Source organism: Candoia aspera, chromosome 8 (assembly GCF_035149785.1).
Source record: "Candoia aspera isolate rCanAsp1 chromosome 8, rCanAsp1.hap2, whole genome shotgun sequence".
Lineage (NCBI taxonomy): Eukaryota > Metazoa > Chordata > Lepidosauria > Squamata > Boidae > Candoia > Candoia aspera.
The window spans coordinates 41,432,240-41,679,679 of record NC_086160.1 but is presented as its reverse complement, the minus strand read 5'-3'; the positions used below and the strand labels follow the sequence as shown (position 1 = coordinate 41,679,679).

General features: G+C 38.4%; 1 protein-coding gene across 1 annotated transcript; it reads right to left on the bottom strand.

The window, feature by feature from the left end:
* Positions 1-14,159: 14,159 nt before the first annotated feature.
* MAML3 (mastermind like transcriptional coactivator 3) lies at positions 14,160-136,611 on the bottom strand. Its single transcript, XM_063310505.1, has 4 exons — positions 135,080-136,611; positions 24,181-24,420; positions 20,616-20,706; positions 14,160-16,254 (listed from the first exon to the last, which is right to left on the bottom strand). The coding sequence occupies exons 1-4, from the start codon at positions 135,764-135,766 to the stop codon at positions 15,263-15,265; spliced, it is 2,010 nt and encodes a 669-aa protein (XP_063166575.1). The 5' UTR covers positions 135,767-136,611; the 3' UTR covers positions 14,160-15,262.
* Between the last annotated feature and the right edge of the window lie 110,829 nt (positions 136,612-247,440).

The window sequence follows — 247,440 nt, the reverse complement described above, 5'->3', positions numbered from 1 at the left end:
AATTTCTTAATGACTTTAATGATGCTTCTGCTACATCCATCTTGGTGAAAAAGATGAAGTTCCTTTATTCTTCTTTTCTTTCTAAATACTTAGTTTTACCCTCAGCCCTACAGCTGCCAAGAGCTGCATGGAAGAAAGGGGAATTCCAGGCCCACCACATGGTGCCCAGAATGGAGGAGAGCAGCACACATCCGTGTGCTTGCTTCTGGTGGAGAAGAAGGAAGAGAGAAAGAGGAAGTGGGAGTGGCAACAAACAGCTTCCTCAGAATTGCATTGTGGGACAACTTAATTTACATGTTAATTCACATGCAAATGAGGCATGCTGGATTTGCCAGAACTTCCAACACTCCTAATATTCAGCCTGAACTTCCTTTCTTTTAATTTCAACTCGTTGGTCCATTTCTGCTCTCAGTTTTGACAGGAAACAAGTTCATATTTTTTTGTACGTGACAGCCTTTTAGATATTTGTAGACTGCTATCATAACTCCCCTTGGGTTTTTCTTTGCAAACTGAACATGCCCATCTCCTTCAACCAAGCATTCCCATGGACTACCAAACTAGTCATTCTGTCATAAAAAGAGATAAGGGTAGTCTGACATGACTTGTTCTTGACAAACTCATACTGGCTTCTAGTAATGGTATCATTTTTTCTAAGTGTTTGTAGACATGTTGCCTAGCAACCTGGAAATTTGAATTCATTTAAGCTAACAAAGTTGGTTCTGAGCAAATCTTGATCAGTTGAGAGCTGCATCCCCCCTCCTTCCTCGGTCATGGGAAGAAGTGATTTCTTCTGAGAGAAGACAGATGACAAGAAGTTGTGAAGTAGATTCACCTTTTCTTGTTTTCCACCATCCCTGTAGAACAGCTGAACAGCCTCCTTGATTCTTTTCTTTCAGACAACATTCCCCCAAACCTTTCTTATTATAGTTAAACCTCTTTTTAACAAATTAATTGGGGGAGGGAGGTCTGTCTTTCAGGATTGTCCACTGAATTGGAGAGTAGGCATTGTGAGGATTTACATCATTTTGACACTGACATAATTACACAAATTATGTAAATCACTGCAGAATTTGTTGTATCAAGGTCCAATAAATTGATGCTTCACTTCGTATTCATCACCAGACTGATCTCATTCTGAGCATTAGGGTTCCTATCACCATCCCTACAGACTCAAGCTACCAGTTTATGCTCCTCTTTAGTCATCAACCTCTGCTTCCATTTCCTATATAGCTCCTTTGTGCTTCTCAGCTTGTAAGTTTGTTATTAATTCATACAGGCCTCTTGAACTTTATCCATTTTTTCCTTCTTGTGGGGATTGTTTATTCCTATATTTTCATTATCTCGTTTTTCAAGGTCTCCTTTCTGTCTTTGACGAGTTTATCTGGTAGGAACTCAAAACATGTTATACTGTCTATCTTTCACCTGAATTCATTAGAATCTATCTTCCTGAAGTCCAAGATATCCAATTGACTTCTCTTAGCTTTTCTTCCTCCAGTTATACTGAACTTCATAATAAAGTGGATGTTTTCTTCCAAGATGCCTGACACATTCAGTCAATTGACCAAATAGATCCAGTGTAACTGATGTCCCCATTTCTTCTTCCACCTGAAAAATGAAATTGCCAGCCACAGAGTTAAAAAATCTGTTGAAGTTCCCATTCTAAGCTGATTAGTTATTCAGCAGGTATCAGAGTAATTGAAGTCTCCAATGACCTCTATAGCCTGTCATCTCAAGAAGTGTAGATGACTACCAAGATCAGAATCATGCAGCCAATTGTTTTCCCTGTGACACTCTATAGAAATGAAAGTTGAACTTTGAAGAAGCAGGATAAAAAGAATATTGAGGCATTTGAATTTTGGTGTTGGAGAAAACTTCTGAGAACACCATAGCTAACCAAGAAAACACACAACTGGATTATTGAACAAGTCAACCCAGAGTTCTTACTCGAGGCACAAGTCACCAGGTTCAAATTATCCTACTTCAGACACATATTGCAAAAACAGCTCTCTGAAGAAGTCTACAATACTGGGAAATATTATTGAAGTGATGGGTACACAATTGGAAGTCCTGAAGGTACGTATAAGGTGAGAACAGATCATCCTGGGGAAAATTGATCTATCTAGTTGTTAAGAATAGGGACGCGGTGGCGCTGCGGGTTAAACCGCTGAGCTGTCTATCGGAAAGTTGGCGGTTTGAAACCGCGCGGCGGGGTGAGCTCCCGTTGCTCGTCCCAGCTTCTGCACACCAAGCAGTTCGAAAACATGCAAATGTGAGTAGATTAATTGGTACCGCTTCGGCGGGAAGGTAACGGCGTTCCGTGAGTCATGCTGGCCACATGACCCGGAAGTGTCCTATGGACAACGCCGGCTCCAAGGCTTTGAAACGGAGATGAGCACCGCCCCCTAGAGTCGGACACGACTGGACTTTACGTCAAGGGAAACCTTTACCTTTACCTAGTTGTTAAGAGTTTATGATGGCACATTATCAATGAATCAATTTTAAAGCCAACAATACTCAATTACTGAGATGAATCCAATTTTTTTTTCTTATAGTATCACAACTGAATACAATGGAGATTTGTTTTATCAGGATAGAATTGGGGGAAGTTGTTGGGAAATCATGTATTCCCAGCACTTACAATATACTTTTTGTTTCTGCAAAAAATCATTTCCCTAATTTACTTTCTAGTTAATATTTCCTGTGCTATCATGAGCATTCTGTGAACTGTGATTGCATTTGATGTGCCACAGGTATCAGTTCAATAGATGGAGATATCATGAAATGATGCCTGTCTTGTCAGAACTGTTTGATACATTTTAAGAGAGATTGCCCACTTTCTCTTTTAAGAATAGAGAACAAATATAATTATTTAAACAAAAGTAGAAGGCTGCAGAAAACATCTTTCGAACTCTTTCCTGAACAGATGCATCCTATTATATATTTAATTTTTCTTATTTTTTAAAATCGTGATTTAAAGCTTAGACTGTGTGCTCCAGGGCTGTAACATACACTGAATATTTAATGGCATGCTTGTCAATTTCATTTCCCTCTTCTGTTAGAACAAGTAAAACTGACACATTCTTCAGATAGTTCTTTTCATCTGGTTACATCTTATCCCACAGGAATTAGATACAGTGTTTCAGAGATTTGCATGATCTAACAACTGAAGAAATGATAAATTTAATACAGGAGAGAGTGTCACTGGAAACATTCCTTCTAATATAGCTGTGTGTTCTTGCTTTACATACCCCCAAATGGGTGATAGTCTATGTATGTTTGTATGTATGTATGTATGTAGGTATGTATGGTCTCTCCCCATCAGGTCCAGCAGGAGAGGCCTCTTGTGGTCCTGTCTGCTAAGGAGTTCCATCTGATGGGACACAGGAGACAAGCCTTTTCTGCCATGGCACCCACCCTTTGGAACATCATCCCCTCTGAAATGAGGTTAGCGCCAACCCTTGTGGCCTTCTGGAAATCTCTGAAAACATGTTGTTTTCAACAGTCCTGGGGATCCCCTGGCAACAGGAAGCCCATGTGCTGGTTGCATCACATGTAATATTCTGTTGCATTCTCTCTTGAGGTCTTGTTTTTATTTAGGTTTAATCATTTTAAGTGGTTTTTGTAGAATGCTTTAATTGTTGGTATTATTGTACGCCACCCAGAGTCACTCTGTGTGAGATGGGCAGCCATATAAACTTGCTAAATAAATAAATACTCGCCCTCATATAATTTTTTTCTGCTTTCATTTTTTAAATTGTAATTATCTGGTATAGTGGCTAAGATGCTAGACTAGGAACTAGGAGACCCAGGTTCTAATCCTTAGGCACAGAACCCAGCTGCGTGACTTTCAGCCAATCACTTTCTCAACCCTAGTCTGGGAAGTAAAAAAAAATCTCTCTACTGACCTGCCCTGGACTAGTGTGCTATATCACAGTCCACTGCCTTCAGTGAAGAGACCTTTATGCTGCAGTGAATTGATTTAGGCTAATAACAACAACATACACTCATACATAACATAGCTAGGATTCAGCAGATGTGATTTCCAAGGCTTTTGAGGAATTCTGATTGTGAAAAGCCACAGAATAATTTTCTGCATTTTAGTGCTTGATGAGGATATTTAATCTTTTTATTTGAATTTGACAAATTAATTTGGATTTCTATTTTTGACAAGTGATACAGCATCACGTGATAATTGATGCAATAGTATTTCATATTTGATCATGTTTGATAGTTGGTGTGCAGTAGTTGGTATTTAATGGCATTTAGTTCAATGTGAAATAATATCCAACTTGTAGCTGATATGCAGTGGCATTTGATCTTTGACAGTCTATTGCATATGACATTTCATATTTGTTGTCTCCCAAATTTTAAAGCCATTGAAAGATGCCACAAAGACACAAGCATGAGAATAAAATATGAAAGCTTAATATACAGTAGAAAGCTTTAATGAAATCAAAACAGCTTAGGTGGCAGTTCTGAATATGTGTTCCAGAATCTCTGGTGCTGTATAGTAGAAAATTTTCTGTCACACCTGTTGTGTTGTGCTACCAAGTTTAACAGAAGGGATCAATATTATTTATTCTACCTGAAACTCATCAGCTGATTTCAGGATGGGATATTAACTACTATCCCCAGCGAAGTTTCAGTAGTCGCTGTAGTACTAAGATTCTGGTTAAGCGTCAGTTGCCCTGCTAGTCACTCCTCTCCAGGGAATGTAACATTGCAACAATGAAATTGATCTGTTGATCATAGGATTATGCAGATTGGACAGCAACCTTCTCTGGGTTGAGAAAGGCTGCTATAGGTTGGAGAACATTGCTCTAGGTCTTCTAAATAAAATAAAGCTACCTGCAAATTAATTTTAAAAAAATTCTGAAGAATTGAGACCTGAAGATAATAGCAGGATGGGTAATGTATCTCTATTCTACTAAAACTCTCAGTGTTTGCCTGTTTGTAACCTTCAATTGGGCAAAATGGTGCATCACAACAATTTTTGAATCAATGTACTCAAATGGGCTAACTTAAAGAATGCATCCAATATCTGGAATTCATTACTCCCATGGGATTGAAATTTGGCAAAGTTGTGGCGGCTTCAGTGCCACTGTGCCTTCTGACTACATTTCCCAGAAACCCATAAATTGCATAGTACAAGGGAAGATGGGAGCGGGTATATCCCTGCCCCTTTTCCTGCCTCCCTCTGGCCCCTGAGTCCAATCAACTGGTGGTAAAGCCTGATGGGCAAGCAGTGATTGGCTGCTTTGAAACTGAGGCTGAAATTTGAAATCTCTTAGCAGTAATGAGAAGTGAAGGAAGGAGAGAGCGGCTTGGATGCCTGCTGGTGAGGTAGGGTTGGCTGGGGGGGGGGCAGCAATCAATGGGTGAGTTCTCTTCCTCCCTGGAAGGAGGGGGCCCTTGGGGACACACTGGGATGGGAAGTGGGGGTGCAGTTTTCCTTGCAGTCCATGGCTCTCTTTATTCCGCCTCCCCCCAGCAAAGTGGCAGGCAGTTCTGTGGATCAGCTGAGGAGGAGGAGGAGGAGGAGGAGGAGGAGTGATTTCCAATGTTCCCTGCCAGCTTCCCATAAGCAAAGTCAATGGGGAAGCTGGCAGGAAGTCAGAAGTTGCTCCCACTCCAACTGCTGTGCCCAATCGGCTGGCAGCAAGGCCCAATGGTTGAGCAGCAATTGGCTGCTTTGGAACCATGGTCATTGTGTTTAGGTAATGAAATATCTCTGAAAGGATGACCCAATGAGTTGCGGGTTGTCCCTAACCCTGTTGCAGCACCACTTCCATAGCAGTCATCCTCGCCTCTAATCCCCGCATTTCCTGCAGTGTCCCGTTGTGGTCTGACCCCGGTCCCGGGCTCAGCACCCTTACTTGTGCATCTAGAGGTGGAGGGGCCCTTCCTTCCTCTTCCTTGGCACCTGATTGTGGAGGTCCCATCACTGGTTCCTCTATTTTCACTCTTGGAGTCTGAGGCTCTTGCATGAAATTGAGTGAGAGAAACGTGCTCTCCAACTCCGTAGTATTGAGTCGGGGTTCTGTCCCACTCTCACTCTCGCTCTCCCCGCTCCCTGAGCTCTCTTCCGACTCAATTTTTCTTCTTCTACCTTTGCATACAGCACGGACCTCTCTGATGATGGCAGAGGCGATGGCTGCTTTGCTCGGGATTTCCTGTGTTTCGGCATGCTTCGTTAACTCTCAGCTGAGTTACTTTCTCAGGAAGAGTTTTTGAACACAAGAGATTCGCAGCTTAATGTCAGCACCTGTTCCTTCGAGCATTCACACAATAACAGTCAGGGGGCTGTGTTCCTTTAACTGTTTTAATGAAGCGAAATGAATGGTACAGAGGTCAAGCTGTGAATGGAGAGTTCCCGCTCAAACCTAGATTTAAAACTACATTTCCTTAACTGGTTCCCTTTCCCATGAAAGTATGTCACCCCCCCTCCCCTCCAGGTGGTGCTTCTGGTGTATCTCAATTCATTGTCCTTGATGTCTTCCATAGCCATAATAATCCACTTCACACTCCAACCTCACACCCCCTCCCATCTGACGACACAGAGCCTACACCCATTGAGAAGGAAACGATGGCAGATGCCCTGATAAAGGGTTCTGCGAATCCTTTGATTGGGGGGATCTGACAAGTATCCTTTGTCTATCGTAAGCAAATATATTCTTCTGGAGTGGTCCAACAATCCTCTCCTCCCTTCTGTAACTTTCACTCCCTTTAGTAATACATTTTTCTTTATTTCAAATTTGTAATCTCAGAGTAAATAATTCTATATTTGACAGAATAATATTCTGAAGTCTTAGTTATGAATTAGTAGATAAACTGCTGTTAGTTCTTACATGCTTAGTGTGGAGCATCCACCTGAAGGCTTACAGGCTGTGCATGTGTTAGAAAAGACTATCTATAGCCTATTGGGTATTTCTTTGATCTCCCAAGACACATAGCTTCAAACAGACATAATATACATTGCCATTCAGCATGGTATGAGAATGAATCACTGAGCAGCATGGCCCCTGAAACATAGAGCAAAACAAACTACAATAGGAAGGTGAAGCAAGAGGAGCTGCCAGTTTCCTGAACCATCTGTTCATGCAACAAGCATTTTTAGAAGGGATAATATCAAGTAGAAAATTCAGACAGAGAAAAGACATGAAGAATTGAAGCAGACGGTAGATTTCAGCAAGTGAGCTCAGCTGAGGAAAGAGTATGTTGTGCACTGTGTACGAAGTCCCAGAAGAATTGAAAGCAAAGAGCCAGTGACCATATGACACACCATATGGAGGTCATTCATATGATGGCTAGAATCACATGAACACTTGTTGATTTGCAGCAGCCAACAATTGAGAGCAATGTTCAACAGGCTTTCTGATTCTTGGTTACTGCCAGTTGCTTGAAATAGTTATAAAAATTGCCCCATCAGTGACAATTTCCATAGCTGCCATGTAGAATATCTGCTCAAATATATTATTTAATCCTTATTTAATCATTTAGTCAATTTAGTTGCTCCTTGTCAGGCCATTAAATAGGGAGATACCTTTTGAAGTGCTGACACTTGCCACTTAGGAAAGACATATAGCAGGATATGGAGTTGGATCTAGACTAAAATAAATTAATTGTAACTAAGCTGCATTAGTTTTAATAAGAACTGAGCTGTTATTGTTTAATTAATACACATTGCACTAATAGTTTGTTTAACCAGGATTTAGTGAACAAACTATAATAAATGGCACCATTTGCTGATTGTGGCTGATGTTGAAAAGCCAAGGAAGATAGTCAGTACTAGGATGGGAGACCACCCGCAAATACCAGGCCTGTAAGCTAGAATAGGAAGTCAAGATTGAGGCTGTGACTATGCAAAGTCCTTTCCCTTTTTTTTTGTGTTGTGATTTTTTGACTCCTTCCTATAGTTGCCCCTGACTGAAGGGTTGCTGTGGATATATGTGAAAGGCTTTCAGTGATGAGGAGCACTGCTCCAGGGGTGGCTGGGTACAGTTGAGCTGCAAAGACGTGTTAGGGTGGTTGCTGGTATCAGCCTTTCATATGCTCCTGGACATAGTCTCAAGGCTGGTATTGGAGTTCTTCAGGCTTTTAGTCTTCAACCTCCATGCCCTGGGGAAGGGTCCAGTGTAGCTTCTAAGTTCATTGCCTCTGTGGCCACTATGGGCTTAGTGCGAATCATTGGGACCCTACATAGACATGGGCAGTTGACATGGAGTAGATGAGGTATCTTCTGAATATGGAGGACATTAACATCTGACTTTTGTCATGGTCAAATCAGTTGTGGATCACAGGCTCCCCGGAGTTTTCATGTTTGGCAGGGACCTTACGATTATCTGCCTGATTATCTAATGGATAACATAAAATGGAGTCCCAATGGAATTTTCTTATATTTATTTGTTTGTTTGTTTGAGCTAGCTCAAAAGGACTTTTCTCTCACATTCTAACTCAAAGAGAAAATCCCCACAACAGGATTAACTCTCAATTATTTTATTTATTTGTTTAAGAACACTTATGTAGCTTCCCATATTGTAACAACCCTGGGAAGCATACAAAACAATAAAAACAACCCCCACCCCCAACAATAGAGTAAAAACCAATAAAAACTTTATAAAGCACTATAAAAACTCATGGAACCCAGTGGCAATTTAAGAAAAACATTTAAGAAAAGAGATCCAGAGCAGGCCCATCCTATCTGACCTGGTGGGACAGGCAGATATCCTCAGGGAGAGGAGGTGCTGCAAGTAGCCTGGTCTCATATAATTTAGGGCTTTAAAGGTGATAACCAGGACCTAGAATTGTACCCAGAAAGAAATTGGAAGCCAGTGCAGCTCGCACAGCAGGAGTGTAACATGGGCAAACCATAGGTGCCCAGAACTGTGCATATACTGCTACATTCTGGAGCAGTTGTAGTTTCCAGATGTTCTTCAAGAGTAGGCCCATGTAGAGCACATTGCAGTAATCCAACTGGAAAGTGACCACAGCATGAGTGACTATGAGCAAGTCCTCCTGGTCCAAGAATGGCACAATTGGTGCACAAGATGGATCTATGCAAAGGTTCCTCTAGTCAAGGCTACTATCTGCTCCTCAAGCAGGAATCATGAGTCCAAGAGGCCCCCCAAATTGCCCAGCTCTGTGTGGGGGAGGGCTATCCTGGCAAGAGTCAAAGATGACATATCACTGGCCCCAGGAGGTACCAAAACCCAGAGCCACCCTGTTTTGCTAGGGTTGAGTCAAAACTGGTTCTTCCCCATCCAGATCCTCACAGCCCCCAGGCACTGGGCCAGTACTGGGATAGTGTCACTTGGCTGGCTGGGGTGAAGGTGTATAATTTGGTATCATCAGTACATAGATGATACTGCACCCTGTGCCACTAGATGACCTCTCCCACTAGTCCCATGTAAATTTTAAAAGGAGGGGCAAAAGACTCAAGCATTGCAAAGATCTAGGGACTGATCTATTCCCCCACCACCACCAACACCAACTAGAACTGGCAGAGGAAGGAGAACCACCGCAGAACAGTGCCCTCCACTCTCAACTCCTGGAGCCAGTCTAGAGGACAATGGTACTGAAAGCTGCTGAGAGATCCAGGAAGGCAAGGATGGATGCATCACCCCCATCCCAAGCCCTCCACAGGTCATCTAGCAGCATGACTAATGCTGTCTCAGTGCTGTAACCTGGCCTAAATCCTGATTGAAAAGGGTCCAGATAATCTGCTTCATCCCACCATTGAAAAGGGAAGGTGGAGACCAGATGAAAATTATTTAGTACAGTCTGGTCCAAGGGCAACCTCTTGAGAAACGGGTGTACCACCGCCTTTTTCATGGTAGGTGGTACCACCCCCTCCCACAAGGAGGCATTAATTACCACTTGGAGCCAAAATACAGGTGGCAGAGATCACAGCCCCAAGGACCCTGTGTACTTCCTCAGGAATAACCAACTCAAATTCTTCCTAGATAACCAAGTTCAGATGTGCCCTGGACACTTCCAAAGGACCTACTCAGCTGGTGTCTAATTCTGAATGAAGTCAAATGAGAATATTCCTCACATGTGTCATGAGTAAGGATGGCGAGCAGGGGGCTCCCATCCAGACTGTCAAGCGCATGCGTAGCACTGAGGAATTGGTCAGCCATTCAAAGAGATACAGATCGGGACTGCCTTAACCTTTGGGGTTTATATGTCTGGGTTTTTCCCACGCTTCTTCAGTTTGTTAGGATTCCTGTTATGTACTAGCAATAAACATTAGAGACCAGTTCCTTGTCTCAGCATGTTTCCTGGCAGTTAGGACAACATGGTCCTGAAAAGACTCCCCCAGTCCTTCCCTGTCTACAAGGGACTGGTCACCCTAAATAGGGCTGCCAGCCAGCTATTTGAGAATGCAATAAGAGCAGAGAAGTAAGTATACTTCTCTGCTCTTATCGCCACAAGGTAAATCTTAATAAAGGCTCTTACCTGCGCTTGGTCAGTTTCACTCTTCATGTTATGCCAGCAGCGCTCTAGTTGTTCTTTGTGTCACTTCCTCACCTGCAGCTGCTCAGTAAACCAAGGTGCCATGTTGGATCCATGAACACAAAAAGTTTGCAGAAGCACAATCCAGTCCAAGGCCCTAGCCACATACAAATCCCAATCTGCAACTAAGGCCTTGGCCAAACTATGATCTCGAGCCTCCAGAAAAAACAACAACAAGCTCCTTCTGAAACCTAGTTGGGTCTATCAGTCACCTGGGGTGGGCTGACTGAGGGCCCACCTCCCTGCAGTGGGGGGGTTGGCCTGGAGAACTCCAGAGCCAAAAAGGGTGTGATCTAACCATGGAAAGGGACTGATGTGAATGTCTTCCACACCCAGATCACTACACAACTTCCCAGAGACAAAAGACCAGATCTAATGACTTCCAAAGTGGGTTGGGCCCTTAATACATTGGATCAGGTCCATGGTTCTCTGGTAGCCATGAATTCCTGAGCCACCTCTGAACCTGGGCCCAAAGAAGGCAGGTTGAGGTCTCCTAGGACCATAAGCTTGGGGAATTCCACTGCCAACATGGCCATGGAATCGAGCAGCCCAGGCAGGGATGCTGCAAAACTTCAGGGATGAAGGTAAGCAAGCAGCAATCCCAGCTGATCCCTACAGCCCAATCTCACAGTATAAAATTCACAAATGTGAATTCAGCTATGTTAGCCCCTAAAGGCTGCCAGAGACTCCTGGATAACAACAACCATGCTCCCACCTCTGCCCCAGAGCTACAGTTGGCATCACACTTGAAACCCATTTGGGCACATTTCAGAGAGGGGAACCCCTATGCTCAACCAGTTTCAATGATGTAAGCCACGTTGGCCCTCTCATCCACAATCAAGCCCACCCTGTCTCCCACCATACCTCCCCATGCCTGTCACCACTGCCATGCTCTCCCCTGCCCTCTTCCCCTTCACACAGTCAGCCTCCATACCTACTCTCATCCTGCCTCCCATAAACAATAGGTGGGCAATAGCCTCTACCCCGACCAGTGGTGCTTCTGACACCATTTAGCGCCTAACGTGAGCAGTGCCTCCACACACCCCCTCCCCACCATTAAACCCACTCAATCATCTCTATAGCCACATGCTCCAACCCTGGAATGGTGAATCACTTAGGGATTCACTGAAACATACAACTTGACCAAGGTTGCTTAAATTTTTATGTGCAACAGTATTCTTTGCATGCAACCAATCACAGCTAAAGATTTGTCTGAAATGCTAGACAGCTATTGTTAATTAGAGGGGTATGGCCAGTATCTCATTATAAAGCTATTTCCCATTAGATTTAGCATTTTATTGGAGCAAATGAAACCAGTCTTTGCCTCAATATTAACAGACCCAGCCTGATAGCCAATATACTGTCCCCTGTTGGGGGAGATGGGCGGTGATATAAATTTAAATAATAAATAAATACCGAACAAAATATAAGATTTAAATGTTAAAGACTTCCTCATTTTCAGAATGATTCCAATATTCCTGCATCTCTGTGCAGTTTTCCTGGTAATAATATGAAAAATGTTTTGTGATGATTGCTTCTTTCAGATTTTCCAACTCCCCAGTCTAGATCGAAGCCCTGAATTTCTTGGTGGTTTCCCACCCATGTTCTATCCAGGCCCAGTCCTGCTTAGCTTTTCTGGGGAATCAGTGAAGGCTGACTCAATTCTGCCACTTACTGTGATGCAAGATTAAAGAACTATGTTAGAGAACTGAGTTGATTCAGATAACAATCTTTTATTTTTTTCTTTAAAACTGGTATGTTATTAGTTCATTTCTACTTTTGAAAAAGAACTCTGTACAATTATCAAAATGAAATAAGCAATGTTCAATGTGGAAATTAAAAAAAAGTAAATTAGGAAAAGTCTGAACAAAATGGAACAAGTTGCTGGCTAGGATACAGTACGAATTGGTAACTGGACATCTGAAGTGCAGCATCACTGCAGTAAAGATAAATGAAAATGAAATAAAACTCTATTTTAAACAAACATATTACATATATATGTGTGTGCACGCGCGCGTGTGCATGTGTGTGTGTGTATATATATATATATATATATATTATATAATATTTATTTATATGTATCTATTTTACAGATTAGACCCAGTGATATCTGCAGATTGTAAAAAACATATTTACAAATAATTGTTTTTTTAAAAAAAAACTCATTTCATGTACACCAGCACCATAGTTAAAAAGAACCCCCCAAATATTAAACAGTATTTTTTTATTACTTGGTCCCAGTTTAAAGTATTTGGAGGAAGCTTTACAAATATAATAGACTTTTTATGACTGCACTATCAAACACAAAGTTAATTTCTGTATTATTCTAATAAAACGGAACATACTAGAATTTGTGCAGATGAAAACTCATATTTTAATGCTGCGATCCTATGCCCCCTTACCTGGGTTTAGCTCCATTAAAGACAATGGAACCTACTTCTAAATAAACATACATAGGATTGCACCATAAGTCCTCTCTTATCACTCTTTCCAGGAAAGAGCAATGCTTTTTTGAGGGAGATGATGAGAACATTCACTTGACATCTCTCCTACTTTTTTGCATACTTAACTGATCGCATCTTTCACCTTTGTCTGACTGCTGCAGTGCACACAAGCTTTATTTCTTTGCCCTCCAACTGTCATCTGAATATGGTATAGTTGTATTAAGTACAGTAAGTTTAATAAATGTGTGGATAAAAACTTCTTTGGATCTTTGCATGCACTCCACTAGTGCTATGATCAGAACTCAATTTGGCACACTGTGCACTGAATGCATGACAAAAACTCTCTGTTATAAGCATACAATTATTTTGCCAAATGCCAAATCCACCAATGTGCAAATGCATTGGTCAATCCATATTTTAGTATTAACAAGTAGTTAACTCTCATAAGAATCAACAAAAAATCTCCCACTAATTTCAGTAGGATATGTGTCAGACTGTATATAGGAATTTTAAACCCATGCTAGTAAACCTTATATCCCAACAGAAAGTGTTTGATGGGCTAAATATATTCTAAGTAAAACATGTAACTCAAACCCTGCCCTTTCCTTCATTTTTTAGGAAAAACAGTTTCTAGAGGAGGAGAATTATGGATAAATGGGGTGTTCAATGTTTCTCTGCTTGCTTTTTGACCCTTTTAAAACATTTCTTCCAATATGCAAGGAAGTCCTATGCTGGAAATTTGTGAGGGATACAACTGGAGGACGCTGTGGAGCAGAGAATTAGTGGCTGCAGAAACAGTAAAGTCCCTTACTGTCTGCTGCTACTCTACCAAAAATGTTAACTTTAGAAGCTAATTTGTCTAGATGGAAAATTGTATATAAGAGAAACATAAAAATCAGACCCTGAGAATGCTCTGGATGTGGATCTATTTAACATGAAGGCCATGTTCAACCTACAGATAGATGGTCACCCATTCAATTTCCATTGTTATCACTAATGCCAACCTAAATTCTTAAGGACCTAAAAGAATTGCAATTAAATTCTAGTACTCCAAATTGCACAACTCTATTAAAAATATTTGCAATGTCAAATGCTTATATACAACTGCTACTAAAAATTACATCCATTGAATTTTAAAATTTAATTTTTTTTTCTGATTGATCAGCTTACTGTAATCATTTTAAAGAGCTTAGGGTTTGTAGAAAGTAGGAAATACTGTATAGAAAAGAGGACACATTTTTGAAGAACATAAAGCATAAACTCACTCTCAATCTGTCAAGGGATGCTTTGACAGTGGTGTCTAAGGAACTGATATATTGTATACAAAGCCAATACAATTACTGGCCCCTCTTGGTGTGATCTTTGGAGCAGTTGTTCCTTGTTTCTCCTGACATCTTTGGAAGATCAAGCCAATAGCTTGTAAGCCCAACCTCACTTGATCCTGTATTTTCAGAAAAACAACAAGCTCAATACCAATATTTCCATTTCCTTAGACTTATCTCCCTTTTTCTAATTACTTTTGTATTGCATCACTATCTTTGGAGGCAGCCAGTGAGTAATACAACTATTATACAATCTTGCTTGTCCTATGCTGTATTTTCCCTCATTCTTAAAGATAATGACTCAAGAATCAGTTGATTATGCAGGAAATGGACAACAGAGAAAAGACAAGCTCTCTTACTAGAATCCATCTCTGCATCTTAAGAAGCATTGATAGCACACTGACTGAACCAATTCAGCCATGATATCATTATCATCACCATATTCAAACAACCTTTACTTAATTCTGTATCAGATTACACACATTGCATGGAGAAACTTGGTATTTATTGAATTCAGAGTTTAGATCTGTGTGTATGTCACTCGTACAGTCACCTAGCGACTCCCCTGCTTTGTCTCAAAAGTTGCCTGTTCTGTATCCTGAAAACTACAATAGTTCTAACAGAACTGCCTGGAAAGTGCATTGTTATAGGACAGCCAGTGCTTTGGCACACGGAAACTGCCTGGCACTTTCTGTGGCCCGTAGGCAGAAAGCAGCATTTTCCGAGCTTTTCTCTCTTTCTTGCTCTCTCAGTCTTTCTCTCTCTCTCTCTCATTCTGGCCTGCAGCAGGTATGCTATGGCATGGAGACTGCTGTGGGGAAGTTGGCAAGGACTTCTTGTCATTGCTTCAAATTCCATCTATGCCTTCACAGATCAGCTAGCTTTGCACAGCTTTAAAAACAAAACAAAGAAACAAGGATGGACATCATCCTGCTTTCCTTTTTTGACCCCACAAATGTTGGAACTGTACACCTCCATGTGCTATGGATTTCCAAACAGTTCATCAAGTTCTTGTATCCATTCATCTCCTGGTCCACTTTTAATGATGGAGTCTACAAGATCTGTGCTTTCAGTTATATTTGCAAAGGACCCTCCAGTTCCTTCATTGCTATAGCTATAAGATATATCTTGAGTGGGATTCCTCTCATAGATCTGTCCTTGGCTGGTCTGAGTAAAGGTACTTCCTGGTATTTGTTGTGCAGAGGACTGATTAAAACCAGTTAGAGTGGAAACTGCCTGACTTATTGTAGGCATAAGCATTGATCTGGGTTGGTTATTGGTTCCTTGTTGTCCAGAGAGAGGTTGCAACATCTGCCTTCCTATGCCTGAGTTCAGTGTCCGTACTGCTCCATTTGTATCCATGATAGACTGACTAATGCCTTGAGGAAAATGTTGCTTAGGCAGCCTTGGCTGACTTGATTGCATTGAGTAAGCAGATCCATTATTGAAAGATCCAATTTCATTGCTAGTCCTTCCAGGGATACCTTGCAGTCCTCTTGCCTGCCAGTTCTGTGTTCCTTGTGGGACAGGCCCCATCATATTTTGAAGTCTGGGAGCTTGTGGTCTGGTCATAACTTGTCCCACAGGTCCTTTCATTTGCTGATGTTGTTGAGATACAGTAGAGTTCACTAAAACATTTGGACCAAAGCTGCTGACCATGCCAATTCCTTGTGTTGAGCTGGGCTGCCTTGGCCCCTGACTTGGATTGTGTGTTATGTTTATGCTATTTTGGTTTGGGTGTTGCAACATTTGGCTCATTCCTGAATTCATATTATACATTCCTGGCTGGCCAGTCACTGGACTGCTGTAAGGAGCCATTCCCATTTCAGACTGGCCACCTGTGGCAGAGATTGCTGCAGTGTTCTGAGAGGCCCCCAAAGACATCATGCCAGCATTCTGGGATATCATTCGAGGAGTCCTCATGGTCTGAAGAGCAGCCTGATTTCTTACTGCAGCTATATCTTGCGGAGAACCTAAAGCAGGAAAAGGAAAAAGGTTAGAGTAAACCTCAGCCTATTGAAAGAATTTGCAGAAATGGTTCAGGCAGCTGGAATAATTTGGCAAAACATTTTTGCAAAATATTTGTAATATTTGTTATGCAAAAAATAACCTAGTCATTTTTATATTAATATTCAGAATTGTTAATGTGTGAACACTTCCTAAGCTGTGTTGTAAGCTCTGACTTGCAAAATCTGACTTTATGATGTCAGAACATTATTTCACTTAGCAAAGGCTAGGTTACACGTCTACAGAAAATGCTATCAATAAAGTCACCTTTAGAGCCATGTTAGAATGTAGCAATCTGACTTTTACAGAGACTTTTACAGATTTTTGCTAGACAATTGCTTTGTCTAGTACAAACAACCAAGCTAAAGAGGTAGATTTTTTTCCTCAGTGCCTCAGGGTAGGATATTTCCCAGCCCTACCTGGAAATGTCAAGGATTAACCATGAAAAATTTTGCTTCCAAACATGTTTTGCTAGGAACCCTTCTGACCACAGAAAATTCCAGAAAATGCCAAAATTCTATCCTGTCTTCATCTTCTACATATTATCCCTATGATCACAATGATCTCTTCTGGTTTTCTCCTAAGTAGAACTAAAAGAAAAAAATGTGGTTGCTACAGGCTGAGAATAGTGTGGTGATTTTACAGTTAACTAAATATAAAGGGCTGTTGGGTTGGAAAGCAAAAAAGGCTTTAGCACACATAGCAGGTGATTCCACATTTGTACCCCTGCATACTGGAAGCACCATTTTGACCTTCAAATCTGAAGTGCTGCTCAGCTGTTGTCCTATATCATCATGTTACAATCTTGTTTGAAGTTTGAGGATAAATACTTTCCTGTTTTCAAGGCAGCACAGATTGAGCCTGATTCAGATTTTACATTATTTAGTGGCTAGCCAACTGCTGAAGGTTATGACTACACAGGGCCATAGTTATGCAAGCATTCGTTAGGTATCTATTTGGAAATGGAGAATTGAAAAAGTAAACAATGGTCTGACCATTCACTATCTAAGAAACTCTTTAAATATTCCCATTATCTTTTAAAATGAAAACCATGTCAGCTGCTGAAAGGCTAATCAATTTTTTATTGCTTAGGAGTCATAAGTGAATGGATATTCTATAGCAGTGTTTTGCAACCTTGGCAACTTTAAAAGCTGGCTGGAGAGTTCCTGGAGTTGAAGTCCACACACCTTAAAGTTGCCAAGGTTGAGAAACACTGTTCTATAGTGTTGTTATTGGTTATGTCTATGGGAACGAGAAAAAAGTTTTCCCCCTAGATATTTTACACAGAGATGGTGTACTAACAAATTAATACTGTGAGCACATTTTACTCCACCTTGAACCAATGATGATAAATCAGACAATCCCATGCTTGTTAAATTGTGCAAACTAGCCTCTTCCTGATGAAGAGGGATGCAGAGGCAGAACTGTCTAAGAGGTATGATTGGTTTCTGGAAAGCAAATATGCTCTTATGTTTATCACCTCTTATTTAGAATAATTATAAGAATGTTGACTGTGCCGAGAGTTTATTTTGTTTTTACTTCAATACAACACTGAATATATAACACTGAAAGTTGAAGAAAGTAGTATTTCCTTGCTATTTTTTCTTTACAACTTTTGCTAAAGTAAGAAAGACTATGCAGCACATACATTACATGTTTAACATGTATTTGTTAGTTAAAGCCCATCTTTTGTTTAAGAAGGCAGCATATCTAGTACTCCCTCCTTCCATTTCCCCCCACAACAATTCTGTGAGGTTGATGGAGCTGAGAGGGAGTGACTGGGAAAGGTCTGATTTAAAAAGGAACCACTATATCTACATCTCTTTCTCACTGAGCAGATACAGATTAGACAGTTGAGGACCCAGGCTCCAACGGCTCCAACAGCCCTTTTTTGAAATTTCCAGAAGCCTCTCTAATAAAAAAATTGCCCTAAATCAGTGGCACAGTTCCCCAAGCACTTTGAAGGACACAGATGAATACTGTGATGAAAATCCCCACAATACCTTAAACTAGAATAATCTACCCAAAACACAGACCCCCCCCCAAATATTCTGACCCTATCCATATGCATCATTACACACACTGACAGAAATGTCAAGTGCAGCCCCTGATGTAAAACGAGGCTACAACTTAACATAATTATATAATTACATAATTATATATATTTTGGGGTATACCATCAGAACAGATTTTTTTTCATTTTAAGAACACATCTTTAGATGTCTTTCTTTTGACATTAACCATCAGAGAATTACAACATTTTCATAGTGTAAATAAACAAGAAGCTGTAAAAATATTCCATGGAATAAAAAAATTTGTTTTGAGCTGCAAGAGGTGGTGATTAAGAGAACATAATAAGTGTATTATGCTAAAACTACACAAAATCAACCATTTTTAATAGCATTCTGTAACTGCTAAATATTATTTTAATATAGAATTCCTTTCCAACAACTATTTAAAGGAAAGGCTGGGAATATGGAAGGCAGAACACAGAGCAACTGCTTTGCATACAGAAGCAGTGGTTTCTGCAACTGCGACACTTCCAAAATGACATCATCATGTGATATTGCTGTTACATACTTGAGTCCTGGCATCTGATGCAAGTAAGTTGTGGCACTTGTGTGAAGGTATCAGGCAAATGACATCATTTCCCCCATTTTTTCTGACTCTGCAGTGACATTCACCTGACAGTGTTCTGCTAGTCCAGGTTAAGTAGGGTGAGGCTGGGGTTTGTGCCACTGATTTAACAAGACCTTAAATGCCAGTCAGGGTATTAATGGGTTCAGAATCAGCCATCCTGAGTCCATACTCCTCTTGATTGTGGCACATTTACTATCTTTAAATGTTTTAAAGGGCAAAAAAAGAGGACTTTTCTCTTTCTAACTTCTGTTGGAAATCTTTTCTAATTAGGCCTTCTCTGGCATCTGAAGCATCCATTTCCCCCACTGTCTGAGATACCCTTCATCCAGAAGTACATTCCCCCTTGTATTCCTAGCATTTCATAAACAATTGACATCATCATTATTCCAAGGAACCTTTAGCCCCAACTGATCTGATTATGGGCATCTACAGTATCTTAGTCTTTTTAGCCTAACTTTAGTTATTTTATTCTTATTCAAGTTTGTTCTACTCTTTTTGTTTGACATCACATCTTGTTCCCTATGTTGCTGTGCACCATCCAGTCTTTGGGATTGAGGTAGTTTATAAATACTATTAAGCAAACAAATAAATAAATCTCCATAAACACAAGAACTCTCTGAATTGTATCTCTACTTTCCGCTGAGACAGATTTACATTTGACGTCTGCCATCCATTTGACTTGAACCTTACATAATCCCATCTTGTATGGCAAATTTTTTTTATTAAGGGGAAAGACAACAGCTTGCCTGCAAAGCTCATTCAATATCTCCCCTCCCTCACATAAAATCAAAGCAGCAATGGATCTCTAGTTTTCTTTCATCCTCTCCAACCTTTTTTTCCCCCAGTGTTGATTCCTGGAAAATACCTGGACTAGTCTCTGCAGTTTTCTTGGCAAGATTTCAGAAGTGGTTTGCCATTGCCTTCTTCCTGGCGCTGAGAGACAGTGACCAGCCCAAGGTCACCCAGCTGGTTTGGTGCCTTAACTACTACCCCAAACTGGCTCTCCCACCCTCATTAGTGGCTTGTAGACTGCAGTGGGGCAGACTACATGTAGTGAATATGCTTGCTTGTTTCATTCTCTTCCTGCCATCCAGGGCTACAGGACTGTTAAATTTCTAACGTAATATGCAGAATATCTAGGAGGACCACTCCAGTAACAAGAATTGTTTGTATTTGTTTCTACAAAGAATTTTTGTTGCCAATCTTATAGTTCAGATTTTTTTAAAAGTATTTTTCTGTGCCTGTTGACAGTTAAGAGAAGGAAAGAAGCAGCTTCTAGGGCTATACGGTGATCTGGATTCAAAGGGGAATGGTGATTCAGAGCACACAGAGGTATGCTTGTCATACCGTCAGCATCTCCTTAAATCAAACAAATCTTTTCCTGGATAGTATAATGGTAGCCATGCAAGCCCAGGAAAAGGAGCAAAGAAATCACAAATGGGTGTGATATGAGCAGACACTCATGTGCTGCAAATCACTTTTTCTCCATCATATGCTGACTGCTGTATAGCCTTAGTAGCTATTGCCTACTTGTGTTAGATAAGATTGTTTGTTCCTCCTGAAGATGCCCTTCTAGAATAACAAGGTAGTGGCTATTTACATAAATAACTGTTATATAGATAAATAAGCATGTAAATATCAAAGAGGGATATGCAGCTTCTGTACCTAAAAAGGATTTAGCTCTCACCTTGAAACTGATTGACTGGTTGCACTGGATAAGGATTTCGCTGCTGTTGCTGAAAGTGCTGCCGAGGCAAATGTGACTGCTGCTGTAAATGCTAGAAAAGCAAAAGAAAAGGAGTTAAGAAGGGAAAGTTGCCCATTGGATTGTTACGACAGCCAATAGCAGAGCACTGATACTGTTCCTTTGGTAGCAAAGTGCTCTCCAATGATAAGTGCTGTGTGGAAGTGGCTAGTGAAGTGAGCAGTAAATGGCCTTGCATAGATCAAGTGTTTTTCTGATTCCAAGCATCATCTGTGTTTCCACCGAAGCTCTCCTTACAATTCCCAAAAATGTTAGAGCTCAGTGAAGCAGAGAAAGCTGTTTTATAGTAGGTAAACAACTTTGTCAATAATTGCCAAGATAGACAAATAATTATAAATATTGGAAATGCCATGATACATGTTACCATAATTGGTGGTCATGTAAAAAAAACCCCAAAACTATTAGAAAGAAATACAGAGCATATTCAGAGAATTCTGGAAACCAAATCTGAATTGAAACATTTTTTAAAATTACTGTAGGCATAATTCAAGGACATATCAACAAAAACAAAAAAAGAGAGCTAGTTTGGTCTAGTGGTTAAGGTGCTGGGCTAGAAACCAGGAGTCTGTGAGTTCTAGTCCCACCTTAGGCATGAAAGCCAGCTGGGTGACCTTGGACCAGCCACTCTCTCTCTCAGCCCAACTCACCTCACAGGGTTGTTGTTGTGGGGAAAATAGGAGGAGGGAGGAGTAGTAGGTATGTTTGCCACTTTGAGTTATTTATAAAAATAATAAAGGAGGGATAGAAAATAAATAAATAAAAAACAAAAACAAAAACATCACTATTTGCTAAGATACATATTGACAGCAGTGAGGATAAACTTAGCAAACACTGGAAAAGAAAAATATGTTTTCATATCAGATTGGGAACTTAAACTTGGAGAATATGCAGCATTGGCAAAATTAAGAGCTACTGTATATTCATAACAGAAGTTTGACTAAATTCAAGCAAGAATGGCTTCCACATATATTACACATTACCCAGAAAACCAAATTTAAACATTTAGGGTATGGCTTTTAAGGGGAAAAAGAATTGATTAAAGAACTGAAATATATAAATTTTTTGAAATGTTTATAAATATTGTATATCAGTTGGAGTTCAATGAAGGCAAATTTTCAAATTAAATATTTACTTAATAATGTTTTATAGATTTTCTTTTCTTTTTCTTTTTTTCTGTTAGATAATTTATCTTTAAGTAGCAAAACAGTAGAGATACTGACATCCAGCTCAGAGATTTAAAAAGAGCTTGAAAATTCTTTTCCTTTTTGTTAAAAATAACAAAACGTATTCTGCTTTTTATAGTTATAGTTAATCCCTCATCAACAATATACTGAGCACCAATTTTACAACTTTTCCAGTTCTGTCCAGTTACTCATATTTCACCTTTGTATTAATTCTTTTTTGCTTGTCTGTTTATTTATTTTTCTAATGATTGAATTAAAAAAAGGAAAGAAAGCAAATCAGCAAAGACACCTTTGTAGCATATCTCATGTTTAGATATCAGTTAATTAAGTCTGGGCATTATGGACATGGCTTAGTGGCTATTTTTGTGTGCTTGCTGCCTATACTCTTCCAACAAGGTAGGAATAGAACAGCCATGTGAGAATTATGGGGAGAAGGATGCAAGAAGGACGTATTAAGAGAGCATTAGGCAGCCTGTACCCCTGGGGTGCATGAAGTCCCTCTGAGACTTTGGTGCAGACCTTCATGCTCACTTTTAATTTGCCACTGAAATTCAGTGGTAAAAACTGCTTGTGAGGAAAAAAAAGAAACGGACAAATGGAAAGTATCTAGAGATGGTATTTTAAAGATATGAACAAAGTTTATATACAGTAAACCTTCAAATTTAATTTGGGTCGATTTGCCTTTGACTGCATGTTTTCTTCTTTTCAAATGGCTATCTTGTGTATGTAGCACTCAGTGCTAATTTGGAACAGTTTATTCTCAATTTTAAGAAAAATAACACTGGAAAATGATGGCAAGAATGCATATGACAATATGTATATAAATTACTGTGTTCCATCTTTCTTGCTGTAACATTTGACCATTTTAGCTGTAACATGGGTGCCTCTCTAGATTTATAGCTACTGCTCAGTGGGCATGTGGAGGTTGTGGCCAGGAAGGCCTTCACTAACCTTTGACTGGTGCACCAGTTGTGATCCTACCTGGAATGCAAGATTCTGCTGATCGGAACTTATGCCTTACTCTAACTGGGACTACCTTTGAAAACTACTCAAAAGCTGCAACTGGTGCAGAACGTAGTGGTCTGCATGCTGGTAGGTAAGAATTTTTATAGCTGAGTTATAACAATACTGCAGGTGCTACACTGGTTTCAGTAGGCTTCTGGGTATAATTCAAAGTGTTGTCTTTTTTATTTTTAAAGCCTCAAATGGCTTGGCTGCTACCTTCTCCATCCCGAATGCTTATTCTGAGTAGGAATGCTGCAAGTACCCATATCAGATGAGATAAAGTTGGTGAGAGCCAGGGATGGTATTTTTCAGCGTTGGCTTCCTGGAACAGTCTCCCTAAGAGGTCAGATCAGCAACAACCTTGAATTCATTTCATAAGGTCATGAAGATGAATTATTCTGAGGTACCTTTAAAAGATGAGGTTGCCTAAGTGGACTGACACTATCTAATGTTAAAATAATAGTCTATTTGAGTATTTTAAAATTTTTAATTGTGTTTTTATCTGAACTGTTTCATGTATTTATTGTTGTAAACTGACAGGAGTCTTTGGCAAACTTCATGAAAATTGCTATCCTTCAGCCAGGATGCTGAGAAAGGACCCTTTAATCAAGTAATTGTTAGGGGAAACATAGGTTGTACTACTGCTAATTATAAAGATCATGGATTCTAAACCAGGCTTTGTAGCTTGATCTATGAACCAGTCCTAGTCCAAACATTATTGATCTACTTAATTAAAAAAAATGCAAGGCCAAATAGGGAGTTTCTTGACTTTTCTGTAATGTCTCCTTGGTCCTCCTGAATGAAGATTATGGACCGGAAACTCTGCAGATTAGTATCTGAGAACTGTTGCTCTAAATCAAAGATCCACATGAAATACATTGCAGCACAGTGAAGTCACTTGTTAATAATGGATAAAGGCACAACAGTAAAGACATTCTTAAAATGGGAATGTAGAAGTTACAGTCTGATTGCATATACATATACATTATAGTCACAATTATTGCAGATAAGGCACTACCATTTTAAGGCTCTGTCATATTCCTGATTTGATTTCCAAAAAGTGCTTCAAAGAGTGCAGAAGTGCTGATGAATCTGTATAGAAAACTTTAACGCAGCAGCTGCAAAGAGCAGCCATGCGATTCCAGGAAAAGATGCAACTACTTTAATGTGTTACTGATAGATGCTTCTACCTGCCTCAAATGAACTTTTGGAGATAGAATCCAAACTGCTGCATAGCCCTAATTTTGTCAGTGTTGGGAAGTAATGTTTAAGACATGTAGCAGAAGGATATACTGTACTTGTTCAGCCAAGATGTGCTGCTGCTGCCGTTGCTCCCTTAGAAGAAACTGTTGCTTCTGCTGCTCCATCAGATGGAGTTGGGCCCTTTGCTCAATCAGCATCTGCTTCATAATGGCTGCTTGAGGTTGGCTGCCCATGAAATTGGCATTGCCTGTGTTAGTGCCCACATTACTGGGTCCTGGTGGTACAGCGGACTGCATGGGACCTGTGGATCGGGACAATCCCACAGTGTGCTGGTCCTAAAAAATAAAATACATAAAGGGATAGGTTAGATAGTATCATTGTATGCACTTATACATAAAAAATCAATATATTAAACATTCTCCTCCCTCAAAATTAGAATAATAAGAAAGGAAGGGAACAGAAAAGGGAAGGAACAATGTCATAGGTCAGTCTCCAACCTGGTGCTCTCCATATGACTTGGAATTACTATTTTTATTTAAATAAATAAATTACTATTTACATAAATCCAAGTCAGTATCACATGGCATTAAGTTCTATGTTTGATATCAGAGAAGATCTGTGTGAGTCACCAACTAATTACAAAATCTGAACATCACCATGGAGAAGGTCTTCTGCCACAAATGCCAATAAAATCTCTGATGATGTGATCACATGAAACAGGGTCTTTCAAAACGATTTGAATAGGTTAGTAGACCAGGTTGTAGAAAGTACTAATCCCAAATAATTTAAGGTCTAATGCAAGTATTTTGAATTAAGCTTGGAAGCTGCGAGGAACAGGTAAACTGCTGTAATTTAAAAAAAGGTCACATGCTGTGGAAAAACAACCCTAGCAAAACCTGCTGCTGAAACATTTTGCATATTAAACATTTGTGAACATTTGCATTAACTGTTCTGATAACAGTTTTGCAAAATACAGAATGTGCTGTTAAACTTTCTTATGGTGAATTTTTCAACCATTTTCTGTACTGATTAGAATAATACACCACAAGGCAAAGCACATTATATTCCGCATTTCTCTCTTTTTAACCACATCAATGAATGTCTACTAGAGGGGGAGAAAGTTTGATAGCTTCACTTACACATAACATTGGAAAGTCAGTCATCACAAGTTATCAGCTGTGATGAGCACAATAATAGATAAAGGAGTTTAGTATAGGCAAAGAATAAAGGCCAGGGACATAGAAACACGGCCAGAATTAGAGAAGGGCAGGAGAAGAGGGTTAAAAGGTAAATCTAAAATTAGCTATCAACAGCTTTGTGATTTAGAAATGTAGGCCTAAAGTCTACCTAAAACTTGATTTGTTTTTCCTGCCTTGGATTTACAAAATGTAAAGTAAATAGACTAACCGTGACTTTCTCAGTTATTCTTCCTCTCTCTCACATACAGTATTTGATTAATAAAGGGTAAAATACATATACATACATACATACATATAGTATATAGAATGGCACAGGGGCTAGATTAAAAACAGTGACAATCTCTTGCAAGCAAAGCTCAATTCTTACTTTGCAAGTTCTGGATGTCAATCAAGTAAGATTCATGTTTATTTGTGCAATCATTGTGAATGAGTTAGCTGATGCAGCAGCAAAACAGTACCACATGGTCTTTCTTCCTGTCTATATAATCAGTCTCTGCAGTCTCATCATCATCATCTTTAGACAAAGTGAGGTTGATGAAAAGGGCTTCAGCATGGAAACTCATTATGGGAGGGCTATCTTTATGACACTTTTCAAATTAAAGTATGGCTGTAAAATCTTGTCATACTAGGTAGTTACCTTTCAACGTACTTTGTCTCCATTGTGTTTCATGATGATTAGAAGAGACCAACTGAAAGTGAACTGTTTTTAAACTTCCAACGTGATTTAAATAGTGCAAGCTCATTATGACTGAAAGCAGGATCCAAGAAAGTAAATGGAATCCTTATAAGTTTGAATGATATTGTTGTGAGTGCTCTTGTCTGCCTACCTCAAACCAACATATCACCCTGACACACCTGCAGACTTTGGCCAGAGGACTCCTAGAGAGGGGACTGAAAGAAATCTTGTTAGCAAAGCAGCTCATTAGCACTTTAAGCAATAGAAATTATTATGCAACAAAGATGCATAACAGGAGGTTAGAACTTAATTATAATTAGCCTAGAAAGAGAAAGCCAGAGGAAGAGATGTGCCTTTGAGAAAATACATTCAACATAGCATCCTCTCTTTCGCCCTGCAAGGTTCAAGTGGAACTTGAGAGGCATCTGTTGCAGTTAAGGTTCTGAGAATTGTTAAAAGCTTAAGCACCTAGTAGAGGTTATGTGCTACAAAGGATGTTGGAGTACATTTAACTTCTCCTTCTAAATCCACCCATGTACAGCAAAACTCCAGGTAGCTCTGGATTAAGAGGCAGGGGTGTGAGAACATCACTTGGCTAATGTTTCTCTGATGTGCCAGCAGGTGGCATCATGCGTCCAATTCTTGATGGCTTGTGTCAGCCTGTTGGTGACTGATCGCTGCCCTGGGCGCTCTGCCTTTTTCTTCGTTTCTACCCTCCCCTGTGCTTGCAGATGGCTTAATCATGACTACTCTTCCCTCCTCCTCCCCATCCTCCTCCCCATCCCCCTTAGTACTTCTGGGATAATGCTGCTAACGTTCAGCCAGCCAGTCAAGTGTTACAGCACAGAGCAGGTAGCCTGGCAACTGAGAGTATAATACCGAACAGATGGTGTTCATACAGCATGATGGACATCACACACAGCAGCCCGAGACAATCCAGGAATTCTCCGGTGGTTTGAGGCCTCTTTACACAAAAAACGAGCTTGCCAGCAGCTTTGGGGATAATTTCCACCCTCTCCCTCCAATCTGACATTGAACCACTGAAATGATTTCTTATTATTTCTGTTTTGCTAACTGCACTAAGGGGACAGCAGTCTGGTGGCAGGTGAGATGACAGATGGAGGGCGAAACTCAGGGTATTGTGAATTAATAAAACCTTATGTTAGGCACAGGCAGGGAAGGGTCGTACAAAACAACATACTTGGGAATGTTTGTATGAGGATGCTCTTCTGGTGGCAGCTGGGCAAAATTGTACAATGAATCACCTTCTTCCTGGGCTGCACTCTGGTCATTCATTCCCACATGATTATAGCAGAGGTGCTTACAGCATAAAAGCACTAAATGTTTTGGTGACTGACGGGCTAGCTCTGAATGCTTCCACTTCTCACCCTCTTTTTTCCTCCCAAACAAAGAAACAACTCTTCTGCCACTGTTGAGAGCTGCAGGCACACCACAGCAGCAACATTGCACTGGCTCAGCTTCCAAATTCAATGCAATGCTAAGGGGACTCCTGACACTTCTTCCAGAGAGCATGCTGCTCTTTACTAATGAGCTCAGGAAGCTAAGACATACCCAGGCTGTCACATTTCTAACCCTGAACAATGCATAATCTGTGTCTGTGATGGGGCTGGGGAGAGGAGCAGAGAAGCTCATGGAGAGATTTTTTTTTTTTTTTTTGGAGGAGAGAGATGGAGGTAAGAAAAGGAGCTGGCTACAAAGCTATTACAATAGGTTTCTTACAAAAGCAAAAGCATTCATATTCTCACACATGCAAACCTATACTCCAGAAAGATGAGTTGAACAAACAGTTGAATTATTTAACCTTTCTGTGCACTCTCATCTTCCCTTTCCCCCAGTTTTATTCCCCAGGGCTACCTCCCCCACTTCTTCCCCCTTGAGCAATGATTTATGGGTGAGGAAATGGGATTTTCAGTGCTAAGGTCAGAGATGGCCCTCAGACATTACCTTGCTCCCACTGCAAGAAAAACCCTGGGCAAGATTCCAGAGTTCCTGCAAGGCAAGCCCGGGGATCAGAAAAAAATGATCTGTAGCAGTACGGTCCTTTATTGCTTGTCTTTAAAAAAAAAAAAAGCTTTCTTCTGTAAAGGACTCTTACATTCAGTAGTCTGCTTGTGTCTGGGATAGTTCAGGAGTAGCATCCAAATCATATGACTTTTAAGACAGGAGTCATTAGGGACCCTTTTGGATGTATCTCTCTGTTGTCTTTGTGATCCAGGACACAGCATTGGGCTTTAGAAGTTAGAGTTCAGATCTCTTGTTAGTCATAGGTTCACCTTGTAAATGCCCATGATGTACCTGAACAAATGCTCATGTTCTAGATGCGTGTAACTGCCGAAAGAAGTGTCAATCATCATCCAACAACCAAGTAGAAAAGGATTCTTATGCTTTTGCAATTACCTTTTATGCCTGGCTGAATGACACAGAGAAGTAGAGGGGAAGAGAAGGAAGGAATAAAGGTCATTAGAACAGATCAATCTGGCCCTCAGAAAGCAGGAGCCGTAACAGCACATTTCCGTGTTCACACATAATTTTTATTCTAATACACTTTAGAGGGAACATTTACTCTTCTTCAGAACAGTACAGGCTGAACTGTACAAATGCAATCTCAAGTGATACTTAGAAATACGTTTTTAGTGCAGCATTTGTGAGGTGCTCTATGAGCTAAATCAAATTCAATTCAGCATTGACGAATGTTAAGAAAAAAATCCTCCACACCACACTCTTATCACATACTTTTCTACAGAAACTAGCAAATGGACAGCACATTCTCCCACGCTCCCTTTAGGACCTTAAAACAGAAGGCGTTTCGTATCAAAATCATGATGGAGATAGTAGATAGGCTCTATTTAAGCCTAAAACTAGATGGATTAGGTAGATCAGCTATCTAAGAAAAATAAATATATAAGAACACAAAAATAGGAGATACTGTATTCTTGTTTTTAAGACTCACTAAGTATTGTAGGTTTACCTGTCCCAGGTCACAGCAGCAGAGTCACAAAGATCATATGAGGTTAACAGCCAAAACACCTGTTAATTTTATTTGCAAAAATGTCCCCTCTACAGAAGTGGTTATCTGAGAATTTCCTCAGTGTGGGCCTGCCTTCTGAAATGAGTGGTGATCAGAGACAGAACCTTTTCAAAGGTGACCCCCTGCATTTCAATTACTTTTTCCAAGGAAATGTTTTTGTTTTTCTGGACTTCTGTTAACTATTTTTTTAGCAGAATAGATTTGATTGCACTATCTGCTTGAAAGGATTATTGCTATTTTATTCTGTGACTCTACTGTATTTTATTATTTTCTTGAGACGTTGGGCTTTTTTTTAATGACATCAGGATTTACTGTCATTTCTGCCCAGGAACTATAACTTTACATTGTAGGTGCATGATGCACACTAAGGCAACCAGTGGCAACACCTTGAAGGAAGGGATTTTATAGGAAAGTATGCTTTTAGCATTGGATGAAGAAATGCAGGAAAAATACCACAAAGAGAAACTGCATAATAAAACTACCCAGTTTGTAGATAAGATAATTCTAGAGGCTGCCCAGAAATAACAACAACATGGATACCCAGAGAGATACAGCTGATGGAAACACTTGAATTGTCAGAGCATGCAAAGAATATTAAGACAGAAAGCCCACCACAGATCAAAGCGAGGTCTTGAAAAAGCTGAAAGCTGCCTTGTAAGCACTTTGCTGTCAAAAACAGAGAGAGTTTGCATCACTGACACTGGCATTTTTACAGAAGGTTATAAAATGAGACCATTTAAACATTAGAGGGAAGACACTGAGTCTCCCTTTGAAGTTAGCTCAGGTGTCAGGAATAGAGGTGTCTCATGACAGGTTGTTCTGCCTTGTCTTGAAAATTAATTTCTGCTCTTAGCTGTGGCATTTCCAATGTAGCACTTCCCTCAGCCCCCTTTCACCCTTTTTTTTAAATTTCAAGGGAGAAAGAATTTAATCCTTTTCAATATGAAGTCTGACGAACTCTGCACTCTAGAATACATCTTAGTCCTTGTACATCTCAACTCTGGAGAGAGAGTTCATTCATACTGTAGCAGAAGACAGGAAAGTGAAAGAGGACATGGGAGTAAAGTGGAAAAGAAACTGAAGCAGAAGACTTGCCATCTTTCTGCAGAGTCAGATAATAAAGCATGCTTCAGCTAAATTTTATATTTAGATAGTAACTCTGGCAAGATGATTCCAGACACAAGATAATGATATTCTGTCTGTGCAGTGGATGGGCAATCAACTAGAAAACATACACACAGAATCTCACATATCAACTGTTATTTTACTTTCTTTCAGTTCAGTTGCATTGTTTAAAACCCTAGGTGAACACAAGAAGAACAAGAAAGCCAACATATTACAAATAAACAGAAGGTAAGCAAAAGTAAGGTAAGTAAACATTAAAAAATTAAAATGATTAGTCATAATTTTAAAATTATAAGTAGATCACATTCTGCCAGATTTAACCTAAAGATGAAGTTATGTCTCCTTTTTTTAATGTGGCTGGAGAGGAAAGCAAACCTTCTCTCTATAATAAATAAATGTTGTGGTTCATAAATGGTGGAGAAAGAGGAGATAGCTATACTGTGTTTGGAGAAAGTGTAAGGATACAATATGGTTGATTTTTTCCAAAAAACTAGCTTTTGGAGAAAAAAATGGAACATCATATAATTATTACCACCAACAAAAAGGGTTCACTGGGGTATCTGTGTCTTTGAAATATTAACACCAACTGTTAGTCCAAGCTAGAAACCTGTATGAAATCCAATTTCCTTTTATTCCAGGCTTTTGCTTGCTTGCCAGGAATAAAAAAGTATTAAGAGCGCAAGGGACTGCTTACATAGGAAAAACAATCATGCAAATATGTCCTTCAATTAAAAGTGGTGAAAAGGAACACTTAAAAGTTCTTTCCCTTGTAAATAAAAACAAAATACTCAGCCAAAAAACCACGAGATAAAGGCTTGAATCAGATAGCTCCTGATTTCAAATCTCATTTTTCTGTTAGTTTGTTTATAAACATTAAAAATAGATATGTATTAAAAATTCAGCTTCTTTACTGAATTTAGTAGATAGCTGCTGTGTATACAAAAGGTTTCCTATTTAATCCTCAACAGGACTGAAAAATTCCCGCATAAAATACTGGAGAGCAACTGCTAGTCATAAACATTACTGGACTAAATGAATCAAGAGTCTTCTTCAGTATAAGACAGTGTCCTATGCACCAATTAATAACGAAATAATATATGTATTGTTCTCTGACCTTTTCAACATACTCCATCAATGTGCTATCATCTATACCACCCCGAGCTATAATACGAGTTGGGCGGTAAAAAAATATGACAAATAAATAAATATCACTGCAATTTATACAGATAACCCTTGGAATCTTGATTATTTCAACATAAATTTTAGATCTATGCTATTCAACCTTTTGTCAGCTGAGGCCTATACCTGGTCTTGAAATGGCACATTAGCTGATACACCCTAAAAAGTGAATGAGACCAGGACAAATAAGTGATTAGTGGGCTACAGCAACAACTAAATTTGTTTTAAATGTAACAAATACAATTTTAAAAAGTGACATGCATACATACATACATTCCCATCACGCTGTTTGTTTTGGGAGTAAGCATCATTAAAAAGAGCACAGAATTAAAGTTATGATTTCCTATTTTCCACTCTGTCACATGAAAAATGACCTGCAGTAGCAACTTCAGTTTTCCATCTCTACAAGCACTGCTTCTATAGTTCCATGTTGCTTCTCATGTAACTTTTTGTTTTCTTCAGACACGAAGCAGCAGTAATTATAATAGCTTCAGAAGTTCTTTATACATTATTTGCATGCTGTTTGGATTCTTTTCTTTCCTATCTATCTTTTCCTTTTTTCCTTTCATTCTTAACTATCTTTAAAAAAAGGTTCACAACGGATGCTTTAGTTTGTTTTAGTTTTCATCCAGTATCTTTTCTTTTTGCCTAAGATTACTGAGTATTGGTTCTCTCTCAATTTCTTTCCCATTTGTTGGCAAATATTTTCAGCAACCCATTTCGATCAGGATTTTGTGTGACTCAGGTTGTCAGTGATTTCCTGGTAACTAAAGAAAGCCATCAATCATCAGTGTTATTGTTGCTGGATTTCTCAGTGCCATTTTGGTATCCTTCATCATCATGTGTTAGAATCTTCTTTACGTACATTAGGTGTTGACAACACAGTTTTTTGTTAGTTTCAGTCTTATCATTCCCATCACTTTTTCCTGGTTATATGCAAGGGTCTTTGCTTTTCTTTATCTGTAGGTGTGCCACAGCATTTGATTTTATGTCCACTTTTGTTCACCTTGTACAGTATGTCTTTGAGTTCTTTGATTTCCTCTTTTCAGTTCAACTATCATATTTTCAATCACGAAGCTAGCTCCTTTCTCTACTGTGGTCTTGGATTATGTGTTGTGATCTTCTGTTTCCAAGTTGGGTGTGTTTCCACCAATTTAAATTAAACTCAGACAAGACTAAACTTACTGATCTTCATCCCAATTGTCCTTTCTTTCCTCCTCCCATTTCTTCAGAATTATCAGATGCGGGTGTCACCAGTAGCACAAGAATTGGGGGTTCTTATCAATGGGAAAATCTTTAAAATCTTTCATTGATAAAACCACAAGAACTTCCAACTTTCTTCTTCTAAACATGAAAAGAATCTGTTCATTTCTTACTGTTAAAACAATTTGTGTCATGGTGGTATCTTGTTTGGGCTATTGTAGTTGCTTATCAGCAGCCTTCCTGACTCTGTTGTCTGTCCTTGGTTCTGAACCTTTCCTGACTTACCCTTATTTCTTCTTTCTCCAATCTCTACACTGGCTGGATCTTCACAAAAGGTTCCAGTTGAAGCTGCTGGTGCTGACCTTCTGAGGCATATATACAGGAAATCCAGTTAGTTGAGTAATTTTAACTTAATTCATGATCTTATGCATTTGGCTCAACCATGGAATCAGGACCACTTAATTTCACCATGAGTCAGAATGGCTATTACATGTTTTAGAGCCTTTTCTTATCAAGCCCCTACTCTTTGGAATAGATTTCTCCTCAAATTACATTTGGAGTCTGATCTTCTGAAGCTTAAAAAGGCCTTAAAACACTTATTTTTTCATGTTTTTTTTGAAGCTAGAAAAACCATTCATTTTGGTTGCAGTATCCAGCATCAGTTTAAATTGGGATCTTGCTGGGATTAGATAATGAATTGATTGAATTGATTAAATTAATTGATTGAAATTATTAAATTGACACAATAAACACTTTTTATTATTCTGATGTTATTGTTGTCTGCTTATACTGCATTTAGGTATACTTTTGTGTGTGTGTGTGCCTTTGAGTCAGGGGTGACTCTTGATAACTGCCTGGACAAGTCCCTGCAGTTTTCTTGACAAGATTTCAGAAGTGATTTGCCATTGCCTCTTTCCTAGTGCTGAGAAAGAGTGACTAGCCCAAAGTCACCCAGCTGGCTTTGTGCCTAAGGTGGGACTAGAACTCCCAGTCACCTGGTTTTTAGCCTGGTGCTTTAACAACTACACAAAACTGGCTCTCTTTAGGTATACATACATACCAAATAGAAATACTAATATTATTAGCTATTGAACTGTCTTGTGGGAGTGGTCTGCCTGCACCCCTAGAGCCTCAGGATTTGAATCCATGTCTTAGATGCTTGGGTTGGTGTGCTTTTAATATGAACTTCACCCATCAACAAGTCAGCAGAAACTATATTGGCATGAAATTTGCTGTCCCCATTGCTAATCCCTATTCTGTCTCTGTTGCCTCTACATTATCTGACTTGCCTCCAGAGTAAGGGGTGCAAAAGCACAACAGCTTTAATATACCTTGAGGTTGCCCTTGGGTGGTGTTGGAACAATAACAAAACACTATTTTAACACAGGCACAGCTAAGGATGACTTAAGCCTGTTTCATTCATGGGCTGAGGATGAGATGAGGGCAATATAAGGGGGACACAGCAGACAGAATATATTGCCAGGGCATGTTTGGATCACAATTAGGTGCAAATGGGGAAAGGCTCTGAGTTTCCTCATGATCAGCAAGGCCAGAAAGGATGTATCAACTGAACAGTAGCCCCAAACAGCTGTTAAAGATCCCAGACAGCCTGTTTTGGTCAAATGCAGCCTGCTAATGATCCTTTAGTTGCTTTATGAAGACTCCCTCTACTGCCTATTTTTATGCCTCCATTTGTAGACAAAAGTGCCATCAATACCTTTTTGGCAGCCACTATGAGGGGAAAAAAGGCAATGGGAGGCATAAAGAGAGAGGGATCTGAAGATATGCTGCATTGTGACATCACCAGGAGCTTTCCCTTTTCTGTCCAATCCCATGTACACAAATGCATTCTGTAGCAGAAGTCAAACTAAATATACTTCACATAGGCACTCATATAAAGCAGCCATTCTGCCCACCCTCACTTTTCTCTTTCTCCCTCACTCTTGCCTTGAACAGCTGTATGCAGTTGTATAATCATCTATCATATCATCAATCTAGTTAATGCTAATCAGATCAATAGGAATATATTCTCTCCAAGGCTTTCCATTCTTTGCTTTTAGAACTCTAAAGATTTAAAATAAATCAAACCAGACTGAACCCTGCAAAAGTAATGCCTTAAGAAAACCAGCAAACTTAAATACCAGCCCATTGCAAAGGTGATTACTTTAATATAGGGTCCATGTCTAGCTGATCCATACAAGCAAGTATATGCTGCTCTTTAATAGTCAATAGTTCATATACAGACTTGCCTCCCTTTAAAATGATTTTGTCCAGAGTGATGACAAACATATGTGGCGTTCACATTCAGCAATGTAGCCCCTGAATGGTAAGCATGGATGACCGTAGTCATATTTAGAATGCTTCTTAACACTTTGATCAAGGGTCTTTGTTTTGTGGAAGGCTATCTTGTGGAATGGCAGGTCTTTCTTGTGACCTTAGTGCTTAGGGCTATGTGTTGTTGCTGGAATTCATGCAAAAAATACAAAAGAACACAACTAAACACTTATATGTGCAGAGAACTCATCTGACAAACACAACCACACCACAATTGTCCAGCCAGGCAAAGGGAAAGTTGCTGTTTCTCCCAACCTAGGTTGATACTCGTCCTGCTTCTGGTCTAGGCAACAATTGGCATTCCTGCCTGGCCTTGCTAACTCTATACAAAGTGAAAATTAATCCTTAGTATAGTAATGCCATCTGTCTGGGCTATTCCAGGATGTTGTCTATTCTGAGAGATGGAGGCAATATATACTGAGGTTATTGCCATAGAGCACACACAGTTTTTTGAGTTTCTGATTATTTATTGGTGAAGCTGGGTTTGCAAATTTTGGTAATGTTCCAAGTTACATTTTCAAAATTACTTTCAAATTTATTTTTATTTGTGGAGTCCTTGGTGCTCTCTGAGCCTTGTGGTTTTCTTGCAGACGTTTCATTGCCAGACTAGGCAACATCTTCAGTGCAAAGAGGGAGTGGGCCTTGCTCTCCGTTTATATACCGTGGCTTGCCCTGCTTGTGTTGGTAGGGGTGTGGTTCTCTCCTTGGGAGTTCTTTGATTGGGCTGTTGTTTGCTGCTTGGCTGATTGCCTGAGTTAATAGTTCCTTGATTAGGGTGTACTGTGCTGTTTGATGGTTCATCTGGTGTTAATTCTACTGTTGATTTTTGCATATCTGGGTGTTGATTGCTGGCAAGGGAGTGTACTGGTCTTTTGGCTTTTCTATTGTCTCTTTTGAATGGTATGTAAATGTTGTTTACCTCTATGTGTCTGTTGATGGCTGCTTTGTCTGAGTGCCAGGCTTCCAGGAATTCTCTGGCGTTTTTGGATTTGGCTTGGTTTAGGATGCTCACAGTTTCCCAGTTGAAACTGTGGTTGAGTCTGTCCATGTGTTGTGAGATTAAGGACTTGATGGAGAAATATACCAACAGATCAAAGGAACACCCATGGGATCACCGATTTCAGGACTTATAGCAGAGATCATAATGCAGCGTCTGGAAAGGATAGCACTCCCACACATACAACCCAAAGTATGGTTCCAGTATGTAGGTGACACTTTTGTCATCATACAAAAGAAACAACTGGAAGAAATGCACAAAACCATCAATAAAATCTTTAATGGAATAAAATGCACAAGGGAGGAAGAAAACAACAACTCATTACCATTCCTGGACATCCTCATCTGTAGAGGAAATGATGGGTAAGTTAGAAACACAAGTCTACAGGAAAGCTACCCACACCACCCAAGTGCTCCACTATCAAAGTAACAATCCAACTTCTCACAAGAGAAGCTGTGTAGGAACATTATTCAGATGAGCACTTACACACTGCAGCAACCCAGAACACCAGAAAAAAGAAAAAGAACATCTGCACAGCATCTTCCAACAAAATGGATACCCGTTCAACTTTATCAAAAAGTGCCTCACCACCCAACCCACTACAACCCAACCAAAGGAATCTATGAAAAGGATAACACTGCCATACATCAGAAACATCTCAGAAACCACCAACAGACTGTTACAACCACATGGCATCACCGTAGCACATAAACCAACTAAAACTCTTCAAAACATATTAAGCAACCCAAAAGATCCAATAGCCCAAGAAGGAAAAACAGAAGTTATTTACAACATACAATGCAAAGACTGTAACAGCCACTATGTAGGACAGACAGGCAGAAGACTAGCAGAGTGCATCCATAAACACCAACTAGCAGTCAGAAGACATGATGAGAACTCCTTAATCTCATAACACATGGACAGACTCAACCATAGTTTCAACTGGGAAACTGGGAGCATCCTAAACCAAGCCAAATCCAAAAATGCCAGAGAATTCCTGGAAGCCTGGTACTCAGACAAAGCAGTCATCAACAGACACATAGAGGTAAACAACATTTACATACCATTCAAAAGAGACAATAGAAAAGCCAGAAGACCAGTACACTCCCTTGCCAGCAATCAACACCCAGATATGCAAAAATCAACACTAGGATTAACACCAGATGAACCATCAAACAGCACAGTACATCCTAATCAAGGAAGTATTAACTCAGGCAATCAACCAAGCAGCAAACAACAGCCCAATCAAAGAACTCCCAAGGAGAGAACAGCACCCCTACCAACACAAGCAGGGCAAGCCACGGTATATAAACGGAGAGCAAGGCCCACGCCCTCTTTGCACTGAAGATGTTGCCTAGTCTGGCAATGAAACATCTGCAGAGAGCACCAACGACTCTACAATTCAACCCTGAGCTACAAATATTTGCTTATTTTTATTTATTCAAAATTACCCATCCTTCCAACAACCTAAGAGACGGCTTTATACATGGACTTCACCAGATGGACAACACCGAAATCAGATTGATTACATCCTTTGCAGCCAAAGGTGGCGGACATCTGTACAGTCGGTAAAAACAAGGCCTGGAGCTGACTGTAGTTCAGATCACGAACTTCTTCTTGCACAATTTAGGATCAGACTAAAGAGATTACGGAAGACCCACAGATCAGCTAGATATGAGCTCACTAATATTCCTAAGGAATATGCAGTGGAGGTGAGGAATCGATTTAAGGGACTGGACTTAATAGATAGGGTCCCAGAAGAATTATGGACAGAAGTTGGCAGCATTGTTCAGGAGGCGGCAACAAAATACATCCCAAAGAAAGAGAAAACCAAGAAGGCAAAATGGCTGTCTGCTGAGACACTAGAAGTAGCCCAAGAAAGAAGGAAAGCAAAAGGCAACAGTGATAGGGGGAGATATGCCCAATTAAATGCAAAATTCCAGAGGTTAGCCAGAAGAGATAAGGAATTATTTTTAAACAAGCAATGCGCGGAAGTGGAAGAAGACAATAGAATAGGAAGGACAAGAGACCTCTTCCAGAAAATTAGAAACATTGGAGGTAAATTCCAGGCCAAAATGGGTATGATCAAAAACAAAGATGGCAAGGACCTAACAGAAGAAGAAGAGATCAAGAAAAGGTGGCAAGAATATACAGAAGACCTGTATAGGAAGGATAACAATATCGGGGCTAGCTTTGACGGTGTGGTCAGTGAGCTAGAGCCAGACATCCTAAAGAGTGAGGTTGAGTGGGCCTTAAGAAGCATTGCTAATAACAAGGCAGCAGGAGACGACGGCATCCCAGCTGAACTGTTCAAAATCTTGCAAGATGATGCTGTCAAGGTAATGCATGCTATATGCCAGCAAATTTGGAAAACACAAGAATGGCCATCAGATTGGAAAAAATCAACTTATATCCCCATACCAAAAAAGGGAAACACTAAAGAATGTTCAAACTATCGAACAGTGGCACTCATTTCACATGCCAGTAAGGTAATGCTCAAGATCCTGCAAGGTAGACTTCAGCAATTCATGGAGCGAGAATTGCCAGATGTACAAGCTGGCTTTAGAAAAGGCAGAGGAACTAGGGACCAAATTGCCAATATCCGCTGGATAATGGAAAAAGCCAGGGAGTTTCAGAAAAACATCTATTTCTGTTTTATTGACTATTGTAAGGCCTTTGACTGTGTGGACCATAACAAATTGTGGCAAGTTCTTAGCGGTATGGGGATACCAAGTCATCTTGTATGCCTCCTGAAGAATCTGTATAACGACCAAGTAGCAACAGTAAGAACAGACCACGGAACAACGGACTGGTTTAAGATTGGGAAAGGAGTACGGCAGGGCTGTATCCTCTCACCCTACCTATTCAACTTGTATGCAGAACACATCATGCGACAAGCTGGCCTTGAAGAATCCAAGGCTGGAGTTAAAATCTCTGGAAGAAACATTAACAATCTCAGATATGCAGATGATACCACTTTGATGGCTGAAAGTGAAGAGGAACTGAGGAGCCTTATGATGAAGGTGAAAGAAGAAAGTACAAAAGCTGGCTTGCAGCTAAACCTCAAAAAAACCAAGATTATGGCAACCAGCTTGATTAATAACTGGCAAATAGAGGGAGAAAATGTAGAAGCAGTGAAAGACTTTGTATTCCTAGGTGCAAAGATTACTGCAGATGCTGACTGCAGTCAGGAAATCAGAAGACGCTTAATCCTTGGGAGAAGAGCAATGACCAATCTCGATAAAATAGTTAAGAGCAGAGACATCACACTGACAACAAAGGCCCGCATAGTTAAAGCAATGGTGTTCCCTGTAGTAACATATGGCTGCGAGAGCTGGACCATAAGGAAGGCTGAGCGAAGGAAGATCGATGCTTTTGAACTATGGTGTTGGAGGAAAATTCTGAGAGTACCTTGGACTGCAAGAAGATCAAACCAGTCCATCCTCCAGGAAATAAAGCCAGACTGCTCACTTGAGGGAATGATATTAAATGCAAAACTGAAATACTTTGGCCACATAATGAGAAGACAGGACACCCTGGAGAAGATGCTGATGCTAGGGAGAGTGGAAGGCAAAAGGAAGAGGGGCCGACCAAGGGCAAGATGGATGGATGATATTCTAGAGGTGACGGACTCGTCCCTGGGGGAGCTGGGGGTGTTGACGACCGACAGGAAGCTCTGGCGTGGGCTGGTCCATGAAGTCACGAATAGTCGGAAGCGACTAAACGAATAAACAACAAACCCATCCTTAATCTAATTAATGGAGGAAAACTATAAAACCTGCAATTCTGACCCTTTACTCCAAACATCGTTCTTGTTTCTAGTAATTTCCCAAGTGTCTGCCTTGGTAATTTTTTCCAGAATAAAAAGGATGTCACAAGTAGTATAATGTACATCATAACTACATATACATGCAAAGCCTCCCCAAAATAAACAGTTATATTCAAAGAAATATAGAGACACAAGAAGCTTAAAACATTTTTTTTTTCTTCTGCCATTGCTAGTGAAAATTGAGTTATTTTTTTGCTTTTGCCTGGGAAGAAAGAGGAGCTAACACTCTCCTTTTTTTGCCAAGGAAGAAATTAACCTTGTTCAGTTTTTACTGTTATTGCTGATGAAATTGTAGCTATTTTACTGCCTTTTCCATTCCAACCTAGGATAGCAAAAGGTATTTTGCCTAGGATGGGAGTGAAGGATCCAGGACGTGAATAACGGAAGGGGACTAATGAGCAGAAATTCCCTACTTGCACATTTGGTGCCTTGTAGACAGCTATCAAGTATGAATTGCAGGGGGAATGTGGAACATTTCAGGAACTGCTAAGAAAAGTGTTTTGAACCAAGCTAAATAATTTAACATCATTGAACCCTATTTTTGTAGAAGTTGTTATGATCATGGTAACAATGCAGGCAGTTAAACCTCTAATCTTTTCTATATAACTACACAAACCTGTTGTGTCAAAACTGCACCTAGATATATTTTCCAGGAAGCTTCCTTGGCTACGAAGTCTTCATATACTTGAATATTAGTTACTTCTTTTAAATTCATAAGCATATGCTGGAAAACTAGAAAACAAATGCACTAACAGCACAGTCTAATTATCCATATTTATTCAAGAAATGAGAGCCAATTTACTCTAGAAATAGAGAGCCAAGAAGACATCAGGCTAGAAACTGGGAGACTGTGAGTTCTAGTACTGCCTTAGGCACAAAGCCAGCTGGGTGACCTTGGGCCAGTCACTTTCTCTTATCCCTAGGAAGGAAGCAATGGCAAACCACTTCTGAAAAACCTTGCCAAGAAAACTTGTCCAGGCAGCCTCTGAGAACTGGATACCATTTAATGGATTAAAAAAAAACTCTAGAAATGTATCTTTTGTAGTCTCCTTAATTTTGAAAGGTAATAACTACTTGTTCTCTATACCTTCCTTTTTCAATCTGTAAAACCTCTGGCCCACCATTTTTCATTTAACAAATCATCCTGCCATTTTCATAGGATTTCCTTCCATTCTTTATCTGGAGCTTTTATCTTTTCCTATTTCCATAATTCTAGATGTCTACATTAGGACCATTAGAAACAATATACAGTCCATGTATTAGGGCCAAGTACATTAATCAAGATATTTTTCTTTTGTAACATATACAACTTATGGTTGTATTAAAAGAAGAAAGTCTGAAAGTTTGGACTTAGTGGAAATAAGATTGAAAGTTATTGAAGAGTATGTGTGAGATCCAACTTATTGGGAAGAATTTATTCTTCAATCAGTAGTTGGCAATTACAAGCTAAGCTCTTGTTCTACCTTCTGCAGTTCAACCTTCAGCTGCAAGGCTGTATTTGGCATGCATCTGTAACATTCCTCTAAGGGACTTAATAAGCACCAATTCAAGTAACCTATAAGTGGGCTAAAGGCCAAGTTGTGCACCACACAGAAACTGTGTATTTTAAAAAAAAAGATTAATGACATACTGTATAGTAAATGAAATAATAATATTACTCTTTTTGTGTGTGTGGTGATGTGCATCAATGATTTTGCCTAAAATATTTTGATGGTAGTGGATACTGAGCTCCTTTGGGCTACTTGCATATTCCATTTGGGTATTATTATTATTATTATTATTATTATTATTATATTTTATCTTTTTTAATGTATATTTTGATCAACTCACACCTAATACTCCTGCCTCCTTTTTTCCTCACAACAGCAACCCTGGGACGTGGGTTGGGTTGACAGAGAGTGAATGGCCCGAAGACACCCAGCTGGCTTTCATGCCTAAAGGAGGCCTAGAACTCACATCCTCCTACTTTCTAGGTCAGCAGCTTAACCACTACACCAACTGGCTCTCTTTCATATCCCAGAAGAGTGCAATACCACTCTGAGGCATTTAAGACATTTTTATTGCTTATCTTATATCCAACAAAGGGCCAACTGTGCAACTTAGAGCTTTTGGTGAAGACTATTATCTTTGGCTTTTGATAATTCATTTGCAGATACTCCTCTCTACAAAACTATGCAAGGCTCATATGAGTATGTGGCAAAATCACTGCATTGTTGGCATACAGATGGATTGGAACGCTTTGCTTTGCCAGCCTAGATGGGGGTGGTGGTGCACAGTATCTAAAGTTTTGGCTAGAGTATTAATTATGGAAATGGAAAAGTAGAGGCACCAAAATGGAGCCCTGCTTAATGTTTTTCTCTAAAGATATAGAGTAACATGCTATATGTCTGCCTATACTCATGTACAAGTTTGCATATGCATAGGCTAATTCTGAACAGAAAATGCATTAATTTCTTTATGAACAAATTAATATCACATTAGAAGTATTGTTTTATGAATTCATTGGAAAAAAAAACTTTTTAGGCAAGAGAATCTCAGAATGCATTAAAACAGCATAGAAGCATAGCATAATAACAAGCATTCTTATATTACAGTTGGTCTGGGTCCCCAGTGTGGCTTACAGGGGTGCCAATATGCTCACAAAAACTTCTTCTGTGCCTGCAGGCCTCGTATTCCACCTTACTTTTTTGACTTACTTTTTTGACATGCAAAGTGCCAGCTACAACATTCCCAATAGTGCCTCTAGGTCTCCCATGGGCCCTATTAGCTCAATTATAAAATAAAAATTATGAGCAGCTGTAGCCCAGTTCCCCATTTGGAAATACCCTGACCCTACCCAGAAAAAGGACAAAAGTAAGCAGGGACAGTAGGGAGCATCAGTAGGACAAGTGGTGGACAAGTGGTGTTCTGCGAAAGTGCTGTTTGGAACTGCTTGCAGCCTCTTTTGCTTCTATTTTGTGACTGGTAAGTCTTCCAGCCACCATTTTATGACCATACCTACAACATGTGCTCAGATTTGTAAAAGGCTCACCAAGTCACTTTTTTTTTTGAGGGGGGGTGCCTTTGAGTCAATCTTGACTCCTGGTGACCGCCTGAGCAAGTCCCTGCAGTTTTCTTGGCAAGATTTTGGAAGTGGTTTGCCATTGCCTCCTTTCTAGGGCTGAGAGAGAGTGACTGGCCAAAGGTCACCCAGCTGGCTTTGTACCTAAGGAAAGACTATAACTCATGATTTCTAGCCTGATGCCTTAACCACTACACCAAACTGTCTCTCTCAACACTAACAATTCAGTTAGGTTGGGGTTAAATGCCAAATTAAAATCACAAACCTAAAACTATAAGATTTAAAAGTGCTCTGCAAATAAGAAATGCATCTTTGAAAAAAGGCCATTCATCTCCCTAGGGACAACATTCTCTATGAGTCTGTGTTAGAGATACTCACTAGATAACTGGTTCATATAGTTTCTATTTTCAGACTTAAAGCAGTCCTATTTCAAACTTTAAAACACTATTTTCTTTTGATAAATTATATTTTTTCATACTTGAAAGAACATTTGCTTATTAGGAACACTCAGGTAGAATACGGTGCAAAGAGATCCTAGTGTATGTTAACCATTCTCCACCATTCAAGAAATGTTCCTATTTTAAAAAAAATTCCCTTATTACATACAATTACTTCAGAAGCTACTTGTTATCCTAGAAAATCACACTAAACATGGCTGCAGCATAATGGCCCAGCTTCCCAATTTACTGAGCATTTAAATATAAATGCTTTTATTATCAAGAACACCTAGTTTTTTTTATATTCACAGGTAAGGAAAAAACTACAGTTGTTCACCATATGCTGTTTACGAGTCTTCATTAATACATGAGAAGTGGCAAAGCCACCTAAAACAGACGGAATGGTCAGACTAAGATTTTCATCATTTTAATTTTGAAGTCAGATGGCTTATGCCATGGAAACACTGACAACCTGGAAATGTAGTATGCCTATGTGAGACTGATATGGAGTGAACAAGGTTCATATTACTTTATAGTATTTTGTCTACCACTCAATGACATCTGTTAGAGTAGCTACTACTGCTGACTTTGACAGCAAGTCTGTAACACAAGGCCATCAAGCAGTGCAATTGTAGGCAGATGATCAATCCTTTATATGCCCCCAAAGTGTCTTGAGTCAAGTCAATTCAATTATGATGTCAGGTTTTAAGGTGAATTTTATTGTAAACCGCCCAAAGTCCCCCTTTTAGGGGGAAATGGGCGGTGATAGAAATGTGAAAAATAAATAAATAAATAAATAAATAAATAAAATTTATGGTATCCTGCAGCATACTGTGTACATTTGTTATCTATTCATTCATTAGATCTATAACCCACCTTTTATTTAGGAGCTCAAGAAGGTTTACGTAGCAGTTTAATTTTCAATATTGGAAAAAGCACTATTCCAGGATTATGTATGCCTTTACAAGGCTAGTATCAATTAAAGTGTCATCATATTCTAAGTTCTCTTGGGATCAGTTGGAACCTTAGGGCCATATAGGTTTTCATATGCTTTCATTTTCCTCAAATTATAATACAATACTTTTCATACATTCCTAAAAATTCTGTAACCATGAATATATGAAAGTCCATCTCAAATCTAGGTTTTAATGTGACATTTTCCTGTTTTATCTTGTTTGGTTGGTTATTTATTTATTTGATTTATATAGCCACCCATCTCATTTTTCTCTACTTACAATAAAACAAATAAAAGACATAAATACACAATATAAAAAACAACAGAAATAAAAACAAAAACACATAGTAGCCAGGCCTATTCTAACCTATTATCCACACAAAAAGGAGATAGGTTGTAACCCACACCCAGGACCCCAGGCTTGAGCACAAAGCCAAGTTTTCCAGGCCTTATGAAAGGCCACCAGGGACAGGGCTAATCTAATCTCAGGGGGCATGATGTTCCAAAGGGTGGGCACCATGGCATAAAAGGCTCTCCTTCTGCCTAGCCAATGGTATCCTTCCTGCCAGATCAGGTAGGATGGGTAGAAACAATTGGGGAGAGACTGTCCCATAAGTAACACAGTCCTAAGCCATGAGGGGCTTTAATGGAGACAACACCATCTTAACCTACATCCAGTTCTATTAAGAAGCCACAAAATAGAAACTGCATTTGCATATCATGCAAATGAATGGATGAGAGGCATAGCTCCCAAACCACCTCTCCATAGGTTAATTATGTCTTCCAGATACAGGACACATGCTACTTCCAGTGGCTTAAACCACAGAGTGGAGCCTCTTGAAGTGTTATACTTCTTTATTGAATCTCTTATTTGTAAGACAAATAAAGTACAGACTCTCTTTGGTGTCAGCTGTTATCTACTTTGCTCTGTTCTTGTGTACAAGAAAAAGTGTTAAATCTGCTATGCTTACTTTTGCTGTTGCTCCAATTAAACATAAGGCTGTGAAAGCTGAACTATCAGAAACGTTTAATGAAGAAATTTGATGCTTTTAAACTGTGGTGCTGAAAAAAATTCCTGAAAATGCTAACAGATAATTCAATACTAGTTGAAATAAAATGAAACTACTCTTTGGAAGCATCAATAATGAAGCAAAAGCTTAAATATTTTGGACATATAAAACTAAGGTTAGAGTCATTGAGGAAGACATTTGGAAAATCAAAGGCAATAGAAAAAAGAGCCTGAAAGAAAATACATGAAGACAAAGCAACAGTTACTGCCAAACAGTCCTGAGGAGATGATCTCCAGTCACAAAGTTTCAGAAGTGACTGAACAACTGAGCAACAACAAACATATATTACAAAGGGAAGCATTCTAGCAAACAAAAATCTGGCTGCAGTCACAAATGTAGAAAACTCTTCGGAGCAAATGCACTGTGGAAACCACTGTTTACAATGCACTCTATTTGATGCTGTGTGCCTAGATTAGTTCCTCGCTGAGCTCCCTGACTCCCCAAGGAAGTATCTTCTAATATCTTTACTGTTGTAAGGGATTGCAGTGGCAGGCAGCAGGAGCCCTCCTCTGGAGGATGACCATTTTACTTTCCTACAATTCCCTGGAGAGGTGCTTTATTGTGCATAATCTCGATATTTCTGAGAGATTACGGGGCCAATTTTCTCCACTGGATGAAATTCCTGTCTCAGTCCTCTTCTTGCTCTGGAGCTTCAAGTCCTGTAGGAGAAATGCTCTCATGACAGCTTTGCAATCCCTATTACATGACTAGGAGTGAAACTGACAATGATTCTGTCAGTTTCTCTTCTCTTTTAGTAGGAAATTAGTATAGGAACAGTGCCAAGCTATCTCCCCCCCCCCCCCGCCGCCCGCTTTTGCATGGAGAGGAGGTGAGATTTTTGTTGTAGGATTTGCAGCAGGTTGGAATACAGCAATGACTTTTTATTCATGTTCTCAGCATTTCCAATGGCAGACATTAAAAACAAGAACATTTTCTGTCAAACTGCTTTTTAGGGTTTGGAGAATGCAAACAGTAGTGGTGTGGTAACACCATGTGTGATATATCATTAGCAACATTAACAAGGCAAAGACAATTAAAGTCAAACTTAATTGAAAAAAAAGTGGAACCTGTAACTTTTGCTGGACTGTACCCTCAAGAATGTTTTAACAAATTTAAGGAGCTTGATTATATTCAAGATGGGCTGATTTAAATTACCAGGAAAAAAAACTTACCAAGAAAATTTTAAATCTTATTTCAAACCATATGTTCATATTTCCCATGTAATTTGTGCTAAAATTAATAAAATATCATTGCTTATGCAACTAAATCATGAAGGAGCATGCCTACTTGTATCTTTTCTACATCTACAGAATGGGTTTCTGCTCAGGATATCACTGAGAAATTAATGTTTCCATTTTATGGTTTAAAAAAATATCTAAAGAGACTGAGGAAGATCTCTTATCTGAAAATAGGGGGTTGTTTCATAGAAGCGTAAAGAAATCCCATTTATTCAATGGCTTTTTTCTGTCCCCTCCCTCCCTAGCAGCCCCTGTTTTGAACTTCTTTGAAAAACTGCAGTTTGAAGTCAAGGATTCTATAGCAAGTGGGGAGGGGGCCAGAAAAACACACTGAGGAAAACATTTATTCAAATAATCTACTGTTTAAACCTTTTTTCAAATGTAACATTCTTCTCAAAGTGTCTTATGGAATAAAAACAACATACAAGCACCTAATAATCGTATTAAATATAAACAGTGTGTATATAGCCATACATGAATTCAGCCTCTGATTAAAATTAACGTTCTATGCCACTAGCAGAATAAATTTTGCAATAACAGAACCGATTTCTTGCAGCAGAATATATGGATGGAATATCTGCACATTATAGGGAAATGCTGCCACAATGAGAGAGTCTTTTCCATTGTTATTTCTCTACTGCCTGATCAAACCAGGTGGTATTTGTGATGGTGATTTTTATCATCTTGTGGTTGAGTTTCATTCTCACAATCTCAGGTCTCTTTTATGGAAAAATAGTATTTAATCCATAGTAATATAGGAGTTGTCTTTGAATGACACATAATTACAGAATATTAGTACTTGGAATGCTGGGAATCTGTACAACCTTGCAGGAGGGTGTGGGGCCCACATATATCAGAAGAGCTTTTATTTCACAGCATGGAAATGCCCTAGATTCTACAAGAGACCATCACAGAGTTAAATTCAAGAATGCTTCCAATGAAAGAGAGCATTGTAGTTATCAGGGACAGCCAATCCTGAAGATTTTGCTAATAATAATTAACAAAACAAAACAGGAGAGGGAACAAATGCCCTCTAAAGTAATCAGGAAATAAATAATATAAGGGGATGGGGTGGGACGGATTCAAAATAAACTTTTGTAATATTCTCAGCACATAGTACATATCCTTGAAATAATGCAAGGTTGAAGGAAGATTTGTCAGTTTTCTCAGGTTGGAGTTTTTGGTTGGCAATGTTACTGTTCCAGTTTGTCGGATTTTTTTCTGTCTCTGGGATCTGACCTGGGAATTATCCATAATCCACCATCACATGGAATTATGGATATTTAATGACATTCAGCATTTTGTATCAACAAGCTTTTATATACTTGCTTCGGTGTAGCTGAAAGATGAAATATTTCCAGAGTGGCTACAATCCACCTGATTTTTTTTTTTAAAATATTCTGGTTATTTGTTTAATCAAATTCTCTTTTGCTGCATTATTGTTCACTGTTGGTAAGTGAAGCCTTATTTGTAAATAAGTATCTCTCCCACACTGCTTTCTTCAAGTCTGTTTCCCAAACGATCTTTTTCAAAAAGGCCAGGAATAAGTAGTAATGCCTTCATGCACTGTATTTGTTTTTGGCTTAGCATGATACATGACCCCATTGCTTATGGTTTGTAAAGTAGGACTTTTTTGGCAGGTGGGTGGGTTTCCATATCATAGTAAACCAAAAGCAAACTATCCACACTCTTAGTATTATGTGCAGTCTATGTCATTAATAGTGGGGCATGTAAGTGCTAACTGGAAATTATTCAGGTGTAAAGGATATTACATTGAATATAGAGTATATTTTAACTATATCTCTTTCCAAGAGCAAATGACTGATATTGTATTCATTTTATTGTTAGAAATGCAGCAGCAGACAGTGCAAAGAGCAAATCTGAATGTGGACAGCACTGGAGAAGTTGGGACAGTCAGGAACTTATCCATTTTTAGCTGTGTGTAAAGGGAAAGAGGTAAAGAGGCCACCTCACAGTGAATTATGGATGGGATGAATTAAAAGCTGTGCAACATGCAGTATGTAGAATAATACTGCCTAGATTTTTTTTTAATCCGTTCAATCATGTCCGATTCTCAGAGACTGCCTGGACAAGTCCCTGCAGTTTTCTTGGCAAGGTTTTTCAGAAGTGGTTTGCCATTGCCTCCTTCCTAGGGCTGAGAGAGGGGGACTGGCCCAAGGTCACCCAGCTGGCTTTGTGCCTAGATTAGGAATCCCCAATCTTTTATGGCTGCAGTAGAGAGGGCTTCCCACCCACAAGATAGTTATCAACTGGGAAATCACCAGTTACAAAACACTGATTTAACAGAATACTACCTATCATTTCCACTACTCTCCACAAAGGATATCTATCCTGCTTATATTTGTCCTGTCACTGGACAGGTGGATGTGTTTCCAGACAAAGCCACCTATCATTTCCATTTTCTAAGAAAACTCAAGGAGCTGATTTGGGACTTAGAAACATTGGAAATAGAGAGGATGCTGGAGGCTGGTGCTTTGGTTTGCAGAATTCTTCTTTTGCATTATTTCTAATTACAATAATTTAAATTTAGATAGCATCTAACTGGAACTAAAGGAAGTGTCTGTGAGCACACCAGAATTCTAGGTGCCACATTGGGGATCAATCCTAGATCACATCATTTCAGATTGTAGGTATAACAGGAATTTTCATGATTGAGTATTTTCTCCCATGAATATACATGACAATTTGGCATATGAAAGAGAAAGGCTGAAGCATTATTTCTAATGTGTTCTCTCTCTACATATAGTTGATGTTTTAATGTGGGGTTTTTAATAATACCATTCTAATGATGTTTGGGGTACTATAATTTAGAAAAAAACTGTAATATATACTATGACATTGCCTAGACCAAGAGCTCCTTCTTCCCAACAGTCACCTTGCCTTGCTTTAATGCAAATCTTATACTGTAGTATAATGGAGTATTATAATACTCCATAGAAGGTTTTCATCAACAGGCCAAACAAGCACATGGAAGGTATTTATGCTCTGTGCATCTGACAATATGTTTCATCTATTCACTGATGAGTTTTCAGCAAGTGATTTATATTCTGTACTCCTTGACATATAACAATTGTATGCAAAAGTCTTCTTTTTAAGATTAAAAACTATTTCATTATGACTCTAAACGTTACTGTATGTAAGCTCTTTGCTTCTCTGCTGAAAATATCATCAGCATAACAGACAATACAGAACCAGGATAAAAGTGAATAGGAGCCCAATTTTTGCACTGACAGACACAAATCCTTGCTATCTTTACAGCTCTTTGCAAGTATTTAACTCCATGCATCACAGCCAGTCACACACATCCACCTCCCACTGCCTCAGTAAACAACAGTAAGTAACTAGTTCTTCTTGCACACCTCTTCAGACAAACTGCTAATAATACGAGGAAGACTTTTCTCAAAGTTGCTATCAAGTAAAGGTTGATCTGAGGTTCATTGTATCAATGGAAACATGACAAAAGAGGGCAGACTTTGTGGAGTGAGCACTTCTGGATAAAATTCTGTATTTTACATGCAGTGCAAAAATAACCAGCAGCAATGCTAATTGGCACAGTTGTCACTCAATTGCGGCAAGTTGTCTGAGTTCTCACTAACATGAATGATTAATACCCAATTTTTTCAGATGTATGGATACTGTTTGAGAGGGCTTAGGCTGCCCATTTCTTCTATTCTCATAATTTCATTACTTTTACAGATTAAAAAGGTCTTCAGTGAAAAAAAGGGAAATTTCACAATGGTTTGGTTGAAGCAAATAGAATAGAAACCAACAATCCTTTTGGAAATATAGGAAAATGAGTGATTGCACTGTGACAGTCAGCCAAGGTGATTATGCTCTACAGTGCCAATTGGGTGCTCAGACCCCCTTTGAGAAAGTAACAATGAATGGCATGCTGACAATGGCTCTTTTAACAATCCCAGTCACCAATATGATGTTGGCCTTTGCATGTTTCTCAGCTGCTGACAGATTTGATCGACTCTTGCTGTCTCCTTCCTGTAATGCATTAGGAGCCCTTTAACTTAACACAGGAAAGATTTCTTATCCATCATTCTTTGCCCACAGAGAAAATTATACATCTTCCACATTACATTCCTTCAAACACTCAGGCTGTAGCAGCTGTTGCATTGTTCTTCACAGAACTGTTTGACTGTACTTTTCTGTAAAGGTTATGGGTTTTCATCATGCTACCCAGGCCATTCTCTGTGAACACATTTGACAGGATCTTTTTGTCTGTACCTTCATGTCCCAGAAATCATCCCACCCTGGACTTAGCTGTAACTATCTATTATTCCATTTTTAGATTGTTCTTCCTCCAAGAAACTTAGAAAGGCAATTCTCACCCAGTCACTTTATTCTCACAACCATGCTATGAAGACTGAGAATGAGCAAATGACCAAAGCTATCAAAAAGCTTCATGGCTGAGTGGAAAATAAAATCTATAATGCCTCTGCATAGAAAATTCATAGCTCACATTCACACAATTTCCCTGCTCCACAGCAAAGATGCCCCAGTAATCATTTCCACAGGCCATGGCCTCATGCCAGCACCTCTGTCTTGCTTTAGGTGCTCCATTCTGGAGGCAATGGTTTCCCTCTTATCCTGGCTCAAGACCTCTCATTTGGACAATCCATGGTGCATGGTGAAGGACACTTAAGATGACACAGTCTGGATGGCAATTTGTTCAGCCCTAATTTGTCTGAGGTGTTCTGTGGGACCCTCCTGTTTGTTTGATCTCTGCACTGAGTATGTGGTGCTGGTTTATGAGGGAGGCACAATAAAATTTTTCTGATGGTACGAGCAATTCAGTAATGGAACAAACTGCCTCCAGAGGTGGTGGATTCTCTTTCACTGGAGATGTTTAAACATAGGCAGGACAACAGATTGTAATAAATTCCTGCATCAGGCAGGAGGTGGGACTAAACGATCTCCAAGGTACCTTCCAGCCCTTACATTCTGTCAGTCTGAAATTGAGAACATTCAGTTGATTTTGAGCTAAATTGTAGCATTAACTTACGTAAGTAACTTATTAACAGCACATTGCTAAGCGCATATGATACACATTTGTGACAGAGCAGGAACCATACCTAGTCAAACATTAAACTATATTCATATTAGTCTTGTATTCCAGATGTAATGTAAACTGGTATCCAAAAGGGGGGAGGAAGGGAAAGATAAGACAGTTTGCTCCTACCAAGGAACAAATCATGTTTGAAATCGTGGGGACTTGCAAATTCATTGTACATGCAATTTGCCAAATATTTGCTTTCTTTCTGTGACTGCTCCCCCTCCCCAATATACAAGCTGTTACTAGTTACAGCAACATGTAAACAGACATTAGGAATCAAAATAGTGCCAGATTAAAAGTTCAGCTGTAGTCAGAGAGATCAGTTTCTCTGCCAAGATAAACTAATTACCTGATTCATCTCACTTTTTTTTTAAAAAAAGGCAACCTTGCAGTGCTTTTTTTTTTATAGGAAAAAACTTCTGTTGATACTGTCCTTGTTTATTTGGCCATGCACAAAAGGGTATATTTAGCTTCAGTGAGCTTTGCAGGCCTACATCTTGCAGCTCAACAGGAAATCTCTGGAGTCAAAGCTAAAGATACTGTGGTATGCTTGGAAATTTATGACCAGCTGTAAAAAGTGGTGCTGTGGTGGTCAGAATGCCAGAGCAGTCTGGTTTTCAAATGAGAGAGGAGACTGAATTCAACTCTCCAGTATTCTGAATTTGTGGCAGGCAAGGGACACTTGACCAGGCTTAAAATAGCAACTGCAGAAGCCCTTCTATTGCTTGAAGTGATTCACAGACACTAACAAACTTAAAAACTTAAAGCATGAACATCAAACACTCAGAAAGAAATAGTACATTGGGGAATAGAGTAAGTAAAGTTTCTGTTTTATAGGACTTCGGGCCCCTCTAGGGATGGGGGCCCGAAGTCCTATAAAATATTTGTCATGTGACACAAGAATGGGACCTGAGCAAGTCAATTCAGCTATTTCTCTTTTTTAATATGGGAAAATTGCTTCCCCCCATAATTCTGGCAAGATAGAGCTATCTTCAGTAAACACTATTATACAAAATAATAGCATGTTGCTATTGTCTAGATATTCTTGCTTCTCAAAGACTTTTCAAGAATGCAGTGGGTCCCAATAATCTTGTGAACCAGGGAAATTGACTTAACTAGCCTAACAGCAAAAGGAAGTTTGCTTGAGCTCATTGCCATGCGGAATGTGGAAGTATTGAATGGTCTCTAGTTATACCAGAGGAAACAGAGAATGCTTCTTTTTTGAGAGAACTCCTGCTCTGAGCAGGCTAAGTCAATTTTTCACTCATTCCCTTCTCATTTCTTCTGTCAGCAGCTGCAGCTGCTCAGAGCAGGGAAGTATGAACTTGTTTTGCTTTGAGTTTTCCTTCTGTTCAAGTGTGCCTGGAGCTCCATTTCCTGTTCTTGAAAGAATGGAAGTACTATAGTATCAAGGCTAAAAATATTTTGACCAACAAAGGTTGGGGAATTTCTCACTATGTATAAATTAAAACACTGTGTTCATTTTTTCCCAAACCCATGTAACACATTGACATTGGCTTATCCCACACAACCTTCTGTTGTTACAACAAGTAATCTCGTGTTTTACCTAGACTAATCTGCATGGTTGTAACTGATACAAGTGCAGTTATGCTGTACAACTAACACAATGGAGTATAAACCTATCTGGCTTACTGTTCTGAAAGAGAAAAGCAGCTTTTTTATTTTTAGTGCTATCATTGTTGATGGGAGCTGTACCAATAATCCAAAAAATATTATGCTGGCTCAGAATCTAAATTTATGTCTAAATCCTAGTAAGGTCTGCTTTACAACTGAAAGATGGATAGATGTAAAACATTTATATCAAGCCTGTAACATGTATGAACAGAAAATAACCAGCTCTCCAGCTACATGTATCAACAAGAAGGCTTCTAGAAGGCAGCACCAACTCTAGCAGCTGACTGAAGGTGTTGCAGTGAGAAATATGTGAAGTGGTTGCTATAACATGAGAGAAACAATGGCGATATCATGAGTAAAAAAACCTCAAAAGTTTATTAACTGAAATATATAACAGTATATAATAATCCATTTTATGGAGCACTGAAAGATGCTAAATGTGTTTGATTCAAATCTTTCTCACAGCAAGTTAAGGTGAAATATATACAAATGATAATGAATTTCTGGCTTCATCAAGTCTCTATCCATGTTCTACTTTGCCATCTACTGTAAGTACTATTGCTGTTATTGTTTTATCTGAAATTTTCTAGATATTTAATTAAAAAAATAGAAAAGGGAAAGAATAGGGAAATGAAAAGAGAAAATTCAGGCACGAAAAGTTCAATCCCACATACTCTGAAGTCACTTATTTTAATATGACTTACTCTTTGGAGAAGATGTACATAATTAAGTCCTACTGATTTAGAGGGGGTAAACATATACAGCATTCTTTTGGATAGTAAATATTGATGTAAGAAATTTAAAATGAGGGGTCAAATGCACCTCAAGGGACAGTGTGTTCCATACAATGGGGGGAAGCCCTGTTTTCTGTTCCATGCCCCTCTTACCTTGAGCAGCAGAACTTAAGCAGAACTTTTCTACAAGTCTGCACAGATGGAGAGCCATATTCCGGGTAAGATGATCCCTGGTTATGGCATTTTTGGGCACTTTAAACATATAAAAGCTTCTGTAGGTCACAGTGCACTTCAGTGGATTCTGATCCATGAAAGTCCTACATCCAACTGATGAAAGAAGAAGAGAACAGATGAATTGGGAGAGAGATTTCAGAAAAATCCTTTCATGATTCAGTTGTGCCTGTGACCCATCATCTGGGCTCATGTGTTTAGTGCTGTTCCAGAAGATTGCTAGACCCAGATTTAAACAAGCAAGTCTAGTAGTCTTTCAGAAGATTGCTAGATCCACAGTCAGAAATAGCCTGAGTGATCATTGCCATGAATAACTTTTGGGTTAGTGATCTGTTAGTTGTACAACTTGAAATCTAGCTTTCATGCCAGACATATGCTCAGAGTTGTACAAACCCACTCCACCATCTATTAAGGCCAGAGATTGCTTTTCCTGACAGCAGGTGATGCTGGTTGGGAGGGAAAATGCAGCTATAGGAATCCACCAATCTCTTAAATTTTCATCTAAAAATTGTAAGGAAGCTCCAGTTACAAGCATTATCAGTGACACAGATTAGAGTTCAGCCTCAGGGCAGTGCAAATTATGCCAACATACTTTTCTGTCTGGTGAAGGAAAGGAGAAATGCATGTTAATATAGCCATGAGGAACAGCCCAACAAGGACTCATTAAAACTTGAGCAGTTTGAGAAAACAGCAATGAAGATAAGCAGGGGACTGGAAATCATATGAAGAAAGAGTAAAGAATGTTTAGCCTTGAGAAGATTGAGGGGGATATAATAACACTCTTCAAATACCTGAAAGGATGTCACACAGGAGAAGGTAAAGAGCAATCTCTATTGTTCCTGAGTGCAGGATATGGAATAATAGATTTAAGTTACAGAAAGGAAGATTGCTATGAACAGAAAAGTCGTCTTAAGAGGAAAGAGCAGTTTCAGAATGAAACCCAATTACTCAGACAGGTGATAAGCTCCTCTTCACTAATGGATAACTTGACTAACAGATAGTCACTTATGGTGGATACTTTAATTTGGATTCCTGCATGGAACAGAGAGTTTGACTGGATGGCCTAAATGGACCCTTCCCACCCTCAAATTTTATGAAATAGAATTCTAAAAACAAGATCATATTTCCTAACCATATTCAGACTTCTTTTCCAATAGCTCTTAAAACTCCAAGTCATATGGCCTACTATAGATTAGTTCAAAGACAATTTCAATGGTAACAGGCACTACCAGCCTTTCCCAAACTGGAATCATTAGTGAGAGGCAACACCCAGAATACCTAATCAATATTGCGACAGGTAATGGTTGCTGAGAATTGTAGGAATAGTAGCACAACACAACTTAAGAGTATTAGGTATGTGGAATGTTACACTTTTTCATAAGACAATGGGAGGGAAATATACTTAGAATTCTGATTTGCCATTATTAGCTTCCTATCACCTGAGTTTATATCCTATTACATTATGGTCTACTTGTGGTTTCCACCAAGCTTCTGCTGCTCGTTCAGGCAGCATCAAAGGTCATAGAAGATCCTTAATTTTGTGGTTCATGAAGGGGCAGCAGATCTATAGGTTTAGGATTATTTATTCTTTGTTTTGCTTCCTAATAAAATAAAATTCAAAAATTCATTCTCTTTTCAAAAAGATACAAGATGTTCAGTTAACAGCAACTTAAATCTTGTGAGTGTTTTCTGGCTACACATGAAATCTAAACTACAATTCTGTCTGCAGAAATGCAATTCAATTTGTCCATTGCTGTATTAATGAAACCCATGAAAATTGAAATATAAGGCATGCATGTTTAAAATTGTAATTTCACTTTTTCTTTTCTTTTTTTTTGGCACTGGGAATATCAGAAGAAAGGAAGGAATTGCCACAGAAACAAAAAAATGAAGGGCAAAAATATTTAGCAGTTTTACAAAACCTCTGAATACTTAAATTGTATCACATACAAGTCATTATGCTAGAAATCTCTGGACCAATTCTTGGAATGTATTTGCAGAAGAGAAGAGAAGAGAATTAGAATTTCATCAGTCATAGAGACTTTCTTCATTAGTGATATTTAGTGGAACCCAGCCCTCACTGTGTAGCATAAAAATGCTATATGTTTCTAAGAGGCTGGACAGCAACCTCTCACGGATAGATTAACTGTTTTTTCTGCACATTACTGATACCTGGACTAGGTGATCCTTCTGGTCTCTTCCAACTCTACACTTTATGATTCTATGATACTGGATTCTCTTTGTTATCTTATGCATTTTGTAGCTGCTGGGTGTTTTGAACTATGGAAAACAGTGGGATAAAACAGGGTGAATTATGGTCTGGTGATGAGACAAAGTAAGCATCTTAGTGGCAAGGGATAAAATAGTAATTTCTAAGCTGTTTAGGTCATGTTTACAACTAATGTTCACAGAACTAATGAATTTGCTGCCACAGGTATGCTGAAGGCCACCAATATCAACAATGCCAAAAGGGGACTAAATACATTTGGCGATAATTGTTACAAGTAATGGTGACTATATATTACCTCCAGTATCAGAGGCTGTATGCCTTAAAATACTTGGAAGTAGCAATGTTCTGCTTAAGACCTCCTTGAAGGCATCTCATTGGCTATTGTGGGAAAGTGGATTCCTGAGGCTTTCAGTTTGATCCCACAGCGGTTTTTTATATGTTTTTGCAGGGTTGTTAGGCAATGTATGCAGAAGTCCTACAAAGTGCACATTGTAGTACATGTTGCATCAGTAAGCAATGACAAATATATACCCTTTTCCATTTTAAATCATTGTTGTGTGTCTGATCAACTTGGAAACTGGCAAAGCAATATTTCATTCAAAACAAAATAAATTATGAAGAAGAAAAAAATAAGGTCCCCCCAGCCCAACCAAATCCTTTTTGTTAGCAAGATAATGTTTCATCAGAACTGAAAATGGCAATTTTGTTAGCAAACTGAGAAATATGGTGCATTTGCCCTCTAATGACCAAGGTATCTTCTATTTGTCTTCTTTTTTCTGAGGTATCTTTTGTTTACTTTCAGCATTCATGCATGGAAAAGCAACTGAGTTGAGAATCTGGTATGGCTGGTGGGAGCTGACAGCTGTATGTTTGTGCTCTGACAACCTGACAGTCTTTCATCAGGTGTAATTTGAGTGTTACACACCAAGAGACACATATCTAGGTTCCTCTTGCTACATATGGCATTCTGATGGCATAATGAAGTTCATTCACTGCCATAAGATTGAAGGAACATAATCCACCCTTGCCAACACCCAAATACAGATGCCTTTTCAAACTGACCATGAACTCTGAATGCTGTTGCAGCCTTCTATATGACTGCAATAAAAATCCACTCTTCCTTAAAATTTTGGATGGCACTTCCTTCTAAACTATTTGAAGGCCACATTGATAATGCATAGAGAAGAGAGTGGAGGAGCAATTTTCTTCTTAATTACACTCTCTCTCTTTTCTCTTGTTACTGGGAAGATATAACTTAATGGTACAAACAATAATTTTCTATTCTTCTTCCTCTCAACATCAGTTTTATAACAAAGATAGGGTTGACTCATGCTTCCACCACCCACATTTACTGAAAGCATTATTCTGTCCTGAAATAATTACATTATTAAATTTGTACACATAATTCATTTTGCAAATACAATTCTAAAGAATTAAGCTGAAATCTGATTTGATTATGAAATAGCGTCAGGTCTTTCATTCTGCCTTCTCAGATATCATCATCATATCATGGTAATTTTTATTATGGTCTTGGACCAGTACAAAGATAGTGTTCTGTAAAATATACATTGTCTTTCTTAAAATGGTAACCACGTAGGATAAAATAGGAGGATAAAAATTAAAATAAAATTCAAGTACATTTATAGACTATCTAACTAAACTCTATAAATGCAATCCATATAGAGTTTATAAGGAGTTAAGAGTTATAAAGAGTCTATGTCTTAATAACTTAAAGCAGTGGACTCCCTGATCCTTTTCTGATCAAGTTGGCAATAGCCAGTCCTTTCCACTGGCTATTGAAAGGATGCCACCTGGCTGCTGGTTTCTGCATCCTTTCAACAGCCAGTGGGAAGGACTCCTTATCGGTCAGGCAGATTAGAGCTCTGCATCAGGGCAGCACAAGTTATGCCAGCATCCTTTGCTCTTTACTGCCAACTTGATCAGAAAAGGATGAGGGAGTCCACTGCTTTAAGTTATAAAGAGGAGCAATTATTAAGTGGGTAGACCACTTTAGTTATTATTATGATTATTGCTATAGTATATACACATAATCTACCAGAGAGTGCTGACTGGATTTGGTATTTTTGTCTATTGGAGAGAGAGAGAGAGAGAGAGAGATAATTTGTCAAATTTACCAGAGTACATGCAATTCATAATTGATAACAAAGAATTATTATTAACTGCTGCTGCTGCTACTAATTATTATTATTATCATTATTATTATTATATGGGTAATCTACAATTAGATTCACAGTGAAAGACTGGTAAAAACTTAATAATTCAAGTCCTAACCAAGGACCTAAGAATTATTAAGAAAACTTAATAATTCAAGTCCTAACCAAGGACCTAAGAATTATTAAGGTAGCATCTGAGGATATAAGCAGTTCCAAGCAGGGTATTTTTTTGTAAAATTAGGGTGTTTGGGTCTGATAAATTACCTTGTTCCTAACATGCCCAACATAACAGTCACTGAAAAGAAGAAAGTCTAGTTCATTGATGTTCCTATACTGGGTGATGCTAGGATTAAGGAAAAGCAATCTGAAAAAATTACAAAATACTGGGACTTGTGGATTGAAGTTGAACACTTATGGAAATAGAAATCCACTGCTATACCAATTGTGACTGGAGCCCTTGGAGCAATACCTAAGGGATTCCCTCAATATTTGGAAATTTTGAATTTATTGGACCTGAACACCATTATTATTATTGTTATTATCATTATTTACACCTGCAAACTGAAATAAGTTAGTCAAGAGCCAGTTAAGAGTAGTGTTAGTTTGGACATTGCTTTTTCCATCACTCCTCTTTTTATCTAGTTTCTTTTTTCCGATGCAATGCCCTGTCTATTTAACATTGAGAACCTTGCCTTTGAGATAGGATTCAAGCTTCCTTTTGTAATTGTTCTAGTTTCCATCTCTGTATCCTTAAGAAAGTCTGGGTCACATAATTAAATACTTAAGAACTTTAACTTTAGAATATGCTGAGACAAATAACTTGAAGAAATCGGTGAAGTCTATGTACAGTATTAGGCAGTTTCTTTATATCTGGTCTTATTCCAGTTCCTCAGATCTGCTCAGTAAACCCAGTCTCCCATATGGAACTAATTGCATATGCAAGCTTTTAGATTTAGTACTTTATAATTCAATCTACCAAGTTATGACCTGATTCATGGTTCCTGACAATCAAACCACAGTCTCCAAAATGCATACCACATCAACAGAATGCAAAGCTACTGCTTTGGTTCAGGCCTTCATCTTTTTGCTTCTCCTATTTGCCTTCACTTAAAAGGGTTCCCACTGAGTAATCTAAACTTTTTACGTTTTTACCTTTTTATATCTAGGAACAGAAAGGGGCTATTAGGCCATTTTTTCTTCAGTGGAAGATTATTCTATACATGACATTTGTCACTGTGTTTTACATTTATCATACTATATATAGACAAGGAAATTTGCAGCTGAGACAAATTCTAGAGAAGATGAAAAACTAGATCTCTGTATAGTGTTTCCTTATAATTTAGGACATGGTTATTTCCAATTGCACATCATTTGGCCTGATCTTTTCAAAAGAGATTAAGTTTCCAGCACTGAACACAGAGTCTATGTATAATTTGGGAAACCCAGTAGAAATCTGCAAAAGAACCTTTTTCTCACATAGACATACACATCACAGTCCTGGTCAAATACTAGGTGAATGTGCATGCACATACACATACATTAGATATTTTTACATATATTTTGAGATTACAAATCTTCCTGGTGCCATTGTTCCAGGATTTGGAATTTGCTTGTTTTGCCCTAACAATGCCTCTGATTCACAAGATCTGTACTACAGATCTGTACTTTCATCCATGATCTATAATTTAGCCTTAATTTTTTTTCCTTATAATAATAGTGCTTAGTTCCAGGAACTTTAAGCCCTGGATAAAAGGTATCTATCACCCTGATCCCCCTGAATCAGCAAGTCAAGCTTGATTAATACTCTGAAACAGTTGAACATTTGATGTTAAACAAATGAACATGTTATTTACAAAACCAAGAGCATCTCTGTCCTGGACATTATGAAATCAAAGGCCCACTCATTTCATTAGCCATGTTTGTCCTCATCCTAAATCACTGGTTATAATGTTCTAAGGTCTTTAAATAAATATGAGTGTCAGATGGCAAATTCTACAGTGATGTCAAGCCAAAGATACTAAAGAGTTCAGCAGCCGAAAACAAATCGTCAGCATTTATTTACAAAGGCAGATGTAAGCTGTTTTAATTACATCCCCGCTTTTGCAATGGGCTCCTTCTCCCTGAAAGAACAGATGATGCATTATTTTAAGAGTTACTGTAGATTCAAAGTGAATTGGAATATTGGTCTCTTTAATGGCATTAATTAGTAGCCAACAACCACCAATAATTGTATCAGCTGAACAGAATTGAGATTTATGATAAAATTAACCCATATAGAATTTAAAAAAAAAATCCAGTGTGTTTCCCCCTCCATTTGCTATCCAGCATTAACTTTGGCCCTTTTTCTCCTTCTTCATTATATAGCTGATATTACAAGCATGATAGTGGGAACTGATTATCTAGGGTGGCAAGGCATGCAGTTCCGCCATCTGCTTTGGGCACCAGTTGTTACTAAAGTCTATTTATAGTATACTTTACATCATCCAAATGCTTATTATTGGGATAGGAAAAGCAACCCTGGTCATTCTGTTCTCATTCTATCTTCTGACCTATTCAGATCCACTCTACAGATCTTTATCAGCTGCATTCTGTTTCTTCTTTCCCCCATTTCTACCTATGTAAATTGGACTGGAAAAAAAAATCAAATCTCAAAAATTGGTCAAGTAGCAAGTCTCCCATCTCTCAACTGGAATCCTCCTCCATAAAGCATCAAATCTGTGTTCCAGAACAGGTCATCTGCTGACAAGTGACTTTTTTTGAACTACTTTTCAATAAGCTTGAAAGTTACCTTCAAATTCTGACCGAACGATTCATATTTCAAAATGCAATGGAACATAAGACAAATCACTGATTCTTAAAACTAATTCATATATGTAACCAGAATTCATAAAAGAATTTGGGTACTTGGGAATCATATAATATCTAAGAAATAGAAAATATGGAGAGATGATACACAGAAAAACAAAGCATGAGGAAATAACTTTCTTTGGCTCCAAGTTTACTGAGTCACTGAAAAATAATTCAGTCCTTGTTTACAGCCTCCCCAAACTGGCTTTTTAAATGAATTTCAAAAGGACAGATTTGAGAGCAAAATTTGTAAAAGAAATAATTAAGCACAGCATTTATCACACATAGAACTACATATTTTGATTGGATCTCAAGCAGAAATTCTACAACAGTTTATCAAAATGTCAGAGTGGATATACATGCATGTTTCAAATTGAAATAAGCTTTGAAATTCACAGAGTGAATGTAGTTGGACAGAAATGGGAGGGGGCAGGAGAGCACTACGATATTTGAATGTTTTAAATCAACTGCTATAGAGAGGCACATACATGCTGACTCTTAATAAAAAGAAAAATATTTATTTATATTACATGAATTCTTTAATTTTAAAAAAACAGTTAAGTGGCTAACTTCATTCACTGTATTCCCAGCCCACATATTTTTACATACACATAATTGGTTGATCCCTGTCATCTTTAAGCACCAGGGAAGTAGAAAATGCTGTGCAGAGTGCCCTCAGATGCAGCTGCAGTGCTTATTTAGGAAAGCAAGCACGCCAATATCTTAAAGGAATCAGCTACTTTCAAGTCACAGCTTGTTACAGCCATACCTGAATATAGATTTGGAAGGTAGATCAGCAGCTCAGGTCTCCTGAGAACTATTCCTAGAGCTGAAAACTGGAGGCTAACTGTTTACCAAGGGCAGCATATACATAGACAGTACAGCTATTATAGCAGATAAAATAAGGATGCCAATGGCCACAATCAGCAACAGGAACTATAGAAGTAGGAAAGCAGCAGAATTGAGAATTAGGTTACAGTTGCTGTAGCTTACAGAACAGTAATGCTACTTAATGCCTTTCTGATAGATTATTTAGTAGAGATACACACAGTAATGATGACAAGGCAGGTCAGGCACCAGAAATATATCAAAGCTGTGGTTGGAACTGTCCTGAAGAGCCTGATCTCTAATATGTTATGCTGAAGTCCTATCAATTAGAACAGTTATTCCAGTTTAAATCTGAAGTCTTACTCAAATACCTAAAGTATTTGGGGTCACTCTGCATTGCTGCTGCATCCCTGTATTACATTGTATTGTCCTCTTTGGGCAACTAAGCTGATTTTCTTTCATTTTGCATCTTTAGTAATAGGCCATTTCCCCATTAACAGGAACTCTTGCTTCATCCTACCTCTTACCACCTGAACTCAGAGCTCATTAGCAGATGACATAAGCAACTTTATCCTTCTAGATAGTTTCTCATCAGCTCCACAATCCCTGCAAAAAAAAAATATTTCTTGTTTGATTTTTCTTGCTTATATAACCAATGTGCACAATTGGTCAAGTGGAGAGAATGCTGATTGGCTCATGTTCCCTGCCTGTTCTCAGGGTTTTCTCTGATTACCAGGAGAGAAGATAATTGTACTGGCAACTGTAGCATACTGTATTTATTAGTTGGGCAAAATCAATCACTGCCCTACAATGACAACAATTTACTCTTTGCTTATACTCAGCTATTATTTAAAAGTGAAAATATATAAAACCAGAGCAATTCCAAACTCTAACACTTAAGAAAGTATGTGTTAGCTCTCTGAATAGCCAATGGCTCATGATGAATTTCATATATATTCTAATATCACTGACTGTAATATTCTGACTACAGATGGGATCTGCACATTCTTCAGGTATAGTGTCAGACTCCACGATCAAATGATTGATGCATCGTCTGATCATGTTCATCTGCCATGATGAGTCAACGCATGTCAAGAACCAGTTGGGAGGAGGAACACCAAGGAGTGTGAAACTATTCTGTTTGGGATAAGGGGGGAAGGCAAGGTCATACCATCAGAGACATTTGTGCTTGGCATGCCTGACCATTGGAATTAGGTGGGAAGAGATGTAAGGGGAGAGTGGGGTGTCTGCTAACTTTTAATTAGGTAGTTTAGGCAGGAATCTTCAATTGCAGCTTTTCTCTTGATCTGTACACATTCTCAATAAATCTGAATTCTGCATATTTCTATTGTGCATGAGCCAGGTCATTATTGGGATCCAAAGTGTCAGTTTCTTACATATAGGTTTTGGATGCAGGAAAATTAGACACCATTGACTAATGTTTTTAAAAATATTTCCTGGGAAGCAAAAATTTGAATGGATTATTTCTCCAAATTTTGGGCTATTGCTGTGAGCCCAGCTTAACTAACAAAACTTTCTTCCAAGCAAATATGAGATTCATTTTATTATACATTTTAGAAATTGGTTATGCTTCTAATCAATGCCTTCACTAAAGGATTAGGATCGGCCTTTCTGATCTCCCAGTTGTCCACATCAGAAAAATAACACACAGTAGCTTGAGTGGGCCTGTTTTCTTCACTATTTTAGCCACGCATGCATTCCAGAGAACATAAGAAGACTAGAAAGACAAAAAAAAAAGTCCCAAACATAGCATAGAACAATATTAAAAACAGAGATCTTTCAGAGAGCATTCCAGCTGAGTTCATGCCTTATGCCATCTTTTATTATTTTTAATTTTATTCTTTGCCTTCATTTTGCTTTTGTGATTGCTGAAATTATTTATTGGTTTATGATGTTATGACTTAGATTTAATTTTTCATGGTAGCTGATGAGAGTCCTTAGATTACAGCAGGATATAAATGTGGTAAGTGCATGGATAGATGCCACAGATATTCATTTTGGTTTCTGTCTTCTTAGTTAACTGGAATTATATAGCTATAAAGTCTTCTGAATTGAGCCTTTCATATGCATACATAATTTTTACCAACATTTCAACCATGTGTTCAATGTTCTCACTTTTCACAGCTTAAAATACTCCTTAGTGTTGTTCTTTTCTAGTGACCAATCTTCACTGCAAAGCAATAGAAAACAGCATGGCTCTGTCTGTGGTTTTTTAAGAGCATAGAATTGAATCAGAGCATGAACAGCAAATGCAGAATAATGTGATATTGTAATTACAAGATTAAGACAGAATCCAGGTTCAAATTTCTCAACTACTAAATCCAGGTTCAAATTTCTCAACTACTTTTGAGTTGCAGTTACATATGATGCAGCTACTCTACATATATTCAGGCTAACATTCCTGTTCAAAGTAAATAAAAACCCAATGAAAAACCCAACTTACATCTCCAATCAAGTATTTAACTTTGCTAAATTTCTATCAGTCATCAAACACAGATTTAGATGAAATGGCAATATTTAATGCTGAATATTAATATCAAATGCAGCAGAATAATATATTTGAAGAGTTCCCCCACAAGTTTCCTTGACAAGGTCATTCTGTGTATTCAATTGGCTTAAGAAAGACTTGATTGAATCACAACCATCCTTGATAGATACCTAACCAAATTATTTTGGAGAGTTTCATTTATTTCCCTCCTGCTTTCTTTTCTTGCTCACAATCTCATGAAAAGGTACATGGCAGGATGTTTGGGTTCTTAACCATATTCTCCTTGAGGGACACTTACATGTGGACACTTATATATGGCCAAGGCAATAGGCTAGAAACCAGGAGACTGTGAGCTCTAGTCCTGCCTTCGGCATGAAAGCCGGCTGGGTGACCTTGGGCCAGTCACTCTCTCTCAGCCCAACTCACCTCACAGGGTTGTTGTTGTGGGGAAAATAGGAGGAGGAAGGAGTATTAGGTATGTTCGCCGCCTTGAGTTCTTTATAAAAATAATAAAGGCGGGATAGTAAATAAATAAACAAACAAACAAACAAACAAATAAATAAATAGCTTTGCAAACTATTGTACATACAATAATGACATAATGAAATCCAGCAATTCCATTAGCAAAAATGGTATTAGTCAGTTAGTCAATCACTCAGACTGACTGATTAACTGATGATGTCAGTTCTTCGGCAGTAATTTATAAGATTGAGTAGAATGAACACATTGTGGGATTCAACTGCCTATTCTCCCCATCTGTCCATTACAATTAAAGGTTAGCAACATCCTTTGTGGACAGAATAAATGCAATAGGCTTTCCTCGACACACTAACTGGACTACATTCTTTTCTTTTTCTATGTCACCTTTGCTTAACCCTAGGGGACAGCACTTTTAATGTAATCATACTAATTTATGTCCTCTGAGTTACATTCTCTTATTCAACCACCATACCCTCCCCATAAAAGAAAGAAGAAAATAATCTATGCTACCATTCATTCATTCATTCATTCAGTTTGCATGACCACTGATTCAAAACAGCTCTGGGTGGCTTACAACAAATTTAAATTTGGGAGAGATGGCATTGTTGTTGTATTATTTCATTTTGGCAACAGGCAACACAAGGATCAAATCTGACATCTCGGAGTGTAGCAATCAGTGCCTTCCAAATAGTATGAACAATAACTCCCATAATCTCTTATCACTGTTCATGATCACTGATGGGATCTGATCCTCAAAATATCTTATTTACCCTTGTTCTAGATCACAGATATTATTGGGTTTTGGTGTATAGATTCAAAGGAATCTATCCTTTTCTAATCCTTTCCTAATAAGGGAATAGAGCAAACATGTTTTTTTCATCCCAGCTTGATAAGAGACACATATGGAAACCATGGAAGCATATGAGGCATTGCTCCTGGTTAATCAGAAGTAACAGAAGGTGAATAGGAAAAACTACTAGATATCTCTCATATTGTCAACCCCTCTAGGTAGACCAGGAAATCAACTCCACAGGAAGGCTAAAACTATTTTTATCAAGATTGGCTATAATAACAGAATTGTGCAAGTCTCATTGTGCTGCACCTCCTCCTCTGGTGAATTAGGCAGGCATCTGACTGAGCCACTGCTGAATGTTATTTGGCCATTCTGGACTTTAAAAAGATGCTTCAGCACCTTTTGCCTAGGCAACAGCTTCTGCATATCTCCATCAAGGCTATCTTCCTTACTCTCTACACATACTGTACATGGCTTCTACTTTTTCATTCTGTAACAGATGTGGCAGAAAAGAAATGAAGAAGACCCTATGAAGTTGAAGAAGTCTGAGGAACAGGGGCAAATTAAGTGCTAATTGGAATAAAAACACACTAAGTGAGCCACCAAAAAAAGAAATTGAGAAACTGCTGTGCTGCTTATAATTAATTAAATATTCTCAGATTTAAAATATTTGTTTTCAGAGATGCAGAAATCTTGCACCAAATGGCTTGTAATATTTCTGAGCTATACCATTTTTGTCAAGAGAATTTTAAACACTTTGAACCAGAAAATGAATTATAATGGCTGTACTTACACCACTACAGTAGCTCTATAAGTACATCAACTATATCCACCTTTTCAGCCAGGAAGAAATGACAGCTTTAAGTAAGACGTTCTGAAGAACCTTCATGAGCCTTCAAATAAATCTGTAGATTTCTGTCTGATTCAATCAATTGTGTACTCCAAGTGTCAACTAGCAACATATCTGCCAATACCACAAGTACCACAAATACCACAAGTCATAAGGACAGCTGCAACTGTTTACAACTAAGTAAAGGATAAATGAGGTTTAGATTAGGTTAGGGTTAAACTAGACTCAACAGTAGGATTAATGCCATTCTAGTTTTCCAAAGGTGCCCCAAGAACGATCATGCTGCTGTTACAAATTGATCAAACATTTCTCTCTAACTTATCAAACAAGAAGTGTCTATTTCTTAACACTTGATTTACCTGTTTTCTTGGAGAATTAATATAAATTTATCTGAGTACTATTTGCTCACATCTGAAAATATTACCACTTGGAATAATACTTTGGTCAACCATAGTATTGGGATAAAGCTACCATGTCAGTGGGCTATGTTCAACTCTAACTTTTTGTCTTCCAGAAATAAGTGTCTAAAATGAAACACTGTGGAAACAAGACAATCAACCAGTTAAGTAATCAGAACATTTTCCCCCTTCCTAGACTTTTACGTGATACTTATAAGATTTTTTTTTATTTTTTACACCTCTGTTTATTTAGGAAAACTGCTAATAAAATAATCCTCAGATGGTTCATACAGTTCTATTTAGAAATATATATACTCAGAATTAAAATAGATAGAATTACAATTCTATCCATACATACCCATTACACAATTCCCTTTCATGGTAAACAACATTATGTATAGAACAGAAAAGCAGTAAGAAATATAAAAGGTATGATATAAAAGAAAGAAAAGGAAGATATAGCTAAAATATTTTTGCCAACACCATACCTTACTTTCATTACAAACCATCCTTCTTTTCACTACATCATATATTGATTCCTATATTGTCTTTTGTTCTTTAAAATTCATGCCTTTTTTCCCCCAAGGAACTCATTAAATGTATTCAATCATTCTCTGTCTTCTCCTTTTCAATCCATTCACCCTTCCTTTCTGCATTTGTTTTGTGATTTGATCTTCATTTTCGTTTTCTCCATATGACCAAAGCATCTCATTTACTTCTTTACTACTATTCACAAACTTCTGTATTCAGTCCACATTAATTCATTGCCCATTCATTTCTGATCATATCTATCCTTGTTTTACCACCCACACTTCTTATATACAACCAATATATAATATTTGGCTGGGAAATATTAATTCCTTGATACAGACCACATCCTACCCATTACCATTTTACTAGCATTTACAGTACATGTCTTAAAATTTCTCCATCCATTTTCCATCTATCCTGAACATTCTATCAACGTACACATACTCATCTACCTGGTCTAGTTCTTCACCATTATCTATAAGCTCTAATTGTTCCAATTATTATTATCTATTTTTTCTATCAAACACAGCTACTTTACTTGTTGATACATTGGTTTTCAGATGTATACTTTTCACTGCATACTACAATTTGTCTAACTCTGATGAAAATAATTTAGGTTCACAGTCAGCAATATAGCAGCATCAAGGTTCAACTACTTCAATTTGTAGATAAAGTAAACACACATTCATATCCCCAAGCATAACTCTATCAAGGGTTCCTTACAATTTATCAATAAATACACTAAACAACCAAGATTATATCACATATTCTTGTCTTATTTCCTGCTTGATGTTAAACCATTCACTAAGTATTCCATTTCTTTTTATGCGTATATTATAGCACTTATTGCATTCTGCAACCAACCATCAATTCCATATTTACACAAAAAGCTCCACAATTCAAGTCCATTCACTGTATTGTCCATTCACTCTCAATCAACAAATGTATAATAAATTTGCTTTGTCTCATTCCTTCAAATCAGCTGAACAGCAAAAATCCGAACTGGACACTTTCTGCCTGGCATAAAACCATACTAGGTTTTTAGGTGACAACAAGTAACATTCCAAATGTTACGTGTTGTCACCTCTTGTACTCTTTCAATTAGAATTCTATCAAACATCTTCCCAAGCACATTCAGCAAATTAATCCTGCTATAGATTTTGTATTTGCTACTCTTTGGGTTCATCCACATTTCCTGCTTGTCTTGATGTGAAGTCACTCTACTAATAATTTGTTGAGGACATAAATGCATGTCATTCTCAGTCTATATATTAGGCAAGTACAAAAATGATTAAAGAAAACTCAGATGGAGTTGGATTTTTCCTTCTATTCTCTTCTTTCTAATGCTTAATTTTAATAATTATGCCATATTCTTTATTTATTGACATGGAAGGAAAGGATATCATCAGAGCTCTACACACAGTCAGTTGGACCTAAAAAGAACTTTCTTTCCTACCACATCCCTGAGCCAGCAATAGGGTATGAAAAACAGTTATTCGCCATTTGTTCCACATGGGAACAAGAAGTTTCAACTAGTATTGTATCTTGTATACTACTAGACTTCTTTCTGTAGCTTGCTCAAACTTGCCAGAAGCTACCCAAACCTTTGACATGGCACAGTTGGAGAATTTTTATTGCATTCTAGAATGAAGCCACTTAAAGCATTTGATTCATTTGTGAGTAAACAAAAATATGAAATCCCATCTTAAACTTCTGCAATTTAAATACAGCACTACTTCTTCCTAACATTTCTACAACTAGGTAGATCTCTTGCTTCATGATTCTTTGGAAGACTAGTGAAGTCTCCAAGAGACTGAAAGATATTATTGCATATTCCAATTTCCTTTAGGGACAAAGGTTGTCAGGCACTTGTGCCCTTCCTTCACACAAATCAAAATTTAAGCCTCCCCAGGTCCAATCTGATGAGGACTCATGCCTTCTACAATGGTTCTAGGGGCTCTGAAATTGGGAGATAAAGTCATGATTCCTTATGGTTTAGGGGTGTCAGGCTTCTGGTAGCAGCCTGGACTGGATGAAGTTACTTCCAAGAATAAATCTCTCCAAACTCTGATGAGTAAGTTTTATTGAGAAGAATGTTTAAAGTAACAACACAGTAATTCCAAAAATGAGAAACCTATTTACAGGCAAATGAAGGCAAGAAGATTCTGGTTCTTTTCTCATGCTGTCTGATGTAAAAGGGGGAGGCTTGTCTCTTTTATGAAAGAGGAACAGATTGCCTCTGTTGATCATTTTGGAAAAAGCTTCTAGACTTCTTACCGATCTGAGAACCCACTCTCACAAAGACTTACAGGATCAAAAATCAGAAACTACATGCAAGGAACCAATTTTCTTCTTGACAAAAGTGTGGGTGGACTGGTAGGGAAGGTTGAGTTGATAAAACCCTTTGTAGATTCTTGTTGATAAATTATTTTAGGTAGGTCACTTAGGTTTCCATCATGAGGTATAGGCAACAAGTAGGGACTTGAGCTCCAGGAATAAGTTTAATAGTGCAATATATGACTGATTAGGGCAAGGTCTGGGCCTAACCTTTCCCCAATGCCTCTGCATAGTCCATGTATTTGGAAGGCAAGATTAGTGAGCTTTACTTCTGTATATGATGACTGAGGAGGTTATGAGCCCTTGCAGTCTATAAATCTTGAATCCAGGAAAGTCAAAGGTATTATCCCTTATGGACTTTTTGCTGAAAAAAAGAAAAAATGAACTGATGTTTATGGATTTGACAATTAGAAAGGGTAGATTATGGAAAGAAGGAAACTTTGATGTAATCTTAGAGAGTGCAAAATATAAATGTACTAACTGCTGTTAAGAAGACCAGAAGCCACTTCTTTATTATTTTTTTTCTTTTTCCTTCTTTTCTACTTCTTTTTCTATATATATTTTTTTACTTTTCTCCATTTTTCTTAGCTTTAACTCAAACTTTGTATTGTTTGTACTCTGTGGAAAACTCCTTTAATAAAAATTGTGTGTGTGTGTGTTGTAGTAAATGAACACAGTATGCAGACTGTGAGTCTGAAGCCAGTCCATTCCCAAGACTACTGAAAATGCTAGCAAAACCATTAGCAAAATTCCTCCCTGCTATCCCTCCTGTTAAAATACCTTATAGTATTTTATTAATGGTCTGGAATAGAGGGTGGAAGTGCAGCTATGCACAAAATGGCCAGATTCTCCACAGTATAAGCCCTGCAACTTCTCTTGAGCATGAATGGAACTTCATTGGCTTTGAGAAGCATGGGTGTGCATCTCATGCATCTGGGGTCTCCAAAGTGCAGGAGAAGGCAGAGGGAGAAAAGAATGAAAGGAAATAATGACATATTCCCTTCCCACCTACCCATGCTCACAGCTACTCAAGCCTTCCATCAGTGCTAAGGCAGATTTGGATTAGTGAATTTATTTTGTCTGGAATGCCCTTGTATTCTAATTCCTCTTTTATTTCATCAGACAAGTCTGGTCAGTTAAGTCTCTCTCATCCAGCCAACAACCTGTGCCAGTTGTTGAAACTCTGCACTAAATGTTACCCCTGTAAGAGGTGGTGAATCTCATATCTGCCTGTCATTTGCCTGACAGGATCCTCAAAGCTAGCTCTGAAGCATGCCACAAAGCTAGCAAAAATATCCCAGCCTGGATCAGCCTGGATTAATAAGAAGTTGCTCCTCCAATCATGAGGCTTAAAAAAAAAATCTTGGCTTGGTTGGCAGTCAGTTCTTTGGTCACAAAAAGACACACAGTCTGCTTTGAGCAAGGAAGGTAGTAAATCTGCTTGGATTTTTATCACATTTGTCTGGTAGGTAAGCAGGTGTGTGAACTGCTGTTGCTGCTACTGCATTACTGTCCCATTTGTTCAACCACCTGGTCTGCAGTCTTGGCTACCTGGTCCATCTGGGTAGTCAACTAATAGGTTTCAACTCCATCTTAAAAACTTACTACAATTTTAAAACAGGTTTCTCTTTATTCTTTGGGTTTAGAAATAAAGAAGTAACAAAAAATCTTGAAGATGGGGTGGGCTACTTTATGGAAGCATTGCTCTGTGAAAAGGTGAATTCTATGCTACAGTTTCTTAGGAAAGAAACTGCTGGTACAGTAATGTCCTTATATAAATTTATGAGAATGCTTTTGTAATCAGTCTTTTAAAATATATTATAGAAGCAGTACAGAAAAGCAGCTAGAACGGTCAGGGACTGGAAAACTTTCTGAACAGGTTACAATGTGAGTTTTATCTATTTTGAAAAAGGATTGGGTAAGGAGAGAGAGACATAAGCAAGGTCATTTGTGGGTATCAGTATGCTTGTCTCAATGAAACTTTAGTGTAATCCATCAAATCTTTTATGTTTAAAAAATGGTGGTGACAGAAGATTGAATAAAACAATGTTGCATGGTTTTACCAATAAATATATTAAACCTCTGCCTGCATTATTATAAGAATTAGGAAAATAAGTGTTCAGACACCATCTGATAGAGATGGTGAGAAGTTTGTGCAAAAATCCATGCAGTCAGCAATATTTTGTGACAGCATTTATGGCAACATGCTAAGTTGTTTTAATTTTTTTTCATTCCAAACTTGTGGATTAAGGATTTCAAACTATATGTGCTAACCACAGTCATGGTTTCTCCATTAAAATGAAAGTAACTAAAGCATCATGTATATATCTTTAAAAGGCAGCATTCTTCCATATGCAATGCCAACTCTATAGATTCACAGGTACAAGTTCAGCCAGGTAGACTCATGTATTTGCTCAGAAGTTAGCTCAAGAACATACAGTATTCTGGAGACGTATGTACCAAAACGTAGGCAAATCATGAGCAAACTTAAAAATTCTACAGTTCAATGAATCAAACTTAGTAACTACAAAAACAAGATAATGAGAAAAACCAAAGGTTACAGATTGGCAAAAATGAGAAACTGAGAAAAAGTGAAATTGACAAATTCACTGTAATTACCCTGAGGTTAATTCTAATAAATGCTGGCTTCCATTAAAGCATTAGCTTTGACCATTTCAGGTTGCAGAGAAATAACAAACATACCATTTACGCTCCCTGAAAGACTAAGAAGAGTACCGTTACACAGTGCTTTGGATCTGATTCCAAAAAAACTCAGAGCATGTGGGGATGCAAGCAAAGTATCTGTTTGCAAGTTCATATTTTTCCTCAGATTGCATGGCTGCACTCTGTAGCTGCCACGTAAAACATCTTTTTGGAATCAAATCCAAAGCATTGCACAGCCCTAAGATACTGTGAGCTGACATTTCAAAGGTAATCCTTCATTGGCCACTGCAAAAGGAAAGAATGAAAGGTTTTGCTCTTGCTGGCTTGTAGCTGGAAGCATAATGCTGCTTTGCTTGGAACCCTGTTATTTTATTATCACCTTCTTCGTGACTGCTGGGAAAAGCGCTATCACAGCTGTGTAGCTTTTAAACGCAACTGTCTTACTGGGTCCCTGTAGCAAACCAAACCAACAGCCTTAAGTGCTCAGCTCTTTAACAGGAATTCCACATCTATCGTGAAAGATAAAGTGTGTTTTGAGTCATGCCATGAGCTAAAGAGGTACAATATTAGCTCACAGAGATAGTGCCGCCTGAGCTCTAAAATGGTAGCCATTTTAGTTACCTTCCCAGACTTTTTGCCCATCTCAGCCTTTCTCTGCAGGCTCCTCCCGAATCACAGTATTTTCTCCTTTTTGGAAAGTACTATCTGATTTCTAACCACCTTAATACCATTCAAACCAAAACAGCTGAAAAACCAGAGATAACATGAAATCATGTTGCTTATGTTTGGTGCAATGCTGCTTTTATTTTTTATATTTTTATTCATAGCCCTATCTTCGTGCTGGTCTTTCCCCTCCTTCCTCGCAGGTAGAAGGGGGCTAATGACCTCTGCAGCTGAGCCACCTGAAGTAGTGCACAGTCAGAAAAGGTTGTTTTATTTTTCTCTGCCTAAGAAGCACTTTCCCTCATAGAGCAATTACCACAAATGATTTATGTGACCAGTCAAGAGGGCCTGCCAGGGCTCTTATTTCATCTATTAAAAAAAAAAAGTACTCTGCTGGAATTTCATCAAGAAGCTCGGATTAAACTGACAGGTGCCTTTTGTTTTGTTCTTGGAAGACCTCTTTTTGGAACCACGCAGTATGTTCAAACATTGGGAAAAGAATAATTAAGCCCCCGCCCTGCCTTCTGCAGGAGAAAAAAAAAAATCTCCCTGGCACTTTAAGCACAGTAGTTTTAACATCAGAGAATGATCCTGGATTCTCTCTATTTGAAATAAGATTTCCTCTCAGTTGACTAAAGCCACAAAAGATACATGTTTGCTCCCTGGTACCAGTCATATTTAGACTGACAGAGGAAACTGATGAAGGCTGTGCCTGGACAAGAGAACAATCTCTGAACTGAGCTGGAAAAAAATCCAGACAACCTCACAGAGGCACAGCCAGTCTCTGTCACAGAGGCAGACAGAAGGGAAAGCTGAGAGAAATGGATAGGCTGAGTGTACACAGCCTCTTTTTTTTTTTGAAGGACTCCGTGGCAGAAACAGGCTCTTTCACAAATGTATAGAGAAAGACAGGAGCTCAGCTGAAGACTATAAGGTTAGCTCTACCAGAAGTGAGCTGCAGAAATCCAGACAATCACTTGATGGCAGCAAAGTTTTCTTTCCTCTTTGCTGTCTTCCTGCAATTATCCAGCTTTTTCAAGCAGCTCTGGTAATTCTAGGTAAGCTTATGCTGGTTCCAGTCTTCTTCCACTGTACAGTAGTGCCATCCAGATACAGTATGTCAGGCTACAACACATCCAAGGGCATTAAGACTGGAAAGGCTTTTTGCAAATATATACGGATAAGCCTTTTACATATACTTCAGCAATTCTTACAACCATACAGAAGAGAAGGAAATCAAAGAACCCTTTGTACAACAGCACTACCAGTGTCCTATCATTCTCATACCAATTCTCTGTGCTAAGCCTTTGTGCTAACATCAGGCTTCATTAACTTGGCTGTGCTGACTGGAAACTGAAGGTATTGTAGGCCCAAGACCAGCAGAGTAGGGTTTTGGTTCTCTTTGGTAAAGATGAGGTTTGTTTTTTTAATAAACTGCTCCTAACTTCCTCCATTGGAAATATATACCTGACTACCGAAGAAAATGCTGGTTATCTATCTAGCCCAATTCCTGCTTTTAAACAACTACCTTTTCTACTGAGAATCCAACTTACTTATTTTATCTTTATGTAGCAATGCTATTGAGACGAAGAGAGCAAGAGAAAAGGGAAATGTTTCTCACCTAGTAGCTAGTTCTAGCTAATCCCTCTTTGAAAGGAAACTATTACATTGGTTAATTGTAAGGAGGGGATGATCAAGGAGGGATGATCATGTAGCCAAGGAGAATGATGGTTTCTTGTTTTACAGTGTTATCAATTAATCTGTTAATACTGAATTGCAACAATCATCCTGTTTTTCTATTTACTTACTATTTTAATATACATGGTGTAATTCAAAATTTATTACTGAAGTTACATCCGTGAAGATGTCATGAACCTGTTCATACCCTTAATAACAGAGCCAGAGAATTATACCTATGTGTTAATCCTTGTTTCATACATAACGAAGATTCATATCAAGCACTCGGTCTGGAATATTTCCTTTAAGAGGAAACCAATTACGATCTGTATCAGAATCCTAATGCATTAAGGTAAACGTGTCAAGACCTGGTCAACACTACAGTTCGTAAAATCATAGGTTAATTGATTTCATAGTCAAGACTGATGCAGGATAACAAAGTGCAGGTACAGGCTCCTCCAAAAAATCAAGCTACTTCAAATTGACTTGGAAAGCCTGGAAAGTACTATATATTTTCAAATTCTAGCACCCCTATTTAGCAGCCAATTTCAGGCTCATTGAACATTAAATTCTTCTAACATTTAAAATAGTTAATATTTTTATTGAATTTATTTCTGAGAATGTCACCATTTCTATTTGGATGAAGGATTTAGATTGGATGTAACACCTAAATACAGGCTTTAGGAAGAGGTAACATCAAGAAAAAGGGGTGTATCCAGCTCAAAAAGATGTGATTCCTCGGCATCCCTTCAAAACAGTGTGGCCAAATCATAATTTTTGATGGGGCAAAGATGGAAAAGATTGATAGAAGTAATTTAAAATTGAAATGCAACTTTTGTTCTGGTGACACAAATTGCATATCCCTATTTAGGACACATTATTTGTAGCACAAGCTATTCAGAAGTAAGCACCATACTGCATGGTAGAATTATTCCTGGGCGCTCTAAACAATCCTATCCTTAGAAAGAGGTTCTGTAATAACCGTGATTGGTTTCTCCTCACTTCTTCCTAATCCTTTAAAAGGAGTTGAGATATAAGTTCAGAAAGAATGAGTCATACAGCAGGAAAGTCAGTTGGAGGAAGAGATCTAGATAAAAATAGTAAGGTATGTAGATTGCATTGTTACCAGCACCAGCTTAATGAGTCAACAACAATGACAAGACGGTATTGAAAATGAACTGAAACATACAACCAGTAACTAATGCCAGTGTAGAGACAGAATAGGAAGCTACCTGTAAACTTCCAAGTCAAGTTATTTTCAGAATCAGAGAAAGAAAAGGGTAGGAGACCTCCTAACTGATCCTTGTCTACATTTGAAAATGAAGGGTGGACACAAGCAGAAGAGGAGGAGGAGAAACAAGAAGAAAAGGCATACAAGGATGGCACTGAAAGATGGATGCTCATTTTTTACCAACAAACACCCCAAGAACCCATAATAATGTACAAACAAATCCTTAACATTCCAAACAAAATTCAAATAGATAAAATCAAAATCTGTAACAGAGGTGAAATACTTGGAGGATTGTGTGCTGTGTAACTTGGTGACACTGCTTTGCATACATACAGACACATACACTCTTTTCATGATGATAGAACCCAGAGCAATCTACAAAACAACAGCAATAAAAATATACAATAAATGTTTTAAATCAATAGAATTACAGTATGTAACTTCTATATGTTGTAGCTTCCAAAAAACTTTCAAAACTTTATGATTGTCATGTTCCTGTTCCGGGAACAACTATAGCTAATGGAAAGACACAAGAGGGTAAAAAACATAAAATCTTAAAAGAACAAAACTACATAATTGTATTTTTTTAAAAAAAATATTTTAGGATTTAAGCTTTTCACAGCAAAGATGCTCAGTTTAACTACCTAAGTACATAGTTTCAAGCATGCAATGAACAAAGCAGGGTCATGGAAGTTTCACTTATGGCAAATTGACCAGGTCTCCAGAGTCACTGGAGAGTAAACTGATAAAGGTAGCTTAATCTTCAACCAGAAAAACAGATTGAAACTGCACTGCAGCTCAGAAGATTGGTTCTCTTGATATATGACAGCAGATTTATAACAAGATTTAACATAAATAAAAACCTATTTTGTACAGAACTGCATCTCAAGGCTCACAGCTCTCCAGCAAGCCCACAAAACAAACTGCAGAAAGTAAAGGATGCTCAGGTTTTAAACCAGCAGGAAAATCAATAATATAAGTTATTGGATACAGTAGGTCACAAACAACAACAAACTTGACTGGTACAGAACTCTGGAGAAAACTGTCTGACAAAATAAGAGGGCAGCTCACTCAGTCAAAAATCTTGCAGTGCCCAATTTGTGCCAGCCTGTAAGACTGCATAATACAAATCTTTTCTACATAAGCAAACAACATCCTAACCTCTCCAGTTGTAGCAACATATATTTTTAACTGCTGTGGTCACAGGAATAATTTCTAGATACATTTGCTTGGACCTATTGATCATTTTCTGGGGACAGTGGGACAAATTATATGGTGGAGGATGTAACTCAGTGATAAATGTTTTGCATGCAAGGAAGTGTCAGGTTGAATCCCAAAATTTCTAACTGAAAAAGGATGAGGCAGCAATTAATAGAAAATAACTCTCATTGGCCAGTCCTGTGATGGGTGGATTGATGATCTGGTGCAAAGCATCTTCTTATACAAGATTTTGATTTGCAGTTGTACATAATTGAATACTGAAACCACATTTACTACATGTTGTTCAGCTATGCAGATCTGTTTTGCAGGAATGAGTTAGAAAACAAACAAAAATATGTATAGTATATGTATTGAACATTGAACTGTGAGCTGTTAAGTTAGTATGGCTTTAAGATTTTCAACCTTGTAGGATAAACTGCTTCCATCTAGCACGAGGGCTCTGATGTGGAAAAAAAACTAACATAGAAGCAGCTTCATGACATACAAGGGCTCCAGTGAGGGGTAGCAACTCCTCCTCTGTGTGAACTTGTCCAGCTTATGAGAGCAACAGGACCTAAACAAGGAATCCTACAATATTTTTCAACTGGCTATACTTGGTCATGATTGAATGCAAACAATGGTCATAAAAACATAGCTCCTCCTCATTTCTTTGACTGCTCACATTCCCAGAACAGTTGCCTGAAAAGGCAACAACAAGAAGGAAGAGCAATATTGCTACTGCGCTTCAGAAATCAATAGTAGGCCCTATGCATGCAGATCCCAGATCATGACTCTGATTGTAACTATTTTAACGTCTATATACTATGAAACAGAATGATGAAATTATATTTTTGTTCCATTCATGAGCTGTATAATCTAAACAAATAATCTAAAAGGATATTACAAAACAGTAGCTAAGACCTATAAAAACTGTTTCCAATGTTCTAGAGGACATGTCTTTCTGTACATCCATGTGAGGTAGGAAGACTGCCAACTCTCCTTTCTTATATATATTTCCAAGGTTGATATACTGGCATCACTGATTTACCAAAATCAATAAAGCTCATTCTGAATACATTCCAAGCATAAGGGCTGTACTTCTAGAGAAGAAATGATCTCTGCTCCAGAGTTTTTCTTTCTCTCTTTAGGAAACAGGCAAATAGGTACAATTAGTAGCCTGGCATGTGAATAAGATCATTTCCCAGGCTAGATGAAAAAACTGAACACAATTCCAATCTGATACATTTATTAAAGAATCCAGCAGAGAGGAGTCAGAAATGATTAGCTGCAATTTAATATAAAACTAAAAATAGACTTTACAAACTAAAGTCTATCAGACATAGCTATCAACATTCATCAGAAATGTTTGATTTTGCTTAAAAGACCATTTCCTCAAACTCTTCACAGGGTCTGACCTCTTGAAGACAAGACAGGTTCAACCCAATAGGCAATTTTCTAGGATGTGGGAATAGTTTCCAAGAACAGAATTCAATCTGATTATTCTAGGGTTAGGGCAACCTGATCAGGTATCTTTCAGGTGATTTTTACAGTACCAGTTTAGCATAAGGATGAGTCATAAAAAGATTACAGAAAGATCTCTCCTTAACCAGAACTCAGTTTGAACCCTTATTTTCAATTCCATAGTAGGAAAATAAATTCTTACTAATTGGAAATTATGACACTGCCATTTAAAAAAAGATTAAATTTTAAAAGGGAGAATTGAATGAATTCATGGGAATTCTGTAGGAAGCTAAGGAAGAGAATAAGCCTGCAGTATATTCATGTCAGGAAAGCTATGATTTGGTTAATTGGGTCATCACACTATTAATATTAATTACACAATATTAATTCTATGCAAACCACAAATCAGTGTAGGCTACCATTTATGATTCTAATCAGTTTGATTTGAAGCAACCTGATAATAGAAGTTATAGCATTTAAGGATGAGAAATTGGACAAAATATTGTATAATTATGCAAATTCATGATATCTTTGTGTGCTTTCTGAGGAACAAGGAAACTGATACATTGATTTCATATTTCATAAATATCTTTTTTGGATTATCTTGCTATGCTTTCATGAAAGATACTATATTTGACTGGCTTGCTAATATATCACATGAACAATCTCTTGCTGACTTAATAATAACAATCATGTAGGGCAACAGGAAGATAGTTTAGGACCTGAGACTGTATGGAGTACCAGTCCTCAATCAGCCTGCTGGCTCATCTAATTAAGAACACCACAATTAATAAAATGTGCCCCAAAGGCTGCCCAGAGAAGCCCTTATCCCCAACAGGTACTTCTTCAACATCATTAGCAGTTCACTTTCTTAAACCTTCCGGCAGGCCCTAAGGCTTATTTCCTCATACAAAGCACCTTAACCCTCCCCACACCTTTGTGTCTGCTCATCAGATTAATGAAGCACATTGAGAATGAAAAGTCTTATAGTATAAGAGAGCAGCTTCTCAACAATTTGACACAATCTTCCCCTCTTTCTGCTTCTCCTCCTCCTCTTTATTAAAACATAAAGAAAGCACAACTTCCTCTTTTAAATGAGAAGGGAGAAGGACAATATTAAGAAGCTTGTAATTCCCCGCAGAAGGAGATATCTGTTTACTTGATCTAATTGAACATCTGCATATGAGAAATACCTGGATCCTTTATGGCCAAGGATTTACCGATGCAATACTGGCTACCACACCCAGAGTATCAACTAGTGTTTTCACCTTTCTACTTCAACACTTTCTTAAGGTCAATAGAGCATGTTTCAAAAAAAGAAAAAAAAGTATAGACATGCATACAGAAACTCAACACATCACAATATCGTCAATAATAATTTCTGTTTGTGTGTGCAACAACTTGTGCTAAAAAGGACAGCTGTCTCTTGTACAGAGTTGCTTTGACAAAGTATAAAAAGGATGATGGGGCTGCATTAGGGATTTTTCATTCACTGATATCTGGAGAAGCAATTTCCACTTTTCAGCCCATGAACATCTCTCATCATATCACTGACCTAAATATAGACAATACTTCAAGCCAAAGAGAGACTGGGGGAAAAGTCATACCATTATGTTTCCGAATGTGGTGGAGCTGCTAAAGGAGACTGGGAAAGAACAGCAATAGATAACCAGTCACGTGAATGGAGAAAAATCAATTCATGTTCTAGAACAATTGTTCTCATGGACCAATTTTTCCATATATGCTAGGAGCCCCATCTCTAGGTAAAATTAAAATGTTAAATCTGACAAAGCAAGTCCTTAGTTTATGCCTGCAGGACTATTTCTAAAAAAGCCTATTTATTCAACTTTGCCTTTGAAGTCTTCTTATACACCAGGGGTAAATGTTTTATTAAATACATACATACATACATACAGGTTTGGCCAATGAGCACATCTGGTACTTTGGGGAAATGTTGCAGACCCTACAGCTGTCATGCAGGTAAAGCTTTCTCAAGGCTGTGCAAAATTACACCTACATTTTTTAAATATCAAATATAAATATGGGAATGACTATACCTGCTCAGTCTAATAGTCCTTATTTCTTTTATTATCCTAAAGTTATTTTATTATTTCTACTCTGCCAAACTCCTGATATCTTGAACTTCAGCTCCCAAAATTCCTACTCTATCCATATGGAGGACTTTAGGCTGGGAAATATTACCTTAAGGCCTCTTTGAATGTGATCTTCTCCTCACTCCCAGGATTTTATTGCATGAAAAACAGGAACTACACTTTAGGGTCTCACATACTATCTCTATTGCTATCGCTACTGAGAAACACGAAAAGATGTGGAAAAAGGATCTTGCCTATTTAGATGTATTATCTTCCTTGGCAGGTAAAATTAAGTCATCAGGAAAGTAAGTAAGATTCATACAGGATGCAAGTAAATGCTTTTGAATCTGTACTGTGGCCTTACAAATTCCAGATCTGGTAGCTATTTGTCTGGTACTTTATACTCCAAGTTGTAGCTGAATGGGACATAGCCAGATGCAAAATGGGTGATTGAGAATGTACAGCCAAATACCAACTGTGCAACCCACCCCTTTTACACATGAGCTTGTATAAACAAGTACAAACAATCAAGTTTATACAGGTCAGAGATTCAAATGGGCCAAAATTAATCAATGATGAATACCAGAACTGACAGAAAGGTGATTAACAAAAGTAACTATCAGATAAGTAAAATATTTTTGAAGTTTTCATAAGTAAAAGTTTCAGGTTTGTGGTGTGATCCTTTCAAGATATTGATGCTCTCACATGCAACCTCATGAGATTTCAGCTGTTTTCTTTTTAAATTATGATTTTTTTTTTTAGGATTGCAGTTGCTGTTTTGGAGAATAATGGGCACCCCGATGTGCACATGTAACACATTGCTAACCCTTTTAAAACTAATATAGAATCTGAAGCTTTTTGATTACTGCAAATCACTCAGAAATTGACTGATAGATTATAATCTATCCTTTGCCTACTCCTTTGGACACTGGAGATGTGGTGTTACCAAGGCTAGAAAACAGAAGGCTGTTGCTGAGGCCATTGCAGAAAGAATGGATCCCATCTTTTTGCAATTTTTGAAAGAAATAAATATTTATGCAGACACATAAAAATATGGTCCCAGGAACACTGGTAATCTTGACTTGAGGATTTCTTAGACATTTGTACAGGTGTATTTCCTCTATAAAATACTGTAGAAAAGATAAGACAGACAAATAGGCCAGTCATTTCTACAACATGTAAAGTGGCCTATAATGCATATTTCCAGTGCAAAATTAACAAAATTTCCAAAGACGTTGGTTAGATAGACCTGTACATCATAAAAATTGTCAGTTCTCCTATCTTCCACCATGCTATGTAATTGCCTGCTGTTAAGGGTACAACAAATAACTTCTGAACTAATGTGCCAGAGGGTTTTAAGTAAAATACAAATTCCCTTGTTTTCTAACAAAAGGATACCCCCCCTTTTTTCCCCCATTACTGTTACTTGGACAAAGGAAAATAACTTGTGGTGGTTTGTTTCAGTAGCACCTGTTTTCAAATTCTAACCCTACCAACCAGGATTTAGTCAACGAAAGCCACCTCTTCAGAAGTAATACACTGGGAGTTTGCATTAAAAAACCCTGAAGCATAGATAGAAAACGTTAGTTTCTTATAGGCCAACTGAAATAACAAGTAACAAGTTACTTTCAAATATCAAGTTCTTATTAATCTACCATGATCCTACAGAACAACATGATTTGTTATTTACTCACTTATTGTGAGTAAAGATGGGGGGTGAAGAAATGTCGCTTGCTGAGATAGGCGGTGAAGAAATGTGAGAAATAAATAAATAAATAAAGGCAAAGTATTCCAGAGTGATGCTGGTGAGAAGTAACATAAAGATCTAATGTGTTGTCTCCTGGCCAATCTGCTTATGCCCATCAGGACAGGGGTCATTTGGATGGACTGTATAGACTTATCTGAGTGATTTACTTTTCTAAGCTTTCTCACTTTGATAATAATGGGATATAGCAGTGTCAATTCCTGGCTTACATAATTGGAAGGCTTGAATTGGCCTTGATCGGATATTAATTGATTGGATATTAATTTTAGATAACAGACCTAAACCCATACATGGATTGCCCTATTTGTGGGCTTTCTGCCTGCAATTATTAGAACTGCTGGTGGTAACACAACAGACAGAGGCCAGCAGAGATGCAAGACCCCAACATTCTAATTCTTTCCAGCCATTAACACAGGCGAGAAACTGTCTTAGCTTCACAGGAACTGTTTCTCTGTTGCATTTAAAAACCTATTGCAAAAAAGCACATTTCCCAATTCCATTAACAATGGTTATTGGTTGCAGGCCGCTACAGTGGCTGGAGTAGGGTAGAGGGAGACACTGTTCAGAATGTCTGCAAGTGGGTGACAGAAAATGCTAAAACTCTATGGAAGGGGGAAAGAGAGTAATGATTCCAGGAGCAAGAAGATGGGGATGAAGCAAGAGTTCCCAGCAATGGGAAAATAACTTTCCCACAAATCCTGTCAGCATTGCAAAGAAAGTATCATGTTTTTTTGTGATTCGAGATAATATAAAGATGGCTTTAATATAGATTACTCGGTTGCCAAACATTGACAACAGCCTGAGAATGCAGGCACTGAGCTAGCAGTCAGGTGTCACTAGAGAGGGCTCTAGTTTCAGAACAATCTTTAAGGGCCTCCTCCTGAAGAAGAATGGTGGAATTTTTCCACACAATAAGATTTGATACCTAAAATTAATATGAAATGCGAATGTTTGGACAAGAACACAAACAAGCAAGGGAGCTCAAGGAAACCATAAGAAAACCTAGGTGTACAGTAGTAGAATGTGGATAAACTGTGGGTGAGGTGCGTTGCTCAGTTGTCTTTTCTGTAACAATTTTAGGGCACTTCCATACCATTTCTGCTTGACTATCACAAAGCAGTAAGAAGTGATCTACAACTGTCTGTGTTTCTGCAGACCTACAAACTCTGAGCACTTGCAGAGATTCTTGAAATCTAGGTATGTCTAAATATTAATAAATAATGAAGTTGTGACAATAGCCTGACAGTAATAATTTTAAAGTTTTCAGTGGGGTAACTATGTTAAACTTCTAGAGCAAAAACAACAAAGGCACCTTAAAGACTAACAAATTTATTATCTCGTAAGCTATCATGGATGAGTCCACCTTATCAGTTGCATTTAAACTTCGCTATCAAGCATATGTCAAACCATGATTAAGAAACAGGCTGAACTACAGTGGTGGCAAACTATCAATAAATTGAAATCAGAATCTAAGGTATGAAGTCAATCTGCATACATTTTATGTGTTGAAATCAGCAAATTTTAATTACGGTTGTTGCTCTGTATATGTAAACTACAGAACCATGGAAATGTATAAAACTATAGGGGGAACAGAAAACAAAATCAGACAATCAGCTCTAAAGTTTGTCTGTTGAACTCTCAAATCACAGTGTGGGATCTTAGGTATAATTAAGGGAAACTTACAGCCCATCCAAGTTTATATAAATATATGAAAAATATATATTATGCTAAAATAAGAGGTGGGAATAGATGCATACACCACCATTAACAATATAATAAAATAAACTAGGTAGGACAAACATGCAGAGCATATCTTTTGGAACTCTTTCCAATCACTTTACCAGTAGGAACCATAGTAGGTGTCTGTGTTTTCTTCTGTGTAATGAAATAGCATGTTGCATCTGTATGTGTCAATATGTGGGCACTAGGAAGTACAGGTCCAGTTGTGTATGGTCTATGTTGGATCATGTGACCAAGAGGGAGGGGGCTTAGAATGAAGTAGCTGGCAACATTCTGAGCAGCTGCCCAACTACATCCCCCAATAGTTCTAAATATCGATCAAGCAGAAGCTGCTAACAGGAGGTGCCAGTGAAAAGCTGAACATGCTTACCACCTGTTGCTTGACATATGCTTGAAAATAGCCCAGGCTGGGGTTTAGGTGTAAGAATTGTGTTTGTCCAGCTAAATCAATTTCTGGGTCCGTGACATTCCTGCTAATTTTTCTAATCTCTTCGTGTTCTATCAAGAAGCTAACAAAGAAAGCCCAAGGATCTGGCACTAAATGCACAAACCAGAAAGAAATCTCGTTTAGATTGTTTCTGTTTATTTGTGTGCTATTATTTTCCAGTCAGAGCTCATCTCAGCCCAGCTTGTTGGACAGAAGAAGAGGAAGACCGTAATGCTATTTTATGTTTAGTTTCAGAATATTAATTTGGATATCACAACCACAGTTCGATTTACTCTCACATTATCAAGCACCAAGTACTACTTGAAACTGCAAATTATCTTATAGAGGGTAGATGTCATCTTTTCATGCTCTGAATTACCCCAGTAATGCTGGTTTCTGCTGGTGAGTGCTCTCATATCTGTGGCCTTGCAACGGGAGAGAGGGCTGAGATAAGAGGAAAAACCAACTACTTCAGATGAAACTTAAGCCCTTAGCTGAGAACACAGAGCAGGAGTGACGTGAAGGGAGGAGGGGGCTGGGAAGAAGAGCGTTGAGTAGTCGGCAGGTCACACACACAGAATGTGCAACAGCAAACTCAGTTTACAAAGAGACATCTGTTTCATTACTTCAATGCATTGTGGCTAATTACATCCTGGCCCGTCTGTGAAATGACAGCCACTTATTCTCCAGTGAACCATAAAATCTGTACATGTTCAGTTTGGAGAGAGGGGAGATAGAAGAGCATAGGGTAGGAAGAAGAGTGGGGAGAGGAAAAAAAGGAAGGAAAGGGCTTCAGGAAAACATCTGATGCTTCGCTTACCAGTTCAGCTTGCCAGAGATTCAGCAGCTGGTGAAAGAAAGAGAACCATCTCTATAAAGAGAAGCCCTGACAAAGGACTCCCATTCTGAAGCAAGAAACAAATTGCTTGTGTCAGTAATTGCTTGAGACTTTTGGTTCCTTGCATCTAGAAATACACACACACGCACACACACACACACACACACACACAGCTTAAGCTAAGTTAAATTGGATGGCTGATATATATATACATACATACATACATACATACATACATACATACATACATATCAGCCATCCAATTTAACTTAGCTTAAGCTATGTAACTAACTAATTAACCCAAACATGCACTGATCTGAAATAAGTGTCTGACTTCTATTGTGATTTTGGCATAAACCCTTCTTTTTTTCAATTTTCTTAAACAGTAGTTTTATAGTATGGATCTCTTTAATGAAATGGGAAAAGCGGGTAAGGAAATGCACATGTATGCATGCAATTAATTGCATATGTGTATGCACATTAACCCCTGCCTTTCTGCCTACTGGGAGCTCAATGTAGCTGACAACAAACAAATAAATAACATTTTTAAAATCCCATAAAACTATAAAAACCACTGCTAAACAAACATAAACTGAAAAGACTGACAAGGAAAGTCTTGACTCTTTTCCCAAAAGTGCAAAAAGTGGAGAGCAAGGATAACTCCCGAGAGACTATGTTGCATAGCTTGGAAGCAACACTGGAGAAGACCCTCTCCTATGCACCTGCTGACAGACCTCAGAAAATGAAGAGAACTTTTAAGGTAGCCACTTCTGCTGACCTTTTTCTACCTTAAAATTCTTGTTAGATTTATACTGTGGAATTCTCAGAGATCCATATAGACTAAACTCTGTCTATTCAAGGTGATTTTGACAAGATTTGGTACATCAGATCCAGGCAAACAGTGGGGTTATTCGTTAATTTCTCCTCTGATAGCAAATACTCCATATGAAAGACTAAGGAAACCAGGAGACTGAGAGCTCTAGTCCTGCCTTAGGCATGAAAGCCAGCTGGGTGTCCGTGGGCAGGTCTCTCTCAGCCCAACTCACCTCACAGCGTTGTTATTGTGGGGAAAATAGGAGGAAGAAATAGTATTTGGTATGTTCACCATCTTGAGTTATTTATTTAAAAAAATAATAATAAAGGCAGGATAGAAAATAAAATAAATAAATAATAAATAATAATTGCATAATAATCCACTTAAAGTGTTATTTCCCAAAACATTCAGCAATTGGTAGAGCCCTTCTTTAATTGGTATCACTTCCCCTTTCTTCAATAGAGCAAGTAAAACCAGAAGCCACATAACTGGTCAATGTTATTTATTTCTGAACCACTGAAATGTACTAAGTGGTGCACAGTAATTAAACACAACCTTTAAAAGAGAGTTAGACATGAAAGATCACCAAACAGAAAGAGAGATGTGGAAGCTGAGTGGCCTTTGCAATCTAACTAAGATGCTCCTCCTTTTAACAGAAAATTCTGAACAATAGAAAAGCTAGATGGCAATATAGAAAACCTTAGTTCATCTCAAAAAAAGCTAATGAGCTTCAGATTTGGTTAGTACTCAGATAAGCGACTATCAGGACATCTCAGGATTGTAAACTACATTGGAAATAGAAAAAAAAAGTTCAGAAGGCAATAGCAAAACATGGCCATGTTGTTCCTAAGAAAACTATATGGGTGTGACCATGAACAGGAGTCAAGTTCAACTCAGACATGACTTCATGCCTTTTAAGCCAGCCTTTCTCAACCTTTTGACCCTGGAGAAACCCTTGAAATATTTTTCAGGCTTTGGGGAACCCCTGCACATTCAGGCTCAAATATAGGCCACAGGTTACAAAATCATTATATTTATTTCATGTGTAGGCCTGTATATATGCATTAACAGTGTTCTTAAACTAAAAATAAAGACTGAAACTTATCTCTATAATGTGAAGTTGCCGGAATTTGAAATAATTTTTTAAATAAATCATGATTTCCCAGGGAATCCCTAGTGACCTCTCATGGAATTCCATGGAACCCTAGTTGAAAAACCCTGTTTTAAACTATAACATAAAACAGATGTTGTGATGGCTCTAGTACCAGGATCTTAACTTAAGAAATTCTCCAGACAGTCCATTAGGAAACTTAAAGAATTGATTTATTAAAATCTAATTACACAGGACAGTTGCAAAGCTCTGAAGAATGTTTTGGCGCCAAAGCATTCAAATTAAAATTAAATCATTCCCTCTGACATACTGTAGTCTCCCCTCCCTGTCTCCCCCCTGATCTCCCCACTCCTAGTTCCTTAGACTTAATTAGAGTCCAGGTGTCTTATCAGCCTGGCCTTGGCTCCAATGGCTTGTGAAGGAATGTGATTAACAATACCCTCTGTCTACAAAGCTGCAAAAGCTGACACGGGTTTGCTCTTGCCTTGGCTGATGCGTGCAGCAATAGTTTCATGGCAGGCATGCAAAGCGAGCCTGACAGATGTTCTCAATTTTGGACATATGGATCTGGAAACCCAACAAAATGATGTCATCATAATAAAAAATCTATACATTCTATATGAATAGACATTAATACTTTAGCCACCATAATTGAAGAACTGATGCATGAATGAAAAAATTACACAAATGTAGGAGCTGTTTATTTTTCCACAGCCTGTAGCTATGTTACGTGGCAAGCAGTTAATCAGAAAATTGTTACAAATTCTAACTCCATGTTGTTGTTGTTTCCATTTCACATTTAAAAAAAAATATTGAAAACCAAACTATGTGTTTTTATGGAGTTTGTTAGGACGTACAGTGTATACATGGCATTGGGCCCAATAGCCAAGTCAGAGTATAAAGAATGGAAAATGTGTGGCCTTGCAATGTTGTTGAACTCCAATTTGTATCAGCCAGAGTCTGCATCTGAGTGCTGCATGTTGTCCATGTCAGATTTAAATCCTGGCTCCAGCAAGCCATCCAACAAAATATATTGCTTTCATCAAGGGCACTACCTATAGAATTGTTACTGATTTTATACAGTTCCTCAGATATGCCTTCTTTGTGCACAAGTATATATCATCCATATTAAAAGGTGTAACATGGCCATGTGAGGCAGAATGGACAATGCCCCCAAGCCATGTCATTTTTAGCATGATTAATCTTACCACAGATTAATATTGTTAATCTGTGGTAAGATACCCTGACAGGTAGTCATTCATTACATTTTCAGGGCCATTAAAATATGCTCTCTAAGCAATTTACACAAATAGGAATAAAATTCTAATTTAATATAACCAACAGCACCATTTTCATAAACTGTTTTGGAAAAATAACTATGATGCCAATAAGACAAGTAATAATAACAATGTGCTAAAGTGAAGAGTCTGAAATATACCCAAAAAGACAAAAGACTGAGCTAAATCTGCATAGAACGTGCTGCTGTTTTCCCCTTTTCCCATAAAGTAAAATCCTGGAACTTTATGAGAAAAAGGGAAAAATTGTAAAAGGATTTGACAATAGTACCATAAGAACAAAGAACGTTGCCTTTTACAACAACTTTGTCTGACTAGTTCAGCATCTAAACTAGAAATCCTGAAATTCAGAGTTTGAGGACATGCTCTTCCCCATTCCTTTCCATACAACTCCTTTCAGCTGAAAGGAACTATGATGTTTCTTAAAAAGAGATTTTGACCATCAAAGAAGCCTTTGAGCAGTGGAACCATCTCCTTGAAGAGGTGGAACATATATTAAAATCCAAACTGACCACAAGAATTTGTAACACAAATATTTCATAGAACTAGGTCAGGTGGGCATAAATTATTTTCTCCTTTTAACTTTAGTGTCTTTTACAGTCCTAGCTCACAGAAAAGCAACTGGATGCTTTATCAACTACGACAAAATATATCTTACCATACAACCCCATGCATACCTCCATTCTGCACTGAGAAGTTTGCTTATACTCTGGAACCTGGAACCTAGCTTGCCCTGTTATGACTTCTCAGCTTAAAAGGAAGATTCCTTCCTTACTTGACTGAATCCATCTTCAGTAACAGCAGGACCAAATGTGCAAGCACAGACATATGCCTTTCAGTAGGTTCCTTTGTCTTTTCCCTCTTATTTTTCTTGGTAATGGAGAGAGCTGTATCACAGCAACTGGCTATTTGTCATTCTTTCCTTGAGGGGAAGTCTTACAGCTCTGCCATGACATCTGATCATGTGGACACTTTGGAGTATTTAGTGAGACTCCCTGACTTTTAGTGGCCTCATATTTGAGGAGGTGTCAAGGCCTATGTTTCTTCTTGCTGCTGTGTCAAGTTTCTAATCAACCATTTGGTTGGACTGTTTCTACTCCACACAGGTCTTGGGACAGTTTCTTTGAATTATTAGTGACCCAGCACATGTTAAGGGCCTGGATGTCATGCCGGTGATAGTTGATTTATTTTCTAAAATGGTTAATTTCATTCCCTGTTATAGTCTCCCCTCAACTCCTGCAACAGCTCATCTATTTATTCAGTAAGTTTGCTGACACCATGGTTTGCCCAATCACCTAATTTCTGACAGATATACACATTTCATGGTATTTTTAAAAAACAGTTATATGTCAGCCATTGCATGTACAGTTGCACCTGTCTTTTGCCCATCATCTATACTATAGCTGGTTGAAGAAACAGAAGAGTCAAGTGCCACATAACAGCAATATCTGTTTTGCTATGTAAACTACTTTTCTACTAAATGTCACAATTTCAAGCCACTTATGATTACCACTATGCCTACTACCAAATGCTTCTAACCCTCCCCTGTTGCAGAGACCTCCCATTTTCTCCAAGAAGTTCATGTCGCTCAGCATCACTCCAAGGACCAACTGGATCACACCAAGGCATCTTACTCTGCTAACTGTCGTTCTGGAAAGTCCCTGCCAACGGTGTTGAAGACCATGCCTATCTTTCCCCCAGATTTCCACCATAAAGTATTTACACAATACTTTAAAAGGCTGAATGCCAAGTTTATTGGACCAATCCCTTTTGGAAATTCATCTTCTAGTCTTTTATCAGCATTTTCCAACCACAATTAAAAAAAAATATCTAGCTTTCCACCATTCCCTTCTAGTTCTGAAGTGCTTCCCTGGTGTACCTCTACTCCATTTTGATTGGGGAGGGGAATAATAACTGGAGGAAAATATATTTGAGCTTCCTGTGCAGGAGGTGCAGATTGGAATATTGGAAAGGCTAGCCAGATATACATTTATTTATTTATTTATCAAATTTTTGACATCGCCCATCTCCCCCCACGAGGGACTTACCTTGTGAAGCAGAAGATGTATACCGAATTTGTCTCCTTCAGTGGTTCCATCTGCGATACCTACAGATACCCACACTGTCTCACTGGCCATAGATTCCAGCTTTGGAACCTGCCAGTTCTTATGTTTGAGATGGGAGGGCTGATTTGAGGAAAAGGAGAGCACAGGAGATGTGTGCATGACTACAGAGACTACAGACAGAGATAATGTCCTGCCCAAAGATGAAAGAGAGAGAGAGAGAGAGAGAGAGAGAGATCTAGGATTGGAGAATTCCTGATGAAGAAAAAGATAAGGTGCATCCCATTCCTCCAACACATTCCTGCTATTTGGTGTCAAGAGGAATGGAAGTTAGGAAAACCTGAAAAAAGAAATCCCCTTGACTTCGGCTAAAAACCAAAGGAAATTCTCCTGCACATGAATACAGATCCCCAAGCAGGAGGTGGGAAAGACAGAGAGAGTTGAAAGGGGAAAGATTTTGTCAGTTCTTCTAGACAAAAAAATGGAAATCAAGAGGGGTACAATGCCTACAGTCTCCCATGACTGATGGGAAGTAAGAAGAGATGCACTTATTAGCTCTAGATTCAAAGAGGGAGGGAAAGGAGAAATAATTAGTGTAAGAGCTGAAACTTGTCAAGAAAAAAACTAGCCAAAAAGTCTTGTTGTATAAACACTGAACAGATGTCTCTGATTGTCAAGACTAGGAAAAGAACATCCCAAGTCCACTGACTTGAAAAGGTAGGAGTAAGAAGTCCAGTATTTAAAACCTGGAGTAGACAGGGATGCAAGTATGCATACATGCAGTACATACATACATATGTGCATTCATGATTTTGTGTTCTATTGTAGTCAGAACTTCTGCACATGTATGACTCCTTATCTGCAATAAAGCCACCTAACTAGCCATACCATGTCTGTGAAGCTTCTGTTGTGAGCAAGTCCTGAATACAGGGTTCAGTGTCTCAAGTGTTGAGAATTATTGCTGTGACTGATGTCAAATCTGACCAGTTATTTGAAAATCTCAGCAAGAATGCACATTGGATGATCCAGCAGCTTTTCAAAAGGGGTACTTAAAATAGATTGCTCTTAAACCTGTCAATCAAAAGGCAATTTGTTGTTTAAAAGAAAAGATGGGAGAAGAGGAGAAGAAACATGGCAGGATTATAAATGGAAGATATTATTTGAACATTCTTCCCACTGCTCTTATAACATTTGGTGAATGTATGATAAAAACCTGGTCTTGAAACATCTATTAGGTCTCTCCTATAAGACTCCTTGGCCAGTCTAACAGTTATGGAGAAGATGGATTCTGATATGGTTCAATAACTGGCTACGTTAAAGAACAGAAACTAGCAATGAACTGCATTTAAAAGCTAATAATTCTTCAGGTAAGCCAATACCATTACAACCAGCAGGTCCAAGAGTCAAGATTCAAATTGGCTCAAAGTCATGGTATAGAAATGTCCTAAATTATTCAAGATGATCAAAACAACAGGGATTGGAAAAGCTTCAAACGGATTTATCCATACCTAAGAAATTACCAACTAAACGTAAATAAGGTTCAGGGTAACTAAGTGTAAAGTGATGCAAATAGAAGCAAAATAGCCCATATACTGATGGGATCTATCAATGATTGACCACTAAGAATTTGAGTTCTAGCCAAAAAGCTTGATGAAAATATTGTGGCAGCTGTGAAAAGGTTAAATTCTGAATTAGAGGTAATTAGAAAAGGATTCACAAATGGAATTGCCAATATAGTAATGCCTTTATAAAAATCTGTGGTGTGATCAAATTTGGAATACTATGCAGTTTTGATTGCCGCACCTTTAAACAATAATAGTGTAAAATGAATCTCTATCTATCTGTCTATGTACAATGGGGGGATAGGAGGCTGGAGCAGGGAAGATTGCTATTTATGGGACTGTTTAATTAGGAAAAAAAGTTGATTCAGGAGGAAAATGAGAAATATCTGCCGTTATGCATGATATGCATAAGCTAGATATAGGTTTTTACCCACATGCCTTGTCATACATGATGAGTGCTGAATGGCAAGAAATACATGATAGACACATTTAAAGAGCTCTTTATACAGCATATTATGAATTCACTTGATGGCCACCAACTTAGATGGCTTGAAAAGTGGTTTAGGTAAAATTCATAGATGATAAAGCTATCAATGAGCTCTAGTCATGCTGGTTATGAAAGTGTTATGCACCAGTGACAATGACAAGTGACCACAGCAAACCAAGATTATATTAAAATGATGTCACAGATGTACTGATGTCATGACACAAATTCCACTTTTACATACTTGTGTCCTGACATTAGATACAAGTACATAAGTTATAGTCTTCATGTCATGACATCAAGATCCATATCATGATCATCACTTGCCATCCTTTCCCCCTTGCAGATGCAATGCAAGGGGATTTCCACAGAAATCTGGTGCGCATCTGTAGGAAACAGGATGCTGGAATAGACAGACTTTTGCTATAATCCTGTTTTAAAAGAGGTCATCTCCAATGTGTAATATAGCAATTTATGATCAGGCACACAGTTTGTAATTCAGTGCTAGGGCATTTGTTATGGTACTTGTTCTACCCATGTGTGCATTGGCTATTTTTGTGTACTGATAATGGAAATGATGCTGACATCATTCTGGTATAACTTGCTTGTTCCACTATAAAAATTACTTTTTTAAAAAAAAGGAAGAAAAAAAGACAGATATGCAAAATGGGTCTTACCAAATCTCTTCTATGAAAGAGGCTAATGCCCACATGTTACCTAAGTACTTTCATTCCTTGGAAGCCAAGATCATTAGCGGCTAGAGTTGTTTCTTTTCCAGAAATCACAAGGCAGTATTTACTGAGGCCTTCAGGAAGCCCAGGAGTCCCTTAACAGCAGCCCACCCAACTGGCTGCAATTAGCAGGGCTTGCTCTGAAGAAGCCAAAGGCATTAGCTGCCACAGAGGGTTAATCGCAGGTCCACCCTTACAAAAGCAGTGATCCCTTCAGGAGGAAGGGTCGGTGGCACAGCTCACTCCAGGGACTATCTCTATGCTCTGAGGGCTACCTTCTGAATAAATCCATCATGAAACCTTAGTCTTATAAATATTAGACAATGTTATTACTCTGCGTGGGTGTGCATGCAGTCATATGGGTAAAAGCTTCTTCCTTCCAAACTTCAGATTTGAAATAAATGGCTCTTTGCCATTGTCCCTCTTAACCCTTCCCTGGCCAAACAGTAACCTTGCTCTACTCAGGGACACATGTAGTTGTCCACACAGTACATTATCTGTTGAAATAAATATGGAAATCAGGCAGGGCAAGACAGCCAGACTGAAATAAATTCATCACTCACAGGCTCTCAAGGGACGAAAACTGTGCATTCCCCCCCGCCCCCCATGATTATTTCTGAAGCACTGAAGGAATGGCGGTATCACTAATGAGGCCAGTGCTCCATGACTGCTGATTATAAATGACCTAAAAAGAAGCAGGAGGTGGGGTGGAGAGAGGAGGGATGTCTGTGTCTGGGTAACAAGGGGAGGAAAAGCAGGGAGAAGGACCAATTGCTTGCCTTATGATCTAGAAAAGTCCTGTTTGATTCCACAGCAGCAGGAGGGCAATTGTGGTTTTGCTGCTGATTATGGGCAAAAACAAAATATTAAGTTCAAGTACTGCTCTGAAAAGTAAGAAGGCAAACCACACCAAGCTCACACTGAAAACATTTTCCCCCAGAAAACAAATATAATTCAGTTTCCATGCAGCAGTATGGATTTCAATTTAAAAAATGCAAATTAAATCAAACTGGCAGAAAACAAGGTCAGGACTGGAATAAGAAGGGCTTCACTTTTATGAATAAGTCCCTGTGAGGATAGAAATCCTCTACAGATTACTGAACTCCACTCAATGATCCTCTCAGGAGTATTTACTCCAAGCTGCCCAATTCAGTTTTCTTGTAAAGCCAAAATTAGTGTGAAGAAGAGGTTTTTAACTATTTTTAAGAGGAACATTGAAGTGTTTTGACTATCGTGTGAGATACTCAGAGCAAGCTGTTGTAACACAAAGCAACTTGATTGGCTAAGAAGGCAGCATTTTCACAAATATGTGGGGGTTTTTTCTCTATGTCATTTGTGTCAAACGTGTACAAAGTAGGTTGTCTACTATAAATATAAACTGATTTACATGTCACTTTAAACTGGAGTAAGTTCCATGCCACAAGTAATTAAGGTCAGGTATTAATAATTCACTGCTGCCTAAAATGGCAACTGTTCATACTGTAAAATCCCTCCAAAACATCTAAAATTATCTATTATATCATGATATTATTATTATGCTCCAGGCATCACACAGCACTTCCTTGGTCCCCACTGTTGGAAATCACTTATGGTAGGGGAAAACATAATGATATTATGACACACATGAAGTTGTCTTGGATACTAGTATGTGGGGGGAATAATTAAATATGTATCTGTAATTGTCTGTGGCAGCCAGTCATGTATCAGTGCAAGTGTCTCCTTTCTCTGACCTGCTGTATCTAGTGACCTCTAAACAACCTCATGGGACTCCAAAGAGGTCAATTCCTGCCTGTCAAAGCTACTCTTCTTGAAATCAGTTTTATAGTAACAGAACATTATAGAGAAAAAAAACCTAAGGCCAATGTCACTTTTTAATAGGTTCGATTTCAATTGCAGAACAAAATGGTTATTGTAATCTGAATTATGGTTTTGGATGATATCCACCCATCACTTAAGCATGGATGATATCCACCCATCACTTAAGCATATATAAATCTGTCAATTTCAGGATTTATAAATCTGTCAGTTTCTTATTGTACTGACAAAATTGGTCTAGCCTCATTTCTGCATGAGTTTGCAAATTAAGCAAAAGAAACTGCACAAAAATTTTGCATTTTTGTGAGCATTTTCATCTAAGATATTTACTTTTATGGCATTTTCTTTAATGCATTCATTTTAGATCCATTTTATGACATTTTTGAACTGCAAAAAACACATTATAAAGTTCTTAACAATATGCATCTTGGCCCAAATCCTATACTATTTTGTCTATATGTTTGAGAATTGCAAATTGTTCGTTTATATTAAAGTACTGCTAAACAAATTTCTCCACTATCCCTGATAACACCAAGTTTTTGATTATGAGCTACTACTAAACCAATGTTAAGCAGGTAGTAACAATCACCTGAGGAAAATAACAAAACAAAGTAACTTTTTTCCTGGACAAAACTACCTAGATAAATGAGTGGTGTTGGCAGGTTATCCATATTTAGGACACAACTTATTATCAACCATCATATGACAATTTTAAAATCAACTGCACAACATCTAAGTCAGGGTTTCTCAACCTTGGCAACTTTAAGATGTATGGACTTAAGCTCCCAGAATTCCCCAACCAGAAACCCTGATCTAAGTTGTTCATTCCAATCAGAGAGAAAAAAAACGTTGGAGAGGGAAAAGGTTGAAATTGGTAATTGACCAAAGTTAAATTTCAAAGCTGTGAGCATCAAACCCAGATGCCCTATCACAGCCTTCCCCAAACTGGTGCTCTCGGGGCATGGTGGGCCACAAATAGCATAAAACCTCAGCCAGCACATCTATTCCACTGTTCAACCTATCTGGACAATCAAAGTTGGGGAAAGCTGTTCTATTGGTATTTTCTTCTGAAGTGTTTTAAGGACTCTGATCCCAGGCTGCAGCTTATAAGAATGTGGTCAATGTAGACAGCTAAACTAGTGTCGTGTCAGTTGGTAACAAGGCCACTGCCATTTTTACAAGCGTTATGTACTTTTCAGATAAAAACAAGCCCCAATGCTGCTCTCCACAAAGGGCCCATTTATCAACAAAAATAAATATTTTCTGTGATTCCTGCAACATGGTCTGGAGGTAGAAAGTTTATTTCTTGCAGTTTAACAACCACTCTCTAGTAACTGCTAAAAGATTTTGTTGTATTTTTAAAACATAAAAAATAATCATCTCTGCACAGAACTGAAAACTGAAAGCAAGCAAAGTGAGACTTTAAGAAATAGGTTTATCTGAGGGGTACTCAGTCAAATGCCAAACAGATGCTGATCCTTTCTCTCTCTGGCATCAAGATAACAATACAAACAAAACAGCAGTAAAAACTGTCAGATTGCAGATTTTTATCATGCTGTATGAAGGAAGACTGTATTTCAGGAGTCTGAAGATACACTATATTGTTTATTTTTCTTAAAATAACTTTTTATAGCTATGATTATTACATTCTTTAGAATCAGTTAAAGAGGGACATTGCATTAAGTATTGTCAAAACTCAAGAAGTTCCTTTCTTTAAAATGGTATAACATTAATCTAGGAAGTGGGAGGACTATAGACCCAATGGCACTAATATGGATTCTAGAAAATCAGAAACATGCAGGTTTATTACTTAAAAGTTTCTGCTGACTTACATATACTGAATAAATTGGCATTTGCCTTAAGAGGTGGCAATTTAAAGGGCAGAGAACATTTCTGAAATAAGACAGAGTAGATCAAAGACACAACATACCAACAGAACAGGTCAATAAAAGTTAAATGTTTGGCACCTGACACTTGAAATAGCACATTGTTTCCATCATGAAATTGTGGATCTGTGGACTGTAGATCTGTGCTCAAGTGTGTTGCCTGGAATTACAAAACCTGAGATTTAAAAATCCTAGTCTCTTGCATATAAATCCATAGCAAAAAGGAGTCTCACTGGCAGAAGTTGCTATGAAACTACAGGGCTATACATTTTTAACTTATAAACACAGAATTCAGAAAATATTTGCATAGTCTGTAACAATACTAAATTGAAATAAACATTGGAAATCAATGGGAGGAAATATTATTCTGAACCCTGTTAAGTTTAAATTAATTTATACTTTGATCTCAATTGTCTGGAACAATTGTGGATGTTTAATAATCAACGGAAAAAGTAATGCCAATGATCTCATACTTCCTGTTTTTGTGCTTCTGTGTTATGCCCAAAGTAGGGGAGTTACAAATCTCCCTTGTGGGGAGATGTATATGTTTTCATAGCATCTGGATTTCAACCATTCTTCCATGGACAAGATAAGCCTGAATTCTGGGTGTTGTACAAAACATGAAAACAGGAAGGGACAATTCATTCATGCTTCCAGTTCCTCCTGCCTGTCAACTATCCAGGGGCATTTATGAAAACCATCATTGTGATCATAGTTATAGATTTTCAACGCATAATGCTAGACAGGTGTCCAATTAAAACAACAGCCTTTTTCTTCATTAAAGACACACTAGTTTCAATATTTTTTTAAAGCAGGTTCACAATAGGAGGTCAAATTACTCCACCTGTCTGCTTAGTATAGATACTCTGGCACATGTTTACAAGGCTTAACAAGGAATATATAGGATTTTTGTATATGTATGCAATTGATATTAATACTAATGGGACTTACTGTATTTGATAAGCATCTTTGAGTGACAGTTCCACTGATATAAAATAACAGGTTAGCCAATTTGCCGCCATTATTGGCTTATTCAGTTAAAAATTCATGTGCAAAAGGTGTGCCCAATTAGACACAGAGATGACATCTTCTCTTTCACTACCATAAGAGCAACCAACCAGATATAGCCTTATATGATTTATAAATGCATTATTAATTTAATAATTCATCATTTAAAACATTAGTAAATGTGATGTAGGGATTAAAGATTCTGTTTGGGAACATTTATTAGTGTTTCATAACACTACATCCTCCATGCTCCTCTCATGGTCTTTAGCAGTCTTCTCCAATCTGGTGCCTTCCAGCTATTTTAGTCAACAATTTCCATCAGGCCCAGTCAACACAGAAATTGAGAAAAACTGATTTTGAGCCTCACATGATAATTCATCTTCCAAACAGGCCCCTCTGTAGTGAACAGAAGGAAGTTTTTCCTTCATAAACGTGGCATGCTGGCAGATGCCACTGAAACACCAACTTTTTCCATCACCTGTCTATGAATTGGCCAGGAAAATCATTTTGAGGCAGTCTGGCTTGCCTGGTCTACTGGCTATTGACCCTTAAATTACAGCCTTTAGCATGCCACCTTCAAATCTTGCTATCTCAATTGTATAATTTACTAAGAAGAGCCATTAGTGGTTTTCCTTTTTCACCTCTCTATTGGATCTATGGAAACTTCATCTAGTCAAGCATTCTGTTTCTTGCCAATTTTCTCAGAAGTTTAAAATGAGGGACAGCAAGGCAATTCCAATTGGTATTCAGTGGTTACTGCCTTTGAGAACATGATTACATACAACAGAAACAGGTATCTGTAATTAAGTGGCATGTTGGGATCTAAAATTTTAATTCTTTATATCAGAAGTGGGCAGACATCAAGCTAGTGGAATATTTTGTGTTTTTAATTAAAACTCATGAGATCCATGAACCAAAACAAAATATCAGTCTATATACAGTAAAAACTCTTAAAATTAGAGAATTCCAAACCAACAAATTTACTTTGTGGAATAGACTAATCTATTAATCTTTATACAAAAATCTATGTGGCATGTGACACTTTCTTAATTTCAGCAGTATAATTTAGAGTAGTCAGTGTCCTTTATTAAATCAGTTGACAGTTTGCTGATTTATTGCAAATCAACTAGTGATCTACCAATAAATCCAGATCTGTTCTGTTACATATAATAATGATTTTGTTTTTAAAACCAATCCTCTACCAACTTCACTGCAGTTTGGAGACACAGATTTGAAAGTTTGGCACAGGGCCGTTCTTAAGTGAAATATAGCTGGAAAAATGACAATTACACAAAGACTCATGACATTTATTTCCCCTTCAGCCATTTACAATTTAAAACAGCCATTTTAGAAGGTGAAATTTGGAAGTGATTTCTGGATTACAGAGGTATTTTTTTCTTTGTTATTTGTGGAAAACTCTGGAAATATCAGATTCCCAAAGCCTGGATTAATTTTTTTAAAAAAATGATTAAGTAGCTATTCTGTCATTACGTTTTAAGTGTTGTTCCCCATATATATATATATATATATATATATATATATATATATATATATATATATATATATATTCACATTAGCATAAGGAACGTGCAAAGCATTTTAAAGGAAGAGTATGAATATAACTTGGATGAGCATTCCCTAACATGTCCTCTCCCAGATATTTGAGAGTGATGGCATTTGTGATACAAGGCTTCTCAGGGCTACCATTTTGTTGAGGCAAAACAAGTTAACTCAAGTGTTTATAGCAATATAAATTACACCATGCTTTTTGTTCCAAACTAGTGAGACAGTGGTGTAGTAAAAATTGATTATTTGCAGTATGAATTGGTTCTACTATCTGGGGACCTCATTCTACCCTTTGAGGATGATACAGGCACCTAGGAATTTCTTCGTCCCACTTTGTCACTGTGGTCTTGTGGTGGGGTGGTCATCCCACTTTCTCACAGAGGCTACCAGGAGCAACCGCCTTAAAGGAAGACTGACAAAACCACCAGTCCTGCTGCTGATGGTTTCTTCTCAATCTCTTTAAGGAGATAATTCCCAGTACAGCTAACGGTTAAAAGAATTGTGAAATATTAAGAAATGGTGCCTGAGATATTTTCTTTTCCCTTCTCATCTCTTTTTTCCACCTATACATGCCTTTATTTAGATTGTAAGCCACGAGACAGAAATATTCTGCTTTTATTATTTTAGTACAAGCCACCCTTGAAACCTTACAGGATAAAGGATGGGTTACAAACAAGAAAAGAAACCAAACAATTTCATGTTATTTTCTCCAGAACAAGTAATTTTTGTCTAATAGGCTTCCTTCCTTATAATTTATTAAATATGAAGTTTTGTTCTTTGTCCTTCCCTATTACACACATTTTTTAAAAAAGACATACAGTTCATGTTATTTTTTAAAAGAAGCAACTAATAAGAAAATACAACATTTAAAACATGTAATACAATTACCCATTTTTTATACTGGTCTATGACCATAATAATATGATTTGAGTTGATTTGATTTGATTTGATTGCCCATTTTGAAAAAAGCACACACAAATACACAAATCCCAGTTAAACAATTTTTGGAATAACAGAAAAAATTGGGTCAGTGTAAAAGTAATATAAATTAACAGAACATTTAGCTAACTACCCATTGTTCAAATACCCATGTTTTTACTAGGCATCTGAAGTGAAAGAGTATTGCAGCCTGACAAATTTCATGTGGGTGTCATTCAGTTTTGTGCTCGTTTCTTGAGTCACAGGAAAGGTTCTGTAACACCAAGAGGTAGGGGTGCCTTAATAAAAACTATTTGGCATTTTACTGCCTCCTGCTAGTTTAGGGACAGCTTTCTCTGCTAAGGACAACTTTACGGTAAAGGTAAAGGTTTCTCTTGACATTAAGTCCAGTCGTGTCCGACTCTAGGGGGCGCTGCTCATCTCCGTTTCAAAGCCGAAGAGCCGGCGTTTGTCTGTAGATACTTCCGTGGTCATGTGGCCAGCATGACTAAACGGAATGCTGTTACCTGCCCGCCGAAGCGGTACCTATTAATCTACTCACATTTGCATGTTTTCGAACTGCTAGGTTGGCAGGAGAAGGACAACTTTAGGTCTTCCATATTTCCTAAGTGATTATCAGTAGAGACCTCTGCATCCCTTCTATTTGTTATCTACACTGAATTCATTCAGAGATAAAAATTATACAAAATAGATTGAGCTGGTGTTTGCTGCAGAATACTTTCTGCTAATCTTGAACCAAGTTCAATGTTTGATTAGTTTCCCCCTTCCCCATTATTTTTCTTCAGGTGTTATGAATTGAGAGAGATCATCAACTGAGCCCTCAGGATCCCCATCTCATGCCAACATCACTCAAATAGTATTAGCTTCTTACAAACAATTGCATATTCAACATAGCTATCTAGAAGTAGGAAGCCTAACATGAGTTGGGCTTTATACAGATTGGCTTCCACTCAGATCCACACATTATCAATGTTCTGGTTTAGCCAGCTTCGCTCTAGCAGTTATTTGCACATAACAGTACAGACATAAATGTCTGTAGGGCAGCTTATATTGTCAGAGCAATGTTGGCAAGGGTACTTGTGATATTCACAGCACTTACGTGGTGAACACTCTGGATTCATAATGCCTGAATGGGACTCTTGTAACAATTGATATGACTCTAGGTTCAGTTCCTTTGTAGAAATGTGCCATAGCACTCTTGACTGTTGATGAGCTAAGTTCCCATTTAGGTAGCAGAACCTGCATTCAAGCAATTATTCATATAGAAATAGAGCTTTCAGTACAATATATAAAAATATTGTTCTAAAATTCAGCTTTAATGAGATGGGTATGAATGAAGTTTTTAAGGTTTTGAGTGAGAAGACTTTGGACTCAACATCATTGGTAAGATAATAGCCTTCATCCTCATTCCTTTCAAAGAGTGGACATATTTTTTAAAAGGTCAGAAAGGCAAATTTGTCTGCTTTTTCTTTGCTTTTTCCATGCAAAGTATGTGTTCTCCCACTATGCTATGAGAAGGGTCCAATGCTCAACAATAAAGTACATGGTTAGTATGCAGAAAGATCCAAGCTACAGTGGCTACTCTTGAACAGCAGAGTTGGGCAATGTTAGTAAATAATCATGACAAGATAAACAAATAGCCTGCTTTAGAGTAAGAATGCTCCGTATATTTATCTGTTCAGTTGTGTGTGTTTCAGATCTAAAGGTCATGTTACAATTATGTACTCCCCATTCTTGGCAGACCTATTTCCTTTAACAAAAATCCTTTGCAAATGTGTCAAGGTACTATCCGAACTTACACTGACAGAATATCCATTATATTGATACACTCCATCTTCTATGTATCACTCTTCAAGTTATGAAAATATATTTTTAAAAAGCCAGAAAATACACTCAAAGATGCTGGTTAGGTAGTTGCCTATTGCCTCCTTGAACCTTACAGCTCCACAGAATAAATGACAGCCACTTTTACTGAATGCTAAGGAAAAGTAACAGGTAGAGATACAGTATTAGTAAGGTTTCGAAAGAATTTCCTATGCATATATCTTGTCAAATACCAGAATATACTCTTCTTCCTCATCCTTTCTCTCTCTCTCTTTCTCCTTCCCCTCTCTCCTCCTCCCTCCCTCTTTGCTCTCAACAGGACTGCCCTATAACAAGCATTTTGGGAACAGCTGTTGAAATCGATTCCCATTGCCTTCAAACTAACATTTGCAAGCCAGATCAATAAAGTGGCTTCTCTTTCTTGCTCTCCAAATCTCTGTTGCCCTCAGTAGTTTCTGTCCCTCTCTTTTCCTCCATCACCACTGCCATATATTCTTTGGGCCCAATCCACTGACAGAAAGGAAGCAAAGCAATATGTTGCTCAGCCATCTGAATTCTATCTCTGGAGCGGCAATGGGAACAACTGCTGCTGATTTTCCTACAGCTTCACTTCAACAGTACTACCCGAGGAAGAGGGTAGCTTGGCAAATTAGTCATCCAGGGAATGGAACTGCTCCTTTCATCACTGCCAGGTTGTATGCAAAGAGAAAGAAGTGAAAGAAGATGAGAGAAAGGTGACCACAACAGATGGAGAAAAAGCAGTAACAGCAACAGCAACAGCAACTGGCTATTACAACAACAACAGCAATAACAATCACAGCAGTTTATCCTTACTTGTGAATAAGAGTAGCAACCTTGGTCTCAAACATTTTCCCCTAAAGTTTCCAGACACCATAGTCTGAGAAAATGACATGGCATGAGTGCCTCATCCCCTCACACATCCATTGTGTTGCCTAATTCTTTTAAGACTGTCGTTTTTACACAGAGGAAACATTTTCCCTTCAAAATGAGCAAAAGCCAGCTCTGTTGGTGCCAAGTTCTGAATAGTTAACTTGTTATTTAAAAATTCACTTCTTGAAATCTTGGTGATGTATATTAATGGGCTGACAGAGAAGGAAAATTGAGAGATACTAATTTATGCAGGTGTTCAACCAGCTGCTGCAACCGCATTTCAGTTTCTTAGAACTGAACTGTAGAAACACTATCTTTTTGACATATTTTATTAAGGATGGATTGATCTGTTCAGTCTCTCATCATAAAAGTGGTTTCAGGGGGTTGGTTAAAGCTATTTCTAGGTTTGATAAACTGGAGCATATTCTTATCTGTGAAACTAATTCCTTTATATTGGCTTCTTATTTTCTGGCATTTTGATTGCTGTAGAATTTAAGAATCATGGAAAAGGCTAATTTTGTTTATAGAATCTCATTGCTAATAAGCCTCCTAATTTTTGAGACTGGGGAAACTACGGGTAAGTAGAAGGATTTGTAATACTCAGTTAAAGCATGTGATGTATTGCATACACTAATTTTGAGTTCTAAGCATATAAAGCATGTGACTTATCTTCAGCCTTTTAAATTGGAAAATGTACTTTTAAGTTGGACAATTACAACAAGGGATACTTTTTACTTTAAAACTCTACATGTTCTTCCTTCTGTTTGTGTCTTTGAAGTGAAAGGAAAACAGAGACCTTCTAGCTATAGCTGCAAGGAGGAAGAGGCTTTATTTACCTTTATCAGGTACATATAAAAAGATGCTGGATGCAGTTTGCTACGAAGAGCTAAGAATAACTGAATTCCCTTCATTATGAAAGCCATGTGAATACATATACATCTTTAATTTAAAAAAAAAGTATTATATGTTCCATTTCTCCAAAACAGGGTTTTTCAACCAGGGTTCCATGGAACCCTAGGGTTCTGTGAGAAGTCACTAGGGGTTCTCTGGGAAATCACAGTTTATTTAAAACATTATTTCAAATTCCGGCAACTTCACATTAAAGAGGTAAGTTTCAATCTTTATTTTCAGTTTAAGAACACTGTTAATGCCTATATACAGGCCTATGCAAGAAACAAATTTTGTAACTTCTGGCCTATATTTGAGCCTGAATGTGCAAGGGTCCCCCGAGGCCTGAAAAATATTTCAAGGGTTCCTCCAGGGTGAAAAGGTTGAGAAAGGCTGCTCCAAACCATATTATAGTACAAGAGCAAAGATTTAAAGTAGTCTCTCCAAAGTTGTCTGCTGACATATTGGATTATTTTCAGATCCCATCCTAACCACTATCTTCAGATATCTTGTGTCTATTTATGGGATGGGAGTTGTACTTCAACACATCTGGAGAGCACAAAATTGGGGAAGACTGATTTAAAGCCAATTTCTTTGCTAAGATAACACTTCAATGTGATGCCATTATAAAACTTAATCACACATTCAATATAAAGGGTTATTTTGGGGTATGATTGTTAGCAGAATAAAATTTTCTTCTTTACCCAGTTTATAGGAGCCAATAACATTTCCCAGAAAGATAAATCTAGCATCTGGTCTAAATCTTGTCTACTTCTAAAAATGTTTATAAACGAGTTCAAAACTAGAAACAGATGAATGCCTTACACTGGATAAATTTACCTACAAGATTGTTCTGCTATACTATACCCTCTGTAAGGACTCAAGGACCTACCTTATAACTCCTTACCTGGTAAAATACCTGGGAAATTCTGATCTTTTTTATGTACAGCTGTTGTTATCAGATCAGTATGATTCAGTTTCCTTGAATGTAGCTAAATTTTGTTATACTGCCTGTAAAATTAGGCAGACTTTGATTATCCATTGACGAACTCACCACCAATTGTGAAACTGTAGTTTATCTTTTTTTTTACTTTATTTTTTATTTTTAACGTGTTTTTGTTTGCAACTCTGGTCAGTGACCATAATAAAAATATTCATTCATATTCATACCTACAAGACTGAAATGTTCATGATATATTTATTACCCAATCCTACAAGTGGGGTGGTTTTGTTTTGTTAATTAATTAACCCACAAATTATTTAGAATTATACAGATAGAAAATGCTATTTAGGTTACTGAGTCTAATTCTCTGTTTAGTATATTTTTATGATATGATGATGACTGCAATTAGAGAGATGGTATATCTTCCTAGCCTACTACCTAAAGAGACTTCTGTAATAAATTGCTCTGCAAAAAAAAAAAATCAGAAGGAAACTAATTAATACAGTAGTACCAACCCAGCCTATCTAACCAGGGTTATATTCCAAGAAAACATCCCTACCATTATTCTACCATCTCTATGTAGCAATGAGCATGACTGCATGTTCAATTCTTAATTGAAAAACATTACATTTATCCTTATCTTCATGTTTATAACACTTCTGTGAACACTGCAAAGACATTGTTAGCTTTTCTGAACCCCACAGAATACAAACACAAGGCAAGAAAACGAGGCACATTAATCAGTAATTAGAGGCTCAACTCCCATATGATTAGAATGGAATCTCAGGGTCTTTTGTCCATTCCTTTTGTAAACAATCAGGTCTAGAAAATGTATACAGATATGTACATCAGCAGGTGGCATGATGTGGAGGAGTCCAGCTCAGAACTACCTACAGCCTTTGCCTATGATATAGTGGAGACAAATATATGGATGGACCCAAAAGCAAATCCTGATAAAAGAATGCAGCTAAACAGGGAGAAGGATAAGCTTCCAGCCACATAAAATTGTAAGCTGCTATTCAGTAGTGTTGAAAATGCACTTGTACACTGAACTAGAATATATTTCAGAAGGCAAAAAAGCTCCAGTAGAAATAGCCTTCTATAAATATTTTGCACGTTTGCTTACTCTGAAAAAAACTGCTGCCAGCTCAGATCTTAGTTGTTTGATCTGCTTCCTCCAAGCATGTGTGCTTAGTAAATTACATATTGTAAGCAACCTCAGGGGGCACAGTCCCATCCTAGTTAATTCATTTTCTTGGATTTTGATGGGGAACACAACAGAATAATCCAAAGTAGCCCCCAGTTGCTAAGTTTTTAAGCCATTAGTTGCTACTGTTTTTCAACAGATATACCACTTCGGTCCTGCTTAATGATTTAATTTTAAATATTAATGATGAATGGATGGCTTTGTGTACAGAGATGACAATATCTACTGCTGCTTCTCACTAAGGCCCTACTAAAAATGCAAGAAGAATTGTGTAAGGGCTACTTACTGGTTTAAAGCTCGTTAATCAACTTTTAAATAGCCATTACCCAACATGAATCTAGAATACTGTAAACCATCCCAGAATATATAAAAAGGCAAGTGAGTGCAGTGGGAATTTGCATAAAAGCACAAAACAATTATTCTATATCACACACAGTTTGTTAAAAGTTGTTCTGTTTTGTTTTTAAAAAGCAAGACTGGTCAACATGATGCCCCAAACCCCTCCCTGTACTTCCCTGAGCTCCCTGTAACCAAAAATTGCGGCATAGGTTTGCTTCGTCAAAGCCCTAAAATAGATTTCATGCAAAACATGCTCCCCACCTGTGCCCCCAGGAAATCTCTCTATTCCAAATTCTGGAAAAATTGACATGGATTCATATTATATATTCAAGTTCATGATACAGACTGTCCCACCTCCTATAGCCGTCAGCCTCGACTTCCAATTGACTGCCTGCTCCTGCTTTAAAACACTTTTTGTCTCTGTTCTTCAGCCACAACCCTGCCAAAGACAGTAGGGTTATATCCATGGATGGAAAAATGCCACTTTAAACCAGCAAATGCTGTTTCAGAAGCAATATTTCTCTGCATTAGTCTCTGCTACTCAGAGAAGGGATTTTTGGTTTGACCTGCCTCCCAGCTGCTATAAGCAAAATACCATGAGTAACAAAAAGCCCAAATGCAAAATTGTCAGCATGCTAGCAGTAGGGATTTGGAAGGCACTGGAGGCATCAGGATGAACACTGAAGAATGACATAATGCTGGCTACTTATTTTCTTTAATTTTTGTGAAGATCAGGAAGACAATGTGCTTTTTAGCATAAACCTGAGGGGGCAAGACAAGGCACTCACTTCTGGCTAACAAGTAAGTACTGATTGGCTGACAGTTCCCTGTTCTCAGCTATTAGGCAGAAAAGGTAAATGTTACTGACTAGTGGCTTTCTGTGAACTTTACTCTCAACCATGTATTGCAGAGGTGCCCTTGATCATAGATTGCTGATAGCTGAATAGACCTGAAAATAGCCTGGATATATCTTGGGTACATTTTAAACTGAGTTCAGAAAGGTTAGAAGGTAGAACAACAGGTCATCTGGAAGTGCCCCCTGTGGTGCGAGAAAAGTATGAAAGAGAACATTGCCCGGTGATGCATTTAATGTAGGAAAGTTTTAATTTAGGCCATTGACTCCAACCCATTACATGAATCCAAGTTAAAGCATCTCCAACAGATGACTCTCTAGACAAGTGTTTCTCAACCTTAGCAACTTTAAGATGTATGGACTTCAACTCCCAGAATCCCCCAGCCAGCATTGCTGGTCTAGACTCTGCTTGAATACAACCAGGGAAGGAGGCCCCATTTCCCCTCTGAATAATTGGTTTGATGGCTGAACTGCTCTTATTCTTAGGCAGTTTTTCCCCCTACCATTTAGTTGGACTCTGTCCTATACTGCACCAGTGAAAAGTGGTTGCTTTACAAAAGAGGTTTTGCTTTCATATGTGCTCTTTTTTGAGATAAAATGAGCCTCAAACTGATATGCAAAACTGTGACCAAGCTAATTAGGTCTTTATGAAAAAGAACAAGATTATAAAGTGTTCTATATGCTAAAAATACTCTAAAATGATTAACAATTATGCTCCAGCATGTTCCAAGAGAATTATTGACAGCAATATTTAAAAGTGAATATAATGATCTAGCTAATTTAAGAGTTAAGATGACACTGCCACTTCCTTAAAAACAAAAAACAAAACCTCTTTAAGGGAGGAAGGAAGAAGTGAGATTTTCTGTGTTAATGCTCAATGGATATTGGCATGGTTAGTACTTAAATGTAAAATTTCAAGATTGTATTAAAGAAAATATGTGATTAAAGAGTAACCAATATATAAATAAAATAACAATACAATGCAAATGAAAAAGTCCTCAGATAGAATTAGAAGGAACACCAGTTTTAAGCTGCCGGATCATCAAAAATCCATCAGATGTCAACCGAGTATGACTTAGAAATCTTATCATCACATATAGTATTAGAAACAAACACAACAACGTTATGGTACAAACTGGGTTGTTATCTAAATGCACTGGATACATGGTAGTTTAATAAGGTGATATGCTGGAGATATTACTGTAAAGGCTGAATTCAATGCAATTATGCACAATTACTATCCAGTATCTCTTAGAAGAGGAAATAAATGCCTTCCTTCCTTCCTTCCTTCCTTCCTTCCTTCCCGGTACTTTTATGCTACTTCAATTGGGGAAATTCATTAGCTTACAGTGACAATAAACCTTGTAACATATGACAATATAAATAACAGTACAACCTATAAAATCATAAACATTCATCCCAATTAATTCATAACAATAAATAATAGTGCCACATACTTCCTAGGGTATCTAATTATTGGATCCCTAATTCTTCCTTGAATAACAATTTTTTTAGTAACTTTTAAATATTAATAGTAAGGATGCAGTTTTTGTTTATAAGGGTAGGGAAAGGATAAGGAATGAGAAACAGAGGATACTCACTTGCCTTTACAGTCTTTATTTTGCAACAAATTGTGCTTAAATCTTAAAGGAATTTAATTATGTTGCTATGTGATCTGCGATAGTAAATAGCACACAGTCACTGGAAAACAACATATATTTCCACTATAACCTCATATATATTACTGTACTTTAACAAACATCCACGTTTTCTTATTGAGAAGATAATGTCTATGGGCAAGGGAAGGAATATGGAAACATGTATATGATGATGTCATCATGCAAATGCCATGATTTACATACTTATATCAGACACTGTGATACAAGTACATACTTACAACATTTGTGTGATAACATCATCAATATAATCCTTTTGACATCATGGTTTGTTTCATATGCCACTATGATGTTTCAATTTATGTGAAAAATATGTGCCTGTAACTGCATTCTATGGGTAATTAATAGCTATAACATACTATGTTGAATTTGTTTGAATCATTATTAGACATTAAAAGCAAAATAAAAAACAACATCAAAAATAAAGATAAAACATTCACATACATGAAAAGAGATAAATTGACAAACTAAATTAAAGAAAAAAGTGAGTAGCCAGTTTCAGACCCACCAATAAACAGATGTTTATAACTCAGAGGAATGTAGACTATAGATCAGAATATACTGTGGATTTTTTAAAAAAAAACTGCAAAAGCGCGATTGGGATCATTGTAAATCTGGATAGGGCTAGGGAAGTCATACCCACACCTCACCCATTTCTGCCCTTTCCCAACTCCTGGTGTGGGCACTGGGAAGGATAAAATTGAAATGATCACAAATCTGTAGTGCCCAGAAAGGCCTCATTTTACAGGACTCTGCTTGATTTTGTCTTACCTTGGACAGGAAAACAGTCAGTTATCCTCACAGTCAATGGTTTGGATAACAGGCTAATTGGGTAGATTAGTTTAATCCCAATCAAAACTGGAATATTTAAAGCTAAATTAAATCCCATTACAAAGAGATTTCATTTACTAATATGCTAGCTCCCTGTTCTATAACCTAGTAAAGAATATCCTGAGAACAGAATCAGCACGAGGTCCATGTGTATGGGTAACTGACTTTTGTTCCCGAATCTTCTGGTTCCAAGAGGCAGACGCTGGTTTCCAATAAAAAGCAAGATACAGCCTGTCTGCCTGAAATCTGCCACCTGTCTGCAACTGAATGAGGTGAAAAGGCAAAGCAAACAGGTAATGCAGATACTGGTGATATTAAACACCAAGAACAACTGTTGGAAAAAGCAGCAGTTGAACTATATGCTGGCTATGTATTTATGAATAATACAGACCTTGTGCTGATGTTTAATTTGTAGAGAGATGTATGCCAGGAGGTGCATTAAGTGCATATGTGTGCATAGGATGTGACTGTGAATATGCATACTATAAAACGGTGGGGTGGGGAGGAAAACAGAGATAATCTGTACAGTTGGGATCTTAGTACAAAAGCTACATGACTGCACAGAGAAATGTGTTAAACCCAGTGAAATTTTATCTGATTTTTCTCATATAAATGAAGAAATACTCCCATTGAAGAATCATGGAAAGGGTAGATAAGTTTTTTTAGAGAAGCTTTTGTTTCCCTAGAAAAAGAGCAAAGAGGCCTCCTCCTTCCACAGGCCAATTTCTCTTAGTTGCAGATCTTGACAAGCTAGCCCTGGGTGATTGTGTTCCTCCTTTCTCTCCTCTTCAGCCTTTTCATTGCTTCATTACCATTAAAATCATACTCTTACAATACATCTGCCATGCAGATCCTTTCTAGCCAAAACAACCTCTCTCAAGCTGTGACTGCATCTGCAGGTGAAACCTGTGTTCCTTTTGAAAGCGACCTTGGGGAGAATAAATCCAACCTCTTTATGTAGTGACAAAAATCTTTTTAAGGTGAAGGATTTAGTATTTATCTAAATACAGGAAATGTAATCCCTATATTTTCTGCAGATCTCGTTAGTAACTAAACAGACACAATGGCTACTTTTGAAGCACTATCTATTGGGTTCTATCCAAAGCAGGTCCTTTTAAAAAGCAAATATGTCATGTTCCCCGTTGCAAGGCATAAGTGCATCACAACGGGGAACATGCACATCAGGAAAAGAGGAAGGGATAACCATTATCCTTTAAACACACACATCATCTCTTAAGCACCCAAACCCATAAATAAATCAACAGTACAATAGAACCGCACCTCGGACAGGATCTGGAAACCATTAATAGATTGGGGGAACTCCCACCCATTACCCCGGGGGACGCACCTGCACCGGACGAAGGCAAGGAGACAAAGGGGAACGTCGGAGATCGCCCGAATCGCCCATCATCGGACCCATACCAACGCTAATCACCCATCCGGACCTGGCTTGGGGGACAATAGGGGGTGGAGGAGAACAAGGTCCGCCACCGGGGTATAAACGGGAGACCCTGATACCACACCTGCATTCCCGTCTTTTTCTCCGCATGCATTCTGCTTCAATAAACCCGGAAATCCTTAAACCCTTTAAATGAGTCCGTGTTTTATTCGGAGCAAGGCTGCCCTGACATAAAGACGGGAATTGAAAAAAAATTTTTCCACTAGCACCAGTCCAGATCCAATCTGTGAGGGAACCAAGCTAGTGATGGAAGATTGCATCTCACAGTGAGGCGGCTACCTGGCGACCAGCAACGGAATGCCCATCCCCATGAACGGAAGGTGCCCGAGGCCCCGACGGCGCGAGGACCAGGTGAGCTCGGGATCGAGTTCAGAGGGGGAAGCAACGACGAACGCCACCCGTGAGTCCCGTGGCACATGGGCCACCATCGACGAGACGGGGGGATCCTCACCTGGATCGCCCAGAACCCCGGAGGAACCACGGGACGTCCCATCATCCACGGCATCAGGAACTGAAGGAGAGCGGAGGGGCGACCGCACCAAGAAAGGCTCGTGAACGGCGGCAAGGCTGAGCGCGGTCGAGGAAAAGCTGGAGGCGATGCAGCAGCTGCTCCAGAGGTTAGCAGAGGTGTATGAATCCCACAGCTGGGGCGCGGAAGGACCAGGCACCAAATGCCCGACACCCCTTACCCCCCCGGAGATGCACCAGCCGGAGAGACGGAGGAGAGGTCCAGAGGATGATGCAGCGCCAGGCAGAGTCCGCTTCCAGGAACCCGCCAGATGGGCTGCACCCCACCCTCCCACCTCGATGGCGAGACGACCGGAATGAAGCGGGAGCTGGCAAGAGATGGCACCAACACCACCCGACGCCCGATGGAAGGAATCCCCACGGCAAGACCACGGAACCCCGACTGCCCGAAGCACACCTAGATGCCCAGATGCGGCTTGGAGCCCACCGAGAGCGGCGATCAAGGACTTCGGCGTTAAGTTTGATGGGGACCCCACAAAACTCTCCTTTTTCCTCACCAACGCGAGGAACTATATGGAGGAATGGGGCCCCTACTTCCGAACAGAGAAAGGCAAGGTAAATGCCTTAGCAATTAAATTAAAAGGATGGGCCGCCAACTGGTATGTTCAGTTATGCCAGGCGGGCGCCCCGGAACTAGAGGACTGCAATGAATTCCTCTGGGCAATGGAACTGCACTTCAGGGACCCCCTGGAAAGGGAGAGGGCGAAAAGAGCCCTGAAAACCCTCAAACAAGGACAGCGCTCCATGGCAGATTATGCCATGGAGTTCCAAGCCCTGGCCGGTAAGGTCAAAGTATGGTCCCAGTCCACCCTCATTGAGCGGTTCAAGGAGGGTCTCAACCTGAACGTGCTCAGGTGGGCACTGTGCAGAAATAACCCTGACACTCTGGTGGAGTGGATCCGGCTGGCAGGAGAGGCAGAGGACACCCAGGACACTTTCCTCCAAGCAAAAAGGGAAGCGCAGCAGGCAGAGGCGGCGAGAGGACCCTGCACAGCTGCAGGACTGGCGAAGTCGAGACCCCAACCTTGGAAGGAGGAAAGAGACCGACGGTTCGCCAAGGGTCAGTGCCTCAGGTGCGGGAAGGAGGATCACAAGGCGGCGGCTTGCCCGAAAGCGAAGGCGAGGGACAGCTCAGGGAAGGCACCAACCAAGCCAACCCCAGCACCCAGGAAAATGCCAGTCGCGATGGGTGAAACTGTGGCAAAGGACTTCCCCTACTGCACCGAAGATGAGGAAAGCGACAACAACGAGCCGGCGGAAAACGCCAGCCACCTGCCCTAAGGAGCGCCAGAGGACAGGTGGAAGAAAACAAGAGGTGCAACGACTTTGGGGTGAGTGATAATTGTCCCACCCTATATGTGAAAGTCACCCTAATCCACAGTGGAAAGACGGAAAAAGTTTGGGCACTAATTGACTCTGGCTGCTCGAAGTGCCTTATGCACCCAGACCTGGTGGCCGCGCTAAACCTCCACTGCTATCCACTTCAGAACCATATTGTTTTTACACGGTTGGATGGTTCAGCAGCGGGGGGGGGGCGGTCACCCAATACACGGACAAAGTTGTGCTGCGGCTCGGCAGCCACAAGGAAAGACTGCCCTTCATCGTGGCACCAGTGGGCCAACCCCTAATCATCCTAGGGATCCCATGGCTAGTGCAACACAACCCACAAATAAACTGGACAACCAGGGAAATCACGTTCGCGGGTGGGCGCTATCACGCACCCACAGGGGATCGGGCTTCCCGTGCTGCAATGGGGAGGGTGGCGACTACCTCGATGCCTCTGGAGGCAGTGAACCTGGAGGGTCTGCCAGCCAGATATGCAGAGTTTGCCGATGTGTTTGGAGAAAAGGAGGCTGACAAACTTCCACCCCATAGAAAAACAGACTGCACCATAGAGCTGGTCCCTGGTGCACCCCTACCAAAGCCCAAAATCTATGTGATGACCCAGAAGGAGCTGGAAGCATTAAGGGAGTTCGTCGATAAAAATTTAGCGCGGGGTTTTATTGAGCCCGCAAACTCATCAGTCGGAGCCCCCGTCCTCTTTCGGGAAAAGAAGGACAGGTCACTGAGGGTCTGTACTGACTACCGTGGGTTGAACGCTGCGTCCATATCAAATAAATATCCCCTGCCCATAATAAAGGACATTCTTGCCCACCTGGCAAAGGGCAAGATATTCTCAAAACTGGACCTGAGGGAAGCCTACTTCTGAATATGAATACGGGAGGGGGACGAATGGAAGACGGCTTTCAACTGCCCGCTGGGGTCTTTTCAATATAAAGTTTTACCATTTGGGTTGGCGGGGGCACCAGGAGTGTTTATGCAGTTAATTAATGAGGTCCTGCACGACCACTTATTTAAGGGGGTGCTTGTCTATCTCGACAATGTTTTAATATATTCAGAGACCGAAAAAGAGCACGAACGCTTAGTAAAGCAAGTGCTCAGGAAACTCCGCAAGGCAGAGCTATACGCCAAGCTCTCCAAGTGTGAGTTTCACAAGGACCAAATTGACTACCTGGGCTATAGAATCTCGGCAAGGGGGATTGAGATGGACCCAAGCAAGGTCCAAGCCATACTGGCGTGGGAGCGCCCACGCACGAGGAGGCAACTCCAAAGTTTCCTCGGTTTCACAAATTTCTATAGGGGTTTTATCCAGGGGCTGGCAGAAATTGTGCTGCCTCTAACTGACCTACTCCGGACAAAGGGCCTGGAAGACACACGTAAATCAAGGAACCCGGGGGCGCTCCTGAACTGGACAGCTGATTGTCAAAGGGCTTTCGAATGCCTCAAAAGCCTCTTTACAGTGGAGCCAGTACTGCAACACCCTGACCCCACCAGACCCTTCATCGTGCAAGTCGACACATCCGACTTCTCCATCGGAGCACTCCTGCTTCAGCGGGATTTTGACAATCAGCTGAAGCCCTGCGCGTACCTTTCCCGCAAGTTCTCCAAAACAGAACGGAGATGGCACGTGTGGGAAAAGGAGGCGTTCACAGTCAAGGCAGCCCTAGAGACATGGAGGCACCTCCTGGAAGGGGCCTCCTGCCCCTTTGAGGTCTGGACAGACCACAAAAACCTAGAGGCTCTCAGCACTCCAAAACTCCTCAGCCCAAAGCAAGTACGCTGGGCGCAATTCTTCAGCCAGTTTAACTTTAAATTAAAGTTCATACCGGGGAGGAAGAACTTCCTAGCAGATGCTCTTTCCCGACGGCCTCAGGATGCCAGCCAGGCATCGGACATTGTGGGTACTGTGTGGACCGACACACAGCTGGGCTGCCCTGTGGTCATGCGCAGCCAAACAAGAACCCAACGCACCCCAGCACCAACACCCGCGAACGGAGGAAGCCGCAGGTCAATTTCATCGAACTGGCAACAACGACTCATTCAAGCCCTCGAGTCAGATACATGGTTGCAAACCAACAAACACCATGTATCTGTTACGAACGGTCTAGCCTGGAGACAGAAGAACCTGTACGTGCCAGAGATATTGCAAGTGGAAGTTTTAAACCGCTCCCATGATGACAAGACGGCCGGGCACTTTGGGTTCGTCAAAACATTACATTTAATCAGGCGACAATTCTGGTGGCCTACTCTCAGAAAGGACGTTAAAGAATATGTTGCTGCTTGCCCCACATGTGCCATGTCAAAACGAAAGGTGGGGAAGCCCCAAGGACTGCTGCAGCAAGTAGCAAGCCCCTCCCGTCCCTGGGAGGAAATTTCCATGGACTTCATTGTAGACCTACCACCCAGCCAAAGAAAAATGGTCATCTGGGTGGTAAAAGACTATTTTTCCAAGCAGGCACACTTCATACCCTGCGCGTCCATTCCCTCCACGCAACAGCTGTCACGCCTATTCCTTACCCACATCTATAAACTCCATGGCGCCCCCTCCCGTTTGGTGACTGATAGGGTCACACAATTTACATCTAGGTTCTGGAAAGAATTTTTAAAACTTATCGGGACCAAGCAGGCACTGTCCACGGCCTGGCACCCCCACACAGATGGCTCTATGGAGATTCTTAACTCCACCCTGGAGCAATTACTACGATCATTCATTAACTATCAACAGGACAATTGGGTGGACCTGCTACCTTTTGCAGAGGTAGCCTACAACAACGCAGTGCACCAGAGCACAGGTCACACCCCATTCAAAGTGATTTATGGCAGAGACTTCGTGCCAATCCCGGAACTGCCCCAACCAGACACCCCGCCCTGTTCCCCAGATGACTGGGCGGCACAACTGGCCACGGTTCGGCCCGTCATCCAGCTGGCTCTCGCAGACGCGCAAGCTACATACAAAAAGTTTGCAGACAATCACAGGGTGGCACAACCGAACTACAAAGTGGGAGATAGGGTCTACCTCTCCACTAAGTTCATCAAGTCCCCACAGCCCTCAAAGAAATTGGCACCGAAATTCATTGGACCGTTCCAAATCATAGAAATCATTAATCCAGTGACCTTCAAGCTGGACCTACCCCACAATTTGCGGCGCATACACCCAGTATTCCACTGTGCCCTACTGAAACCGGCCACCCCTTCAAGATGGCACAAGGAAAGCGCCCTGCCTCCAGCCATCATGATAGATGGGCAACAACATTTTGAAATTAAGGAGGTACTAGATTCCAGGAAACTAAGGGGCACCCTACAGTACCTCGTCAAATGGCGACATTTTCCACACCCAGAGTGGGTCCAAGCGCAAAACATTTCAGCAAAACGGCTGGTCAAAAGCTTCCACGAAGCATACCCGGACAAACCGGCACCTGAGAATTCTCTTAGGGGGGCAGCATGTTATGTTCCCCGTTGCAAGGCATAAGTGCATCACAATGGGGAACATGCACATCAGGAAAAGAGGAAGGGATAACCATTATCCTTTAAACACACACATCATCCCTTAAGCGCCCAAACCCATAAATAAATCAACAGTACAATAGAACCGCACCTCAGACAGGATCTGGAAACCATTAACAGATCGGGGGAACTCCCACCCATTACCCCGGGGGACACACCTGCACTGGACGAAGGCAAGGAGACAAAGGGGAACGTCGGAGATCGCCCGAATCGCCCATCGTCGGACCCATACCAACGCTAATCACCCATCCGGACCTGGCTTGGGGGACAATAGGGGGTGGAGGAGAACAAGGTCCGCCACCGGGGTATAAATGGGAGACCCTGATACCACACCCGCATTCCCGTCTTTTTCTCCGCATGCATTCTGCTTCAATAAACCCAGAAATCCTTCAACCCTTTAAGTGAGTCCGTGTTTTATTCGGAGCAAGGCTGCCCTGACAAATACGAATCAGAAACTTTAATCAGAAAATGCTGTCAGAAGTCCTGAATTCAAATTTCTATCAAGCAGGGTGACTCAGAGCTGGTCAGGACTTGTCCATCATTACCTTACAGGATGTTCATGAGTCCATATACTGTATGTTGCCTCAAGCAGCTTGGAGGAATGGCAGGATAAAAGTCAAAATAGTGAGATATCAAATGGGAAAACAGGTGACCTTCCTTATGAAGTTCTTCAGAAAATCAGCATAACAGAAATTTTAAAAATTTAATGGATTATTATTAGATTTTAATCTTTCAGCCCAGAGCCTCAGGCATAAAGGAGCACATTGATAATGTAAAGAGAATACTGCTGTTGAGGGGTAAAAGGATTGAACTATTCTACAAATGTTTATTTTAAGCTTCCTTTGGCAGATTGTGGGGGATATATGGCCAGTTTCCAAACAATGGACATGGGTGAGCAACCAGGTATAAAACATTGCTTATGTGTATGTCTCCATCACACACACACACACACACACACACCCCAAAGATGAAACAAAACTAGGCAAATGTAGAGGAGAAAACACAGAAAATGCCAAATGAGCAAGAACTAAGAGAGATGTTTTTTCCATTCCTTTGCAAGAGACAGGAGGAAGCTACTCTGCCAAATATACTTTGAGAGGAGAAGATACTTAACTTTCACCAAAAAGCCTGTTGCTTTTCACTTAGCCCTCCTCTAATTTGGTAATTGCAGGTGCAATTCTCCTTACCCAAAAATGGCTGAAAGGAGAGTCCTTGGCAGACTATTCATTACCAAATCCTACTGAAGATTTGTCACAAGACAGTTCCTGCCACCGCTACACCAATGGAAATGAATAAAAAAGCCACTCCAGTAGCTGGAACAGGAAAAAAATACAGCACAGAGCAATTTCAAAAGTGTAGGGGCACCTCTGAGTCTTGTGATTCATAGAATAGGAGGTCTACAAATGGTTATTATTTTTTTAAAAGCTTAGCTATTATAGGAAAATTTGCAAAGGATACACGACTCTTCTATGTTTGTGTATGTAAGACAGTGTGTGTATACATTAAAAATAATTTCACTGACACTGATAGGCTTATTTGTTTCATTTAGATTTTATTCTTCTTTCAAGCATTTCTAGGCTTGCAACAATTAGGGTATACTGGGAAAGATGAAGGCCAGTGAGATTCATATCTCTGCAGTGAGGCAAATTTTATAGTGTCTGCAGTGGAATTTGTTTCACCTCACTGAGGGCTGCAAATATCATAATGGGTCCAGCTCAGTCAGAATTATCTTTAAAAGAAATAAGAAAATTTTTAAAAAATAAAAAAGACTTTAAACAATTTTAAAATGGGAAGCTTCTACTAAAACCAGAACGCAAAACTTAATCTATTTGCAATTAAAGGTTGCTAGAAAAATCTGGAAAAAATGTTCTGCTGAATTTTGGCATATTTGGAATAGAAACAGCTGTCCTATTAGATCATGAAATACATGATGAAATACATGATGAATCACAAGACATAAAAAATGAAAGACACCGACTATATTTACTCCATATAAAGGTAGATAGATATAGCTTGATTTTTTTTCAATCTTCTTCCACAGACATTTGCCTGAAGGGTAAGATTTGGGATGGGCAACACAGAATATGCCATATATTGCTAAACACCAGCTTTCATTAGTCCCAGCCAGCATCGCTATTGGCGAGTAGATGTGGGAGTTGCTGAAGTCCAGCCATCTCTGGCAGAAGAAAATTCTGAAAGCAACATAGCTTACTCACATAAGGATGCACTGAGTCAAGACTAGGAAGGTTTCATGCATTACATCCTAAACAGATGTTCAGTTTGCTTGAACAGCTTGCAGACTGCTTCTGCACTAAGAAGACTAAGAGCAATCCATTTTATTCACTCTGACATTTATAACTAACTCCTACTTTTGGCTTTACGGACCTCTCTTACATATTTCACTGAATAGCACTGGAAGAAGCCATTCAATAAACATGATCAACAAGGACTATTCTCTTACCTCAGGAATTGTAACAACTTTCAACACCTATTTAGAAGATTCAGAAAGTTTCTTTTTAATACTTGGACCGACCCAGTAAAGACAGGTCAAAAAAATCAACTGGTTAGAATGGATATTAACAGGAAAGTATGTTTATAATTTTTGTGTGTGTTGAACAGATATTATTGGGGGAGGGGGTCATTATGCATGGAATTTCCTTTTTCTGAAATATATTTAGAACTGGAAATGCTCCTAACTGTAAATGAATGTTAAGAGTATTCTAGTTTATGCAGGAAGATCTGGCACATGAGATAGTGCCTCTTCCTTCCCCCTCCCCAAACATACTGTCTCCTTAGAGTATCAGGAAGTAAGGGTGGGGATTCTTGTTCACATATTATTTTTGTATCAATGTGTAGAGGTGGAGGGAAAAACTAAAAAAGACTCACTATTCAAATATTTCAGAAATTAATTGTTCATCTCAGCTAGACTCAGTTCTGCCTTGCATTAAAGAATGTACATACACGTTCAATTCAGCGGAAAATGAAAGAGAAATATGGAGAAAGATAAGGGATAAGAAAAAGTGAAACTAGAATGTAGTATGGTCTTTTTTTGAGTCAAACTCAAGCTCATAACATCCATGTAGCTTTCAACAACAATGGGGAAATGGGTTGTTTCAACTTCCCACTCTAGCCTATAGCATTCATAATTTTCAGTAGCCTCTCATCCAAGTATTAATTATTTCTGACCCTGCTTATATTTTTACGATCATTCAAGTCAATCTAGCCATCACAGCTGTAAGAAACTGCCTCATGAGGAATACACACACACACACACACACCCACACACAATTCTTCTCCGATGATTATATGATTATACAACAGTCTCAGAATTTATACAATTTTTTTCCTCTAGGAACATTTCTATATTTAAAAAATTAATTATATATTTAGAAAACAGATTATTTCAATTATTCCCTTATGACTATAAGCAAGCAACATCTAGAAAAGCAGAAAACCTGACCTTTTGATCTCTATTTTTAACAGAAAATCAAAATCCTCTCAGTCCTCTCAAAATACAACAAGAATTTCAACTCTCAATCTTTAAAGTAAACCAAAGCATACAAACAAAGCTTCCAGAAAGGCATCATTCCCTGATTTCTTACCCTCATAGGCCTCATTCCAGAGAAAGTTCAGTGCAGTCCAATCTCATTGCAATCAATGGGTCATTACCTATGACAAACATAAAATGGATCCTAAGCATGAGTGGATCTGGGGCATAATGGTTGATGGTAATTTTTTTGCTGACCAGGTATTGATCCTTCTCTCATTGGCTACAAGGCTTCATTTGGTACCTGAGTGTCCTAACAGCCAGGAACCACGCTGAGACAAGGAACTGGTCTCTAATGTTTTATTGCTTGTACATAACAGGAATCCTAACAAACTGAAGAAGCATGGGAAAAACCCAGACATATAAACCCCAAAGGTTAAGGCGGTCCCGATCTGTGTCTCTTTGAATGGCTGACCAATTCCTCAGTGCTACGCATGTGCTTAACAGTCTGGATGGGAGGCCCCTGCTCGCCATCCTTACTCATGACACTGAGTGTGCCAACAATTCAAAAACCCTGTAAATGGAAGTATTTCATTACTGAGACATTTCATGCTGCACTTAAATGTTCTCTGCTAAGGTTACCACATGGGTTGAACTCTAGTGGCTCTGATAACATTACTGGAGGAGAATCTTTTAGATCAGTGGGAGCTAATCCAAACACTTGCATACTTTCCAAGTCTGTAACTACTACAGCTCCTGGAACTAGTTGATAATTCTGGGTGGTGTACTCTCAATCCATCTGAAGGGCATGAAGCTGGGAAACACTGATGAATAACAGTAACACTGTTGGAGAAAGAAATCAAGGGCTTATGAGGAAATGAGTGGGCTTACCTACATATGCTAACTTTCATCAGCCTGGCATCCTTTGGATGAGTTGAACCATTGATTAGGAATTAGGAAAGTTATAGTCCAGTACATCTAAAGGATATCAAATTAGGGATTGAGCTAGGATTTTCATGTTCATCCAGACAACAGATAAATTCTGTTATTGGAAGTCATTATCATCAAATGTTAAAACTACCAATGGAACTGTAACTTTAAATTGTTTTGTTGCTTGTTTTGATTTTTAACCTTCTTACTATAAGAAGGGAATGTAAATTGCTCCAAGTCCTTCTGGATTAGGGTGGACTGCAAGCCCAAACAAGCCAGCAAGCAAGCAAATGAATGCTGCAGAATCAAGGTGACCAATCAAAGCTCATTATTAACTGTGACAGTAGACAGCTCAGATTTGCATTGTATTGATCCTGAATATAGAAATACAAATTAAGAAGGGTAAGAAATTATGGCAATGGAAGTGCATCACTGTTAGTCATCATGGTAAACTCTTTGTCTTAAAACAAAACCTATTGTTTCTGAACTACTTAGTTTGCCAATTGTCATGTCTATGATGACTTTTCTGCCACAGTGATAAAAATCAGGAATCTGGGATTTTCTGACTAACAAATTTTATTAAAAGGCATACACTTTCATGAGCTGCAGGTGTTCCCCGGCTCCCAATTTTTTGCTATACTAGGCTCTCCTACAATGTCTGTAATGAAATCCCAGGCCTATATATCTCACAAAATGACAAAATACTAGGGTAACAAGATATTTATGAAAATCTTTCAAAAATATCCTTTTTGGTTAAGGTTTTGTGCTGCAATGTTCATGAGAGGCATTCAGGCTACAATAAAAATACAGGTACTTACTAGAGTGATGAAAAGTGAAAGGTCCCCTGTGCAAGCACCGAGTCATGTCTGACCCTTTGGGGGGACGCAGCTTTCGCAACATTTTCTTGGCAGGCTATAGTGGGGTGGTTTGCCATTGCCTTCCCCAGTCGGCACCTTCCCCTGCAAGCTGGGTGCTCACTTTACCGACTTGGGAAGGATGGAAGGCTGAGTCGACCTGAGCCGGCTACTCGAGAATCCAATTCCACTGGGATCGAACTCGAGTTGTGGGGAGAGTTTTGGTTGCAATACTGCCACCTATCACTCTGTACCACACGAGGCTACTTACTAGAGTAGCATTCCCCAATTTGGCATCCCGCAATACTCAATCATCATGTTGAATCAATCACATCTAGGTTGGGAAGGCTCTATTTAATTAAAAAAAAAACCTTATCAAAATGTCTAAGAAACCCTAAGACAATCTTTTGAGTAACCCAACACAGGATTACATTGCACATCATCTCCAGATTCTATATGTATATCAAAAATCCCACCAGTCAGAAAGTTGTATGAGCTGAGCATAAAACAGATCACAGCAAGCAAATAATGGAATTTAACAAAATGTCCTGGTGCTAATGGTGAATGGCTTACTAGCTGACAGCAAAATATATACATACTTCATTGCAATAGGATGTGTTTTCCAAGTCATTGTTGAATTTTCTACAATGTAGAACTTTTTCAGTATATGACCTGGACACAAGGATTCTCAAACTCTGTGGGATCTGATGCATGTCATCAAAGGTGTTCTGTTTGCTTAATATTCAAGGACAGCACATCTAGTGAACATTACACTAGGGCTAAGGGTGCTGTCAGCTGTTGGAAGAAACAAGGCCAAATGATAATTTCAATTAAATGAAATCACTGTCCTTTAGAGGAACTGCTTATCATAAAAGTTATTGCCTGGTGCATGTACGATTCAGGCACTACCTAGCATACCAAGGAACTACACTGTAAAAGGAATTCAGCAAAACTGTAAGATACATTAAATTATGTTAGAAAGTATATATCCAGTTCCAAAATCTGGACAATTCACCTATAATTATAAAGCGACCTCCCTTATAATTATACATGATTGGCAGAGGTGACAAAAGTGAAAGGATGGCACACACATTAATGCAAGATATCAAGTTTTCACAGACTCTTCAAAAGGACATTTGATATATCAGATATTGTACAAAGACAAGATTAAATGGCTGCCTCAAACACTGATTGTGGGACTTCAAATGACATGTTCTCTTTAACTGCTTGTAGATAGCAGGTATGCTTGGATAAAAGAATAAATATTGTAGGTAGCACACATTTTTCTATAGTAACATTTATTTTTTTACTTTGGTACATTACATACTGTACACAAACCATTTCTAATTATGGTTATTTACCAAACGTAAAACTATCTGTGCAGTATTGTATATCATTAGTAAAGGTAAAGGTTTCCCTTGACGTAAAGTCCAGTCGAATCCGACTCTAGGGGGCGGTGCTCATCTCCGTTTCTAAGCCTTGGAGCCGGTGTTGTCATAGACACTTCCGGGTCATGTGGCCAGCATGACTCGGAACGCCGTTACCTTCCCGCCGAAGCGGTACCTATTGATCTACTCACATTTGCATGTTTTCGAACTGCTAGGTGAGCAGGAGCTGGGACGAGCAACGGGAGCTCACCCCGCCACGCGGTTTCGAACCGCCGACCTTCCGATCGGCAGCTCAGCGGTTTAACCCACAGCGCCACCGCGTCCCTTTATTGTATATCATTAACCCAATGCTTAACCTTCCTCTCTACAACTGCAGACTGCTTTTAGCCCACAGATATTCTCTGCCAGTTAAATCCTTACAAGTGAGGATATGGAATTTCACAGGACCATGAGGAAGGGTGAAAGAATTATTTATAGGAAGAGTAGGTGGCAAGGAAAATTTAAACATCCTCTCATTAGGAACTATAATCAAGCAAACCCCTCACTTCTCCTGCAGAACCCTGTGGCAAATTAACACTTTACTTTTTCCAGCAGAAGGCAGTGCTGAGCTCTTTCAAGGTTGGTTTGTTTTCCTGTGATTTTCTGGCCCAGTTTGCAAACTAACCCAGCTGGGGGTTCCTCTCAGTGAGACAGATAAGTGTGTGTACAGCTCTTCTACAATGCCCAGAACTAATACGGCCTCATTCCTTCCCTCGTGTGTTTTACCCATTCAGAGAAAGCAATACTTTTTCAGCAGAGCTTTGGGGGTCTTATTACTGCTAGTGTATATCTACTTTACAGCTGCTGATCTTGAGATGCCACTAGGCTGTTGCCAGTTTTAATTGTGTTATTTTTGTTGTTATTGTTCTAATATTATGTTACCAACAGAAAGATAATATAAACCAAACTAAGCACCTAACACCCCTTGTATATATGGTAACAGCAATAATTTTTCATATTCTTTTGTCAAACAGGCAGGATGTGTCATAAACAATCATCATTCCCTTCTATTTGATTAAAAAAAAAACATTTCAACTTGCAGGTTGCTCATAGTTCATATTCTTATCTCTTTTGACAGTCTGATCCCAAATTTTCCAACAAACGCTAGAAACAGAGAAAACTAGCTGAGTTGAACTGCTGATTCATCTAATCAAATATTATCGCAATGCTTGGCAACATACTTCTTTTCACCATATATACTTTTTCCAAGAGTTTGGACCTGGTATCTTTTGCATTGAAAGAAGATGCTCCATCACTGTGTGCCCTCTTCCATGTTTTCCATAACAGTTCTAGGAGATCCCCTTGCTTTTGTTATTTTATTGCAGTTTGTCAAAAAAAGTGGCATACTCACCTTTAGCCTTTCTAAAAAACCAGTGATAAGCTTTAGAAGTTTCCCCTTTACAATCAACTATAGAATTTGTCAAAGATAGTAGTGCTTTGACTCTAGTAGGCAAGTCAGAGTTCCAGTTATCATGCAACCAACAAATGAATTCATAGATTTCTACAAATATTCCATCAAAAGGAAATTCCTTCAACAGGGTATAGGGAGGAACTCAAGTTATAAACTACAGCATACTGCCTATTCATTCTTGTCTTGCTTCTCTGAAAGCTTCAATAAGGAACAGCAATAAAATTACCCCCAAACCATACATAATGCTGTCAAAAATAGGACAAAACCATTTTCTCCCACCTTGTACCAATTATAGGTTTTTTACAGCTTTTTTCCTAGAATAGCTTTCAGCTTGGCATCTTGCTTGCCCGTTCATTTTTGCCTCAAGTTTAGAGCCAGATTGGGTGGTTGTCTCCTAATCTGTCACCAATTCACATCCACCTATATTATCTACCCTATCCATGTATTTCCCAATTTCCATTTTGGGATTTTTGGATTATCTTTATCATATGAGGTCTCTATTCAGCTGAAGATTTTGGGAATCAGTTCTATATAAACATGTGCCCTGATTCTTATTCATTGCTCAAACCCCTCCCCTTTTTTCTGCCTCCTAGCCTGCTGTGCTGAACTGAAGTAGGCTGACCATAAACCCCCTTTTTAAAATGAAAAGCTGAAGACTCTTCTACTCAGTCTTTTCAACTTCTGCAAGGTCGCTCCCTGAATATCCCTTACAACTACTGTGCCTGAAGAATTAAAATAGAATGTACACTTCCAAGCCATGAGAAATTTTAGCACAGTAGCCCTATCTTTCATCAGAATGAGGCAGCCGCCTTAGGCAGCAGATGCCGAGAGATGAAGACCAGATGGAATTCCTTTTTGCTCAGAGGGCCTAGGTAAATTCAAATGTTACGTGGTTCTGAAAATGTACCATGTACTGAAAATGTACTGTTACTACAGAATGAGCAAAGTTTGTTATGTGTTTCAATGCATATCCTACAAGAAATTATTAGCACAGAAATGTGGACATGAAATCTATTGCCTGCATTCTGAAGAAAAATTCGTATGCCATTTCCCCCACTTGTCTTTTTAACTTGGCCTTTAACCTAGCCTATGTATAGAATCATCTACTGAATCACAGAAGGCAAATCACATCAACACTTGAAAATTGCTTTAAGGATCTAGAGAAGATCCCCATGATGGTGTAGCAATATTTTTTTTTTATGGTAAGAATATTAAAAATATTGAAAACAAATTGAAAATAATGACAAATCAGAGACACATCTAGGCTTTCATGCATAGAGCTAAAAGCCATAGCGTTTTTTTCCTGATTCATACAGTAGTGTATTTTACTAGGCCTTATTTTAATCTTATTCTTGAACTCCATCCCAGCTCAGCCGGATTTTGCCCCGGATATTTAATTGGAGCACGCATTGCAATCTCGATATGGTATGATTTCTGACTACAGTTGATTCATGACCAAATTCACCACTCTAATCTTATGAGGTTTCAGAGTCATGGTTGAACATAGCAAGATAACTGTTTGAAACTGGAAGTACTGCATTCTAAGGTCACCGAATGGAATAAACTGGCAGCAGGTTGAAATACTTTCTTACAATACAGTATATATAGGCAATCCTTGACTTATGTCCACAATAGGGACCAGCAAAGCCATTGTTAAGCGGTGTGGTCATTAAGTGAGACATCACATGACCACACCTGATTTTACAACATTTTTTGCAGGGTCATTAAATGAATCACGCAGTTCCCCATTGATTTTGCTTGTTGGAAGCCAGCTGGGAAGGTTGCAAATAGCAATCACATGACCCTGGGATGCTGCAACTGTCTTAAATACATGCCGGTTGCCAAGCGCCCAAATTCTGATCACGTGATTGTGGGAACACTGTGATCATTGTAAGTGTGAGGACCAGTCATAACTCACTTCGTAACTTCGTTGTAACTTTGAACGGTCACTAAACGAATGGTCATAAGTCAAGGAATACCTTTAACTTACAGATTTCACTACAGGATGGGATGATGGATCAGCATATGTAAATGGCTTAAAAAACAGGTTCAAATAAATTAATGGAAGATAATTATCAGTAGATATTAACCATCATAATTAAAATGAAACTTCCATTGTCAGAGGAGTATGCTTCTGATTAGGAGATTTGCAGACAAAGAATAGGAAAAAGATATTCCTTCATACCCTGATTATAGGTCAGCCAGAGAAATATGACCATTAATGGAGAAAACAAATTAAATTTTAATCCAATTTTCTTTGGTTTAGTTATGTCCATCTAAATCCCTGAAGCAAGCTTGAGTATTTATTTCTCCAGAGCCATGGTAAATTAACCAAAGTTTAATTCTATGGAAATGAGTATGGGGACAGAAAAACCTATATTTTCATATCAATAGCAAAAGAAAAAGAAATTCTGTCCTAGATCTGGGAAAAGTTCCTTTCAGGTAGAAATAAAAGCATTTAGTTGCATTTTAGAAACTATGCAAATATGTAAATCCCTGCTTCTTATCCAAATATGCAGAACAAATACTGTAAATGAATTACACATATTTGTGATGTAAAATAAAAATGCTACAAAATAGCTACTCATTGGATTCTTGTTATTTCTTCTACTACTCTCCCACATACTTCTAATTTCAAATAAGGCAACTGCAGTTTCTGTAGTCTTTAGAGTAGCAGCATTCTCATAACCACATGAGATTAAATACATTGTTTCATTATATTTTTCTTCACCCATAGAGAATTTTATTTTGCTTCTATCTCTCTCTTCTCTTTCTTACACTCATGGACTCTTGACAATATTCTCTATTCTCACTTTCAGTTTTCTCACCCAAGATCTATTCTATTGCATCCATTTTTCTTGCACATTTACACTGAAGAAATCAAACGTTTTACCATTACTTCCCTCCCCCAGAGGTAAAGTTAGTGACTTTCAATCAGACAGATTTCTTACAGTTATAGTAAGATTAAAAATCATCTAACTCATGACAACACACAAAAAACATTTTTAACCAAGAAGTTTGTGACAGTTTTCAACACAAGTCAGAAATGTCTTGAAATGTAAATCCACTTTGTGTGAATAAGGTTTTTCTTATACAAATCACTCTTGCAATATACTTTTCTCAGCTCAATTTTTTAAAAATATTAGATTTATATTCTACTTCTCTTCAAGCTGGTGTGCATGGCATTCCATCCTCTATTTTTTTCCCACAATAACAATTTATGTTCATGAGCAAAGCCATAAGAAGACATAAGATACAATATTACTTCTACAGCTTCCTTCACCGATAGAAAAAAAGACAATTCACCCACAATTCAAATTCTAAAATTGTATTTGGACCAGATGTTTTCAGTTTGAAATCAAAATACCAGCATCGCATACTCTATTTTGCACAACATGTGTTGAATCAGGCCAGTTAAAAAAGTAATTAATGCACTCACATAACATACTAAGCTGGGTTAGTTTTTATTGTGCGAATATGTGCACTTCACTATTTGTTATCTAGTGCATTTGTTAATTTAGGAGTGAATGCATTTTGTAAGCTTAGGAAAATAGGGTAATTCACTAAGGAAGTTAAATGTTTAGTCTTATTCTAGCCAGGGCCGCAACTGGGGGGGGGGGACAACCGGGGCATGTGTCCCGGGCACCGTGCTGGGGGGGCGCCAAAATGAGCGCTGGGGGGTGCCAAAATGGGCGTGGAATCCATGTTTGCCCCGGGTGACACAGACTCTGATTGCGGCCCTGATTCTAGCCAAACTGCCTCTGCTACTAGACATTCACTGCTCTCTCCTATTTTAATACTGAACCTTGTTTTGCCCTGAATTTGATTTATTTTATAGCTCATTAGTTATGCTTTCTTCCTTCAAGTGAACCTAAACCAAGGAAAATTTACTAAGTTATTTCTTAACTATGTTTGTAATTTCACTCATCCACTCTAGTTCCTTTTTAATTGCATTTCCATACAAATTCCATTATAACACCTGGAAGTCACACACAATTGCCATTGTATTGATTCAGGGCCTTTACTCTTCTAAAGAAGAACATCTGTATGTTACATGCAGGAAATGTTAGAATATTAATTCATGTTCACTGCTAAAGATTGGGGGACAAAATAACTTATGGTAAGATATTATATCTGTATAAAATGCACTTATATCTGTATTGGAGAAGGTCAGAAGTCACTTTCTTTTTCGGCTTTCTATCTAGTTCTGCACTTTTATAGTTTTTCTTTTTTCTTTAGTTCTGTACTCTGTCTTACCTATACTCTATATTTTGTATTTTAGCTATACTTGGAAAATCAATAAAGTTCTTTAAAAAAAAATAAAAGATTGGGGGACAAAATGTGGTCCAGGTGCTTTCAAACAGAGGATTCCTAGCTCTCACAATCAAAAAGGAACATGCAAGTAGCTATTCCACCTTTTACTTGTAATAGATTTGGTAGAAAAGGATAGGAAGGATACAAATTATATCTGGATTCCTGTATTCAGAAACTTCCATGATAAAGTAGGAAAATTCTGCAATGAAACCCTTAACCTGTTCTGCATTTTCAGTGTGAGATATCAGAGAAGATAAACTGGACCACAAGCAAAAGAAGATTTGATAGCTGTATTCATAGGGCTCTGCAGTTTAGAAGTTGAATTCTCTGAAGGAAGCACATATCTGGAATCAAAAAGGTTAATTACATCAATGGTATACAGTTATGGTAGCTCTGACCTACAGTGTGATTACAGCACTATTCTACTAGTGACAATGTGTACTCTACTGTAATGGGGAGGAGGAATAGATGGTGTGCTCCATTTTCCTCTGTGTTTTCCTGTATAAAACAGCTTCTCTTCTGTATTCTCGTACATAGCTTGGTAGAGCCTTAGATTCCTAAATCAAGCTCTGAACTTCCTCCCTTCCTCCCTCCCACCTCTGCTCTTTCTCCGTTGTTTTCTTCAGATGCAGCCTAGCTCAAGAGTGTGATATCTTTCTTGTAGAAGTACTTCGCTAATTCCAAGGACAGCCACCTGTGGCAGGGAGGATATTGCTGCTACCGTCTTATATAAACTTTTGCTAGATGATAAGCAAGAATTTTGAACAATAAGGATGCTTAATTGCAATAGAATGCTATAAAAATGTTGAAAGCCCTCCAAGGGATGAACTTCAGTACAGTTATATGATGCCTAGGAAATGTGCTAAATTCTAGTCTGTATAAGCTAGAGCAGTGTTTCTCAACCTCAGTAATTTTAAGATGTGTGGACTTCAGCTCCAAGGATGCTGGCTCAGGAATTCTGGGAACTGAAGTACACACATCTTAAACTTGCTGAGGTTGAGAAACTGATCTAGAGAACATTGCTGTTTCCTTTCATGAGTGTTCCCAACAGCTGAAAGAATGTGTTTGTCTATTTGGCACTTACATTCTTCTATTGAATGTTGTCATGTGTGGGTTTTGTTTTTGTTTTTTGCCTTGCCTTGCCTGTGGATAGTTCCTCTCAGTATCATACTTCGTTATAAATTTATTCTTCTGCTTTGCTCTGTTCAATAAATCCTTTAAGCTTCTACCTCATTTGTGTGTTCATCACCCTCAAATCCATAGACCTACCACCCACACTTTATTCTGGCAAGACACAATAATAATGGACAGTACATAACTCAAGGAATATTCAATAGCAGTATGTATGTATCTTATATGGGTTATATTTCTTACAGAATTGGTAGCAGATATTTGGCAAAGCAACAGTACTTGCTTTAGGCTTTTAAGCTAAGAAATGAGTCATGACTACTGCACTCCAGAGAAATTGTACTCAGTAGGAGATTATACAAATTCCACTGGCTGTTGGGCATGCAGGAATTCTGCAGATTTGCTAGTTTTTCTCCCTAGACCACCAATTTAACACTCTGCCAGTTGTCTAATTACTCCTATTCATGTTGAGCTATATGGATTTCTCTCCAGCCACACACACCTTTCTTTTTTTAGTATAATTAATGAAGCTCATCAAAGCCTGGAAAACAAGCTGGAGCATCAACTGCACTCTGGCATATAACATGAAGGTTATGAGCTACTAATCTCTCTGCAGGATGTTCATGTAGCCAACATATTTACAAAAAGATTCAAGTGCCACGTTGCAACAGTTAGATTAGAAATAAATAGGGAAAGCTGCTTATACAATTTTGTATGGTCTGATTAAACCCTGAATATCTATTAATAGTCTTATACAAGAGTTCCTAACCCGTCTTCATAATTTCCCTTGTTTATTTCTACATACAGAAACTGTTTGTTTATTTTGTTCTCTCTGCACTGATATTTTTTCCAGAATCTCATGACTTTCTCCTTCAAACAAATCCATACAGGATTCTTTCTTCCTCTCTTTTCACACTCACACTTCAGCCTCATAAAGAAAAAAAAAACAGAAGCAGGAATATAAAGGTAAGAACAATCATGTTGTGTGGACTTTCACACTTTCCTTTTATGGATGGTAAAATATTTTTCTCAGAGTGCCATGTGGAATGCTACAAAATCAACAGAGCCCATCTTGTTTATGGGAACAGATACAAGTTAAAATCTGATACATGAAGTACTGTACATATAGCAACTTTCCTCCACAAATAAGTCTCCCTGTTCTTCCTCCAATACATCTGCACAACTGTCACATTATTGAAGCTAGATTGGGGTAGTACTAAGGGAGACTCTGGTACACTGGTTTTACAGCAGCTTGCCCCAACCCAGTACTATTCATATATGTAGAAACTTGGGAGTCCCCCAGAATTCTTGGTCAGCAGAGTCAATAGAAGGAAATTCTGGAAGTGTAATTACTGCTCACCTAGAAAGCAACAATTGGAGTAGGTTTTTCTACTGGAATAATTTTTCATCTGGCAGCCCTTAAATATCTCCAGAACAAAAATATATTATGGAAACACAAATTAGAGAGGAACATAAAACACCTAAGAAAGATACTAAGTGTGCAATGATATTGTCCCATGTCAAAAACAATTCCAAAAAGAAGCCCATCCATCATCATCATCATCATCATCATCATCATCATCATCATCCCAAGCAAAGAAACTCTTGCCATCCTTGATTCCCTTTATTTGCTGAGGCAGGGAAAAAGCCAAAAGGGGAAGGTCAGAACTCTGTGATTTTATGTTATCAGAAGATCTTTTCCCATCATTGTGAAGAACAATTATTCCTGACTGCTTGGGAGGTCAATCAACAAATATTTTTCAGGAAAGCAGCAAGAGAAAGAAGGGGAAATACATTCCAGATGGAAGGCTACTCTTTTACCTTTCCCACCTAAGTCATTTTTTTATCTCTAAATTGGCCTACTGGGACTGCAAAGATCTTTCTATATACAGTAGAACGATTAGTTTTCTATTCCTGCTTAGGTCATTCGAAGGTTAAAAGATACAGGGTTTTATTAGGTACAGGTATGGCTTTTCTTGATACCATGGTGTGTGTGTGTGTTTACACACACACACACACACACACACAAACAACACTTGACAGTGCAAAGGGCCTATTGAGGGCATGGCCTATTGTTGGCTGTAGAGTGGTGACTGGAATGGGACTGCCAGCAACAGTATTTTTGAGTCTCCTGCTCTCCAAATACGTTAGGGAAGAAGATGACAAGATTTGCAATGGTGCCCTGACAGTACATTTCACTATACTTGCTGGGAATTCTAAGAGCAATCCCAATATATCTGAAAGGCAAAAGGTTGGAGAAGGCTGGTTTGGAAGATGAGTAGGGGAAAATAACTGTTGGGGAATTAGCAGGAGACTAAAACAGGTGAAAGTTTTGCTGTTTTATAGTGCATTCACTCCACATGGACCATTATTAAATTCAGGAAGAAGGGATCAGGTATTTTAAATCAGAGACATAAAGCTTACCCCCCTTTTTGATATAATAAAAAGAAAAAGCTAGATAATGAGATCCCCACATATTTCAGTCCACATTTAAATAAGTATTTCATGTATTAGATTTTTCTACAAATGAACAAATACTATTATTCTCTGTAATCGTGATCTCTGATGAGGTGGACTGTAACAGCTTTGCCAATCTAGTGCCATCCAGAAAACTGGGACAATTGCTCCATAAATTCACAGCCAGGATCTGGAGAGTATCAGGTTGCAGAAGGCTGGACTGAACCTATTCAGTTACAATTGCTATTAAGTTACAATATTAATAATGGATGGAGTTAGTTTCTGTTCTGGTAACCCCACATGTCTTCTATAAACTAAATGATGTGTTTTTTATCTTCTGAACTTACCATGAAAAAAGAATGGTTCTGTTAAAATGACAATAGTTTCCACTTGCTTGCAAAGAATAAACACTATTGCCACAGTTACACAGTACTAGTTATGTGATACAAAATATTAACTTGCTCAAGAGAACTTGTTGCTCTGGAAATTAATTGGTTTAATGAAAGCTCTTCGTGCTAAAACTTCTGACATGTCTTAAGCAACTTAAGTTGCACGTTTCTCTCAAAAGGTAAGTAACTAAGTCAAACACATCTCATTTGTATATATGAACTGATCAATTGAAAGGCCGATCATTACAGACAATTTCTGAATTCTAGTCATATCAGCTCCTACTTGAAAAACCAGTTTATTTCATTGGTGATTATCTAAAGTGTTTTTAAAGCACCCACTTTCAAAGTATTTTTAAAGGTGTCAGAATCAAACTGAACAGGTCAGAGTCTTTTGTAAAAAACAGCCTAAAAACCATGTCAAACACATTTAGGCAACCATATTTCAATGTACAATTTGCTATATTCTATGGCTAAATTGCACTATAATCCCTTAGTTGCTGCTGTTAACCATTTTTAATGTAATAATAATAATAATAATAAAAACACAGACCAAGTCCAATCCATCTCTCCCTCTCTCCCTCTCTCTTAATTAAAGATCTTCTGGATGACCTGGAGTTACTTGGTAGAAGTCTGTTCAAGCTCAGAGATCTCACAATCAGAAAGGCACTGGCAATATATGGTTTTCTCAGACTATAACAAGCTATATATTCTGAACCAGAAACACAGCAAATGCCATATCAGAATTCACATTATCAAAATATATTACACTGCATAGAATTTTCTTGTACTGTAATTATGGCAGGATATTTGTGGCCATCATTTGCATCTGTCAGCAAAAACTGAAGTTCATATATACATATAATACATTAGCCTCATAGCTAATTCTATGTCATGAATTAGGTAGCTATTTCATCTATTATATAAATTTAACCTCATGTTAATTTTATATGGTAGTTCACAATGTGTCACAGTCAAACTATGTAAGAAATCTTGTAATTTTTGCGGATGAACTAGACCAGAGATGAGCATTCAAAACTATTGTCACTACACACTTAGATTCCCTGACACAAACAAGACTAACTCAGAAGAAGGTTGAGTTTGAAGCTACTAGAAAATTATATGTTCACAGAAACAAATGCTCCTTTTAAAAAAAGGCAGGGCAAATACACAGAGAAGGTTGTTCATAGCAGTACACTAGTTTCTGTTGAATTATTCTGGTAATTCACATGAGCCGTTCACAGAGAACGTTCTCTGTCTGCACTTACCTGACCAAGAGATGGAAGTGTTCCATAAGCTACTGGCTGATTCATCATTCCTTTCTGCTTCAAAATGAGCATGCGCTTCTGCTCCTCACTCAAATGCGTCATTTGAGCCTGAATTTGGGGTTGTTGGGGAAGCTGCTGCTGCTGCTGCTGCTGCATATATGGCATCATGGGACTCTTGTTGGAATTGGACATTGGTGGAGTCATTCTCTGACTCAAGTCAGCATTGAAATGAGACAGAGGTTTAGTGTTGCCATAAGAAAGCATATTGGTTTGTTTGCTCAAAGAGTTCGAACCCAGATTATTTGGCTGCTGACTAATCATATTGATATGGTTTTGAGGGAGGTAGTTATTCACTGTAGTCTTTTGTGGATTGCTTGCCGTGGGAGGCACTGCAGGATTTTGGTTGTTAAAGGCTTGGGGGTACATCATCGGGCTATTTGGTTTTTCTGTACTGAAAGGTCCTCCATAAGGACTAGATGGAGGCCCCACTGGGGACCAACTAGACGCTTGGTTTGGATGCTGCGGCTGCTGCTGCTGCTGCTGCTGCTGCTTCTGCTGCATGAGCTTAGCCCGCTGCTGTTGCTGTGCTGCCATCTGTTTCAGCTGCTCAGCTGGAGACAAGTCAGTGCTAGGCACAGTCACTTGGCTAGGCCCTGGGCCTGCTGGGGTCACTGCTGCTGGGTTCATGTGGAAACTATTGCCTGGTCGTGACTGAGTTTGGCCTGGGGGATGTGCTTGGTTGGGAGTCTGAGGGGACTGAACCACACAGTTTGCTGGTGAACTGTCCAGGGCTGGAGCAGGAGGAGCATTAGAGACTGAAGGCAGGCTAGAAGTAGTAGGGATATTTGAAAATGGAGGACCTGACGATGAAGGTCTTACCTGGGGAGAACCTGTTGGTATGTGAGCAAATGGAGAGTGACATGGATCACTTTTCACACTGGCAGTCTCCTGAATCTCAGTGGCTGGTCTAGGAAATTCAGGTTCCTTTTTCTCTTCAAAGTCTTCATTGAACAAATCTTGTATATCATCTTCTGGAACAGTGTTGGCCAGCTCATCTATTAACTCCTGCCACTCCTGATCATTCAGGTTAATGTCTGAAAAGAGTTTATTCTGATTGGAAAGGGATGTGTCAGAATTGTCAGTGCAGTTGGGATCATCCAAGGGCTCTTGTTTCAGTTCCTTGCTGCTGCTACTGTTGTTGTGCAGGAGGTTAAAACTATCTTCAAGCTCAGTGCATCCATTGATTGGGAGTTTTAGGTCCGAAAGTCCACCATTTTTACCTAAGTCTTCCAGGGTACCAGCATGGGTTCCACTGTTTTGCAGGGGCAAAGATGGCTTTATGTCAAGATGGTGAAGAGGAGAAATAGAAGGCAAAGGCAAACTGTTTGGCAAACTACTGACTCTCTCAATTCCAGGTACATCTTTCCGTATCCGCTTGTTAGTTGGGGAGAAGCTACTGTCACAGACACCATTCTGCTGTTCTCCATTGAGGGGTGAGCGTGCTCCTTCTAATTTCCTCTTCACTGTCTCTTGAAGCTTGAAGAGAAAAAAACAAAAATAATTAATTAAAGTCTTGTCCATTTCTGCCTTTTATAAACCAACATAACTAAATGCACGAAGTTTTACTAATTTATTCTGATTCATGAAGATTAGCTTGTTTTAAAACATTCTGGGTGGATTCAAAATTGCTTCTACATGAATAAAAGGTTTCCTTCTGTTTGCATATGGAATGAACATCCAATAAAAGAAAGCACTGGAATAAGGAAACTGTGTAGCAATTTTGGCCAATTCTTCTTCTTCCTATACCCTTCATCTACACTACCTCTCATATTATTTTGAGAATTCTACTATTATCAACAGCTGGCCTTAACAGGCACAAGAGGCTGTATAAGGAAAGAAAAAAAATAAAACTTGTTACCCTGCCTCCTTCATTCATAATGGAGCGAACCCTACTGATGACATGTGGGATCTAACCAATCTCTCTTCATACTGAAAGGAGAGCCCATTCTCTTCTGATTCTAGTTTTGATGGTAGAATAATTTAGCCACTGCTCACTGAATAGTGTGCACACCCATTTTTGTTTTGCTTTTTCTCACATTCTGTTTCTGGCCAAACAGCCTGTCTGGGTTTTTATACTGCTTTCAGACTTATACATTTAAAAGCAATGATATGTAGTATCACTAGAGATGTTACTGGGCAATAAAATATACCTATAGGTAAACAGTGCTCTGTCATTGTTTCTTAGCACCTTATGAGTAATATTATGAGTCTTGATCAGCCACATGTTTCAACAGAACCACTCAGCAGTAGTAATGTAGAAAAGCCTTCAGCTGTAGTCAGAGGTTATTTGCAACACCAAAGTATCCCTGATATTTTCTCGTGCACTATATACTGTTTACTGCTTCTTATCTAGGAAAAAGGCAGGAGCAAGGATTGCAAAGATACTGAAGTGAAGGGAAAATACAAGAATTTAGTAAAAGCAGCTGTAAGGTAACCCTATAGAAGCTCAATATTATAAAACCTAAATCACCAGTGATGCTCCTATAATATTCAGTTTCTGATAATGGATTATTTGAGACTGCTTCCTCTTCCTAATGCATTATTTAAGACAGATCTCTAATATTCAGAGATTTTTGTAATATTCATAAAAATCCAGATGTTTATCAGAAACAATCCAACCAAAATTAAGCACTCTTTAATCCTATTGATTTCAACCCCTGGACCTAATTCGGTTAAGGAGCCAATAACTGAAAACATCTGGAAGGCACAAATTTGCCTACCTAGGCTGTACACTTACCTGAGAGTAAGCCTGATTAAGTTTAACAAGATTTACTCCCAAACAGTCAAATATAGGATTGTCCTACAAAAGTGCTTAATTTTGTATGGTAGTGCTGACAGTTGTTGCTTATATACTGTATATAGCATCTATTCCTTCTATGCCACCAAATTATTAAATAAATAATAATTGATGTAGAATCTAGTAAAAGAGATTCTTTGCATAAATCTCATAAATCAGATAAATCACACAATTCATTTTGTAAACCACATCAATTAGCTTTTTTGTTCTACAATATTTTGTTTTCTACAAAAAGCAAGTCATAGGTTAGTCCTACATTTTCTTCAAATCTTACACTATGTTTTGGCTTTCAACCCTTTATATGTATTTAATTATTTTATATGTATTTAATTATTTTAATTATTTTCAACTAATAGCTAAATAAGAATGACATGTCAGGTTTTTAAAATAAATGCTTACTGAAAGAAACAATAGAAGGGAGGGGAGGAAATAGAGAGGTCATCTTTTCAGCGAACTTCATTTGGATACCCTTCATATTAAAACAATAGAAAACAAAATATGATATATAGTATTTTTTCAGCTGTCTCATGACCACAGGCTTTCAGTCTGAACCATTTAAGCTATTCTACATACAACCATTTAAGCTATTTTACATACAAGCCTTCAAGGGTGATAACCTTTAATCAATAATAAAAATACATTTCAAATATACAGTAGGAATAAACAGAAGTAAATGAGATTTTAAAAGAATCCATATAAATTGTAAGATTAAACAATTAGATAGCATGCTAGGAGGCCTTGACAGCTAAACACCTTTATCTGGATGCCAACAAACACCAGATCTGATGCAGAGTAAGTGTCCTTGAAGAAGCCATACAAAGTTCTGAGAAAAAACTCTCTTTCCAACCACACTAACCTACATAATTTCAAGAAAAACACGGAAGGTTCAGAACAAAGCCTCTGAAGAAAGACTTTGCAATATTTGGGTAGATTCAATGTGTAGGAATGGTATTTGCACCAATTTAAATGACATCCTTTCATTTATCTGGTTCCAGTTTTCTTTCTCTGCATTAATACCGCAGTCAGAACATAATCAGAACTGCCAGCCTTCATATACTTGATGGCAAAGTAAATGTAGGCCCCATTTCAAAAAACGCACTGTAAGGATTTCAACTGTTTCTGTTAATTCTGCTGGGTGAGATCATCTGTCACCACACAGTGAGGTATCATCAATATGGTGATGATACTCAATTACACATCTCCACCCTGGGTGACATAAGTGATGCTGTTGCCACCCTTTCACAGTGCCTGGAGGCTGTAAGGGTTTGGATGGGGAACAACAGGCTTCAGCTGAACCCTGGCGAGACGGAGGGGCTGCGGATTGGGGGCTCCCAGGTATCCAGGAATTTTCCATCTTTGACTCTGGATGGGGTTGCACTGCCCCAGACAGACCCAGTGTGGAACCTGGGGATTCTCCTGGACTCATGACTCCTGCTCAAAGAGCAGGTAGCAGTCATGGCCAGGGAAGACTTTGCACAACTTTGTGTTGTGCACCAGCTACGCCCTTTCCTGGATCAGGAGTCCCTCCAAACAGTCACTCATGTCCTGGTCATCTCCAGCATAGACTACTGCAATGCAGTCTACACGGGGCTACTCTTGAAGAGTACCCAGAAGCTACCGCTGGTGCAAAATGCAGCCGTGTGAGCAGTTTTGGGAGCCCCTAGAAGGGCACATATAACACCATTGCTGCGCGAGCTGCATTGGGTGCCGGTTTGCTTCTGGGTCCAATTCAAGGTGTTGGTTATCACCTTTAAAGCCTACATGGCATGGGCCCAGGCTACCTAAGGGACTGCCTCACCCTAGTTACATCGACCTGTCTCCCCCAGTCAGGCAGGGAGGGCATGCTATGGACTCTGTCTATGAGGGATTACTGATTGGCAGGGTCCAGGAAGGGGGCCTTCACTGCTGTAGCACCCACCCTTTGGAACAAGCTACCCCCAGAGGTAAGACAGGCCCCCACTCTCCCGGCCTTTCGGAAGGGAATAAAAACATGGCTATGCCACCTGGCCTGGGATAGGACGTGGGACAGCCATTCATGGGGGTGGTTGGTCCCAGGGGTGGCTGCCCCGTGAAGGTGCCAAGATTAAGAGCTTCCCATCTTGAATTGTGTATTTTATATTTTATATTTTATATGCTATATTTTATATTTTAGACTTTGTATTTGTATTTTTTATATATTTATATTGAATTGTTTTAGTGACTCACTACTTTTAGTATTTGTAAGCCGCCCAGTGTCATTGTGTGTGAGATGGGTGGCAGAGAACTTTACATAATTCTCATTTTCGTTTTCTGCAATATCTTAAACAAAGTCTTCCTGTGCCTTCCTAAGATTATATTATGAGGGACTATGGTTTGAACTCATACTCTTTTTGCACTGTTTACTATCAGTCTCTAACTTTCACAAGATAAGACAAAACTTAGGCATTGCTTAAGCCTACGAACTACCCTCAAATGAAAGTTCTTATACGAAGAATGCTGAAAGGAGATGTATAACACCCTATCTCCTTAGTATAATTTCTTGACTTTCCTTAAACTTATTGGGGTAATACAGAACTTTAGAGACACCATTTCCCCTCACAAATATATTAGTATTCTTTGGCAAGGAGATTTATTGCATCAATATAACCAGCCATAAACTATTCTAATACATTAACCAGAACAAAGTGGTAGATGGAACGGAGACACTATTTCAATGGGAGTTCATACTTCAAACACTACAAAAATGACCGTCCCTAGGTTTGTCCTGGCCATCTCCATAATGTATCAATTTACTATGCAGGTAGGGAGCTTCCAAAGGCAGCCTTATACAACTCTGCCATTTGCTGCATAGAGAGGCACTGTTGAAAATTTCCCACGGCACTTTAATTTCAGGACTTCCTTATACCAGGGCTTTTAAAAATACATTATTATAATACCACAATTACCTGTTTTGCCACAAGTTGCTTGACAAAACCAATAAACAAAACAAATAATCCTCAGTACAACAGTTGTTATCTGAGAAGCCCTTTTTCCACTTCGGCAACTTCTTATGGCCAGCACGAAGAGATGCAAGAAAATCTAGTGACTCCAGCCAACAGACTTTCCTTTTCATTACATATGTACTTTATAACAGTTACAATATACACACCATAATGGGACATTTCCCAAGATAATGCATCAAACAATCAAGGGAACTACTTACTACACCGGATAAACTGCACAGCCAATCTCTTACTAGTAAAGATGTGCAGACCATCTCATCCAAATTAATCTGGATGTGAAAAATAGCTAGAACGAGGTCAGTCGTATTGCTGTTTCTCCCCAATGCAACATGCCCTTCAGATTCATTCATTGTTTCTTTCCCTATCAAATGCATGATAGACAGAAAGGTCCTCCGTGGGACCTTCAGTTCAAGAGTGCAGGTTTTATGTAGCAAGTTCACTGAAACATGCAGTTCCCATCCCTTTCTTTTGTGTAGATCACCGTACTATCATCTGAACATTTAATAAATTAGCACTCAATAATGTAGTGCCTTTGAGCAACGTGGTGCATGTGATTTCCCCAGGTAGTACCCAAAAGACCACATAATTAAATTATAAAAATATATTTTTATAAAAATTATAAAAATATAAAAATATTTAAAAATATAATAATCTAATAACACGGATAAATCTCAGAACACTTTTGTGTTCCCATTTGAAATTGTGTGAGGCCTAATTAGTACTTGGATGGCATATCTCAAGGAAATGTTAGTGCTATAGGCTTGACTGGGAAGTTGAAAAAACATCCCAGACGAAAACAGTGGAACACCACTTTTGTGTTTCTGCAAGAAAAATATGTGAATACCACCATAAAATCACCAGGAGTCATGGTCAACTTGAAGGAGATTTTATTTACTAAAAGGCTCAGCGATAAGCTAAGTTATAGAATCATAGGGCTGGAAGGGACCTTGGAGGTCTTCTAGTCCAATGGCCTGCCCAGTGCAGGAATCCTCATGTCATACTAGACAAATGGCTGTCAACACACTTAAGCTTGTTTTAAGGAACAACAACAAAAAAGGGCTACAAGTCAGCGCTTTGTTGGGTGAAAGCTGGAAGTTTGCTATTTTGCTACTAATTTCAGTTGAGGAATCCTGGGTTGTTAAGAGCCGCAGGAGGCCCAGGTTTGTGGGAGTGACCACACCTGCTTTAAACAAAGAAAATAAGACAAGACAGCTGCTCTAGTAAATTTCAAACATGTCCCAGGATTCTTAAATTTTAGTTTAGCTACACCTTATTTTTTCTTCAGCTTTCTTTAACCTGGAACTCTTCAGATGTCAGTTTACAACTTCCATAATCCTCATCCAACATGATACAACAGGAGATATATTGGATGACACCAGGTCCTTTTATGTTGGATAAACTACAAAAACTGTTTTATATTACATAACACCGGATACAACCAATGGGTCTGTTGTATACTTTATAAAGTCTGAAATAGATACAACTTTTTTTTAACACCATGAATCCATAAAAATGGAAAAATCTATTATGTAATGTGATAGTCCAAAAGGCACAATGTAAGATATAAACTTCAGTAGATATTGAAAACAACATTAAGAAGAACTTAACAGAAACTCTTAATAAGCAGAAAAATACAAATATTTCATTTCTTAAGATACAATTTTATAAGAAAGTCTTTGCATATGTTTTCATTATTCCACTTTGTGAATGGTGAAAACTTTCTTTGCTCATATATGGGCAAGCAGTTTACACTCATCACATTCTGGAAAAAATCCCGAGCTGATCTATACATCTCACACATACCAGTCTCCTTTTCAGGGAAAGGTTACCAGATAGCTGAACAGGCAAAGGAGGACACAGACCATTGGAAAGGAGGACAAATGGGGGGAAAAGTTGGACATGCTGTTTAACTTTCTTGACATCCGCAACAAATATTACAGTGAAAAACTGCACAAAAAAATTGTACTTAGGCCTACATGTATATGAAATTACTTTTTCCAGCATTTAGACTGTTTTTTCATTCACAGGAATGTGCTAGAGTAGTTAGGAGGCAAAATCCTACAGCCTGTAACTGATTAAGGTCTTGTCAATTTCAGGCAGCAGGTAAGCTGCCCAGGGTACTAATCAACTAATTAAGGTCACAGCACTGAGCTTGTTAACTTAGGGCTAGCACTTATTAGGGAAGCCTTGTGCCCTGGAGAAAAGCTGCTCAGGAAGAGATAGTTTGTTAAGATATTCAAAAGACTGGACAATATTTGATTTTAAGGCTATGATTGCCAGATGGAGGACATGAGGACAAAAAGATGGACATGTCCTCCTTTTGCTGGATGTCTGGTAATCCGATTTCAGGGACAGGGAAAACATTCAGGCTTTTAAAAATTCTTCTTTTAATGAGCCAATATTTCATTTTTGGATATTATCAACTTGGTGAAAAGGTGAAAGGTCCCCTGTACAAGCATGAGTCATGTCTGACCCTTTGTGGGGACACCTCTTTCACGTTTTCTTGGGAGACTATATCGGGGTGATTTGTCATTGCCTGATCAACTTAGTCAATGTCAATTCCAAAGACACAAAATTAATCTGCATGCTGGTAAAGTTTTAGCTTTGGTCACCATGTACAGTGTTGCCAGAACTACACTCAAAACAATATCTTGGAATTATCTGGAATCAGAATATGCTGAAATTCATTCGAGTTGTGTTGTCTAAAATTAATCCACACCCATTAGCATGATTCAGTGACTGCTTAACTTACAGGTAAAGGACATTTATTGCTTCCAAAAGATAGGTGAAACTCTAGAATAATATTACGCACCTTTCCTATACTCATAAAAATATCCCAGACTAGAAGGCACAGATACTTAGAGATGTGGTAAGACAACCTTCTCCTGATCCAGAATGTTGGACTACAGATGGCCACAGTGACCTGTCAGGAATATCATTCCAAAATGCAGTGTAATTAACCCTACACTACATTAAATTAAATTGAATTGAATTGAATTTATATTTATATTTAAACGTAAGATTCAGTATGATGTTGTGAAATACAGACTCCTGAGTTGGGTATTTAATCCTTTGTCCCTTCCATCATTACAAATTACAATTTAGTCACAATTTTTGGAGGCCCCAGGGGCTCATTTTTTTTTTTGCTGTCTGCATGTAGTCTGGCTGCTTCTGGATTATAATAGAAGTCATTCTATTCTCAGTGCCCAGCATTCTGGACATGCTGGCTTGAGATGTGAGTTCCAGAGTACATAGTACATCGGATTGTGAAAGGCTACTCTGGAATAGGTAAGAAGTGAAATTTATGGGGATATTTTTAAAAGTCTAAATAATCTACAACAGTGTTTCTCAACCTCAGCACCTTCAAGATGTGTGGATTTCGACTCCCAGAATCCCCCAGCCAGGCTGGCTGGGGGATTCTGGGAGTTGAAGTCCATACTTCTTAAAGGTACTGAGGTTGAGAAACACTGATCTACAGTATGCAATCTCTCCCCTGCCACACACAAACACACCTTGTGCCTACCCACCCCCTGCATATCTGGAATAATTCATCTTAAAATTGCTGGACAGACTGCAATGGGCACACCACAAGAGTATCTGCTACCTAAACAAGGGACCATGTATGCCTGTCGACAGCACTTTCATCTGCTGCAAAAAAGGCTCCTGCACTTCATCCCACTAGCAGCAAGTCATTTTTCAGAAGAAATAAGACCAAGGTGCTGTTGTTATAGCAACAGTCAGAGCTACTTACCCAGCCCCCTCCTGCCTCCTATTTGCCTTTAGTGGGCAGCTATTTCAATTATGTATAGGGAGTGACCACAACCGGCTGCTGTTTAGTGATTTTATTGCTCCTTCAAACAAGCTTAGAGGCTGAATTCTCTTTCAGCTTTTTATCTGGCCATTAAATTCAAAGAGACTTTAGCATTTTACCCTGCCCATCTTGCTCCACCGCAAACCTGTTGGCCAGACTGCTCACTGAACAGGGGAGCTCCAACTGCTGACACAAAGCTTTCAATCTGCTTGGCATAGAAGAAGGCTGCTTCCACTGATCTTGCTGCCCTTAAACTAAATCGGGTAAAATAGTTTAGCCAAGACTGACCAGAGGCCAGTAATAAAAGAAAAGCAACCAGGATATCCCAGTGGCAAAGAGTCAATGAATTTTGCCAAAATTGAGCTCCAGGGTGTCCTGTTGCTTTGGGATTTTGAGCTTGAGACTCCAGACAAGAATAGGATTATTTTGAATGCCTTGTGGCATGAAAGTGGCATGAGAGTGGAAAGGAGGGCAAGTTTGTATATATTTTTCTTTCATGAGGAATCTTAACAAATAAATACTCCTGAGAGCTTCTGCTAAGACACGGGTTTAAGAAAGAACAAAGAATGAATCCTGTGATTTAAATCTCTGTTAAAGCATGGATGTCTTTTTTTCTTTTCAATGTCATTTCAAATGAGCTGCTAAATCATTTGTGCTCAAATGAACTTACATTCTTGCAGTGATGATTAAGAATTAGGATCACATAACAGGCTGGTCAAAGAACTTTCATCTCACATCTTATCCCAGCAACTGGCAGATTAAAAGGCATTGTCTAGATTTTATTGCTGCACTGTTGGAAATAACAATGTAGATCCCATGTTGATTCTGGATTTCACACCATCTTAAACAATTCCATGATATAGCCAGTGAAATACTCTTTGGCTTTAACAAAGGGTAAGAAGTGACTCGCTTGGACCAACATACGATTTCTCTCATAGTTATATGAATGATAAAGAGGACAGGCTGAAATAGCCAAAGTTTATTATATTTTAAACGTATTCCAGCAGAGTACAATTTGGCTGCAAAGACCTACCTCAGACAAAATATCTCCAAATTCATCCTTCATGCCTACAGCTGGCAGTAAAGGGCTGTGTCCACAAGAATAGTCCATTATTTTGATATTTATAACCAAATGTTGGGGCAATTTTTTTTTTACAAAGCACTAATAATGTAATTAGCTTCCATACTGCACATTATGAGCTATAGCATTTTGGATCACTCTCATATTAAACAAGTTGAGTGGTACTATATTTTCAGGAGACAATATGTTTATCCATTTTAATGCTTATTTGGCATCTTTTTATGCTGTCAAACTCAACAGTTTAACAGATTTAATTTTTTATCTCAAGAGCCAGCTGAATATGGAGGTGGGGAGGGGATAGTTTTTTAACTGTCAAATAAATACATAAATCAGCACTTTACAGAGCCAGTTTGGAAGTGAGGCAGGAGTTAATTTTGTGTCAGTCATAGGAGCCAGCCAATCAGCACTCTGCAAAGCCAGCCTCTCCTTGAAATACAAGGGAACTATGGTATAAGCTCCTGAGTAGAGTTCACTTTGCTTACAAAAGTGTGCTCATCTGCTCAGAAAAGGATAGCAATTCTACTACAGGCTCTCTCATGAAAAGTTGTGCTTTTCATTTTAGGCCTTACATTAAAAAAAGGAATTAGAAAATGCTGCTGCAGCTGATGATATGACTGTGATTTCTGCTGGCGTCTGCCTGACGACAATGATGATGATGATGATGGTAACTTTAAATAAAAAAATACATAGTGAATGTACATTTTACCTTGCTCATAACTTTGGATACAAGCTGTTGTCAGGATGCTTATCTCTTTTGTGAACAATGAAATCCTACCATTCCTTGCAGAACAACAGTTCCATACTTTGTCTTGCAATATATTGGATTTTATTAGAAGCTTTTTCAAGAAAAGCTATACAGTATGCCAAATCTTATATTGCCATCTATCCACCATTATCTGATATTTCCATTGTTTATCAATAACTAAATTTGGCTACTAGATATAGAACCTAAATACATTTTTACTTTGCAATTTTTTTTATTCTGATCATCAAATACATGCAGCAAGCATAACTTTGGAAACAATTCAATGTTCTGTTTAGTTATATATGACATTTTATTAAACACCTTGTTCCACAACTCTAAAACTTTCATCACATTTCCACTAGAGGTGAAAGAATGTTCCCTTAAATGTACAGCCTCACCAGCCACTCACTAAATGAATGAATGAATGAATGAATGAATGAATGAATGATCATTCATTCATTCATTCATTCATTCATTCATTCATTCATTCATTCATTCATTCAATGAGTGGCTGGTGAGGCTGTACATTTAAGGGAACATTCTTTCATATATGGTACTTATCAGAGTTTGATCCACCAATATAAAAGTTTAAGGTGTATTTTCTCCACGGATGCTGATAAGAATCCCTCATGCTGCCATAGAAACTGCAAAATATTATCTAATTGTTACTTTAAATCAAAGATTCACACTTCTTTTAGCCTTGTCGCAAATTTGCCATAATCTGTTTCAAATAAAATGTGGTACATTTTTGAAATGATAACTTTAGTTCTGGGGAAAAAACATTAACATTAATTTTTTTCATTAATTAATTTTCCAAGAAGGGATAGTCCGTTTGCAATCTCCATCACTGTTTTATTATGTAATATTGAATTGATCTGATACCATAACGTCCATGGCCCTTTTTTGTTCTTGTTCAAATTGATCTAAACTGATTTGCCTGTAAATGAATAAGCATCACATAACAATACTTCATTCACTAGGAGAAACAGTCTCTACTTTCTGCCTAGCATGCATATAAACTAATGTAACACATATAGTAATAGGGTCTAAAATAGAGACCAAGAAGCCCCTTGGGAAAGTACACAGCAATTACAGGCAGAGGTATATTTTATTTTCTCAATTCTAGATTATCTGTAAGGTAAAGATGAGCTGAGCATAGCTCTGAGTGACTGTCCCCAGGCAGTTTTCTTGGCTGCCTTAGAGAAGTGGTTTACTAGTGCCTGTGTCTCAGCCAAATGATAATTAAAAAGGAATATTTACTATATTTTTACCTGACCTTCTTTCTCACCTGGAACACAAGAAAAGGTGCATGGTCTCCACTGCATGCACACTAACCAGATCCAGGTTTATTTTACTTAAAAAGTTAACTTCCAGTTATGTCCTGGGTTGAAATTTTGAGCTAAATCTCAAATAACTTTTATTTGCATTTTGGAATTTCACATTGTAATTCTATCTTAGTGTTTATAGTAACTGTTTACTATATTTTACTTCATATCCCATTAGTTAAAATAATATTCTGATTCTCATATAAAAATACATTTAAATTGATACAGATGTCTTTATTATGGATACTGTACTAACTGTACTTCTTTCATAAAAACAGACAAGAGACTAGACAAAAGCAGTGCCTTTTACTGGACTGAAAAGTATTTTAAGTAAACCTTGTTTCCACTATTCATTGGCAATAAATTCCAATTACAAGAATAGGACTTACAAATAAATGTGTTTAGGCTAAAAGGAGAAACTTCGCATAAACTTTGCATATTGTGAATTTTTGAATGGCTGGACTGAAATGGACTATGTGCTTGATCCTGACTGTTCTCTTTATGTGATCTATGCATGGACCTCACTTTACTTTGCAGGACAAACTGCCCTTGTCAGTCATGTGGATATAGGAAACTCCCAATGCAGACTACATTTAGGCCTGATCTCCTGGGATGGTCAGATCTGTATACTTAGTAAAATCAATACAAGTTGTGCAATATAGTAATGCATTCCTGTTCATAAGTGAGCTTCCCAATCATTGGAAAGATTCCAATAATACAGCAATATTTTCTAAAATCTCATTTTATAGGATCAACATTATTTTCAAGTTTTGGAGTAATACAATCCTATGAATTTAATGCACAATTCATAGAATTTCTGCCTGGATACATGCATGTACTTCATTTGCATTTGTGCATTACATTTAAGTCAGTTTCTGATCACACCTGCAAAAGCTGATAGTGTTTTCAACAGAAACAAGTAAAAAGGCTAATTTGTTATATATCCTATATAATTCTTTTGTATGTTTACATGATACATGTAGTCAACTTTAAACATCCTGAAATTTCAAGGAGAAAAAGATCAGAGCATAAAAGTGAAAAGGATGAAAAATAAAACTTGGCAAACATATGAGGAATATGTTTGTAATGCATCTATGCAATAGATTCATTAGCATGGTGAGAGGACATGCTCCATGTATACGTTACCTTTTAAAGTACCATTTCATCTATGAAAAGGAAACTGCACCCTTTCCTCACCCTTAACTTTTAGTGTTTTTGTTTCTTTTGTTTAAAGAAAAAACAAACAAGAGATTAAAAGGGAAAAAGAATATTTATTCCCCAAGACTTCTTAAAAACAAAGAATTTGTCTAAATGCATGTTTCATCAACTGTTAACATGTTTAACATTTTAAATGTTAAAAATATTCAGAAATTTTACTTCAAAAATTAAATAAATAATGAATGGACAAGTATAATGTTTTTGACTCATTTAATTGGGTCTTCTTTATCTAGCTTTAGGACTTGTGTGGAGAACAAATCATGTTAGGTCATATTTATGCAGAAATACAGTACTGAAAATTCAAAAGGGTTCACAAACTTTTAAGCACCACTGTAGCTCCACTCCCTAATGGCTCACATAGGATATAACCCTTCCTTCTGTTGTATTTATGTACAAGATATTGTGTAATTCATTCTACACATGTGAACACTTGGAGAAGGGTATATAGTATAATTTAATTATTAGTAGGATGCCTCTAAAAGGCTAGAATCATATTGATTATGAGTTAGTAGAATCATTCTCTTTCTACTTACTTTAAGGAATGGGGTGAACTGACATTTGACAAGACATACAGAAATAATCTTGTCCAGGAATGATTATAGGATCAATCTGTGCACAGCACCAAGGCAGAAGTGCTTGTCAAGGGCTCTCCTTCTTATTGCTCAAAAGACAGTCAGTCATGTGGAACGAGGCCTTGCTCTTTCTCTTATCCTGATAGTTCCTTTATCCATAGACTGAATCCATGGATTCAAAGGCCATTTCTAAAAGGAGAATTAAAAGATTTACTAATAATGTTCTTTTGAAATAACTGTCAAGAGAGTTGATTTTTGGGAGGAATTAAATATGGCCTAAGTAAGGTTTAATCTGTAATGTGACCATAAACTACACCATTCTGCAAATAGTTCGGTTTTTCTTACAAAATTAAATAAGGAACCTTTCACCCAGTCTCTAGAAAGAATCATTTGGGAGGGTTGGTAATATCTCTTTTCCCTCTTGCTTTTCATTTTGTCTCCTCTCCCATCAACTCCTATCTTTTCTCTTCCGTTGTCTTTGTCTCTAAAGCTGAAAGCTATACCACTCAAACAGACGATCTTTTCCTTGTGGCTTAACTTCTTTTGGGGGGATATAATTCTGAGGTATAGGAGTACCCCTCTAGGGACTTGTGGCTTCTGGACTAAACTCTGCCTTTTATGTTGTATATCACTTAATATTACTTGCTTAATTAGTTATATACTGCTAGGTGGGGCTTCACCCCTATAAGATAGGCCAGACTAAGAAACAGGTCTAAAGCTACTTTTATCAGAACAGTTATGGTAGTAGAATCTTGCAAGTTTAAATGTGCTTCCTTTTCTTCCACTTTTATCTTCATGAGAACTGGAGGGGAGGGCATGCTGTCTGAGGCATTTTTGTATATCTCTTTCTTTATATGGGCTCAAGCCACATTTATCTGATTGTTGCCTTGGTACTGGATCTTCCTTCTGTTTGTTAAGCCATCCTCTATATCAGTGTTTCTCAACCTTGGCAAGTTCAAGAGAGGTAGACTTCAACTCCCAGAATTCCCCAGCCAACCATGCTGGCTGGGGAATTCTGGGAATTGAAGTCCACTCCTCTTAAACTTGCTAAGGTTGAGAAACACTGCTCTATACTCTCTATATGAGGTTTTATATGGATTAGTTATCTATTATTTTTATTGTAAGGTGGCTACCTATTTGGTATTCCACTATTCTCTTACAATTAGAACTGCATAGGTTTTAATGTGTCTTATTTGTATTTTTGTATATTCTAATTTAATTTATATTCATTTTTTTCTGTTTGTATACTAAGTTTTAAGGCATATTATTATTACTACTATTATTATTATCATCTTCATAATCATCATCTCTCATCTGTTGAACCTCCTGGGGTCCATCTTTTTATTGCTGTTTGTTATAGTTTTCTCAATAAGGCTTCATTAATCTTGTTTTCATTGTCTCCTTTGAATGCTTTACAATGATATTTTGCTTTGGAAGTCCTTTCTCAACCAGAAGAAAGCCAAGATCGGAAGTTATTTCTAAAGCACGCACTTTTAAGCTAAATTTCCCACCATTTGTTTCCAGAAGAGTTTAGTCCTCAGTAAGAAGTAGGTTGTGGTCAAGTTTAGGGACATAAGTCATAAGCAAGCATGGTAACAAACATGAGGTCCAAAAGGACTTTTTATCTTCTCTTGAGTAACTAGAATCTGACTACAGTTATTCAGTCAATTAAAACTTTTGACATTTCCTCTTTGTGGAATTGCCTTTGGAAATTAAGTATCACAAGTGGCCTGTTAAGGTACTGATGAAGCATATTATCTTGATACATTATTAAATTCAATAGCTTCCACTTACTTTCTATGCCCACTTCAAAGAACTGGTATTTACCTTTAAAGCCATAATCAGGGCTATAGCACTTTTTCAGTGCCAAGGGCAGCAGTAGGCAGGGCCATGATGCAAAGTGGGCATGGCATTCTCCCAAAACTTTAAAGTCCCAATCCACAAGTAACATATAGTATATAAGTTAAAAATAAAAAAATAATTTCTTTTGGTGGTTTGCTACCAATTCACAATAGGAAATTATGCCATAAAATGTTGGTAGTGGAAGTAAAGGGATTCCTGGGGTTCTAAAACAGCAATACAAGTATACCAGGGACCGCAAGTTACCCATTCATGCCAAAAATGGTCTGGAATATGATTATTTTTATGACTGCCCAATTTGAAGGCCCTGCTCTCAATTTTCCAAACTTCTAAGATATGGCTGTTACTAGAGACGGAACCTTTTTAAGAGCTGTTTCTCAGACTGACAAAGATTCAGGTGACTTGTTACTTAAACAACCAGCTTTAGTGCCTCCCTCTGATGCACCACAAAGCTGTGGGAAAAGATTCAAAACATCTCCACCCTAATGTACATTGAGATATATTGGTTCTACATCAAAAATTAGTTCACGTGCTAGAATTGTACCACTACTCTTTCATTAATAAATCTATTTCTTAATCAATCTTGTTAAAGAGAACATTGAATTTGTGCTTGGACAAAATTAGTTTAAGTTCAGGCAGCTACAGATCCCTGACAACCTTCTGTTTAAACCATTTCCAAGGGAGGCTCTCTGATTGTTTCCTTGTGGAATTTCACAGACATTTTCAGGCATATGTATGTTAACAAGTGCTGTGGCATTATTTTCTATCCTGTGTTAAGTGCTGACCAGGGGTCTTAATGTATTTCTACTGCAGTTCCTTTTTGGTTTTTGTTTGATATAAGCTGTCTCATGGTTCATTTTGATGGAAAAATAGGTACATAAAGATTTATATTATTGCATTCTACCAGAGTGCTGACACTTATTTCCAAAGTTTTATAGCATTTTATTTCTAAGATACCTTTGGCACCTGGCTGGAAGCCATTACAAAGTGCTAATTTATTTTAGCATTAGGCCATTTTCATGGAAAGAGGATTAAGTTCATTCATACTACTACCCAAAGTGGGACAATGAAAATGTAATCTGCAGTTGTCATAATCTAAACTATAATGAAAAGGGAACACAAGCAACTTATTTTGTGCTACAAAGGCCACAAATGGCTTGGTCTTCCCAGCACCGTTTTGGAACAAGCCCCAGTGAAGCACATAAGCTGACAAAAATCTTGAGGATCACAGTCGACAGGCTTTGAAAGAAATGGGGATGCCAGGAGGAAGGGTTTATGTTTGACATTTTTTTCCTCAGGGTATAAGGGAAGCTGTGTGCACTAAGAACATAGACAGAAGGTCAAATTATACAAGAGAAAAAAGCACAGGAATGAGAAGCTGGGCATATGGTTCATTAGCTCTAGAATACTGCCACTGTATATATCAAAAACTAGTGGAAAAAAAATTGAACACTTCAATTATAATATGGGGAACATAATCTGGGGCCACAAGAGTGCATGTACTCCCCCACCAACCCTTGGATGCATTTTCAGAGACCCATGAAACTATATTTTTTATTGTAGCAAAAAAGGGAACATTGTTATATATATGGGGAGTGTTCATACTTAATTAAATTAACTTTATTACATTTGTATTTAAATGAAATCAAATTTGGCTTCCACTTGTTGTTTGGAGGGTGACCTCTGACATGCCATCATGCAAAAAAGTCACTGCATCTTTGTCACAACACCATCAGATAAATATATAACACCCCTAATATAAAAGATGAGATTTATTAAGCAAGGAGGTTATTAACTATTTAAAATTTTCTACGCTATCCCAGATTGCTTGACAAAGCAACTGAACTCTGTGTTCGTTGGTCTAGGGCACTGTAAGCCATTTTAATGCTTATTGGTAACTGACAGGCTCCTGGGTCCTCCTAGAATGGTGGGTCTCGGTATTTACTCTAGACCAGTGTTTCTCAACCTTGGCAGCTTGAAGATGTGTGGACTTCAACTCCACAAATTCCCCAGCCAGCTTGCTTGAAGTCCACACACACATCCTCAAGTTGCCAAGGTTGAGAAACACTGCTCTGGATTGATGCCACAACCACCATGTGAGGTACACTAAGACAGAGGTCACACACAGTATATTCTTGCTATGACACTCAACACCCCCTCTCCATATATTCATGCAAAATTCTGGCATCCTTGTGCAAATCTTGGTTTAGCAATCTCAAGAAAATCAGGTTTATGGTTGAAATTTTGGGATCGTCAGCAGAATATCCATGAATATTGAAACAAGTTAGCATTGCTAATGTAAAATTTTACCTATTTAACCTTTTCCAACTGCCATCAAAAATGCATACCTGTTATCAACTATTGAAAAGTCCAATATTCTTACTTTCTTTTTGAACAAAAGCCAAAACCACATTTTGCTGACAAAGGGAAATGCAAAAGAAATGCTAATAAAAACACTACCCAAGCAGAATTTCCATAAACTAGAAAAATGAGTTTGCTCACTGGAGAGTTCTAATATTGTTTCAACTGCCAAAGAAACACATCAAAATGTTGAAATAAAAATTATTTCAATGTATGTGCTCAGAGCATTCAAACATCTGCAATATACGAAGTTCCATGGATGTGCATACACTTTACAAAGGTCAAAAACTGTGCACTGAATTACCAGTGTTGAGGGAGGGAAATAACATGTTTCTTCCAATTCTAATAAATGTCTAAATCCACCTGTTAATAATTTTACATGCCATCACAACATACTCAACCTTACATAATAGAATTTAAAATAATAGTTTGGGCACTTTCTGGTCTTTAATATCTAGTTCCGTCTCAATCCTCTCCCCTAGCTTACCTGCCAGTATATGCTGGCCTACCCTTCCATTTCTTTTCCTCATTTTTGGCAACTGGGTGGGTCAAATGGTTTAAGATTATACAGTCAGAGGTCCCTGCTCTTACTCTAAGTAACATACAGGTAGCCCTTGCTTACCAACCACTCATTCAGTGACCATTCAAAGTTAAAATGGTGCTGAAAAAGGAGACTTACAAGTGGTCCTCAAAGTTGCAGCCATCGCAGTGTCCCCATGGTCACATGATTGTGATCCGGTGCACATTTACAACAGTTGCATCGTTCTGCGGTCACATGATCACCATCTGCAAACTTCCCCGCTGGCTTGTCACAAGCAAAGTCAACGGGGAAGCTGGCAGGAATTGTAAGTCATGGTCACATGAAATTGTGCTTAACGACCCACGGTGATTTGCCTAACAACTGCACTGCTTAGTGACAGAGTTGCCAGTCCCAATTGCAGTCAGTAAGTGAGGACTACCTGTATATAGAAAGGCACAAGTTTTCAAATGCTTCCTCTGCCTTAAAGATCAAACTTACAAAAATTAATTTCTTCAAAAACATCTCTTTCCCCTTCGGTACTCTGCAACTGCAAGCTCCACATCCTGGATTAGTGCCTTGACAACTTTACAAATGAAATGGAGAAGGAAGGTGTTGGATACATCATCCTCGATCACTAAACTGTTTCTCTGATGGTGCCCTAATTTCCACCTCTATTCTGCTGCTGTGTGCTTTGGGATTGTCCATCTTGTTTACCCATTGTATTGTTTCCAGTGGGTCTGGAAAGTTCTGTGCCTTTTGCCATATAGCTAATATCAATTCCTGCCTATTATGTTCATGTCTCTCATTTGCCTGCCTTTTGTCTCATTAACTGTTTTTTGATGTTTGCTTTTAATAAATAAACCTTCAGCTGCATTTTTGCTAACTGAACTGAATGGCCTATGTGCTTTCTCGGAGGTGGACTTAGAGATTGGGAGTGTGCTGGGTACAAATCGAACTGGATATTATTCCAACAAAAGGAATCCCCATTGTGTAAGAAAAGGCCTCATTCATTCCTCACTTTGCCAAGAGGAAGGCAAACAGGGAAATGTGACCTAGGCTACAATGGCAGATATGGGAATGCAGATTCTTAAAAGAAAACTATAGGCTTTGAGTCTTTATGTGTTCTTAAGCTTGTAAGGGCTGCTATATTTACAATAAAACTGTGTAAAATTATTTAGAACAATTCCAAAACTGCACTCATAAGTGGCGTAGCAGAGTGGAGTGCATTACTCATCACCCGGAATGTCCCATGCAGCACTGAACAGATGCCTCTGGCAGTCATACAATAAAAGTACACTCTCCTATTTAGGAAAGGAGTTGAACTTTTAAGGAGCACTTTGAAGCTCCTGGAACATCTTAAAACTATGTGATAAAAATAAGATAACAAGATAGATACAACTTAGTTTTAAATTACATAGAACTTATACGAATTTTCAGTTCTGAAGTTTTGTTTTTAAATTTAAATCCAAATGGCCTTCCTATTCTGCAAAAGGATAGAAAAATTGAGCTAGAACCATTTCATGATCAGTTAAACAAAGAGGCTTTATTAGAAATGCTGAAAGGGATAGCTGGTGCTGCCCTGATAATCTAAGCATGCTAATTCTTTGGGGTTTTAAAATTATTACTGTTGTTGTTGTTCTAATGTAGTGCATCGGGCTGTTACACAAAACTTCATGGCTTTTTGGTTTCTTGTCTGAACAAATAATTCTTTTGGCTGCTTGGGAAAAATACCTCCTCTTTCTTCTTTTGGTGGAAAAGGGAAGTATAAAAAAGCTCACGTTAAAAAATGCATGCTGTTCTTTTTGAGTTCTTCATACAGGACATGTTAATGCCATTTGAGTGGGAGGCTGATATTCTAGCATAGTGAGATAATGAGTTTTGCACAGATCTCTATCCGCAACAGTTCATGACCCTACCTCCCCACCCTGCTTTCCCACAAAACTACCAAGATTCTCTCCACGTTTTTCTGACATTGCAGCATTGCCAGGCACCCTCCTCCTCTCTCCATTTACCCTCCCTTAATTTTTCTCCTCCTGGTACTCCCACATAATTTTGCTGTAAGCAGCCAGCGCTAAACAGCACCAAATGGACTGGCACTGTCTTGTTTTCTGGCCTAATGGATGCTTGTTTAAACAGTGAGGCTGTTTGCATTGCTGCAGCTCACTGCATGTTAAACACAATCCTCTGAAATCCTACACCAATACAATAAAGGTATCAGCAGTACAGCATGGGGAGGCAATTACTATAAGGTCCCAAGTGAGCCTTCTAAGCTCTAGGAAGGAAAATTTGATCGAACAGCTAAAAGGAAAATCTGATTCAGCTCAGCATCACGTGGAAGACGCAAGGCTTAACTGCAGCCAGGTCTGTGGAGGGCAGCAGGAAATCAATGGAAGAGCTAGTGAGAGCAAATGTACATTGTTAAGAGGGGCTTTAAGCATCTGCCTGTTAGCAATGCTGTGTGTTGCAAAGACCAACAGAGAGGCTCCCCTTTCCTCCTTCTCCTTGTCCTGGAGGCTTTCATTAAAAAAAATACAGCCCACTACTCTCTCAATCCCCATCTTTTATCAATTTCTGAAATATTTCTCCACTGACAAAAAGTCCTTTGCTCCCATACAAAAGCAGTTTCATATCAAAGGGATGAGGCAAACATCTAAACAGCAAAGTTACTGTGGACTTTATTTTATTTTCAGGAACTCCATCAGAGATCTATCTTTCAAAGCTGGGGTTGGGGAGAGACATCCAGCTTTCACCCTAATGACAGTCAATACTTGAAGGCATCAGAAACTGCGTATCAGCTCACATTATTTTAAAAAAACTAAGATGTTCTTGAAAAAAAAGCCTACTTCTTCCGGCTTAAAACAGATGATAGAAAACAATAGAAACTATTGCTTCTAGTATTTTTGAAGGTAAAGCTTGTAGAAAAGGCAGCTTTTCCAATTAAACAGACAGTTTCTCTGAATACCTGCCACAATTATATTCACTAAGAAGCTTTGTTGCACAGGACTGAACTAATAGTGATAGCTTGGCTTTCAGCCTTCAGCAAAACTTAGAGTCAATAATGACAGGGAAAGCCAATAGTTACTTGCCTTTCTAGGGCAGACTTCAGACTTTTACTTCATGAAAAACAAGAAAGGGGAGATATGAGAAGATCAACTTGGGACAAAGCATCCAGATGCCTAATATAGATGGCCAAGTCACTATAGGGTCATCCACTGCATATTCTTCTTGGCAATCTCTATGGCTGATAGTATGGTAGGTTGCATTCAACCAAAAATTTGGAAACATGAACATTGAATGCATATCTATTTGTGATCTACTGTGTTAAAGGGTCTGTGAAGTGCACTCACAATCCAATCGATGCCACTGTACACCCAACAAAATCCAGAGGGGGAAAAGCCCTTGTTTTTCCCAGGGTAATTTTTGAAGTCTTGTTACTATTAAAGTGTTAGATCAAAAGTTTGGGAAACTGCTAGAACTGTGTTTTCAGGTGCATTTTGATTTACAGTCAAAAATTTCAGTAAGATTATTATTTCGGAACAGACATCAAAATCCCCTGGTTTTATGTTTGCTTATTTTCCTCTAAGGCTCTGCAGTCAGAGGCTCCACTAGGAAGTTGTTCTTGCACAAGTTCCATAAGAACTCTACTGAATTTAAAGAAAGGCCTATGATGCCCATCATCATTTCCTGTCCTAAATATCCAAATAACTCTAGAAAGCCCACAAAATGGCCTCTTGGTAACTAGTTACCTCCACTGTTTGCTTTCAGCTGCTGGAATTCAGTGGCATTTAACCAATGGTGCAAATAGCCATTGATAGTTCAATCTTTCAGGAACATATAGGATCTCCATATAAGCCTAAACTAGTAGCCATAATCAGTTAAAGCCAAATGAAGGAAGAAAGCTATAGAACAACCCAGGACCACCTGATTGATCTGGGACTGTATTACATACTGTAGGAATGTGGCTATGTGAGATGAATGCAGTTTCCTATCTTATAACATGAAGCTATAATGAGATATGGATTAGATAAGTGTAAGTCCAATGGGTTTCAAGAATCATAGAAATTTGAAATTATATATGGCACATGATGTTTTTTCACCTATTAAATATTGCAAGAAAATATTAGATGTTTCTGACAGGTAGTAGCTTTCTGATCTGCATTCATTACATGTATGAGTATGTGTATTTAACTTTTGTCAGGGTTATGTATGCAAATTCATGCCAAAAGAATCAGAAAGAAAAACTGAAATTTTACTTCTTTAGTGTGTTCACATAAAGGATTTTAAAACTTTATTTTTACTTTGCTCCACTCACTGTGAAAGTGCATAGGTCTTTAATCATACAGCTGAACATGTGTTGTGCTGCCATACAACACCCCTCTATCCACAGGCCTCCTCAGAACAGACACCTGTCCTTAAATGATGCCACAAGTGCAACACAATTGAATGGGGCTTCTCGACATTTCTTTTCTTTCTGATCTGAGTCAGACTGTTAGTTAATATATATTTTGAATATTTGTAAGTGAAATCCAACAATATATAGAGAGCTGTTGGTTTCATACTGCTGCAGTTGCTGAATAATAGCTGGGTTAGAGTTTCAAATATTTCTGAACTGCAGAAGTGATCACTAGTATGAGGAGGAGAAGCACTAAGGAGGCTTTATAAGATTCCTGTCACGGTTCCATTAATTTATAAAGACTGCTTGTTTTCTTGCAGGTGCATCAGTGATCAATAGCTCCTTAAGTCCTATTGTCAATTTCTAAGCTATTTTTACTTTCAAGGGGAACCTTTGCTTACTTATCTCTCCTCTTTACTGTAAGCATAGTAAATAAAAAATTAAAAGTCTCCCTCTCCAAAGAAACAGAAACAAAAACAAAGGAAGGAGGAAGCCATTTTCCTACTAGTGACTTTTAACATCTTCACATTATTAACCAGCAACTGCTGAAATGATATAAGGCCTCTCCACATTTCTGTTATTTTAGCACAACAATGGTTGGATGACTCTAGAAGAGATTGTAAGTTGTTACTGAGGAAATGGGGTAATTAAGGTGGGTTATTCTGGGGCAACTAAGGAGCTATTCGTAAGTAATTGTCTCAGATGAAATCATCAAAAAGAAAAAAAAATGGCTTAACTTCTGAACATGAAACTTTTAATTAACATTAGAAAGGATCTTTGCTGAATAGGACTTGTGAATAAACATCCCAGAAAGATTTTGGCCATAGGGAAGGAAATGTTATTGAGTATAAAGCTGTATTAGGTATTTTGTGGAATCTCCTAATTTCCCTTATGCTAATTATAGAAAAGCAATTATCAGAGCTATGCTAAACAGTCACTCTGCATAACAAACACTCTCTTCCAACAACCTAAGAGACGGCTTTATACATGGACTTCACCAGATGGACAACACCGAAATCAGATTGATTACATCCTTTGCAGCCAAAGGTGGCGGACATCTGTACAGTCGGTAAAAACAAGGCCTGGAGCTGACTGTAGTTCCGATCACGAACTGCTTCTTGCACAATTTAGGATCAGACTCAAGAGATTAGGGAAGACCCACAGAGCAGCTAGATATGAGCTCACTAATATTCCTAAGGAATATGCAGTGGAGGTGAAGAATAGATTTAAGGGACTGGACTTAGTAGATAGGGTCCCGGAAGAACTCTGGACAGAAGTTGGCAGCATTGTTCAGGAGGCGGCAACAAAATACATCCCAAAGAAAGAGAAAACCAAGAAGGCAAAATGGCTGTCTGGTGAGACACTAGAAGTAGCCCAAGAAAGAAGGAAAGCAAAAGGCAACAGTGATAGGGGGAGATATGCCCAATTAAATGCAAAATTCCAGAGCTTAGCTAGAAGAGATAAGGAATTATTTTTAAACAAGCAATGCGCGGAAGTGGAAGACGACAATAGAATAGGAAGGACAAGAGACCTCTTCCAGAAAATTAGAAACATTGGAGGCAAATTCCAGGCAAAAATAGGCATGATCAAAAACAAAGATGGCAAGGACCTAACAGAAGAAGAAGAGATCAAGAAAAGGTGGCAAGAATATACAGAAGACCTGCATAGGAAGGATAACAATATCAGGGATAGCTTTCATGGTGTGGTCAGTGAGCTAGAACCAGACATCCTGAAGAGTGAGGTTGAGTGGGCCTTAAGAAGCATTGCTAATAACAAGGCAGCAGGAGACGACGGCATTCCAGCTGAACTGTTCAAAATCTTGCAAGATGATGCTGTCAAGGTAATGCATGCTATATGCCAGCAAATTTGGAAAACACAAGAATGGCCATCAGATTGGAAAAAATCAACTTATATCCCCATACCAAAAAAGGGAAACACTAAAGAATGTTCAAACTATCGAACAGTGGCACTCATTTCACATGCCAGTAAGGTAATGCTCAAGATCCTGCAAGGTAGACTTCAGCAGTTCATGGAGCGAGAATTGCCAGATGTACAAGCTGGCTTTAGAAAAGGCAGAGGAACTAGAGACCAAATTGCCAATATCCGCTGGATAATGGAAAAAGCCAGGGAGTTTCAGAAAAACTCTAAAGCCTTTGACTGTGTGGACCATAACAAATTGTGGCAAGTTCTTAGTGGTATGGGGATACCAAGTCATCTTGTATGCCTCCTGAAGAATCTGTATAACGACCAAATAGCAACAGTAAGAACAGACCACGGAACAACGGACTGGTTTAAGATTGGGAAAGGAGTACGGCAGGGCTGTATACTCTCACCCTACCTATTCAACTTGTATGCAGAACACATCATGCAACAAGCTGGCCTTGAGGAATCCAAGGCTGGAGTTAAAATCTCTGGAAGAAACATTAACAATCTCAGATATGCAGATGATACCACTTTGATGGCTGAAAGTGAAGAGGAACTGAGGAGCCTTATGATGAAGGTGAAAGAAGAAAGTGCAAAAGCTGGCTTGCAGCTAAACCTCAAAAAAACCAAGATTATGGCAACCAACTTGATTGATAACTGGCAAATAGAGGGAGAAAATGTAGAGGCAGTGAAAGACTTTATTTCTAGGTGCAAAGATTACTGCAGATGCTGATTGCAGTCAGGAAATCAGAAGACGCTTAATCCTTGGGAGAAGAGCAATGACAAATCTCAATAAAATAGTTAAGAGCAGAGACATCACACTGACAACAAAGGCCCGCATAGTTAAAGCAATGGTGTTCCCTGTAGCAACATATGGCTGCGAGAGCTGGACCATAAGGAAGGCTGAGAGAAGGAAGATCGATGCTTTTGAACTGTGGTGTTGGAGGAAAATTCTGAGAGTGCCTTGGACTGCAAGAAGATCCAACCAGTCCATCCTCCAGGAAATCAAGCCAGACTGCTCACTTGAGGGAATGATATTAAAGGCAAAACTGAAATACTTTGGCCACATAATGAGAAGACAGGACACCCTGGAGAAGATGCTGATGCTAGGGAGAGTGGAAGGCAAAAGGAAGAGGGGCCGACCAAGGGCAAGATGGATGGATGATATTCTAGAGGTGACGGACTCGTCCCTGGGGGAGCTGGGGGTGTTGACGACCAGCAGGAAGGTCTGGCGTGGGCTGGTCCATGAAGTCACGAAGAGTCGGAAGCGACTAAACGAATAAACAACAACAATGCTAAACAGAGTAATACATAAGCAACTATATTTTAGAGACTTATTGGCTACCATTTTTCCCCTGGACGATAAGACTTTTCTGACACAATCTCTTAGGATTTAAGTTTCATAGTTCCCTTTGGTGTCTAACATATCAGTTCAGATTCATGGGATTTCCAAGCATATAGCCCAAGTATTGGACTCTGGGAGTTTCTCTTCTGCAGATATTGCTTTCTGAAATCTTTTAAAATCAATACTTTTCCTTCTCCATTTATGTATGCATTTTTCCCTTGCCCATGAGCACACGTATCACAAATTCTCTCTCTCTCTCTCTCTCACTTACACACAGACACACACATAAAGTCTCCAAATACAGAATAGGCCATGCATGTTCTAGACAGGTTTTTTTTTTCCCAATTTGTAGTAGCTGAGTCTGTCATTCATTGTTCAGTGGTGCCATCACAACAGCCCATCTCTGGTAAATATTTACATAATCCAATTCAGCCATTCAAACTTCAGGTGTTATAATCATATTATAATAGGCTGCGCTTGACATTCAGCGTACTGTTTTGCTTCCGAGGTCAGCCTGAGATTTTGTTTGCAAATAAGCAGTTCTGACAGGGATTTTAGAAGTATGCAGAGGGGCATAAAGATAGATGGATTGCTGCAATCTGTCTTCCCAAAGAGGCTTACAATTTCTATCACCACTTTGCAAGAAAATAAACACCAGACTCTCACAGCTCCTTCTCCCAGCAAACAGTGGGTATATCTTTTGCTGATATTCTTGCTCTCAGCTTCACCCTTAGAGATATATAGCTCCCTTGAGAAACACTGGACACTTCAGGACATCTTCTTATTCAAATAGCATTGCAGTGCAAAACCCAGAAGGCGAGCAAGGTGCAACTAGCTAACGATAAAGTTCCTGAAAACAAAACATAAGAATTGCTGTCCACAATAAATGTTACGATTATTCATTTATTTATTTTATCAAATTTGTCACCGCCCATCTCCTCCGACCGGAGGGACAATTAATATCAGAATAGATTCTTGCTCTATGGAAGCCTTTTCATAAAGAATTCAGACCCTTGTTTTAGTAATCCTTCATTGATAGAAACATTGATTGTACAAAACTAATACTGGAGTAAAATGTATCCCAATAAATATACAGATAAAATATCTGACAAAACTATTAAACATGACATCATCCGCAGTTTAAAAACCTTATTAAAATCAAATCATATTAGTCATTGGGGTCAAAATGTGAAGAACCCAGAAAAAAACTACCAAAAAGTACCCAAAGATACCTGAGCTCTAAGATGCTCCAGAGTTGTACATAAAACAGCATATTGTGCCTTTAATAAATAAAAGACACAATATAAAAAACTATTCAACTATAACAATGCAACCATCTTGAGTTGGAATTACATATAACCATGTCAAATTTACAGATGCTGTACTACAGCGCATGCTAGCTGAGCAGCCTAAGTGCAACCATCTCCTTTTCCAACAACCTGGGAAGACTATGCAGGAATACGAAATGTGGTATTGCTCAATTTTGTTATTGTGTCAACTGAAGAGGGGATACCTGGCCTTCTGCCTAGCATTGGAAGTGGCAGGTCTGACCAGTTCTAAGGCTGTTACTTCTCTCAGGCAAGAAACCTTCGTTGAGAGTTAACATGGTGCAACAACTCAGCTGTTGGATCCGACTGGGAAATGCAGGTTCAGGGAGGGAAGCTCATTGTGTGACTGAACTAGGTACTGTCTTTTAGTCCAGCTTCCCCTTAGGATTGTTGCTGTAGTTACTTCCTCAGGAACATAGTGGACTGAAGACAGCTCCATGAATGCAGAGCCGATAATTGCAGCTAAGAGCAAGGAGCCAACGATCAGATTGCCTCCTTTGACCCTCTTTGAGAAAGCGGGAATGTGAGATTGCCCACTTTGTGCTCCATACACTTGCTCCTCACAAGGAGACTGCAAGGGAGTGGTCTCCAGAGGGTGGGAAAACCAGGAGACAAGGGAATTTATCATTCTTGCTCCAGCTGCAGTCAGAGCTTTCAAAGGACACTAAGTTTGTACTTCCTTTACTAACCACTTTAAGAAACTGCCTATTAACTGCTTTAAAGAGGTTATACACCTTCAAAACGATAAGGCTGAAAAAAACGCCTTCAATCCTTAATATAAGAAAATGGAACAATACCTTTATAAGCTCTAAGAATTTAAAATAAACAGAAAAAAGCAAGAGAAGGTTTTGGTTATAGAAAGCTTTAAATGGATTAAGGGCTCAGAAAATGTTGGAATATTTGATTTTGAATATTAAAACTCTGAAATTAATTTTAAAGAATAAATGCATTTTCATGGGAAAGACAAATTAGTTTCAATACTGGAGATGTAACAAGATAAGCAACTTATAATGGCATTCAGAAGCCTTTTTGAAGAATTGCACTGGGACCTTGAATCAACAATGTCAGCTATGTTGTGTGTTCTTATGAACAGTCTGTTCCCAGAAGAAGCTGTTACAGAAAAAGATTTGCAACAAACGTTATCTGACTTAAGTGTGGAGAACAATGTAAACAAGAATTTCTTACTGGATATACAAAAAAAAAAAAAAAATCAGACAAGGCTTTAAAAGTTAAGAAGGAAATAAAAATGCCAATCCCAGAGAGCAATTGGAATAATTTCTTCTTGCTGGACTTACAAAAGAGGCTTGTTAAAGTTTTGAAGAAATTCAAGACAAGGGTCAATAATTATTTGAATGGATTAAGGAACAAGATTATTTTATTCAAAAGGAAGGAACATAAAGTTGGCTTATTTGATCATGGTTAAAATGGGACATGTTATTTTGGGTGGTTCTTTCTGGACCTTCTGGCATTTGGACTGGAAAAGACATTGTGTACTGGATTTGCTTAACTCTTAAACTATTTGCTTAACTCTAAAACTATTGTTTTATCAATAAAAGAGAACATATGTAGCTCAGGGTTGAACTATGGAGTCTTTGGTATTCTCTGTGTTTGGATGTTTGCTTGCAGATGTTTCATTACCTAACTAGGTATCATCATTATCATCATCATCATCATGCTAGCATTGATGTTACCTAGTTGGGCAATGAAATGTCTGCAAGCAAACAACCAAGCTCAAAAAGCACCAAGGACTCCACAGATGAGTTTTATATTTGTTAACTAACATTATTTTAGGGCTCTGTTTGGACTTTTTGCTAACACCTGGTTTGGCAAAGACATTGCTTAGTGGACTTCCCTGCAGTTAAGAATTGAGTGATAGGATGAAGAGTTTTATATCTGTTAATTTAAGAGGAGGTGAAGAGATAGTGAAATTGTTTATACTTGTTGTGATGAGGGTGGGAAGTTGCTTTCTTAGTTTTTTTCTTTTTTCTATTTTTTCTTTCTTTTTTTGCTTTCTTGTACCTTTTGCTCTGTTTTTCTTTTTCTTTTTCTTTTTCTTTTCTTTTCTATTTTCTTTTCTTTTATGTTATCTTTTATTATTGTAGTTAAAACTTTTAATAAAAGATATTTTAAAAAAGGATTGTTGCTGTTGGCTTCGCCCAAAGTAAGGCAATCTATACATAAAATGATAAATAAATAAATGAATATGTCCTTAGCCTCAACCAATGATTGATCAAATCTAAACCAAATTCTACTGGAAAAAGATAGTTTATGAGATAATTAACCATAATTACACTGCAAGCTGCTTTAGAGAACATTCTCTTTGAAATAGCACAGATACATTGTTAATAAACAAATAATAAACAAATCCATGTATATGAAAATATATGTACAGAGCATTAGGATTCCTGGTTTGGATTTTCTGGCTGCAATTGCTACTTCTTTATCACCAAAGAAAATAGAATTCCATAATACTTGTTTCTCATTTTTTTGAAAAAACTTTTGCATGTATCAGGTATCCTGGGACGTATGATTTGAAAAATGGTTTGAGTAAACCAAACAAGGGCAAATTCTTTGACTAATCATCCTTAAATTGGAAGTGGCTCCTTATTAAAAGCTTGGCAAAGTGATCCCACATTGTATCACCCCAAAACGAAATATTAACCTAATATTCATACCCAAAGTGCCAGTCTATGTACATAGCACACAAAGATTTTGCTGCTAAAAAGTCTGGAGATTTTAAAATCTCACCACTGCAATTTTCAGTTCTAGAGGCAGTCTGTTCAGAATTGCACAAAATTCATGCAACTTAACACCCTGCTGCTGCTATAAATGTATCATAAAAATAGGCTTCAGAAAAAGAGAGAAAGAGAGAGAAGTGGGGGAGAAATCTTTACAAATGTGAAGTTTGGAGCATGCTATAATTAAGTTCACATCCTGAAAGAGGATGCATGAAGTTTTATTCTAAATATAGCTGAAGCCCTTTTTATTACACACTTTTTCCCTCCTCCTCCCCCTTTAAAAGTGAAAAATAAAATAAAATATAAAATATAAAATATAAAATAATGAATCACCAACATTGTTAGTTGGCCTCTTCACCATTAAGGTTTATACAGCAAATGAAGGGAAAAGAACTAAACCAAAAAGCTTTTGTTTACTGTTGTGTTGAGTTTCTTAAAGGCAGAGAAGGTACAGTACAGATTATTCAGTAGCAAGTTTGAGCAAATTGAAGCCTGGGCCGCAGGCTACTTCGTTTTCATCTGTCATATATATTTGCTACATAGCCATAAGATGCTCACCATTAAAACAGTGGAATGCAGTCACAAGCCCCGTGGATTTTCAGAGACTAAAATTTGGCAAAGAAACTAGCTACTCAGAGAAGATCTGTGTACTTTTGCTAGAAAGGGAATGAAAAGCTTATCCACCACTTGCTGATGATGACCGCCAGGGAATGGGAGACTCAAAGCAAAGAAACTGAAACTGGGAGAAAAGATACATTGTTTGCCTCAAAAATCCAAACCTGTTTAAAAAAATAATCCTCGAAACAGAAGCTTCGAAACATTTTACTGTCTTTAATAACAAAACAGAAGAGATGAGTGAGATTATAGCATGCTGCAGGAAATGTACAGATCTAGAAAGGAACAGAAAGAAGTCCCAAAGGCAGAGAGACTTACAAAATAGGTTCTGCACCACTCAGGAAAAGGTAAATCTGAAATAAGCTGCCATCTTCTCCGGTTGACAGATTGTTTCCTCACCCCACCTCTGGGCTCATTGCAAGGTCTAGGTTTAGGCCTTCAAAGCCTGAAACTGTGCTGGACCAGAAACTTAACCTGCCTAGGAGCAGAAGCCAAAATCAGGACTGCCCTTCCACTACTGGCGGTGTAGCTGGTGGGCACCATGAAAAGGATTTTTCTTGTATGGCACCTTATTACTCTGCTCACCTATAGCCAATGATAAAATCCTATTCATTCAGACAAGTCATTGGGATCCCCATCAGTTGGTTTATCTACCTGTTTGTGTCCCCATGGCATGTTCTGGGGCTTCTCCTAAATCCCTCTGTATGAGCTGTCAGACTGTTTTAAGTTATTACATTTAATTTCTGGCAAGGTATCCAGAAATTACACAATGATGCTTGCAAAACAACATATTTCAGATTAATATATTCACTACAATCCAAACTTTTATATAATAGAGACCTCTTTGTCACATAGGAAGAAGAGATTGAAGGACAGAAAAAGGTATAAGCACTGATGATTCAGCTGAAGCTTACATTAGAGCTTCAATGCTATTTTACACACATTCAAACTCATTTTTTCACCCCCACTGATTAAAAGACCTTTCTCCAACCCATCTAAATCTGTGGGGTGGGGCAGGGGATACCTTAAATCTTCAAAGTAAATGGACACTAATACTTAAAAGCTTCTGTCAATTTGGGTCTGTTTAGGTTTTAGGAAACTTTAGCCTACTTTAGTGTTATTTAGAGTTTATTTCATTACTACTTTGAGTACCTTTATATAGAGATTGGGGTAAATATGCTTTGAAACAAATAAAATAAGGATTTCTGAATAATAAACCAGCCAATATAAACTGGCTAGTTACTGCAACATATGTTGTTGAATTGATCCCTGCTTTTGTAAATGATTTGGTTAACTGATCAAAGGTTTTACATAGTTTTGCCAAACAGTCCCTCTATTTGATTGCTGCCCCTAAAACACACAGGATGGCAATGTTAACAGATAAGAACTTTTTCTCAATGTTGTTTTATACTATAAAATAATCATACAACCTAACAAGGAAATTTTCAAAGATATCTCCAAACTAATCATTTTAACTCTATAACGTTTATTTTTATACACCAAATATAGGGTATTCAAAATGTAATTCTGGATTTTATGTAGGCTACTTGACTGGGTTAGACACTGTAAGAGAAGAGCTGTTACTCTATAGAAGACAAAAATTAGGAGTCTGGTAGTACCTTTTCAGACTAATTTAAATAAAACCTTTTAATTTGAAAAGATGCTTCCTGATTCCTTCTGATTTGGGGGTGTGGTAGATTTCCTAAGAATTCCAGTTTCCATTAAAAAAAATGATTCTAGCCTTTATTACTGCTGTAAATCATTGTTTTTAAATGTTAGGAAAATACTTGGAGATTGAAAACAAGTAACAAAAAAGCTATTTAACCAGTTACAAGTTACATACAGATACAAGTTGTTGCTGTTGATGATGTTGCTGTTGTTGCTATCATTGAATCTATCACCCAAATCAGTTACTCATATTTTAAGATTATATTTCTGAAATCTTCATCTCTTTTATAGTTCCCTTTCAGAACAATGCTCCCTGGATATATAAAATATTCAAACGATGCAATTATAATGCAAAATATAACACATATTACATGTAAAACAGTAGCAACAGAACCAAATTGTTCTGACATTACTTAAAAGCTGAACAGAAGAAAATATATCTTGCCAAGGAGTCTCCTATGTCTAGGAATGCTGGCAGGAGCAGCAGTTACTGGTGTTTCATCTGGTATTGGAACGGAAAAATGGAAGAGGCTGACCGATGCTATGTGCACTGCATGTTGCCTGTTTTCTGTTCCTCTTCTCTAGGACAGGGCATGAATAATCTTCAATAATTTTGGGTTCTCATATACTAATCAAAAGGAGCCACAAATGGAATGCCGTGGGAAGAACATTCCAAGGCGATGGGGCCACTTTCACAAAGGCTTCTTGCTACAGAACAAGGGAGCCAGTCTCAGAAACCAAATGGAAGGTCAAGATACTACTTGAAATAAGATGGTCCTAAAATGTTTAGGGCTTAGAGGCCAAAGTCTAAAACCCATCTCAAATTAGTCCTGGAAACAAACAGGTAACCAATGTAGCTACAGAAAATTACTACAATATGAATGTTACACCATGACCACTAACTGGAATGTGATTATTAGTCATGTACTGTTAATATCTAGCTATTCATTACCCTCTTGTTTATAACACATTTTGCCACGAAGCTCTCCAAGTATTACCTGTGCCTATATCTATTATTGTAGTCCATGCAATTGGCTCAAACTTCAAAATCCGAATTGCTCTCTTTTGCTCCCTTACTTTCTTATATTTCAGTTTGTTCTTCTAGTAAAGAAAGGCAACTAAAAACTTTTATACAGTATTATACAGCCCCAAGTCTGAACTTGAAATATTTTTCAGGAGCCTTTATAAAAAAAAAAGTCAAGATAGCATGTATATGAGCAAATCAACCATTTCCCCCAAGGCTATATTCTTTGTGGCTTCTTCAGTATTGTGCATACATACCTCTGGTGTTTACCATCAGCAATTTTCAACATGCTGACATGGCTAAAAGTGACCACAGAGCCGACGCAAGCAAGCTAGGAGAAGAAACGTGAGCGGAAGCACTATGATTTTTCAGCTTAAACTTTGCACTTTTCCAACAGAAATTAACAAGGTAGCCTGGTTCTCATGGACGAGGATTTGATTAGTGCAACTTGGAGTAGACTCTCTCTCCCTCTCTCTTCACCTTTTTTTTCATTAACCAATAGAGCTTTGTTCCTGATGTTGCTATTTTTATGGCTGACGCATGCAAAGCTGCGGGGGAAGGAGCCATTCCCACTATAAAGGTTATCTTTCTCTCTGTGCTGTTGGCTCACAGAAGATTTTGTGTTTTTTCCCCATTATCTACCTTGCCCTATTTTGTATATTTTGTAGTTGTCACCGGGCATTATTGTGTTGTTTGATTAATTCAGTTAGTTTAATGCAGTATCTTAAAATTACATAAAACACAGTTGCAACCACAGAATATTGTGTTTTTAGTTAAATGAAATTTAGTTAATTTTTAAAGTTAACAAATATCAAATTCAATAATCATTTTTTAAAATTATATTTGGTACTAGATGTCTTTTATAAACTCTCTTCTCCAGAATTTTTTTAGATGTCATTAATAATTACACCACTGATGAGTCCTTCAAGGTTGAAATGGTTTATAAATTTCAAAAATAAATAAAATACTGACATTTTCTGCAAAGTTCCTGAGAAGGAAAACATGAAAGAAATGCTTTGCTATTAGCAGAATATGATGCTCTATAGTCTAAACAGACAAATGGGACAAAGGAACCCTAATAATGTATTACAACCTATATTACAAAATAGAAGGAATAGAAGCTCTTGAGCAGAAATATCCTAAATGAACATTATGATAAGGCATCATAGGGATTATAAAATCTTGGGAGTTCCTTCTTTAATTTCCCATAACCTGATGCACACAAATATTTTAACCTACAATTCCCAAAATATCTGATTATTGGCTATCGTGGAAGCTCTATTCCACACTATCTGAAGGTTATTTAGTCAAGGAAGATTTTTCCTGCCCATATTAGTGTTTTCCGTGCAACAAGAAGCAAAAAGCTGTAAGAAACACTGACAACATCCTGGTTCGAAAACTGAACTCAGTTAACAACTCCAGAATTCTAATTACTTATGTGCAGGTAGTCCTCATTTAGCGACTATCTCATACAGTGACTGTTCGCAGTTATGACAGTGATGAAAGAGTAACTTTGTGACCAATCCTTGCATTTATGACCTTCGCAGGTCTGTAAAGCAAAGGAAAGCTGAAGTAAGATCATAAGCACAGTTGTGGTTTCACTTAGCAACTGCTTCACTTAACAACTGAGTTGCCAGTCCCAACTGTGGTTGCTAAACAAGGACTACCTGTACTATGTTTTAAACATCCTGCAATCTATCTCAAGTACTTTAGTTAAGAGCTATATAAATCTTCAAAAAGAAAAAGCATTCTTACATTCTAACAGATGCTGCTACCGCAAATTCAGATCTGAGACTGTTGCCACTTTAGAGATTAACATTATCGCGTTACAAACTTTTACAGGTAAGAATCTATTTACCCATATGCATATAATACAGAGTAAAACACTTATTACAACAAAGGTTATTTTGCATTACTAATTTATATTATGTGGCTTAATCCTATTTGCAGAAGGAATTCACACTGATTTAAATAAGACTTATTCCCAAGCACACACAAGACTGCAGACTGCAAGCATAGTGTTGGTATATTTATTTGGAGGCACAAAACAGATTGCCAGCAAAATTATCCACTAAACTTTCATAATGGTAGTACAAATTGTAGATTTGACATTTGCATCTCTCTTAAATATTGAAATCAGGACTCTGGTAGCACCTTTTCTGACTAACACATTTTATTAAAAGGCATAATTCTGAGCTTCAGCTCGCTTCATCAGATGCATAGAGTAGCTAGATTGATACAGGATTTAAATTGGGGTGAGGTGGGGGGAGAAAGGGGGTGGAAATGGAGGGGCAGACAGGTTGGTAATCAGATGCAGATTAGGTGTGCGACAGATTACAAATACCTTATCAATTAACAATTTTAATATGTTAAAAACTCATTGTTTGTGTTGAAACATTTTAACTCATCACATTTCTAAGTGACTGGTAAAGATTTTTGCCTGAAATGTGTGCAGATATGACAAAACTAGGTGGCCCAATGACCTGAGCTGGCAAAGGCTAGAAACCGAGAGACTGTTAAGTTCCAGTCCCTCCTTTGGCACAAGAGCCAGCTGGGTGACCTTGGGCCAGTCACTCTCTCTTAGCCCTAGGAAGAAGCAATGGCAAACCCAGTTCTGAAATATCTGCCAAGAAAACTGCAAGAACTTGTCCAGTCTCCAAGATTGAACGGATTAAAAAAACAACTACCATTTAAAAACCTTTTTCTCCATTTTGTATTAACAGTAAATGCTCCTTCCTCGTCCTGCATGATTCTCCTTCCCTTACAAACATGTTGGGTCTGTTATGAACAATATTGATGAGAGCAGAGTTTTATTTGTTTTCAGGAAGATGAACTGGACATAGCCCATAATGGTACATTACATGTGTAAAACACTAGACTTCATGTTACTATTGTGTTGATGATGACGATGACGACGATGATGATGTCCAGATTAATCCACTACTCTGAAAATAAGTCTATTTGCTGTCAGAGGGAATATTTTTCAGCTACGGCTGTGAATATGGACTGAAAATGAGATACAAAATATTACATTGTAATATATACATTACTGCATAAATTACAATGTTACATTTGTCCCCAATTCTTCTGATGCATTATCGGAGCAGGTTACATGAAAATATTAAAAGCAATATGAAGTGAACACTGCACTGAAATAAACTAGCAACTAAATAAAATAGATCATAGTAAGGATGGGGAAGCACACCGAGCATGGTTTCTGGAATTCCTTGCAAGAGCTTTGTGATAGCTTTATTCTCAGCCATGTGACCAGGAGGCAGTGGGGCTTAGACTGGAATAGCCAGCAACATTCTAAGCTGCCACCCAAGTGATTCTTCCAGAAGAATAGATATTGGGAATTCTTTTTCTGGAATATTTTCCTCTGCGGTCCTTAGCCTGATCAAATGCATTTTTTATCTTGATCTTTCTTTTGCTGGCTTCTCCCCAACACTGAATTTTGCCCTATTCTGTTCAGTTATACTGCTGATGGACATACAGAAATAACATTCTTTTTTTCAAAATTCTATTGGGTTGAACAGAATACAAATAAAAATATGAAAAGGCTAAAAAGCCTGGCATGATAAAAAAAAAAGAATTTATCTAGAGCTGGAAAAATATTGCAGTGGGCTGTAGAGAAGACTGTTTGGAGAGGGCATTTCACAAAGATGATGTGCCACCACTGAAAACAGCCCCTCATCAATCATTTATCTGCTAGGTGGTTCCAGAAAAGTTAAGCATTAAATAGGTGATGAAACCTCCAGGCTGATTCAATATTCTAGCAATGGGGGAAAAGTAGAAGGGAAGCAGAACATGTCACATGGGAAAGGGAGAGACCACCTTGAAGTCTCCCTCTTCCTATCTTGTTGGTTATTTCCTGTTTCTCGGAAAGGTGATCATCTCCCAGCCTTTCCTTCTTGGCCGGAAAGATCCCAAAGTGCACTTGCCAGCCTCTTCTACTTACAACAGCTGCTCAAGCTTCTGGAAAGTAGTTTCAGTAGCAACTGTCATGCGTTCCAACAAGCAGACTCCCCACCTAACAAACTTCCATCCTCTTCCTTCCATTGATGCTTCCATCTAATTTTGCTCTATGTGGAACACTTGAAGCTGCCTTATTTGTATATTTAGCTTAATATTGTTTCCCATTCTGACACAAAGTGCAGTAGCACTTGCTACTTTCCCCTTTTAACTTGGAATGCCAGGATCTAGGGTATTCAGTATACAAAACATGTGTGCTACCAGTAATCTATAGTTTTTCTGGTGTCCACTTGGAAAAGGGCAATTTGTACTATAAGCATCTTAAACAAACCAGGAGGCACAATATACTCTTTGAAAAGTTTCTAGACCTCTATAGTTTATTATACTATAACCCACTTTTCATACAAGCAAACCCTTTTGATAATAGGAACTAGCATGCCTACATTATTATAATAACAGGATATGTAAAAAGTATAGGAATGTCTAGCTTAATTCATGGTATAGTGCCTATGTTCCATAAAGACCCAACATCCCAAAAGGAGGGAAAAGAAAACAGATTAGTGGGGAAGATATTCAGACATGCAACACAAGAAATATGAAAAAAAAGGAAAAGAATATCGAAAATGAGACAGAATGAAATCTATATTCAGATGGTTAAGTATTTGAAACCAAATATAGGAAAAAGGAGCCCAATAATTAGCCAACCTGCAGTTCTTTAAAAAAAAAGGTGATGCCAGCTGCTTTACATGACTGTAGGCTTCAGGCCCAGCATTGACTGTGCCACAGTGGAAGGCCAAAGGTGGTGGCAGGAACTGCAGCTTTTACTCTTTCTCTGTCTTGCTGGCAGACTGATTAGAATTGCTCCCATCCATTTCTCAGTGTCTTTACCACCTCCTTTAGCAAGCTCCCAGTTTCCTTCAAAACTCTCTCAGTTGTCCTCCTGGTCACTGCAGAAATTACCTTCACTTGCCATTCTCATGGCCATTCTTCCCTGAACCCTGTCCAGAAGAAAAGGCTATCCTGGCAACAGCTTTGCTGCATAGGTATAGAGAGTACAGAAGATGACCTTGATGGAAATAAACAATAATCATTGGAGCTGACATTTTTTAAAGTCCAGAACAATAATATTGTTGGAAGCAGCTAAGGCAGACATCTCCCTAATTCACTGGAGTTAAGAAGGAAAGTAAGTATAGCACAGTCAGATTGCAAGGTTCTGTTATTATAGCTAATCTCAATAAAAGTACTATAGTTTTAGGTTTACAAGAGCACTCTTCCTTGACTAGGCAGTTGAGTAATTCCTGTTGTACTCCTAACTTGGATGAGGGGGGATTTATGTTCCCTCTGCCTTAAATCTGCCACCTAGAGCAGTGCAAGGCATCCAGCTTTATGTTAGGACTGCATCTGTTAGCTTGCTTTTGGATAGCTTCCAGTACAGAAAACAGGTTTTTGTATGATCTATTATATTTATAGTGAAATGCTACATATGTTTACTCATATGTAAATTGCTCTGAATACTGTCAACCAACTATCCACAGAACTGCTGCCTTAAACCTCCATCTGAATCCTCTTTGGCATTGCTTTGTGCCCTGATGTTATTACCTAAATGCTATTATGTACAAGGCCTAGAGGCCAAGAGCCACTTCAGAAATTGTGTCTTCTCTGACAAGAATTCAATGCAGATCTCAGGCCTTTCTGCATGATCACTCAGAGCATATCTGATGCTATCACAAAGTGCTTTTCTGGGCCAGTGGCTGTATTTTTTCTGTCCATAAAAACACTATGATAGGCAGAACAGGAGGAGGCTGTTCCACTGTTCGCTCATATCTCTCATTAACTGGTCTTTCACAGTATGGGAGAAGCTCCTAGAAGATTAATAAATTAATAAAATTAACTAATAGACTCATAAAATAGCAAGTGATGGATGCATGGATAAGCTGTGGATGGGAATATGTAAGTACACAGCTGCCATTTGTTAAAATTCACAAAATAGCACAAATTGGTAGGTAATTTATGTCAGTTGCCACAAATAAGATCTTCCAGTAAAACCATGTACCAAATCCATAATGTCCTCATCCAAAAAAACCCAGCTACTTTGTCTTAAGATAAGGTCATGCACTTCTTAGTTCAGTGATGCTGAAGTAGGCTTGGCTGCAAACTGGCAGTCTAGCAGAGAACCAAGGACACTGTTATAAGTTTTGACCTGAATGTTCTCTTGCATTCTTATTTCCCATCTCAGATTATTAAAACTTAGGACCCCCTTCAAAAATCAATCAGTGACTCAAATAAAAATATTTATGTCAGTTGCCACAAATAATATTTGTTGATATTCTTTCAATGGGAAGAACTCTGCAACTCTTTTCCCTGAGCCAAAGTCAGAGTCCAAGTATTTTCTTGATTTTTCATTTAAAAAGTTAAGAGAAGCATCTGCCTTCTTATTGTATGAAGGGGTTTTTTTTGTATATAATTGTATTAAGGATTTTGATTACAACAGTAAAAACTAATACAAACTAAACTTAAAGAAAGAAAAAAGAATAGTAAGAAAGAACAAAAAGTGCAAGAAAAAAGAAAACGAAAAAGAAAAGAAAAGAAAGAACATGATAAAGAAAAAGAAAATACATAAAGAAGTAACTTCCAACCTTCACCCCACAAGTATAGACAAACTTAGTAACTCTTCAACCCCTATAAGGTTACAAATAGATATCTCTTCATCCCATATTCCATCCCTTATCTATAAGCAAATCCATAAAATATCAACTTTTCAATCCTGGTGTCAGCAAGTAGTCTGTAAAGGGTTGCCAGAACTTTGCAAAAAAAAAAAAAGTCTTATCTTGACTGTGATCAAATAAGCCAATTTTATATTCCTTCCTTTTACTTCTAACAGTCTTAAACTTTCGTTCGTTCAAATATTATTGAAGGATTTGATTTCAATTCTTCTTTACAACATTGTACAGACTTCTTCAAGGGTTTAAAAAGTCTCTTTTGTAAATCCAATAAGAAAATATTTTCCAAGTCATTCTCTTGTATTTCTCTTTTAATTTTTAAAACTTCAGCCAGGTTTTTTTTGTATATCCAATAAAGCATCCTTTTCCAAATCATTTTCTTGGCCTGACATTTGTGGTTCCACTTTCGGTACTTTCTCCGTCTTGTCAAATAAAATTTGCTCCACATCTATCATTCCCTCAATGACATCACTCCATAGAATCAGACATCATTACTGACATTGCTGATATTGTAGCTACTAATTTCTGGCTCCATTCTTCAAAGATCTCTTTTTATATTTTGGGTCATTTATGTTTTGTGTCATTTTGTAAGTACCAGTTAACCAATACCAAAAGTTGGCTTGTATTTTTTCCCTTCTATTTAGAATCCTTAGTCCCCTCTAATGTCCAGTTTCTAAAATTATAAAGTTGCTTATCTTTGTTGTGAACTAAGATAGCCAAAATAACTCTGGTTCCCATGAGAAGCTATTTATTTTTTATAGTTAATTCCAAAATCTTATAATAAAAGTCAGTATTTCAAATTTAACTGGATCCTTAATCCACTTATAACTTTCTTAGATCAAAATCTTATTTATCTTTTTCCTGTTTTTTTCAAATTCTTTACGTTGTAATTAATTTTTCTTTTGTTTAGAGTTGAAGCTAAACTCACCCAGCAACTTTTCAGACCTGTTGTTCTGAAGGTCTCTAACAGCTTTAAGATGATCAATAGGCAATTTCTGAAAGTGATTAGAAAGTGTTGCTTGCAAACTTAGTATCCTCTAAAAGGCTCTGCTGTGGCAAGATGGCTGATCCCTTCATCGCCCAGGACTCAAATCCATGGAAAACTGCTGTCCTGCAGTCTCATCATGAGGAGCAGCCATCCGGAGCACATATGGGCAATCTTCCATCCTCTCCTTATCCAGAGAGGTTCTGAAGAACTAGGTTCTTTGCTCATTGTTCCAGTCGTTGGCTCTGCTTTTGTGGAGATGTCTTCAGTTGGCCATGCCTCCCCTGGAGGTACTAACTGTGTGAATTATAACTCCAGAAGGCAGAGAACTCCTTGACACTCATTTCCCAACTCATTAGTTAAAATCATTCTTCATACATTTCAGAGTTACGTAGTGAATGATGTCTTGTCAAAAAGGCAGAGGCTTTTAAAAACTTTTTTAAAATCACAGTTTAAATTCTTTTGAAGCTGAAGAGAAATAGGGCCAATGCAATAACAATAGAATCAAGAAAGATAATTTTTTATCTTTGTGAGTGGCATAGAAAATCATTAATTAGGTATTCAGTGTGTAAGTATATATGTATAAATTAGCATCTATTCTTTGCTGAAACTGCAAAGATTTTTCATAACTGAATATTAACTATGTGAAGAAACTATTACAGTTTCTGGATGAAAGCATAAAAAATGCAGCAGAAAAAGTAAGAGGGAATTTTAAACATTGAAATACTAATACAGTGGCTGTCATAACACCATAGTTTAATACTTTTTGTTAAATCTTTGCTTTTCTCTTTGTTATACTTTTGGATAGGCTTACAAATTCATATACCCATGCCTGGTCATTAAGAAGCAGAATGAATCACAGTTAATATTTTAAACTTAATAAAAATAATCTATTGATAAGATTTGCAAGCAAGACAATTCTGAAAATTGGATGCAGAAGGGAGGATTCATAAAGTCAGCTAGACTGCAAGTGGGTATTTTGAATCAAGCCCTATCATTTCGGATCTTAAACGTGTTTGCTTGGAAGTAACCATTCTCTGCATATTTCACAATTTTCCAGGGAAACTGCACTGTTTTCATTTTAACTCACTGCTTAGATTTGCTAGTTCATATTTAGTTAAGGTTTCAGCATTTTGAGATCAAATACAGACAATTATAAGAAAAACAGTATTTTTCAGTACTGGTTAAAGGCCAGAGGCCTGTCCAATATGAAATATATCAATTTATTCCATAGTTAAACTTTAATCTGGAAAGGTATAATTTAGACCGTTAATGATTTTTTTTTAAAAAAAATTGCAGCCATGTATCACTCAGATAATGCAGGAGGTAAGTGTAATAAATAAACAAAATATAAATATACCTCTACCTGATCTTCTACCGTATTAGTGAACCTGTACAAACTGCATTGTTTATTTAGCTGCTATGCCATAATTTTCCATTGGAGCACTGCAGGAAAAAGTAAAAGCAACCTGGCACTCACTTTGCTCTTTGACTGAAAATAAAGGAATCTAGCAGTTCATTTTTTTTTAATTGTAATTTAAGAAATAGTTGATAACTTCACAAAACAGCATGGTTTTTATTGCCATTCCTTCCAATACTGTATCAGATGAAACAGAAGAATTAAATGTGTACAGTACTTTAAGGCAGAACAGCTTTGCTTGCCTATTGGTAGTTCCCAACATTATCCCTGAAGCACTGATAACCCTTCAGATAGGGCTAGCTGATGTTTCTTCTAAAATGTATTACCTAGGATCCCATATGGCTATTTAATGTCAAAATTCCATACACTGAAAACATGTACTAAAATTCTGTGCATTAATTTGGGGGAGTATTTTGAATGCCAGCTTGGTCCCCTGGAGCAAGACAGGAGATGATAGACAGATACAGATATACGACAGATAGATAGATAGATAGACAGACAGACAGACAGACAGACAGACAGATCCAACCTGAAAGCCAGAAAGTTAATACGTTGTCTGATACACTTCTTGCAACTTCCATTTTTCAAAAGGCTACTGTTTCATTGTCTGCTATATTTTTATATAGTCTACTATTTCACTGTAATTTTGTTGTTTATTCGTTCAGTCGCTTCCGACTCTTCGTGACTTCATGGACCAGCCCACGCCAGAGCTTCCTGTCGGTCAACACCCCCAGCTCCCCCAGGGATGAGTCCATCACCTCTAGAATATCATCTATCCATCTTGCTCTTGGTCGGCCCCTCTTCCTTTTGCCTTCCACTCTCCCTAGCATCAGCATCTTCTCCAGGCTGTCCTGTCTTCTCATTATGTGGCCAAAGTATTTCAGTTTTGCCTTTAATATCATTCCCTCAAGTGAGCAGTCTGGCTTTATTTCCTGGAGTATGGACTGGTCTGACCTTCTTGCAGTCCAAGGGACTCTCAGAATTTTCCTCCAACACCACAGTTCAAAAGCATCGATCTTCCTTCGCTCAGCCATCCTCATGGTCCAGCTCTTGCAGCCATATGTTACTATGGCGAATACCATTGCTTTAACTATGTGGACCTTGGTTGTCAGTGTGATGTCTCTGCTCTTAACTATTTTATTGAGATTTGTCATTGCTCTTCTCCCAAGGATTAAACGTCTTCTGATTTCCTGACTGCAGTCAGCATCTGCAGTAATCTTTGCATTTAGAAATACAAAGTCTTTCACTGCTTCTACTGTACGTTTTCTCCCTCTATTTGCCAGTTATCAATCAAGCTGGTTGCCATAATCTTGGTTTTTTTGAGGTTTAGCTGCAAGCCAGCTTTTGCACTTCCTTCTTTCACCTTTATCATAAGGCTCCTCAGTTCCTCTTTGCTTTCAGCCATCAAAGTGGTATCATCTGCATATCTGAGATCGTTATTATTTCTTCCAGCAATTTTAACTCCATCCTTGGATTCCTCAAGCCCAGCACATCGCATGATGTGTTCTGCATACAAGTTGAATAGGTAGGGTGAGAGTATACAGCCCTGCCGTACTCCTTTCCCAATCTAAAACCAGTCCGTTGTTCCATGGTCTGTTCTTACTGTTGCTACTTGGTCGTTATACAGATTCCTCAGGAGGCATACAAGATGACTTGGTATCCCCATACCGCTAAGAACTTGCCACAATTTGTTATGGTCCACACAGTCAAAGCTTTAGAATAGTCAATAAAACAGAAATAGATGTTTTTCTGAAACTCCCTGGCTTTTTCCATTATCCAGCGGATATTGGCAATTTGGTCCCTAGTTCCTCTGCCTTTTCTAAAGCCAGCTTGTACATCTGGCAATTCTCGCTCCATGAACTGCTGAAGTCTACCTTGCAGGATCTTGAGCATTACCTTACTGGCATGTGAAATGAGTGCCACTGTTCGATAGTTTGAACATTCTTTAGTGTTTCCCTTTTTTGGTATGGGGATATAAGTTGATTTTTTCCAATCTGATGGCCATTCTTGTGTTTTCCAAATTTGCTGGCATATAGCATGCATTACCTTGACAGCATCATCTTGCAAGATTTTGAACAATTCAGCTGGGATACCATCGTCTCCTGCTGCCTTATTGTTAGCAATGCTTCTTAAGGCCCATTCAACCTCACTCTTCAGGATGTCTGGCTCTAGCTCACTGACCACACCGTCAAAGCTATCCCCGGTATTGTTATCCTTCCTATACAGGTCTTCCGTATATTCTTGCCACCTTTTCTTGATCTCTTCTTCCTCTGTTAGGTCCTTGCCATCTTTGTTTTTGATCATACCCATTTTGGCCTGGAATTTGCCTCCGATGTTTCTAATTTTCTGGCAAGAGGTCTCTTGTCCTTCTTATTCTATTGTCTTCTTCCACTTCCACGCATTGCTTGTTTAAAAATAATTCCTTGTCTCTTCTGGCTAGCCTCTGGAATTTTGCATTGAATTGGGCATATCTCCCCCTATCACTGTTGCCCTTTGCTTTCCTTCTTTCTTGGGCTTCTAGTGTCTCTGCAGACACCCATTTTGCCTTCTTGGTTTTCTCTTTCTTTGGGATGTATTTTGTTGCCGCCTCCTGAACAATGCTGCCAACTTCTGTCCATAGTTCTTCCGGGACCCTATCTACTAAGTCCAGTCCCTTAAATCTATTCTTCACCTCCACTGCATATTCCTTAGGAATATTAGTGAGCTCATATCTAGCTGATCTGTGGGTCTTCCCTAATCTCTTTAGTCTGATCCTAAATTGTGCAAGAAGAAGTTCGTGATCTGAACTACAGTCAGCTCCAGGTCTTGTTTTTACCGACTGTATAGATGTCCACCACCTTTGGCTGCAAAGGATGTAGTCAATCTGATTTCGGTGTTGTCCATCTGGTGAAGTCCATGTATAAAGCCGTTTCTTAGGTTGTTGGAAGAGAGTGTTTGTTATGCAGAGTGAGTTGTCTTGGCAAAATTCTATCAGCCTATGACCTGCTTCGTTTTGTTCTCCCAGGTCATGCTTACCTGTAATTCCAAGTGTCATCTGACTACCCACCTTAGCATTCCAGTCTCCTGTGATGAAAATAACATCTCTTTTAGGCGTGTTGTCCAGTAGGTGCTGCAGATCCTCATAGAACTGATCTACTTCAGCTTCTTCAGCATCTGTGGTTGGGGCGTATATTTGGATCACTGTGATGTTAGATGGCTTACCCTGAATTCGAATTGAGATCATTCTATTCTTTTTTGGATTGTATCCAAGCTCTGCTTTATCCATTTTACTATTAATTATGAAGGCTACTCCATTTCTTCTGTGGTCCTCTTGTCCACAGTAGTAGATCTGGTGGTCATCTGATGTGAAGTGGCCTATTCCAGTCCATTTCAGTTCACTGACGCCCAAAATGTCAATCTTTAATATTGACATCTCACCAATAACCACATCCAATTTGCCCTGGCTCATAGATCTTACATTCCAGGTTCCAATGGTTTGTTGATCCTTAGAACATCAGATTCGCTGTTCACCACCAGCACCGTCAGCTGCTAGCCGTCCTTTCGGCTTTGAGCTAGCTGCATCATCACATCTGGGGTTAGTTGAACTCATCCTCTGTTCCTCCCCAGTAGCATTTTGACCATCTTCCGACCTGGGGGTCTCATCTTCCAATGGTATACCGAGATATATCTGGTTGTACTGATCCATTCAGTTTTCATGGCAAGAATACAGGGGTGGGTTGCCATTACCTTCCCCAGGGATCTCATTTAGTCTGACCTCTCTGTCATGACCTTCCCGTCTTGGGTGGCCCTTCATGGTTTAGCTGATGGCATCACTGAGGTGCTCAAGTTCCAGCACCACGACAAGGTAACAATCCTTTGCTGAGATTTCACTGTAATACTTAGATGAATTATTATCACTGGTATATGAACTACTAGCTGTTTTTGCATTATTTATCCATTTAGCTTTTCAAAAGCCATTTTCTAATAAGTTGGCATTTACAATTTGAATAATCTACATTTAGATAAAATACCAGCATTAGAAATGACCTATTCTTGGTACAGTACATTCTGAGGGAAGGCAGCCCTGCCTATGGCATATCAAAAAATAAGGATTTGGAATAGTTATGTTTCAATTAAGAACTGCTTATTTTTTGTACAGAATGAGCAGGATTTGTCAAAGACTACATTATAGACAACTAAGAAAAAAGTAGCATTTTATGAAAATCTACAATATATGAAGAATAGGTCCCTAGCAGGTATAGGAATTAGCAGCAATGACAGTTGAAATAATGGCTGACAAAACAGAGAGCTGTTTCAGTGATTATTAGTATTTAGTAATTTAATATTTATTTTATATAGAAACATTTATATGGAAACATTTTTCTTTATTGTTCTTACTTTTTTTTTAATATAAGCTATCCAGAGTCACCTGAATTGGCCAGCCTCTAAATTGTATTACATATAAACAAACAAACATACTTATTTTGGTCATCAAGGCAGAAACTAATTCAGCTTTCCACAGCTTGGAAGACACTAACTTGAAAAGCTGAACTAGTCATTGCTGATGTTTCTGTATGTTCATTTTCATTTGGTTCATATAATCAAGTTTGTTTAGCAATGAATGCAACATCACTGGGGTCCTCAAGGCTAGGAATGAAACATACTTTGTGAAGTTGTGACACAAACTCTCCTCTTAATATACAGTACTTGTGTAAAATGTTGCAACACATATATGAAAGGGCAGATCCTACATCATGACCTCACAATCTGTATTTCATCATTTTGATGTCACTATAGTTAGGAAAAGTCCCTGTGACTCAAGGACTAAGGACAATTGCATAATAATGCAGCACCAACTTGACGTTATCATTACTTTTAAAAATGTTCCTTCCAGTAAAGTGTAAAAAGATAGAGCTATATATTTGGTTTGTATAATTATATATTATTTATTTTTCCAACTTACTCATGTTTAGAGTAGGCCCATCTGAAAACAATGGAATTATTAAGTTAGTTCAGTCGATTGCCATAAGTCTTTCTGGTCCAACCCCATATAGTTACAATATAGCAACAGTTTCATTGGGGCCAACATGAGTCATAGAACAACCATAATAGGATAATTATGTCTGATATTTCAGAAGTGCAGGGAAATAGCTACACAAGAATATTCCACATACTGCCTTTCAAGACATGAAAGAACATGAAATGAACAATGAAAATCTGGATTGGGTTTCTGCAGAGATCTTTGTAGTAACAGATCCTGGAAGGAATCTGTTAGGAATCATATGTCCATCTGGTCTAGACCATCCATTTCTAATTTGACAGCAGTTCTGTAGGGACTGAAGATGTTTTTTCTTTGCATCAACTTTTAACTTAAGATCTCAGAAACAGAAATGGGAATTTTTTTTATGGAAAGCATATAGCCTACCACAAAACATTTTAATTAGCATGATGTGTACTAGGAGTAGGTACTCTGCAATAGCTATCAGAAGTTTGGACCTTATATAGGAAGGAGCACAGTGCCTTTCTGCTAGTCATTACAATACACCATCTTCTTTCAGACTTCCATGACAGCCTGAAAAAAGATGTTACTGTTTTAGGAAATACACTCATTAATATAAGTATGATTTTTAAAGCAGCTGCATTTTTTTTCCAGGATCAGTAAAACTGTTGCAAATGCCACTGGTATCAGACATTCAAGTGTTTAGCAGTTTTGGCAACTTTAATACCTTTTTATGAAATCTGTCTATAATTTTTGGTTATCTTTCATGAATTTCGTTATTTTCCAGAATGTTAGTCTTGATCTTTGATTATACATTTTAGTTAATTAATTGATTTTTATTAATTCCAGGCTCTCACAAAAGCCTGAAAAAATGGGCTACATTTAAGAATTGCAAAGAGGCTTAAACAAGTTCTAAAGGACTTACTCTAAATAATTTTTGAAATGTAGACAGCTCTAATATGAAACTCAGATAACAAATTGGCACAAAGGACTGAACATTTGAACAGTAATTTCTCATGTGCATCTTTTAATGCAATTAAAAGTAGAAAGAGAAATCTAAATTACTCTTAGTATTATAGCAGCTTACATCTGGCAACTACAACTGTAGACAAGAATATAATTTCAAGAAACTCACTACCAATAACATGTGTTTGAAGGAACTGCTAGATAATAATGCATGAGAAGGCACCTTTCTAGAATATAGTGAACATTAATTGGGAGTTGATACACTTTTGTGGAAGAGGGAGAAAAAAGAATTGCAAACAACAGTCAAGGATATATTATTTTATATGAAAAGAGGTGGCAATCATCATCATCATCATCATCACGGATTGTGCAAGGAGGATGTACATCTGAAAAAGCTGCTATACCGATCTTTAGTAGGTAACAAAAGAACAGGTTAGATGGCTCTGCAGGATTTAAATACAGTATGAGAAAATTTTATGCATCTTATATAGCTAAAGAATTTGGCTCTTGTTCCTTTTTTGTCCACCAGTGAGTTTCATGCATCAATAGAATATATCCACTTATTTTGACTGTCTTGCACTGTTTAAACCCCAAATGGGATAGGGTTATTGATCAATGGATGTCAGTTACCTCTGCAGATGTATGAATCCACCCCATAATCACAAGGATATTGCACCGATCGATTATGCCTGCGGCAGGTGAAAACATTTCAGATTTTAACACTAGTGGCAGGCAAGAAAGGAACAAGAGCCACATTCTTTAGAAGTGGTATAGGAGCATTGCTTGCTAGGTTTTTTCCCTCATACCTGTTGGGAGAAAAAAGAAAGCTTGTCTTTGGGGAAGCGCTTTCTTACTGTATGTTTGTACCTGGCTGTGTGCTTCTTCCATTGCTCTCAGATCAATATGATTTTTTTTGTATTTTGGTTTTTTGAACTTCAGTTTATTTACAAACAAGCTTGCCCTGCAAGATTTTTGGTTATGATTTCTGATATTTATTCTCCTCCATTTTCAATATTTCTGGTTAGGAAGTTGACATTTTAATGTTCAAGACAGCAATTGTGCCAGAGCATTTTCCATGTTGCTATAATAGCAAATTTCCTCTGTTCAGTTGCCAAGAAACTCCCATGGCTAAGTCCATGTAGTCACCAGGAATCAAGCCCAAGAAAATGTTTACCTTTGTTTACACAGGTTTGCCACAGGTACTGATGGCAAACTTGTGCAATGAAAGTTAAACCAGGAAAAGCACAAATCTCAGTCTTGTGAATGGAGAATGAACAAAGATGATAGCCCTTGAGTAAGACCTGCCACTTTCTGCTTTTCCATCTTCCCTTCAGTTGACCACAAGAATTATGCACCTTTTCAGCCTTACATATCATTAAGCAATCTAATAGCCATTCTATTGTCAGTGCAGGCATTCACATGTTATTTACTATGCAAAGAAAATGCATTGATTATTTTAGGTACACTAATGGTTTCTGATGAGGCACCAATAGAGGGCTATACCTGGCTTCAGAAATCCCATAACCCCTTCATATGCTGCCACTGAATTGTAATTGTTAATGTAACAAAAAGCTAGAGGTGTTAAACACACAGGGATATCACGGCAGTACACACTTCAAAAATTATTTAGATGAAAGGCTTTGGAATTCATGCAGGGGGAGCACCTTTCTATTTTCACTAAAGCAGCCCCTCCTTTTTCAGGCATCTCCATGAGCCTGAAAAAAGGTGTCACTGCTTTAAGGGACATGTTAACTGGAATGAGTAGTTTCCTTAAAGTGAGGCATCTTTTTCAAGCTCATGCAGAAGCCTGAAAAAGGAGGGGCTGATTTAATGAATAGCAGTGAGGTGCTGTGTTCACAAAAGGTCTGAAGCCATTCTTCTGAATCATTTTCAAAGCATGTACACCCCTATTAAATGTATTTACTTCAAGTTTAATTAAAGTTTAATCAAAGTTTAATCAAATTAAGTTTTGGTTCAGCCCCCACCTATTTCATGTTCCTTGCTGCCTACATTTTGGAATGCAGCCTCCAGCATTTCACTCAAAGACTAAATGTAGCCCTCAGCCCCGCCCCGCCCCCCAAGTTAGGCAATTCTATAGTATAGAAAAAGCTTCCTGAAGAAGTTATGGATATTAATAGGCATCTCTTATGAATCCTTTTAGACAAATGTTTATGCCCTAGGACAAATATAATAGGAATGGTATCTCAGTGAATTCTGAAATGCATCCCTTCCAAACTCCTTCTTTCTACATTTACTGTTTTCTTGTTCTCCAGTGTTTACACTGTTGTTGCAACATCATTATGCTAGAGAGAGAACTTGCCAAGAGACCTGAAAGGAGGCATATTTGGTTAATATGAATAGACGCTTCACCCATTACATATAGCTTAACAAGTAAAGTAACAAGGCTCTGCCCACTTCCATGAGCTTTCTTTTATGAGCTTCAAAATTACTTCTCAGTTGTTCCTGACACAAAAAAAGAGAGAAGTTACACAGCCTGTTCTTAATTGAAATATTTGGTGCCTGCTGATATGTTCAAACACATCCACCAAATCTAGATTATTCACTGGCAATTAAAGCTATTAAGTCAGCAGACAGACAGTAGGTTATTTCATTGTGATTTGACAAAGCCAGCTGTCTTGCTCTCCCCTTCTATATGACAGCACTGTAATTAACGGTAATCAAATATGATTTGGGCTAGGTGTTGCCTGCCTGCATTCATAGCCAGAAAGGTATCCTGTCACTTGTATAACATGGACGGAGGAGATTGTGGAAAAGTTACACAAGGAAAATTCCAAGAAATGGGTAGTGGGGAAGGTATTATTTCTTCACAGTGTGTTATCAGGCAGGTTGTATCTTGTACATTAGAGGATTCAGAATTAACCAGAAGTTTAATTCAGTAAGTTATATTTAAAGAAAAAACATTAAGTTAAATTACAAAAGGCTGATCAAGTAACATTGTGAAATGTACTAATAAGCATAATTATTCTTAGCACACATATTCATTGCTTCAGAAGCATCTATAACCTCTATTAACATTAATAGGAGCTCTCCTCATGCATCAAGCACAGACTGGAACCTAATAGGGCATTACAGCTTCCAAGTGCTGTATAAACATTAACTAATTAGTTCTCATAACCATGCTGCATGGTGGGTGAAGAGGGATGTATTAAAATATACATCTAAAACATCTCACTTTCAGGGAGCACTGAAAATCTGCTCTGCAACAAGAACCAGGCAGTCACAGAATTGCTCTAGCAGCTAGACTGAGTGAGTTGTATTTTACAGGTCAAAAGAAAGAAAAATTGGGAGTCCAACCGAAGGAAATAATATTAATGTTGCTACTGGGATCCTTTGTGACTCCAAGGATTTTTTGTTCATTGGTTTTGGTCAGACTGAATGTGAAGACCAATACTTAAAAGTTTAGTTGGGTTTTATGCTTTGTGAATACCCACTGTATGGAAAAGCACACATTCCTCTTCCTTTTTTCTGAGCAGAAATCACTCATTCCCAAGCAGCCATGCTGTTGAAATAGGATGGCCATATGTCCTTGAGAAAAAAACGGGACATTGGGATGGCAAAAATGGGATGGCAGTATGTGTAAAGAATATATAATAATAATTAAACTTGTATGCCACCCAACTCACAACTGTTGTCTATATATCTATAGCTATAGCTATATACACATATACACACATATATGTGATATATGCATGTACCTATACATCCTATTTATTCAGGATTATACTAGATTGATTTGGCGAACCGGACTGTGATCGAAAAAAGCTATTGGTTAATACAATTGCTAATGCTTTGTTGGTTTTGCTCCACAAAAGTAACACGTCAAAATGCCATCTGAAAACACTGAAAACTTGACTATTTGCTATTTCATTTTCTTTGGCCGCCCAATCGCATACAATCCAGGACAGCTTACAAGGGTTAAAAACAATATAAACAGAAGAAAACTACTATAGAAACAGCTGTGCCAGGGACTTCAAGTGCATGGTCAGCAGAAAAAGGCTAGTATGGATTCTCAGGAAATTCAGTTCCAAGCTCTTTCTTTCAAGAGGCTGTTCTGGCACCTCAACTTTTGTATATAGTACTGAAGCCTGGTGCTCCATGAATTTTGTTTGTAGCCACACTGTGGTTTCGAATTTTTGAAAATCAAAACAAAAAGCAACATTTTTTCCAAGTGACCCCAGAAGCTCTTCGGCGTTCTTAAGCTCCAAGTCTGCCATCTGCTCCCTTTCCCCAGTTTGGTGATCACAGGTTCTGGCAGCACCGCCTCCTGCTGCTGACTCCCTGTTGGTTCACAGCCCTCCAATAGCTGGTGCCAGGGCTGCTTGGCTTGGGCTTTGCTCAGGCACCTGGGGGAAAGGGCAAGAAATGACATCAAAGGAGACCATTGGCTGAAAGATGGAGGCCTCCAGGGGTTGCGTGACGGTTGCTGCTGGCCAAGAGCGAGGTCCAGCTTCGTGCATTGGGCATGGATGGGGAAGAGCCCATCCATTTTAAAAAAACAGGACAAATTTGAGATTTATATTAAAACAATGGGCAGGAAATGTGAAAAAAACGGTACTGTCCCGTTTAAAACGGTACGTATGGTCAGCCTATGTTTAAAGGATTTCAAGATTTAATTTTTGAAACAGGAACCCTAACTGCCCAACCTTCCCATGCCATCTACTTTTTCTTGGGAGCTAACAAGTTGCCTCTTTACTTCCCTATTGTTCCTGCTGACTTCAACACTGACTCCTTCATCCAACCCCATCTTAGTTTGTTAAGTCATAAGTCATCTTATCAGTTTACACAGTAAAACTTACAAACTATGTACTGGCTGGACAATTCAGATATTGACACTTTGTATGTAAAAAAAAGAAAAGTATAGGCAACTAAACTAATCGGATGCCACTTTTACTGGGCCACTACCATTGATAGCACTGGAGTGACAGGGAAGTAGACCTATCATTGCTCCAGTATTCTTACCAGCTCCCTTGCTTCCTAGTATGGCTCTAGAATTACAATGATTCTAAGAACAAACAACAGATTCTAAAAACAAGATATTCAGACCTCAAATGAAGGGTAATAACTATTTCAACACCTTACCTATCCAAGTCTGCTGACTAGTCAAGTAGCTATCTAGGAAGGAAAATGTTATCATTTATGATGTTTAAGAAGTCTAACCAGTTATTCATTTCAGCAAATACCTGAATTGAGGTCAAACTACCTTTTACAGATGTTTCTGTTCAATAAATTCAGACAACTTGTGTGTGTGTGCGCGTGTGTGTGTAACTAATTTTGGCAGTGAAGAAAATGAAAATGCTACTGGATTATCTATGATGAATGGGAAGTCTCTGACAGCTATTCACGGGGAAAAAAAGATACCATAATCCAGTTTGACAAGGAATTGATCACTTTGTGAAGTTCTCTACATTTTTCTTTCAGTGCACATGCATACACAAATGGTCATGTTTGGGTGAAGGAAGGGGGATGTACAGTATGTGTCCACTTATGCATTAAGTCCTCAGCCAGGCACCTGATATAGTCCTGAGGGACATACCTATTTTCCACTTCTGCTTTAGAGCATTACTTCTGCACTATTTAAATAGTTAACAGAATATGGAAAGCTGAATAAGTAGCAGGCTACAATATGAAGAACGTAAGTCTCTGTTTTTAAAACTTTAATGAAACAAACACAGATTGAAAGAATGCTGTGCTGCTTTCAACTTGGCACTTGCCCAGTATACTTTTTATATATATTCCATCACAACAGAACAAGCATAGACATCAAATCTGCAGGTCAAAAACTTCTACACATTAATAGTAATTTAATTGACCTATCAATGTATATTAAAACAGGAGGAAGAGTACTAGTAGTTGAAAAAAAAAGTCTACAAAGAAAAATACAAAGAAGTAATAGTTTTAGCAATATTCTATTTTCTAGTAGGGATACCAGTTTGTCCTTAAATATAACTCAAGCCTGGACATTTTGGCAGAAGGATAGTTCAAACTAGAACAGCTGTTTCTCTAAAGTTTAACATTCAAGGCTATTACTTTACTTCTTCAGTTCTACAAAGGGATGTCTGAAGGGTTTCCTGAAGATTGAGAAGGCTACTATTGTGTATTTTGTCACTATAAAAAATAAGCAGCAATTAACATGTTTTGATTATTTGTCCCATCAGTACATCTACATCCAGCTAAGTTGCACATAATTTCATTCAAAGCTACCCTTTCCCCTAAATAAATGGAAGTTCTGTCACAGTCAGCATTTTAGATCTAACTTTCCCATGCTAATGCACTTTCTTGAACAAAACCACATATGTTTGATATTCTATTCTTGTCCCATTTATATTATTGTATTTAGAAGCTAATCTCAGCATGTAGAAATTTTCTACCACTTAAGCACAGGGTTTTTTAAGCTTAGGTATTACAAGCTAACTACAATTTATAGTATAACCACATAAGAAATATACCTTGGTTTATTTCAGAACATTGAAAGCATCTTATCTATCAGGGTTTGGAAGAAATAAGGGAAAAATTAGACTCCATTCTGAATCAAGGAAGAGCCAAAATATGCTAATAATTGGCAATATTTACAATAAACAAATTGATTCTTTAATTCATCCTTTCAACTCTAAGGATATACATTAACATAATTAATAAATATTAATATTAATTTAAATATTTAATAATACTGGCTAGATTATATCGAAAAGATATATCTAAATGAAGATTGCTTCTGAAAAACAGCCTTCTTCTGCTAATTCCATTTTGAGACCATTTTGGAACATTTATGGTCTCAAAATGGAATTAGCAGAAAAAGACTGTCACAGTTTAAATTTGTTTTATTTCCAAGATCTGAAGTACAGGGCTTTATAAAAGCTCATGTTTCCACATTCCCATTGTGTTGAAACAGAGCATTCCATAAATGTTTTCCCAGGATCATTCCAAGACTTTGTTCTGTGTTTGGCACTGATCAGTATTATACATTCACATTAGAAGAGCCCATCTGAACCAGCATTCTGTCACATAGTCGCCAACTAGATATTTCTGGGTAGTTTACAACCAGGATACAAGGGTGATAACCTCTTTTTCTATTGGTCTCCAGCCACTGGTATTTAAGATATATGCTACCTTTGATTCTGGAAGTAATATAGAACCATCAAGACTAGAAACCATAGATAGTCTTATCTTCCATGAATTCATTTAGCTCCCTTTTAAAGCCACCTATATTTCAACCTTTCATGGTAATTAATTCCACAGGACTTATTTACATAAAGCTCCATATTACCTATTTGCATAAAGCTGTATATTACTGAAAACAAGTCAGAAATGGGCAGCAACTCAAACACTGTATTTGAGATGCCTGAGGTGGATTCTACCAGAACACAGTCCCTTTGAATTTAGTGAATATTGCACATGTAGAGCAGGATTTCCATTAACTAGAAAACATGACACTTGACTTCAGTTTGTGACACTTATTTTATTGTTTCACAATAACTCAAATTAAAAATACTATAATTTGCAGTGTTGGGAAATAGGAAGGAGGATGAAGGGAAAAAGAAAGAAGACATTATATTCTGGAAAACCATGTTCCCAGAATCTTTTTTTTAAAACTTAATTTAGCCTAGACACTGCCATGAAAGCAAGTTAGCACATCTTTAGCAGCTACCAAACCTGTTTATTACAGTGCAGTGCATGTGACTCATTGCTAGAAAAGTTATAGCTAAAGGGTAAGAGGTGAACCTATGTGTGAAATATGTCTGGCAAACTGATGTGATGATCAGCCCAAGCAAAGCCAGTCTGCATCATGACACTGTTAGTATATTTTTGCCACTAACATCAGCTAAAACAATAAAGCAAAGAACAAACAAGATGCCTGCCCCATGCCCTTTCCACAAATTATAGTAATTGCCTAATTCAACATAGGTGTAGGGTTGAAAGAGATTACTTTCAATATAGCTTGACACTATTATATGCATCCTCTCAACTAGTATTTTCAACTACTAACATTTCAACACCCATCTTGACAATAGATATATTATCCCACCACCTCTGTACCCTTAAACAATTATATTCATGTTCTTGTTAGACTGAGTATCAGAATTATATCCTTAGTGAGTTGTCTTATATCAAGTCAGAACATCAGAATAGTATTCCCTAACCTGGCACTCTGCAGGTATGTTGTAGTTAAATGACCATGGCTGGGTTAGTCTGGGAGCTGCACTTCCAAGTCATGTGGAAGCTGTTCTAAGCAAGTGCCTTGCCAGTAGTTGTTAAATACTGAGACTGGGTGCCTGAAATGACATATTATGACCAGTGCATTCTATTTGAATAACCATATGAAATTCCTATTAATATATTGAACCTCAAATGAAATTTTAAAGTAACCCACATTTGAGAATTGAATGAATACTAAAACATATTAATCTTAACTCCTTGCTTTTTGATTTTCATTACTGTTCTTGTAACAGAATCATTTAAAATGTTTCAGAACACCAGCCAACTGCACACAGATACAGAAGAAGGGCAACTATGGGAAAGAAAGACTAGGAAGAGTCAAAAATCAAGATGTCTTGGCTTTCCAATTTCTATGCTGGAGGAGGTCAGCTGCCCATGGACAGACCTTGCTTTTGGGGCAGGACAGGGCCTTTTAGCCAGTTCACTCAAATAATAATCCTGGCTCTTGGCATTGCTGAGTAGCAGTTATCTGTGCTTCAACAGGAGGGTTTCATCCACATTTTAAATTTTATGTAACTCTTAAATGTAATGCTGTTTCCAGTTTACTGTACAGCTTCTGTTCTTTTACAGCAAAGATAGGCACAATTTGGATTGTGTGGATGCCATGAAGATGTTGTGGATGCCATGATGGCTATGACTAGTTACAAAACAACCATTTACCAGAAGGCAAACTTTTGAGGTAGCTCCACCTCTCTAGCAACTCTGCTTCCCTTTGTCCTTTTCTGGGTGGGGACCGCATTTCCCAACAATGAACTGCACTTCAGTGACTCACCATTTTAATTTTCCTATCGGGCCTTTAGAGAAATAAAAATTCAGGTTTCTAACAGTAATTCCTAACAGTCAGAAATCACGCTGAGACGAGGGGTAGGTCTCTAGTGTTTATTACTGCTACATAAGACAGAATCCTAACAAACTGAAGAAGCATGGGAAAACCCAGACAGATAAACCCCAAAAGTTAAGGCGGGTCTGATCTGTGTCTCTTTGAATGGCTGCTTAATTCCTCAGTACTATGCATGTGTTTTCCCCCCTGGATAGAGGCCCCCTCCTGCTCGCCATCAGTACTCATGACAGTAATAATGAAACTAGAAGTTAGCAACTTGTTTTGCAGCAAGTCAGCTTGTTTAAATATACATTTACTGTATATATTTAGTCGGATGGAGCAGGAAGCTGGGGAGATTCCAATGGAGGTGTGTGCAGGAACAAGACGACCATGGTACCCTTGTTTTGTAGCAAGATTTCCCTGGCCAGAGCAATGGACAATGGCTGTTCTTACTATTTACTGCTATTAAAATACTATGTTTCCAGTTAGTGGGAAAGGAAAAAGTATTGTGCCATTCAAAAAACTAAGAACTCTTGAACAGGAAATAACAGTAAGTGCCAGTGGAAGCAATTAGCTAGAGTCGTGAGAGGCTCCCCTTTACTGGATATTTTCAAATGTAGGCTAGACAGCCATCTGTTAGGTATACTTAAATTGGATTCCTGCACTGAGCAGAGAGTTCAGCTCAGTGGCCTCTAAGATTCTAATAGGCCTATGTCTCCAACTGACTCCAGATATAGCTAAGAGGCTTCCAAGTTTTTGTATAAGGCTTTTGAACAGATTTCACAGATGGTTCTTTGGTTGGCAGAAGTGAATGCTGAAATGTTGCATTTCACCCAAGTGAATTCCTCATCCAAACCAGGCTCATAGCATTTGTAGATAAGAAGCCTACACTGTTAGGAAATAGGAGCTATTAAGAATAATGATAAAAGAGATTTGAAGAGAAAGGGAAGGGAAAGTCTATCTGGCTGTGTGTGAATCTCCCTCTACCTATGATAAAACCAAAGGAACTGATATCCTGCTATCAACCTGCAAATGCAAGTTTCCTTCTATTGCTGGAAGCCATACAACTAGGCTAATCATTAATCTCAATAATGCTTCCTAGTGAACTTTATATAGAATTGTATTGAATGTTTTAAAAAAAATCAATTTCCAACACCGCAAACAAAAATTTTATTCTGCTCCTTTGTGGAATATGGAGGAATGCAAAAATATTTTCATCTTATTTATTTAATCAATTCATATGGCTTCTCACAGTTGTAACTCTGGGTGGTGCTCATAGGATTAAAACCCAAAACCTCAACAATTAAGAATGGAATAATGGTGCCCAAGGCAAACCCAGTTCAAACCATAACAAGCACAAAATCACAACAAAGGGCTTACCTAACTTCCAGACCCCTATGCCCAAGGGAATATTCATGTCTTCAAGGATTTACAAAATGCTAGTAGAGTCAGAGCCCCTGCTAATCTCAGGGGCATGGTTTTCCAGAGCACACTTCCTGGGTCCTGCCAGATGGCACTGCCTAAAATTAATAGGATCTGGAGCATGCCCACCCTGCTGGATCTAGTGGGACAGGCAGAAACGCTCAGAGAGATGCAGTTCCACAAGTAATAACTTTTGAGAAAAAAAGCCACAAAAAATGGAAGACAACATGAAAGTCTGTTTTTAAGAATGTACACTTCTTAAAGTGTCCATCTTTAGGCAAAAGTCTGCTTACTTCATATATTGTATTAGTCTAGCAACAAACATACTGTTATGTTTAGACTATGAGGTGACTAGGAAGTAAAATGGAATACTTTATTTACAATACAACTATATACAATCAGTAACTGTCCTTTAATTAACAGTTCAATTCAAGCCCAACCAGACAATGGCAGAGAGCTTGGCAAGACAGCAAAGTCAGGTTCAGCTGGGGAGCAAGGCGATGTGGCTGGACGGGACTAGACTGGGAATTGCAGCAAGGCGGCTAGGCAGGACTTGACTGGAGGCTGAAGCAAGGAGGTGTGACAGGACTTGGCAGGAACTGGCGGCCAGGTGACTGAACCAGCCTCAGCTGGAGGACACAGTAAGATGGCAAGGCAAAACTTGGCTGTGGATTGCAATGTGGCGACAAGGCTAGGCTCGACTGGACTCCGTGGCAAGATGACAAGACTGGCCTCAGCAGGACCTCATGGCAGGGTGGCAGGACTCGACTCGACTGGGCTTCTTGGCTGGGAGGCAAGGCAAGACTCGACTGAGCTTCAAGGCAAGGTGGTGGGACTCAACTTGGCTGGACTTCGTAGTGAGGCAGCAAAGCAAGGCTCAACTGGATTTCACTGCAAAGTAGCAAGGCAAGATTCAGAAGGCTGGGAAGGCTCTGGTTCTGTAGCAGCTACAGGGCAGGGCTCCAAGAATGGTTCTGGCTTTTCTTCTCCTAGGGAAGCTGTTAGCTCAGTGGAACGTTTGTCTCCAGCAGCCCGGTCCTTGTGCTGGCTCCTTTTTTTTTTTGTTCCCTTCAGGCTGTTTTTCTTCTGGAGCCAATCGAGCTTCATTTTGCTTGGCACGCCTTTTGGCTTGCCTTTCCCTTGCGCTGATTGGCGGTTTTGCATACAGCTCCTGGTTTTGGCCAATCAGCTGCTCAGGACTTTCCCACTCTGCTGAGTCACTCCGAGTTTCGACTTCCCCTATTTGCCCAGCACAGGTTTCGATTTCCCCTTCCTCAGCCTCAGAGTCAGACTCGACACTTACAGATACAGGAACACTGCAATTCTGATTACCTTCCCAGCATTGTTGGTAAAAATGTGTGTTACTAAGATGAAACTGCTTGATCACATTTGCCTCCAGTTGCTGCTTCTCCATACAGATTTAGCCACTTCTGTTAATGCTGCTGAAAAGCATTTCAGAGACCATTTTGATGCCTGACCTATGGATCTACAAATACATGGTTTGTGATTACAGGCCTTTTTACCTGATCTTATTCCATCCTACATTTTTTACTTTTACTATAGAAATCCAATCTTGCAAGGATTTAAACATCTACATTTTGTGGTTGTGGGTCTTGTACTTTAAAGGGTATAGTATCAGACAATGTAGAAAAGTAGTCTTTAATCAGTTAATAGCTATTCTCAGTAAAAGAGCAATTCCAAACTAATTTCTCAGGTTTTTTCCCCTTCTTTTTCTAAAACAGCTCTTCTTCATCTAGCTTGTGTCTTCATGATAATTTTTTCATGAATTCCCATTTTCATTCCTGGAATCTTTTTTTAATAACGTACAATTAGGGTTAACTCACCAGCAGCTGGATAGCAAAATATCCACTGGATGAAAAGGAGAGAAAAATAGAGAAAACAGCTAAAGCAAAAGTCAGCATAAGAACTTTGTTGAGAAAAATGGAGAAAGGATGGAGGAAGGGAAGAAATCACTCAAAACAGTAATGTCTCTATGGCAATATACTAAAGAGCCAAAGAATGCTCAGCAGGCAAAATCTGGGTGGGGGGGGCACAAAACCCTCATAGTGCATCTCCCAATAGACAGTACAAAGAGGAAAAGGGGAGAACTGCCGAAAAGAGGCTGAGCTAGAGACCTGGGAGCTGAGTCAGCCGCAGACAACAAGCTCCGAGCTCTTTCGCTGAGTAAATGAGAGGCTGTGGGAGGGTTTTCCCTGGGCCCTGGTGTGATTGATTCCACTAATGATGGGGCTTTGTGACTTTTCACTAGCTAGTAATAGCTGCCTGAATGGGTAGAGGAAGGAGCTTGCTGTGCGAATAAATGAGTAATGACCTGCAAAGCCCTCCCCCACCTCGGCTGGACTCAGGACAATGCAGGCTTTGCTCTCCCTTGGCTGAGGGCTGTTCCGTGCCATTGGGATGAGTGAAAGAGCCATGTGTTTAAAGGCATCCTTTTCCCCTTGGGAATAAGCCTGTTTCTTGTGGTCCAAGAAGAGCACACGCAAAGACAACTAATAGCCATAATATTCACTGGTAGGAGAAAAAAAATTGCTTAGTGTTCTTCCTTTTTGTGGCTTCATGTTTCTGCATTTCATTTTATACATGTGAATATTTTGTGTACCAGTCTATATTGTTGAGTTTCTCCTGTGTCAAAACATCTGAAATATTCATTCAGGAAGTATAAAGACTCACCTCACAGCCTCTAAATGTCTTGCCAATTGTAAATTAATGACAGACCCAGGCACCAACACTGGTAGGATTCTTCAGAGAAATCCCAACTGCCCTTGAGAACAGGGCATATCAAGTATTGGTTAGCATTGGCTAAGATGGGCAGAAATCAGATAACACTGTCCACTAGAAGACGCCTTGGGTTTTGATGCTCGTATTCTTTGGAACCAATGGTACCAATAGTTTAGGCACTAACTGGAGAACAATGGAAGTGCTTGTATTATTACAAAACAACAGAAACTAAAAACTGGCACTACAAAGTTGGAAGGATACTCATTTTCTATCAGTTGGGCAGTACTTGGAAGGATGCACCTCTCTTTCTATATTTAAGGAGGTAGTTTATTGCCAAGAGTTTGACTGAGGGACTATTTAGAAATTTGGCCTGCAAGACATACACAAATTTATAAACTTAATTTACAATACGTTTCCTGCTATTAAGAAAACCAACTTAAAAGTGAATAATTTAATTAATTATTAAAAGTAATTAATTTAATTGAACAATATACGATAATATACAGTATATAAGACAAGTTTTGTTAAACTGTTTTATATATATTGGATTTTCCCCTTTACAGTATTCTTTTTTTTTCTCTTTTACCTTTGAAAATTTTGTATATAAAAACAAAAAATTATTCCAAAAAACTATCCACCCTAATGCTAATTATTAAAATCGCGTGGACTGAACCAGTGCTCAGGAAAAGATGTAATGCCTTCTCCAGGTATCAGCCCCAGCATGGATCATGACTATTTGGTGGCAACCAAAATTGGCTAATTAAATTAGGCCTCATTCAGCCTTGCAGGGACCTGCCAAGAACAGCTGTTAGTTTTTGTGTTTTACGAATCAGAACTGTGGCAGAAAAAGAAAGTGATTTGGCAAAAGTTAGATTAGTTATACTCAAATACACTGCATTCACAGAACCACCCTGATCTGATTTAATCATTTTCTTTTCTCATTTTTCATGAGTCTGGTAAGAGTGATTTATCATGGGATGCATGTGTATTTGGATCTCAACATAGGTACAGAAGCAACATGCAGACCTTACATTTACAGATTATACATTACAAAATGTATAATCCCAAACTGGTCCTTCAAGGTCCAGTTTGGGATTATACATTTTTCATGCTGAAAGTTACTTTTCATATAATAGAACTGGTTTTGAAAAATCAGAAAAAAAGAAACCTTTAATGTGTTGAATTCCAATTCAGAGTATAAATGTAGTCAAGATTGCACCACTTCAGACTGCAAATAGGAATTCAGGTGATTCTGGGGGTTTAGGCATGGCTTGTTTTTTGATATTTAAACAAACAAAAAACCCTACTCTACTATTACTTATTTATTTAATTAATTTTTCCAATTTATAAGGCTGCCCATCTCAACAAGTGACTCTGGGCAGCACATAAAATAAAATGAAAACAATTACAAACATTACAAAAATGAAAATACAAAGCAACCGAGAACATCAAACCCAAATCGCTAATACAGCCAAGAAGTGGGTCCTTGCATACATTCGGAATCCCAGGCCTGGCCACAGAACCAGGTCTTTAGGGCCTTGCAAAAGGCCAGCAAGGTTGGCCAACAATGTAGGTAGATCACAAGGATAGGTCTAGGTTAGCATTCATCTCCCTGCCATCTAGTTTTGTAATGGACTTTCAGGGAAAAGCTGGCCTATCATCTGAGCCCCCAACTGCTTTCTTAAATGGTAAAGACCAAGAGAGATGTTATAACATAGCAAAAAAAAAAGAAAAAGACTGCTGATGGTTTACATATAATCCATCTACTATTATTTATTTATTTATTTTTCCAATTTATAAGGCTGCCCATCTCAACAAGTTACTCTGGGCAGCAAATAAAATAAAATGAAAACAATTACAAACATTACAAAAATGAAAATACAAAGCAGCCGAGAACATCAAACCCAAATCGCTAATACAACCAAGAAGCGGGTCCCTGCACACACTCAGAATCCCAGGCCTGGCCACAGAACCAGGTCTTTAGGGCCTTGCAAAAGGCCAGCAAGGTTGGACCCATCCTGATCTCTGGAGGGACAACTTTCCACAAGGTGGGCACTACAGCAGAAAAGGCCCATTTTCTAGGCCCCGCCAACCAGCATTCTTTGGCTGACAGGACCCAAAGCATTCCCACCCTGCCAAACTGGATTGGATGGGTAGAACAACTATTAACGAGTGTCATGCAGAAAATTACATTACATATCAGTTAGCATGCAAAATGTTGGAATTATATCAAAGTCTTGTCTGCATATACAGTATATTAAATGTTGATGTTAACTACATTAACTTCTTTCAGAACAAATTGTGGAATTGCTGACTACCCAAGACAAGTCTGCATAGGCAACGTAAACTAAAATAAGCCTTTCTTGTTCAATCCCTTTCATATACAATGAACTAGAAAACAATACCAAAAATAAAATTCCTACCTTCAAATCTATCACTATCCAGATTAGGAATGGTCAAACAACCATGGCCAACTTGGCATTCCTAATTTTCAAATGCTTTCTTACCAAGAAAAGTACTGTCACATCTTCCTGTTTAAGAAATACAGAGAATTACAGCAGAAAAAGACATCATGGCAGATAGAGCTACTTGGATGACAGCTGACCAGTCAGCCATAAAACCTTTTCTTAGGCCAATCCTGCAAGTTTTTTTTCAGTATAACAAAAAGGGGAAAGTAATTAAGTTTACTGATGTTACTCAAATTCAATTCAATATAGCTTCCCAAATACCCGTAACATTTCTTTACCCAAGAGATTAGGAAGGGAAACTGCAAAGCCTGTTACATATAGGCTAGTAAACTGATGTTCATTACCTGGAATTTGAACTAATTGGCCTTATAACTAGATATTGATTCTAAACTGCGAGGTTTATTCACCAACTCTAGAATACACAGCAAACAAAGAATTAGTGTGTACAAGATACATCCTGAGTATTCATACATAGGTATGCTCAATGCTATTAATACAGAAACCCTTAATGAATGGGGTTGTTTTGAAGGCAAATGGCCAAAGGTTCCACTGCTAAAAACATACAACAAGTTAGAATGGGCTAACCTTGCCTAATAGGTGGAGTTCAAACTAAGATTAAACTGTGAAGATAGCAAATTATGAATAAAATATATTTTTTGCTCCTATTGTTTTAATTGAATAAAACTCTAATGAAAAGGCAGCAGGAAGGATCAAAATCCCATGTGCTCATACACCTTCTCCATACTTACCAAAGTAAAGCCAGTGGATGGTTTAAGACTTTCCCAAGTATTAAAACTTTGTTCTTACACATCTTACTAACCAACATCCAATGTAAAACAGGATTGCAAATTAAAAATCTCACTGAGTTTATATGAAAAAAAGATATTTTCAACTTTTGGAATGTCCACTTTTTTAATGTTAATCAAAATATGATTTTTGCTTCTCATATAACTATATTCAGCTTCATAATTAAATAGGACTTCAATGGAATGTTTCAGCATTGTAACAAGTTAAATTATTATACCTGTGTCTATATATACTGGCTTTCTATAAACCTGTGAGAATTATCCCAGCATGCATCTTTTAGGTATTAATGGTAGCACTGGGCTGCCTTTTTTGTTGTATCTGCTGGGTTTTAGCTGGGTTACTCTAGTTAATGTTAATGCTTTTAGTTAATGAGAATTTATGATTGTTTAGATAGGATGGTATATAGCATCTCTGAACAATAATAACAACAACGATAATTCTTTGGGACATTTTTTAAAATTATCTTTTCTATTTCTTGAGTTGAAGATTATGCTATCTCTCCTGCAAAAATGGGGACTGATAACTGGTCACTCAAAGGGTTAATGTTAAAAGAGGAAAAAAAAATAAAGGCAGGATAAAAATTAAATAAATAAACTTCAGTTTTATATTTCATAGCAATCTGAAAAAAATTAATACAGAAATTCTTGAAGTTTACTTTATTCTCCAATTTCAATATACTTGGAGAATGTTTGCATTTTTTGTAGAAAATATATGAGACCCAATAGCAACATAGGAAATATGTATACTTGAGGGTACTCATATACTTTACGGAGCATTCAAATCATATCCATATTATTAAATCATAATTATGTGCAAGTTAGATATTCTTGATCAATTCAGGATCCACAGACATATATTTCTTGTGGGAAACACTGATATGTCAGGAATATCAGGTTTTTGCTAACTCAGGTCCATTTAATTACAAAAATAAGAGAGACTGTTTGGAGAGATACATAATTAATTCAGTCCTAAGGTCATAGAAATCTATAGAAACCTATTTATTACTATTACATTTAGTGATGTCTGCAGGGGTGGCAAAGGAAGGCAGATTATGAAAGCAACATTGTGTTGATGCAGTGCAAGTTCTGTCCCTTTTGTATGTGTGCTGTGACATTACACACACATATAAAAGGGCACTGAACTTGCATTGTGATGGTGTGACACTTCTTTTGTCAGTTTGATGAAAGCAGTTGATCTAGCAGATGCCTTTGATTAAATTCTGTTTTAGAAAAATCATAGTTTTTTGTTACATTTTGGACAATTTTTTCACAAAATCTAGTTAAACAGCTTGGTTTCTTGGTCTTTATATGCTGGCATTCATATATTTCACTTCCCTCATGAACTATTTTTAGAATCCGCATTGTTCTCCACAAAAAGATATATCCAGTAAGGGTGACACATCTGCACCAGACTCTTCTCTATGCTATCATTTTAAACCCAAAATTTATGTAGACCACTGATGCAGTTCAGATGTCCTGAAATATATCACACAATGAAGATATTTGTGGTGTCACCCCTCTTAAAGAGAGAGCTACAAAATGAGTACTAAAAAGTCCAAGACTATAATTTAGTAATCCCAAAGTACAAAGTTAACAAGTTAAGAAAGGCTTCTAATTCTACTGAGCAAAATCTCTATTGATATTAACATTCTAAACCGCCCTGATTAAAATATGGCATTTCAGATCCAGAAGATGGTACAAGACTCCTGTACTACTCCATGTCCACTTAATTCTTCCATACCAAAATTAAAGTACTTTCCTAGGCCTTGCTTATGAAACAAGGTAACTAATGTCTGCATTTAAAATATATGATTTACTTGTTTTACTGGGTTGGATTCAAATCTAATCAAACACAAAACAGAACTGCTTCCTTCAATGGGATGTAAACTACTATGGGCACATACAGTAGAAAAGAGATGTACAGTAATCATATCGATGATTCAAAGGAAAGGAGGAGAAGGAGGAGGAATTCTTTACTAGTTTAATAAAGCATTTCACCCTGGTCAGTGAAAAATGGCTTTTCACAAGTCTGGACATAGAAACATGCCTACTGCCAAACAGTTTCCCGGATGTGCTATCACTGAGGCCTCAGCAATCATAAGAGAATCTTCCAAAGTGCAAACAAAACAAAACAAAAACCAAATGTACGCACACACACACACACACACAAAGAAAAAGAAACAGAAGAAAGCAAAAATAAGTAACATCTGGTCACTGGCAATGCTTTCTTTACAAATGATTTTGTAAACTCATATATTTACTTACATCATTTATCAATATATTTAGAAAATGGAACAGCATTCATCTTATGGTTGTTTTCTTCTTTCCTTTAATCACCATTATTTTTGAAAGCTGATTAGCTATGGGAGTTATTCATTAGTGCATTGCAAAAAATCTGAATTATAAACACTTTGGTGGTGCTTTTTTCTAATCAACACACCTTGAATACTGTAATTAATATCAACATGATCAAAACATTAGAGTACAATGTTACTTTAAAGGCAAGAACCAGAAACTCCAGAGTCTCCTTGAAAAATAAATGACTGAATTCTTGAAATGGCCCAGAATTGTCCCGAAAGAGCTATTCCTTCCTTTTCATTTGGAGGAAATTGTTCATGCAGGGATCACATGGAGTGGTCCAACTTTCGTCCCTAAACTCAAAGTTGCTGTTTTTAATCTGCCAATTTTTTCAAAACCAAACAGCTGACAGGTAAAAATAACAAGCATATGCAGCAGGACTATATATACTTTGAAAGTGATTTGGAAAAAATTCTGACATTGTGCCACCATAGCCTCTCTCAAATATTTATTAAAGCAGACACTTTTTTTTAAGCTTCCACACTGGCCTGAAGAACAATGCCATTGCTCTATGGGTTGCTCAACTACAACTCTTGTTGATTTTTTTTTTCTGGATGCATTTTGTGTTTTTTGCTGTTTTATTAACTTTTAATGCTTTTTTCTCTGTTTTATTACCTGTTAAATGCTGTAGGATGCCCATAGTATCATGGAGTTAGGCAGCACAAATCTAAGGGCGGGGAGGTAGGGAGACTGGGTCCATGGTTTTATAGTCTTTACACCAACATTAGACAAAATATATTTTTGATGTGTTGGTGATAGGATTTTGATGTGTAATGATAGGGCGGTCAGCCTATGGGATAGTTATGCTAGTCTAAGACTAAGACTACTAAGCATCATATCATAAGACAACATAACAACCAAAACCAAATTTGTATTAAATGAAGTGACCTGATGTGGTGGTATGAGAAAATGACCTTGGGAGACTAGAGGAAGACACAATCTAGGCTAGCCTTCCTCCTATCTCCTATGGTCATTCCACATATCATCACACCTGCTGAGAGAGAAATTCAAATAAATAAATAAATAAATAAATTAGCAAGCAAGCATAAAGTAGCTTAATTCCCAATGCCAGGTCTCAAGGTGGCTTCCATATATGCTGAGACTACAGCTCCCAGAATTCCCAGCCACTATGAAAAATCGAAATCCCAACACATTGAGACTTTTAATCCCAACAATTCAAGAGGTAAGGCTGAACTATTTATTGTCCTCATTTCTCCAAATGACAGTGTGCATAGAAATAATGAAGACAAATAATCCAAAGCAATTAGAAAGAAATCTATATTAAAGAAGCAATCCTCATGTTTTGAATTCTCACAGCTAAAACTTAGATGAGGCATCAGAGAATATCTTGGCCAGAAGTTACTGTGCAGATATCTGAATTTTGCTGCATCTCCTACAATCATACTCAATATGAGCAAGAATACTCATCAAGGACCTTACTACAGTAAATAGCTTTTGCACTTCAGTCCTATTTTGTCTTGTTTTCTTATTGAAAACAACAACAGGTTTTAAGACCTCTGTATAGCAATCACTGCAGAATTAAAGTATGGTCAAAATGTTCAGACATAAGTATTTAGTTAGCTCCTTGATCTCAAAAACAAAAGAAAATAAAACAAAACCACCACCAAACTTTTTGTATTAGAAAGAAGACAACAAACGTAATTTGCTCTACTTAGAGGTTCTGTAATGGGGCACTGGAAGCTACTTTTCTTTCAAAACTAAGTGACAGCATATGTGCAGAGCACCTTGTGCTGCTTCCCAAGGGAACTCTTCACCATATGCTTGCCAGGTATTTAGAGGACAAGCTCTAGAAAATACCATTAGTTTCCAGAGAAAGTTGCCATTGCTACTAAATTGCAATCACTCTTGTTTTTCCAAGTTGCTCCAATCTTTAACTGTTTCCAGGCTATTGAGAGCAGGTGTGGTGATTTATCTTTTTAGCTAATGTCACAAAACTCTGAAATTAAATGCAACATGACCATTCCTTTCATCATTCTTTTTCCCTTCCTGTTATGTCATCTAGCAAACAAAACAGGTCCAGATCCTTTTTTCTATGACATGTAAAATGCCCAACTTGCAAAGGTTTCATCCACCTCGAAATAGGCTATTTTAATTGCTTGGTCATTCACTAGTGAGTAAATGAACTTTCTTTCCCACGTACCTATTTGGACTTTAAAAGTGAAATGTGAGGGTTCAAAATGACATTTAAAATGTCTACCTGTTTTGCCCCTTATTTGGAAAAGGATCTGCCATGCACATTTCACATTATACAATGTATAAAGTCATTTTGCTGTTCCATACATTCCTGTTTTAAAATTTAAAATAAATTTGCTTTAAATTGAATTACTTTTTTTATTTTTTAGAAAAAGACAAAGATGTTTTATCTGAAATGTAAAGCCAAAGATTTAAAAAGCATTTTCTACCCACACTGTTGGGATTGGCAGAAAGGGGGATCTTAGTTTGATAATGCAATCCTATATTTCTAATTAGAAGTAAGTCTAACTGTGGCTTCCTATCACTTCTCTAAGTGTTTTGGAATGTGCAATTAAATTAGAAAATTGCATATTTATTAGAATAATAATAATGATTGTTGCTTATCTATTACTGATTGCAATTTCAGTACCTGACAATGGCTATTTTATTGCAAACCTCTATCCTACCAGTAAGCCCATCAGAGAAACCAAACTAGACTTCGACTGGAAAAACTAGACCAAACTTGGTTACTGTCTCCTAGCAGATCTAGAAGTTCAAAGTAACAGAGTATTGCTGTTGCCCACAATAGCTACTGTATTTTTCTACCCCCTTGCATCTTCTTAAGCAGACAGAAAGGCAATCAAGCCATCCAGAATCTCCCCGAGACTTCTTTTCACTGACTGGGAATTTGTTTTCTTTTTTCTATCCGAACCCTAAATGTTTCAGAACAGCTCCATGCAGTCATTGTAGCAACATATCAGCAACTCTGTTCAAGAACTGAGGCCTGTCACAGATCTGTAAAGGGGACAGATGACTTGACAAATTTGCAGTTCTCGCATAGCGAATACTCTTCTTTTCAGAAAGGTTTACCCCCCGAAACTGTTTAAGTATTCGCTTTATCTCCTAAATTACTCTTCTGTGGTGCTATAGTCAACTCTGCTGTCCTAACAGTCAGGAAACCACGCTGAGACGAGGAATAGGTCTCTAGTGTTTTATTACTGCTACATAAGACAGAAAATCCTAACAAACTGAAGAAGCATGGGAAAAACCCAGACAGATAAACCCCAAAGTCAAGGCGGGTCTGATCTGTGTCTCTTTGAATGGCTGCTTAACTCCTCAGTACTATGCATGCGTTTTCCCCACAGGCCCCCTCCTGCTCACCATCAGTACTCATGACATCACCCTCCTCCAGATTCACATTCCATTTCAGCCCCCTCCCTTCCAGAGGTTTGATAAGAGTCTATGTCTCCTTCTAAGCTCCCATGGGAACTGGGCAATGATGAAAATTCTTCAAAGGAAAACTCCTCCAAGGATGAATCAGTGCTGCTCTCCAGGTCTGATCATGCTTCTGGCCCAGGTGGCTGCTGCTGGAAAATAGCTAGATAATTAGAAGATTCTTCCCCCCTCCCCCTTGGGAAATGCAAGCCCGAGGTGGAGGGCTGTGGCTCCCCCTCTTCCTCTCTCTCTGGCCTCAGAGCCTCTGGCGGGGGTGGAGGTTGCCAACTTACAAACTCCTCTGCTTGGGATTCCTCTGCTTGCTCAGTCAAGTGAGGAATCTCTGGTAGAGTGCGAGGCTTGGGTTTGTGAGGGAAAAGCTGATGGAATCATTGAACCAGCACTGGTGCATGCACATCTCTGGCACTCTCCCTTGTGCGCTCTTCCTCAGGGTACCCTTTCCAGTGTATTAAATATTGGATGCCCCTTCCCCTCCTCCTAGAGTCCAGAATCTCCTCGACTTCATATTCCTCCTCTCCCTCCACAATTACTGGAGGGGGGGCATTTGCAATTGTAAGGTACTTGGGGGAGGGTCTTTGGCTAGCAATGCTCTGTGAAACACTGGATGGACTTTCATGGATGCTGGCAGCTTTAAGCGATAAGCCACTGGATTTAACTGCTGTACCACAGTGAAAGGGGCCACAAACTTAGAGTCCAAGTTCTTGGAGGGCCTGGTAGAGGTCAAAAACTTGGTAGAGAGCCACACTTTGTCTCCTACCGCAATCGCTGCCCCTCTTGTCTGTGAGCATCTGCAGCTCTCTTGTAAGCACTCTTTGCCCTGTTCAGCTGCTCCTTTAACAACTCCTGTGCGGCTTGTTGCTCTTTAAGAAAATCAGCCGCGGCTGGAACAGTTCCCTGCTGGGAGGAGGTGGGCAACACCCGAGTGTTAACCCCGTAGAGTGCTTGGAAAGAGACATCTTGGTAGAGGATTGCACAGAGTTGTTATAAGTAAATTCTGCCATGGGGAGCAGGGCTGGCCAATTGTCTTGCTGATAAGTGGTGTAACAGCTGAGATACTGCTGTAACCATTGGTTAATTTTCTCAGCTTGCCTGTTACTAGCCGGATGATGCAATGATGATAGGTAGATCTGGACCCCTAATGACTGGAAAAGGGCCCCCAGAACCTGGAAGTGAACTGAGGGCCTCTGTCACTCACCAAGTGATTTATCATGCCTCTATACCGAAAAACATGGTCCATGAACAACTGCTCTGTGGCTTGCGCAGATGGAAGGCCCTTGCAAGGAATAAAATGCGCCATTTTAGTGAAAAGGTCCACCACCACTAGTAGGGAAGTAAATCAGTGATGAAATCCATGGAAATTGTATCCTAAGGCCTACTGGGGGTGGGTAGGGGTTGCAAGACTCCTGTGGGCTTCCCTGGGAGAGGCTTGGTTCGTCTACAGGTATGACAAGAAGCAACGTAACCCTTGATGTCTGCAGTCATCTTAGGCCACCAGTAGTCTCTCAGAGCTCTATGGAGAGTTTTGAAAACACCTCCGTGGCCTGCCATTTGATGGTCATGGCAAAGTCTCAGTACTTCTTCCCTTGATCAGGGGCGAATGTATAATCGCCCACTATGCCAGAGGATTCCTGCCTCCACATTAAAGGGGGAGGCAGTGTCTTGCGGGTCCCTCTGGAGGTCATCCATCCTGGCCCTGGCATACGGGTCCTGTTGCTGCTGAGCTCTGACTCTTGTAAATAGGTCCTCTGCTTGTCTGCCTGTTGCTAAACTCTCTGTCTGGTTCCCCCTCATAGACTGATCAAAGTTGTGAGGTTGTAATATAGTAGCCTGGACCTCCTGGTGAGTAACGGGGGTTGCCTGAATGGATTGAGACAGGGCATCTGCCAAACGGTTCTGCGCCCCGGGAACATAAAAAATAACAAAATTGAAACAGGAGAAAAACTGGCTCCATCTGATTTGGCGTGGGGTGAGAGATCTGGTGTTTTGTAGAAGCTGTACATTCTTGGGATCGGTGCAAACTTTCACAGGAAGGGTTGCACCTTCCAGCCAGTGCCTCCACTCTTGAAATGCTGCTTTAATTGCTAGCAACTCCTTGTTAAAAACATCATAGTTTCTCTCTGCTGGTGATAGCGTGCGGGAGAAAAATGCACAAGGGAGCAATCTATTCTCTGTTTTGTTTGTATATTGCAATAAAACAGCACCAATAGCAATATCTGAAGCATCTGAATGCATTATGAATTGCTTCGTGGGATCAGGGTGCTTTAAAAGCGGCTGGGATGCAAAGCGTTGCTTAAATTCTTGGAAGGCTGCTTGCTCTCTCTCCCCCCAAATGAATTTTGATCCTTTCTTCAAAAGCTGTGTGAGGGGTTTAGCCCTGTCACTAAATTTATATATGAATCTTCTGTAAAAATTGGAGAATCCTAGAAATTTTTGTACCTCTTTCACATTTCAGGGGGGTTGCCAAGAGAGAATTGCCTGGACCTTTGAAGGATCCATGGATATGCCTTCTGTTGATATTCTATAGCCCAGGAAATGTAATTCAGTGAAATCGAAGGCACACTTCTCTAGCTTGGCGAACAGCTTGTTCTCTCTCAGTCTTTGTAAGACATTACGTACATGGGTTACATGAGTTGTAGCATCCTCAGAGAATATTAATATGTCATCTAGATAAATGACCAGATACTTATCTAGTAAATCAGAGAAAAATTGATTCATAAATTGGGAAAATATGGCTCCTGCATTAGACAAGCCAAAGGGCAAAACAAGGTACTCAAATTTACCAAACCTGGTATCGAAGGCAGTCAGATATTCATGCCTCTCTTTCATCTGGATCAGGTTGTACGCATGCCTGAGGTCCAACCTAGTAAAAATGCATGCTTTCTGTAAGCGATCCAGCAGATCAGATATTAGGGGGAGTGGGTAATTTTCCTTGACCGTGACTTTATTGAGGGAGCTGAAATCATGTACTACTCTCATGGGTGCCTCCTGGTTTGCCGGTGCCAACGGGTCAGGCTTCTTTGGTACAAAGAAGGTAGGAGCAGACGCTGGGGAAGTAGATGGTCAGATGAAACCCTTTTGGAGATTAGAATCCAAGTAATCTTTTAAGGTGGCTAGTTCCTTGGGGGACATGGGATATTGTTTCCTTGCTGGAATCTTGGCTCCTGGTATCAACTCAATGGTGCAATCACAGTCCCTATGTGGGGGTAGTGCTGTGGCCTCTTGTTCGCTGAAAACATCTGCGAAATCTGCATACTTGGCTGGCAACTGGACCCCCCCTGCTTCCGTGACTGCGTTGGTTGCTGGAGAGAGGAGAGCGGCTTGAATCTTGTGGTGCTGGAATTCCTTAGCTGGGAAGGAGATTGCTCCCATAGTCCAGTCCAACAATGGGTTGTGGATCTTCAGCCAAGGTGTACCCAGGACTATAGGCACATTAAGTGATGCAGTAACATAAAGTTGGATCCACTCAGTTGTTAGTTGCAAAGGTTCTGTGAAACTTCGAATCGGTCCTGCCTTGAGGGGCTGGCCGTCAATGGTCTCAGCTTCTATGGGACGTGGCAATTCCATGGTCAGGATGTTCAGGTCTTGTACAGTCTGTACATCAATAAAATTGGTGGAAGCTCCAGAATCCACGAGGGCCTCTAGCTTGACCTGGTGCTCTGGGTTTACGTGCATTATGACTGGTAAGTAGTAAAAGGATTGCCTGGAATCCTCGGAATGAGCCCTTCTTAATTGATTGATGGTCTCCCTGCTGAGCTCTGTGAAGGAAGACTGACGGAGTTTCTCTGGTTGGAAGCTGAGGTGGGGGTGGCTCTTGGTTCTGCTGCTTGCCCTGGGGCTCTTACGGAATTTGCTTGGCTTCTCGCTGGGCAAGATCTCACCATATGCCCCGGGACTCCGCAATAGAAACAGAGGGCTCTCTCTCTCCCCTTCTCTGTCTCTCAGCCTCGGAAGTAAGCCTCCTGCTCACCCTGATCTGCATCGGCTCCTCTGGTCCTGAGTAAAGAGATGCTGCAGAGAGAGCTGGAAATCCTGGAAGCACTCTGAGGCCCCTGGCTCTCCCCGGCTTCATCTGCCTGAGCTCTTCTAGCCTGGCAACTATGACCACAGACAGCTGATATAAGCCTTCTAGGGTAGCTGGTGTTCCCTGGTGCACTAATTCATTTTTAATTTCTTCATCCAGCCCGTTTGAATTGGTCTTTCAAGGCACTCTCATTCCAGTCCAGATCTCCTGCTAACAGCTTGAAATCAACAATGTAGATTCCCACCCTTTTGTTGCCTTACTTGAGCTTCCGAATTTCCCAGCTGGCAGTGACCTCTCTGATCGGGTCGTCAAAGTGTGCTCGGAACCCTGCCAGAAAATTCTGGTAATCGTTGAGAATTGGGTCGTTGTTCTCCACCATGGGAATAGCCCATTTGGCTGCTGGGCCCTTTAGCAGACTTAGAATGAAGGTGACTCTGGTTCTGTCTGTGGGAAACTCTGCCGGTCTGCTGTCGAAAAACATTGTGCACTGTGTGAGAAAGGTTCTCAAGTGTCCTGCTTCTCCTCCAAACTTTTCTGGTAAACTGCCCTGGGATCTCAAGACTACTGGCGGAGCTGCTGCTGCTGCTGCTGGCACCGGTTGTGGGTTAATCGGAGCTGGTTGTTGTAACTGCTGTAACATGGCTGCTTGCAATGTGTTGATCTGGAGATCTACTTGTTGATGGTGTTGCAGGGCTGCAGCGAGTTGTTGGATGGCTTGCCGAATTTCCTGGTTTTCCGAAGACGTTTTCCCAAATGTCTCTCCTTTATTTTTTTATTTATTTTTTGTTCCTCCCTCTTTCAATGGGAGTAGGAGTTTGTTAGGATTGATGTCCTAACAGTCAGGAAACCATGCTGAGACGAGGAATAGGTCTCTAGTGTTTATTGCTGCTACATAAGACAGAAAATCCTAACAAACTGAAGAAGCGTGGGAAAAACCCAGACAGATAAACCCCAAAAGTCAAGGCGGGTCTGTTCTGTGTCTCTTTGAATGGCTGCTCAACTCCTCAGTACTACGCATGGGTTTTCCCCCCTGGAGAGGGGCCCCCTCCTGCTCACCATCAGTGCTCATGACATCTGCTTTGATAGTCAACCTGTTTCACAGCCAGATTCTTTGGCTTTTTTCCCCCTTTTGTTGTCTCCACAACCCATAGAGGTCCAGTTCCCGTGAAAATATTACCAAAATCCTATTCCATACATTCAGTGTTCAGTTCTATCAATGTTGTATTAATGTCTTTGGTGGTAATTGTATCTTCTTTGTTTCAAATTTGTAATTAATATATGTGACTATCAGAGAAAATAGAATCTGTAAAAAAATGTTCCCTAAGATCTTGAATAAATGGTGGCCACTGACTATTTAAAAAAAAAATTTTTTTTACCTAAATTGTTGTGGTTTTAATGCCCTCAGTAAAGACTTAGCCTTTATTCAGATTCCAGTCATCACCATCAGGACATTTCACTCAAAAAGCAGTGTTTGGGGTGTTTCAGGACAACATTGTTCTGGATTGGGCCAAAGATTAGAATCATTTTTCCCTATAGAAATATAGACCTTGAGAGAGAGCCTACATGTATGCAGCACACCTTCTTAATTCTTAGTAATTATCTTAACAAGCTGGAAAGAAGGTTTTTATTTCCCAATCTCAGAGAAGAGAAGAGAAGAGAAGAGAAGAGAAGAGAAGAGGCCACTCCACAATGCTCTTGTTCTGTTTCCCCCCCACACACACACACACATACTCACAATCAATTTTGCAGCTGCCGCTCTGAGTTTGCTAGTGCTATAGCCTAGGTATGTTCTAGCCATTTCTCTCTTCTACAGGTGAAGGAAGCTTCTGCATGCTTATTTGTGTTTCTATATGTAAAATAAATGTATAAACAATTTCCATTTGAAACCCTATTATTTGTTCAGGGCTTGCTGAACAAATTATTTCTCCAGTTTTTAACCTGAAATGAAAAACTGTAAAAATCATTCTACTAATCAGAAATACAATATTTGATAATATAGTGAAATAATAGTGCCATATTTCTGCACAAACATACAAAGAAATCCTAATTCTAATATTCAGCTACTATGCAGGTAAGCAGTCAGTACTGAGCAATATTATCACCAACAGTAAAACCAATTCAGAGAAATTGTGCATTCTTCCTGACATGGAATACATTAAGGTGACAAGGTTTAATAGATTTATCAGATTCATTAGTCAAAAACATAATGACTAAAAAGGTATGTCCAGAGATTATTAAAATTTGGTTATTTTTAATAAGCATATATCTAAAATCTACAGGTAGCAAGTATCTTTTTAGAAAGTATCTTTTTAGAAAGTATCTAAAATACTTAATATTATTTATCGTGGTATGTGAAACAAATGCTTCTAAGAAGATGCTGGCTGCAATATTTGAATGTTCAGTATTGCTTGATATAAAAATATGTATTTTCTTTTAGCAATACTGATTTTTGCTTTTCACCTGTACAGCTTTAAATCTGCAAATCAATCTGATATTAAAAAGCATTAAGAACAGAACCATCTTTTTAAAGTTTCATTCCTTACAATAATTTTAAAATGTGAACTAAACATGAAAGCACTAAAATAACAATAATTATAGGTTTCTCAAGCTAGGATCTTATTTTTTTTTGTTCATTTGCTTTCCTACATACTAAACACATGAAAGACAATAAACTATAGCCATGTATCTTACATATTGACACACATTCATAATCTGTTTGTCAAAATTCAATTGTTAGCCCCAAATTATACCTCAGTCCACAAAGGTATTGGATGTTGCTGATTGTGATCCCTAAGACTTTGTGGGTTTACAAAGGGTCTCATTTATTTAAAGTATCTACCTTCTATCTTGTTAATATTATAATCTATCACAAAGCCACAAAATAGCGCATGAACACCTAAAAGAAATGATAAAACGTTTATTGACAGTGAAGGTCCTTCTGGATTCGGTAGTTACAGACTGTTGGTGGTTGTTCTAGCCATTCTTGTTTGGACGCGAGATCAATCTCAGACAAGTCCCTGTGTGTTTGTGCCATGTGAAGGAGAGAAAAGAAGACATACAGACAGAGCTTCTCCCATTAGATTTGCAAGTTTTAAATGCAGAAGGTTCCAGTTTCAATTCCCAGCATTTCCAGTTTGAAAGTTCTAGCAGATGATAGCTAACAGTGCTTCTGTTTGAAACTCTAGGGAGCTTCTGCCAGTCAAATCAGGAAGTACTAACCACGGAGGTAAAATAATCATATATGGCATAAAGCAGCTTCCTCTGGCCTGTACATAAATATAAATGTCCTTCTTGGTCCATAGTTATCATGTATTCCCTGCCTCAATTCAGTATGAAAGCAAAGCAAAACCTTCTGTTTCCAGATATAGCTTAGCTTGTCCAACACTTGCTTTTCTTATATCGTTAGATGATTTCAAGGCACTGAAGCTATTTCACTCACTCGCATCACCTCCCAAGACTTATAGCTGGTAAAGCGTGCATTTTTCTGGCACCATGAAATAAATATCCAAACAACGGACCAACAAACTACCGGCACACTCCTAGCTAAAATCTCCTTGTGCATAACTGCTGAACAAACAGAGTAAGAGTTGGCCACCAGACAAAAGAAGAATTTGTTCTCTTCAATGATTTTTCTGCTATGCTCTATGTAAGCTGATGGGAAGCAACCAGCTTTTCATGTACATTTCTTGTTCTTTTATTATTTGTAATGATTTTTCCTGGATATCTATCAAAAGAATATACTGTTCCCAGGTGCTCTTTTACTGAGACTGTGATTAATGAGCAAACCACAGAGCCAACAAAAATTAAAACTACAAATTAAAAGAGCAAGAAGAAAACAGACTTAGCAGAAATCATGACAGAGCAAGATATATTCAAATAGTCGGCTGATAATATGAGTTCTTGGAAAGTGCCGTGATTCACTAAACTGCAGAAAATATAGCATCGTTCTATACCATATCAAGGGCAAACCTGGGTTGGTCACAAAATATATACTGAACCGAAAAATACAATTAAATATAGGCTTGATTCTGTTTGAGATTCTCATCAATTGAGCTTTGCTGACAGTGAAAATGATGATACCATTCAATAGCACTTGGAATTGGTGGGCAGTGTCTGCAGAATTCTTACCATTTTAAGCCTCCCATTGTTGTTGTTATCCTGGAAAACAATTTTGGGCAATTTATTATGCATTTATTTATTTATTTATTACAAGGATTTACAAGAAATTGAGGTGGTTTACAGTAATCATCATCAATCATCATCATCAAAAAAAAATCTGACAACTATCTAACTTAAACTAACTACCTAGGCAGCCCAAGTATCGTAAGTGACCCAATGCTTGGCAGAAAACTTTCATGGATTTCTTGAAGGCCAGCCTGATGGAGGTGGCGACTGAGAAGGTGTATCATCAAGCCCATGTTCCCCTCACTTTCTCTGATATGGGGATCCTCAGCATTCTTGTTATTTAAATGATTTATGTGGCTACCCATCTGGGTGGCTCTGGGTGGCTAACAATTATTAACTATAGCAATCAAATCTCCCAAATAACCACAACAGTGTTTACAATTAATATAATTTAACCAAGTGTAATGATTGCCTATTCTAAAACACCATCAGACTCATAAGCAGGAATTCAAAGGTATCTGATTTATTAAAGATCAGCATGCAGGATCACAAAGAAAGCTGAGAATGGTAAAAGTGCAGATAAATGCAAAAAACCCTTGGTGCAAACGAAATCCCTCCCCCCATAGAATCTTCTCAAGCTCACAATCCCAGGTGCTCCTAACGGCTTCTGATGGTCTGCAGGAAAAGTCCTTGAACAGAGAACATAACCCAAACACATTCCATTGTAATGAACATAGATACAGAGCTTGGTACAAGGTTCCACAGCAGCTCCCTCCTACACAGAAACACGTGTCAGCGCCATGGCATGAGAAACGTTACGATGTTTGAAATACATTGAAACAGTGAACGTGACACCAAGATCCTCAAAAAAACCTGACCTCCTACAATCATACAGCTAGGTTAACCTAACATCGTGACCCAATGTCTGAAGGAATAAGCAAGTTTTTAAGGCTTTTCAGAATGCCAATATGGTCAGGGCCATCCAAATCTCAGAAGGAACGGTGGCAGGCATTGCGGCCAAGAAGGCACACTTTCTAGATCCAACTAGTTTACACCGCTCTAAGAAAAGGTCCCAGAGCACACCCACCCTGTTGGATGAGCTGAAACAGTTGGAGATAAGTGATTCTGCATGTCCCCTAGCCCCATCCTATGTAGGACTTTATTTAATTGCATTAGGAGAACCACTGGGAGCTAGTATAGTTCCCAAAGCAAAGATATTACATGGATGTACTGTGGTATGCCCCAAGCTGCCTGAGCTGCTACATTCTGGACCTGTTGCAGCTTTCAAAAGCTCTGTAAGGGCAACCCCATGTACAGTAGTCCAAATGGGAGATGACTAGGATGTAACTGACCATGAGAAATGCTTCCCAATCCAGGAATGGGTGCACTTGTCACACAGGATAGATATGTGCAAAGGTCCCCCAAGCTGTAGCTGCTACCTGCTCCTTGAGCAGGAGCTGTGAATCCAAGAGGACCCATAGATTGCACACCAACTCCCTGGGAGGGTTGTTTTATTTCATTCAGAAATAAAGATAAGCATAGTAAACTGTAGTTAACTAAAGAAGCAGAGGAAATTTCCAATCTTCTCAGCCATTCGGGAAGTAAGACAGCATGAAAGGCAACATGTTGTGCTAAATCCTTATTGGTTTGATATGTGAATGCAGAATGGTTCTTAGCATCTCAAATAGTGACTGATACACCTTTTCTTGCAAACACACAGTGGAGAGATAACCATAATATACAACACATCAGACCTGTCCCTCAGTAGGCTGAGATTTAAGGGCCTTACATGTACTCTCCAAAAGCTATGGAAATACAACTACAACATTATTTTTCAAGGTCTGATGTCTGCTGCTCTGTTCAATAATTTTCAACAAATCTAATCAATGTAACAAACAGCACTGGAATTGCTAATTGAGCTGTGAATCTTTTCCCCCCTTAATTAAAAGTTTAAATAATGGGTCAAATTACAGCTCTGGTGTGAGTTCACCTTAGAGCAAAGAAGATAAAAAGAAAGCAAGAAAAAAACAGTGCCTTAAATTGTTGCAATGTTATAGAGATTTCACATATAGAACATCCCAAAGAAAGATGACATTTTTCTTCAGGTCTGCTATAACAACAAATATATTCTTCTTTATGTTCTTATTGTGGGATCTTGAATGCATCTGTGTTTAATCGTATAAAAACATCAAAGTGACTTTTAATGGTGATGTAGCCAGCTCAATTCACACACATATATGCTTTTTTGAGGGGGGGTCAACCAATCTTTTCGCAAGGCCTTTATGGCAGATTTGGGCAGCCTCTTGGTTCTGGGGCCATCATTAGTTGTTGGCTGTGTAAGAAAATGAAGCAAAGTGGCACTGATGTAAATGGATTTTGGTTATCACATAATGTGTCTGGATTTTTCTTTTTCTTTTTTCTTTACTTTTTGAGGCAAGCTGGATATTTCCATTTCTTTTTCTTACCCACATTAATTCCAGTTTTCATATTGGAATACAATAATTTTCAATTTATTTTTTATTTCAAATGTGGAAAATATACCACCTACTTTTGGATTAGTGTTACAGATGTGCAAAATCATGGTTGATGGATGCTCCAGAGGGCTGTAAAATAAGCAGTTTTGGGGGTTGTATGTGGCTGTGGAGCTCAGGATACTTACACTTCTTATAAAATCTTCTAGGTGCCTCCTGGGTAGTGGCTGGAAGAGCATCTAGGCATCCTCAACCAACTGATGGTATTGCCTGAAAGTGGAATTGCTAATTTCTATAGCATTAACTCATTTCAGCCAGTAGGAATCCTCTTCCAAATTTAGGAAAGGCCTTATTGAGTAATCTAATATATCCCTTTGCTAGGAATGCTATTGTTGCCAGGCAACAGATTATGCCATATGGCAAAGCAGTAGTTTCATTCTGATAGCCAGCAACTTTTAGCTGGCTCCCATTCAGTGATGCAAGAAGGTTCAGCACAAAGAGTGCCAAAACCCAGTGTTCACCATTTAAGAAATGCTATGTTCTATCCCTCAAACCAACCATACTGCCATAATTCTTAACTAAGTTGTCATGGTTTTCAAATGTCACAGCTGAAATTTTTAAGATGCTTTGATAGTTTTCTTAGCAATACTAAGACTGAAGACTGAATTTACCAACATAAAAAATAATGGGGATAACCAGGACAGATACATTAGGTTATTGTCACTGACTATGGAAATCATTACACTATTTTCATTCTCATATTTAAGACAAAGCAGAATAGATCAGAAATCCAGTATTTACTACAGTTATTAATTTTTTATTAGATTGGACCATTATTTTTCTTTGCAGCAAATAGGATATTTTTCTCATTAGCCTCTACAACAGATTAAGATTTACCCAGCTTTATTAGTATTGGCATTTTTATCATCTTAATATAGTGCAGAATTATTGCATCATAATCTTCCAGAAATAGGTCCTGCTCTTTATCAAAACTAGATTTTTGGGACTGTCAAAAGTTTCCAGAAGACATGCGTCAACCTATTTTTTGAAAAAGAGGAGAAGGCAAAAGAAACAACTTATTTGCAACTTCGGGGTGGAAAGTGAAAACTAGTTTAATCAGTCCTGAACAGAACGTTACTTTTGTAATTTTGCAGTTCAGTAGGAACCCCCAAGTTATGTATGAAAATACCATCTAAACCATCTGAAGAACATCACCTTCTCAAAGGCTCTATCACATCAGTGCATCTCAGATGTAAGTCAGCCTACTAATAGATATGGTCTGCTTTTTTAAATTCATGTTAAGTGCGTTAAATATTAACTAAGGGCACACTATTACATCTTTTTTACTTTGCAAGAAGTGTATACTGTACATGAGTGGCATTATGTTAATAATTTCTAAAAAGGAAAATATATTAATATGTTGAAGCAAAACAGTTAAATGTCTTGTGATATCCTAAATCTTAAAAACTTTATTATGAGGAGCCTCTATTTCATATCTGATGAAATAGATTCTATGTAGGGTTTTTTTTATGGTATCACAAGTCTTTGATGTTTCAACTAATAAAAACTCTGAATAGAAATATCTACCATTTAAGTATGGATGCCTTTAAAAACCTTTGTCTTCCAGTTCTGTTGTGTTTTATAAGTCACATTTAAAAACAAATTATTATGATCCATGCATAGAAAAGACAGTTTAGTTGCAATTTGAAATCTACATGAAATATATGTGAAGCCTATTTCTTTCATGCAAGTCATCCCCAAATTTTTCACAAATAAGCCTTTCTAAAAGCAAGGGAACAAATGTTCTTTTCAAGTCCATTATTTTATAGGTATGTTTTTTTCCCCCTCTGGTTTCTTACTCAGAAAGGTAAATTTTGTTATCTTGGCATGTAGAGAGTGAAAATGTATTAGCCTGTGTTGTTAAGGTTTTAGACATAAAATAACTTATAATAATGAGTTTTGTTTTAACTGCTTTTCAGAATTCCATTTCAGTGTCCTATAGGCCTGGTTTAACCTCTTTTGAAGACATATAGTGTGCAGCTTGGTAATTTTACCATTTGGACAATGATTTTATCAGGGCCTCCCCTTTGATGGTATATATTATTTCTCTTGTAAAAAAATCCCTCTAAACATAATTCCATGCTTTATAGGTTCCACATGTGAGAAGACTGGGGAAAAACCAGGTCTGATTTTAAAAAAAGAAAAAAAGAAATATTCCAGAATATGTAGTTTCACATTTTAAACTCACATCATGACCACCGAAATGAAAACGGTGTTTGCTTCTGCTTGACATATTTAACTGTTTTGTTGACATAAGAACCATTTTGTTGGTTTTGAAAAGGATACAAAAAATGAATAAAATCTGTAACTCTTGTAGAAGCCCACCTGGCAGCCTACCCAACCCCACCTTTAAAAAATCAGAATGTAGTGATGAGCGGCCACATCCACACTAGCTCCCCCCATGGCTTAGCATATTACCTCTCACTCCCTCGGTAGACATTTGTTGGGTAAGGTTCTGGACTTTCCCACAAAGTCCAGCCATCTCCGCATCACTAGCAAAAACAGCAGCAGCTCTCCTGTCTTGTTTTAGGGTCTTAGAAAAATCTTTCTAGCTTTCATGATTACAAAAATGAGTTTGAAAATACTATGGAAATTAAATTTCAGTAATCTGGGAATAGTCAAAAGCAAAACCAACAGCCCTCTGCCATCCTGGTGTTCTGAATGTGAATTTTGAATACTGAGGAAACTCAAGTAAAAACCATCTTGGGCAGAAAAAGGATGAGAGAGAAGGTTTCAACACTTGGGATAATAGCTTCTCAGGGCCGAAGTGGATAGCTGCAGCTTTATATTCCTTTTCCAAAATGTAGGAGGCCATTCAAACCTAAACAATATTCCTGGTATCTCTACTTTTTGTTCACAACAGCACTTGCAGCAAGGCTTACAATGCTGAGGTCAAAACTTCAGAAATAAATTGGAACGTGCTAAAGCTGTGCATTATATTCATAGATCTCTAAAATTAAAATGTGTGCAAAAGGCAACTATACAAAGAGAGGAGCAACATTATTAGATTAGTTGACCTAAACACTACATGTAACTATCAGTTCAATTCCATTTGTAAACAAGATGCACATTATGACTAAAATGTGTTTTTTTAACATAAGCCAATGAATCACATACATTCTATTTTGCAAAACACAATAAGCCAACTAGCAGTTTCCAGGAAATTAAAGTTTAATCAACCTAACTACTCCTTTTGGATTGCAACCCAGAAGCTGTTTCTTTTGGTAACAGAGAATGCTACAAGGCTCTGAATTAGATCCTTTTTAATGACATTAAATATCCATACTGACTATAGTTTTCTCAGCTAGCCAGCTTAGGAGAAGGGAAGTCTGCCTCTTTGATTTGTTTATTTTGATATATCAGAGGTGTCTATGGGAAGGTCAAGGGTGGGAAAATGATGAAAGCACTGTCAGGCTGTCACAATGCAAGTTCCTTCCCTTTTGTAGGTGCATCAGGATGTTGCATGCGCATAAGCAAAGAACAGAGCTTGCCTTGCATGATGCTGCTTTCACGATTTGAACAAAAGCACTGGATCCTGGAGATGCCTCTGAATATACTGTTTTTGTATTAATGTTATTCGAACTGAGTTTAAACATTCTTCATAGATTAAAAAAATCTTCATAGCTTGCCCATCTTTTTAAAAAAAGTATAATTCACAATCAAAACATGATAAAAACCAGCACAGCTCATATCCCACAAATCACACCATTTAAGAGATAAAGAATAATTCACTGTAATAAACATCAAAGCACAAAGGCCTATGAAATAGATCTTCAGTGCATGCCAAACGCTGGAAGAGAGACTTTGGTATATCTTATATTAAAATTGTAAACTTAGGGGATTGAAAACTTAGGGGAGCTAGACTTGTTCTCATCATAAACCAGATTATTCATTAACTAAATTTCATCTGCTGTTGTCTAAGCACAACCAGTACATGACGTTCAGTTATTACCATGCTTAATCCAGGTCATTTCTATAATAGTTCCTTGATTTACATTCTTTTTCTATCACCTTTTGGTTGGGCTGATTATGTAAAAACAAAATAATTTAATACTTATATCCATACAGCACAGAGATCCTTGTTCCTTGCTCCCATACAGTATTGAGCCTAATTTGTTGAGGATCTTGTGCCATTCTTATGAAGCAAAACATTACCAAAACATTTATGGGATGAACATTTTGCTTTGCATGCACCCTTTTTCTTCCCTGCAAAATTATGGCACAGCAGATAATATCTTTTAATAAAGTGCCCTTTGTAAAAGACACGCCACGAGAGTGCAAGGAATACATTTTCATTAAAATGATAATGGAAGTGTAAAGTTTTAACACTTTGCCTTTTTCCCCCACTGGAGTAGAAGGGCACAGCTTTGGTCTGATTCCTTTAACAATGACCTCCAAGAAACTCAAATTACTTGAGGCTGAACTCAACTTTGAAACCGAACTGGACTGGACTGGGCAGGTGAACAAGAAGAAGAGCAAGGAGAAAATGTCCCCTTTCTTCTGTCTCAGTTGTACCAACTGGGTTTGCACCAAAAGAGGATTAAACTTTCCTAGCAACACTGAAAGAAGATGCAACACAACCATTAAGCATTTCTGAGCTTGCACATTTATAGGCCTATTGATATCACCAATAAAACTATCTTCTTTTATCACTTTCTTATAACCTATGGCTCTCTAGGACTAATGGAAGAAGACAAAAAGTTGGGTGTGTTCCATTTCTTTTACTTTTATGAATGTGCAGTACACTAAGCAAAACTGCTGTCAGTGTCCTTATTTTGTAACCTGTCGGTGCTGTTATAAGCACAAGATACTTTGGTAGTTAGTTAGGAAGGAGGGAGAAAGAGAAGAAGGCAGGTGAATTTCTACTACATGTATTATTACTACTCATTCTTTGGCACAAACAACTGGGGCACAAGTAAATTCTGAAGGGATAGGCCATTTGAAATTCAGCTTCTCCCAATGTTTCTGAAATAACTGTGCTTACATCTGTTCAGCAGAATATTTCATGTTTTGTTCTCAATCCAGTCTGTACTTTTCATGTACTCACTGATACAAAATAATTCCTGCAGACTGTATAAATTAAAACTCTGACTAGAGTTCAGGAAAACAAAAAGATAGCTAGTACAAACATTATCACCAGGGAGCAGCAGTATTTTAGGGAGACTGCTAAAGATATTTAAGGGTTACACATTTAGTAAAATTTGGGAAATGCCAAATGATGCTTTTTAGACTATTCTTCAGCAGCTTAACAAAATCTCATCTGGCAATGTTAATAGATTCTTTGTGGCTGCCGCAGACTTCAGATATAGAGCACACTTTGCTGTAATAATTGCTCTGGCTGTCCATTCCACCCATCAGATGATAGAAAACTATCAATCAGGCTAAATACAATGTGAGAGAAGCCTCTTTAGCCAATTAGCTGGTAATGAGAACATTAGCCACGTATCTTCTGCAGAGGGCACCTTAGCAATTCTAGGAGAGCCCACAAGGATGACAGTTCTATCTTTATGAGTAATAGTGATCATACGATACCACAAGAATTCTATGCCATTATATAAAAATCTAAGCAGAATGATCCACTTTACACTCTTAAATATTTTAAAAGCTGTGGATGATCTTATACTTGTCTCCGCTTATTTCTCTGTCTAAAGGTTAGCACTCTTGCACCAGCAGTGTTCAAAGCACTTCAAGATTTTCCTAGATAAGAGCTGTATAATATCAAATAATTTCTTCTTCTGTGGTCAACACTGTGTGATTTTTCCTTTTTTTTTTTCCTACAAAAAGCAATGCCACTGGAAATTCCATCTGTAACAGGAAAACTTAACCGGGTTCCTAGCTGAATGCAATCAGTGGAAGCTCCTTTTTATGCTAAGCCCCATCCAGAGATATAGTTAGGTTGGATAAAACATGGATGTATAAGCAATGAAATAGTAAGGTGAAAGAAATCACCAGAACCATGAAGAAACTAATTTCAAACAAAAAAGAATTGCCACCTGGACCTGCTGCCATATTTAAACTCTTTCTCAATTCATCTGTTGGATTCCATGCCATTTGTGCAGAAGGAGTATCTTTTCTACTAGTGAAACCCAGTGAAGTGCCAAAAAAAAAGATCCTCTGCAAATCTTTTAGTTAGGTTTCATTATATTACAGGATCAATGATTTGAAATTAAAGGTAAATTTAAATTAACAGTTTGATTGGAGATAGCAATATTAGTTTCTTACATTATGGTTTTAGCTACTATATAGTCTTCTATAGGCTAGATAATGTAGTCTTCTAGTATCTTAAAAACTGGCAAATGCACGGTGGTAAAGCAATACATATTATAATCTTACTTTTATTTTATTTTGGTATTTTAATTTTTTTTTAATGGCATTTATTGTTCATGTGGTAACTGGGGCCATCACTGAATTAGTAAACTATGTAAAATTTCTGTTGTGTCTACTCCCTCATTGTCTCTGATGTCAAACACTTACCTAAAAAAAAAAGGTGGTAAACCAGCAGGTACCTAGCTTTTCATTGATTTATTGCAACCATATTTACAATGAAGACATAAAATAGGCACTCAAGGTAAGTTTATAGCATTATTTATGTTAATATCCAAAATGCCAATTTGGGAGTCCAGCATTTGCACCTACTTCCTATTTGCACTATTTTCATCTATTTTGTGAATAGCAGCTATAACAATAATGAGAGAAAACACATAATCTCAGATTCAGAAGAAAAGGGGAGAAGGGCCTGAGAAGCCCCTGCATGATTGGTATACAGGTACTCCTCACTTAACAATCATTCATTTAACAATGGTGTCAGAGATACAACAGGGTTAAAAAAGTTACAACCCATCCCCGAAGTTATGACTGTCACATCCCCCCGGCAGTCAAATGATCATGACTTGGGTGCTTGGCAACCAGCTCGCATTTACAACTTGTTGCAGCATCCTGTGCATGATCACAGTTTGCAATCTTCTGACAAGCCAAATCAGTAGGGAACCATCGATTTACTTAACAACTGCTGTGATTCACTTAACAACCACAGTAAAAATGGTCATAAAATCAGGTCATGTGATGCGTCACTTAACAACTGCATCACTTAGCATCCAAAATTCCGGTCCCAATTACAGTTGTTAAGTGAGGACTATCTGTAAAAGATACCTTAATTTGGAAGCTATGATACATCCTCAAAATGAAAAAGTAATGCTCTCCAATGGTTTCTCCTTTCAGTAATAGCTGAAACAATAAGACCTTAACCCTAACAAAGCCAAAGGCACCAAAAGAAATTCAGAAGCCCAGCTCTAACTTTCTGGCTATGGTGTGACCACTCCAAGTGGCATGAGTGCAAATGCTGCCCTGGAAGAGCCAGATTCTTAAGCTTTAGACAGGAGATGAGCTGTAATGACAGGCACTGGTTTGAACAACTCTGGGAATGAACAAGTTGGAACAAACACACCTGTGAGACTCAGTAGCAGCAAGGAATTTATAAGACACAAAGAAATCCTGCCTGGAGTTAAGATTCTTGTATTTATCAGACTGCAAAAATAGCAATGAGCAGGAGAATGTGGTATTTTCATATATGGACTATGCTTGGCCTTTGAATGATGTACCATTCTAACAAGGACAAAAAATAAATTATATTTACTATCATTTAGTTTTTTCAGTTTAATTAATAATGAAGTATAATGTCAAAATATAATATAAGACATATTGACTTACTAATAATTTTGGAACTTTCGTGGTGCCTCGATGATTTGGGGGCTACATACTGTACAGACCTGTGTTCTCAGGCAGTGCACCTTCCTTGATGTCAGCATAGCAAATGTCTTGGATACATATGTGTTCATGTGATGCCATCTCTAAAAAGTAACCAATTCAGCCAATGAGGTCAGACCTTTGGTCAACTTGTATCTGGACAGAGCTGTTTTCTTTTTCCAATATTACGATAGGCATGCATTTGGTTGCTAGCATAGCTAACAGAATCCAGCTTTAATGTTGTGTGAGATGTTTCATGCAGAGCTAATGTTTCCCACTAACATTTAAATATTTGGAAATGGTCAAGACAGACTCCAGTGCTAAAATGAGTCTTACACAAATGTCTGTCCCAGGAGCTCTCCTAAATCAGGCAACTGGGCCATAACTCCACTTACAGAAAGATGGATATATATTCACACATCTCATATTCTCAACAAATGATCATGGTAAGCAGGCAGCCTCTGATTATTCAAAATCCTAGAAACAAGTACTACAGTTCCCTGAATGTTTGTCACTGAATATAATCAGAGCCATCTATCCATCAGTTGCAGCTGAAACACATGTGGGTTATGTGGTAACACAGTGAACCCAAACTTACTTGCAAGTCCAGAACAGAATGGTTGAAGAACACATACAGTGATTTGGAATGCCCCAAAATATGTCTAGACCTAAACCTCACAGAAAGAGTGTGGAAATACCTGAAACAAACTGTTCATGCTAGAAGACCCCCAAAAGTTTCTGGATTAAAGCAATTTGCCCTGCAGAAGTGGTTCAACAATTCTAACAGTGATATGAGAGATGCAGTTTCCTGCCTTTCACTGTACTCTGGGGAGTTTCAAGCTTTGGATCAGTGGAAGGCCTGGCCCTGGCAAATTTACAGTGAAGACTGCCTGCAATACCTTCTGTGTGCTGTTCTCTGCATCTTAAGAGCAGAGTGAGATTCAGAGCTCACAAAAATAATTGGCTAATCAAGCTGGCTTAAGTGAACAGAGCAGACAAATAGTTGATCATATATGGAATGATACCAGTCCAGGGACAGAGAAAAGACAATCATTGCAAAGCACAGCAAGGACTCAGCTCCCTTTATCCACACTTCCTCTTCAGTGTAAGAAATCAGAACAAGACCCTACTATGCTATAAACTGCAAAAAGGACAATACACAAGCAAACAATGATTGCCACCCTCAAGACTAATTTGAGATTTGCTTTTTTTGAGTTTTATATATCCAAGCTATGTTTCTAAAATGACACGGCTATCACAGAGCACAAAGGCAGCTACATCCACCATTCAGAAGAGGTTGTTCTTAAGCCCTCTTTTGAACTCCATGTGGTTTCACTGTATTATAATTTTGCAATCTTAACTGAATTATATAAAGTCCTTTTTTAAAAAATAGGGCAGAGTCTGAGTGATCTGGCTGGGGAAGAGTGAAAGAAGCAGAAGGGATTAACGAGTGGGCTGATAATGTGAAGTGGCAGGGAATCAATAAGTCTAGTTCCAAGGGTGAAGTGATCTGATAAAAAGTAGCTTAATATGAATACTAACCATTGATAGGTATGAACTCTTCAATAAAATAGGAATGAAGAAATGCACCAATCAGATGATTAAAATTTATTTTTTCTGTTCTTTAAAAATATTATTCAATTTCTCCATTTCATCTCTCATTCAGCCCTGTTATATTTGAAACAAGCAATGAATTTCAGATGGAATATCTTAAAAAGCGCTTAGATACCATGGTGACAGGCACATTATAAGTACCATGAAATAGAGGAAAGGAGATGAGACAGAGTTAAGCACACAGTGGATTCCACATAAAGATATTGAAATAAAGCTAAAAAAAAAAAGGGGGTGCTTTGCAATATACCAAAGCTTTAAGCTCAAAACCTTGGTTCCAGAGAGAGCAATGCATCCAGTTGCAAGTGATCTCATTTTAATAACCCAGGGCTGGCTCCATCAGTCACTCTCTGTGCAACATTTCCACAGGGAAACTTTTGGAGCCCTACAAAAGAAAGCACCATGGATCAGAGATTCTAATGCGAAAAGGGAAGATTCAAATTATTTGATGCAAAAGACAAGCTGCTAGGTTTGCCTTTCTGGATTTTTTTCTCCCCTTTCAGTTCTTCTACTCAAGGATACTAATAGGAAGAGGAGAGTCTTGTTACTGTTGTGATACTAATGTATAACATAAAGTTCAGGTAGTTTCAATCTGGATGTGAAAAATTGGAAATGGAGTACAAGGCAGAGATGAGATGGGCAGAAAGAAAGTTGGGGTCCAATGATAGCTTTCAGGGTCATTGTACAGATCTAGAAGAGTGGCTGACTCCCAATTATGTAACAAGCACAACTTTTTAAAAAACGTGTTTTCCTCTAAACCACTTGGGGAAGTGTAGGAGTAGATGTTTCCGTTTTGGCTCTCTCATCACATGCTTTTGGGCTGAGCAAATATTCAAAGATAGCCTGTTCTTTAATTTTAGCCATTAGTTTGAACAATATTTTGGGACTGTTTTTGGTTGGTAGACTGTACATTTTACTAAAAATCAAAGATTTTGCAAAGCAGAAGTGCATTTAGCAGAGTCTTACAAATGTGACAAATTTTCCAACACATAGGTTTATACACTTTCAAACTTTTTAATCCCAGCCTGAAAGAAATGAAAATGACTGAGGCTGGGATTCACAAAATGGCAGCAGGTGTGAGCAGAACCAGTATATAAAACAATTACTACAGAAAGAAACATTGAAACATTAATCATTTAATAGATTAACTTTGTACACTTTTAAGATATTAAACATGTTCAAAAAACTAAATTCCTCATCTAACTCTCTAGCAGTAAACTCCTGTATCTATTCATTCCACTGAATCCAATGGATCTTCCTCTTAGATATGTGAATACCGGGATAGAACCTAAATAGATATACTAAATATAATTTTTAAAGAGAAATAGAAGATTGATTATCCCAGTTCTTTAATAACTGCAGGATGTTGGACAACCACCCTAGACAAAAAATATATTTGTTATTTCCTGACTCATGTACAGCTGTAGTCTTGGTTGTGGTAGAACTGCTTCAGGGTTTTATTTTATTTTTTTAATGGGAAGGGCTATGCAAGTCTGGTTTTCAGGCTGCTACTGAGTTAATGGAAGGAGGCTTGATTGTAGCCACAGTCTCCCTTAGATCTGGGGTGGGGAGATTTGTTTTTTGGACGGAGGGAGGGGGATTGATGGCCCCTGGAATCTCCAAATTATGCTCCCCACATTTATTGGGAAGTTGCTGACTGCTGACTTTCCACCAGTTTAGGCAGGAAACAAAAAGAAAAAAGATGAGCTATTTGGCCAATGGAATTATATTCTGTTAGTGTTAAAAATAACTGAATCAAATAACCAAAAAAACCCCACCCAAAAGTTCTGCCATTCCAAAATGAATATCATCAGGATACTGCCTTGCCCCCCTGCAGTCTTTGGTTGCTGAAAACAAAACAAAAAAGTGCACACCACTTTTTGGGAAAAATGTTGCTTGCCATGCCTTAATAGAATATTTTGCTGTCACTCCTACTTTGAGGGTCCACTTTTTTGACCTGTAAATCTTTACTGGTGGAAGCAACTTGGTGGAAAAAATGGACTAGTAGCACCTCAGCTGTTGGGGTCATGAGCTGGTCATTAAATATAATCTGTAACATTACATTCTAATGCATAGCACAATACTGTAAGCATAAGCCTGCTTCCAGCTATGCCTGGCTGTGACATTAATAGGAAATGCAATGGTAATTTTGCAACACGGTGCTGCTGATTACCAACAGAAAAGTAGCTTGCTGAAAAAGGCTTGCATCCTGTATGGCATGAAAGATTCACATGACGACAAAACAGCAGACTGTATCATCTGGGGTCCTGGGAAACATTTGTTAAGCAGGAACAACTCTGATGAAGTCAACATGTCATGTGGTCCCACTGTTCAAATCTCAGAATTCAGCATTGAAGGCCCCCTCTCTTTCTGACCTTGTAAGAGGTAGACATTTTGCTTGACTGGTGGTGATGGTTTTCCCCACTACAAACCTGTCACAGCTGAAAGTTAGGTGCAGCACAGTTGGCTTGGTGCTGTGGTTTCCTGATTTTTGTTTAGTTGTCTTTCACTGAACTCTGTAGCAGCACTCAAAACAAAGCTAAAAAGAGAGAAGTTCAGACACAATACTTCGTGTTGCAAAGTATGTATGTAAGAGAAAAGAATACCTTGACCAGACAGAAATGTCTTAGTTACCCAGATGGATATAAAAGCATATAAACAAATAAACATTGTGCTCAAATTGCAATTAACATAGAAAGTGCACTTAGTTAAGAGCAGACGTGAAAATGATGCTGGGTAATACGGCACATTTCATTTTCTGTTTGCAAGCAGAATAGGCAAGAATGGTGCAGTTCCTGGATCACTTGGTGTACAAATGTACCAAAAAGTTAGATCCACTCCATACAAAGCACTTTTTCCTGTAAGATTCGACTCCTCAAACCCATAATCGAGTACAACACATCATCTATTGTGTCCTATAATGTAAACATTCTATCAAGTTTAATGTAACCTTTTTTATCTTTCTTCAAAACTGTATCTAACTAGAAAAAACGAAAATGTTTAAAATTCAATTCTGGACATCCAATTCTGTTTTTTTCCTATATATGAATTGAATAATGAGTCCTGTCTATTTCTTGTATTACATACATGTTTATATTTATGTATATTTGAACATATGAAAGAAACTGTTCATTATGTTTCTTTTGGGAATAAGCACAAATTGCTCATGATGTGGGAGTCAGAGATCTTGCCAGGAGAAGTGTAAACTGCAGAAGTCATGGAATGAACGTGTGGAAAGAAATAATAGACTTGAATCTGAATGGTAACAAATTTATTACGGCTTCATGACTTCATCAAATGCATGAAGTGCTTCTTAAGCAGCCTAGTTTTGAGGGATAAAAGATAAGCAGTGAAGTCAGAGGGAAATAATGTAAAAAAATCATTTAAGTTCATCTTGTAATAGGGTTACCAGATATCTGAAAAGGAAATGGAGGACACAAACAATTGGAAAGGAGGACAAATGGGGATGGGAGGAAGGAGGACAGGCTGTTTAACCTTCTTGACATCCATGACAAAAATTACAGTGAAAAAACAGCAAAAAAATGTATTTAGCCCTACATGTACAGTATATGAAACTACTTTTTCCAGCATCAGAAAGACTGGTATTTCAATCATAATATTTTTCCAACAAATATTTATTTTCAAGAACATATGCTAGAGATAATATAGAATCGACAGTGACATGCTTTTCAAATTTCGCCATAGAAATGTATGCTGAGCCATGTGATCTATAGACTACAGTGATCAGAGATCTGAAGGGGCTAGATGGAAGCTGATTGCTGGAATCAGGAAATAAATTAAACAACATAAATCTAGGCTGTTGAGTCTGTTGACAGACAAGGGAGACACACAATTTACATGGTTACAATACATGAAAGTTTGAATGACTCCTGTTGTGAAAACGGTCCAATTTTTTAAAAAAAACAAAATACTCAAAAAGCTGAACAGTATTTGATTATAAGGCTATGCCTGCCAGATGGAGGACATGAGGACAAAAAGGAAGACAAGCAATTTTATAAAATAACAATATGTAAAATAAGAAAAAAAATATTTATAAAGCACTGGTGATGACAGTGTAAGGGTGAAGATACTGGAACTGGGAGACTCACAAAGTTGACTGAATCACTTTGGGCTAGTCACTCCCTCTCAGCCCAATCAACCTGATAGGATTGATGTCAGAAAAACAGGAGGAAGAAGCGCTAGGCACTTTGTCATGAGCTCATGGAAGTTAGGAATATAGATCTAATAAATAAAAATAGTCTAGCTACTGCTTGGTATATAAAAAAGTTATATTTAAGTCATTTACATCTGTTATCTTTTTATTATAACAAGTAAGATGTGAAGTAGCGTTAAAGAAATGCATGAAGGGATATGAAGGCATGCACATACAAGTGAGAAGAGAAGAGAAGAGAAGAGAAGAGAAGAGAAGAGAAGAGAAGAGTTATCACCTTTCTAATTCAAACTGAAGAACTCTCTAGTGCATTGACAGGATCTCCCAACTTACACAGATGAAAACAGGCCTTGGCACTGCTGTAAGAGTGACCGGGTATGGTTGGTGGCAGGATAAATTCCAAAAACATTTGCTACCTGAAGTGAAAGGCATTCTGCCTTCTGCATATAGAAGCTGATATACTGACAGATAACAGGGCAGAGTCATGCCCCACAGCAGCCTAAAGTAGGCATTCTCTTCAGCTGCCTATTCAGCAAGCTCAGTCACTGAGAGGGCAAGGAGTGCAGGTGGACAGGTCAGGAAGCAAGGGTGAAGAAGATATGGGAGTTAGAGGAAAAAATGACCTATGCCACTCTGATGAAATAATTTTATAGCAAATTAAAGTGTGTAATAAGGTAACTAGCAGATTAGGAAGCAACATTTACTCTTCAAGCAGAGGCTAGATGACTATCTGTCATGGATGCTTACTTTACATTCCTGACTGAGCAGGGAGTTGGACCTAATCATCTAAGTAGCTCCTTCCAACTCTATGACTCTACATGGAAATAAATCTACCTTCTGCAGCCCTTCAGAAACTACTTGCTGATCCTCCTCTAATTTCTGCTCATACCAGATCTCAATCTAATGGATTCTTAGAGATGGAATCAACATCATAACAAATACACTGAAGATTCCTCCCTGTTGCACATATCCAATTTATTTAACGAAATAAGTTGTACATGATACATTTATACTTTATGAAAGACAGCTTACTAGATTTTTATAAGGAGACAAGACATAAGCTTGTTTCACATGTAGGGCTAAAAGGACAAAAGCTTTTAAGAAGCAATTAATTTCATTACATGTTTTCTTTTTTAAAATCTGCAAAGTGGCAAAAAAAATGAAGCCGTACAAAGTTAAAGGTTTCAAAAAACAGAAATTGTGCAAAATGAAATTTGACTCATTTGCCCACTATTAGTTGAACATGAATGTTATTGTGATAAAAAAACAAAAAAATCTATGTAATCTTAGCCATATCCTCTAGTCCTCCAAAATATCAACAAAGCTCTAGAGTTAATAGTTTCTTCTTTTAACAGTCAGCCAATCCTCTCTCTCTTTTTTTAACCTGGTGTCATTTTTTTCCATTGTTTATTATGCACAGAAAATCATAAAGAATTTCCATTTAGAGCTGAAGCTTTTGAGAGCAAAAAATTAGAATATGGAATCAAGTTTTGCTTTTCAAAGAATACATTTTTGTACTTCCTTTTCTTGAGTCTCAGTTATGTGTTCAAAGTATGTATGCAGCAAAAATAGTTTTGGAATCATAAACAGAAACATTAAGATTTGAGATAGTTAAATGAATTAATGCACATGAGCCTACAGACAGACAGGATTTCACAATTCACTACTGATGTATCACAGAGAAGGTGGCATGATTGTCAGAAATGAATGGAACTGTCCAATTTATTTTGCTGATGTGGAAACAGCCAAGAGAGGAAGAATAACAAGGTGCTAGATTGGAAGATAAAAAGACTTGACTTAAAGGTTTATTTTTGCTCCATGTTCCTACTCATATTTTATAGGAATATGAAGATCTCTTAGCACATATAAAGTTTGTGTCACCTTCCGAAGATCTGATATAGCACACATGAGCAGATTTTTTTGAACTTAATATTACTGGCACACATAATAAGGTCATAGTTGATTTCCACATTAGGTATTGGAATGAAAAGGTTACCACTATACCCTATTTCTAATTGTGACCAGCTTGCTTCAAGGCATCTGGTACTAAGTTATCTCTTTCCTACATATCGAATAACAAACATTTTGTACTAGTTCTTGTTCCCTCTGTTAATTTGTGCTCCTATTTTCCTGCACAAAGGATAATTATAGTCAAAGGCATTGTAAATCCATAGAATTTACTTGACCTACATCTATCAGATACAACTTGGGAGGTGGAGAAAGAAGTCTGAGAAAGAAGCCTGTGCTAATTACTCTGCCTCAGAATGCCTGGAATACATGAAGACCATGTCCCTAAGCCCACTCCATAATGACAACAATTACAACTGCTGCAAAAGCAAAGCCAAGAAAAAATCCTATACCATTTTCCTAATTAGAACTTGGAATATTGAAAATAAGGGGGAAATAATATATTCTTTTTTGCATATGTAAACAGGTACTCCATATTCCCTCTTCATATAGAAAAATGCCATTTATTCCCAAAGAACTCGTGGCTATTAGGAATTACAGCCCGCATTTTTTTCCTTCTGACTAACCAATTCCCTTTGGAAATGATGGGAGGGGAGAGCGAATGAAATAGACAGCTCCTCTTTCTTCAGCTTTTAACAGCTTTGGGAGGTCAGGATACGATTGGTTCAGCTTTGTGTGCGATGCGGAGCTGTTCACTTAGCAACAGCAAGCAGAAGCAGCAGACAGCCACACCACCTGGTTCAGTGAGTGCTTAAAAGATTTGCTCTCTTACTGCACAGAAACAACCTCTAAGAAATGTTTAACCCATCTCCTGTGGCATCGGTGAAGAATGTGGTAATCACCACCTTCAGTTACCACAGCCAGAGAAAGTTGCTTCAATTCTGCATTATTAATAGAAGACTTAATCAAAGCCTAATGATAACAGAAAGTAAATTGCAGGGCACATTTTTAACATGAGTTGCAAAGCATGAGATCTTACCATGAAAAGAAAAAAGGCATATTAGATAAATTATAGTAAAATGGTCACTAAGGCTTCTATTCCTTCACAGTTTATTTCTATGTGCCTTTTCCAAAGCACCTTTTCTCCAAGCAAAATTATGGGAATTCCACAAACTTTAATCCATTCCTCCTCCTCCTCCTCCCCCTTGCAATTTGCAGCATCTGTTTTTACACATGTACAGATTACACTCTTGTGTTGCATCAGGAAAAGGTAAAGTCCAAAATACAAGAGGGAGAGACAGCTGGTCATAAATGGGTCCCAAATTTCTAAACAATACTGTCACCCCTATCTCAGCTATTATACTAAGCAGACCAACTTCTAGCTAATCACCTGACTGTGAGATGTCAAGAAAGTGAGCCTGGTTTTAACTTATGAGTTCTTCCTATCGACCAGTACAACAGAGCAAATTTACCAGCTATCAAAGTTAAAGAAGCCTTACTTTTTCCAGATTATTATTTCTGATGTCTGTACAGATGTTGCATGTGTACCACATTTTTTAAAGTATTTTTTAAAGAAAATGTATTTGAAAAGAGTAATATTGAGAGAAGAAAGAATAGATATGATGTCAGGGATTTGTGAACCATGTACCTGGAGGATGCTAAGTTGGGGGAGTCAGCATATATGGACAGGAAATGTCTTCAAAGGAACAGTGAGATAATCACAACTAAACACAAAGAACTGCAGTGAACATGCTGATACAGACTTACCCCCAGCAGATTTATATTAATTCCTGATAGGTGACTGTCCATTTTCAGTTATTGGCTTCCTTCTTCATGCCAGATATGGCTATAGCATGAGTTAAGTAACCTATGGTACTCCAAATGCTGCTAAGCTATACCTCCCAACATCTCTCACCACTGGCCATGCTTCCTAAGAGTATCACAAATGTCCTTACAGCACCTTCCTGAACTTGGATCCCTCCAGAAATTTTAAGCTACACCTCCCATCCTCTCTGATCATTGGTCCTATGTATATGACAGGCGTTTTAGATTAAAATAGCTAGAGAGATAAAGCTTTAGGTTGCCCCATAAATATCAAGGTCTCTTTGGGGATATTTTCCATATTGAAATTTAGTTGTTTCCTATTATAACCAGATCATTAAGCTTTATGAAATGAAATAAAATAAAATAAAAATCATAGAAGATAATCAACTGGAATTTAAAATGAATACTAGATTTTTAAAAAACATATTTCAGTTGTTACTTTCAGGCAATAATCTTAATTACAGTAAACTAAGTTCTAGATACAGTATATGCTTTTGCAAAGTAAACTGTTCTAATTGTTATAGCAACCAAGTATAACACTCTTTTATTCAGACATCCCTGATTACTTTCAAGATGGAAACATAATGTAAGACTATATTCCTCCGTACATATTCTAGATAATAATTCCAGTGCACTTAAAATGAGTAACTTATGAGTAAACATGCAGAGTATTGCTCTGCATCTCAGTGATTACAATTATTGTCTTATGGAATTGAGCCACTTTGATCTAGATCAATTATCTTGTCAAAAGGACCATAATTTTTTAATCGGTTTTCCCATGGGTATCTTGTGCTGACAGAAATCAATATAATAAAAGTGCATAAATAGTATCAATAAAACATAACAACCAATCAACAGAGAAGTATAAAAATTTTGTCAAAATCAATTAAATATGGAGTATAACCAGGTCACCCACTAAAAGCCTAAGTGAATAATAAGCACTTAACTTTTTATCTAAAGGACTGATGCTGTTGCTTGGTGGGTGTGAGGGAGAAAAGGTGTTCACACACAAAGCAACCGCCCCGAAAAACTCTCCTTCATTTCTACCTGCCTAAATTTTGACAGAAGGGACCCCAGAGGAGGTTCCTACAAAGCAGACAGTTCATTAGGCACATACTTTCAAACCTCCCCAAACAATCACAGTTTTCTACTTCCAGCCTCTGATGAAATACTTTTCTTATTTTATCCCTACTTTTCCTTCTTGGTCAATGCTTTTTAAAATAGGGCTCTCAGATCTGGGCTGAAAAAATCTGAATGGCTATTAGATGACAATGGCTGCGAGAGCTGGACCATAAGGAAGGCTGAGAGAAGGAAGATCGATGCTTTTGAGCTGTGGTGTTGGAGGAAAATTCTGAGAATGCCTTGGACTGCAAGAAGATCAAACCAGTCCATACTCCAGGAAATAAAGCCAGACTGCTCACTTGAGAGAATATTAAAGGCAAAACTGAAATACTTTGGCCACATTATGAGAAGGCAGGACACCCTGGAGAAGATGCTGATGCTAGGGAAAGTGGAAGGCAAAAGGAAGAGGGGCCGACTAAGGGCAAGATGGATGGATAATATCCTAGAGGTGACGGACCTGACCTTGGGGGAGCTGGGGGTGGCAATGACTGACAGGAAGCTCTGGCGTGGGCTGGTCCATGAAGTCACGAGGAGTCGGAAGCAACTGAACAAATAAACAACAATTAAATGACAGCAAAGAGATTCAGAAAACTCTCTTTGTTGCCTTCTAGAAGTCACTGGATTTTTGCTGCTCAGATTTGAGAACCCTATTTTAACGTAATTTTTGAATCTGCACAGAGGAGCAATAGTGAAGTTATACTCTGTCTCAAATCTTTAGAAATGTGGTTTAGTACTCCAAACCTTGGGAATAGTCCCCAGGAATTTGACAGGACTAGCTTCTGAGTAGAACTGCATAAGATCAGGCATCCTCACTCAGCTACTGTAACATGCATGCAATTAGGTGTGATTTGTATTTAAAAAGGCAATATACTTCTTCAACATGATCCTGCCAATTCCCAACTTATATTTATATATGAGTTTCTTTAGTTTAGCCTTTTCCAATTTCTGTGGGTGGTGGGTAAATTTAAAATGTTGCTGTCATGTACAGTAGGTATTCTTACAAATTAGCTGCTTTGTGGGATGAGTATGTCCCCTGTTACCCCCTCTGTTTCTCCAGGATGTTCCCTATCAAACTTGTTTATTTTTGTCTTGTTTCTGGATTGGGGGTGGTGGGGAGAATGAATATGGTCATACCTCTAAACAAAGCACTGAGTTGCGGATGGTTATAACTTTTCTAAATGGGTGCCCATAAATATTCTTGGAAATGAAGAAGGAATCCTGCTTTGCTATGTGCCAGTCACTCCACTTAAAAAAAAATCTGGTGATGCCTGCTTGAAGTAATTAAGTTGCAGATATTCTTGACAATAATCTTCAACTTTTTGTTCTTGTTTTAAACTTTGTATCACTGATATTCCATCCATTTCATCAAATGCTGGAAATTACATAAAATCACATAAAATTAAATATAATTAAAACACTACATTAAAACCCAGTCTTTAAAACATTATGTTCCAAATGCTTACCAGAAAAGTCCACTTTTCATTAGTTTCTGGAATGTTAGAATTTTAGGGGCCATCTGAATGTTAGATTTCCCCCCTCTTAACCTCCTAGAGAAAAGGGATCTACAGGCAGATTCTATGGAAGAGGAGGTCCTGAAGGTAGCCTGGATCCAAGCCACATAGGACTTTATTGGTCAATATCAGCACCTCAAATTATATTTGGAAACATATGTACAAGAAATGTAGTCCCTGCAAAATAGGTATTATATTGCTGGAGTGACTCTCACCCATTAGTAGGCAGGCTGCCACATCTGGTACCAGTTGCAGTTTCTCAGCAGTCTTCAAGGGCAACCCTAAATAGTGTTGCAGTAGTCCACTCTCAAATTAATAAGGGTCTCTCCTACAGTTTGCCACTCCAAAACTTCATATTCCATCTGTTGCTCCAGAAGCTGAATCCAGGATAATCCCTAAGTCCTTTAAGGAGACTGCAACTTTATTCAGAGTGACTGTAGGACCTAAAGCAAACTCATCAGTTTCTGGACAAACAGCAACACTTACTGAGACGCAATTTAATCTTGGATCATCCTATCCAATTTCTCACTGCCTCCAGACATCAAGTAAGGACATCACACACATTTCTTTCCAGCCCAGGATTCAAATGTGTAACTGGATATAGTATCTCATTGTACTGATCACATCTTATCCTGAACTAAAGGATGACATCCCTGGCAGTTTCATAGAGATGCTAAATAACATGGGAGAGAGAGAAGCTGGAGTTATCTCATACAGAAGTGCCCAATATCTCAAATGCTCCCTCTCATCACTACCAAGTGGAATCACTTTTTGAGAAGGAGCGGAACCACTAACAGTGCCCCAAATTCCAAATGGTCCAGACTGATACCACAATTGATGGTATAAAACACTGCTGAAAGGTGCAATGGAATCAGGAGAGCCACACTCCCACCATCTAAGTAGTGACTGTGATCACACCATCTTCTCGAGGGCAGACAGAAGTTGTTTAACACTGTCAGATAAGGAGATAGCCTCTTCAGGCAGAAGTATAATAGCACCTCTTTCAAGGCTGAGGATACCACCCCCCTCCCTCAAAGAGGTATTAATCATTTCTTGAATCCAATTATTCACCCATCTCTAGCTGCTTGAGGAAATGATCTGACATACAAAGGACTAACTACCATGTCTTCTATATTCAGGTTACAGCATCTGTTCTGATACGAATACTAGATCTAGAGTAGGTCCGCATATACGTGTTGGGCCATATATCAGTTGGAACAAGCCCATGATTTCCGTGGAGGCCATAATGCTCGACTCATTCAAGATCCCACTCCAGGTCATGGAAATTCAAATCTCCCAGCACCAATAGCTAGGGAGAATCCATTCCATTCAATCCCAGAATGAAATCCAAGAGTTCAGGCAGGGAAAGAAATATGCCAGCAGAATTCCTAACTTGTTCCTACTGCCAATGTAATGGTCAGTTCATGGACTGATAAAAATTCAGGAGACAGTTTTGTAAACAGCTACCTGCAAGTTCCTCCATTATTGGTATATAAACTGCCTCCTTGTTGATTCACACACACAAAAAAGCTGTTAGAAAAAATTGAGAAAGTCTCCACCTTCAAGTACTGGCAGATAATTTAGTTTTAAATTGTAGTTCAGTTACTTTTATGCTTGTAACCTGATCCCTTTCAGCTCAAGATATGTGAGAATCTTGCTTGGAAGAATTGCTTGAGGTTGAGCCAGCTGCCAAGAGCTTGAGAACCCAACTTCAGGTATAGGCATTCACATCCCACCACTTGGAGAGCAGGTCGTCTAATAACAGCTAGAGTGTCACACACAATCAGCCCTTCAAGATAATCAGAGTAGGAATTCATATTCCATAGGTCTCTGCTTGTGAGAGGGGTACCCCTCTACACCCTGCACAGAAGGACAGCTCCACCTCCCTCCCCCCATACTGGTACATGGGATAGAAGAATGCAAAGCGAAGGCTACACTAAATCTGAGGCATGGGGAACTGATGGTTCATGAGTTGGGGAGGGCAACACACAGGGGTAGTAGCTGTAAGTTGCCTGAAATGGAGACATGCCAATTGAGGAATGTACTGAATTATTGTAGGCAAATTCTGCAAGAGGTAGAATTTCAGTTCAATTCTCTTGTTGATAGAAGATGTAGCATCTTAAGTATTCCTGCAATAATTGGTTATTTGTACATCCATTTGCTGATGGTGTTGTAACAATGCAGCAGTGAGATGTTCAGCAGATAGCGGTGTGCCCTGAGGATTGGAGGCCATCTCCAGTAGCCAAAGTGAGATCTTCTGCCTCTAGAAAAACAGTAGGAGACCTGCGACATTGATTCAGACCTTCAAGGTAGATCAGACTAGGAATCCGAAGTCATGTAAGTTGGTACTGTTTTAATTGTAAGGCTATAGTAACAGAATCTTGCAAATCTGAATGTACTTCTGAATGCCCTCTCTCCCTTTATCTTCATTAGAACTAGTGAGGGTCTTGTCTGAGACATTTATTCAGGTTACATTATTGCCCCAGACTCAGTTCTCTTTTATCTGACCATTGCCTTGGTAGCAGGTCTTCCTCCTCTCTGTCAAGGCCATTCCCTCTGTCTTCTACAGTGTGTCTTCCCACCTGATCTTGGGAGTTGCAAATGTTGGACTCTGGTGAACCCATCTCTGTTAAGACTACTCTTCCATCCTTTCCCAACCAGATCTCATCAATACACATCAGGTGTGCTTATTTCTCCCCAACCAAATTTTAAAGGACCAAAGTCTTATTACAGTCAGACCTGACATTCAGTAACAGCAGCCTAATGCCAAGGTGCCAAGCCACAAGACATCCACAACCAAAGAATGAGGTAACTGGGCTAAAGAGGGAAAGTCAAATTGCCAATCTTCTTCCTCCTGAAATGGCCAGCCCATTGCCTACCATCATCTGCTAGCACTGCAGTCATCTGCCTCACATACTTATAATCCCCCAGTACTATCCCATCACCTCCTGAGAGCTACCTACTTTTCCTACCACCAACCATCAAATAAAAGTTGATTTATCCATCCAGCATATGATTACTGAGCCAGCCAATGCAAAGCCTTCCATTTCCCAAACTTATCTAGTACTCATACCAACATAAACCCACAAAACTTCCAGTGTGTATTTCCCTCTTGAAGGCCCTATTTTCTATGGCCACATTAAGTAACAACGCATCTATTCCATTTACTTTATTTAAAGAATTTATAAGGCTGCCCATCTCAACCCAGTGGCTAACAATACACAAACATGTAAAATAAAGCAAAATAAAATAACCACAGTACAATCCATCTTCTTCCATGCTGTTTCATTACTTTACCACTGTCACTTCAGATGGGGAGAAAAATCTTCCCCCAACTACTCTCAGTCTTACAACCTTACAGCCATCACCTTCCCGGTTACTTCATGGCTAAGTCTTGGAAAGAACATGGCCATGGCCCACAGCTGTTTGAACAATTGTAGCAGTGGCAGTCACGCTACATGGCACAGTGCCTGGAATTGCTAACCAGCAAGTTCTTCCACTTCAGTGAGGCCACCCTATCCTCAATAACGGCAGTGATGGAAGAACCAACAATTTACCCCTTTGACACCAACCCAGCTACTGCTATGCAGAACATCTCTACTAACACTTCTTTCCAAATGAGCTGAGATATTTAAACGTTTAGGCAATTCTTAGCTTTCTCTTCTCCTCTTTGCTTCTCTATCACCTTGACTTTCTGCCTTCTCCACATCCCTCCCTTTCCCTCAGCACCTCTCTCCAACTGCCCCCTTCTCCCAATACTCAGAGGGTCCAACAATCCCTGTCACTAGGCCCCCAGCAGGCTGTCCAAGGAGATATTCTTCATTATTCCTTGTTCTCTCCCTGCAGCATTAAAACTGAACAGAATCATACGGCTGGTGAAATGTTTCCAGATTTTTAGAGAGCTCTAAGACAGTGTTGCCATTTGTCAGTTCGTTATGTAATAGTATTCCTCTATGATAAATCAATAACAGTGTCTCATTCAGAAGCTGAGCAATAAAGGTTGTGGCAAAGAGAAGGAAGGTGACGCATAAGAGGAGAGACTTGAGGGCTCAGACAGTGGTTCTTACTGCGAGATGAAAAGTAGAACAAATATATAGGGATGCCCCAATTTTCGTATATGGAATACTGAAGGATGTCTTGTGGAAGGAGGGTGCTCTGGTCCTTTAACCTTGGTGGCTTTGAGGTTTAAACTTACAATTACCATGGGATTATTCCATCATTTTATGTGGTTCAGCTTACATATAGAGTACGTATTCATTCACTTCCATTTGCTCATTCTCAAAATGACAACATCATCAATATATTTCATTATGTTCACATTAACTAATCTGAGAAAGGAATTTGCTTTGCTATGAGCAACATGGAAATCTCTCCCTCTTCACCAGCCTGTAAAAGTCTATCCACAGCTTGTTATTTTCTCCTTTTAACATTCTTTGAGAAAGTATTTTCTTCACATTCAAAAATACAATAGCCATACTATGAAGAAGCGGAAACCGTACTTCCTTAGATAAACCACATACAATTATATATTCAGGGGGAAAGCAGACCCTATTATTGTCTCAAGACATGGAGATGCAGCGTCGGCTGCAGCAGCTCTTTTCTTTTGACTTAGCAGTGGCTTCTAAACAGGGTGCACTGTTCCAATGGCTGTCCTCACAGGTTAATCCTCTAGGAGGCAGTACCTCAGCAGAGACACAACCATGTGGTTGATGCTTCAGGGCAGCTCCTTAAAAAATAAGGAGGTCTGAAATAACTGGACGGGAAGGACAATAGTGCAATTTAAAAAAAAAACATTGCTGACAAGAGATCCTCACCTTAAGGCCCTCCATTTACTTTGCACACTGAGCACCTTTTCCCATTGCATCAACCTGGCAGGAACAACCATGACAAGACAGGAGTATGAATGAACACACTGGCTTTATAACTAGTATAAAAAAAAAAAAAAATGTCACCTGTTAAATATATAGACATGTGTAGTTTTTGTCACCATCTGGGTCTTTTGGATTCAAGCCTTCATCTTAAAATACACTTAAACCAATCTCCTTGTTCCAAGACAGGTAGCAAGCTGGTGATGGAATCAGAAAAATTGAGAATTCCTGACCTGCAACTTCACTACAAATCAAAACCTCTCAGTAGATGACATCTTATTCTGGTTACCAAGGCCCTTCTCCAAAGTAAAGGTTTTCCCACTCTTTCTTCTACACCAGTGAATATCTGATTAAAGCAGCATGATCAGACCACTACTTATCCATCTGCCAGCTCCCAAGGGATGGATGTCCTGGTCTTCTAATGAGCAAGATGCCTGGCACCATATACATTCTATTCCATAAGACTCATGTCCACTGGGTTTGTAAGTAGAGAATAAACTGCAGGAAACTCTTCCAAACAGTAGACAAATGCCCAATGAAAGTTCCCTTTCAAGCCCCCTGAGAATGCAGAATGTGCAACTGGGGCTGGAAACTGGTGGCAATTACAGATCATAGCTATGCCGACTTACATCCTTGTTCATGCTACTGCTGAGGATGGATGTAATGGGTAACGGATGTAAAGTAGTATTATAATATAGAATGCCTATTAAGATTGGTGATCCCCTCCCAATATTTCTGAAACTAGCAATAAAGAAGTAAATTAATATTATAATATAATATAATAATAAATAAAACATCTCTGCTTTGTGAGCTGCACTGGTTGCCAATTTGCTTCTGGGTGCGATTCAAGGTGCTAGTCACTACCTATAAAGCCCTACATGGCATAGGGCCAGGTTACTTGAAGGACTGCCTATCTCTCATAGTATTTGCCCAGCCAATCCAATCTGGCAAGGTTGTTGTGCTTCAGGTTCCTTCAATTAAACAATGCCATCTATCAGGACCCTGAAAACCCACCTACTGCAGCAACACCTGTCCTCTGGAGGGAGATTCCTCAAGATTCAAATGGTTCCCACCCTGCTGGTGTTTTGTGCTCTTCGCCAAGCCTTTGGCAAGTATGATTGAAGGCCTACCCCCTTTTCTTCTTTGTTCACATCTGGATTTGTTATCTCTGCCATCTTTGTTTTTGTTTGTTTTATGTGGTTTTCCTCTTTTAATGTTTAATAATTTGTAATCCACCCAGAATTGCTGGGAGTCAGACAGCATATACTGTAAATGTATTACATACATACATACTGATGTTTTAATGCCTATATCCAAATAATTAATTTAAAGGCATTCTTGAGTGGGATAGACAGGAAGCAATAAGATGGAACTCTTGCTTTATTCCAACTTTGCTGGCTTTACTGGTTGCGGTAAAAAAAAATGAAAGGGGACAGTTTCCCAGGTTTCTTCAGATGATCCACGTATTTATACCTGCTCCCAAGTCACAGCAATTAGGAGCAATCAGCTATACCAAATCAAGAATTGACAAAGCAGTTTTGGAATATCCTATTTTGGATTTTCCCAACAACAGCAGTTTTCTACTTTCTTGGACACAACAAAGCTGTTCTATTACCATCACCCCATGTGCAAAAGTTGGTGAAAAGATACCAACATACCAATGATCATACAAGGATTAGGATTACATTTTGTCTGTTAAAATGACTTTACAATCAAAATAGTCCCAATGAACAAAATCATCCTCAACTGACAGGTTTTGGGAAAAAAACATATTAACATGAAATACTGCATCAAAGATCATCCAACAATATTTCTCATCTCTTGTTAATTAGAAACAATCTGCATTTATCAGAAATGATTGCCTGCCCCAAAGAATACTTTTTATGGGAGGATACAGATTAAACTGCACTAGGTCTTGCATAGGAGCAGGTAAACTGCTGCCAGCTTTAAAAGAGAAAATGACATAGACATTTCACTTGGGTTCTCTCCCATCCCTCAAGCTATGTATCTTCTGTTTTCTGTTGAACAACTGGGCAACTTGTCTAGCAACAGGATGCTACACTGAAAATAAGCCTTCCATTTTGCACTGTTCTTTACAAATGACAGCTCAGTACATGGCTCTGCAGTCTTAGTAATATGACACTCCCAACTGCATGAGCTCAACAAGCCAAGCAGGCCCAGGAGACACCTTTTTTCACGCCCTTGCTCAGACAATCTGAAGAAGAGTCGAGTAGATCTTCGCTTCCTAAACAAGCCATCGCCACTGCTTCCTAAATATATTACGTTAATTTTAATCATCATGGCAATAAACAGCCATATGTTTTGCTTCCAATTTGAACTGTTTTTATCTGACACACAAAATATCCAAATGGGGTTTTCTGCTACTATATTTAACAACAAACCACCATAATGTGACTTATCACCTTAGAATTAAAGAAAAAAGCCATGTTCATTTTTGAAGAAAGATAAACTATTAAGTTCTCCAAGGCTAAAGACTATCAAGTTGTAGAACAAAAGATAGGACAAGGTTACAATTAATCTGTTGGTTCAGAATTTTCAAGTAGATTCTAAAGAAAGATGACAAAACTTATCTTAGAAGAGGTATTCCTCCCTATATATAAGAAAAGGTAGATTTGAATTACAAGTAATGCAAATGTAACACTCAGTGATAGGCCTGCTTTATGCAACTTTACTATAGTATGGCTTATTTCTCAAATGAACTCAGGCACTTTACAGGTGAAGGCAGCCAACTGTGGCTTTTCTATAAACCATGTCTAGAAAAACCATGGCTTAGCATTACAAATTGAATAATATCTGGAAGATTGTAAGGCTACCATACTATAGATACTTATCTGAAAGTAAACCCTTCTGGGTATAATGAAGCTTACTGTAAAGTAAACATGTGTAGGCTTGTTCCATCAGCATCACTACTGCAGTCTATTAAAAGCTGTCAGGAAGCATTTGGTGTAATAACTGTTTCATGTCACACCAGTGGTAAGAGAACAGAAGCTGAGAAAGCACAACTTCTAATGCCAAGCAAAGAGGAAAAACCATAGAGAATCCAAATGCCTCAGTTTCTTTTTTAATACTTCAACAGCATGATTGTGCTTATCATCCTGGCAATTACATTTCACAAGACAGTGGAAAAATGACTAAATGCTACAAATTAATAGAGTGAACACCAACCCAAGACAGGCCCACTAGTATATTACCAGTTGAAGTGATCAGATTAATAAACAAAACCATGGAATGCCACACAAAGCTTTTAAAGTCAGCATGAAGAGTTTGCAGCTGATATAAAACATTTGCATTAACATTTTAAGCATCTTTTCTGAATGCAGCCATGTGGCTGTAAACCATAGTTTGTAGGTGACCTTGTGGGAACCTAGCCATTTGTGGTATAAAAAGAGAACCCTGAGACTTCACCCTGTGCAAAGACTCTTGTGGCTTTACTTTCAATTTATTTGTCAACAGCTAGAGCACTAAAAATAAAAATAATTAAACATTAAGAAAGTTTCCTGGTTTTTAAAAACAAGGAGCTAAAATCTTTCACCTGCTGGTTGCAGAAAATATATAACAGCAGCAGCAAAGGTGACATAAGCTAATACAAACAGCTATCTTTCATAGGTTTAGACCCAGGTTTTTGCTTCCTCATAGTCTCTCACCTTTATAGACATGACTCAGCTTTCTCAAATTTGTTATTGATTTAATAGATTAGAAAGAACTATATTTCACCTGCATGGGCCTGAAACTTGAACAAATACTGCCAGTTGACCATATGTCTTGCTTTGCTAAGCTGCATTTGAGGAATTTAAAACAGCTTTTTCATACAGGTCATGACGACAGAGATTGTGAGCAACTTTAGTTAGCATCTGTCACATCTTCTTCCTCTATACTGTACTTCAAAGAATTAGCATGTAATTCACAATCAGTGCATATGTATTCATAAATATACATGTATAATTACCTATATACCCTTATGCACATATATTTTTATAAAGCACAGCCAATGTAATACGATGGCTCAAACATTGGGTTTGGTTGCTGGAGAAACAACTACTAGTTATACATCTAAGTCAGGAGTTCTTAACTTGGAGACCACCGAACTTGTATGGGAAAAATATTACAATTTCTGAGAAGGGGTCCATAGGTTTCATTACACTCTCAAAGGGGTCCAGTGAACAAAAAGGTGAAGAACCCCTGATCTATGTCATTATTTCCAGTTTAATTTGCTGAAGAGGTGAAGCTATTGAACTTCTTATGGCAAATATGGATTAAAATATAACAAATAGCAGCCAAGTGCATGTGTGTGAACATTTTTAACACACAGAAATGGAATATAAAAAGGGACAAAACAGATGTTCACCCACCCAAAATTCACAACCCTCATTCAGAGCAGCTGAAAATGCTGCCAACATTACCAAAAACGGCACAAGAAGCAGAGCTGATAGGGAATTCCCTAAATTCACTGAACAGCTACAATAGCAATCGCTTTTTCTTTTCTCATTCAACATACATTCAGTCACCCAAATTGTTCCCCACTTCCACTTAAAATTGTCATATAAGAAACTTAGTTCTCATTCTGAATTGGTTTAATTTATTGTCATTACTGCAGTGTCAACCTCTCTGGCTAGTTGTTTATATGATTGCAACGTGGTGTGATCAAAAAATAACACTGACACAGTAATTAACTACTGGAACAGATAATAAACTGGTATGCTTCTGGAACCCTTTCCTGGAACATTTTGAGTCTCCAAAGTCTCCATTTCACTTGACAATATTTCATCAACAATACATAGCCTCAAATAATTTTTTCTAAAATTGAGATACTGAGTTTAGGATACAAGGTTGGACTGCAGGCTGCGCTAAGCCCTGATTTGAATAAATCACAATTAGGCAGGTTCACAAAACATATTAATACATGAACCATGGCTTGTAAACCACAATAGCCATAGATTAGTGGCTTGGGCTCCATGTTAAGACCAAACCAAAAAATGATGTTATAATATGATGTATGAATACAACCACTAAATATTTTATTTATTTATTTATTTATATTTTATTTTTATCCGGCCTTTATTTTTTTTTATAAATAACTCAAGGTGGTGAACATACCTAATACTCCTTCCTCCTCCTATTTTCCCCACAGCAACAACCCTGTGAGGTGAGTTGGGCTGAGAGAGAGTGACTGGCCCAAGGTCACCCAGCCAGCTTTCATGCCTAAGGCGGGACTAGAACTCACA

Bases quoted from the DNA above. Each gene is read 5' to 3' on its own strand.
- MAML3 (XM_063310505.1), bottom strand. From the start codon at position 135,766: ATGAACCCAGCAGCAGTGACCCCAGCAGGCCCAGGGCCTAGCCAAGTG. The intron at 24,421-135,079 runs GTAAGTGCAGAC...TTTATTTTTTAG, and splicing joins CACTTCCATCTCTTGGTCAG to GACCAGCACACTGTGGGATT. The intron at 16,255-20,615 runs GTGAGAGCTAAA...TTCCTGCTTTAG, and splicing joins ACCAGTCAATCAGTTTCAAG to GTTCTCCGCAAGATATAGCT.